This window comes from Oryctolagus cuniculus, chromosome 2 (genome assembly GCF_051225735.1).
Source record: "Oryctolagus cuniculus isolate XC-2025 breed Fujian yellow rabbit chromosome 2, ASM5122573v1, whole genome shotgun sequence".
NCBI lineage: Eukaryota > Metazoa > Chordata > Mammalia > Lagomorpha > Leporidae > Oryctolagus > Oryctolagus cuniculus.
The window spans coordinates 83,081,450-83,369,807 of record NC_142868.1 but is presented as its reverse complement, the minus strand read 5'-3'; the positions used below and the strand labels follow the sequence as shown (position 1 = coordinate 83,369,807).

General features: G+C 41.8%; 2 protein-coding genes, 1 long non-coding RNA gene and 1 pseudogene across 16 annotated transcripts; 1 reads left to right on the top strand and 3 right to left on the bottom strand.

Annotated features, from left to right (window-relative positions):
* Positions 1–78,844: 78,844 nt before the first annotated feature.
* Positions 78,845–215,566, bottom strand: WRN (WRN RecQ like helicase). Of its 6 annotated transcripts, none has more exons than XM_089327330.1 (36): positions 215,335–215,566; positions 193,045–193,152; positions 192,266–192,378; positions 185,752–185,897; positions 184,862–185,010; positions 183,955–184,104; positions 182,412–182,481; positions 175,831–175,945; positions 169,546–169,939; positions 166,721–166,807; positions 163,965–164,100; positions 155,940–156,015; positions 154,129–154,196; positions 153,748–153,856; positions 153,111–153,179; positions 149,121–149,203; positions 142,585–142,691; positions 136,990–137,177; positions 133,824–133,998; positions 128,493–128,674; positions 126,095–126,196; positions 125,105–125,197; positions 121,827–121,971; positions 111,326–111,496; positions 111,154–111,248; positions 110,591–110,678; positions 109,894–109,967; positions 106,140–106,215; positions 105,794–105,906; positions 104,850–104,964; positions 101,242–101,373; positions 96,158–96,320; positions 85,916–86,133; positions 82,780–82,911; positions 80,341–80,472; positions 78,845–79,687 (listed from the first exon to the last, which is right to left on the bottom strand). In XM_089327330.1, the coding sequence occupies exons 2-36, from the start codon at positions 193,138–193,140 to the stop codon at positions 79,577–79,579; spliced, it is 4,473 nt and encodes a 1,490-aa protein (XP_089183456.1). In that variant the 5' UTR covers positions 193,141–193,152; positions 215,335–215,566; the 3' UTR covers positions 78,845–79,576. The 6 variants fall into 6 exon arrangements, with proteins under 6 accessions (XP_089183456.1, XP_051690074.3, XP_051690083.3 ...); XM_051834114.3 differs by having other exon boundaries at positions 109,894–109,970; positions 110,606–110,678; XM_051834123.3 differs by having other exon boundaries at positions 110,606–110,678.
* Positions 215,567–215,963: 397 nt separating this feature from the next.
* On the top strand, positions 215,964–255,728 carry PURG (purine rich element binding protein G). 9 transcript variants are annotated; one of them, XR_016230007.1, is made up of 4 exons: positions 216,105–216,237; positions 216,512–217,393; positions 245,340–245,523; positions 246,611–247,500. XR_016230007.1 is itself a non-coding variant. In XM_051834142.3 (4 exons), the coding sequence occupies exons 2-4, from the start codon at positions 216,518–216,520 to the stop codon at positions 246,625–246,627; spliced, it is 981 nt and encodes a 326-aa protein (XP_051690102.3). In that variant the 5' UTR covers positions 216,105–216,237; positions 216,512–216,517; the 3' UTR covers positions 246,628–246,692. The 9 variants fall into 9 exon arrangements, 8 of the variants coding, with proteins under 8 accessions (XP_089183458.1, XP_051690102.3, XP_051690122.3 ...); XM_051834142.3 differs by lacking the exon at positions 245,340–245,523 and adding an exon at positions 219,361–219,448 and having other exon boundaries at positions 246,611–246,692; XM_051834162.3 differs by lacking the exons at positions 245,340–245,523; positions 246,611–247,500 and adding an exon at positions 254,566–255,728.
* LOC127490432 (U6 spliceosomal RNA) lies at positions 254,744–254,835 on the bottom strand (annotated as a pseudogene).
* Positions 255,729–271,585: 15,857 nt separating the features above from the next.
* On the bottom strand, positions 271,586–280,315 carry LOC103346322 (uncharacterized). The gene is made up of 3 exons (XR_016230006.1): positions 280,003–280,315; positions 279,734–279,821; positions 271,586–271,898 (listed from the first exon to the last, which is right to left on the bottom strand). It is a non-coding gene; the product is annotated as an uncharacterized LOC103346322 (long non-coding RNA).
* Positions 280,316–288,358: the final 8,043 nt, after the last annotated feature.

Genomic DNA, 288,358 nt, shown 5'->3' with positions numbered 1-288,358 from the left:
TAACTAAATAACTATGATCCCTCTGAAAAAGAACTTGAAAGTTCATTCATGCATATCCTTGGCTCTGGTGTTTCTTCATTTTTCCTGATGGGATTCATTTTATCATTCACTCAATGTAATGTCTGAGAAGTGATTCAGTCTGAAACTTGGGAAAAAATAGTAACTGATCATCCACCCTGATTTCTTTTGATGATAGCATACTTCATTTTATTGCATCTCACTTTATTGTGCTTCACAGGTACTGTTTTTCTCACAAATTGAAGCTTTCTGACAACCCCACATTGAGCAAGGCTATTTATGCAATTTTTCTAATGGCATGGGTTCCTTCCAAGTCTCTGTATCAGATTTTAGCAATTCTTTCAATATTTCATAATTTTTCATTATAATTACACGGATATGGTGATCTGTGATCAGTGATCTTTAATGTACCTACTGCAATTATTTAGGGGCATTACAAATTTTGCCCATATCACAGCAAGCTAAACTGAAAAAATATATTTCGGGGCAGTATGTGGCATAGCAGGTAAAGCCACTGCCTGTGATACTGGTATCCCATATTGGCACTGGTTCAAGACCCAGCTACTCCACTTCCAAAGCAGCAGCAGAAGGACCAAGTGCTTGAGTCTCTGCCACACACATGGGAGAACTAGATGAAGCCCTGGCTGTTGCAGCCACTTAGAGAATGAACTAGCAGATGGAGGATTTCTCTCTCTCTCTCTCTCTCTCACTCTCTCTCTCTCTCTCTCTCTCTCCTCATTTCTCCCTCACTCCTGCAACTCTTTCAAAAAAAAAAAAATGACTTTTAAAAAAAGAAAAATCTATTCTGATTTCTCCCCCAACTTTAGTTCCCAAATCTCTCTCCCATCCTTGGGCTTGCCTATGCCTTGAAACACAACAATATTAAATTAGGTCAGTAATTAACTCTACACTGGCCTCAAAGTGTCCAAGTGAAAGAAAAGTCACACATCTCTCACTCTAAATCTAAAGCCAGGAATCATTAAGCCTAATGAGAAAGATATGTCAAAAGCTAAGATAGGTTGAAAGTTAGATCTCTTTGCACCAGTCAAGTGCTGAATGCAAAGTAAAAGCTCTTGAAAGAAATTAAATGTGCTACTTTAATGAACACAAGGAAGAAAGTAAAACGGGCTTATTGCTGATACCGGAAAAGTTTCAGTGATCTGACTTGAAGACCAAACCTGCCAAAACATTCCCTGAATCCAAATTCTAATCCACAGCAAAGCCCTAATTCTCTTCAATTCTGTAAGGGCCAAGAGAGGTGAGAGTGCTGCAGAAAGAAAGCTGGAAGCTAGCCAAGGCTGGTTCATGCAGTGTAAGGGAAGAAACCATCTCCATACCAGGAAAATGCCACGTGGAGCAGCGAGTGCTGACGTAGAAACGGCAGCACATTACTCAGAAAGTGTAGCCAAGATACTGACTCCACTCAACAAGATGGCTCCACTCAACAAGATTTTTCCAATGTAGGTAAAACAACCTTCTATTGGAAGAAGAAGATGCTATCTCCGACTTCCATGGCTAGAGAGGAGAAGTTAACGCCTGGCTTCAAAGGACAGTCAACTCTCTAGTTAGAGGTTCATGCAGCTGGTGCTTTAAGTGGAAGCCAGTGCTAATTTACCATTCTAGAAACCCAAATACCCTTACAAATTTTACTAATTTTTCTCTGCCTGCGCTCTATAGATGGAGCCACAAAGCCTGGATGACAGCAGGCTGTTTACAGCATGGTTTACTAAACACTGTAAGCCCACTGTTGAGACCTACTGCTCAGAAAAAAGGAAAATATTACTGCTCATTAACAATGCCCTTGGTCACTGAGAGCTCTGATGGAAGTGTACAATGAAATTAATGTTGTCTTCATGTCTGCTAATACATCCATCCTACAACCCATGGATTAAGGAATAATTTGGGGGGCTGGTGTTGTGGTGCAGTGGGTTAAGCCACCACCTGCAATGCCAACATCCCATGTCAGCGTCCCTGTTCAAGTCCTGGCTGCTCCACTTCCCATCCAGCTTCCTGCTAACACAAAATCAGCAGAAGATGGCCCAAGTACTTGGGCTCCCGTCATCCATGTGGTAGACCACCAGGGTGGAGTTCCTGGCTGCTGGCTTCAGTCTGGCAGAGCTCCAGCCATTGCAGCCATTGAGGAGTGAACCCCAAATGACCAGCTCTCTCTCTCTCTCTGCCTTTCAAATAAAATAAATCTTTAAAAATGAAAAAGGAGTAATTTTGACTTTAAAGTCTTACTACTTATGTAGTGTTTTTTAGACAAAATCTATCCACATTGAATAGAATATAGTTGGTGTAAATATAATTCCTATATGCTCTAAGAAACCAAAAAGTATTTGTGCAAATTCATTAACTTTGTCCTGGGGGTCTGCGTTTGAACCTACAATCCCTCTGATGTATGCCTGCATCTAAATAAAGCAATACTCTTGTCCACGGCCAACTATCTTGACCTTAGTAACATTGTGTGCCATTAAACTATTCCATATCTCCCTGAATTCAAGCCCACTTGGCTATCATCCCAACCCTGCTGCTTATTACTGTGTGATCATATCCATTTTGTTTCCCAGGGGTAAGCAGCACCTGCTGGCCTCTATCAGGAAGCAGTTCTGTAATAGCATCTCCTACCATCAGTTCTGGCTTACAAAGTTTCTCAAGACCTCAGCTCTGGAGCTCAGATGGGCCCTCAGAGTTGTCCCAAACTAAAGCATGTTGGCCAGGCCTTGACTAGTCATTGAATGCAGCCTGTACATACACAACCCCAGGTAAAGGTGTAACTTAGTAACCAGTTGTTACCTTCTTAATTGAGTCTCCTCTTGATAGCCCCAAAATTCAAAAGCCTCCTGCTGTGTCTCCCTGTTGCTTCTCTCAAAACCTCCCCACCCTAATTGCTTAACAACAGTTGCCAGGCATCCAACTCCAGTTATTCTATCACTAGTTACATTGTTTTGACCAGCTTTACCACCAACCTGGCCTAAATCCATCTCAGCTAGATCAAGACTCAATAGCTGAGCTGCACATGTCCAGAAAAGGAGGATTATGACCTACAGATGACACCCAGAACTAAAGGCACTCTGTCCCCCCACCCCACACCACGCCAAAACTTGGAGACGGAACAGAGACGGAAGAACCAGACAGCTTTAGGAAGATGACAACATACACTGCTGATTGGATTCTTCCGCATACCAATCCATACATGGTCCTGCCATGAGCCCCACCCACCAGAAAATGCTCCGTGATATGATTTCCTGACCTCATGAAACTGCCCCCAGACCTCTGAGCAGAGAGGCAGGTTTGAGTTTTACCTGTCTCCCGTGTTGGTGGCCCTGCAGATAAAGCTCTTCTTTTCCCAAAAGCTTACTGTCACAGCTGGGTCTTCTGCACACTGAGCATTGAGCCTGCCTGGTTCAGTCACAGTTCCCACTCCAGCAGCTGGGGACATGCTGGCCTCAGTACAGAAGAGGGGATCTCTCATGTACCCCAGCACATCCCATAGTAATTTACATTTGGGGAATGACTAATAAAAGACATAGTGTTTTCCTTGGTGGGGGGTGGGGCATGGGCAGGAGGATAAAGAACTGCTTGTTTTTTTAAAAAATTGAATCACACTCCAGCTCAAACCAATTGAAGTCTTTTCCACAAAGTAGTAAATTCAGATACATCGCTTCAAAGTAGTCATTGAATGGTTCCCAAAGCAGGAAGCCTTCTGAGACAGTGTGAGGTGTAATAAGAAATACATATTTGGGGTGAGGCATTGGGCCTAGCAGTTAAGGGGAGACTTGGGACACTCACATCAGAGTACCCGGGTTCCAGTCCTGGCTCTTCTCATTACTACTCCCTGCTAACGCACACCTGAGAGCCAGCAGGCTCAAGTGAGACCCGCAGTTGAGTTCCTGGATCCTGGCTTTGACCTGGCTCAGATCTGGCTGCTGCCAGCATTTGGAGAGTAAACCAGCAGAAGGAAAGAATCACCTTTCAGTCAAAATAAATAAGTATGCTAAAAAAGGAAACACGCCTTTGGTCTTTATCCCCTTAACTCTGAAATCTTTGCAAGTCTTCAGTGTCTTATATGCTACTGAGCCGGGGCCCGCTGGGGGCTCCCCGAGAGTCCCTGGGTGGGGCTTATTGCCAAGGGAACCAACAAGTGATTGGAGGTTTGGAACTTCCAGCCCCACCCCCAACAGCGGCCAAGGACGGACTCAATCAGAACCACGTGATGAAGCCCCCACAGAAACCCAAAGGACGGGGTTTGGAAAGCTCCTTGGTTGCCCTCTGGGAGCCGCGAGCCCTAAGGGGCCAGAAGTTTCTCCCACCTCACCCTGTGTATCACTTCCTCTAGCTGTTTACGCCTATCTCTTACAATATCCTTTGTGATAAATCGGCAGTAAGAGTCCAGCGGTTCCCTGAGTCCTGCCAGTCATTCTAGCAAATGAGCGCATGTAAGAGGGGTACCTAGGAACCCCCAAAGGATGGGCCGTTGTCAGAAGCTCCGGAGGCACGGACTTGGAATTGGCATCTGAAGTGAAAAGCAGCTTTGCAGGACTGAGCCCCTAACCTGTGGGGTTTGAATTTAACTCCTGATAGATGGTGTGAGACTTGAATTAAATTGTAGGCCCCTCAGCTGGAGCTGGTACCAGAGCATTGCTGGGTGTAGGAGAAGAACGCACACATATGCCGACGCTTCCAAAAACTATGGGAATAGAACTAAGACATAACTTTGAGTGCAAAGTAGATTCGAAATCCATGCACAGAGAAGTCTTCAGAAAGTTCATGGAAATTATATTATGGGAAGAAAAGTGTGTGGATTGAAACCCTTTTTGTTGGCCGGCACCGTGGCTCAACAGGCTAATCCTCCGCCTAGCGGTGCCGGCTCACCGGGTTCTAGTCCCGGTCAGGGCGCTGGATTCTGTCCTGGTTGCCCCTCTTCCAGGCCAGCTCTCTGCTGTGGCCCGGGAAGGCAGTGGAGGATGGCCCAAGTGCTTGGGCCCTGCACCCCATGGGAGACCAGGAGAAGCACCTGGCTCCTGCCATTGGATCAGCGCGGTGTGCTGGCCACAGCGCGCCGGCCGCGGCGGCCATTGGAGGGTGAACCAACAGCAAAGGAAGACCTTTCTCTCCGTCTCTACCTCTCTCACTGTCCACTCTGCCTGTCAAAAAAAAAAAAAAAAAAAAAAAAACATTTTTTGCACCAGAATTAATTTATCTTTTAATTCCGTTTTCCATAAACTTTCTGAGATCCCTTCAAATGGTCACAGAAGTGTTCCGTGTTGGGTGTGAAAGGGGGAGACTGATTTTTCCTATCTCCGAGACTGTCTCTGGATGCATCTGAGTGGGTTTTTAAAAGTTCATGGAAAATGCATATGATAAGAAAATTATGCATGGATTTCAAAATTATTTCATACCAAAATACATTTATCTTTTCATTCCATTTTTTCTACAAGCATTTTGAAGCATCCTCATACTTTAGCTGTATGAAGACGTAGGGGATTTAGATTCCACGTTAGTGACCTAGAAGGCCAAAGCCTGCCCACAGGTATATTTTAATAGGCACAGAGAGTGTTTTCTAAAAATTGAATGAGTTGGAAGCAGTTAAAATCAGTAAATCTCACCCAAAAAAAAAAAAAAATCAGGTACTGACGTCTCCTGAAAACTGATCTGGGAACACTGGTCCTCCAAGAGTGTATTTTAGGAGTAGACTGCCCTCTCCACACTGTTAAATGCAGTGGCCAGGACCCCAGCTAAACTGGCCAGCCCCTGCTGGCGAAAGCTCTGTTGATTGCCTGAGGCAGAACAGATGTGAGCTGGCAGAGGTTCAGGCTGCAGTGAGTTTGCACCGCTGAGCGACCAAGAGCCTTGAGTATATTTTTTATTTCCTGGTTTGCAAAGCATCACTAATAGAATTTGCAAAGACGTGGATCCACCTAATTCTTTCTAACCTCTAATCTCTATAGGCCAACCATTTGAACAGACAGAGAAAGCCTGGGACAGCCATGCCAAGGGTTATAGCAGAACCGGTCACATTTTTGGCAAGTCCAGAATATCCATCTGTAAACGTTGTAATAAGCAGAAATGAACTGTTTCATTCAGAAATAACTGTGATACACTCCACAATGCAAGATTCCAGACTAGATATTGTAAAAAATGTTTCCCAGATTATCTCCCGCCCTACCATATAATATTAAAAGCTGTTGTGTGAGGATTTTTCTGTTTTAAACATGTGCCAGTTTATGAAAAGGATAGCCCTGGTCAAGGCCGCCACTGGACCCAAAGCGTATCTAGCACTCAGATCCCCGAAACTCATTCTTTTTGTAATATGAAGAAATGACCAGTGCATTTAGAGGTACCACGTGCCCAAACAGACAGCAAGTGCCCTCACTAAAGGAAATAGAAATTTTAGCAGCAAACATACCTAGATGACCAGGGGGACCTACCTGGATGTGAACAGAGACTGAGAAGCAACCTCCTTAATGTTGACAGATGAAAAATGGTGGGAACTGTTATTTCTAAAATAAATTATGTAGGGTTTTTCTCTCAATAGCCAAGAAAAAGATGAAGTCCAAACCCTTTGACCGTGGGCTGAACCACAAATCTCTTGGAATTAACAGCACTCAAAAAACAATCAGGACCTTTCTATATAACCCCCCAATGGTCACCAAGAGGGTCTAAATGACAGCAGTCACACAGTGTTTCCTAACAGCCTTTCTTCTTTGATAGTAGTGGGTTTGGCTGGAGCAAGCAGGACAAAGGGAACAATGAAATGGTGGCAGCCTGAGAAAGCCAAGCGAAGTGCTGAGGTAAGAATCTAAGGTTGCTCCATTGGATACTCTCCAACGATGATAAGATAAACCATCTCACTGGAGTCTTGTGGGAGTGAGGTAATCAAAATTATGCTATGGTCTATTATGCACAGAATGACGAACAGATGTTTTCTGTCTCCTCCAAGAAGCCAACAAGTAGGAAAGGGCACACAGTGCAGCCCAAAGAGTGCGCTGGTGTTTCTGCAACTTCACTGTGCATCAGCATCACCTACAGAATCCAGCCTCTCAGGGCGGGGCCCAAGAATTCACATCTTTTAAAAAATCAAGAGGCAGAGAGACTGTGAGCTCCCCTCTGCTGGTTCACTGCACCAATGTCCACCATGGCCAGGACTGATCTGATCTGTGTCTCCCGCCATGGGTTGAAGGAACACTGTTACTTGAGCCATCACTGCTGCCCCCCGAAATCTGCAACCATAGGTAGCTGGAGTCAGGAGCAGAGCAGGTATGAACCAGGTACACAGCAGGGGACAGGGGCATCCTAACAGGTGTCTTACTGCTAGGTCAAATGCCCACTTGAGAATAAACAAGCCCACAGGTAACTGACATAGAGGTAGCAGACCTCATTTATATAAACTCTGCATATAAGGGAACAAAAGAACTTTCTAGAAATCTGGGTGAGCTGGTGGTGGAAATTACTATGTCTCAGAGGCCTTTACCAGTCAAAGAAGGATCCTGTTTTCCTAGTGACCTGTGCACAGTTCTGCAAACACAAGGATGGGCATTTGAGGCAAAGAGGCTGTTTTTTAAGAATTTAAAAAAAATTTTTTTTTGGACAGGCAGAGTTAGACAGTGATAGAGAGAGACAGAGAGAAAGGTCTTCCTTTCCCGTTGCTTCACCCCCCAAAGCGGCCGCTATGGTCGGCACATTGCAGCCAGCCCGCTGCGCCAATCCGAAGCCAGGAGCCAGGTACTTTCTCCTGGTCTCCCATGCAGGTGCAGCGCCCAAGCACTTGGGCCATCCTCCACTGCCTTCCGGGGCCACAGCAGAGAGCTGGACTGCAAGAGAAGCAACCGGGACAGAATCCGGTGCCCGAACCGAGTCTAGAACCTGGGGTGCCGGCGCTGCGGCGCCGGCCTTTTTTAAAAGAATTTTTAAGAATATTCTTTAAGAATAAAACCTAAGTCAGTACATCAGCAGGGGTCAAGAAGGAGAAATTAGAATGGAAGAGGTCCAGTCCAAGAGCAATGATGTCATGCAGTACTCTTTAGCTATAATGGCAGAGTACAAAGTCTCCAAATTTCTTTATGCTTTGTACTTCTCTGGGCATTCTTTGCTTCATGAGGAAAATGAAATTAGCCTAGAGTGCCTAGGTGATCTATCTTGCTTTTCTATTGCTTCACAACATAGGACCATAAACTTTGCTGCTTCAAACAATGCAAGTTTATTATCTCACAATCTGTGGGGGCGGAAGTCCCACCTCGGCACAGCTCGATTCTCTACTCAGTCTCACTAGGCTGAAATCAAGGTATCAGCCCAGGCTAAAACTCTGATCTCACATTCAAGGTCTTCTTTTTTATGGATGGAATTAGGTCTCCAAAACTCACATTTTGAAGCTCTAACCTACAACAAGTCTGTATTTGGAGACAGAACCTTAAAGAAGATTATTATTAAGGGGGGCAGCATCGTGGCACAACAGGTTAAGCCACCACCTGCAATGCTGGAATCCCATATGAGCACTGGTTGGAGTCTCAGCTGCTCCACTTCGGATCCGGCTCCCTGTTAATGCACCTGAGAAAGTAATGGAAGATGGGACAAGCACTTGGACCCAAAAGGACTTCCTGGCTTCTGGCTTCAGCCTGGTCCAGCCTTGAAATTTGCACCATTTAGGAAATGAACCAATAGATGGAAGGTCTCTTTCTCTCTCTGTCTCCCATATTAGAATTAGAATTCTGCCTATCATAATCCTTCACAAAAATCAGTTAAATTGATTTATAATTTTATGATGTAAAGAAAGTTCCTTAGTCATTATTTTCCTGCCATTTATGTCACATTCCCAGAAAAGCTGGATATATGACATTGTTCATTCATAAAATCTCTAATCTTAAATTTTCCCCCTAAAAATGTCTTTCAAATTACATAATTTTAAAATAACTAGAAGAATCAAGTGCAAAGTTTAGCAACACAGAAAAATGATAGGCCAGCACCACTGCTCACTAGGCTAATCCTCCGCCTTGCGGTGCCGGCACACCGGGTTCTAGTCCCGGTTGGGGCGCCGGACTCTGTCCCAGTTGCCCCCCTTCCAGGCCAGCTCTCTGGTGTGGCCAGGGAGTGCAGTGGAGGATGGCCCAAGTGCTTGGGCCCTGTACCCCATGGGAGACCAGGATAAGTACCTGGCTCTTGCCATCGGATCAGCACGGTGCACTGGCTGCAGCGCGCCAGCCGCGGCGGCCATTGGAGGGTGAACCAACAGCAAAGGAAGACCTTTCTCTCTGTCTCTCTCTCTCTCTCTCTCACAGTCCACTCTGCCTGTCAAAAAAAAAAAGGAATGATAAATGAGGCGACGGAAATGTTAATTGTTCATGATTTGTTCGACATGCATCATATACTTGTAATTAATTAAAAAATCATAGCCCACAAATATATGCAAATATTATGTCAATTAAATATTCTAAAATTTGAAAATAAAAGAGATCACTAAAGAGATTGCATAGGGTGGTGATTAAAGTTTCTCCTTTTTTTCAAAAGTTCAAAAATAAGCAAAAAAATGCATTTGGACTAATAACTTTCATCTGCAAAAGAATAAAACCAAAGATGTTTAAAATAATTTTGTCCACTTGTTTTTAAATATTTCTTTAGCTGAATAATCCTTTAATCCAGTGAAATTTTATACAGAACCTCAAATGACTATCAGGCCACTCTGGGGTCCCTCTGGCGCACAGCAATAAAGAAACACATCTGTATGGTGCATGGTCTGAAATTCGCTGCTTTCATTCTACTCCCTGCTTGACTGTCAAATGTAGAGACCGGATGGAACTTGGCCAGCCTGTAAATTAAAACCAGTCAAATCCAGAACATTCTCTGCTGGCAGTGTGTACGGCAGACTGGGGTTCTCTCCTGCGTCCTCCACCCACTAAGCATTGGGAACTCACCTTGCAGTTGTGAGAGAAGTGGATTAAGTTCACTTCCAAAGAAGGGATTGGATGTTCTAAGCTGGCCATGATGGTCCCTTTATTCTTGCCACAGTTAATTGGCTAAGGGAAACCAGATCTAAACCACAGGTAAATAGCATCATCAGGCCAAGTTGTTGACTCAGAAAGGAATGCATCACCCAGTTAAGCTCATCTAGTCTTGGGGAAGCTTTATTGCAACAGAAGATTTCTCACTCCTGAGAGACACAGAAAAACCAGTCCTTACGGAGATTGATGCTACATTCTGGAACATCTCAGTGTCTGATTGGCTTATAGAAATCAGCCCCTGGACTGACCGACTTCCAGGAGAAAGGCAAATCCTCAGTGAGGAAAGATGCCTGAAGTGGCAGCTGCTGGGCCAGGGGTGAAGCGCAGAAACTCAAGCCAGTCTCCCACCTCGGTGGCTGGGACTCAGTCACTTGAGCCATCACGGTTGCCTGCCATAGTCTGCATTAGCAGGAAGCTAGAGATAAAAAGCAAAGCCGAGGATGAACCCAGGTACCCCAGTAAAAGATGCCTTACCATCAGAGAAGGAGGTACCTAATTTTATCCTTTGACCCATGGATAATTTTAGAATGTATTCCATTTTTTAAAAATTAGTTGAAAGGGAGAGAGGGAAAGAAGGCAAGGAGAGGGAGAGACTGACACCCATCCTCTTATTCAATCCTCAGATGCCTACAATGGCCAATGCTGAGTCATGCCCAAGCTACAAAAGCTGGTGCTAAGAACTCAATCCAGATCTCCCATGAACTTCCACTTTGACTATGACCTTGTCTAAATAAGATCTGAGTTGGCAAACTCAAAAGGCTTCCATAGCCTTGGCGACTCATGACAACAGCCTAGGGTAATTACTGATGCCATACACAAGAGTGTTAAATTGTTAACTCAACAACAGGAGTCACTGTGCACTTACTCCTCATGTAGGATCTCTGTCCTTCATGTGTTATACAATGTGAATTAATGCTATAACTAGTACTCAAACAGCACTTTACACTTTGCATTTCTGTGTGGTGCAAACTGTTAAAATCTTTACTTAGTATATACTAAATTGAACTTCTGAATGTAAAGATAATTGAAAATGAATCTTGATGTGAATGCAATGGGAGAGGGAATGGGAGATGGGAGGGTTGTGGGTGGGAGGGAAGTTATGGGGGGAAAAAGCCGCTATAATCCAAAAGTTGTACTTTGGAAATTTATATTAATTAAATAAAAGTTTAAAATAAATAAATAAAAAAGAGCAAAAAAAATGCCTTTACTGGCATCTTAATTGTTAGACTAAATGGTTGCACCTTCCCTTCTCACTATAAGTCTTCATACACCATGTAGAGCACTGAAAATAAAATCTCACACATCAAAACTTTTCAGAATCATCTGAAAGTTAAGAAAAAAGAACAGCCAGAACATGAACTGGCACCCATATGGGATGCCACTGCTGCAAAAGAAGACTTACCTATTATACCACAGAGCTAGCCCCAGTTGCATGTATTTTGAAAAATAACTTGAAGCCACTATGGAAGTCAGTCTGGAGATTCCTCAGAAACCTGAATATAACCCTACCGTTCAACCCAGCCATCCCACTCCTTGGCATTTACCCAAAGGAAATTAAATTGGCAAACAACAAAGCTGTCTGCACCTTAATGTTTATTGCAGCTCAATTCACAATAGCTAAGACCTGGAACCAACCCAAATGCCCATCAACAGTAGACTGGATAAAGAAATTATGGGACATGTACTCTATAGAATACTATACAGCAGTCAAAAACAACGAAACCCGGTCATTTGCAACAAGATGGAGGAATTTGGAACACATCATGCTGAGTGAATTAAGCCAGTCCCAAAGGGACAAATATCATGTTCTCCCTGATCGGTGACGACTAACAGAGCACCAAAGGGGAAACTTGTTGAAGTGAAATTGACACTATGAGAAACAGTGACCTGATCAGCTCTTGTCCTGACTGTTGATGTACAATGTAATACTTTATCCATTTTAGTATTTTTTTTGTTCTAGTACTATTGGTTGAACTCTGTAATTAACACACAATTATTCTTAGGTGTTTAAATTTTAACTGAAAAGTGATCCCTGTTAGGAATCTGGAAAGCATTATGATGAGTGAAATAAGCCAGTCCCAAAGGGACAAATACCATATGTTCTCCCTGATCGGTGACAACTAACTGAGCACCAAAAAGGAAACCTGTTAAAGTGAAATGAACACTATAAGAAATGGTGACTTGATCAGCCCTTGCCCTGACTGTTGATGAACAACTTAACACGTTATCCCTCTTAGTATTTTTTTTGTTTATTTGTTCTACTTAATACTTTTGGTTGAATACTGTAATCAATACACAGTTATTCTCAAGTGCTGAAACTTAACTGAAAAGTGATCGCTGTTAAATATAAGAGTGGGAGTAAGAGAGGGAAGAGATGTGCAATTCGGGACATGCTCAAGCTGACTTACCTCAAACGGTAGAGTTAGAAACATACCAGGGGATTCCAATTCAATCCCATCAAGGTGGCATGTACCAATACCATCTCACTAGTCCCGGTGATCAATTTCTGTTCACAATTGATCGTAATGATAGGACTAAGAGCCAAAGGGAGCACATAAACAAGACTAGTGTCTGCAAATACTAGCTGATAGAATAAAAAAGGGAGAGAACGATCCAACATGGGAAGTGAGATACACAGCAGACCCATAGAATGGCAGATTCCTAAACAGCACTCTGGCCTCAGAATCAGCCCTTAAGGCAAGTGGATCTGACTGAAAAGCCCATGAGAGTATTATAGGCATGGAAAGCCAAAACACTCTGGCAAAAAAAAAAAAAAAAAAAAAAAAAACACCCTACATGAAAGATCTCCGCGAGTGAGATCCCAGTGAAAAGAAGGAGGCACCTTTCTCTAAAGGGAGGAGAGAACTTCCACTTTGACTATGACCTTGTCTAAATATGATCAGAGTTGGTGAACTCAAAAGGCTTCCATAGCCTTGGCAACTCATGACAAGAGCCTAGGGTGATTACTGATGCCATAAACAAGAGTGTCAATTTGTTAAGTCAACAGCAGGAGTCACTGTGCACTTACTCCTCATGTAGGATCTCTGTCCTTCATGTGCTGTACATTGTGATTTAATGCTATAACTAGTACTCAAACAGTATTTTTCATTTTGTGTTTCTATGTGGGTGCAAACTGTTGAAATCTTTACTTAATATATGCTAAACTGATCTTCTGTATATAAAGAGAATTGAAAATGAATCTTGATATGAATGGAAGGGGGGAGGGAGCGGGAAAGGGGAGGGTTGCGGGTGGGAGGGAAGTTATGTGGGGAGGAGCCATTGTAATCCATAAGCTGTACTTTGGAAATCTATATTCATTAAATAAAAGTTTAAAAAAAATATACACCTAGAAGAGATTTTATAGCCTTCAATGAATTTCAGCAAAGGAAAGGAAATAAGGTGGGAAATCAATTATTTTACGGTTACAAGGACACTAGTCTTTGGATTCAGGATCCACCCTGATCCAATGTGACCTCATTTAACTTAATTACATCTGCCATGATCTTACACCAAATAATATTCACAGGCATCAGTAATTAGAATATACACATATCTCCTGACAAGGCACAATGTAACTCACAACACAAACTACTGAACATATGGCCTTCTTGCTACATGTGTGTGCATATTTAATACCCTCACGATCAACACTGAGGCAGGTTTGCCATGGAAATTGACAGGCTAATTCTAAAATCAATGTGGAAATAAAAGGGCTAAAAATAATAAATATAGGCCGGCGCCATGGCTCAATAGGCTAATCCTCCGCCTAGCGGCGCCGGCACACGGGGTTCTAGTCCTGGTCGGGGTGCCGGATTCTGTCCCGGTTGCCCCTCTTCCAGGCCAGCTCTCTGCTGTGGCCAGGGAGTGCAGTGGAGGATGGCCCAAGTGCTTGGGCCCTGCACCCCATGGGAGACCAGGAGAAGCACCTGGCTCCTGCCTTCGGATCAGTGTGGTGCGCCAGCTGTGGTGGCCATTGGAGGGTGAACCAACGGCAAAGGAAGACCTTTCTCTCTGTCTCTCTCTCTCTCACTGTCCACTCTGCCTGCAAAAAAAATAAAAATAAAAATAAAAATAAACATAGTTTGGATTTTTTGTTTTTAATTAATTAATTAAGAGGAAGAGAAGAGAAAGAAAGAGCTCTCATCAACTGGCTCATTCACCAAATGCCCACAAATGGGCAGGCTGAAGATTACCAGGAATTCAATCCAGGTCTTCCACATGGAGGGCAGGAACCCAGTTGTTTGAGCCATCTCTGCTGCCTCCCAGGGTCTGCATTAGCAGGAAACTGGAGTCAGGAGCCAAAGGTGGGTCTCAAATTCAGAGACTCAGGTGTGGGACATGGGCATCTCAAGTGGCATCTTAAACGCTAGTCTAAATGCCTACCCCATAAAGCTAATTTTCAAAGAGAAAACCAAAGTTAAAGGACTTACACTCCAGGTGTCTGAATTAAAAATGACTGATATGATCAAGTGCTAACAAAATTGGAACCCTTCTACACTGCTGCCAGCAGGATAAGCTGGAACAACCCCTGTGGAAGACAGCTTGGTAGGGAGATAATATGAAGAACTAGACTGTTAAATGAGACTATTTGGAGACCCCATTCAGTATGAACAAATAACGACAAGAATTCGGGTAACTGTTAACCTCGGGCAAGGGAAGGTGAGATTGGGGGTTACCAACACCACTCTCCAGATTCTTTCTTACTGCATTTGGAGGCCTTTATGCAACAATGTAGGTGGCATCCTGCTTTGGTGTGAACGCCTCCCCAACAAACTTCAGATGTTGCCAATGTGATAGTATCAAGAAGTCAGGGCCTTACAAGATGATTAGGACCTGGAGTTTTCTCTCCATCAATGGGATCAGGTGCCCTCACAAAAGGGTTCACAGAGGGGCTTCCTTATCTCTTGGCCTTCTGCCTTCCACCATATCAGGGAGCAGAAACAAGGCCCTTACTTTCTGCCCAGCCGCCAGAACCATGAAAAATACCTTTCTATACCTTACACTTCCTCGGTCTCGGGTCTTCTGTCCTGGCAGCACAGACTAGACTAAGACACACTACATACAGGAACAGGAGCTATTTCACTCACAAAACATCTCCATCTCCTCTTCGTACAGTTACATAGCGTGGGTGATATATTCTTTGAAGCCATGTCCCATAAGGACATACATTTCAGGCTTGTTTATAAAAAGTAACAAACTGTTGAGTACATCCTGCTCAAAAGCGTTCCACAGATAAGGACTCTCCCATTAGTCATTACCACCAGTGTGTTCGCCAGGAAGCCTTTCATTAGCATGTGTGCAGAAGAATTTACCTGGATCATTTTTCTATTTTTCTAGACATACCCAATAAAGAGACAAAATAGATTATAGGAGTGCTGCCAACTCTTTCCTTCTTAGTCAGTATTTCTGCAAGCTGAACATATGAGTAACTTAATGCCCAGCAACCCTACTTCCATGTTTCTTTTTATTTTTTAAGGTTTATTTATTCATTTGAAAGTCAGAGAGAAAGAGCAGATCTTCCTTCCACCCACTGATTGACTCCCCAAATGGTGACAGTGATCAAGGCTGGGCCAGGAGCCAGGAGCTTCATCGGGGTCTCCCATGTGGGTGGATGGAGCCCAAGCACTTGGGCCATGTTTTGCTGTTTTCCCAGGCCAATAGCAGAGAGTGGGATTGAAAATGGAGCAGCCAGCACTCCAACTGGTGCCCATAATGGATGCTGGCATCAGAGGCAGCAGCTTTACCCACAATGCCACAATATCAGCCCTACTATTTCCACATTTCTACCCAATAGAAATGCATTATATAGGCACCAAAAGACATGGAGCCTGTCTTTATATAGCAACTTTATTTGCAGTAACCAAAATTGGAAACAACCTAAGCAAAGACAATTAAATTGTTGTATATTCATAGATGGAATACTATACATATAACAAGGCAAATTAATGAGTTGCTTCTATACCCTACAATGTAGATGAATCTTGCAAACAAATCTTCAGTAAAAGAAACCAAGTATCAAAGTGTACATTCTACATTATTCCACCCAAAAGCAGAGTTAACCTATGGTGTTAGCATGTAGTACTTGCTTTAGAAAACATAAGTGATTCAGTGGGATTATGGGAAGAGTTCCAGGGATACAGGTAATACTCTACTTGTTGTTTTAAAATGTATTTATTTGAGAGGAACAGAGAGAGAGAGGGCACTCCCGTCCACTGATTCACTCTCCAAATACCCACAGCAGTCAGGAACGTCCTACTGTTGGTCGGTCCAGAGTCAGGCATGTAATCCACATTTCCCATGTGGGTGGCAGGAACCAGTTATCTGAGTCGTCACCACTGCCTTCAGGGTCTGCTTTTGCAGGAAGCTGGAATTGGGAACTGGAGCCAGGACTCAAGCGTAGGCACTCCCGCAGGGGATGCAGAATCCCAACTGGTGTCTTAAATGCCCACTCCGCTACTGCTTTATATAAATGTGGACACATGAAGGGATTCCCATTGTAATGACCCACTGATTAGCATAGTTACAATCTGTGTATCTGTCTGCATGTATGTCTTCACTCTCCACCAACCCTTAATAACATCTGCAAAATCCCCGTAGCATTGCCATACAAGGGTAACACAATCTAAGAGTGGTATCTTACCGGTCATTCACATTCTCAAAACAGGGGATGACACAAAAGCATGGCTCACCACAGGCCATCATGAATTCTACCTACTACAGCGGGTAGGGCTAAGAAAGGTCTCCTAGCGAATGCGCTTTTGAAGAAGAACCAAGAGGATGGACGTGAGATTTCACCATAGTTAATTTTCGGTGTCAACATCACTGGGCCACCATGCCTGGATATGTGGTCAAACATTATTGTGGTATGTCTGTGATTTGTTTTGTGGAAGGGGTTAGCCTTTAAATCAGTAGACCTTGAGTAAAACAGACCACCCTACCTAGAATGTGTGGGCCTTGTCCCATCAACTGAAGGCGTGGGTAGGAGAAAAGCCTGTTCCTGGCAAGCTGGAATTGTGCAGGTGACAGCCTTGGCCTTGAACTGCAGCATCAGCTCTTTCTCAGGGCTCCAGTCTGCCAGCCTGGGCTGCAGAGTTCGGACTGGCAGCCTCCTCAGGCACATGAGCCAACTCTGCAAAGCAAATTCTATACATATACCTCCTCCTGGTTCTGTGAAACTAGATATCCGATCTCTTCCTAAGTAGGAATTTGTAATATACACACACGACAAGTTTTGTAGTCTTTGTTTTTCGGTCAGTTGGAAATTCTAACAAACACATCCATCCACTGTAGGTCCTTCAACTCCCCCAGTACTTACCACTGGAATAACTCCGAAATGTTTGTGGGGAGCAACCCGGACTAGACTAAGTTACTGGAATTAAGACTTATTCTATGCATCTGCTCTCCCACAATATGGCGCTGAGAAGGGAGAAGCAGCTTCTACACAGCTGCCTCCAGTTCAACCAATAAACTGTAGGACCTGCTCCTGATTGGAGGAGAGCAGCGTACTCGGCATGTGGGTAGCAGAGTTGGGATTGGTGGAAGAGGACTATAAAGGAGGAGAGAGACAACATGCACCAGGAACATCGATCTGAAGGAACACCTGTGCAGCCCCCGAGAGAGCCGGCCGGCGGTGTGCCGCTCCCCCGCGGAAGTGGGGAAAGTGGCAGGGGGAACCGCCCTTCCACGGAGGTGGAAGGGACAGTATCCAACCCGGGAAGAACCAGCAGCAAACCCGGGGAGGGCCGAGCAGACGAAAGAACAGCGCAGGGTCCTGTGTCGTTCCTCCACGAAGAGGGGGAGCGACAATGTTAACTGAAACAACAGCCCTACAACCTTGTCTTATGCTGTTTTCTAAAGTGGCACAACTTCCAGAATCTGTTCTCTAAACACAGAGATGCTGGGTACTCCAGCAACAGCTGCAAGGCTGGCCTTCCAGAATACTGCCTTTTCCCCTGGGATCTTTTCTCTTTTCTTTTTTTGACAGGCAGAGTTTAGACAGAGAGAGAGACAGAGACAGAGAGAAAGGTCTTCCTTCCGTTGGTTCACTCCTCAAATGGCTGCTACGGCCGGCGTGCTGCGCCAATCCGAAGCCAGGAGCCAGGTGCTTCTCCTGGTCTCCCATGCAGGTGCAGGGCCCAAGTAGTTGGGCCATCCTCCACTGCCTTCCCAGGCCACAGCAGAGAGCTGGCCTGGAAGAGGGGCAACCGGGACAGAATCCGGCGCCCCGACCGGGACTAGAACCTGGGGTGCCGGCGCCATAGGTGGAGGATTAGCCAAGCGAGCCACAGCGCCGGCCTCCCCCTGAGTTCTTATGCTTTCTCTTCAACTTGGGAGTCGTCACCACCTGCCTCAGGACACAGACTCAGTGAAAATCACACCCTCAGTGCCTACAACCTTTGATCCTCACACAACCTGAGTAAGGACAGGAACCTCATTTCCTGATGCAGAACCTAAGACTCGGGTCGTGTATACCAGTTGTCCAGGATCACCGCTGGTCTTGACCTACAATTTAAGTCTGGTCCCTGTGTCTCTCACCAGCTTCTCACCTCACCCCAGGTGTACATTAGCTATGTCTGGGAAAAGCAGCTTGGCCAGTTAAGGAACAAACCATAACCACTGTGCTGGTTTTGCACCTAGTTGTCTAAATTCATCTTTATTGGTGCTATCCCAGATCAAGCGCCCTAAAGGAGTATGGAAAAAAAAAACAATAAGCTTGTGTGAGTGAGGCTCGTGTCAAAGAGTAAATGCCCAAATTTAAATAAAAGAGTTAATTTTTTATATATATTTCTATCCTCTCATCTCTACCCAGAAGGTGGTTTGGGCTTCTTTAACAATTTCCTCTTTTGGTTAACTGTATTAGAAACTGCTGGTGAGTTGGTTTGTGTTTCTGTGAGCTGAGCCTGCCCTCCACTGGCGAAAGCAGAAACTGCAGGGACACCCACTATGTACTATGTAGGGCAATTAGGTGAGATGGCCTCCACAGGACAGGATCACTTTGTATCTGATAATTACAACTTGAACCTCCAAGACAAGAAGCCATCTCTGGAAAACAGCTACTTTAATCCTAAACTATATAAACCTTCGACGTTCTTAGTTAAGAAGAAAATACAAACCAGTTGGGATAGGTGGGTGAAGAGCAGAGATATAGGCTGGACAGGGTCAGTATTCAGTCTTAGCTTCCTTTTCCGCCCTTAGTTCCTCACTTCTGATGTATCCTGCCACCAAGGAGCCAGGCAGACACCTGCTTGTCCAAAGCCTCCAACACTCGTCACTACTACTGGACCCACCCTAACCTTTTTCTCCCTCAACCCCTACCTTTCCCATTCCTTTCAAGCACACAGAACTCAAATCTCCCAGCCACAGTCTTTCCCCAAAAAGCTTGCTCCTTCCCACTTTTTGTTCTCAGTGAATGGCACCACCATCTGGTCAGCCCCAGAGCCCACAGCATTCACATCCAATGGTCATGAGTCCTGCCCAGGCTGCCAATTGACTATTCCAGTCTCTATTCCTCTCTGTTGCCATGATCACCCCCTAATTTTTTTTTATTTGACAGAGTTAGACAGACAGAGAGAAAGGTCTTCCCTCCGTTGGTTCACCCCCCAAACGGCCGCTATGGCTGGAGTTATGCCGATCCAAAGCCAGGAGCCAGGTGCTTCCTCCTGGCCTCCCATGTGGGTGCAGGTGCCCAAGCACCTGGGCCATCCTCCACTGCCCTCCTGGGCCACAGCAAAGAGCTGGACTGGAAGAGTAGCAACCGGGACTAGAACCCGACGCCCATATGGGATGCCGGTGCTGCAGGCAGAGGATTAACCAAGTGAGCCATGGCGCCAGCCCCCTTTAATTGAGTTTTCTGTCTGCATTCTTGTCCTGTCTGCATCCCTTCAATCCATCCTCTGAATGCTACCCAATAAACTTTGTACACATTTGTGTTCCTAGCATATTGTTTGGATGAGCTATATTAGACAATGCAGCCAGGCATCGTTTGAGATGGGAGATAGAATATTCTTTGCAATAAATAGAAGAAAGCCAAGATCTAAATGAAAATGGAGATGATAGGTGTGGGTAGGTATGGTGTGTGTATGAGCAAAACATATAGACACACAGACACGCATGGCTATATGAGAGCAGAAAAGGCCTTCAACATGGTACAAATACAGAGGCTGTAGGGAGAAGATTAAATCTGACTGCAAATTTTAATAAAGGAAAACAAGGTAATAAAGGTGTTTGAGGGCTTTCTTTGTCAAAGAGCAGGGAGTGTACCCTATCTTTTGTATATTTTAAATATAAATATGTGGAAGTAAAAAAAATTCAGAATTGTAAGACAGACATCAGTCAAAATCGACTACACATATGACTCACAGCTACTCAAATGATTACCAAGCCATAATCAGGCACCACAGAGCTGCTTTCTCAGACCTCTGCCCAAGAGGGTTCTTATCTTGAATTGAATTGTCTGCACGGTGGAGACCTGCCTGCCCCAATTTAGAAGGCATCAACAGAGAAGCTTGCCCACCAGTCAAGTCCTGAAGACGAGAGCAGCTTCCTCGCATCCACCAGTGAATCTACCTGACTTCCTCTCAGATCCAAGTTGTGAAAAGCAGTGAGACTGTAACTCTTCTTCACCTGGGCCCCTTAGAGCTAAGATTCCTCTATTTTCTCTTTACATTTGTCTTTAATGTATTTGAGAGGCGAGAGCAAGAATGAGAGAGAGACAAAAAGAGAGATATCCCATCTACTAACTAGTGAACGCCCCAGATGCCTACAAGGGCCTCCCAGCTGGGACTGAAGCTAAAAACTGATAACTCAATCCAGGTCTTCCCTCTGTGTTGTAGGAACACAATCACTTGAGCCATCACCTGCTGCTGCCCAGGGTAGAATTAGCAGGAAGTTGGAGTCGGGAAAGGAGAGCTGGTGATTGAACCCAGACGCTCCAGTATTGAACAGCGCTGTTGCAACGAGCAGCCTAACCACTAAGCCAAATGCCTTTCTCCTTCTACTTTCTAACGGTAACATTACAGGGTAAGATCTTCTTGGGTTTTCTACAGATTGATTTATTTATTTGAAAAGCAGTGTTACAGGGAGAGAGAGAGAGAGAGAGAGAGCGCGCGCTATCTTCCATCTGCTGATTCACTACCCCAAATGGTTACAATGGCCAGAACTGGGCCAATCCAAAGCCAGGAACCTGGAGCTTCTTCTGGGTCTCCCACATGGGTGCAGGGGCTCAAGCACTTGGGCCATAGTCCACTGCTTTCCCAGGTTCATTGGTTCATTCCCCATGTACCCACAATGGCCAAGACTGGGTCAGGCCAAAGCCAAGAGCCTGGAACTCCATCCAGGTCTCTCACATGGGTGGCAGGGTCCCAAGCACTTGGGCCATCTTGCACTGCTTTCCCAGGTGCAATAGCAGAGAGATGGATGGGAAGTGGAACAGCCAGGACTCCAATCAGTGCTCATCTCAGATGAGTGCTTAACCCGCTGTCCCACAAGGCCTGCTCTAATCCAAAAATCTTGATCCCCTCCCAAATTCTTATTCTGCTTAGTCTTGGACGGGGAGTCTCCAATTAGATGCCTGGGCAGACTCAGGCCCCTGCTTCAGGAGCCACTGCCTGAAATATCACAGAATGGGTTCCTTCATCACTCCCCCAAGTGGAATCAGCCACACGTAAGTCTCTCCATTACACCACTTGTCCGAGGAGTAGATGAGAAGAATAAGACACCAAGCATTATCATCCCCAGGCATGAAGTTTAGAAAACACAAATAAATGCCAAGGCCTCTCCCCTCCACTCAATTACTCCAAATTATCTTCTCAAAACCCAATTCTTAAAACAATCCAGAATCACATCAGGTGAAACATGCCATCAAAGCTCTAATTGCGGGGTGAGCGTTACATCATAGTGACCTATGCTATGGCTTGGGATGCCCACATCCTTTATCCAGAAGGCCTAGGATCAAGTTCTGCCACCACTTCCTGTTCAGCTCCCTGCTGATGAGTCCGGGAGGCAGCAGATGATGGCTCACCCATGTGCGAGATCCGGGTGGAATTCCTGGCTCCTGACTTCGGCCTGATCCCACCCCAGCTGTTGCAGACATTGGGGAGCGAATCAGCACATAGAAGATCCCTCTCTGTCTCCCTTTCAATGTTACTCAGCTTTTCAAATGGGGTAAAATATATATATATATATATATATATACTTTTTAAAAATTCTAATTGTGGCTGGCGCTTCGGCTCACTAGGCTAATCCTCCGCCTGCGGTGCCGGTACCCTGGGTTCTAGTCATGATTGAGGCGCCGGATTCTGTCCCGGTTGCCCCTCTTCCAGTCCAGCTCTCTGCTGTCGCCCGGGAAGGCAGTGGAGGATGGCCCGAGTCCTTGGGCCCTGCACCCGCATGGGAGACCAGGGGGAGGCACCTGGCTCCTGGTGGCCGTCATTTCGGGGGCTGAACCAATGGAAGGAAGACCTTTCCCTCTGTCTCTCTCTCACTGTCTAACTCTGCCTGTCAAAAAAAGAAAAAATTCTGATTGTGATGTTATGCATCCCCTTTGCTGGGAAAGGGAGGTGTGATTTGGGCAGCTCCCGTGTGCCTCCTATCAAAACTGCCACACCTGCACATCCCCGTGAGCCAGAGCCAGAAGGGCAGGGTCTGGATTCTGTAGGACCCCAGAGAGTGGGCTCTCTTTCCTCAGTTACAAAAGGAGAGGATGGACTTGACCTGTATCCAGCATCTCTTCCAGCTCCACTCATCTTGTTAAGTGTAACTGGACCAAGATATTACACTTGTGAAAAGAATGTAAGTCATTAGATGAATTAATATATGATAAGAATTATCTTATTAACTGTCCCATCACAAAACGGTTCATAGGACTTTAGTGTGGATCATAAGACTGGAAAATGTTGGGTTTGAAGTAGGAAGCATTGGTGCACAAGTCTTCTCTCTGTACGGGCACCCATCACTTGTGTGTTGAGATCCACTGGCAGCCTGTACTCCCAGGGCTTTGTATGAGTCATTCAAAGAGGCAGGAGGCGCCCAGAGGCAGGTGCACTGGACCTGGCTCATCTTCATCCTCATTCCAAGTGTCCCAAGGGACAGCCTCAGTCCCACAGAAAGGAGCTGAGCTGAATGCTGTCCCCGCAGCAGGACCCAGGAAACATCATTTTCCTGAGTTTGTGGAGACCAGAGATGCTTTTGTGACTGCGTTGCTGCATCTTGTTTCCCAAGTGCTGTTGGATCTGCCTGTGGGTGCCTCCCATCACCACCCTCAACAATTCAGCCCGAGTGGAGGCCATAAATGAACACATGAGTATCTACAGGCTTTCAGCCCACATTCTGCTCCCTTGGCCTTGCAAACGGCCCCCACTGGGTGAGGATCGCTTCCCTCAATAAGCACCAGGTGGCACTGCATTGCACACTGCTGGTCTCCAACACACGCAGCAGGACCTCGGAGGGGCTGTTAGGGAGAAGAGCTGTTAGGGCCGACTGGTGGGCCTGATGCTATAAAACAGCAGGGTTAATGGCACATTTACCCAACAGCTAAGATCAGGAATTAAACCTTAATGCTCTCTAAAAAGAGCAAGTAGAAACTGGATCATGCTTAAAGAAAAGTTATGTACCCCCACTGAGAAGTAAAAAATAAATCATTTCTTAAATCACATCCACAAAGTTTCATAGGGAGAAAATCCAGTGGTTTAAAAAAAAAAAAAAAAAAGCTCATGGACTCAAACTACCCATGCTACACGTGGATGCCCACGTGCCAAAATACGTAAGTCCCTCCAACGACTGCACTACACCAATCAACATTTTATCTTCTGATAAATGTACAAACCTGTTTTTCAAATGTTTTTGATTCTAGTTCTTGCAACGTTGAGTATGCTGCTTTATTAGCCCTACTAAATACTCAAGTCATAGATCTCTTTTCTTCATTAAGAAACCAGATCATAAGGCAGGTATTGTGGTGCAATGGGTTAAAGTTCTCATTTGCGAAGTGCCCACAACCCATATCAAAGCACCTGGTCTGAGTTCCAGCTCTTCTACTTCTGATCCAGCTTCCTGGCTAACACATACTGGGAGGCAGCAGATAACGGTTTGTTTGCTTGGGTCCCTGACACCCATGTGGGAGACCTGGATTGAATTCCTGGCTCCTGGCTTTGGCCTGGCCCAGCCCCAGCTGTTGTGGGCATTTGGGGAATGAAACAGCAGATAGAAGATCGATATCTACCTGTCTCTCTCTCCCTTCTCTCTCTCTCTCTCTCTCTCTCTCTCTCTCCCACTCCCTTCCCCTCTTGCCATTCTGTCCTTCAAGTAGATGACAACAATAAATTTTAAAAATAAAAAAATTCAGATTATATTTTTTCTATGTAACCAATACCTCTCCAGTTGAGTGTCCTGGATTACTTTTTTTAAAAAAGCTGCTTGTTGGGGCCAGCACTGTGGTATAGTAGGCTAAGCCTCTATCTACAGCACCCGCATCCCATATGTGCGCTGGTTCATGTCCTAGCTGCTCCTTTTCCGAACCAGCTCTCTGTTCATGGCCTAGGAAAACAGTGGAAGATGTCCCAAGTGCTTGGGCCCCTGCGCCCATGTGGGAGACCCAGAAGAAGCTCCTGGCTCCTGGCTTTATATTGGCCCAGCTCTGGCCTTTGAGGTCATTTGGGGGGTGAACCAGCAGATGGAAGACCTTTCTCTCTGTGTCTCCCTCTCTCCTTCTGAAACTCTACCTCTCAAATAAATAAATAAACAAAAATTGCTTATCTTTCATTTATTTTACTTTAAAGGCAGAGAGACAGAGTCACACAGACATAGAGAGATCTTCTAACCACTGGTTTATTCCCTAAATGCCCAAACAGTCTGGTCTGAGCCAGGCCAGCACCAGAGAGTCATCCAGGTGTCCCACTTGAGTATCATCTTCTACATCCCAGGGTGTGCATTAGCAAGCAGATAGAATTGGGAGTGGACCCGGAACACAAACTCAAGCACTCCTATATAGAATGCAGGTGTTCCACATGGCCTCTTAACCACTGTGCCAAATGTTTGCTTATCACAACCAAAAACTTCTACCAGAAGAAATTTAAATTAGCTTTCGACTTCTTTCAGAGTTTTCCTAGGACACTGATGGAAACTCCAAGACTGCCAGAGACCAGCTCCAGCCAGTCCAGGGGCCCCAAGGCGTGAGAGGTGTCGGCGCTCGAAGACATGAGAGACACACACAGCAGGGCTGATGGCAGGGCTCTGGCTCTCAGGCACCAGACTTTATATCATAAGCCACATAATGATTCTTTCTTCTTACAATGAAAAGCCTGTTGTCCATTTTTCTTAATTACAATTTTTTTGGTTTTCAAGGGCATACTCAGAGCATGGGTTACAATCACAGACAGGTGCAAGATAACAGGCTGCCCACACAAGCCAAGGCCTCCAGTGCTGGTGAACTATGCAGAAATTGGCTACATAGGCTAGAATAGTACCTTCCTAATCTAATCTTTACTAGAAGCCCCAAGTTCAAAGCAGACCCTTTTTAAATTGTATCCCCTCTTTGCAATTTTTTCTGTAATTCTTTAATTTCTTTATTGCACTTATTTAAAGGTTTACTTAGATCTATTTTACAGTTTTGTCATCCTAACCATTGTAGTATTTGTAGCATATAGTGAATTAAAGCTTTATTAACATCTGTCTTTATTCTAGTGGGAAGTATATACCAGAGAGCCTGTTGCCTTTTAATTCTTTTCTACAAACAGCTCAACCTTGCATAAGGCATTAACCCTTTCTTTTACACTAACATTCTGCTTGATTAAAATCCTACAAGGCAATGGACATTTTGGAGGTTATGAGACTAAGTGCTCTTCCGTAAAATTCAGAATACAGCAATCATTAGCAGGACCACCAGGAAGCTCCAGCTTGTAGTTCCCATCAAACCTAAAACCACCAAGAGGACCGCAGCTGTCCTTCTCATGCCTTGCTGAGACAGACCTTCTGCTGTGACCTTGTCAGCCAGCTGAAGTTGCCTTGGCCTCGTCACAAGACAAACCTAAAAACAATCTCCCTCTACACGGGAGATCATGTCTAAGAGATGTGTGTTAGAGGAGGGGATCCGGCAAGATGGCGGAATAGGAAGGGAGCACACTGATAGTCTGGGGAGAGATAGTTTAATAAAAGTGGAGATACTGCAGGTTCAAGGAAGAGTAGGGGAGGAAACAGCAGAAGAAACTCTTCCGGAACGCGTGACTCACAGCGGACCTGCGTGGAGAGCGTGGGAGCCCACAGTTCGGGACATCAGCGGCAGACTCAACACACCAGCGCTGGAACGCGAGGTGAGCCGAACCTCAATAGCCCGAGACACCGGCAGGCAAGCGGAGAGAGGAGACTAGAGGGAACGACCCCCGGGGGGGGAAGTTCACAAGGCTAACTGGAAGAGAGAGAGAGAGAGGAAAAAAAAAAAAAAGGTGACTAGTACGGACACGGGTTTCTCTCTCTCCGCTCACCTCTCAAGGGCGAGCAAGACAAAGAGCAGGCGCCATCTTGGACATACGTCATAAGCAGAGCGACCTCAGGTCTGCACCGGCCCTGAGCCTAGCAGAAAAACCTGACTCTGGGTGGGGCGAATTAACAGGAGATTAGGAGCTAGTAAATTTGTGGTGCTACTGAACTGAGACTGTGAAAAAAGAGACGGTGGGGGAGAGAACTCACGGAATTCACGTGAGCACTCTCCAGAGACGCTACAATTCCGTAACTTTGGCAACCCAGTGGGAGGCTGAAGGAGAATTTGAGCCCACTCTGAGGGCAGAACAGATTCCCTGTGGGGATCTTGGGAAAGAGCTTCCGATCTCTGGCTCCTGTGGGTATATCATTTGCCTGCTAACTACCTCCAACTTCGTTCAGCTGTGCAGAATTACTTCCCTTTTGAAGCAAAAAAAAAAGAGAGAGAGATTTACCACGCCTAACCTGGGAGTGTCACCTTTGGCACACCAAACAGAGCTCTCAGGCCACACCCATCTCAAGCCCTAAGGCTCCATCAAAAACAGATAGTCCACTTAATCTAGAGTCATAGTATAACAAGAAAAAGCCCCACAGTGAAGAAACCAAATATCTCCAATATGCCAAATAACAAACGCAAAAACCGAGGTAATAAAAACAAGGAAGTCACTATGACGCCCTCAAATGAAAAAGACACCCCAATTCAAGATTATGAAGATGATGACATAGAAGAAATGCAAGAAGCAGATCTCAAAAAATTGATAAGAACATTAAGAAGTTCTCAAAAACAAATTCTGGAACTACACAAATCCTTAATGGACAAGATAGAAAATCTCTCTCGTGAAAATGAAATATTAAGGAGGAATCAAAATGAAACGAAACAACTAGTACAACAGGAAACTGTGATAGTGACTGAAGTGAAGAATTCAATAGATCAAATGAAAAACACAATAGAGAGCCTTACAAACAGAATGGGTGAAGCAGAAGAGAGAATATCGGACTTAGAAGACAGAGAACAGGAAAGGATACAGTCAGACCAAAGAAAAGACGAGGAAATTAGAAATCTAAAACATATTGTCGGGAATCTTCAGGATACTATTAAAAAACCCAACATTCGGTTCTAGGAGTTCCTGAAGGCATGGAGAGGGAGAAAGGATTAGAAGGCCTTTTTAGTGAGATATTAGCAGAAAATTTCCCAGGTTTGGAGAAGGACAGAGAAATCCTAGTACAGGAAGCTCACAGAACCCCTAATAAACACGACCAAAAGAGATCCTCACCACGACACGTTGTAATTAAACTCTCCACAGTGAAACATAAAGAAAAGATCCTAAAATGTGCAAGAGAGAAACGTCAGATTACTCTCAGAGGATCTCCAATCAGACTCACAGCTGACTTCTCATCAGAAACTCTACAAGCTAGGAGGGAATGGCGAGATATAGCCCAGGTACTAAGAGAGAACAACTGCCAGCCCAGAATATTATATCCTGCAAAGCTATCATTTGTGAATGAAGGTGAAATAAAGACTTTTCATTGCAAACAGAAATTGAAAGAATTTGTTGCCACTCGTCCAGCCCTGCAAAAGATGCTTAAAGATGTGTTACACACAGAAACACAGAAACACGGTCATCAATATGAAAGAAGGTAAAGGAAGGAAATCAAGGAAGGAAACCTCACAGCAAAAGATCACAGGGAATTCAAAGCATATATTAGAACTTATCTTTGGCAAATGGCAGGGCAAAGTTACCACTTATCATTAGTCACTTTGAACGTGAATGGCCTGAACTGTCCAGTTAAAAGACACCGATTGGCTGATTGGGTTAAGGAACAAAACCCATCTATATGCTGCTTACAAGAAACACATCTTTCCAACAAAGATCCATACAGACTGAAAGTGAAAGGCTGGAAAAAGATATACCATGCCAACAGAAATGAAAAAAGAGCAGGCGTAGCCATCTTAATATCGGACAACATAAACTTTACCACAAAAACTGTTAAGAGAGACAAAGAGGGACACTATATCATGATTAAGGGATCAATTCAACAGGAAGATATAACAATTATCAATGTATATGCACCTAACTACAGGGCACCAGTTTATCTAAAAGATTTATTAACGGACTTAAAGGGAGACTTAGACTCCAATACAATAGTACTGGGGGACTTCAATACTCCATTCTCAGAAATGGACAGATCATCCGGTCAGAAGATCAACAAGGATACAGTAGATTTAAACGACACTATAGCCCAAATGGATCTAACAGATATATACAGAACTTTCAATCCTACAGCTAAATATTTTACATTCTTCTCAGCAGTACATGGAAGCTTCTCTAGGATTGACCACATACTAGGCCATAAAGCAAGTCTCAGCAAATTCAAAAGAATTAGAATCATACCATGCAGCTTCTCAGACCATAAAGGATTGAAGTTGGAGATTGGCAACTCAGGAATCCCTAGAGCATACGCAAACACATGGAGATTGAACAACATGCTCCTGAATGAACAATGGGTCATAGAAGAAATCAAAAGAGAAATCAAAAACTTTCTGGAAGTAAATGAGGATAACAGCACAACATACCAAAACTTATGGGACGCAGCAAAAGCAGTGTTAAGAGGAAAGTTTATATCAATAGGTGCCTACATCAAGAAATTGGAAAGACACCAAATAGATGAGCTTTCAATTCACCTCAAGGATCTAGAAAACCTACAGCAAACCAGACCCAAATCTAGTAGGAGAAGAGAAATAATTAAAATCAGAGAAGAAATCAACAGGATTGAATCAAGAAAAACATTACAAAAAATCAGCCAAACGAGGAGCTGGTTTTTTGAAAAAATAAACAAAATTGACACCCCATTGGCCCAACTAACTAAAAAAAGAAGAGAAAAGACCCAAATCAATAAAATCAGAGATGAAAAAGGAAACGTAACAACAGACACCACAGAAATAAAAAGAATCATCAGAAATTACTACAAGGACTTGTATGCCAGCAAACAGGGAAACCTATCAGAAATGGATAGATTCCTGGACACATGCAACCTGCCTAAATTGAACCAGGAAGACATCGAAAACCTAAACAGACCCATAACTGAGACAGAAATTGAAACAGTAATAAAGGCCCTCCCAACAAAGAAAAGCCCAGGACCAGATGGATTCACTGCTGAATTCTACCAGACGTTTAAAGAAGAACTAACTCCAATTCTTCTCAAACTATTCAGAACAATCGAAGAAGAGGGAGTCCTCCCAAATTCTTTCTATGAAGCCAGCATCACCTTAATTCCTAAGCCAGAAAAAGATGCAGCACTGAAAGAGAATTACAGACCAATATCCCTGATGAACATAGATGCAAAAATCCTCAATAAAATTCTCGCCAATAGAATGCAACAACACATCAGAAAGATCATCCACCCAGACCAAGTGGGATTTATCCCTGGTATGCAGGGATGGTTTAATGTGCGCAAGACAATCAATGTGATACACCACATTAACAGACTGCAGAAGAAAAACCATATGATTATCTCAATAGATGCAGAGAAAGCATTTGATAAAATACAACACCCGTTCATGATGAAAACTCTAAGCAAACTGGGTTTGGAAGGAACATTCCTCAATACAATCAAAGCAATCTATGAAAAACCCACAGCCAACATCCTATTGAATGGGGAAAAGTTGGAAGCATTTCCACTGAGATCTGGAACCAGACAGGGATGCCCACTCTCACCACTGCTATTCAATATAGTTCTGGAGGTTCTAGCCAGAGCTATTAGGCAAGAAAAAGAAATTAAAGGGATACAAATTGGGAAGGAAGAACTCAAACTATCCCTCTTTGCAGATGACATGATTCTGTATTTAGGGGACCCAAAGAACTCTACTAAGAGACTATTGGAACTCATAGAAGAGTTTGGCAAAGTAGCAGGGTATAAAATCAATGCACAAAAATCAACAGCCTTTGTATACACAGACAATGCCATGGCTGAGGAAGAACTTCTAAGATCAATCCCATTCACAATAGCCACAAAAACAATCAAATACCTTGGAATAAACTTAACCAAAGACGTTAAAGATCTCTACGATGAAAATTACAAAACCTTAAAGAAAGAAATAGAAGAGGATACCAAGAAATGGAAAAATCTTCCATGCTCATGGATTGGAAGAATCAATATCATCAAAATGTCCATTCTCCCAAAAGCAATTTACAGATTCAATGCAATACCAATCAAGATACCGAAGACCTTCTTCTCAGATCTGGAAAAAATGGTGCTGAAATTTATATGGAGGCACAAGAGACCTCGAATAGCTAAAGCAATCTTGTACAACAAAAACAAAGCCAGAGGCATCACAATACCAGATTTCAGGACATACTACAGGGCAGTTGTAATTAAAACAGCATGGTACTGGTACAGAAACAGATGGATAGACCAATGGAACAGAATTGAAACACCAGAAATCAACCCAAACATCTACAGCCAACTTATATTTGATCAAGGATCTAAAACTAATTCCTGGAGCAAGGACAGTCTATTCAATAAATGGTGCTGGGAAAACTGGATTTCCACGTGCAGAAGCATGAAGCAAGACCCCTACCTTACACCTTACACAAAAATCCACTCAACATGGATTAAAGACCTAAATCTACGACCTGACACCATGAAGTTACTAGAGAACATTGGAGAAACCCTTCAAGATATTGGCACAGGCAAAGAATTTCTGGAAAAGACCCGGGAGGCACAGGCAGTCAAAGCCAAAATCAACTATTGGGATTGCATCAAATTGAGAAGTTTCTGTACTGCAAAAGAAACAGTCAGGAGAGTGAAGAGACAACTGACAGAATGGGAAAAAATATTTGCAAACTATGCAACAGATAAAGGGTTAATAACCAGAATCTACAAAGAGATCAAGAAACTCCACAAAAACAAAACCAACAACCCACTTAAGAGATGGGCCAAGGACCTCAATAGACATTTTTCAAAAGAGGAAATCCAAATGGCCAACAGGCACATGAAAAAATGTTCAAGGTCATTAGCAATCAGGGAAATACAAATCAAAACCACAATGAGGTTTCACCTCACCCCGGTTAGAATGGCTCACATGCAGAAATCTACCAACAACAGATGCTGGCGAGGATGTGGGGAAAAAGGGACACTAACCCACTGTTGGTGGGAATGCAAACTGGTCAAGCCACTATGGAAGTCAGTCTGGAGATTCCTCAGAAACCTGAAGATAACCCTACCGTTCGACCCAGCCATCCCACTCCTTGGAATTTACCCAAAGGAATTTAAATTGGCAAACAAAAAAGAGGTCTGCACCCTAATGTTTATTGCAGCTCAATTCACAATAGCTAAGACCTGGAACCAACCTAAATGCCCATCAACGATAGACTGGATAAAGAAATTATGGGATATGTACTCTTTAGAATACTATACCGCAGTAAGAAACAACGAAATCCAGTCATTTGCAACAAAATGGAGGAATCTGGAACACATCATGCTGAGTGAAATAAGCCAGTCCCAAAGGGACAAATACCATATGTTCTCCCTGATCGGTGACGACTGACTGAACACCAAGAGGGAAACCTGTTGGAGTGAGGTGGACACTATGGGAAACGGTGGCTTGATCAGCATAGCCCTGACTGTTAATGAACAACTTAATACATTATCCCTCTTAGTAGTTTTTTTTATCTGTTCTACTTAATATGACTGGTTTAGATCTGTAATTGATGCACAGTTATTCTTAAGTGTTGAAAATTAACTGAAATGTGATCCCTGTTGAACATGGTGGTGGGAATGGGAGAGGGAAGAGATGTATAATTTGGGACATGCTCAGGCTGACTTGCCCCAAGTGGTGGAGTTGGAAGCATACCAGGGGATTCCAATTCAATCCCATCGAGGTGGCATGTACCAATGCCATCTCACTGTTCCAGGTGATCAGTTTCAGTTCACAGTTGGTCATGGTGGAGGGACTGGGAGTCAAAGGGAGCACATAGACAAGTCTAGTACCTGCTAACGCTAACCGATGGAGTAAATAAAGGGGAGAGTGATCCAACATGGGAAGTGAGATACTCAGCAGACTCATAGAATGGCAGATGTCCTAAATAGCACTCTGGCCTCAGAATCAGCCCTAAAGGCATTCCGATCTGGCTGAAAAGCTCATGAGAGTATTTCAGGCATGGAAAGCCAAGACACTCTGGCAAAAGATCTCTGTGAGTGAGATCCCAGTGGAAAGAACAGGTCATCAAAAAAGGAGGTACCTTTCTCTGAAGGGAGGAGAGAACCTCCACTTTGACTATGACCTTGTCTAAACAAGATAAGAGTCGGAGAACTCAGAGGGCTTCCATAGCCTTGGAAACTCATGACTGGAGCATAGGGAGATTACTGATGCCATAGACAGGAGTGTCAATTGGTAAAGTCAACAACAGGAGTCACTGTGCACTTACTCCTCATGTAGGATCTCTATCCTTAATGTGCTGTACATTGAGATTTAATGCTATAACGAGTACTCAAACAATATATTTCACTTTGTGTTTCTATGGGGGTGCAAACTGTTGAAATCCTTACTTAATGCATACTAAACTGATCCTCTGTAAAAAAAAAAAAAAAAAAAAAAGAAAAGAAATTATCAATTCCCAACTTGACTCTCATTGGGATTAAACATGACAATAGGTCTGCTCTGATTTCATCATCATTTAAAAAAAATCATCTATTATTTTTCACTTTATGTTTCTGTGTGGGAGCAAACTGTTGAAATCCATACTTGATGTATACTAAGCTGATCTTCTGTATATTAAGATAATCAAAAATGAATCTTGATGTGAATGGAAGGGGAGAGGGAGTGGGAAAGGGGAGGGTTGTGGGTGGGAGGGACGGTATGGGGGGGAAGCCATTGTAATCCATAAGTCGTGCTTTGGAAATTTATATGCATTAAATAAAAGTTAAAAAAAAAAAAAGAGATGTGTGTTAGAGGAGGGTCTTCATGCAGGGGCCTGTGGGAAAGGGACAGGAAAAATGTGGAACACGACATACCAACAGCTTCTCGAAGCAACACAGCCTCTGTGCTTCAAAAGTCACACAACCAGGATGAGTGTTTAGCCTAGTTGTTGAAATAGTGGTTGGGATATCTGTGTCCCATATCAGAGTGCGTGGGTTGGATCCCTAGCTCTGACTCCAGGCTCCAGCTTCCTGCTAATGCAGACCATGGGAAGCAGCAGTGACAGCTCAAGTGACTGGGTTCCTGCCACCCTCATGGGAGGCCTAGACTGTGTTCCCTGCTCCCAGGTCTATCCGGCCCCACATACCAGTGTTTGGGGAACAGACCGTCAGATGGGCCCCCCACCCTGTGTCTTTTAAATACTTTTTTAATTTAAAAATGTCACCAGACCACATGCAAATTGCAAAAAGAGACACAGGAATAATCCCCTGCCAACTCTCACCAGAGAGCATAAGCACCCAAACGCAATGCTTTCCTTAATTCCCCCTCCCGTTGCAAACACATGATAGCCCTATGAGATGGGGAGAAAACCATGATCTCCTCTCCACCTGGTGCGTGCTTCCAGCTGGATTCCCCCCAGTTCTCCCCATGAATGGGAACACAGATATCCACAAAACTGCACCAGCTACCAGCAGGCAGCTCCCTCAACCCCCGCAGATCGCTGTAACACACACAGGACTCTGCTTCATCCATTCGTCCATTGCTTAGTAAGCCAACCATACACTGGAGGCAGAATTTTTAAGATTTTTTTTTTTATTGGCCGGCGCCGCGGCTCACTAGGCTAATCCTTGCGGCGCCGGCACACCGGGGGGTTCTAGTCCCGGTCAGGGCGCCAGATTCTGTCCTGGTTGCCCCTCTTCCAGGCCAGCTCTCTGCTGTGGCCAGGGAGTGCAGTGGAGGATGGCCCAAGTGCTTGGGCCCTGCACCCCATGGGAGACCAGGATAAGTACCTGGCTCCTGCCATCGGATCAGTGTGGTGCGCCGGCCGCGGCGGCCATTGGAGGGTGAACCAACGGCAAAAAGGAAGACCTTTCTCTCTCTGTCTCTCTCTCTCTCTCTCTGTCCACTCTGCCTGTCAAAAAAAAATATATTTTTTTTTATTTATTTGAAGGCAGAGTTGCCGAGAGAGGAACACACACACACACACACACACACACACACATCTTCCATCCTCTGGTTCACTCCACCAAATGGCCACAATGGCCAGGAATGGGCCAGATTGAAGCCTGGAGCCACGAGTTTCTTCCAGGTCACTGAAGGTAGAATTTTTAATCCTGCTAAAAGAACAAGAACAAAACAAAAATTATTACTGTCTGAGAAAACTAGTAACGCCATTTCCTTTACAACTTACCAACTAGTTCTCATAAAACCCATGTTTTAGATATCATAGGATCGAATGTAAAACAATGAAGTTACCATTTGAATATTGATGGCCTTACAATCACATGTAGTTTGTCTACTATTTTTCTTTTGGCTTGAAAGCATACACTTTAATATTATTATTATTATTATTATTATTAATCAAGAAGCAAAGCTACAGAGAGCTGCCATCCACTGGTCTGGCCACCAAATGCCTGCACCAGCCAGGACAAGGCTGGGCAGGGGCTGAGAGCCAGGAGCACAACCCAGATCTCCCGAGTGGCTGGCAGGGACCCAGCCACTTGAACCATCACCACTTCCTCTCAGGGTGCACAGCAGTGTGAATCAGAACCAGGCCAGGAGCGAACCCAGGCACTCCAAAGCAGAAGAACACTGTATCGAAACCAGCGTCCTGCCCGCTAGGGAGAACTCCCTCAATTTAAATCTTTTTACCAGATGAGTGTCAGAATACATGTGAGTTATATCTGAATGCATAAAAATCAAATTTCAAATAATCAGACCATCTTAGGGCTCTCACAAAGGAAGCACTGTCTAATAAAGCAGTGATCTGTAATTTGTGATACCGTCATGCCCCAAAGTTGGTAAACTTTCGTCTTTATTCTCTAAGACATTTTATTAAAGTGAAGCCTACTTGTGATCACCTAAAAAGAATAATAATTAACTAGGGCTTCTGACCATAAAACAAAATCTACCTTTATATTCCTCCAATGCTGGCAGTCCGCTCAGAAAATGCTGGTGGATTTTAGGTGATTACAAACACAGGAGGAGCCGGTGCTGAGGCATAGTAGGTAAAGCCTCTGCCTGTGACACCGCCATCCCCTATGGGCACTGGTTCGAGTCTGGCTGCTCCACTTCCCATCTAATTCCCTATTAATGGCCTGAGAAAGCAATGGAAGATGGCCCAAGTGCTTGGGTCCCTGCACCCACGTCAGGGACCCAGAAAAAGCTCCTGCCTCCTGGCTTCGAATTGGCCCAGCTCCAGGTGTTATAGTCATTTGGGGACTGAACCAGCAGATGGAAGACATCTCTCTCTGTCTCTCCTTCTCTCTGTCTATATCTTTGCCTCTCAAATAAATAAATAAATCTTAAAAAAAAAATAAATATAGGAAACTCTACTTTTTCCCCCTCAAGATTTAATTACATATTTATTTGAAGGAGTAAAATGAGAAATGAGAGTGAAAAAGAGAGAGAGAGAGAGAGAGATATCTTGCATCTGCTGGTTTACTTCCTAAATGACTGCAATAGCCGGGACTGGTGCAGGCCAAAACCAGGAGCCAGGAACTCACCCAGGTCTCCCGTGTGAGTGGCAGGGACCCACCCATCTTCTGCTGCCTTCCCACATACATTAGCAGAGAGATGGACTGGAAGCAGAGCAGCCAGGACTCGATTTGGTGCCCCAAAGTGGGATGCTGGCCTTGCAGGCACTGGCTTAGCTCACTGCACTGCAATGCAGTCTCCAGGAAACCTTACTTCTCTCTTTTTTTTTTTTTTCTTTTTTTTTTTCTTTTTTTTTTTTTCTTTTTTTTTTTTTGACAGGCAGACTTAGACGGTAAGAGAGAGAGAAAGGTCTTCCTTCCGTTGGTTCACCCCCAAATGGCCACTACAGCCGGCGCGCTATGCCGATCCTAAGCCAGGAGCCAGGTGCTTCTCCTGGTCTCCCATGCGGGTGCAGGGCCCAAGCACTTGGGCCATCCTCCACTGCCTTCCCAGGCCACAGCAGAGAGCTGGATTGGAAGAGGAGCAACCGGGACAGAATCCAGCGCCCAAACTGGGACTAGAACCCCGTGTGCCAGCGCCGCAGGCGGAGGATTAGCCAAGTGAGCCACGGTGCCAGCCATTCTGTGGCCTTTTAAAAGCAGCTCCTTATGAAGTTTGTCCAGCATAAGCCTCATTAGCGACAGCCATTATTTCAAGCCACTTTTGCTGTCATAAGGAACACAGCTATTGCTTCTCCTGCAGCTGCTGCTGACGCCACGTACAGAGGTAGCTGAAGGTGACCTGAAACCGCGTCCTTACGGGATCCCAGATTCTGGTGTTGTAAGGCGGAGAGCACGTTACACCTTAAAGCAGATGGCCTGAGCACATCTGGTGAAGGCTTTTCCAGCAAATCAATTCAGAAACCAAAGTGCGCATGCAAGGAAAACAAGTCCCAAAGCCCTTGGGCCATGAACCTGCAGCTGATCCTGAATGGGTGCTGAAACCGTGTGTGGCCTGCAGACAGGTTCTCTCCTCTCCACCGTCCTTGTGGTTACCGCCAGGGGAACATCTGAAGGTTGAGTTGATACAGGCTGTTGAACAATGGGTTTGCAATATGTAGAGGTCGGCGGTGAGCGGTGCACAAGATGGGAGAGAAAGACCAGCTACCTAAGGACCTGGTGACCAGGTGAAAGCCACCCAGGATTCCCCAGGACAAGCATTAAAGACAGAGGGCTGCAGAAATCGAGCCCAGAGGGGTTCCCCTGGGTGGCTTAGGAACGCTGAGTTCTCTAAGGGTGGCCCAGGCAGAGGGGACTGATTCACGGTTAAGTCCAAGTGAAGCTTTGGTGGGCCCCACTTAACAGAAAAGCCTTGGACTAGTCACAGCCCTGGAGGGAGGCAGGTGGTCAGCACTTCCCTGCCTTTGCACCAGGGGCTCACTGGAGGGAGCCACACTCGGAACCAGGCTGTGGCCACACTGGGAGGAGCTCAGTGCCCCCGCAAAACTGAGTCACTTCAGAAACCCCCAGCAGGGGTGCAGAGTGGGTCCCTGGAGTTCTCCTGAGCTCCCCTTTTCTCCTGCTTTTGGCTCCCAGGTAGAGAGGTCCCCCCTGCCCCCGGGATACACGATTTTTCTATTTCAGGGATATTTCTAAAGAAAATGAGCAAAATTACCACCAAGATCCATTTCACAAAAACAGTTCCAAGCCTGGGGCTGGCATTTCCGTCTCTAGCTTGGAACTCAAAGTCCCTCTCTCGTGCTTATGGACAGACAGTGTCTCCCACACTGCTGCGTGGGTGCCTCAGAGTACCCCGAAACTCAGCCTAGACAAACTGAGCCCCTTCTCAACCCCATCCCACAACGCCACCCATGCTCGCTGCCTTGGATAAAACACCGCCACCTGGAGCAGATGGTTAGCCTAAGGGTTACAACACCCTCATCCCACGAGTACCCAGGTTCAACATCTGGCTCTGGCTTTTGCTTCCAGCTTCCTGCTAATGTAGGCCCTGGAACATAGCAGCGATGGCTCAAGTAATTGGGTTCTTGCCACCCACATGGGAGATCTGAACTCAGTTCTGTTAGAAGTGAACCAATGGTGGAAATTCATGAGCACTTAGCTTAACCTAAGGACAGCCGTGATTCCAGGACCTAGTCCCCAGCTGCAAAGGGGGCTAAATAAAAAAAGAAAGAAAAGTAGGGGGCTAGTGCTGTGGCTCACTTGGTTAATCCTCCGCCTGCAGTGCCAGAATCCCATATGGGTGCCGGGTTCTAGTCCTGGTTGCTCCTCTTCCAGTCCAGCTCTCTGCTTAGCAGAGATGGTTGGAATAGGTTTTTGCCTTTGCATAAGAAAGGATGCAGATGCGAGACACCGGGGAGCAAGCAAGGTGGCGATACAGGGCAGCCGTCAGAGCAGATGGGCACCTCTCTGGACAGACCTGAGAGACAGTGCCTAGTTTACATTTAGACTGGGATTTATAAGGGAATGGGGTCCCCTTCTGTCCACCATTTCTCCTTCCCTTTCTCCTTCTTCCTGGACGAAGAATTTGCTGAGTGTGAATTAGGTAGAATTCCTCCCAGGGTTTGGTGTGGTTTTTTTTTTGTTTTGTTTTGTTTTGTTTTGTTTTTTGACAGGCAGAGTGGACAGTGAGAGAGAGAGAGAGAAAGGTCTTCCTTTACTGTTGGTTCACCCTCCAATGGCCGCCGCGGCTGGTGCACCGCTGGTGCACTGATCCGAAGGCAGGAGCCAGGTGCTTCTCCTGGTCTCCCATGGGGTACAGGGCCCAAGCACTTGGGCCATCCTCCAGTGCATTCCCTGGCCACAGCAGAGAGCTGGCCTGGAGGCAACCGGGACAGAATCCGGAGCCCCGACCGGGACTAGAACCTGGTGTGCCGGCGCCGCAAGGCGGAGGATTAGCCTAGTGAGCCGCGGCGCTGGCTTGGGCTGCTTCTAAGGGATGCTTCCAAGGCTGTTTTGTTTTCAGACCCTCACTCACACATAGGCTAATTTCTAACTTCCTAATAGTTTCAGCTATGTAACCACAGTGTAACCACCCCCTTCCCATCCCACCTGCCCAGCAACCCCAGCCCCCCTGGCCTCCTCCTCCCCTTGCATTGTTGCTTCCTGTTCAGATTGCTCAAACTGGGGGAAGGGAACTTCGTTTAGAAGTTATAAAAGGAGCTAAATTCCAAGAGCAACACCCTGCTTCCACCTGCTGGTCACCCTTTCAAGCCCAGGTATCAATAAATCCCTCGCCTTCTGCTTCCTCCACGTTTCTGAGTCCATCCTTTGGTAGGTAGGTAGTCTCAGGAGGGCTCATTTCCAATAGTTTCAGGCTGGCCTAGTGCTGGCCCGGTCCAAAGTATTGCAGGCATCTGGAGAGTCAATCAGTGAATGGGAGTGCGCTCGCTCGCTCTCTCTCTCTCTTTCTCTCTCTCTCTCTCTCTCTCTCTCTCTCTCTCTCCCCCTCACTCTTGCTCAAGTAAATTACAAAACAAAACAAAAAACCACCATGTAGGCACTCAGTCAAGTGAGAAGCTGGACACAATACGGGATTCCTCCCTCCATTCCAGTCCCCAAAGCCTAACTTGTATAGCCTTTAAGTATCTCTAACACCTGTCCCTTTTCTCTATCCCACCACCTCATTACTAAGAAGCTCCTACAGGTTACAAGATGAAAATAATTTCTTTCAGCTGTGAATCTTCTGTTTGCTGTGTGGAGGAATAAACCATTAAATGTTTCATATTAAAAGTTACCCTAGGCCGGCGCCGCGGCTCAGTAGGCTAATCCTCCGCCTTGCGGCGCCGGCACACCGGGTCCTAGTCCCGGTCGGGGCGCCAGATTCTGTCCCGGTTGCCCCTCTTCCAGGCCAGCTCTCTGCTGTGGCCAGGGAGTGCACTGGAGGATGGCTGAAGTGCTTGGGCCCTGCACCCCATGGGAGACCAGGAGAAGCACCTGGCTCCTGCCTTCGGATAGGCGCGGTGTGCCAGCCGCAGCGCACCGGCCGCGGCGGCCATTGGAGGGTGAACCAACGGCAAAGGAAGACCTTTCTCTCTGTCTCTCTCTCTCACTTTGCACTCTGCCTGTCAAAAAAAAAAAATAGTTACTCTAGGGGCTGGGGCTGGGGCACAGCAGGTTAAGCCACTGCTTGTGACGCCAGCCTCCATATAGGCACTGGTTTGTGTCCTGCCTGTTCTACTTCTGATCCAGCTCCCTACTAACGTGCCTGGAAAAGCAGCAGAGGATTTCCCAAGTATTTGGGTCCCTGACACCCATATGGAAGACCTGGATTGAATTTCTAGCTCCCAGCCTTGGCTCCTCAACTATTGCAAGCATTTGGGGAGTGAATCAGTAGGTAGGAGCTTTTTCTACCTTTGTATCTATCCCACTACCTCTCAAACAAATAAAAGTGGCTTAAAAATAATTCATAAGTTGCCATAGTCAGAAACTGTACCCTCTTAACTAATTCTTGTATTTGAATAAGTTCACAGACCCAGAAACCCTTGGCTGAGCCAGACATTGAGGAAGGGCCACACAGAGCAGTCACAGATGCTTTCCATGAATTGTCGCCCAAGGTTTTCCATGGGTGCCCACCTACTTCTAGGACAATAACTAGACAGTGTTATAGCTGGAGCAGGATGTGGCTCACCAAACCCATGCAAACATTTACACTCTGAAGTCATACATTAATGATTGATGGATCCAGGGGGTGAGACTTGATCTGATCATGGTGTCTGAGAGGTAGGTCTGATGCGAGGTCTTATTTAGGTCATTGGAAATTTGCCCTCAGAAGGTTGTTCTCATCAGAGGGTTGGTTATTTAAACCAAGTCTGGCCCAACTTTTCTGTCTCTCCTTCCTGGCTCGCCACGTGGTCCTCCACACGTGCCCCGCCATGTCAGAATGCTCCAGATGGCACAAAAATGGGTCTGCTTGATCCTGAACTGTCAGACTAGAAGCCAAAAGAAGCCTTCTCCTTCCAAAGAAGCTCCTCTTGGGTATTTAAAAGCAACAAAAAGCTGACTAACACTGTAAATACAAGATACTGACTCTGAAGGAAGCCTATTCTCCAGGGATTCAAAGTATCTTCTGTGGTCCATCAGAGCAGAAGTTATGGCGACCCCAGGATAGATGGTGTCTTGCCTGAGAGGATTTCTCCATGACAACAATGGGAACAGACACACATCGATCTCTGGTTACCCACACCATCTCAGAGTGCGCAGTGGGAACAGTTATTATTTAATAATGGGTACAGTCCACACTTTCGCTCCCAGGCCTGTGCAGTGAGGGTCGTTTGGGTAAGAAGGGCAGAGTAGAGCTTTTGGAATGGCCTCATCATAAGATGTAAACCAAACACAGTAGCCCACCCTGGGGTACTTGCGGCAATCATCGCCACCATCAAATACTCTGAGAATTGTAGTGATGATATTTAATTTTTTAAAGATTTATTTATTTGAAAGGCAGACTCATAGAGAGGCAAAGGCAAAAGAGAGAGAGAGAGAGAGAGAATCTTCCATCCACTGGTTCACTGCCCAAATGGCCACAATGGCTAAAGCTGGGCCAATCCAAAGCCAGGAGCCAGAAGCTTCTTCTGTGTCTCCCACACGGGTGCAGGGGCCCAAGCACTTGGGCCATCTTCTACTGCTTTCCTAGGCGCATTAACAGGGAGTTGGATCAGAAGTGGAGCACCCAGGACTCAAACCAGTACCCATACAGGATGCTGGCATAGCAGATGGCAGCTTTACCTGCTATGCCACAGCACACCTAACGTGCAATTTACCATCTCATCCTATCTTAAATGCACAGTTCAGTTATGATGTTCACCAAAACTCTATGCCCATTAAACAACTGCCTTCTTCTCTCTCCCTCCAGCCCTTATAAACAACCATTCTACTTTCTGTTACTATGGACTTGATGACCTTAGATGCCAGGAATTCTTAACACCATTAAATGTTTGTGTTTTCCCAGTGCAGAAGCCAGATAGGGCACTAAGATAACTGCAAATTATCACCAAGAGCAGCAGATAAAGATGCCAATCGCTGCTGCAGCTCAAAGATAGAACAAATTAACACGGCCCCCTGGAAATGCATGTGCATTTCACAATTTCATTCCTGAAGGTGAAGACACAGAGAGTTGCCTTCAGCAAGGTACGGTCTTGTCTTAGAGCTGTATGAGAGAACATCAAAAAGTTCATGAAAAATGAAAAATATGAGAAATAAAATTTAGTAAGAAATAAATAAAATAAAATTTAGTAAGAAAATTAAAGGATCCAATCAGAAAACCTAAATCAGAACCTAGGAGGCCACAATCCAAGATTAATCAAGCCCCACTGGTTTGGCACTTGGTGATGGCACCTGGCAGGCAGAGGCATGTAGCAGCACAAGGCACTACATAGAGATGTGGAGTGTGTGTCTGCCTCTCTTACAAAGCCATCAGGATTCCATCATGGAGACTCTACCCCAACAACATAACCCCATCTATTTTCCAAAAGGCCCACCTTCAGACACCATAATTGGGTTAGTTTTCACCCTCTTAGAATCATTAACAAAAGATATTGGAGACAGAAACTTTAACATATTATGTGGTCCTTAGAAGACATCCAACATCCAAACTAATACCCAAGCCACAGCAACATAAAATACAGTTAATCTTCATATTAATTTTTGATGTCATTCTTATGCAGATTTAGCTAAAACTCAGGTAACCTGAATCGTACTCTGTAGCAAAGAAGTTATAAAATTTAAAAGAGGCCGGCACCGCGGTTCAATAGGCTAATCCTCCACCTTGCAGCACCAGCACACCAGGTTCTAGTCCTGGTCGGGGCTCTGGATTCTGTCCCGGTTGCCCCTCTTCCAGGCCAGCTCTCTGCTGTGGCCAGGGAGTGCAGTGGAGGATGGCCCAAGTGCTTGGGCCCTGCACCCCATGGGAGACCAGGATAAGTACCTGGCTCCTGCCATCGGATCAGCACGGTGCACCGGCCGCAGCGCGCCGGCCGTGGCGGCCATTGGCGGGTGAACCAACGGCAAAGGAAGACCTTTCTCTCTGTCTCTCTTTCTCACTGTCCACTCTGCCTGTAAAAAATAAATAAATAAATAAATAAATAAAAATTAAAATTAAAAAAATAAAAAATTTAAAAGAACCATTTCTTTTTTTAAAAAAGATTTATTTATTTATTCGGAAGTCAAAGTTACAGAGAGAGGGGAGGTGCAGAGAGAGAGAGAGAGAGAGAGAGAGGTCTTCCATCGCTGGTTCACTCCCCCGTTGGCCGCAACAGCCAGAGCTGCACCGATCTGACCAGGAGCCTCTTCTGGGTCTCCCACATGGGCGCAGGGGTCCAAGGACTTGGGCCATCTTCTACTGCTTTCCCAGGCCATAGCAGAGAGCTGGATGGGAAGTGGAGCAGCCAGGACTTGAACCAGCGCCCATATGGGATGCCGGTGCTTCAGGCCAGGGTGTTAACCCACTGTGCCACGGCGCCAGCCCCAAAAGAACCATTTTTAGTCTTATTTATGCAACAGGATGATTTCTTCCTCTTGTTTTTTGGAATTCAGCCTATAATTACCTAGGACATATGAACTATGTGATTGAAAGTAACTAAGATATGTCATAAGTGTCCGACCATCAACTAAATGCTAGCCATTTACACCAAGTTGTTGGCTGTGGTCTCTTCTGAGGAAAAGATTTTTGTTTTTCTTATTTTGATGTAAGAAGATCCTCCTTCTTTTCTTCAGGGGAACTTTGATTTTTATGAAGCCATTGAAGTTTTAAAATGTTTATTTATTTACTTAATTACTTGAAAGGTAGAAAGAGAGAGAAACAGAGAGACAGAGGTCCTCTATTCCACAGGTTCACTTCTCAAATGTCTACAACAACCAGGGCCAGCCAGGAGCCAGAAACTCAATCCAAGTCTCCCACGAGTGGCAGGAACCGCAGTAGTGCCTCCCAGAGAGCACATCATGAGGAAGCTGGAGAAGAGGAACCCAGACTCAACACCAAGCTCTCTGATATGGTATGCAGGCAACTCCTGTGCAAGTCTGCACCAAACACCCACCCCGAAGTTTTCTCTACTTGAATAAACAAGACATTTCACTGAAGAAATTAGAGAGATTAAACTATTTAGACAATATGCTATATGTTCTCACTGGAGAAGAAACAAAAACTTTGTAACTCCATTTCCTGTTTGTCAAACTCTATACTTTTTGAATTTTTGAATTGATGCATAAAAATTGTACATGCTTACGGGGTACTATGTGATGTATCCTTACGTATACTCCCCATGTAATGTTCAATTTGGAGCTAATACATCTACCTCCTCGATAATCATCTCTTTATGGTAAAAACATTGAAAATCACTTTTTCTATTTTTTAAGGCACAGTATATTATTATCATTCTACTGTGCAATAGAACCCCCAAACTCCTTCCTCCTACCTAACCGTAACTTAACACCTGTTGATCAACCGTTCCCTGTCCCTTCTTGGTCCCTTCTCTGCCAGCCTCTGGTAATGACCATCATACTCTTAATTTCTAGGAGACCAACATTTTTAGATTCCACACAGGAATGAGATCATGTGGTACTTGTCTTTCCATCACTGATTTATTTCACTTAATGTAATGACCTCTAGTTCCATCCATTCTTACTTATTTCACCTAACATAATGACCTACAGTTCTTCCAGGTCCAGTTGTCACAAATGGCAGGATTTCATCCTTTGTTTTTACTTTGGAAAGCTGCGAATTATTTTTTTTAATTTCATTCATTATTATTAATAGATACAGCATCATAATTCAACACATGTATTCAATCCGTGATTATCAATTCAGATTATATAGCATTTCCACCTTCTAAACATTTTTTAATTTGTGATTAACATTAAGTTATTGTAGATACTTATGGACTACACTGATATTTCAGCAAAAGTATGCAATGTGTACTGATAAAATCAGAACAATTAATGTGTCCCTCTCCTCATTACTTTGTGTTTGGAGACTTGGAGTGCATCTTCTAGTTGTTCATAAAGTGCATAATAGGTTATTGTAAGCGACAGTCACCCCACTATGCTATGGAGACACTGGAACTTGCTCCTCCCATCTGCTGTGTCACCCAGCCTCCCTCTACCTCCCACTCTCTCCTACTCTTCCCAGCCTTCAGTAGCCACTGTTCTGCATTCACATTCTGCGTGTGAAAGCTTCTGCATGTGGAAGAGAACTCGCAGTGTTTCTTTCTGAGTCTGACTTGTTTCACTTACTATCTAGGCCTCCAGTTCCACCCATTTTTGCTGTAAATGCTAGTATTATGGCTCGAGTAGGACTTGTCTACCCAAAACTCATGCAAATGTTTAAGCTGGGACATCTTACTGCTAATGCTTGGTGGCTAAGGCTGGAGACTTGAGCTAACTGTGATGCCTAGGAGGAGGGGCCTATGGAAACTCTTTAGGTCATTGAAGGCATGCCCTGGGAAGGTGGATCTCATAAGAGGGCTGATCGTTTGAGTTCAAGTTCTGCCTAGCTGTTCTACCTACCTCCTGGCTCGCCATGTGATTATTCCCTGGCACCCACCAAGACCAGCCTCCACAAACACTGGGCTGTAGGATCGCCCAATCCTAAAATGTAACCTCCAAACTCTAAGCTTAAATAAGTATTTTTTCCCATAAGAAGTTCCTTTCAGGTATTATAGTTAAAGCAATTAAAATGAACTAACGCAGACAGAATATCCGCCTTTAAAAAAAAGATTTATTTTATTTATTTGAAAGAGTTACAGAGAGAGGTAGAGACAGAGAGAGAGGTCTTCCATCTGCTGGTTCTTTCCCCAGATGGCTGTATGGCCAGAGCTGCACTGATCTGAAGCCAGGAGCCAGGAGCTTCTTGCGAGTCTCCCACGTAGGTGCAGGGGCCCAAGCACTTGGGCCATCTTCTACTGCTTTCCCAGGCCATAGCAGAGAGCTGGATGGGAAGTGGAGCAGCTGGGTCTCGAATCAACACCTGTATGGGATGCTTCAGGCCAGGGCTTTAACCCGCTGTGCCACAGCACCGGCCCCAGAATATCAGCCTTTATGGCTGAGTAGTATTCCAGTGTGTAGCTATACCACATTTTCTTCATCCATTCACCAGAGGACGGACATTTAGGTTACTTACAATTCTTGGCTATTAATGAATAGTGTTTCAATAAACACGAGAGTGCAGCTGTCTCTCCGAAAGACTGGTTTCATTTTCCTAGGATATATGTACCCAGTAGAGGGGTTGTTAAGTAACATGGCAGTTCTATTTTTAGTTTTTGGAGGACTCTCTATGCTGTGCGCCATAATGGATGTGCTATTTACATTCCCACCAGCAGGGTGCAAGGGTTCCCTTTGCTCCACATCCTCACCAGCACTTGTTATCTTTTGTCCTTTTGATAACAGGCTGTCTAACCGTTGCGAGGTGATATGTCATTTGGATTTGAGTTGCATTTCCCTGATGATTAGTGAGAATGAGCTTTTTTTATATACTTGTTGGCATTCAGATGTCGTCCTTTGAAAAATGGCTGTTTAGATGCATTGCCCAACTGCCCACTTTTAAATTGGATTATTTGAGTTGGTTTTGTTCTGTTTTGCTATTGAGTTCCTTATTTATTCAGGTTATTCCCCTATTGTCAGATGCACAGGTTGCAAATATTTTCTCCCACTCTCCCAGTTGTCTCTTCACTCTGTTGAAGGCAGATGCTTTTTAGCTTATGCAAACCCATTTTTCTATTTTTGCTTCTGTTTCCTGTGCTCCGGGGCCTAACTGTGTTTCTAACAGCATCATCAAGTCTGCCTCATCTGGGAATAACACCACTGTCTTCTAAATGTGGCACATTCTCCTTCCAATTATTTATTGTTCGATGACAATTGCTACTGCCATAGACGTGAAAAACAGGTCCACTGAAACAGCTCCCCGCCCAGCCACCACGGGACATTGAGCAAAGGAAAACACCAGCTCCATAGCATCCTGGGACCCTGGGAGTCCACAGGGGTGGGGTCTCCAGTTTAGCAGCTTCTCCACCTCAACGAGGACCTGAAGTGCGGAAGGAGCTCTTTCCACACCTCGTTCCGTCTTGGGTGGTGTTGGGTATCCCCTGGAAGGAAAGCTCCACCGAAATGCAGGGATGCACTGACTCGTACAGTCTGTCACGCGCAGGAGGGGCAGGTAAACACTGGTCACAGCAGCTCTGCTCTTGCTTTCCAAATGTCAGTCTTGGAGAGAGAGAGAGGGAGAGAGAGAGAGAGAGAGAGAGAGAGAGAGGCTCTTGCTGGGATAATGAAGGAGACAGCTCATGATTCTCAGGCCTGGGGCTAAGATTTTAATTTCCTTTTCCAATCAGGTTTTTTTTAAGATTTATTTACTTATTTGAAAGTCACACACACACACACAGCACACAGTGGGGGGGGGGTGTCTTTCATCCGCTGGTTCACTCCCCAGATGACCACAACAGCCAGAGCTGTGCTGATCTTAATCCAAGAGCCAGGAGCTTCTTCCGGGTCTCCCACATGGGTACAGGAGCCCAAGGGCTTGGGCCATCTTCCACTGCTTTCCCAGGCCATAGCAGAGAGCTGGATCGGAAGTAGAGCAGCTGGGACTTGAACCAGTACCCATATGGGATGCCGGCACTGCAGGTGGTGGCTTTACCCGCTGCGCCACAGCACTGGCCCCTCCATCAGATTTTAACATGATATTTCTCTGTTCTTCCCATGAACATAAAGAGGCTCACGTAGACACAAAAGAGAGAAACCTTTGTTTCAGTATTAGCAAATTATCCCAGGTATTTCTTAGCATAGACTTTGGTGAGATTCTGGAAAGGACTGGTGTTGTACTAAACAAACACTATAAGTAGGTGCTAAGACGGTGTAGAGGGGTCAGCAAAAGTTTCCACCTAAGTACATCTGTGGCGGATCTACATTCATGGTGGAGACAGCACTGGAACTGGCCTGGAAGGGGGAGAAATTCTCCCTAATGACAGCACTCCAGAAAGGCAGAGCCTTGCACACAAAGGCACTAAGGCAAGCCCAGGTAGGCACCCACAGCCAGCCTGTGGCCAGAAGCAAACACACGTGACTTCTCTGAACTCCTGGAAGATAAAATAGGCTTCAGTTACCTTTAGCTATGAAAATCGCCTCAACTCCGAAATTAAAATAACAAGTTTCATATAATAGTGAAACTTACAACACTGAACGTGGTCTTGCCTTTTCTCCATCCTCCACATTTTGCTACTGTCTCTTCAGAACTGCCTGCTACATGCTGCTAGCTCACTTCCTCCCCCACCAGGAAGCTACAGCTTCAGACCCCTCACTGTGGTTTATCCTCCAAAGAATCTCATACCAGAAATTTGGTCCCCCATAGAGTGGCACTGCACGGTGGCAGGACCTGGAAGAGGTGAAGAAAGGACTAATGCCATTCTCTCAGAGTGGGTTCGGTCCCAAAGGAGTGGATGCATTCCCAAGAGAACGGGTTCTAAGAATGACCTCTCCACAGTCTCCTGCTTCCTCTCTTGTCATGTGACACCCCTCTCTCCTCTCCTCTCCTGTCTCCCCCCCCCCCCCACTAAGTAATGCCATTGGCTAAGCTGTGAAGCAGACAGAAGGCCCTCACCAGAACCCAGCCACATGATGACGCTGGCACTCTCCAGTTACCAAAACTGTGAGCCAAGTAAATCTCATTTCTATACGCATTATTCAGCATCAGGTTCTATTGTCGCAACACAAAAGAGACTAAGAAACCCCCCAGAGTCAAAGTGGGTGACAGTGAAGGAGGAGGTAAGAGATTCTTGTGGGTCTTGCTGTTTGTTCCGCATGGACTGTGGTGGTGCTTCCCACAGATTCCTCAGAAGATCCCATGATGAGGAAATCACTTCGCAGCTCCTTCTTCAATCCTTGGCCATCTTCTCTCTGACAGCACTACACCATGGGCCAAAGGGTCCTCACACCAGATCTCTCCCACGCTTGGTCCAAAGGTGTCCACAGGAAACCATTCCACATCCCTTGCCTGAGAGACTCTCAGAAAGACACATCTCAGAAGGGACTGTCATGCAGAACATACAAAGACAGGGAAGGCATTTGGCACACAGTGCCCGCATCCCATGTTTGAGTTCATGAATTCGAACGCCAGATCTATTCCGAGTTCTAGCTTCCTGCTAATGCCGACCAAGGGAGGCAGCAGGCAATATCTAAAGTACTTGGGCTCCTGCCACCCACACTGGAGAACCAGGATGAGTTCCAGGTCCTCGGCTTCAGCCTGGCCCAAACCCAGCTGTTGCAGGAGTGAACCAACAGGTGAGAAATTTCTCTCCATGCACTCCTACCCCCAAACTTGCAAATAACTAAAATACCACTTCAGCCCTCTGATTAATGAGATGTTTGTGGAAGCAGGGAAAGGCATATCCAAAAAGAAATGGAGCAACCAAGAGAAAGTTGAGTTAATGTTCACAAGTGCAGAGGAAGAGCTCTATGACAATGGAATTCTGAACTTGAACTGCTCAGGACAGGAGGACAGCAACGCTCTTCTGGGAGACAGATGGGTTCTGGTGATTTAAATGAAGCCCTTCCAAACTGTGATGCTAATTCCAGGACACAAGATGAGAAAATCGTGGATAAACTGGAGGTACATCTATCTGTCTAACCCACTTCCAAGGGACAGTTGCAAACTCATTTTTGTAAAATTATCAGAAAACTTAGTGGAGATTCACTGAAAAACTAATTATTTTATTCAGATTATAAATTTTCTGCAACAAGTAGTGTCCAATTCCATGCACTTTTGATGCATTTACAAAATATCTGGGTTTTTTGTTTACCTTTTTGTCGAATTATGAATGCTCGATTTAAAACTTCCAATAAGAAGAAAAACTTGAAGTATTATTAATTCAAGAACTCAATACAACTTTTTAAAAGATTTATTTATTTGAAAGGCAGACTGACAGAAAGCAAGGGAAGCACATACAGAGAGAGAGAGAGAGGGAGAGAGAGAGAGAGAGAGAGAGAGAATCTTCCCTCTGCTCATTCACTTCCCAAATGCCTCCAACAGCCAGAGCCAAAGCCAAGAGTTAAGAACTCCATCTAGGCTCCCATATGGGCCATTATCTACTGCTTCCCACGTGCGTTAGTGTAAGGACAGATTTTTAGGATGGAGAGGCGTGTATCTAGGTTTGGCTCTGGCAAACAAGTAACTTGTCTGCCAGATGACCTTCTCCCGCTCCTTGGGAGCCTGGCCAGTTCCCAGGGAGAAGGATAAAGGAATGTTTTTGATAAACAGGTGGGCATACTTCGTGTCTCGGCTCTCTGGCCAAGATCCGAGACGGAACGTACTACTTGCCTAAAATCTTGGCAATGAGCCACTTTTGTCCTTGGGGGCTTTAAGAGGGAGCCAGAGCAAGCCTCTGCTGCTGTTCCATCCCGGGGGAACACGCAGTCAAGCTGCACGTTGAACGTGCCCGTGATGATTACTGATGATGTTGGTTCTCAGTATGGATCCTTTTCTGGTGCTGTGTGAAGATTGCCTAGTGGTAAATTCCCAGGTTGAGTCTCCTATTCTTAGAGACACCCACCCCCCCAAGCCTTTCTTTCTCTCTCTCTTGCTTCTTAAAATTTGCTACTTAAATAAACTGCTTTTGTTAATATTACAAGGCTTGCAGCATATTTCTTGCAGATCGAACTGAAAGTAACTAAGTCTGTGCATAGCAGTCAGCTGAAAAATAATTTGCTGTCACATTAGTAGGACACTAGATCAGAAGTGGAGGTGGGACTCAATCCCAGGCACTCTGATATGGGGTGCCAGTGTCCCAAGCGGCAGCTTAGCCCACTATACCATGACACCAGCTCCTATTTTTAAAAAACATCAACAATAAGAAAACAGACAACCCGATTTTTAAAAATAGGCCAAAGATCCAGTTCATATATATATATATATATATATGGCAAACAAGCATATAAAAAGATGCTCAACATCATATATCATTAGGTAATGACACATTGCAACAAGAGTGAGATACCACTACACATCTATCTGAATACCCAAAATCCAAAATACTCACAACACCAAATGCTGGCAAAGATATTGAGCAACAGGAACTCTCATTCATTGCTGGTCGGAAGGAAAAATGGATAGCCACTTAGCATACAGTTAGGCAGCCTCTTACGAAGTCAAACATACTCTTGGCACGTAATCCAGCAGTACTACTCCTTGGTATTTACACGAATGAGCTGAAAACTTACACCCACACAAAACCCTGCACTTGGATTTTATAGCAGATGTATTCAAATCGCCAGGAAGTCCTCCGGTAGGTGAATGAATAAATAAACTGTGTTCTATCCATACAATGGAGTATTATTCAGTACCAAAAATCAACAAGCTATCAAGCCATACAAAGACATTGAGGAAATTTAAAGTCATATTACTAAGCTAAAGTAGCCAACCTGAACCTAACACGTGTTGTGTGATCCCACCTATAGGACATTCTGGAAAAAGAAAAACTATGGAGACAGTACAAATATCAGTGGTTCTTGTGAACTCAAGAGGCTTCCATAGCCTTGACAGCTCATGACAAGAGCCTCAGGTGATCACTGACATCATAAATAAGAGTGTCAATCGTTAAATCAACAACAGGAGTCACTGTGCACTTGCTCCCCAGGTACGACCTCTGTCCTTAATGTGTTGTACTATGATAATTAATGGTAAAACTAGTCTTCAAACAGTACTTTATAGTTTGCGTGTCTGTGTGGGTGCAACCTGTTGAAATCTACTTAGTATAGAGTTGATCTTCTGTATATAAAGATAATTAAAAATGAATCTTAATGAAGAATGGGATGGGAGAGAGAGTAGGAGATGAGATGGCTTGTGTGTTTGAGGATGGTTATGAGGGGAAGAACCACTATAATCCAAAAGGTGCACTTTTGAAATTTATATTTATTAAATAAAAGTTTTCTATAAAAATTTTTTAAAATTTTAAAAAAGAAAATTAAAAAACCAAATATCAGTGGTTCGCTATGACTTAGACAGGAGGGAGGAATGAATTAGTGGAACATGGAGGATTTTTAGGGCAGGGAAATTGTTCTGCATTTCTGGAATGGTGGATATACGTCACTATTCATTTGTATTTTTTAACATGTGTTTTATTTACATGAAAGGCAGAGTAGGAACCAGGGGGAGACAGTGATCTTCTGTCTACTGTTTCATTCCCCAGATGGCCACAGATTGGGGCTGGGCCAGGCTCATGCCAGGAGCCACAAACTCCATCCAGGTCTCCCATGTGTGTGGCTGAGATGAGGGCAGATGGCCCTCACCTGCTGCTCCCTCAGGTGGATCAGCAGGAAGGTGGATGAGAATTGGAGCAGCCAGGACCCTGGCCTCTGAAATGGGATGCTGGGCGCTGTTGCAAGCAGAGGCTTCACCAGCTGCATCACAATACCTGCCCTACCATACATTGTTCAACACCCAGAGAATGGACAACCCCAAGAGTAAATCCTATAGTGTGGGGAGCAACTGGGAGCAACTCGGACTAGACTAAGTTACTGGAATTAAGACTTATTCTATGCATCTGCTTTCCCACAATATGGCGCTGAGAAGGGAAACAGCTTCTACACAGTTGCCTCCAGTTCAACCAATAAACTGTGGGACCTGCTCCTGATTGGAGGAGAGCAGCGTACTCGGCGTGTGGGCAGCCGAGTTAGGATTGGCGGAGGAGGACTATAAAGGAGGAGAGAGACGGCATGCACCAGGAACATCTAAGGGGAACATCTATCTGAAGGAGCACCTGTGCAGCCCCCGAGAGAGCCGGCCGGCGGTGTGCCGCTCCCCCGCGGAAGTGGGGAATGTGGCAGGGGGAACTGCCCTTCCACGGAGGTGGAAGGGACGGTAGCCAACTCAGGAAGAACCAGCAGCAAACCCGGGGAGGGCCGAGCAGACAGAAGAACAGCGCAGGGTCCTGTGTCGTTCCTCCATGAAGAGGGGGAGCGACACCAGAGAATGGACAACCCCAAGAGTAAATCCTATAGAAACTGTGGAGCTTCGGCAATGGTGATGGCGCATACAGATTCACTGATGGTAACAAATGTCCCACTCCAGTTGCGGGACAGGCTCTGTACATGTAGGAGTAGAGGTGTATGGAAACACTCTACTTTCCTCTCAACTTTGCTGTGAATCTAAAACTGTTCTAAAAAATAAAAACTGGGTTTTTTTGGCAGCAACAAACTGATGTTAACACCAGGATAAAGTAGATGTTGGAATTACCTGACAAGCATTTGAAAGCAGCCATTATAAAAATGCTTCAACAAGGAGTTACAAAATCTCTTGAAGAAAAAAAAAATCTCTTGAAGGAAAAAAACAGGAAGCTGTCTGAGCATCTAACAACACCATAAAAGCTTGATGGTTGGGATCAATAGTGACGTGGAGATGACAAAGGATGGAATCAGTGACCTTGAAGACAGATCAATAGAATGTACCCCATCCTTACAACAAAGACCAGAAAAACAGGATAGGGCTGAAAAATTATTTGAAACTTAGTGGCAGACATAAACTTACAGATTCAAAAAGCTGAATGAACCACAAATGGCAAAACCATCAAGAAATGCACACGACGACACAGGCTAAACAAACTCACTAAAGCTAAAGACAAGCCTTGACAGCATCCAGGGAGAAACGGTGCACTACTGATAGGAGAACGCCAATTGGAATGAACATGGATTTCTCCTCTGAAATACAGAAGAACAGGAAAAAGCAGCATAACAGTGTTCAAGGACTTTAATAAGAAGAGGGAACTATTGTTCATAAATTTTATATCCAGTGTGAATATCCTTCAGGAATGAAGGAGAAATAAAGATATTATTCTCAGATAAAGAGAAACAGAATCTGTAGCTGGCAAATCTATCCTTAAAGAGAAAGCTGGCTGGCGCCGCAGCTTAATAGGCTAATCCTCCGCCTGCGGCCCCTGCACACCAGGTTCTAGCCCCAGTCGGGGCGCCAGATTCTATCCCGGTTGCCCCTCTTCCAGGCCAGCTCTCTGCTGTGGCCCGGGAGGGAGTGGAGGATGGCCCAAGTGCTTGGGCCCTGCACCCTCATGGGAGACCAGGAGGAAGCACCTGGCTCCTGCCTTCAGATCAGCGCAGTGCGCCAGCCACGGCGGCCATTGGAGGGTGAACCAACGGCAAAGGAAGACTTTTCTCTCTGTCTCTCTCTCTTACTGTCTAACTCTGCCTGTCAAAAAAAAAAAAAAAAGAGAGAGAGAGAGAGAGAGAGAAGGCTAAGGGGCTGATGCTGTGGCATAGCAGGTAAAGCCCTGGCCTGCAGTGCTGGCATCCCATATGGGTGCTGGTTCAAGTCCCGGCTGCTCCACTTCCCATCCAGCTCTCTGCTATGGCCTGGGAAAGCAGTAGAAGATGGGCCTCTGTACCCACATGCAAGACCCGGAGGAGGCTCCTGGCTCCTGGCTTCAGATCAGGCCAGCTGATCCATTGTGGCCATTTGGGAAGTGAACCAGCAGATGGAAGACTTCTCTCTCTGCCTCTCTGTAACTTTGCCTTTCAAATAAAATTAATAAGGCCGGCGCCATGGCTCACTAGTCTAATCCTCCTCCTTGTGGCACTGGCACACCGGGTTCTAGTCCCCGTCGGGGCACCGGATTCTGTCCCAGTTGCCCCTCTTCCAGGCCAGCTCTCTGCTGTGGCCAGGGAGTGCAGTGGAGGATGGCCAAGTGCTTGGGCCCTGCACCCCATGGGAGACCAGGAGAAGCACCTGGCTCCTGGCTCCTGCCATCGGATCAGCGAGGTGCGCCGGCCGCAGCGCGCCAGCTGCGGCGGCCATTGGAGGTGAACCAACGGAAAAGGAAGACCTTTCTCTCTGTCTCTCACTGTCCACTCTGCCTGTCAAAAAAATAATAAAATAAAATAAATAAGTCTTTTTTTAAAAAAAGGTGGGTGGAGAAGGCTAAAGAAATTTTTTAAACACAAATTAACAAAAGAATTCTTGAAACTTCAGAAGGTCAAGAACATCAAAGCAGGTAAAAATAGGGATAAACACAACAGACCAAACCATGTCTTAGGTGTTTCTTATGTCCTATCTGATGGCGGAAGCAAAAATGATGATCCCATTTGCTGTTATGGGTAAAGGAACCTAAATGGAAGTAAAGTTTCTACCTTTACTTGAATTGCAAAGGAGGATACAACAGTGTGTGTGCATGTGTGTGTGTGTGTGTGTGTGTGTGTGTGTAGTAAAATCTGGAGAAAGCACTAACAGGATTATATAGAGATGTACTCAAAAGCATTATAAATAAATCAAGATGCCACCCTAAAAATAGTTAAACAACCCATAGAAAAAGAGAATAGGGGAATGAGAAACAGGAGGAAATACTCAGAAAACAAATAATAAAATGGCAGACCAAACCCCTAATGTACATAAACAGACCAGAGTGGGAGGAAACGTTTACAAACCCCAAGTCTAGCAAAGTGCTCAGATGTAGAACATGTAAGGAACTCCCAACACTCAATAGCTTAAAAATCATATTAGAAAATGGGCAAAATACATGCAGAGACATTTGACCCAAGGGGATACACAGTTGACAAATAAATACATAAAAGACACTGAACATTATTATCATTCAAGAACTAAAAAGTTAAGCCACAATGGCACAGCACCACACACCTATCTAGAAGTTAAACTAAGAAAGTACTGAGCCCCCCCAAAGGCTGATGAGAGGAAGAGAAGTTGGATCCTGCATGCATTGCTGGTAGGAATACAACATAGTACAGCCACTCGGGAAAACATTTTGGAAGTTTCTTACGAGACTAAACATAAACTATTGCATTTGTGGTCATCGATTTATCTCAGAGAAACGAAAAATATCTTCCTCTAAACACCTATACACAGGGGTGGGAGCAGTGTCCAAGCCACCATTTGCAACAGCAGCATCCCACATCTGAGTGCCAGTTCACGCCCAGCTGCTCCACTTCCGATCCAGCCCCCTGCTAAGGTGCCTGGGAAAGTAGCAGAAGCAGTCCAAGTGCTTGGGCCTCTGCACCCACATGGGAGACCAGGGTGGAGTTCCTGGCTCCTGGCTTTGGTCTTGCCCAGCCCCATCCATTGTGGGCATTTGGTGAGTAAATCAGTAGATGGGAGCTCCCTGTCCCCCTGCCTCTCAAATAAATACATAAATAAACAAGTAACATTAAAAAAAAAAAAAGAAGACACAGAACTATTTGAACAGGTATCAATAAAGGCACTCAATAAAATATGGTATCCATTCTGGAAAACAAATAAAAGCTTAATAAATTATAAATAGAAGAAAATTTCCCAGATATAATGAAAAGTACTTATCAGAAATCATCTTTAAACAAAACTAATATTACAACAAAATTATTGTCAGAAACCAGACAAGCATGTTCAAAATCATTCAACATTGTTCTTAGGATTCTACTCCATGTATTTATAAAAGAATTTAGAGTTATACAAAGTACAGAATAAATCATCTTCCATTTTGGCATAGGATTTGGTATTCTCCCTGGAAAATCACAGAGAACCAATGAAAATTTATATACTGGTTATTGCACAACAAACATATGACTTTGTTACTATAACAACTAGCTAAAAACACAATAAGAAGGGTTGTAGTCACAACAGCACAACCAAAAATAAACAAACCACACATAGGGCTTAATTTAAGATATATAGAAGACCCAGATTAAGAAAACTGCAAAGACTTCCTGAGAAATGAAACATTTTTGAGAAAGACAAAAGAAAGTTATGTTCTCCAAAGGAAAATTTTGTTAATCCTAGGAGATCTTTCCCAAGTTAAAAATCTATAAAATGAATGTATTCCCAATGAAAAGTATAAAATAATTTTTTGGAACTTAAAACAATTCTACATTTATTCAGATGAACAAATTGAGAACAGCCGGGAAACATTGGGAAATGAAGGATTTGCCACAGCAGAACTTCCTGGCTCGAATCCCTCATTCCCCTTTCCATTGCTCTCAGTGAACCCAGCACCTGCCAGGCATAGGGACACAGGGAACAGAAATGGGGCTGGGCTGCAAGGCCCACACCGAAGATGCCCAGGAGCCCCCACCTGCACCCCGAGCTCGTGTGCCAAGGGGAACCTTTGGTCAGACAGCCTGTGCAATCAGTTTGACAGGATGGAGCTGCACAGGGAGAAAGTGGTGTTTGAGTCGGCTAGGACTGCCACACCGCAACCCCACAGCCTGCGTGGCTGAAACACAAGCAGGTCTTCTCCAAGTTCCGGATGCTGCAGGTTCAAGTTCACAGTGTCAGGCCCCCCCCCTCCCCTGAGGCCTTGCCCCTGGGCTTGCAGGCGCCTTCTCCCTGGGGTCTGCACACAGCCTCGCCCCCGGGTGCTAACCCCCTCTTCTTGGAAGGACCTTGTCAGTCACACTGGATTCAGCCCCAGTCTGGTGATGTCCATTTTAGGTTAGGTAGCCCTCTGATGGCCCTAACGTTCTGTCCCGAGGCCCTGGGGGTTAGGCCTTCAACATCTGCACTGGGGGTGGGAGACACCATCAGCAGGTACCTCGGGGATGAGAGGCAATGTGCAGGCTCCCTGGCCATGGGTGGTTCCCAGATGCAGAAGTAAACCCAATCACGCCTTTCACATAGGGACTGATGGACAGATTTAGATTCCAACTCGTTAAATGAATGAGCAGATTCCAGCCTCTGCACACCTGAGAGAAACTGGGCCCAAGTGCGCAGCCCTCCCTCTCTCTGCACGAAAACCTGGACACTGCAGCCACACCTGCTAAAGTTCTGGGGCGCTAGGTAGGCTCCCATCACCCTGCAAGGAGACTGTTCCCTTCTCCATGGTGCAACGTAGGCATTTTAAGCAAAAAAGAAAAAAAAACTGTCCATAATTGCACACTGTTTTAAATTCCCTCTTGTAAATTCTCAAAAACAAAACCAATTACCAACAGGCGGGAGGCCACTGGTAGGACAGGAAGCAGTCACTTCTTTTCTCTTTTCCCACAAATCAACAAGTTACCTCATTTTCATTCCCTTTTGTCTGCAAACAACAAATAGTCAGCAAGTCAAGGTTAGAATTCTCTTTTCACATTCAAGATGGAGATGAGCATTTAAGAATCTGATTTTTCAAAAACCAGGAGTGTGTCTATGTGTGTTCATGTGCAGGTACACACACATTCCCAACAACAGGATGACTTTAAATCATCTATTTATTCAATTTATTTGAGAGACAGACAGCGAGAGTTCCCCGTGCACTGGTTCACTCCCCAAATGTCTACAAGCCAGGAGCTAGAAACTCAGTGTGGGTCTCCCATGTAGGTGGCAGGACTTCAGCCACTACCTGTTGCCTCCTAGGGTGTGCATTAGCAGGAAGCTGGAACTGGCAGCAGAGCTGGGACTCGAACTGTGTCACTCTGCTTCGAGAAGCAGGAGCCTCAATCTAAGGGTTGTACCAAATGCCTGCCCCAACAGGATGGTTAAGCAGCTCAGTTATCCTGGGCTTGCGGTTGTCAAGGAGAACATTGTGCTCCAGAGTGAAAAACAGCCACTGCTCAGACCAAGGGGCTGCAAATCCCGTGCAGATCCCCACTCAGATACCGGATTTTCTTTCTATTACTACAGTTCCAATCACGCTCCTAATGAGAAAACCTCCTGGTGCCAAGAGGCCGCGCTCCCGCCACCAGGGGGCGCAAGTCTCGCAGCAGGCAGAGGGGAGTCCTCAACGCCCCAGTCAAGGTCAGCGAGGACCACACGTGAAGCTTCCACGACCCCGCGCTCGCTCCTGGGCCGCCTGGGGCCACGGGGAAACAACCAAGCTGCACGGAGCGGCCACAGTTCTGCCGGCGAGTGACTGGAGCTCCCTGGCATGGGCGTGTTCTCTATGCTCCAGAGAGGCTGCAGCTGGGCGTGGTACTGCATCCAACAAGCCCAGCATGGGGAGTCGCAGGACTCCTGAAGCCACCACCTGCTGCCTCCCAACACGTGCAGAAGCACGAGGCTGGAATCTGGGAGCAGAATCCCACAGTCTTGGACCACTGATAAACAATAGGAGTGCGTTCCTCACCTGTAAGGGCATAGGCAGGCTCAGTGCCAAGGTGGTTGTCTGGGGTCTTCCAAGGCTGCAGTGTTGCAGGTAGAAAGAATCCTGTTGCCTGGTCACCGGGTAAAAGGTCCGGTGCATGGAGGGTTAGGTTTCAATACGAATCCTAGAGTGGACGGGAACATTCAAGTCATAGCACTCTTCCATGGGTTGGTGTGAATGAAACAGCCCAAATCCCCACCGCAAGGAAGCACAGTCTACTGTGAGACCCAGAGCTGCACTGCCCAGTACAGTAGCCACTGGACGCAGGAAGCTGTTTCAATGCAGACTGATTAAAACTCTATTAATTTAAAATTGCCATTTCTCAGTCATCTTAGCCACTTTTGTGACTCGTGGCTGCCATACTGGATGGCACAGAACCACAGGGCATCACCTCGGACCCTTGGAGCACAGGGCTGAAGTGGAAAAAGACAGTGCGGGGCCATTTTAGAGATGGCCATCGAGGAGGGCTTCCCTTGGGGGAGGTGGTGTCTGAGCAAAGTCCTGGATTGTGCATTTAAAAAAAAATCCAATAATAATCTGGGGCTGGCGCTGTGCATAGTAGGTTAAGTCTCCACCTGCAGCACTGGCATCAATATGCCCCCTTCCGATCCAGCCCTCTGCTAATGGCCTGGGAAAGCAGTGGAAGATGGCCCAACTGTTTGGTCCCCTGCACCCACGTGGGGGACCTGGAAGAAGCTCCTGACTCCTGGCTTTGGATAAGCCCAGCTCTGGCCATGGCAACCATATGGGGAGTGAAGCAGCAGATGAAAGATCTCTCTCTCCCTCTCTCTCTCTAACTCAGCCTCTCAAATAAATAAATAACCCACTAATACTCTTAGCAGGATGTGCCAAGGACCAAGACGCATGAAGATGGTGAACGTTTCCTGCCAGGACTGAGGTTTGAAGGCCGGATAAAGAGATGCCTGGGGAGAAGAAGAGAAGGGAAAAGGAGAGAGTGAGTGCACAGGTGGGCGGCTGGGAGGCCGGGCCGGCACCTCCCCGCCCAGCACATGAGGGCTGCCAGCGTGGAATCACAGAGCTCCCGCACAAAATCAAACAGCCGTGGCCCTCTCACATGCGGTCCTGTGCCCGAGACCCTTGCTCCTGCTGCTCCTCGCATCTGGAAATGTTCCCGCCGGGCTGTGGCTTGTCTCTGCTCCCATGGTCTGGACGGCACCCACCAGATGCCTTCTCCGCTCCCGCAGGCCAGGCTGGAGCCCTCTTTCTAGAACCTGCCCCATGCCCCCTGAGCTCCCTCCTGTCTCCAGATTTGCATCGCTCTCCTGAGGCGCAGGGGGATGTGAGTGTTTGCCTGAAAGGCCCTCGTCTCCCCCATTGTGTGACTGGACACCCGGCACAGGCCAGAGCACACACCGACGTTCTTCCTGCTGGTTGTCCATAAGCGTCCACTGAACTATGACCCTAGGGGCTGGCGCCGTGGCTCACTTGGTTAATCCTCCGCCTGCAATGCCAGCATCCCATATGGGCACCAGGTTCTAGTCCCGGCTGCTCCTCTTCCAGTCCAGCTCTCTGCTGTGGCCCGGGAGTGCAGTGGAGGATGGCCCAAGTGCTTGGGCCCTGCACCCCATGGGAGACCAGGAGAAGCACCTGGCTCCTGGCTTTGGATCAGCGCAGCTCCGGCCGTGGCTGCCATTTGGGAAGTGAACCATTAGAAGGAAGACCTTTCTCTCTGTCTCTCCATCTCACTGTCTAACTCTGTCAAATTAAAAAAAAATAAATAAATAAATAACCATCACCCTCACTGGGGTTAGACATTTAAAATCTTGAGCTCCCCGTCAACTACACAGAAGGCATGCCATGCCTCCCTCTGCCTCCTAGATTTTCACATGATCCTGGACCCGGAAAATTATACTGAAAAGTGAATCGACCAAAACCAAACAAAACACGTTTTGATTTTTCTAGCCACCCAATAACCTGAAATTACCAAATTTGGCCAGTGGGTGGTGCTCTTGAACCAGTCAAGTAAATATTCCTTTAGTTGCTCAGGGTATGAAAATGACCAAGCAAAGGAGGAAAAAGGAGAAAAACCAATGGGTGCTTAAAAGAATGCGAAATTCAAGAGCTAATAAAAATAGCAGACTTCCCCTATCAGGACCCAAAACAGAGCGCCTGGTGGCTTGGGATGTCCCACATCCTTCCTTTTTCTCCCTCTTAGCACTTTCTGCCCCCCTACGTCAGCCCAGTGTGCCTTTGAGGAAATTAAAAGTAATTTGTACTCAGAAATCCAGGACTGTGGTTTACCAGATAAATGATTCACACACCAAACTAAGTCACATAAATATCCAGTTATTCCCAATTTTTTCCTGAAAGCTTCTGGAATGATCATCCCCCTTGTGCCATTTGTTAAATGAAAAGCAAGCGTGACTATGGTACATCAAGACATTCTTAGATATAAAAATTATCTAACTCCGCTTCTCAGATCAAACTGCTGGGCAACCTTCAGGTGATAATGCGGCTTCCGCTGCACTGGCTTCCCCATAGCAAGGATGAGTGCAGCCACGTGGATTATCTCTGCAGCGTGCTACCGGCTGTGCCAAGTGCTGCCCTTCATCCGCTCTCCCCTACTCTCCTGCTGTGCAGAAAAGCAGTTTAGGGTGCATGGAGGGCTCAAGGTGCAGTTACAAATGACCAAACTCGAGGCCAGCGCGATGGCGCACTAGGTTAATCCTCTGCCTGCGGCGCCGGCATCCCATATGGGCGCTGGGTTCTAGTCCTGGCTGCTCCTCTTCCAGTCCAGCTCTCTGCTGTGCCCCAGGAGGGCAGTGGAGGATGGCCCAAGTGCTTGGGCCCTGCACCCGCATGGGAGACCAGGAGGAAGCACCTGGCTCCTGGCTTCGGATTGGCACAGCCCCAGCCATAGTGGCCATTTGGGGAGTGAACCAACGGAAGGAAGACCTTTCTCTCTCTCTCTCTCTCTCTCTCTGTAACTCTACCTTTCAAATAAATTTTTTTTAAACTTTTATTTAATGAATATAAATTTCCAAAGTACGACTTATGGATTACAATGGCTTCCCCCCATACCGTCCCTCCCACCCACAACCCTCCCCTTTCCCACTCCCTCTCCCCTTCCATTCACATCAAGATTCATTTTCGATTATCTTAATATACAGAAGATCAGCTTAGTATACATTAAATATGGATTTCAACAGTTTGCTCCCACACAGAAACAAAAAGTGAAAAATAATAGATGATTTTTTTTAAATGATGATGAAATCAGAGCAGACCTATTGTCATGTTTAATCCCAGTGAGAGTCAAGTTGGGAATTGATAATTTCTTTTTTTTTTTTTTTTACAGAGGATCAGTTTAGTATGCATTAAGTAAGGATTTCAACAGTTTGCACCCCCATAGAAACACAAAGTGAAATATATTGTTTGAGTACTCGTTATAGCATTAAATCTCAATGTACAGCACATTAAGGATAGAGATCCTACATGAGGAGTAAGTGCACAGTGACTCCTGTTGTTGACTTTACAAATTGACACTCCTGTCTATGGCATCAGTAATCTCCCTATGCTCCAGTCATGAGTTTCCAAGGCTAAACTCACACATCCTCAGCAAGCTCTACCCTGTTTGAAACATGGTCACCTCCTTCCTCCCTCGCTTGCTCGCCTACACTTACCCCGGGAAAGCGCTAACATCCTGCTTGTTTCCTTTTGCTCATCCCGGTAACCCCAGCACCTAGAAAACTGCCCAGCTCACACTAGGCCGTCAGCAACTCTCCGTAGAGAATTCATTTCTGTTGTTATCAACCTGGAAAGTGGGAGCTCAAATCCACCCCTGAGTGGAGGCTCCACCTGGGGTTTGGCGACGGGAGATTTCTGACCAAGTACAGCCAGGGGCATCCCGGGATTGCCATGATGAGTACCGTGTGGTAGGCACACAGCCACTGAGGCTGGTGCTTTCTGATGGAGCCAGAACGGAAGCAGGTCTAAAGCACCCCAGTTCTTTGCCCGCCTGAGAACAGAACCCAACCCAGCTCCATTGAGAAACTTCCCAACCCCCGGCAATCTTCCTCAACCAGCTCAGCCCCATCTAACACCCGCGCACCCATGACCCTCGGCTGCCTTAACTATATAAACCCCAGCCTTGTAAGAGAACTGAGCTCTCTTCCATGTGCTCTTTACCGTCACTGGTAATGGGTCGCTTTCAGGTTTGTCTTTTAATAAACCCGTTCTTGCCGGCGCCGTGGCTCAATAGGCTAATCCTCTGCCTGCGGCGCCAGCACCCAGGGTTCTAGTCCCGGTGGGGGCGCTAGATTCTGTCCTGGTTGCTCCTCTTCCAGTCCAGCTCTCTGCTGTGGCCCAGGAAGGCAGTGGAGGATGGCCCAAGTGCTTGGGCCCCCCACCCCATGGGAGACCAGAAGCACCTGGCTCCGGGCTTCGGATCAGCGCAGTGCGCCAGCCACAGCATGCCGGCTGCAGCGGCCATTGGAGGGTGAACCAATGGTAAAGGAAGACCTTTCTCTCTGTCTCTACCTCTCTCACTGTCCACTCTGTCAAAAAATAAATAAATAAACCTGTTCTTGATCTGTCTCCTCTTTGCCTCGTTCCTATACCCTAACACTTTCCACTCCCCATATCTACAGTTACCACTGAGGGAGCACTAACTCACACGCCCAGCACTGTGAAATGCTCCCCACGTGCCCTGGGTCTAAGCCCAGCAGCAGCTCCCCAGGAAGGAGGCTCAGAGTATCTAAACAATTAGTCCAAAGTCACCCAGCGCGTGAACTGGTATAGTGAGCATGTGGCTGATGGCTGGGTGCAGAGGTGGTTACGGAACGACTGGCACAGATGTAACCCAGACATTTTCCAAAAGAGGCCAGCATGAAGGGCGGCCAGGACCATGAGCCTGGTGAGAATGTAGACCTCGGTTGGAGGTCTGCAGCCCTGGGATGCCTCCATTCATGCGTTCATTCAACAAACACCTGCTGGGTTCCTGCCAGGTACCAGGCTCTTCTCTAGGTGCTGCCATAGAGCTGTGAACAGGACAGATGCAATCCCTGCCTGCCCTCAGGCAGCTTCTACTCTGGCAGGGGGAGAGCAACACAAATGCAAGTATCTGTTTGAGTGTGTTGGAAGCTGGCTGTGCTACGTGGAGCACTGCAATGAGTGAGAGACAGCAGGGCAGGGCTCTGAGATGCTAAGTAGGTCAGTCAGGGTGCAGTTCACTTAACAGATTGGAAGGCGGCTAGGGAGTGCACTGCGGTTAATGCAGAAGCATTGTAGGAGAAAGCAGAGCACCTGGGGCATAGCAGTAGGGGGAGTAAGAACAGGGGGAGGCCCAGTCAAAGGGCTCTTGAGGACAGCACAGACCCCACAGGCTTCTCAGGATCTCACAGCGCCTGAGGTTTCAATCACAGAAAAGGGGGAGAAGGGGCAGGCGCTGTGGCGTAGCAGGGAAAGCCCCTGCCTGGTGCTGTCATCTCATATGGGCACCAGCTCAAGTCCAGGCTGCTCCACTTCCAATCCAGCTCTCTGCTATGGCCTGGGAAAGCAGTAGAAAATGGCCCAAGTGCTTGGGCCCCTGCACCTGCGTGGGAGACCTGGAAGAAGCTCCTGGCTCCTGACTTTGGATTGGTGCAGCTCCAGCTGTTGCAGCCAATTGGGAAGTGATCCAGCAGATGGAAGACCTCTCTCTCTCTCCCTCTCCCTCTCCCTGCCTCTCCTTCTCTGTCTGTGTAACTCTGACTTTCAAGTAAATAAATAAATCTTTTTTTAAAAAAATACAGTCGTGAGTCCTTTAACAGGAATGAGTTCTGAGAAATGTATGGGTAGGCAGCACCAGCACAGTGCCAGCGCCGTAGAGTGTGCTTGCACAAGTCAACATGGCTATGACGTCACCAGGCCCCCTGACCTCCTGGAGCCACCAGTATTGGGTAGGCTGTCCACCACTGACTGTGGTGCATGACCATAACAAAACACAGCATTCAAAAAAATGGAAGTAAAAGTGGCTGTGCCAATACTCAGGGAATGAGGAGGACAGCGGGAGCTCACTGAGGTCTCTGTATCCACACAAAGACAGGCCCACTCTACCACGCTGGTGGGACCCCAGGTGAAAGAACAAATGAAAGCCCAAATACACTATGCACACATTTATAAACCAGGCTCACACCTGGAAATACCAGCCTCCCATCCCCCTACCTAGACGCATACAACAGCCAGGAAAGTCAGATTTGAGTTTCCAATTCTCAGATTCCTTGGGATGCGGTGTTACTAGTACAGGGACTCCAGCCTGCTTCTGCCCCCTGCTCTGCTCTGCACCACAGGAAGTCCCCAGTTGCACCTGGGTAGCCCTTGACCTAGTTCATTATCCTTATTGACAGCCTTTCTTTCGACATCTGTGAGCCCAAGAAACAAGCTCACCAGAGACCCAAGGCCAGAAGCCACTCCAGGCTCTGGGGGCTCAGGAATGCGTGGACTGTGCACAGGGGCCCTGTGCACTGGGAGCATGCTGTCGAAAAGCGGGTGGGGGCCAGCTCCATCCCTCGGCCCGTGGATTCCTTGCCCAGTGGACACAGCGGGGGGTGGGGATGATATCTTCTCATTAAAGCCCAGTCTAGCAGGGGGAGGGCCATCAGATCCCTGGTGTCATAATCTTCCACTCTCAGGGACAGAAAGAATTTTGTCCACCTGCTCAGCTTTCTCCTGGTTCCCAGGAGGCTGAGGGCTAACACACCCCAGCAAACTTAGACAAGCCTTCCCCTGAGGTCTGGGGATCACCGAGGATCCCCTGTGCTCCCAACCTTACTCAGGGCTTGCCGGCTGGTCTCCAGGGACAGGTGCAGCCTAACAGCCCGACTGCCAGTCCTGACGGTCAAAAGACGGCTCAAGAGAGGTTCGAGGATTGAAGTTGGGGATGGGGGGAAAGCAAGTGCATCCATCAGCCACTGCCCAGAGGTCCTGGCCTACTTTATTTTCTTTTTTTTTCTTTTTCTTTTCTTTTCTTTTCTTTTCTTTTTTTTCTTTTTTTTTTTTTTTCTTTTTGACAGGCAGAGTGGATAGTGAGAGAGAGAGACAGAGAAAGGTCTTCCTTTTGCCATTGGTTCACCCTCCAATGGCCGCCATGGCTGGCACGCTGTGGCCGGTGCACCACACTGATCCGAAGGCAGGAGCCAGACACTTCTCCTGGTCTCCCATGGGGTACAGGGCCCAAGCACCTGGGCCATCCTGCACTGCCTTCCTGGGCCACAGCAGAGAGCTGGCCTGGAAGAGGGGCAACCGGGACAGAATCCAGTGCCCCGACCGGGACTAGAACCCGGTGTGCCGGCGCCACAAGGCAGAGGATTAGTCTATTGAGCCGTGGTGCCGGCCCACTTTATTTTCTTAAAGCCATGGAGTTGATGTAAAAGATTATAAAAATTTAAATAGCTGGCTCTTCCATCCTTCCCATCCCACTCCCTGAAGTAACAAATGTTCACCACGAGAAGTGTTTCAGTCAACACTTCTTTATGTTCCTACAAACATAAACATCATGGTGGGCATGCTGCAGTGCAAACATGAACTTTTTTTTGGAACTGCTACCAGGTTCCCTCTTTCCTATGGGTGAGTGGCTCACTTGTTATCTCCTTCCAATTCCAGAATTTCCCATCACCTTGGGATGTTAGAATAGGCATCCCATATGGACGCTGGCTCAAGTCCTGGCTCCTCCACTTCTGATCCAGCTCCCTGCTAATGCACCTGGGAAAGCAGTAGAACATGGCCCACATGTTTGAGCCCCTGCACCCTCATGGGAGACCCAGATGAAGCTCCTAGCTTCTGGCTCCAGTCTGGCTCAGTCCCCAACTGTTGCAGACATTTGGGGTGTGAACCAGAGGTGGAATATATCTCCCCCCCACCCCGGAACTCCGCCTTTCAAATAAATAAATAAATCTTTAAAAAATAAACTCGTTTCAATCTTTACAGCTTTAACCATGTACATGATTCAACGTTCTCGTCATCCGCAGCCCCAGGAATTGCCAGATGAGGGTTTCAGTGGTCTCTTTCCCGTCTCCTCCCTATGCTTCGCATCTACCCTGAGGCATCGGGACCCGGAAGGGGGAAGGAAGCGGCTCCCCGCTGCCCGTGGCTGCGGTCGCTTCCTGGCTAACTCAGCACCGCTGCCGGCACATACCCAGACGCTGGCTCCCCTTGCGCTGGGGGCATTAGCTGGTTCTTCAGAGGACCCGGAGCGGGGGTTACTCCTCTCCAACCCCTTGCCACGTGAGCTCTTGCTACAGGGGTGGCATCACCTCTTAGGCAGGGACGGAGCAAGCATGAAAGATCTAAAGCACCCCATCACTTTTCAGTTCCTTGCCTGCATGGCTGAGAGCAGAACCCAGCCCCCACTCCATGGAGAAACTTCCCAACCCTCTGCAATCTTCCTCAACCCCACTGCAGCTGTTAACCTTCCCGCCCACCAAAGAGGCCCAAGCAAACCAGCTCCTTCCCCGTCTCCATCGTTGGCATGAAGGGCCTAACTGAAACACCGAATATGTTGCTCCTTTGCAGACATCTCTCTCCTGCACACCTTTCTAATTCTCGCCAACTGCCCCACCCCCATTCCCTACTCACCAGGCCCCCAGACTGCATGTGCCCGCATCCCATATGGGCGTCAGTTCAAGTCCAGCTGCTCTACTTTGGATCCAGCTCTCTGCTAGGGCCTGGGAAAGCAGTAGAGGATGGCCCAAGTCCTTGGGCCCCTGCACCCACGTGGGAGACCTGGAAGAAGCTTCTGGCTCCGGATTGGCACAGCACTACTGTTGGGGCCATTTTGGGAGTGAACCAGTGGGTGGAAGATCTCTCTCTCTCTCTCCTCCCTCCCCCCTCTGTAACTCTACCTCTCAAATAAATAATTTTTTTAAAGTCTCCTCTCCATAGGAAAGAGACAGGAAGTCTGCAAGACACAGGCCGTTCCCTTGGAAAGTAAGCTCTCATTGGCTCCCATGAGGCAGAGGTGAAAGTGCCAGACTTGTTTGAAAGGCGCCATCACACCGACAGCTTTTTGAGCTCTGGAAAGAATATGGGGCATTAAGTAGTACCTTCAGTTTTCAGTTGTAAATTTAGTCAAAATTCAAGAAGATAAGAAAAACCCCACTCTACCTCATTACACAATCATTCCTACCTCTAGGTTATCCGGAAGACTAGCATACAGCAAATGCTGAATACATTCTATCCACGAGAGCTATTACTGTAATGATCCCTTCCTACACTCGCCTTTTGTTTCTTTCATAGAGCCAGTTTTTTCATATGTCTTACTGACCATGTGAAGTAGTAAATGTTGCTGGCGCATGTTTGGTTCCTGTAGAAGAATGTTCGTGTGAGATGTCTTCTCATTGATTTGTCAGAGTTGACTTTTTCCTCTTATGCATGCGACCCACACTGCATGTTCTTCCATTGATCCCGCCTTTGATGAGCCGAGCATGCAGTCTTCCATACCAGGAATGCAAATACTTATGGAAGACTTAAGAGAGACATACTTTTCCATGTAATTTTAAAGGAGTTAAACTGATATGAAGCTAAAGTTTTATTAATCTTCCTGAGAAATAAAACTCTGGGTTTGATGACTAGATATTAATATTAGTGTTGGAGTTAATATTAATAGTAATTTTAATTAGACTTTTTTCACATGTGAAATTTGTTGATACTAACTGCAGTAACAAAGTTAAAAATTCACATAAAATAGTACAATAATGTTTCAAACAGGGTAGGATTTCTACTTAAAGTTATAAGTATATACTAATTTTTCCCTTTTTTGTTGTTGTTTTTTTTAAAGATTAATTTTATTTATTTGAAAGGCAAAGTTACAGAGAAAGAAAGAAGTCTTCCATCTGCTTGTTAACTCCCCAAACAGCCTCAATGGCTGGGGCCAGGCCAGGCCTAAGCCAGGACCAGGAGCCTCTTCTGGGTTTGCCATTTTGGTGCAGGGGCACAAGCAATTGGGCCGTCTTCTGCTGCTTTCCCAGGTGCATTAGCAGGGAGCTGATCGGAAGTGGAGCAGCTGGGACACAAACCAACGCCCATATGAGACGCTGGTGCTCAGAAGGTGGTTTAACCAGCTATGCCACAGTGTCAGCCCTATTAATTTTTCAGTGATATATTTCATATTGGAATCACAAGAATCATCTGTTACTCAAATAAGCTAAATAATCTCACATATTAAATGCTTCAATATCAATTATATACTATTTTTTAGTCCTAAATTATCTCTACCAAAGGTTTAATTTACTCTATATTCTACTGACTGATACATTTTCCCAAGATTTAAACACTTCTGTCCAGTGAGAGAAAATGTACGTTATCCCTGCCCAGGCTCCTCCGAGGGCCGGGATTGTCCCTTTGCAGGTCCGATTATGCTTGCAACTCACCTTCTTCAGTGTATTCTTGGTCTTGCATCTCTTGCCCCTGAGACGGGTAAATGTCAGTTTATCTCTACAACCATGTAAAGGTCTTTCCTTCGGATCCTGCAGGCTCTTAGCTAATCCTATGCTACCCACCTGAAAGGGAAGAAGACTGCAATCCTTTCTTGTTCTAATACTCCAGTAGGTTTTCTGAATTCTAAGTAACTGTCAGAGCTTTGTCTGACTCTACAGTAATTACTATAGTCAAATGACAACACAGACGAGAGAGTAATTAAATACTTTTTGTAGGAGATAGCCTGAGACCATTACCCTGGAAGAAATTCTCCGTTTGTAAGAATGAACCCGAGAGAGACACAAGGCCCGGGAGTGCTGAAGGGTGATGCTGCACCTGGAGAATCGACCTGCAGTCCACCCAGTCGTACAGTAAATATTGTGTCTGGTGCGGAAGCTGTGTTGTACTGGCTACTTGCACCTGGTGACCATGCGATGCCACAGCCTCCAAAACACACTCAGGGAGTAGGGAATGAAGGAAGGGGAGCTGGGAGCAAACAAAAGCCCCAGCAGCAACTCCTGGGGAATGTGGGGATACAAGAAGCTACGTGCCCACCTCGCGCACGCTGCTCTGTCCTCTGCGTTGTGTAAGCATCTCTGAGAGTCCGCATCCCTGGCCCTTCAAGAAACTCTGCATCCTGTGTGTGTCTTTCCATCAATCACACCACTGTACTGTGGTGACAACTAAACACATCTACAAGTTTAAAACAAAACAAAAAGCCTACATTCAAACAGGTTTTAACATCAGTAAAGACACATTAATGCCCCACGTATATGAGATAGTGCAGGAACAGGATAAACTCTCACATCTCCAATAACCGGGTTCTTTCCGTGTTTCTGCTCTGCCCAACACAGTGTCAGTACCACTAAAGGATGACTCTTCATGGTTTCCAAATAGCACAACACTTCAGAGGTTGCTTCTCACTCCTGAGTGACAACAAGGAAAAAGGGAACATATTTGCTGCAGCATTTCAGTAAAAAACCCCAGTAAGTCACTGTGACTAGAACAGCTCAGGTTCCATGTCTACACCACATCCAGGGACGAGGTTCTGTGAGGCCACGGGGGCCAGTCCCATCATCAGGGGAGACACAGCCTCCTTCAAACCAGTCAATAAAGAAATCCAGAGCCACGTGAAACAGAGAGAAAGATTTTATGCTGGGAAGGCATAAAAGTCTACTACAGGTGATAAACAAACCAATTCTCTCTCCTTGTATGTGTTTGGCATGAGACAACATGACATTTCATTTCAAGAATTTTCAAGCCATGCTGTTTAAAGATTGGAATCAATTAAAAATTACTTTTTATTTGAAAGAAAGAGACAAAAACAGACACTCCCCAGATGCCTGCAGTAGCTGGGGCGCTGGCCGGAAGCTGGGACTCAGACTCACTTTGATATTTCGTTGGGGCTTCCCAGCGGAGTCTTAACCACTGTGTCATACTCTCAACCCCAAAACCACCGTAAATATCCAACCATATGCACTCAACTCATTCAGAGTGTAGAAGCCAGGAGACTACAACTCAGTTAGGGTCTCCCACATGGGTGGCAGGGGCCCAGTCCTTGCGACATCTTCTGGTGCATTCCCAGGTGCATCAGCAGGGAGCTGGATCAGAAATGGAGCAGCCGGGACTCAAACTGGCCCTCATGTGGGATGCTGCTGTTGCAAATGGCAGCTTTACCCACTGTGCCATAATGCAGAACTTTTTTTTTTGTTAAGTGTGGGCTATATCACTATCATTTTAGAAATTAAAATTCCGAAATTTTAAACATATTTATTAAATTGTTTAAAAACAGCAGTAGTGGGCTGGCACCACGGCTCAATAGGTTAATCCTCCGCCTAGCGGCGCCGGCACACCGGGTTCTAGTCCCGGTTGCCCCTCTTCCAGGCCAGCTCTCTGCTGTGGCCAGGGAGTGCAGTGGAGGATGGCCCCAGTGCTTGGGCCCTGCACCCCATGGGAGACCAGGAGAAGCACCTGGCTCCTGCCTTCGGATCAGCGCGGTGCGCCGGCTGCAGAGCACTGGCCGCAGCAGCCATTGGAGGGTGAACCAACGGCAAAGGAAGACCTTTCTCTCTGTCTCTCTCTCTCACTGTGCACTCTGCCTGTCAAAAAAAATTAAAAAACAACAACAACAAAAAAAACAGCAGCAGTGATTATAATTACATGGCAGGGAGCAGAAAACCACTGGCAGCTCCTGCAGCCAGTCCTAAAGGGGACATCACCTTCCTGGAGCCAGGCACCCGGCAACCAGCAGGGAGGAGACGCCATCTTACTAGGGCCAGTAGAGCCTGCTGCGTCCTGCATTGCTGTGGGATTTTGTTGGAGGGATAAATCTGCAGTCCCCTCTGACTTTGAGTCTAGCCTGGAAGGATGAGGGGGGCAGGACACCCACTTAGGCCTAGGAATCTCTCCCCTCCCCCTCACTCTACCATGGACACCTGGACTCAACTTACCAAGGAGGGGCACCAACCAACCCTATTGGTTAAGCAGCTGACTCTGGGCATGCCGTAACTCTTTCAGTAGACAGGGGACACTCATGGGACTGAGAGTGAGTCGGGTGTGGCTGCCTCTGCTGTGTCTGGTCTCAGAGGCTCAGGCTTTTGCGCCCACACTGAAGAGCACACGAATCCTTTGTGTAGTTCAGGCACTTGCATGGGTGAGGTGCCTAGGCACTGTGGGCTCACCCTGGTGGTTGGTTCACCTTGGCAGAGAGGGGCTGACACTATAATCATGCCAGCCAACACGATCATACCCTGACCCCTGCTGACGATAGATGAGATCTACCACACCCAGCCTGAGTGTCAGTCACCCTGGACTCCTGCCACACCCTTGAGCACTGGCCAGAGCTCCCTGCCCCCACCCAGCATACGCCTCTGGATATCCACTGAAGGACGAGACACTCCACAGGGCACAGAGGCATAATCCAAAGATAAACACCCTCAGAGGAGAAACCTCACAAGCATTTACACAAATGCCTAAAAATAAATGTACGAATACAAGAAACAAGAACAAGACAAATTCCCCAAAAGGAAGACAATAACACTTCAATATTAGAAGGTTAGGACAAACCGATTGATGAAACGCCTGAAAAGGAATTCAAAAGAATGGTCACCACTGTGCACCTGCTCCCCATGTAGGATCTCTGTCCTTAATGTGTTGTACTATGAGAATTAACAGTAAAACTACTAGTCGAACAGTACTCTATATCTTGCGCGGTGTGGGTGCAGGCTGTTGAAATCTTTGCTTAGTATATACTAAGTTGATCTTCTGTATATAAAGATAATTGAAAATGAATCTTGATGAAGAGTGGGATGGGACAGGGAGTGGGAGATGGGATGGCTGCAGGTGGGAGGGAGGTTATGGGGAAAAAGCCACAACAATGCAAAAGTTGTACTTTGTAAATTTACATTTATTAAATAAAAAATAATAGTGAAAAAAGAAAAAAACAGAGAAGCAAATACACAAGTGAAAGAAATCCATACATGAAATGGAAGAAAAATTCTGCCTAGAGACAGAGAAAAAGAAGACAAATCAAATAGCAGAAATGAAGAATTTTTCAAATAGAAAATACAGTGGAAATCTAATTAAACCAAACAAAAAAAGGGATAAGACCCAAATTAAACCAAAAAAAGGGATAAGACCCAAATTAATAAAATCAGAGATGAAAAAGGAGATATTACAATGGATACCACAGTAATAAAAAGAATCATCAGTAACTACTGCCAATAGCTAGATGCCAACAAAGTGGAAAATTTAGAAGAAATGGATAGATTTCTGGACATATGCAATCTACCAAAACTGAGTCATGAATACACAGTAAAACCTAAATAGACCAATAACCAAGATAGAAATTGAATCAGTAATAAAAACCCTCCCCAAAGCCCAGCATTGTTGGGCTGAATTCTATCAAAAAAAATTTTTTAAGATGTATCTATTGAAAAGCATAGTTAGAGAGAGAGAGAGAGAGATAGTGAGAGAGAGAGAGAGAGAGAGAGAGAGAGAGAGAATGAATCTTCCATCTGCTGGTTCACTTCCTGAATGGCTGCCAACTGCCAGAGCTGGGCTGGTCCAAAGACAGAAGCCCGGAGCCTCTTCTGGGTATCCCATGTGGGTGCAGGGGCCCAAGCACTTGGGGAATCTTCCACTGCTTTCCTAGGTGAAATAGCAGGCACCAGGATCAGAAGCCAGGACTTGAACCAATGCCTGTATGGGATGCCAACACTGCAGGCAGATGCTTTACCCTCTACACCACAGCACTGCCCCTCTACCAAAATTTTAAAAGAACTAATCACAATTTTTTTCAAACTTTGAAACAACTGAAAAGGAGGGAAGCCTCCCAATCTCCTTCCATGAGGCCAGCATCACCTTAATTCCAAAACCTGAAAAAGATACAGCAAAGAAAGGGAACTATAGCCCAATCTTCCTGATGAACATAGATGCATAAAGTCCTCAACAAACTACTAGCTAATCAAATCCAACAACACATCAGAAAGACCATTCACCCCAATCAAGTGGGATTTATCCCCAGTATGTAGGGATGGTTAAACATTTGTAAATCAATAAATGTGATACATCACATTAACAAACAAAAACCATATGATTATCTCAATAAATGCAGAGAAAGCATTTAATAAAATACAACAGCTGTTCATGATAAAAACCTTAAGCAAAACGGAAATAGAAGGATTATTCCTCAACACGATCAAGCCAATATATGACAAATCCACAGCCAGCATCATATTCAACAGAGAAAATTTGGAAACATTTTCACTAAGATCCAGAGCCAGACAACGATGCCCACTTTCATCTTTGCTGTTCAATATATTTCTGGAATTTTTGGCCAGAGCCATTATTAAAGAAATACAAATCAAAGGAATACAGATTGGAAAAGAGGAAGTCAAATTATCTCTGTTTGCAGATGACAGGATTCTATGTATAGGGGAACCAAAAAATTCTACTAAGAAACTATTGCAACTCACAAGAGAGTTTAGTAAAGTTGTAAGATATAAAATCAACATACAAAAATCTACAGCCTTTGCATATACAAACAATGTTATAGTTGAGAAAGAAACTGTAAGATCAGTACCACTCACACTAGAAACAAAAAATTTAAATAACTTGGAATAAATTTAACCAAGGATGTGAAAGTTCTCTACAATGAAAATTATTTTAAAAAATTAAAGAAAAAAAATAGAAGATACACAAAAATATTAGAAGAATCTTTCATGCTTTGGATTGGAAGAATTAATGTCATCAAAATGTCCACATTACCCAAAGCAATTTACAGATTTAATGCAATTCCAATCAAAATACCAAGGACATTCTCTTCAGACCTAGAAAAAACAATACTAAAATTCATATGGAAACACAGGAGACCCCAAATAGCTAAAATAATCTTAAACAAGAAAAGCAAAACCACAGACATCACAATACCAGATTCCAAGACATATTACAGGGACTGGCATTGTGGCACAGTGGGTTAATCCACCTGTGGCGCTGGCATCCCACATGAGCACCTATTACAGTCCCGGCTGCTTCTCTTCCAATCCAGCTCTCTGCTATGGCCTGGGAAAGCAGTAGAAATAGTCAAGTATTTGGGCTCCTGCACCTGCATGTGAGACCCAGAAGAAGGTCCTGGCTCCTGGCTTTGGATCAGTGCAGCTCTGACCACCCAGCTATTGTGGCCATTTGGGGAATAAGCAAGCAGATGGACGATCTTTCTCTCTGACTCTCAAATAAATAAAATAAAATCTTTAAATTTTTTTAAAAAGACATATTATAGGGCAGTTACAATCAAAACAGCCTGTGTTGTGATGCTGTGGCTTAGAGGGTAAAACTGCCACCTGCACTCCCGGCATCCCATATGGGTGCTGGTTCAAGTCCTGGTTGCTCCACTTCAGATTCGGCTCTCTGCTATGGCCTGGGAAAGCAGTAGAAGATGGCCCAAGTCCTTGGGCCCCTGCACCCACGTGGGAGACCCAGAAGAAGCTCCTGGTTCCTGGCTTCAGGTCAGCCCAGCTCCAACCATTGTAAATATTTGGGGAGTGAACCAGCAGATAGAAGATATCTCTCCCTCCCTCCCTCCCTCTCTCTCTCTGCCTCTCTGTAATTCTGCCTTTCAAATAAATAAATAAATAAATCTTAAAAAAAAAAAAAGACACAGACTGGTACTGGCACAAAAACAGACAAGTAGACCACAGAACAGAATAGAAACCCCAGAAACTAATCCACACTACTACAGCCAACTTAACTTTGACAAATGAGCTGAAATCAATCCCTGAGGAAAGGACAGTCTCTTCAACAACTGCTGCTGGGAAAATTGGATCTCCACATGCTGATGTATGAAACAAGAACCCTACCTTACACCTTATCCCAAAAATCAACTCTTAAACGGATAAAGGATCTAAATCAATGACCTGATACCATCAAACTACTAGAGGAAAACATCGGGGAAACACTGCAAAGCATTGGCATAAGCAAATACTTCTTGGATAATACCCCAGAAGCACAGGCACTAAAAGCAAAAATAATTAAGAAACTTCTGCACAGTGAGGAAAACACACACAAAGTGAAGCAGCAACTAACAGAATGGGAGAAAATGTTTGCAAATTGTGTAGCTGATAAAGCTGATATATATTCAGAATATATAAGGAGCTCAAAAAACTCAGCAACAACAAAATAAATAATCCAGTTAAGAAATGAGTGAAGGACATGATCAGGCATTTTTCAAAGGATGAAATACAAATGGCCAACAGACACATGAAAAATTGCTCTCAGGATCACTAGCCATCAGGGAAATGTAAATTAAAACCACAAGGAGGTTAGAATGGCTATCATCCAAAAATCAAAAAAACAATAAATGCTGTTGAGGATATAGGGAAAAAGTTATTCTAATACACTGTTGGTGGGAATGTAAACTATTATGGAAAACTGTATGGAAATTCCTCAGAAATCTAAAAATAGGTCTATCATATGGCCTAGCCATCCCACAGCTAGGAATTTACCAAATGAAATGAAATCAGCATGTGAAAGATTTATTTATCTCCCATGTTTATTATAGCTCAATTCACAATAGCTAAGAAACGGAATCAACCCTGATGTCCATCAACTGATGACTAGATCAAGAAAATGTGCTATATATATATAGAATACTGTTCAGCCATAAAAAAAGAATGAAATCCTGTCTTTTGCAACAAAATTGATATAACTGGAAACCTTTGGGCTTAGTGAAATAAACCAGTCCCAAAAAGATAAATATGTGTTTTCTCTGATATGTAGTGGTATATAGAATACAAAAATAAAGTATAGGAACCAGACATTTTTAATGTGATTGTTGTTTTTAGCCCTTGTTTATATATTCCTGGGGAACTGTTGTCTTCATACTTTTTACTTGTTAAATATTATGTTCCATGCTGCATTGAACCTGTGATTACAGAGTGGACTGAAATTATGATTTTATAAAAATTAAAGAAAAAAAAGAAAGGATTGAGGGAAGGAGGCAGAGAAGGCTGAAGGGCATTGTGGTGATCTTCTTAGAATTTTACCTATGAAATACATGAAATATATTCTCTTTATATTAATACAAATTTTTAAAAGTTAATGGAAAATAAATGACTTCAAAATTTTCAGCACCAAAATACACTTATCTTTTAATTCCAAAAAATTCAGCAGTAGTAAAGTCATTGTATGCTAACATAAATACATAATTTTTTTAACCAATAACTTTTTTATTTGCTTCTTTCATTTCCCTTGGGTAAATTCCCAGGAGTGGGATGGCAGGGTCATATGGTAGGTCTATATTCAGATTTCTGAGGTGTCTCCAAACTGACTTCCATAGTGGTTTTACCAGTTTACATTCCCACCAACAGTGGATTAGGGAACCTTTTTCCCCACATCCTCGCCAGCATTTGTTGTTTGTTGATTTCTGTAAGAAAGCCATTCTAACTGGAATGAACTGGCTGTAGATGCTTGGATTGTTTTCTAATAAATATATAAAAATTGGAAAAAAATTAGAAGAGTGTCATTGTTTACATTTTTGCAAATCTCTTTATTGTCTGCTTTAGCAGAAGGGGCTAGATGCTCAGTGATCTATTCTGACGCACTATTTCGGCTGAGGTATATGAAGATCTTTGCTCACACAGGTATACAGTTAGGAAAGAGAGGAGTATTTTAATAGTCTTCTCAGATAATGGTGCACTGCCTTTTTTGAAATTATACTCAAAGTGAACAACTGGTAGTTTTTAAAGATTAGTTGCAATATATAATCTGAAACCATATCAGCAAACTTTTTCATACTCTACTACATTAAAATCCACCGCTTCTGTTTGGAACAGATTTTTAACTCATGTTATAACCGTAACAATACATACTAATCATCCAGAAGATTCATGTCACTAAATGTAACAGATCTTCCAAACACTGACAATCCTTTTTTACAAAATCAGAAAGTCACATTTATTAATTACCATCCATCTCAAAAGAAAAATCTTTATGTTAAGGGAAGCTGTCAGTTCCCCCACCAGGGAACACAAGTCTTCCAAATTTTACTAGAAAACTCAAGTTTTGTGTGGCAACAAATATCACCAGTTTTCCCTGAAGCGAGAGGCTGACTTGGTTCTATTTTGAGCAAATGTCTGCCAAACACACAAGTCTAAATGACCATCTACAGCGATCTGTGAGTCTTTTCAATAAAAATGGTAGCCAATGAAGAAGAGCAGCTGATTCAATGCACAACTCAAGGAAATGAATGCGTTCCTCTCCTGGCACACATAAAGCACCTATATATGTGCCACTGTGTCACACGGAATATTGATCTCTGTTACAGATACACACATGAGGCACGCAAATGTGGAAGACAGGACTGGAGAACCACTTATCACATATTAAACAAGAGCTCTCTCTCGGTAATGGGATGTGGAAAACCATGATACAGGGGACTTTGCAGTATGAAGGCTGTTTTACTATGAAAATTCATCCTTGTGTTCATATGATAATGAGAAGAAACATGCAAATACCAAAAGGTCTGGCAGGATACACAAGGGGTTGACTGTGTTTATCCCTGGAATGACAGGGAGGTTATTGTCTTTGTTTCATTTATCTGGATTTTCTAGTTCTCCTACAATAAACATGTACTTTTTATTAAAAATGTTATTTTTACTTATAAAAATCAATCAATGGAATGTATTTATAAAACATATGGAAAAGTGCTTAAAGTTTAGTATAAACACAGTTTAGAGTTTTAGACATTTAAGCTATTTGCACAACATAAGAGAGACAATTCTGACATCTTCAAAAAACAAAGGCACTCAAGGTAGCTAAGGAAATGAAAGTTAAAATATATACATATAATTTATAATATTTAGTAGGAAGCATATTGTTTTATTTGAAAAAATAATAGAAAAACTGTATAAAATACAAAGTGCATAAAGAGGGAATTTCAAAATAGTTGCAGAAAACATTAAAAGATAATGTGCACTTTCCAAGATCAACTTTTTGAAGTACCCTCACAGCTGCCTACTGCAATTGGAATCATTTTACATTTTTTCCTCACTTACATGGATTGCAAAATGTTTTATTTTCATTGGTCTGGTCTGGTCAACTAATACCATCTAATACTTCTAATGCCTTTTTGCTTCAAATGGCAATAAAGACAATTTATAAAATAACTATGTTTTCTTATAGTTACAAGGCAGAATTTTGGTAATGTAAGAATATTTTCTATCACTACTAACCACACAACTAATCTGTTAACTAATTCAAATCACAGCACATCCTATGTTTCAAATATATTACTTCAATAAATAAACACAGTGGAAAACAGGATGGGAATGCAGTCTTTTTAAGCAATCTTAGAGAAAATCTAATTTAATATTCTAAGCCATACTCACTCCAGTGCTCAAAAGACCCAATATAGAAGGCTGACCCAATGTTTATGTGAATGCTGATCTAAGTTGACAGTTCTTCAGTAAATAGATGAGCTTAACTTTGGCACTGAAGCTAAACATTACTCCTCATTGTTTTAAGAAACAAAACACAGTTCTCTTCTTTTAATACACCAAGGCACACAAGCTGGTTCTGGTCATTTCCCACTTAACTAAAAAGACCTTCTTTTTTTGTTTTTGCCACTGGTTTCTTGCTGGTATCAGAAACTGTTTTGGCAAACCACTTAGGTAATACTCTCTTTGAAGTTTCAGTTGAAGTCTATGGGAAATAAAAAGAAAAAGAAATATTTGTACTATTGAAAATGTCATACATTGCAATAATAATCATAATCATAATAATATAGGCTCCTGAATATGTTTTCAAACTTTTTTCTCCCACAACACAAATCAAAATAGTGATATCTATAGAACTTATTTCTGGGTCAAAAAGTAAATAAATAAAAGAGACAAAATCATTACTTTAGGCAATTATTTGTCATCCAATTATCTATTTTTAGACATTCAATCATAGGCATTTGGTAAGTAAAAAATTGGACATGATTTTGGGCCTATGTCGTATAGTGTATTTGCTTTGGGAAGACCAAAATGGTGAATTAAATGTTCTAAAGAAGTTATCTTTCTGGCATGTACACACACACACACACATACACATACACACACACCCTGAGAGAGAGAAAGAGAGAGAGGAGAGAGCACGAGAAAGGGAGAATGAATGAATGAATGAATGAATCAGGCATGTGAAGAACACAACTTCCATTGCCACAGTGGTAGACAGACGGGAAGGGTGGCCCAATCAACAACACCTTCAGAGTAGCCAAGATACCACAGACACAACCAAAAAACATCAGCTGGGGCAGGCATCGCTGCAGTAGTGAAGACTGAGGAAGGCATGCCAGTCCCACAGTGGAGTACCTGGGGTCCATGCCCAGCTCTGGCTCCTGACTCCAGCTTCCTGCTAGCACAGACACTGGGAGGCAGTGGTGATGGCTCAGGTAATTGGGTTCCTGACACCCATGTGGGAGGCCTCAATTGAGTTCCTGGCTCCTAAGTGCATGATGGGGGAAAAATGGTTAAAATTATAATAAGGACAAAGAAGAAAATAGAGTAAGACATTTAAATAGTTATAGAGCACAAGAAAAAAAAGTCTTATAGCCTAATACTGCTGATATAGGTGAGCAGGGGGCTAGCAAGCAGAAGCTGAGGTCACCAGCCCCTCCCTACTACTCTGCCAATCCCCACCATTTCTGTACTGTGAGAAATTACAGCTTCCATGCAACTACCACCCAGAACAGGTGCCAACCAATAAAAACCAATAGGGCTGCTAACTGTGTCCCTGCCATGATCTCGGTAACTGTAACATCACTATAACAAAATTACCATGGCTGAGATTCCTACTCCCGTCATGCACCTGATGCCATGACACTACTGAGACTCCCAAAAAGTCAAGGAAATGGGTAGTATTCAAATCCTACTGTAAACATCACTTCCAGTGAAAATTCAGTTAAATCCTACCCCACACATCACCCCTAATGCCTCCAGATCATATAAAGGGATGAAGCCAAACCTCGCTAGGCGCAACTCACTTGAGCAGGCCTGCATTCCTGAGGCAACAATGATTCTTGTTCCTCTGCTAATCTTTACCTACATCATGTCCTTGAATTCTTTCTTGCATCAGAGGCAAGAGAACTTGGACCCAGGCATCCCATGAATACTCAAAGGCTTTAAAACCAGACAGAACTAGGTTTTGATTCTAATTGAGCCACTTAACTAAATGAACGACTATGTGTGTCACTTAAGCCTCAATGTCTTCACATAGAAAATACAAATAACAGTATCCAAAATCACTGGATTGCTTAGAGTTAAATGAGAATGTACGCAAAACATCAAAATACATTCTGATTTATTTCTGGTGCTAACTGGCAGCTAATATCATTTGAAGTCTTTTATTTTCTATAATACTTTTATAGAATATGATCATCAGCATTTGTACTATAATTATAATATAATCTTATTTCATTGACAAAAATGAGAAAAATGCTTACTTACATTGAGTATGTCTTTAAATTCTCAGTAAGAATCTGGACTTTAATGATGAGGTCTAAGTCATGGAAACAATGCCTTTCAGTATCTCCCAGCATTCATAATAAAATATTAAGGGGCTATTTATATATTTTTTTTAAAAAAGATTTATTTATTTATTTGAAAGAATTACAGAGAGGCAGAGGCAGAAAAAGAGAGAGAGGTCTTCCATCCGATGGTTCACTCCCCAGTTGGCTGCCAACAGCCCAAGCTGTGCCGATCAGAATCCAGGAGCCAGGAGCTTCTTCCAGGTCTCCCACGTGGGTGCAGAAGTCCAAGCACTTAGGCCATCTTCTAGTGCTTCTCCAGGCCATAGCAGAGAGCTGGATCAGAAGTGGAGCAGCAGGCACTTGAACCAGCACCCATATGGGATGTTGGCACTGACGGCAGTGGCTTTACCTGCTACGCCACAGCACCAACCCCAATATTTATATATTTTTTATTTCTTCAAAACCTATTACCAAGCTATTAACATTAATTTGAGAGTAGAAAACATTAACTCTCTAAAGATTATGTGTGCACACACCTGAAAGACTTTAGAAAGTTTATGAAAAAATTCACATTTATGTATGACTTCCAAAAATGTGCAGCAAATTTTCCCATGAACTTTTGAAGGACCTTTACATATAATCAAATAGAAAAGTGTGCAAGGGGGAAGTACCGTGGCGTGGTGGGCTAAGTTTCCTGTGGCACCGGCATCCCAAATGGGTGCCAGTTCACATCCCACTGCTCCACTTCTGATCCAGCTCTCTGCTATGGCCTGGGGAAGCAGCAGAAGATGGCCCAAGTCCTTGGGCCCCTGCACCCGCGTGGGAGACCCGGAAGAAGCTCCTGGCTCCTGGCTTCAGATCGGCACAGCTCCGGCCGTTGCAGCCATCTGGGGAGTGAACCAACATATGGAAGACCTCTCTCTTCATTTTTCTCTCTGTCTGTAGCTCTACCTCTCAAATAAATAAATAAAAATCTTTAAAAACAGTATAAAAGTTAATTTTTGCCCAAAGAAACCTTTTATTTAAGAAATACAAACTTCTACATTTCATAAGTACAACTTTAGGAATACAGTGATTCTTCCCACCAAACCCATCCTCCCACTCACACTCCTCCTCCCCCTCTCTTTCCCATTCCCAGTCCCATTCTCCACTAAGATCCATTTTCGACTCAGAAAGTTATATTTTCACACTTAATTGCATCTTACTTGAGACAAATCTAAATATACTAGTTAGCAAGCCTGATGCATGTATCATGAAAACCATTTTCTTAAATTAATTTTACCGGTATATGAGAATCTGCAAATAAATCTTCTATTTCTGAATTGTAGGATGGCTGATTCCAAGATGTTGGTTTTAGTGACCTTCTGTGGCTTTCATCTTTCAATGAAAAATTACCAGGATGAATTCCATCAACCTTAAAAATTTTATGAAGCACAAAATATTTATACCATGTACTATTTTTTTTGGCCACACAAAGAAAAAAAAACCTATGCCTATAAAACAGGGCTTAAGAAAATTCTTAAGTCTACAGTATTGAATTTTAATGATCATTATAATAATATTATCCATTCAACACTTTTTGGGTATCTTAAACTGGTTTATAAATAATATTATATATTTTAATGTATAACCAACTCAACGGCAGGTGAGGAAATATTATATGCATTCTCTTATGCAGTCAATAAAATGAAAAATGTGACACAGCATCAAGCTTTTCTGAATCCCTGCTTTCAAGCATAGAGAAACAGACAGTCAAGCCAAAATCATCTACACTACAATGAACCTAAGTTTAGGGTAGCTACAAGCAACCCAAACAATCTGCACAGAAGGATAAACCAATCAACAGCCCTTAAGCCCTACATGGTAACAGTCATCTACAGGGGAAAAAAGCAGAGGCAAGCAGGAGAATCCCTAACAGGCAGCCACTGGAAACTATGTCACATTAACTTGAGGACAACATCTGAAAACTGGAGGGCCTTTGTCCAACCCAATAGTAGGTGAATGTAAGAAGTTCACAGCGTTTCTCTTATTATTATTATTGTTAACTAATTAATTATTTGAAAGGCGGAGAGATCATCAGCAACACTCCCCAAATTCCCTGCAATAGCTGGGGCTGGGTCAGGCTGAAGCCAGGAGCTGAGAACTCAACTCAGGTCTCCCACATGGATGGCAGGAACCCAACTACTTCAGCCATCACTGCCGCCTTCCAGGGTGCTTGTTACCAGGGAGGTGGAATCAGGAACAGAGCTGGGTCTCAAACCCAGCACTCCAATATGGAACGTGGAAATACAAAGCAATGGAGCGAAATACTAAAAGGTATAATTTAAGAAAAGATTCTTAGCAACTTTAAAAAAAAATAAAACTATGACCTTCCCAAAGCTAAAACAAAAATCCCTATGCATATAAAGAACCTATTAAGTATCTAATATATCGAGAATCAGAACTACCAATGCCACTAAACAAAGGCATGATGGAGCTTCTTAATAGCAAACGTAATAGATATAAAGGAACAATGTGTCAACTAATATAAGGAATCTGTTCTAATGATGTTATTCTTTTATCAGAAGCCTCAGAGTTATAAAATGAAATAGACTATGAGGCTATAAAATAAGTACATAGAGAAACGAACGTTAATGTAGGAAGATTCTGAAATGGGCATCCAACAAACGTCAGTGACCTGAGCAGCTTTCTGCACAGGGACGCTGATGGAGGGAAGAGGCTTGGACGGCTCGCTCACCTCCCAATGCGCTTCCCAGCCCCAACTCCCTCGGTTCTATGACATGGCGGTAAAGGGCTAAATTGGGTCTATTTTTCAGAATCTGGTAGGCTTAGTATGTTTTCCTCCTACCCTTGCTATTCCACCTCCAAAAAATTCCCCACTCTCTTATTTGCATCTGATGTTATTTCAATAACAGAAAAGCAAATATACTAATGTGCAATAAAAATAAGATTTTACTATAAATGCTCTTCAGTAGTCAAGAAAAGCAAGAAGTTATTGGTAGCAGTTGGGGAACATGATAGTCTTAGGCATCTTGTAGAGATTGCAGAAATAAAAGGCTGGGCATAGAAGCTGTATTTTATTAACTCCACCCCAAATATATTTTCTTTAACGTCCTTCTTACAGCTAGTACAATTATAAAAAATGTAAAAATTTCCAACTAATTAAATTTCATTAGCTTATTTTAGAACATAACTATATAAAAACTAAAGTCCAGAAGTTAAAAAGACCAGTTCCTGCTTATTTTTAAACTATTAGGTAAAGAAGCTTAACTGTTGGAAATCTGATAAAAAATTACCTTAGGACTAAAATGGAGTCTGTAATGCTCTAATATAAATATTAACCACCATTTTCTACCACAAAGAATTTATCATCTACGAGCTAAACTAGTATTTTAGCTAAGCAGCAGTTTTCAAAAACTTTTAACATAGAGTAATGTTATCTTATACCTGAAAGATAATGAGGGTCAATTTTTCAAATTTATGCAGTCATTTAAGAGAGTCACCTTGTCAGAAAACTTAACTCATATCACACCACACAGAGAGCAGTGTTTTTATTATTATTGTTCTGATTTAACTTGAGAGGCAGAGAAAGAGAGTGCTCCCATCAGCTGGTTCACTCCCCAAATGCTCACAATAGTGAGGACTGGGCCAGGCCGGAGCACGGAGCCAGGAACACAATCCAGGTCTCCCACATGCATGGCAGGAACCTAATTACTTGAGCCATCACTACTGCTCTATGATCTGCAATGATGGAAAGCTGGAACCAGCAGCCTGAGCCAAGAACAGAGCCCAGGTATTCTGATACAGGACAGAGGCATGTTGCCTGCTAGGCTAAACACCCATTCTAAAAGCAATGATCTATTTGATTTTAACAAAACATACCATCTACAATAATACTGAATTAACAGTCTTTCTCTGACTACACCAAAAGTCCATTGGGATATGCTGAGAACCCTAAGCAACAACAACCTTTGCATCATACATATTCAATATAATGATAACAGCACATAACATAGGACAGAATGAGAGATAAATCAGCTTGGGGTAGGGGACATTTAAAATTAAGTTTGTTTCCATTTTCATTAACTACATAAACTGCCACAGGCTTAAATCTATTAACCACATTCCTGAAAGAAAAGAGTAATTTTCAGGCTATGAAGTCAGTACGAGGTGCAGATAAAATTTATGTTGACATTCTACCAAATCAGCTAAATAGACAGACTATGTTCATTTTACTATCTTCTAAAAATCACTTTTCTCAGATTATAGTTACAAAAAGCAAAGGAAATCTAGCACACAGATTAAAAAAAGCAAGCTTGAATTAGAATTTATAAACATCCAAAAAACATCACTCCAGTAGTAGAATCTGCAGGTTGAACAGACTGACACTTTAAGCAAAGTCTACATATAATTAATACCTTGGTATTAGTGCCTGTCTCTTCCTTGCTTCTCTTAGAATCTGAACAGCTCTCTTCAGCACTGGGGAAGCATCTCTTCTTGCTGGAATCACATACAGTTCTGTGGCCTGACGGTCTGCTGTCATGGTCATTTTCCAGGATATCAATTGCCATGTGGATAAGGTATGTGTCAATGTTTTCAGGAACTAGCGTTCTAATTAATTTAACTTTACTCATATCTGTAAAAGATGAAAAAAAAAAAACCCACGTTTTAAAATAAATTATGCAGAACATTTTAGATAACCTATGACCTGAAAATAGCTATTCTCTCTCTCTCTCTGTGTTGTTTTTTTTTTTTTTTTTTTTTTTTTTACAGGCAGAGTAGACAGTGAGAGAGAGAGAGACAGAGAGAAAGGTCTTTGCCGTTGGTTCACCCTCCAATGGCCGCTGAGGCCAGTGTGCTGTGGCTGGCACACCGCGCTGATCCAAAGGCAGGAGCCAGGTGCTTCTCCTGGTCTCCCATGGGGTGCAGGGCCCAAGCACTTGGGCCATCCTCCACTGCCCTCCCGGGCCACAGCAGAGAGCTGGCCTGGAAGAGGAGCTACCAGGACAGAATCCAGAGCCCCGACCAGGACTAGAACCCAGTGTGCTGGCGCCGCAGGCAGAGGGTTAGCCTAGTGAGCCGCGGCGCCAGCCTGAAAATAGCTATTTTCTAGAATGGGAGGAAGAAGGTTGCCAAAGAAAATGTTTCCTCTTCCAAACACTTTTAGCCCTACAAAATGCAGATTTCCTCAGCACTTCCACATCACCTCAACCCAGTCAGGTCAGTACCGCTGACCCTGAGGAAATCATGTTTCCAGCTTTTTTATGGGCTGTCCCAGGAATCCAAACAACCATGCACAGAACTGTTTCTAAGGAAACCACTTCTAATTTCAAATATCAATTATAAATTAATGTTTCTTACAGATAATTTATTCTTGAAATAGAAGCTAATCACGCTTGTAAATGAGATTCTAATGAAAGGAAGCTTTCAATGGATATTGTAGCATAATAAAAGACATCTACTAATACAATGCATATCAGCCAGATGAGCTTTCTGGGAAAAAGATGCCGGATTTCTAGGATCAAGGGACTGTTCATCTTTTGCAACTCAACAGAACGAATTCATTCTGTGTCAATCTCTTCATACCTTCTACAAATTACAGCATCCCCCCCGCCAAACAGACAACTATTTATGTTTCAAGCACTTCCTGCCCACGCCCCATTTAACTGCAATACTCTGAATATGGTTAAACTAGGCAGCTTAGAAGCTACTTACCTTCATGTAATCCACAAAATGCATGAAACATTCTGACCCACTTCAAACTGGCAGTCAGAAATGCTACCCAGGAAGGCTGGTCTTAAATTATTATAGTTTTCAGGTTTGTATTCTTAGCTTTAAAGATCTGAGCTTGCTACTCTAGGATTTACTCAAAACACTGCAGCCTACGATGATTAAAAAAGGTCAGGAAGAGGTTTCACAACTGACAGAAACTAGGACAATTGGTTATCTATTTTAATTAAAGTTTTTTTTTTAATTTTTAAAATATTTATTTATTTATTTGAAAGGCAAAGTTACAGAGAGGGAGATCAAAATCTTCCATCTGTTGGTTCACTCCTCAAATGGCTGCAGTGGCCAGGACTGGGCAGGGAGAAGCCAGGAGTCTGCAACTACACCTGAGTCTCCCATTGGGTAGCAGAGGCCGCGTACTTGGGCCGTCCTCTGCTGCTTTCCTAAGCTCATTAGCAGGGAGCTGGATCAGAAGCGGAGCAGCCAGGACTCAAACCAGAGCCTACATGGAAGCTGGCATCACTGGTGGTGACTTAACCAACTGTGTTGGCTTAACCTGCTGTGCTGGCCCTGTTAACTGAAGTATTAAATTGAAGTTTTAAAATCTAAGATGGGTGCTAAGCAAAATTTTATCTCAGAAAGGACAAGATTCCTTTCTATGTAATAAATTCAGCAACACAACTATTCTATCTAGCAACTAAAGTAAAATTTTATTTGTCCCTTGGTCATTATACCTTCCTAACACCAATGAAATTCCACCAATTTTACTACTTCATCATTTCTTCCTGGCAGAGTTTTCGACTGTGTATGTGAATCAGAATTTACTTCGAGTTCCCTTTCATTTATCTTCAAATTTTCTTTGGGAAAATAACGTTCTGTTGATCGTCACATCACACATGCCTTTCCATACTTTTAGATTCCTGAAAATGGGATTCTTATTCTAAGTAATGACTGAAGAAATGAATTTTTAAGTTTCAATAATTCTAGTTAATTCAAAATTTAGTTTTTTCAACTTTTATTTAATAAATATAAATTTTAAAAGTACAACTTTTGGATTATAGCGGCTTTTCCCCCCATAACCTCCCTCCCACCTGCAAACATCCCATCTCCCACTCGCTCTGCCATCCCATTCTTCATCAAGATTCATTTTCAATTATCTTTTTTTTTTTTTTTTTTGACAGGCAGAGTTAGACAGAGAGAGAAACAGAGAGAAAGGTCTTCCTTCCGTTGGTTCACCCCCCCAAATGGCTGCTATGACCGGCGCTGTGCCGATCTGAAGCCAGGAGCCAGGTGCTTCTTCCTGGTCTCCCATGCGGGTGCAGGGCCCAAGCACTTGGGCCATCCTCCACTGCCTTCCTGGGCCAAAGCAGAGAGCTGGCCTGGAAGAGGAGCAACCGGGACAGAATCCGGCACCCCAACCAGGACTAGAACCCAGGGTGCCGGTGCCGCAGGTGGAGGATTAGCCAAGTGAACCGCAGCGCCGGCCTCAATTATCTTTATATACAGAAGATCAACTTAGTATATACTAAATAAAGATTTTAACAGACTACACCCACAAAGACACACAAAGTATAAAGTACTGTTTGAGTAGCAGTTTTACCATTAATTCGCATAGTACAACACTTTAAGGACAGAGATCTTACATGGGGAGTAGGTGCCATTCTATGAGTCTGCTGTGTATCCCACTTCCCATGTTGGATTGTTCTCTCCTTTTCAATTCTATCAGTTAGTATTAGCAGACACTAGTCTTGTTTATATGATCCCTTTGACACTCAATCCTATCATAATGATCAATTATGAACTTAAACTGATCACGTTGACTAGTAAGATGGCATTGGTACATGCCACTTTGATGGGATTGATTGATCCCATAGCACGTTTCTAGCTCTACCATTAGGGGTAAGTCCGAGTGTGCATGTGACGAACTGTACATCTCCTCCCTCTCTTATTCCCACTCTTATATTTAACTGGGATCCTTTTCAGTTAAATTTAAATGCCTAAGAATAAGTATGTGTTAATTAAAGAGTTCAACCAATGGTACTAAGTAGAACAAAAAATACTAAGAGGAATAAAATAGTAAGTTGTCCTTCGATTAATTTAGTTTTAGAAACTAAAATTTGATTCAGTAACCGGAAAAATTTTAAGTATGTTTAAAACAACTTGGCTATGTTAATCTACTTTGTTTCCCTATAAATTTTATGAAAGCTAAATACATATCAAGTATTTATCATTAAATTTAGTTTGAGAAGATACACTGTAAATTTAACATATATACCTGATTTCAAAGGTTTGTTACAGAAAGAGTACACAAAGTATATCATTAATAACTGTTACAGGAGTGGGCCATCAGCCAAGAAGTTGGGGTGCTAACTAACATGTCTGTGTCCCACATTGTATGGGTTCCAGTCCTGGCTCTGGCTTCCAATTCAGGTTTCCTGTTGATGCGGATCTTGGAAGGCAGCAGGAGACAGCTCAACTAGTTGAGGCACTGTTAGCCACATGAGAGATCTGGATTCAGTGCCAGCCTAGTCCCCCACCCCCACCCCCAGCTGTTGCAGGTATTTGGGGAGTAAACCAGCAGATGAGAGCTCTCTCAATCTCACTCTCTTTCTCAAAAAAAATTTTAAATGTTTACATTGATTTATCCTGAAATGATAAAATATGTTGGGTTAATAAAATTGTTAAAATCACATTTGTTCATTTTTAAAAAGATTTATTTATTTATATTGTAAGTCAGAGTTACAGAGAGAGGAAAAGACAGAGACAGAGAGACTCTTCCATTCTCTGGTTCACACCCAGATGGCCAACATGACTACTGCTTGGCTAGGCTGAAGTCAGAAGCCAGGAGATTCATCCAAGTCTCCCATATGGGTGGCAGGGGCCCAAGCACTTGGACCATCTTCCACCACTTTCCCACACCATTAGCAGGGAGCTGTATTGAAAGTGGAACAGCTGGGACTTGACAGACACCCACATGGGATGCCGGCATTGCAGGTGGCATCTTTGCCCACTACACTATGAAGCTGGCCTTTGTTTATTTTTTTTTTAAGCAGAGTGATAGAGAAGGAGAGAGAGGGAGAGGAAAAAGAGGAGAGGGAGGGAGAGAGAGAGAGAGGGAGGGAGAGAGGAGAGAGAGAGAGAGGGAGAGAGGAGAGAGAGAGAGAGATTTTTCTATCTGCTGGTTCACCTCTCAAAGCCCACAACAACAAGGACTGGGCTGGGTCATACCAAAGTCAGAAGTTTGGAACTCCATCTGGGTCTCCGAAGTGGGAGGCAGGGAACCAAGCATGTGGGCCATCATTCGATGCTTTCCAAGGTACATTAGCAGGTAGCTGGATCAGAGACTTGTACTGGCACTCCAATATAGGATGCCACTGTTGCAAGCGGCAGCTTAACTTGCTGTGTCACCAAATTGGCGCCAGTATTCAAAACTTAGATAAGTAAGCTATACATCCTTAATTTCTTCATACTACAAACGCAGTATTTACTAATCAGTTTTTTTTTTTTTTTGGGGGGGGGATCCATACACAAGCTTGAACTGTCAGAGCATCATGGGCTAAACAAATTATTTTTAAAGGAAAACTTCTTTTATTCCAATTTGAATCAATTATTTCTCTTTTTAAAAAAATTTAGTGTATATGAAAGGCAGAACAACATAGAGAAATCGTCTATCCACTGATTTACTCCGCAAACGCCTGCAACAGTCAGGGCTGGGCCAGGCCAAAGCCAGGAGCCAGGAGCTCCATTCAAGTCTCCCAAATTTGGTGGCAGAGACCCAGGTACTTGAGTCATCATTCACTGTCTCCCAGGGTGCGCATGAGCAGGAAGCTATATTGGATGCACAGGCAGGATTTGATCCCAGGCAGTCTTGAGGTATGGGATCCAGGCATGCCAAGGGGCAGCGTAACCCACTTCACAATGCCAGCCTCCAAGTCAATTATTTCTAAAATCAGAATTTTTTTTCATAAAATTATAAAGTATAAACATTTGCCTATGGTGTTAAACCATTGCTGATAATTCAGTAAATATATAAAGTTAATGTAATTTCTAGATATAATTAGAAAAGTCATATATTTTCTTATTCATCTCCATAAGTACACATATTAATTCTAATCTTAAAAATATCCTGCTTGACACCTGTGTATCTGGCAGTAAGAGGTATCTAGCTTTAAAGATGCACCTTGTTTTGCTCCAACTTTCCATGTAAAAAAGTGCTGAAAATACCTGCTGGGGAATTGAAAGACAACATTGGCTGCACTCCTAACAGGATGTTAAGAGATCATATTACCACTCGTTTGGGGGCAGGTCCCTTGGAAGCCCTTAATTTTCCAGTTATATGCACATAAAGAATGGGAGGATGGAATTATTCAAAATACTATCTAGGTACCTCATTAAGGGTCTTGTTTAGTTTGTTACTGAGCATAGTTGAAATCTCAACCCCATAAAAGAATTCTATAAACACAGAAAAACTAAAGGAATTAAAAACACACAGGCTCCTTTCAACATCAAGAGTTACAAACACAAAACCTATTTAGCAAATGAGATAATATGAAAATGCAGGAAAGATACAGTTTCTCAATTCACAAATCCTCCTTTAAGCAGAGACTATATTATAATACAGAAAATTTCTCAATTCAAGATTATGCAAAATTAGATTTCAAATTTGTTCATTAAAATGCTGAATCATGTGATAAAGCCACAAACAAATGAAAATAACACATCTGAATCATTAATGTAGTGTGCACGCCTTCATTTCTTGCTATCATTTGTAACTCAACAATGTTCCCTCCAGTAACAGGATATATTTTATCAGTGAAAAACAAGAAAACAAAAGCAAAACCTAACATCAATCAGTGATATCTCACAGACTACAAATGCACTACCAAAAGACAGAAAAGAACTTACGGTTATCACAACCTTTTAAATTTTCTAGATTTTGGCTTCAGAATTGGGTTACAAAAATATATTTTCATATTAAATGTGTAAACTACATAGAGTGCACAGACAGACGAAATAGTGCTTAATAACTAAATTTTTTCCCTATTATTTTTTATAATTTTAACATTTATCTCTGAACAAAAAATTATTTAAAACTATATTGTGTTTGGTGGTGATGTTACTAATATTTTAGTAATAATCATCACCAAATATTTATCTCATTTCCTGATATTTGTTGAATTAGGTTGTTCAATCATAAATAATTTTCCATGTTTACATATTTGGACTGATTTTAACTTATCTAACATCAGAAATTTAAATAGTTAAACTCAGAATGTAGATATGATAAAGATATTATATATGTAAAATTATTAAACTAAACCAATTTATTTTACTCTCAAGTTAGAGGTTTATTAAAAAACCCATATCAAGATTAGAAATTGCAGATTTATTCCTTCTAATTTAGTTTGCAGTACAACACTAACAAAAAGAAAAACTTGCTCAGTATAAAAAAAGTGAAAAACTTGCTCAGTTATTGACCTCAAACACAGTGCTAAAACAATTTTGCAATTCTCTAGGTCTCATTCCTACCTCTGAAACAAGGTAGGAGAAGGAATGGGAAAATCTGATTTCCAATTTATGCTCCAAATCTAAATTTCCATAAATTTAACATTATATTTTTTAGAAAAAAATTAATAGCACTTCAATATTTTAAAAAGATTTTATTTGTTTGAAAGACAGAGTTACAGAGAGAGGCAGACACAGAGAGATCTTCCATTCGCTGGTTCACTCCCCCAAATGATCTCAACAGCCAGGGCTGGGCTAGGCCAAAGCAAGAAGCCAGGAGCTTCTTCCAGGTCTCCCACATGGGTGCAGTGGGAGACATGGAACACTTGAGCCATCTTCTACTGCTTTCCCAGGCACATTTGCAGGGAGCTGGATCAGAAGTGGAGCAGCCAAGACTCGAACCAGCCTTTGCTCCTTACCGACCAGGACACCATCAGGACTAAAGGAAGGTGGGCGGCAGTCACGACCAGCAGAAGCGAAAGGGGAAAACCGCACAGACTCAGAGAGTATTGTCTACGGCTCAGCGTCTCAGGAAGACACGCACTTCTCTGAGAACTGAAAGCCAACATATTTAAAAGAAAAAAACAGTTCCCGAGTATTAAAATCAAGAAAGCTTTTGGCTTTCCCTAAAATGCTGTCTCATTGGAGAAACACATTTACACAGCTACAACTCTAACCTTACAAAATAATTGCTAGCTTCCTTCCTGTCTTAAATTCTAGCAAAATCTAGCTGCTGGAATGGGAAAGATTGGCCCAGAAGACTCAGCTACTTTCTCATACGAGGCCTCACAGCTGAGTTCTGGATATCCAACTGTGCAGTCCAGGTTTTGGCCAACACCTTTCAAATTTAGAAACCTAATGTCATCTTAGCATAGACACATATACAGAATGCCAATTTATCAGTTTACAAGTATGCGTTGACAAGAATCACATATTCAGATTGGCATGACTAGTGCACGCTCTCCCTGTAGACAGATCTACTTGTGAAATCAGTTTATAACCAGAAAGCCACAAAGTAATACAGAAACAGAATTAGCTGTTAGGAGCCTGCCTCAAGTGCGTTCTTAGCGTAACCATCAACAGGCCCCGAATGTATCTGAAGTCTGTCTCCCTCTCCCCACCCTGGAACTTGGATTAGCGCCACCTGCACGTCCACTGTGGATCAACGCCCAGTGCAGGAGGGGTGTCTGCTCCATAGACCTTCGCTTAAGTCTGGCTCCAGCCTAGAACGTTGAGTATTTTTGCTCTGATCAATTAGGTGCAGTATGAATTGTGCTTTCAGAGTGACCTTATTTCCAAATTCTTGGGGAGGGCCTTACAGTTTTTCCTAGATGGGAAAGAATTTGAGGTAAGAAAAAGTAATTGATAGCCCTGTAGCTTTGGAGATGAGGCTTTTTGTATGGCCACTGCTCTGTTCTGACTTTCTTAAAAAAAGATCAGCTCTGTTGAGTTACAACACATCAAGTTTGTAACTGCACATTTTTGGGGGGACTCCTCTAACAGACCTCTATTTACAGAGCCGGCAACTGACAAAGAAGTTAAGATGCTGCTTGAGACAACTGCACCCCATATCAGAGTGCCAGGTTCAAAGTCTAGGGTCAACTCCCAATTCCAGCCTCCTACTAATGCTCTCCCTGGAAAGCAGCAGGTGATGCCCAAGTACTTGGATTCCTCCACACACAGGAGACCCACACTGGGTTTCTGGCTACTGGCTTCAGTGTGGCCCAGCTCTGGCTATTGCAGACATTTGGAGAGTGAACCAGCAAATGGGAGATATGTGTCTGCCTCTCTGTGTTTAAATTAAGGATCCTAATTCTAAAAAAATTAATAATAACTTAAAAATTTCTGCAGGTAAGCCTGGCATTGTGGCATAGCAGTCACCTGCGACACTGGCATCCCATAGCAGAGCACTGGTTCAGTTCCTGGCTGCCCCACTTCTTCTTCTTCTTCTTTTTTTTTTTTTTTTTTAAGATTTATTTATTGAAGGCCGGCACGGCGGCTCACTAGGCTAATCCTTCACCTTGCGGTGCCGGCACACCAGGTTCTAGTCCCGGTCGGGCCGCCGGATTCTGTCCCGGTTGCCCCTCTTCCAGGCCAGCTCTCTGCTGTGGCCAGGGACTGCAGTGGAGGATGGCCCAAGTACTTGGGCCCTGCACCCCATGGGAGACCAGGAGAAGCACCTGACTCCTGCCATTGGATCAGTGCGGTGCACCGGCCACAGCGCGCCGGCCACGGCGGCCATTGGAGGGTGAACCAACAGCAAAGGAAGACCTTTCTCTCTGTCTCTCTCTCACACTGTCCACTCTGCCTATCAAAAAATAAAAAATAAAAACAATTTATTTATTGAAAGGCAGAGTTACAGAGAGGCAGAGACAGAGAGAGAGAGTCTTCCATCCGCTGGTTCACTCTCCAAATGGCTGCAACGGCTGGAGCTGGGATGATCCGAATCCAGGAGCCAGCAGCTTCTTTTGGGTCTCCCACACAGATGCAGGAGCCCAAAGACTTGGGACATTTTCTACTGCTTTTCCAGGCCATAGCATAGAGCTGGATCAGAAATGGAGCAGCCAGGACTTGAACTGGCACCCATATGGGATGCTGGCACTGCAGGTGGCAGCTTTACCCACTACACCACAGAGCAGGCCCCTGCTCCACTTCTGATTCAACTCCTTCCTATTGCGTCTGGGAAGGCAGCAGGACGAAGGCCCAAACACATGGGCCCCTGTACCCATGTGGGAGACCTGGATGGAGTTCCAGGCTCCTGCTTCAGACTAGACCAGCCCTGGCTGTTGTGGCCATTGGCCATCTTCTAGCAGATGGAAGAACTCTGTCACTCTGCCTTTCAAATAAATCAATCAATCAGAGAAAGAAAAAAAAAAAAAAAAGAATTCAGCAGAGCAAGCATGGAGCTGGATCTCCAGGAGCACTGTGGGGCTTCTGCAGCAGAGTGACAGGAGGAAATCCATGTAAAGGGGCCTCACAGAACTTGGTCTGTCCCTTCCACGTCACAGTGATGGGTGCCACGGACTGTGCTGACTACAAAGGCGACTCAAGTGAAACCAATGACAAGGGATCAGGAAGGGTCAGAGTAAAACCAGGAGTCAGTAAGCTGTGAATGGAAGTGGAGAAAAGTGTGATTTTTTTTCAAGTGATGATGTGGAAGTTAGCAAGGCTGAAAGAACACTGTTTGAGGACAGGAGGGGAAGCTGTAGTCTATGGCTACCAAAGACAGGTAATTGCTCAGTGTACTTTCCTCTGAGTGATCATGGAGAGAGGGACTGTTTTTCTAAACAACAAGCAACACCAAAGTCAGGTGTTCACAGAGTAGAGAGCCAAGGCTGTTAAGGTGAGAAATAGGAGTGGATGGCGAGTTCACTTCTGGGTTCAGTGACTCCAGTCCTTCAGGCTGCAGAGCGGCACATGCTTCTCACCTGAGTTGACAGGGGGATTTCGGATAACATCAGCAATGATCTTCCGAACCTCCAGAGTCAGGCCTGCCCGCTCCATGTCCAGGGGGCAGCCAGCTCTCACGGCTTGGGATAAGTGCATGCCAACCGCTGTGAGAGGCAGAATCCTGTTCTCAGCTATGCTCTCCTAGAGAAGGAACAGCAAAACAGCTAGTGAGTGTTTTACAGTTTCCATTGTACTTCATGGAAAGTAGACGTCCAACACCTTCAGGTAGTAAACGGTCACTGAGAAATCAACTATGGACTAACCCTTCATTTAAAATGTGCATTTTAATATTTCATTAAAACTATGCATACTATCAATCTTCACCCAAATCACCCTTCTCTAATTACTATCAGGGGCAGAGAGACAAGTCATTCTATGTTAATTCTCGAAGCTGTCACAACCCTTTGAAAATAAACTGCAATCCAATACTCCATAGATCTCAAACAGCACATGGAGTTCTGGTTACACAAACGTCCAAGAAGATAAATCTGACAAGGCTTAGTGATAACATAGGCTCCTGATGCATTCTATACCAAGTTCTAGAGAAGACTTGAACAGGTTTTAAATTTGCTCTAGACATAAAATACCATAATTTAACAAGGGCTGTTACCATTTTCCTAATATAGAACTTAACTGGGTTAAACTTAGGGCAATTGTTTATATTTATACACCTTTTAAACAAATACATTTATGATATATGTTGGGCAAAACACTCTGATATTCTTCTAATACTTTTTGGAGATCTGAATTTAGACTGCATTTGTGTAAAGCCTGTTATTTTCACAGAATACAGCATTTAAAGCATTATTTTCAACCTCCACAGGTAGGTTTTAAATTACTTTCATTAAATGTCTGTCCTTTTCTACTAGAAAGTGTGCACCATGTGTGCATAATATCATGGTTATTTGATACCAGGCATCAGATTACCTGAAACTAATTGTATTATTGCTCCTGATTAATTAGTCCTTAGGCATGTTTAATTTTGTGGTTAACTGGCAAACCATTCTCAGACTCCTGGGAGATACAGATAATTAACCACCATATCACAAAGTAAAATACAACCAAACAATACCTAAAGACATCAATGACCATATACCATTTTCACACTTTTATCCTTGACTACATAAGATAATACACGAAACCTCATGTCATGGCTGAGTAACAGAATGCACACAATGTGTTATGAGCTTCAGTTCTACCATCTATGCATGAGCACTTCAAAAAGTTATTACAAAATGGAATTAAAAGATGTATTTATTTTGATATAAATTTTTTTTTAAATTTTTACATAGTGTTTTCATAATACACATTTCCCACAGATTATGTATATCCAGGCATATGTAACATATAAGTTACTGCATATATGAGATTACACTTAAAATTCCTAATCACCATATGTCTTCATTAAAACACAGTATAATAAAATTATTTGGTTTTTTTGGTGTAACTGTGATTTTAATTAAGCAACATTTACTAGTGAGTAAGAGAAACTATGGACAGTTTAGCCTTATTTATGGTAGACCTTAACCTGGATTAAAAAAAATGTGCAATGCAGCCTAGTGGATGGAGGCATGGATAACAGGGAAGACAGGCTTTGGATCTTATAATTCATTCCAAGTCAATTTAATGTCCTAGAGGACAGGAACTCAAATGAATTAAGCTTAGCTGGAAGCTTCATTCTGTCTCAATTCCATTAAGAGATCTCACTCTCTATTTTGTATACCAAAAAACCCCACAGCCTTAAGAATTTGTTAGAACAATGAAGAAAAATTAAGTATGGCTATTTTTTACAGTAATTAGGTATTCTGCAAAGAGCATCAAGCACACGGAAACACACACTCACACACACACACACACACAATACCAGAGGTACCAGAGGACAGAGTGAAACATGTCTTTTAAAACTTATTTCCGCTCTTTTTTTATTTTATTTTTTGACAGGCAGAGTGGACAGTGAGAGAGAGAGAGACAGAGAGAAAGGTCTTCCTTTGCCGCTGGTTCACCCTCCAATGGCCGCTGCGGCTGGCGCGCTGCGACCGGCGCAACGCGCTGATCCGATGGCAGGAGCCAGGCGCTTATCCTGGTCTCCCATGGGGTGCAGGGCCCAAGGACTTGGGCCATCTTCCACTGCACTCCCTGGCCACAGCAGAGAGCTGGCCTGGAAGAGGAGCAACCGGGACAGAATCCGGCGCCCCGACCGGGACTAGAACCCGGTGTGCCGGCGCCGCAAGGCGGAGGATTAGCCTAGTGAGCTGCAGTGCCGGCCTATTTCCGCTCTTTTGTATATCCTTCCAGAGATACCATATATACTTCTGATACATATACAAGGATGTGTGACTATCTAGGCAGGCATACACACACACATATAAACACACATTTAGATACTGGCTTTTCATCCTGCTTTGTAGCTTCCTTTTTTTATAAAACTTAACATGTCTTACATACTGTTTCTCAACAGTACATATACTAATGGGTCTTTAACTCTTTTTTTTTTTTTTTTTTTCCGACAGGCAGAGTGGACAGTGAGAGAGAGACAGAGAGAAAGGTCTTCCTTTGCCGTTGGTTCACCCTCCAATGGCCGCGGCGGCCGGCGCGCTGCGGCCGGCGCACCGCGCTGATCCGATGGCAGGAGCCAGGAGCCAGGTGCTTTTCCTGGTCTCCCATGGGGTGCAGGGCCCAAGCACCTGGGCCATCCTCCACTGCAGTCCCTGGCCACAGCAGAGAGCTGGCCTGGAAGAGGGGCAACCGGGACAGAATCCGGCGCCCCGACCGGGACTAGAACCCGGTGTGCCGGCGCCGCTAGGCGGAGGATTAGCCTAGTGAGCCGCGGCGCCGGCGTCTTTAACTCTTTTTTAAAAAGGCTTTTAAAATATTGCTGCTGCAAGGTCCCTGAGCTATAAAAGTGCTTAACAGAACACAAATTATACGTTGTTACTTAAGTGACAAAGGTAGACCCAAGAGAAAAAGAAAATGATATTTTATTATGCTTTGAAATTGAAGACAATCATAAAAGAGTTTTGTAAAGTGGCAGGATATAAAATTAACGCACAAAAATCAATAACCTTTGTATACACAGACAATGCCATGGCTGAGAAAGAATTTATAAGATCAATACTATTCACAATAGCAACAAAAATATTAAATACCTTGGAATACATTTAACTAAGGAGGTGAAAGATCTCTATGGTAAAAATTACAAAACATTTAATAGAGAAATAGAAGACGACACCAAGAAATGGAAGAATCTTCCATGTTTGTGGATTAGAAAAATTAATATCATCAAAATATCCATACTGCTGAAAGCAACTTACAGTTTCAACACAATCCCAATCAAAATACCAGTGACATTCTTCTCAGATCTAGGAAAAATGATGCTAAAATTCACATGGAAACACAAGATACCCTGAATAGCTAAAGCAATCTTAGATAACAAAAACAAAGCTAGATGCATCACAATATCAGATTTCAAGACATACTACAGGGCAGTTAGAATCAAAAGCCTGCAACTGGCACAAAAAATAGACATGTAGACCAGAACAGAACAGAAACTCCAGAAATCAATCCATGCATCGACAACCAACTAATCTTTGCCAATGGAGGTAAAATCAATCCCTGGAGAAAGGATGGTCTGTTCAACAAATGATGCTGGGAAAATTGGATCTCTGCATGCAGAAGTATTAGACAGGATCTCTACTTTATGCCTCATACAAAAATCAACTCAAAATGGATCAAGGATCTAAATCTGATCTGACCTGATACCATCAAATTACTAGAAAAGAACACTGCGGAACCTCTGCAAGACACTGGCATAGGCAGATTTCTTGGAAAAGACCACAGAAGCACAGGCAACCAAAGCCAAAACAGACAAATGGTATTACATCAAAAATGAGAAGTTTCTGAACTGCAAAGGAAAAACTCAGAAAAGATAACCAACAGAATGGGAGAAAATATTAGCAAACTATGAAATGGATAAAAGATTAATATCCAGAATCTAAAAAGAGCTCAAGAAACTCAACAACAAAACAAAAAATCCAATTAAGAAATGGGTAAAGGACTTGAATAGGCATTTTCCAAAAGAGGAAATTCAAATGACCAAGAGACACATGAAAAATGCTTAGGATCTCTAGCCATCAGGGAAATGCAAATCAAAGCCTCAGTGAGGTTTCACCTCACCCAGGTTAGAATGGCTTTCACACAGAAATCAACACTCTAATCCACTGTTGGTGGGAATGTAAACTGGTATAGCCACTATGGAAGACAGTATGGAGAAAACTCAGAAATCTGAAAATAGATCTACTATGGGACCCAGCAATCCCACTCCTGGGAATTTTCCCAAGAGAAATGAAAGAGTTATTCCATGTTTATTGCAGCTTAATTCACAATAGCTAAGATATGGAAAAAACCCAGATGTCCATCAACTGATGACTGGATAAAGAAATTATTATATATAGATGTATATATATATATATGAAATACTAATCAGCCATAAAAATTAATGAAATCCTATATTTTGCAACAAAATATATGTAACTAGAAACCATTATACTTAGTGAAATAAGCCAGTTTCAAAATGACAACTACCATGCTTTCCCTGATCTGTGGTAACTAATAGAGTACCAAAAATGTGATGTATAGAAACGAAATTGACATTTTGAGATGTGATGATTGCTCATAGCTCTCGTCCCTACTGTTGAGAAACAGTTTTTTTTCTTCTATTTGTTGAACTCTTTACTTAGTCCAGAGTTAATCTTTTGAGTTGAAAGTAGATCACTGTAAAAATTAAGAGAGTTTGGAATAATAGAAGAAAGCTAGGAGCATGGGCAGGAGGAAGGGTAGGGTTGGAAGTATCACCATGTTCCTAAATATGTGTATACAAAATACATGAAATTTGCTTACCTTAAATAAAATAAAGTTAAATTTAAAAGAAAAGAAAAATTTAAGAGAAAACAGGACTTATGTAAAGTTAGAAGAAATTGACCCCAGGTCACAGTTTTAATATTAAGTAATAAACCACACATTCATATCAATTAAAATCTTCCTCTAAGTTGAAAGTAACACCTACCACAGACATCTTCTTCTCCTGGAATAAGGAGTAAGTGATGGCCGCAGACTGTGAAAGTGAGCATTTTTTATTTCTTGCCACCACACTTTCCTTCTGTTCTTCTTGAGGTTTTGCAGTTGGAAAAAGGTCCGTCTACAGAATTTTAAAAGCAACGCAAATGTTCAGGACTAATATCAATACAATGAGAGACAGAAAATAAATATGACCCATAGCTACTAGGGGGAAAAAAATCACACAAATAAAACCTCTAAGTCGTGGTCAAAAAAAATCCTTTTCTTGAGGAGCTCAAAAAGAAGTTGGAGGACCCAGCATTGTGGCATAGTGGGTAATGAATGCCACTGTCTGTGATGTCAGCATCACATATGAGTGCTGGTTCAGTTCCAGCTGCTCCACTTCCAATCCAGCTCCCTGCTAATGGCCTGGGAAAAGTAGCAGAAGATGGCCCCAGGGATTGAGCCCCTGCCACCCATATAGAAGATCTGGATGAAGCTCTTGGCTGGGGCCATTGTGGCCATCTGGGGAGTGAACCAGCAGATGAAAGCTCTCCCTGTCTCTGTAACCATGACTTTCAAAGAAATAAATCTTAAAAAAAAGTGACAATTTTTACATATAAATGGGAAATGCTTAAATAAAACTAGGGAGCATAATTTTAATAAAACAGTTCTAATAGCAAACATTTCCTAGCCTTCTCTTTAAGCAATAAGGAGGAACAAAAATGATGCTGTAATGTGACCTACTGTTTCTAAATCACTCCCCTATTCCCCTGGAAGTGCATAAAGAACAAGCAAACAAACAGAAACAATATTCAAATTTATATACTATAACCATAAATTTCGCAAATGTTGCATAAGGAAATCTAGCACAACATATTTACATTTATATATATATATATACATATATATATATATATAACTACAACTCTAAATTTTAGCATTATGTCAAAATTTTAAATTTAGTCCCTTAACAGATGTTTAAAAGAAATACAGAGGGCTTAAAAAATAAAATTAAAATAAGAATGTTGAAAATTTTATAAATTTGAGTGAAAGGTAAAGAGATGGACAACTTTTTTTTTTATAAAAGACTAATTAATTCATTTATTTGACAGAGAGAGAGAGAGAGAGCCAGAAAGAGCACAGGAGAGAGAGGGAGAGAGAGAGAGAGAGTCAGAAAGAGTGGAAGAGAGAGAGGGAGAGAGAGAGAGAGAGAAAGCCAGAAAGAGCGGAGGAGAGAGAGAGAGAGAGAGAGAGAGAGAGAGATCTCCCATCCACGGGTTCACTCCCTAAATGGAGGCAATGACCAGGGTTGGGTCAGGCCAAAACTAGGAGCCTGGAACCCTGCCCAGGTCTCTTAAGTGGATGTCAGGGGCCAAATCACTTGGGCCATCTTCTACTGTCCTCCCAGGCACACTAGCAGGGAACTGTATCAGAAGTGGAGCAGCAGGCACTGAAACTGGTGCCCACATGGAATACCAGAGTCATAGGTGGTGACTCAACCCATTATACCATAACACTGGCCCCAACAACTATTTTTTTTAACTACACACAAAAAGCAGATTAAAATAGCATGCTGCAGTCATAATGGAACTTGTAACAAACTAGTTTAATAATTTAAAGAGCCTGGTCTCTTGATGATTAATATTGGTTATCACTTTGATAAGGTTATTAATCATTGTGACCTACTGTATTATATATACATACTTAATGAAAAATATTTATGAGCTTTTCTGTGGGAAATAAATTTGCTTCTATATCCTGTCATTTAGGAACTTCAATAAGAATCATATTAGTTAAATATTGGTTTATGGCTTAGTAAGATTGTTTCTATTTGACTTTGTTATATATACAACGCCTAATTTTAGCATTTGTATTATCTGACCCAAGGCAGTACAATTTGCTTTCCAAATATTTCTGAAGATTTCATCTTATAAATGGAAGCATCTCAGAGCTTGTCTTTGCATCAACATAAAAGACAATTTCAACTAAATAAGAGCATGCCCAACAGTGGAGGTTTGGTGTGCTAAGCACATAGTTCTAAAAACACTGTGAGATTCTGTATGTTTATGTTTGTTTCAAAGCTTCAGAATCACAGCAGTTTGCAGTTTTAGAAAGCATGCACCAAGACAGAATAGGTATTTTCTGGGAAGGCCACGCTGGCTGCTCAGGCCAGTTTCTATACTGTTTAGTGCATGCTGGGGACAAGGCCAGGGCTTTAGTATCGTCCTTGCAATCATGAAAGTATGATGTTACAGAAGAGTTGTGTTCAGGGGAGTGGATTTGCACTGTCATCTCTGCGAACTTGACTTATGTGCATGTGTACAGATATAAACACAATTTTTAGTGAGGCATACAACTAAAAAGTGTCGCTAGCTTCTGTTCTACATGAGAATTTTGTGGAAAGCTGGCACACTACAATCGTGTTTAGCAAGCGTGGACTACAGCAAAGGAATTTCTGATCGTGTCTTGGGTAGTCTCTCTTATAACAAAGTAAGGTTGAGGCATTCCACTTGCCAATGAAATTACAATATTCAAATCTAGTTAGCCAAAGGGTCTTCTCACCTGAACTGTGCTTGGGTTAGCTCTGCCTGCTTTTGTCCTATGTCTTTCCTTTTCATATGTTCCCTATTTATATGAACACTCTCTGTTCCATCTTCTATCTATATAGATTATTATTTGATTAGACTTTAGCTTATGCTAGCCCTACCATCTTAAGATTATTACTCTAGATTATTTTGCCAAGTTTTGGATATTCCAAAACCCTTCAGTTACACATTTACAAATGATATAATCATTCTGTCTTATAACTACTAAAATCTTTAGGAATTTTGCCAGTATAATTCAGAGGGAAAAGATACTTTTAAAACATCATTTTCATAAAACTATATTTATATAAAGTGATATCAGCATATTTTTAAAATTTATTTTTTATTTATTTGAAAAGTAAAGTTACAGACACACAAACACACACACACACACACACACAGAAAGAGGTCTTCCATCCACTGGTTCACTCTCCAAATGGCTGCAAAGGCTGGGACTCAGCCAGGCCAAAGTCAGGAACCAGGAACTTCACCCAGATTTCCCACATGTGTGCAGGGGCCCAAGGTGTTGAGCCATCTTCTGCTGCTTTCCCAGGCACATTATCAGGAGCTGGATTGGAAGTGGAGCCGCTGGGACTGAAACTGGTACCCATGTGGGGTGCTGGCACTACAGGCAGCAGCTTAACCTGTTATGCCACAATGCCGGCCCCCACGTATTTTTCTTAAATGGTGTTATGACTGGGTTTAATACCCATCTATAGTCTAATACTTACAACTTATGATTTGTATAATGAGAGTTACCTCAAAATTTTAAGTAAATGTATTAAAAGCTTAGCAAAAGCAGTAAAGAAAAAGACCTAGTTCAATAAACATTAAAGCTTATTAACTTATTTCTTTAATAAAAACAGTTTCAATTTTAGAACGATCCATGCATAATTCTAACCCAAAGAAACTAGCAGTCATTTTATCTATTCCGAATGTATAAATAAAGATTCCATGCCCATCCTTTGGCGCACTTCTCTTTTGCCTCATCTCTGATTTGTAAGAGCTCCTGACAACCACAGTATTTTACCTCAACACTGTTTACTTGGCAGAAGTGTTTGATGACTTCCAACAGAGGGGCCAACATAGCAGCTTTGCCTTCAGAAACACCATCAATCCTTTTCACATTTTCAACTGTCGTTGGTCTGTCATAAAAAAAAAAAAGATGAAAAACAGTTTAAAAAGCCACTGAAATGGTACCATTCACCAATATGATCTTCAGCTTCATATTAATGCTAAGTAAATGTATATTTGCTCCCAACAACCAAAAATATTGTATAATATAGGTAGTTACATATATTGTAGTTTCTTCCTTTTCTTTCCACCATTTAAAGATTTGGTGTTCTCAAGATACAGAATCAATTTAAGTGTCCACTGACATGAATGGACACAGAAAATGTGGTGAATATACACAATGGAATGTTACTTGGCCATAAAAAAAAGAATGAAATCCTGGCACTTGCAGCAAAATGGACAGAATTGGAGGGCATTATGTTAAATGAAATGAGCCAGACGCAGAAAGAGAAATATCACAGGTTCTCTCTCACACATGGAAGCTAAAAACAACGACAACAACAGAAGAGTTGATCTGAACGTAACATAGTGACTAGCAGAGCGAGGGGAGGGTCAAAAGGAGGCTGGACTGTGGCTGCCAAGACAGTTAGTAGAAGTACTAGGTTCCAGTTCTACACAGCACAGTGGGCGACTGGAGTTCGCAACGCACTGTGTGCACTGTATAAAGAACGGGAAGAGAGGAGCTGGCAGTCTCCACCAGAAAGGCAAAGCCAAGGAAGGGGAAATGCTAACTGCCTGATTCCATCAGTTCACACTGCACACAAGTACTGAAATACTGCTTGGCACCTCATAAAAATGTTGTGCCGGTTGATGCCATGGTCACATTATCACTTAACAACATATTTTACAAATCAATCTTCAAGAACAGTAAGTCAGAACATATACAAATGGAGAGTTTACCTCATTTTGGCCATATCTATCAGTATCTTATTTGTTGCCAGAATAGCTGGAGGAACATCCATCTTATTGGCATGTTTCTGTCTTGCTTCTACTAATTTGCCATATAACACAGTCTGAACAAAAAAAAACAAAGAAACACTTTAAAAAAAAAAAAGTGCTTTGAAAAATCCAGGCTTTATTTTCAGAGCTTCAGATACTACATTTTTCCTTAAGATGAAAATAAACTGAGCTGCATCTCATACCCTTAAAGAGCAATTTTAAAATACAGGCAGCAGAACTGTAAGCATGCATAGAAGAATAGTCACTATCCTCACATAACCTAACCTTTTAAAAAAAAAAGCCTTACCTGAGTCTCTTGCTCTTGGGCCGAAATAACAGGTTCTGAGAAACTGTAAGATTTTCCCGGTGACTGCAGCATGATACTAAAATATTTAAGAGAGAATATATAATGAATGGCTTTTTCTCCTAGTTTACTTTTTATTTCACCATCAAATAAGGGTATTTTTCCAAGTCAGTGTGAACATTTTTTCTTTACAATACTAGCACAGCAATTTATTACCTAAGTAACAACAGCCCAGATTGTAAACATTCTGGATCAAATACTATGGTCATTATAACAGTAAAGTTAAAAATGCAATTTGAATTCATCACAATTTAAGTGTGATTAAGAGGAATGTTTGTCCCATCTTCCTCCCCACCCAAATACTCTAAAAGAAAATGCTGTCATTCACACAGAAGATACTTCCGGTAACCAACACTGATAAAATCTATGAGTCCTGCTGTGATGTCACAGTTTTTGGTTGGTGGGGAACATCTGCAAGGGATTAATCAAATTATTCAGAATTTTTTTCGAAATCAAATCTAAGGCAAAAGAAGTAATTTAGTTTTTGACTCTTTTAAAGAGTGAGAGAAAGCATCCAATTAGTAAACAGCATAGCATGAAAAGCAGCATTTGGCAAACTACACAGAAAATCGACTTCTACAAGAGGCATTTCTCACTGATAAAAGGTATGAAAATGGAATTGTACAAGAACAGCTTATATAAAAGATGCCAAATTCAAATATATCCCTGCTTCTTGAGGACAGGTGGGCAAACACATTTGGAATTTAAGAAACGCCCATCAATTTCTCTGTTGCAAGAATTCACAAACTATAAAGTAAGATTTCATTTTCAGAATTGTTAAATCCTAAAACAAGTCGACCTGAATCTGATGATCCAGTTCAAAGAATTAGCAATACCAGATCAATCAAGGAAAGTATAAATTGGCCTTAAATGATATATTAACTTTTAGTTTGGTATTTATACATATATTTATGCTAATGCAAAATGGTATTTTGAAGTATTTCACAAAGAAATTTTATATCATATATACTGGCAATATTCTGGGTAACATATCTCTGAGGAAGAAATACATGCAGAAAAAGTCTAATAAAAAATGTGCCGCCAATGAAGTCTATTCTAAGTGCACAGAAGAGAAGTTCAAAGTAACTACAATGAGGGGAGTCAGAGATTCTGTATCCATCAAACAAGAAACAGATAAATACCTGTAAGGAAACAAGAAGAGAATAAGAAGGAATTCTTCGAAATCAAAAATTTGAGCACTAGATGTTCAACCCACAGGAAGAGAGAAAGAGTCAAGGACCTCTCCAGGAAAGTAAACAAAGAACAAGAGAATGAAATAGAGGAAAAGAAAAATGAGTGAAAGAGATGTGAAAGCCAAGCAAAAAGTATTTTAAAGAAAATATTAACACCAGGAAAAATAAAGGCGGTAGTGGCCACAGTAACACAGTAGTACATATAGTAGGATAACATTTGTGTGGTTATAATAACGTAAAAACAAATTATTACTACAACCAAAACCTCTAATATACTTATGTTGGGGGGAATGAGGAAGGCAATCTACCACAATAGGAAATCAACAGAAACTTTTCAAAGCTAGGAGGCCAAAAAGATGACAGTCTAAGCACATTATTTAGTAACATGGAGGCAAACACCAGAGATACCAGCTGGAAGATTTCAGGGTACTTCTTTGTATTAGAAGAAAACAAGGTAGGTTTTGGTATACTTTGTTCATTATAAGCTTTTAAGCACCAATTGACTTTTTAAACCATGGACATATATTATTATTATTATTATTTTTTGACAGGCAGAGTTAGACAGTGAGAGAGAGACAGAAAGGTCTTCCTTCCATTGGTTCCCTCCCCAGATGGCCACAACGGCCAGAGCTGCACCGGCAGAAGCGAGGAGCCAGGAGCTTCTTCCCAGTCTCCCATGTGGGTGCAGGTGCCCAAGGACTTGGGCCATCTTCTACTGCTTTCCCAGGCCATAGCAGAGAGCTGGATTGAAAAGGAGTAGCCTGAACTAGAACCCAGCACCCATATGGGATGCCGGCACCGCAGGCGGAGGATTAACCTACTGCGCCACGGCACCGGCCCCACAAATCTATTTCTCTCCAGGCCCTCTGCCACTTTCTTCAACCAGGCTACCGTCGTCTCTTCCCAGTCTACTGTGAGAGTCTCCTTGCTTGTGTCTCCACAACAACTCCAACTCTCCTATCCACTCCCTCCATGGCTGGGGTGATCCATCAAGGACTGGCACATGAGAGCTCATGGGTCAGATCCGTCTGTTTTGGACTCTGGCATCCCATGTGGCCACCGGTTGGAGTCCCGGCTGCTCCTCTTCCAATCCAGCTCTATGCTATGGCCTGGGAAAGCAGTGCAAGATGGCTCAACTCCTTGGGCCCCTGCACCCATGTGGGAGATCCAGAAGAAGCTCCTGGCTCATGGCTTCAAATTGGCTCAGCTCCAGCCAGTGCGGGGAGTGAATCAGAGGAATGGAGGATCTCTCTCTCTCTCTTTCTCTAACTCTTTCAAATAAATAAAATAATTCTTTTAAAGAAAATACCAACAGAATATTTTATGACATGTTAAATTATAGGAAATTCAAATTTCAGTCCACAAAGTGTTACTGGAACACAACACTCTCATTCAACTATGTATTTTCTGTGGCTGCTTTGAAGCTAAAACAGCAAAACTGAGTCGCTGTGACTGAGGCGAGGTTTCAGTCCTCATACCTAAAATATTTGCTATCTGATCCTTTAGAGAAAAATCGGCCACTACCTCCTGTGCATTTTAAGTTTGATCAGGACCCTGTTCTGTCTAAAACCCTTCCTGAACACCTGACTGCCTATGCCAAGCTGAGTGTTGGAAGGAATGGGATATTCTGATCCCTGTTGAATTCCGTGGCTTCCCTCCCAGCCAGGGAATCTCATACTGTGGAGTCCCTCACTCACAACACACCCCTCTTCCTTTCCAGTTTTTGCAGGTGGGCCACTCCTCTGCTTAGAAAATTTCCCCACACCCCACCTGACTAACTTCTAGGCTTCATGGATCACTCACAGGAAGCCGTGCTGTAGCCTCCACTGTTTCCAAAGTGCTATAGCCCAGGACTGTAATCTTCCATTTCCTTCCCTGTAGGTCCTCCTGGAGGACAGCCTCTGGGAGGGCCAGTGCCCACATCTGTATTATCCTCCACGGAGTCCCAACACTACAGCAGTACTTAGCACCATGAAGGAGCTGGATGAAATGAGGTAAAGCTTCACTTAGGTTTTGCTGGATATACTGTCTTGCATGTTTCCTAAAACTTTTTATTGGCATAAAACATAGTAATCATTCCACCCATCCGAATAAAACTAAATTGTTTTGACCATGAAACTGATTTTATAGTAAATATTTTTCTCAGACCCAAAGCAGTACTATTCCAAGTGAGCAAACCATCAGAAAGTGTGCACCAGTCTTAGAACACACTGATTGACAGCAGCTAACTCACGGAAGGCTTGAAGACTAAGTGAGATACTACATGTAAAGCGAATGGCATTTACCATAGAACCTGGCAAAGTTAAAACGTGTCAGCTGTTACATTAATATCAATGCTATCATTTTATAGGTCTGCCCTAATAATTATATTACTGGAGGCTTATTTTTTTAACTTTAACTTCCTTTTGCCAATGAAGTAGCCCAACATTTGATAGTCCTCTGTCTTCTGGAAAGAAAAAGGAGCTGATAAAGTAACCACGGAAAGCACAAATTGAGAACTCTACCTTTTTGGAGGAATGTTACTCCCAGAAGAAATTTTATCAACTGCTTTGTAAGAATACATCTTCTCCAAGTTATACTGCTTTTAAACATAGAAAGGTCCATTTTAAAAAATAAGAAGCTTCTTTAAAAAAATTTTTTTAAATACGAAGAAAATAAAATACAAAGTATCATAATAACAATTCTCCCCTACCAAGTCCTCAAATAAATCACATGAAAACAAGCTCTTGAATGACCAACTGTAATATTTTACAGGCAGCTAGAAGATACCCCCCCATATCCCACTTATCCCAAAATTACAGAGAATCAATGACCAGAAGAATGCTATAAGACACAGTAATGATTATCTAAGATCCAAAACAAAGTAAGAAATGGTGTATGTGTGTGTGTTTGTGTGTGTGTATATAAGAGGGAGAAGGAATGAAGGAATCGGGTTTAGTTTTTTTTGTCAACCGTAGGTATTAAAATATGGAAAAGCTCTAAGTCAAATGAAATACAGAATAGGCTTAAGAGAATCAAAATACATTAATTTCTCAAATACTTCTATTACCCCCAGAAGTCAGCTGCCATATATTTTAGTCTGCTCATATCACTTCTCTTTCTAAACTGCACATTCCATGTCATTTTTCTTAATTAGAGGGAAATTAAAATATAAACATTTTAAATAGGAGTTATGTCAATAAGGAATGAAGTAAAAACCACCTCTTTAAAACAAACCTTCTTCTCTGCAGTCAATTCAATCGGCATGTGACTAGCGGAATGTTCACTGCCTGAAGACGCAGTTTTAGAACTGAAAAACAGGAAAATTAAATGCTCTCAAATGCTACAATGCTATTATCCAATTCATGAACCATAATAACCACCTTCTCTCAGACAGGCAGGTGAGATCCTACCTCCTAGAACTGATAATTTTTTAAACTGATTTTTTTTTCCCAGAAAAGGAAGAAGTTTGAAAGTAAAAACTGACACATGATGGATAACATGTAAAGGTCAAACAAATGCTTCCCTTCCCGCCTTCTACACCCAAGAAGGAAATACGGGCTACGGACTCCTGAGCATTGATCTCAACGCTGCTTCTTTCACTGATGGCAAAGACTGGCCAGCTGCTTCCTGTCAACCAGGAGAGTGCCCGTGATCTGCAGCCCCTTGTCTCCGACCTGGCTACAGTAAGCACGCAGGAACAAACAGGCCTGTGACGCAGTGTGCTGTCAACCACTGAAACACAAGCCTTCCAGAAGTTAAAAGGAAAACACTGAGAAACGAACCTTGGCAGGGGACACGTCCTTGGACACAGGTCACTAGCAGGAAGGACAAGTCTCTGAGGAGACTCCCCACGGGCTGTATCAAGCCAAACTCTACCCTGTGGAAGGCAAGAACAATCTGTTCACGTACAGTGAGAACAATTCGGTCAGACTGCTAGACTGTCCCACTGCTTACCTTTTTTGTAAGGGTGCAAATCTTTACAAATTTGCTAGACCCAGGAACTTCTACCAAGAATCCCTCATTGATAAGCAGACGGGAAAAGGCCTTCCACCAACTCTCTGTTTGATCCTTGCCGATACCAAAGAAACTGTGACTGCGATATTTATCTGCCACACGCTGAGAACTCTGAAATTAGGAATAAAATCAGTGTCTTAAATGCTCAATTAAATAGGCTAAGTAAAAATAATTACTTATTTACTGGTTCTTTAGATCGATACATTTCAGCTTTAAAGATTTACAAAAATTTTATACCCATCCTACTTATGCTGCAAAGACAACTCACAAATCAGTGTCATTAAAAGGGAGTTCCTTTTGTGTTGTAAATAATGGCAGGAAATTTCACACATAATTCAGATGCATTTCCCAAGGTTTACATTTGGGTATGTGTTTGGAATCCTTAACCTCTGCTGTTTAGACCTGTGATTAATACGCTCACATACTGTTTGAAAACGTGACCATAACCTCCAGGCCAAGACTAGAGCCACTGAGTGTAAAAGGCAATGTGACCCATAGCTAATCATTGGTGAGCACCATGCAACAACTGGTGGCTTCCACTGCATGTCTGTTCTTACTGTGTTTTTGTTCGTAATTTACTGTGATGTTTATTTAACCATTTATTAATTAGCTGCTTTACCAACACCAGGGAAAACATGTACAGGCTGACCAGTTGATGGTTTTGAGATATTTTTTCCAAAGTAAAGGAAAAATTCCTAGGGAAGGTTCTTCATAGACATCAAGTTCTAGAAATGTGGGGGAAGTTATTCTGTCATATGTAATTTTTTTGTCCTATAATGCACAAGACTCTCCCCACCTTCATTCTCTATACTTTTCCAGTCATTTTGCCCTCTTACCTGTCTCTTTCATGCATTTAAAGGTGTATAGCAGTAGTAGGGCTTTTTAGAAAATTTTTCTAAGATAGTAATAGTGAATATAGCATATTGTAATTCAAGGCTCATTCTAATCTTACACCCACTGTGTGTTTCTCTAATGCAGAATCTGGGAAGTCACAGACACTATTTCCCAAACTCAGCTTCAACCAGGATTCTAGATGCAATTTAATTTCTGTTAATCAGGTATATTATTTGCATGACATATGTTAGCAGGAAGTGACCCAAAAGCTGCTCCACGACATGCATGACTATGGAGGGTGTTTGCTTTTATGAGCAAGGGTTAGCAAGGAACCCAGCATACAGCTACTTGCTTCGTAAGTATCAAGAGACATCCATTCTGTTGATAAAGATTATAGCAGGTGAGGGGGGGGTGGGGTTTCTCAAAGCAAGCACAAATAGAACCTTCCTGATTATACAGCTTCCTGCTCAGGGAAGTGTAGGGTTAGTTAGCGTAGTTATCAAGACAGCTGCTAGGCTGGAGCCATGGCTCACTAGGCTAATCCTCAGCCTGCAGCAGTCAGGGCGCCAGATTCTGTGCCGGTTGCCCCTCTTCCAGGCCAGCTCTCTGCTGTGGCCAGGGAGTGCAGTGGAGGATGGCCCAGGTGCTTGGGCCCTGCACCCGCATGGGAGACCAGGAGAAGCACCTGGCTCCTGGCTTGGGATCGGCGCAGCACGTCGTCAGCTGTAGCGGCCATTTGGGGAGTGATCACTGAGGAGGCAGCGGCTCCCTTGCTGGACTCTCTTACAGGGTAACCTTGTCCAGTATACCATAAGCTATTTAACACCCAGCAATATATTTCCTGCTGTCTGAATTAGCTAGAGTGTTTATGAGCTTTCTCATGTTAAGTACTGTATTCTAGGTTACATTCATGTTTCAAAAGCATTCAACCATTGAATTTGTCAAGAGGTTACTGTATTCTAAAACCTTCAATATTAAATGCAGTCTAAAATTTTAGAAACAGGCATATGATAATCACAATATTTTAATATTTCCCTTACACCCTAATGAAGGTTTAATAATCAGTGTTAAATAATAATCAGATAATAATAATAATAATAATCAGGGGGCCAGCGCTGTGGCGTAGCAGGTAAAGCTGCCGCCTGCAATGCTGGCAACCCATTTGGGTGCTGGTTAGGGTCCTGGCTGCTCCATTTCCAATCCAGCTCCCTGCTAATGCACCTGGGAAAGCAGTGGAAAATTACCAAGTACTTGGGCCCCTGCACCTAGGAGAAGCTTCTGGCTCCTGGCTTCAGATTGGTCCAGCTCTAGCCTTTGCAGCCACTTAGGAAGTGAACCAGCAGATGGAAAATCTTTCTCTCTCTCCCTTCTCTATCTCTCCCTCTCTCTCTCTAATTCTGCCTTTCAAATAAATAAGTAAATCTTTTTTAAAAATAATTAGGGGCCGGCACTGTGGCATAGTGGATAAAGCCGCCACCTACAATGCTGGCATCCCATATGGGTGCCGGTTCAAGTCCCGGCTTCTCCACTTCCAATCCAGTTCTCTGTAAAGGCCTGGGAAAACAGAAGAAGATGGCCCAAATCCTTGGGCCCCTGCACCCATGTGGGAAGCCCCAGAGGAAGCTCCTGGCTTCAGATCAGCCCAGTTCTGGCTGTTGCAGCCAACTGGGGAGTGAACCAGCAGATGGAAGACTTCTCTCTCTGTGTGTAACTTTGACTTTTAAATAAATAAATCTTAAAATAATTAGTGCATATAAAAATCTAGGGATCACAATTAAAAGAACACATGCGGGTGGGCGGCACTGTGGCACAGTGCGTGAAAGCCCTGGCCTGAAGCACCAGCATCCCATATGGGCGCTGGTTCTAGGCCCAGCTGCTCCTCTTCCAATTCAGCTCTCTGCTATGGCCTGGGAAAGCAGTAGAAGATGGCCCAAGTCCTTGGGGCCCTGCACCCACGTGAGAGACCCGGAAAAAGCTCCTGGCTCCTGGCTTCAGATTGGCGCAGCTCTGGCTGTTGTGGCCATCTGGGGAATGAACCAGTGGATGGAAGACCTCTCTCGCTGTCTCTACTTCTCTCTGTAACTCTGTCTTTCAAATAAATAAAATAAATCTTTAAAAAAAATAACATATGGGATGAGTTACAGCAGACGTAACTCAGACAAACTGTAAGACTCTATTGAGAACATATTGGTTTTATTCAACTGATGAGAACATTATAGCTACAGTTTATCATTTTAGAACGTTAAAAAAGTAAGTAGAACCATTCTAAAACAGAGTAAGAATGGCATATTTAGAAACAGATATATTGCTTTAATATGTGAAAATCTTCCCAAGTACATGACTGAAAACAAAAATAAATCATATCATTTGCAAAACAGCCTAAAGAATGTTGATCCTAAAAAAAAAAAAAAACAAACAAAAAAAAAAACAGGAAGCTAAGTTAAAATTAGGTAAAGCAGTGTAAGTTTTCACCAGAAACACAGATGTTAGATAGTGGGCTTAAAACACTACCTTCCGGGGCCAGCGCTGTGGCGCAGCAGGTTAACACCTGGCCTGTGGTGCAGCATCCCATATGGGTGCCGATTCGGGACCACCAGTGCTGCTCTTCTGATCCAGCTCTCTGCTATGGCCTGGAAAAGCAGTAGATGATGGCCCAAGTCCTTGGGCCCCTGCACCCTCGTGGGAGACCCAGAAGAAGCTCCTGGCTCCTGGCTTCGGATCGGCACAGCTCTGGCTGTTCTGGCCAACTGGGGAGTGAACCAGCGGATGGAAGACCTCTCTCTCTCTCTCTGTATAACTCTTTCAAATAAATAAATAAATCTTAAAACACACACACACACACCCTTCCAAGACCCAGCGTTTTGGGGTAGCAGGTTAAGCCACTGCCTGAGACATCAGCATCCCACATGGGCACTAGTTCAATTTTCAGCTGCTCCAACTCCAATCCAGCTCCCTGCTAATGTGCCTAGGAAAGCAGTGGAAGATGACCCAAGTAGTTGGGCCTCTGTACCCATAAGCAGACCTAGATGAAGCTCCTGGCTTCTGGCTTCACGGCCATTTGGGGAGTGAAACAGTGGACGAAGATCTCTTGCTTCCTCTCTGTAACTCTGCCTTTCAAATAAATAAATCTTAAAACAAACAAACAAAAACCCCATAGGCTTCCAATGGTCAATGACTTTTTAAAACATTTGAAAATAAAAAGAAAATATATCTGTACTCCCATGTTACTATTTCCAACCTCCATTCATATTTTCCCAGATTTCTGCTTTATTTGTTGATTTATTGTTTTTTTTTTTTTTGGAAATGGTGTGCCTTTTTATAATTATTAAAAAAAAATCTGTAACATGTTCTTTATTAAATCTTAAAAATGAAAATAGAATTATTTTTATTAAACTAAGTGGGGGTGGGCATTTGGTGTAGTGGTTAAGAGCCATTTGGACACTTGCATACCATATCAGGCTGCCTGGGTCTGGGCTCTGGCTCTGTTTCCGATGCCAGATTCCTGCTAATGTGCTATCTGGGAGGTAGCAGGTGATGGTATTGTCCCTATACTACCCATGTGGGAGACCCAGACTGAGTTTCTAATTCTTGACTTTGGTGTGGCCTAGTCCCAGGTATTGTAGGCATTTGGGAAGTGAGCCAGCAGAAGAAATGATCTCTCTCTCTCTCTCTCTCTCAAATGAAATATTTCTCTTTCTCTCTCTTACTTTCTGCTTTTCAAAGAAAAAAATATAAATATAAAAAAATTTTCTTGAATAAAGGTGCTTTACAAATTATGAAAAAAATCGAATAGCTGAGTTGTGAATTTTAGTATCATGCTGATATCTACAAAAACTTTACCAGAAGAAGATCCAGGGAACTGTAATCACCCAGGGACAACACGGCCTCTTTACTGACAATCCCTGCTTATGGGTAACTCCAGCTTTGTGCTGATTTAAGTAGTATTTCTAAATCAAATAGCACATATATGAGGTAAATAGGCCTGGAGATCTATACAACATGAAGACTATAGCTAATACAATTTACTGTATTTGAGATTCTTGCTAACTGAATAAATTTTGTTACTGTTGCCACAAAAACAAAATGATGGGTTAACTGTGAGGTGATGGATATGTAAATGTTTTACTATTGTAACGCTTTTATCATATACAAAAGGGTACTTCAAAAAGCTCATAGAAACGGAATTAAGATATATTGATTTTAGTGCAAAATACGTTTGTTTTTTTTTTTTTTTAAAGGATTTAGTTATTTATCTGAAAGGCAGAGTTACAGAGAGAAGGAAAGGCAGAGAGAGATCTTCATCCACTAGTTCATTTCCCAGATGGTCATAACAGCTGGGGCTCAGGTCAAAGCCAGGAGCCAGGAACCAGAAGCTAGGAGCTAAGAGCTTCATTCAGGCCTCCCAAGTGGATACAGGCACATTAGCAGGGTGCTGGATAGGAAGTAGGGCAGCCGGGATTTGAACCCACGCCCATACGGGATGCTGGTGTCACATGCTTTGGATTAACCCACTATTCCACAATGTCAGGCCCCACAAAAAAAAATGCTTTTAAATCCATGCTCAGTTTTCTCCTAATAGGCTGGAGTTAAGTGGTAGCCCAAAGTCCCATTGTGTGGAGTACTATAGCTAGGACCAGAGCACAGGCATCCAGACAGCCCTCCAGACTACCAGTTCTAATTTTTGACTACTACATATGCAGACACACACATACACACAAACTAATACACAACATGTGTAGGTGCTAGTGAGCTAGATTACCTGGGTTCAAGTCATAGCTCTGGAAAGTTACTTAACTGTGCTTCGATGAAGACGAGAGTACTTTGAAAAGTTCATGGAGAAACTGAATTAACAGATAAGTTTACTTTAACACACAAAGTTTTAAAACTGATCCATTCTTGTACTACCTCATCTAATACATGAGTACAATAACAGTTGCTATCTCTTGAGGATATTGTGAGGACTAAGTAATCAGGATAAAGCCTGACTTACTAGTTAACTTTCTCTTCATTATTCAACAGCTGATCTTTTAAGGTCAATCTGAATTTCTTAACTGAAGAGTAAAAGCTATGACTTAGTTTTCCCTGGATTCATTGCTAATCCTACTTTACATCTGCTAGGGGCTTACCTTTGCAGTTTGAGATGTGATTGATTGCAAACCAATAGCACCAAAGGTGTTAAGTTGCTTAACTAGTACCTACTAGTTCTCCAAACACTAAAAACTAATCTTCTAGCTTTTCCTTTCCTAAGCAGAAAAACCCTGGCATGAATTAGTACATTTTAAGCAATGAGACTTTTTTTTCCCCTAATCTGTGGGAGTAGCTATTCCTTCCACTCATGATCAATAATCAATGTGAATATTGTGTACAAAGTGAATAAATGTATGATGTCTTTTTTACCATGGCAACCACCTAGCAAAGCATCAAGTATCTTCACTTTGGATAAAGATAAAGAGCATGACCATTTTAGAGAAATTATATTTCCAGGGCCAGCACTGTGGCGTAGTGGGTAAAGCTGCTGCCTGCAGTGTTGGCATCCCATATGGGCGCCAGTTTGAGTCCCGGCTGCTCCACTTCCAATTCCACTCTCTGCTATGGCCTAGGAAAGCAGTACAAGAAGGCCCAAGACCAAGGGCCCCTGCACCCATGTGGGAGACCTGGAAGAAGCTCCTGGTTCCTGGCTTCAGATCCACACAGCTCCGGACATTGCAGCCATCTGGGAGGTGAACCATCGGATGGAAGACCTCTCTCTCTCTCTCTCTCTCCCTCTCTCTCTCTCTCTTTCTGCCTCTCCTTCTCTCTCTGTGTAACTGTGACTTTCAAATAAATAAACAAACCTTTTTAAAAAAGAAATTATATTTCCATTCTAACTAGAAATCCAAAGTGCACCAAACGGAGTTAAAGAAGACAAGGATTTTCAGGAACAATTGTTTAGTGACTCCTTGCTTTAAGCAACATATCCTCCACGAATTGCTTAAGTGCTCGGTGACTTAATTTTCCTAGATATGCACTGAGGTAGTGCAAATGCCCAGGATGAGAAAGCTGCTGTCCATACAGGGATTTGGCACTGATTTTTAATGAGGGCACAATTTCATAAACACATCCCTTACCAACCAACCAACCAACCACAAACATTCATGCTAGAATTTCTAAACTGTTCAATCTAAAAACATAAATTTAAGATGGCATGTAACAACATAATAAGTAGAAACAGCATCAGACGTGGAGTCAAGAAAGCTGCTTGCCCATCCTGACTCTGACACAAAGGACCGGTGCGACCTAACCCAGGTCATTTAACTTTCATTTTAACTCAGTTTCAACTACAGGAAAATTAGGTGACAGTGTTATAGTCTTTCTGCCAGTTTGAGCTGTAAGAGTCTATATTTCTATTTCAAAACATTTCAAAAAGAGACTTTTTTTTTTTTAATTTCTTCTCCTTTAAAAAATCAGGTTGGAAAAATATGATCACCAAGCAATGGACCATGGAACGTGGAACTCTTCCAACTGATGGGTGAATGTGAGGAGAAGCACACTGGCCGGTCAGGGTATACAACCCAAAGTACAAACTCCTGGTGAAAGTGAATCTCTGCACCAGTGTCTGCTAAGAGGAACACACAGAAACCAAAAACCTTGCCATTTATCCAAACTAACTTTTGAGAAAATCACAACTGCTTTTTGTTGTAATTCTTTCTAAGCTCTCTCACGTGCTCTCTTCAGAACATCGGTCTGTTCACGTGTCCATTCCTCTTTCTGTGTCCCATGAACTAACTTCTTCCCAAGTAGCTCCTTCCATGTAGACAAGTGTCATCTAATTCAGCCTCAGATCCTGTATAAATACTATGCAGTGCCTTATACAAGAATAGATATTAATAACTAATGGGGGAGTCATAAACTGCAACTCAAATGTTTTAAGTTCCTAATTTTTTAAATTACAAAACAAGCCCATAGCTCTATTAAATATTGTAACTATTTTTGTTATTTTGTTTGTTTGTTGGCTTTTTGCTTCTCTGCCAGTTGCTGCAGGCCAAAGCAGCTCACAGGCACCACTCCAGGAATTCAAAAAGTCATTGGGAGCTGCTTCTCTATGCACAAAACGAAACCAGAAGATAAAGAACAAATGATTATCTCTAGGAATATATTTCAATCAGATGAAAAAGCTTGTCTAGAAAATTAAATGGATAACTCTCCATTAGATACTCTGAAAATTAGAGCCGGCGCCGTGGCTCAATAGGCTAATCCTCCACCTTGCGGCGCCGGCACACCGGGTTCTAGTCCCGGTTGGGGCGCCGGATTCTGTCCCGGTTGCCCCTCTTCCAGGCCAGCTCTCTGCTATGGCCAGGGAGTGCAGTGGAGGATGGCCCAGGTGCTTGGGCCCTGCACCCCATGGGAGACCAGGAAAAGCACCTGGCTCCTGGCTCCTGCCAGGATCAGCGCGGTGCGCCGGCTGCAGCGGTGGCCATTGGAGGGTGAACCAACGGCAAAGGAAGACCTTTCTCTCTGTCTCTCTCTCTCACTGTCCACTCTGCCTGTCAAAAAAAAAAAAAAAAAAAAAAAGATACTCTGAAAATTATAAAAGGTAGGTGAAACTACCAGCAGGCCCCAGTGGCTGCCAATGTCGAATCACCTTCTATAAAAAGTGTTACCCAGTCCTGAGCCATGATTAAGGTTTCACACTTTGGTAGTGTGATCAGGAAAAAAGTCTCACTTAACCTCCTGGGAAAGCGCATATGGAGCATTTAAAGGTTTTAGTTGCAGCTATTTAGAAAGAGAAAACAAAGTTCCTCAGGCAGTAGTTCTACTATTAAACTTCCAGTCAAACTTGTGTTTCACAAAGTTTTTAACTCCATTCACAAACTTCTGGATAGGCTGCATATCAGTTTTATACTCATGTTTTAAATCTTTTATGAGAGAATAGAATCATGTACTGATGCAGTTATATTTGTTATACAGACTCATTATCTCTTTAAATAAACTCCAATAGTTCTCAGTTGAAGACACATCATTTTACAGATCAAAATTATCTGCAAAGGTGCTAAATCTTCCTAAATTGGTTAAGGGGAACAATTTACTAAATTCTCAAAGGAATTATAATTATAAATTTTTGAACAATATCCCAGTAGATACCAAGGTCACCAAAAAGCAAGGGAAAACTTGCCTTATTTTCATCACAGTTAGTGTCTATAAATTTTCATTAAGTGGCACTTTTAAAAAAGTTTTACACTTTTATCTAGCAAGGGTAGTATAAAATTTCACAAAGCACAAACTTCTTAATTTGAGGGCTCCCAGAAGAGACTGTCAGTGTATGCAGTCTGACTTGGTTTTCAAATAATAGGTGAAATCCGATCCCTCTCGTGACCAGCTCAGGTTTGCTAGCAGCCCCCTTGTACTTATTTGTTGATACTGGATATGGTTGGATTACAACAAATTAAAAGAAGGATCATGTTTATAAATTACACATTTATAAGACCTGGTTTTGAAGGTGACAGAAAAAATTTTTATAGATCTCAATTACACTTAAGCTATCCTTTGGAACTTAAATTCTTTTCATAAAAAATAGAGTAGCTGAAACAAAGTTCCTTAGGCCACACCTCTACTATTAAATTTCTAATCAATCTATGATTTAAAAACAAAATTGGAAAACCCGTTCAGAACCTAAAGACATTAGTATCCAAAAAGTTAACTGAAGTTTTCAATGTTTCACTAAAAATATCTCACAATTAATGTAATATACTCCTTCCTAAACAAATTTAAAACTCAGAAAATAAACATTTACATGCAGCATTTGAGTATTTAAAAAATATTTGTTGAATTATGTTATTTGTTAAAATTACTTGTTAAATTCTACATACAAAATAAGAATTTTTACTTCTATTTTACACATTTTTATAAAATATTGACAAAGCGTCCTCTGTCTTCCATTCTTGATTTATTTAACTAACATACACACTTAGCTTTATTTCATAAACTTCTAAATCCAGAATACAATCATATAAACAACAGGGCAACAGAAAAAAATCCTGTTGATCATCAGGCACAGGACTTATCCATATTTGTACCTGAAGTTGTTAGCATAATGCTGGCACACTGATCACTCAAAAAGAAAAAGGTAGTTGGATTGAACTATCTATTCATCAGTAAAGCAAACAACAAAACAATGTTCTTAGAAATTTGGATATTTCTGAGAAAAAATGGAATACAAGGGAGAAAATATGTTGCCAAGTCATGTTATTTAACTTAGACAATTCATAACTGAAACTGAAGTTCTGCTCAAAGAATTTAACAGTTTCCTGGACACCAAGAGATCTAATTTTGTTCACTTGTCCCTTGACATGGTGGAAGTTAACTTTCCTTAATTACCCTAAGAACGACCGACCGCTCTAGGGAGTCACCCGAGGGCAACGCGACAAACCACCCTAGTTCTTCCAGACTGAGGTGCAAAGGTGAACTTCAGCTCGGAACACAAGAGCAGAGCAGGGGCGACACACAGTGTTCTCCAAAGCAATGTTTGCAGTGTCTAACGGAAACTTAACACAACTCTTGAGTTTCCAACAGCTACAAACGCCTGAAGAAACATGTGCCAGGAATCACTGAACTGTGAAGGCATACTCACAGATCCTCGGAGAAATAAAATTGGAACCCCAATTCCAAACTTCTGCCCCAGGATGGCCACAGCAGACAGCAGCTGGAATGCTTGTGGGCCGAAGTCCTGTGACGTGTCCTCATCCGAAGCATCAACAGGATGAGAATGACCCAGTCTAAGGAAAAATTACGACATATTAACAACACTTAGACAAGGCATGCGCCTTTGGAAATAAAAATATTCAGTATAATAAATGAGCCAAGTAAAAAAAAATCTCAAATGTGCCCACTGCCTCAGAAACTACAAGTAAAATTTATTACAATCAAAAGCGTGTGGAGAATGTAATACCTGAAAAACACACCATAACGAGGCAGCACAGAATGTTATGTTGTTGGTTCCTAATTCTAGCCAAGCTTCCTAAGAAGACGCTGGAAGAAGAAGAAACGCTTCCAGCAGGCAGAGCTGGAGGGTTACAGCTAGAACGCCACCACTGCATGGATTATATGAAGAATGGACTTTTATGCTAGCTTTTGTTAGGGAAAAAAACGTGTTCTAAAAGAACTTTTTAATTTAAAGAAACCAATTCCTATGCAATAAGTTGTTAGTTTAAACGCCAAAGGCTGTAAAATATGATCAACTATGATAAATCTTTCATTTATATGCATTATGAAGTTAAATTCCTAGGTCAGCTTCAGGAACATTTGAAATTATCTCATACAAATGAAAATATTTTGGATTGTCTGAGAACAAAAGGATTCCCTACAGAAAAATCAACTAATGCAGTTCATGCCCTTAATTCAATTGCTTTTCTTAATAATAAATATCTTCGGAGTAACAAAAGAATACATTCAGTATTCCAGATATAATAATATATTTGGGGGAAAAAACTACTGATTAAGTTTACTTTCCTGGCCTCTTGAGCAGTTTGCTCAGCTGATTATTTTCCTTTCTAACATGAGGATGGTCATCCCTCATTCTCCTCAGGGAACTGGTTCCAGGACCCCTGCCCATCACCACGGTACCAAGTCCCTTCTGTAAAGAAGTATACCATGCGCCACGCCTAACAATGCTTCTTTGATCTAACAGCAATACAGCTACCACACTAGTTATACAGCTTACCTGGCAGGTGCATCTTTTTTTTTTTTTTTTTTTTAGAATTAGTATGGGCTGTGTGTGTGTGTGTGTGTGTGTGTAAAGTTCTCCATATTTTAACACAACCATAGATTCATATTTTTAGATTTACTCATCAAAATCAGGGCATGCAACATATCCGTTACTCTAAACTACTCCTCTGTACAAAGTATTCATTGTACTCATACTTCCTCCCTCCTCTAGTCTCTGGCAACCACTGGTCTCTTCTTTATCCCTGTTACCATGCTGCAGAGAATATCATACAACCGAAGTAATTCTGTAGGGCTGGCATTATTTCTTAAGTGATTAGAATTTCTCATTGAAACCATGTAGGTTAGGAATTTTTTTCCCAGAGGTTTTAACAAGGAATTCTCAAAGGGAATTCACTGTGAGTGAATTCACTGTGAGTTTTGCTAGGATGGAGTTACCAGAGATTTGGTCCATTTCACCTAAATCATTGCGTTTACATCTACTGAATTGCTCAAAGTGTTCCTTTATGCCCCTTACAACGTCTGTGGTCTATAGTGAATTCCTCCTCCTTCTTGATACTGGTAATCTGCATCTCCTTTTTTCTGTCCATCTTGTTAGAGGTTTACTTCAATTTTATTGACCTTTACAATAAACGAGCTGTTAGGTTTTTGTATTTCTCTGTTGTTTTTGTTTTGTTTCACTGATTACACTCTATTATTTCCTTCCTCGTGTTTCCATTTGGTTTCTTTTGCTTGTATTTGCTTGTTTCTTAAACTAAATGTTTAATTATTGATTTGAAACCTTTCTTCTTTTATAAGTATTTAATGCTATAAATTTCCTTCTCAGGAATGCATTAGCTCCATCACATACATTATGTATTTTCATTTCATTCAGTTCAAAACATTTTCTGATTTGCCTGGAGACTTCCTCTTTTACTCATGGATTATTCAGAAGTATGTTATTTAATTCCCCAAGGATTGGAAACCTTCCTCTATGTTTCTGTTACTGCTTTCCAATTTTAATTATGTTCTAGTCAAAAAACATATTTCATACAAAGATAATACTTCAAAATGCTTAAGGTATGTTTTCTGACCCAGAACATGATTGCTGTTCATGAATATTCGATCTGCACTGGAAAAGAACGAACAGTCTTGTTGATGGGTCGAATGCTCAATAAAAGTCAATTAGATGTGATTTGTTGAAAGTCCTGTTCACTTTTTCTCCCTCCTTACTAATTATTGTCTGTAGCTTTATCAATCACTGAAAGATGTTGAAGTCATCAAGTGCAACTGGATTTTTCTACTTCTTCAGTTCTCTCAGTCTATCTGGTAAGTATGCATGCATTTAGGATTCTGTCTTTTCAGCTGTGGTGCTTAATCTCATGTATCAACGTGGCTAGGCTATGGTGCTCAGCTGTTTTGTTAAACACTAATCTAGATATTACTGTAAAAAAATCCATTAGATGTGATTAACATTTACAATCAGCTGACTTTAATAACCCTCAGTAATGTGAGCCTCAACCAATCTGAGGTTTGCTGGAGAAAAGGGAATTTTGTCTTAAGACCACAGCATCAACACCTACCCATTTCCAACCTGTCAGCCAGCAGTATGGGTTTTAGACTTACCAGCCCCCATCCTTCGATCTTTCTCCCTACCTCCTGCCCCCACTTTATATAATTACTTGTCCTGTCTCTCTGGAGAACCCAGACTGACACATTGGTGAACTGACCCTCCTTGTTTATCCATGGTAATATTCTTTGCTCTGAGGTCTCTATGGCCCAATGTTAAAATAACAGATCCTGCTTTCCTTCGAATAGTGTTCTCCTGATATGTAACATTTCATTCTTTTTTAGACCTACCTGTATAATTATACTTGTAGTGGATTTCTTAAAAACAGCATATAGGATAGGGTCACGTTTTTAGATTAATTCTGGTAATTTATGCATTTTAACAATATTGTTAGGTCAGTTAAACTTAATGTAAACATTGATGTTTAGATTTAGGTCTACCATTTTACTATATCTATTTAAAAAGCAAAACATTCTATTATCACTTGCTTTGCCTTACATTTAAACAAATAAACTCATTATTTTAAAATACTTAAAATACATATCATGAAACAAGAATTCAATTAAACATGATCTGACAAAACAGAACAACGCAGACTTCTAGAACACCCATCTATGAGCAATATGAGCAATCTTTACCTGGACCTGCAATTATCACAGCATTTTTCAGTTCCCATTATACCCAACGAGGCTTTTCGCAGTTGTTTGTCCTCAAAATGAGACAAGATGATCCTATCCAAGAAAGAAGAATAGAAACGTACATGCTAAATTCATTGCTAGAGAGGTGGCTGCTCCACTTCTGATCCAGTTCCCTGCTGATGTGCTGGGAAGCAGTGGAAGATGGCCCAAGTCTTTGAGCACCTGTACCACTTGGGATACCCGGAAAAAGCTCTAGGCTCCCAGCTTCAGATCAGCCCAGCTCCAGCCATTACGGCCATTTGGGGAGTGATCCAGCAGATGAAAGACCCCTCTCTCTCTCTGCCTCTCCTCTCTGTAACTCTGCCTTTCGAATAAATAAATAAAATCATTAAAAAAATTATTACTAGAAATGAGATAAAATCATCATTAATTGATCCACTGGAACTTACTTATGTGACTTCTGTTTACTCAGATGTAATGAAGCTTGCCTTAATATTCAGTACACATGTAACATAAATATTTTCTTAAAAAGTATCAAATTATTTAGCAAAACTTTTATCTTAAAAGAGCACTATCCATAAATCCATGTTATTAACTGACATAAAATAATATGTACTTGGGGCCAGCGCTGTGGTGTAGTGGGATAAGGCCACCACCTGCAGTGCCGGCATCCCATATGGGCTCTGGTTCGAGTCCCAGGTGCTCCACTTCTGATCCAGCTCTGTGCTATGGACTGGGAAAGTAGAAGAAAATGGCCCAAGTCCTTGAGCCCCCACACCCATGTGGGAAACCCAGAAGTAGCTCTGGCTCCTGGCTTCGGATAGGTACAACTCCAACAGTTGCAACCATTTGGGGAGTGAACCAACGGATGGAAGACTTCTGTCTCTCTCTGCTTCTCCTTCTCTCTCTGTGTAACTCTGACTTTCAAATAAATAAATAAATCTTTAAAATGATGATGATGATAATAATAATAATAATAATAATACATACTGCCGCCGACATCTGCTGGAATGAAGATATTTTTCCATCTTTGTCAACATCTGTAATTTATATAATCGAAACTTCTCATCACGTATCTCCATAAGTAGGTGCCTATCAATTAAAAATATCCACAGGAATATATAAAATGATATTATCAATTTTGTTACTATTTATTCATTACTGTTCAAAGTAAACAATACAAAAACTCACACTCCTATCAGGATAAAGAAATATTATTCAGAAAACATAAAGGAAATGTTTCAGGGCATTGGTCTGGGCAAAGATATTTTGGAAATGACCCCAAAAACACTGACAACAAAACCCAAAATTGGCAAATGATACTTTATCAAACTCAAAAGCCTATGTACAACAAAGGTAACAATTGAGAGTATAGACAATCTACAGAATGGAAGAAAATACTTGAAATCATGCATCCAACAAGGGATGAATAACCAGAGTATATAGACTCAAACAACTCAACAGTAAACATAAAAAACCTGATTTTAAAATGAGCAAAGGGCCGGCACGTGGCACAGTGAGCTAAGCTGCTATCTGCAATGCTGCCATCCCATATCAAAGCACCAGTCTGAATCACAGCTGCTCCGCTTTCCATCTAGCTTTGTTTTACTTTGCTTGTTTGTTTGGGTCACTTCCTCCTCCCTAGACAGAAGGAACAAGCAAAACAAATGCCCATACTCTCATAACTAGAACCTCCCTTATGTTATTGGGTTCAAATGAACTACATTTCATTAACCTCACCTGTCTCAATAAACAATTTTAGAAAATAAAACAATAAGTCTCTAACAGCAAATCAAATGAATATTTATTCTTCTTGTGGGACTATAACAAATTACAATATAATATTCCACGGCATACAGTTTGAAAACTTCTTAAAGTTCCTAAAAATATTATATTATCGTTAATAGAACTCAGTTGGAACCAGTGAAATATTTATTGAACTGAGACTATTTTACAAATTATTCCCTTAAAAAAAAGTTGCAAGAGTTATTTGGTTTGACTATTTAAGATAATACAGGGGCCAGCGCTACGGTGTAGAAAATTAAGCCTCCGCCTGCAGTGCTGGGTGTCCCACATGCTCCACTTCCAATCCAGCTCCCCGTTAATGCACTTGGGAAAGAAGGAGAAGATGGCCCAAGTGCTTGGATCCTTGCACCCACATGGGAGACCTGGAAAAGCTCCTGGCTTCTGGCACCCAGCCCAGCTCTGGCCATTGTGCCATTTGGGGAGTGAACCAGCAGATAGAAGATCTCTCTCTCTCTCTCTCACTTTCTATGCATCACTGCCTTTCAAATAAATAAATAAATCTGTAAAAAAATTTTATTAAAAAAGATAATACAACAGATAGCAAATATAGGCACTGGGATGTTGCTTATAGCATAGTTTCACCAACAAGAAATACAAAATTACATAATGACTGAATGATGATTGGACAATCTCTAAGTCACAGAATTCTGTATACAATAAACTAAAATTTTGGGAATTACAGTGACCTTTTGAGTTGAGAACCAGAAAGTCTCACTTATTCTTAACCTGTTTTTCTTTCTAGAAGAGATTTGTCATCACAATCACATAAAGCCATCCTCAATCCTTGTTCAATTCTTTTTTTTTTTTTTTTAGTGATTAACCCAAGTTAAATTTCCCTTAGGACTAATGCAAAGAGCAACCTATCTATACAAAAAAATCAACCATGAGTTTTCCAGCACCATTATTTGATTACTCATCACTATTATTTCCTATTTAATATTTCCTATTAAATATTAATGATATAAGCATTTAAAATATCTTTTAAGATCCAGATAAACAAAAGTATATTGATGAGCCTGCAAAACTCAAGCTGTTGATGTCTTGAGCTCCTGTAGCATAATGCAAATTAAATCATAACTTGGTAGGAATCAACTGATGTTTGATACATCCCAAATTTAATAGTAGCGTGTACAGCTGTATTCTATCCAATTTAAACTGGTTCATTAAACCATGATATAGACACTGGTGTCAAAAGGGAAATAAGAGAAGGAAGAGTTTAAAATCTACATCAAACATTTTTAACTAATTGAATCCTTTTTTTTTTTTTTTTTTTTTTTTTTTTGCCAACTTCAACTTAACTCTTACTTCCTTAAAGAAGCACTACCTGACCTTATTAACTGGGTAAACACAACACACCATGATATACTCTAACCACTCAAGGAAACTTTGCTTCATGGAACTTAACACAACTGTAATTTCTTTCACAGCAGTTGTAGCAAACATATCTGTATGATCTTAGACTCCTCTTTTTCAGGGGGCGGCTTTAAATGCATTCACAAATAACTGGTAGCTTTGGACGCTGCCTCAAACACTGTCTTAGAAAGAAGGAAATCTGTAAGTTGGAAGCAATGAGTGTTTTTACCTATTCAAGTTAGAATCTGCTGCAGCCCACAGTAGGTGACAAGAACTCTGAAGTCCATCACGGCCAGCTCTACCAATTTCCTGGTAATAGGATTCCATTTCCTTGGGAGTACCATAATGAATGACTTTGCGAATATCAGCCTTATTAATGCCCATTCCAAAAGCAATGGTAGCTATGACACACTGAGAATAAAAACAACACAGTTTTGGAATAAACAACACATGTTTAGCAGAACCAAACCTTACTTTAACAATTTCTATTAAGAATACTTTGTTCATTAACTAAAGTAATTAAACTGAATTTAATATAATTTCTACCAATCACTTATAGATTAAGAAATTATCCAATTTATAGATTAAGGATTGGTGACCAACAGCAACGTGATAGAATAACAATCGTTTTAAATAGCACTCTCACCTCAGAATCAGCTCTTAAGGCATTCTGGTTTGGCTGAAAAGCCCATGAGAGCATTTCAGGCATGGAAAGCCAAGACACTGTGACAAAAGAGTATCCTACATGAAGGATCTCTGTCAGAGAGACCCCAGTGGAAAGAAGGCTGTACTTTTCTCTGAAGGGAGGAGAGAACTTCCACTTTGCTTATGGCCTTGTCTAAATACTGACAGAGTTCATGGATTCAAAAGACTTCCATAGCACTTAACTTCCCATGCAGGACTTCTGTCCTCAATCAATTATATTAAGAGAATTAACTGTAAAACCTTTTCTCAAACAGTTTGTGTGTGTGTGTGTGTATGTGTGCCAATTACTGAAATCCTTACTTAGTATAGAGTTGGTCTTCTGTGCATAAAGTTAATGGAAAATGAATCTTAATGGACAGTGGGACTAGGAATGGGAGAGAGGAAGTGGGTGGCGTGGGAGTAGGGGTGGGAGGGCGGGTATGTTGGGAAGAATCACTATATTCCTAAAGTTGTACTTTTGAAATTTGTACTCATTAAATAAAGGGTTTCTTTGGGAAAAGAAACAAAGAAAGAAAACCAAGTGCGATCAGACAGCTAAAAAGAAGAAAATCTGAAACTAGAGATCAGTAGAATTGGGAAAGTAGAAGCACCTGAAGGATTCTAACTCTGATCACACACACTTGTTGAAGGTTCAGGGAAACAAGCTCTTGCACTCCAATTGGTAGTAGCGTAATGAGTAGTCTCTTCGGAGGATAATTTGGCAGATCTCTCTACAAAATACTTTAAATGCAAATATCCCTTGGTGGGATTCAACTGCAGGAATTTATCCTATATAAATTTGGTTAAATACACAAAGACTATGTAAGTTTTTTGTAATATTGTCATGATGGGAATAAAACAAAAAATAACCTAAATGTAAAAAAAAAAAAAAAAGGATTGGTGACCATAAAGTGGGATTTATGTTCACTTGGTATTAAAAAGTATTAAATAACATGGTTCCTATCAACACCTATAGATGAGTCACAGAGTGGCTCTTAAGATATAAGTGAAACTTACATATTACTATGAAGTTTCAAGTATCCTTACCTGGCTACATTTTAATGTTTTCTAACACTATTCAAAGATGGAAATAGCTTATTAAAGATAATAGACACATGATGTATTATCTCTGCATCTTGAAGAGAACAAAATGGATAGAGCATCTAATATGTAGAATATAATGAGATAACATTACATGACCTGGGGAGGTATTATGGAAAAAATACTGGTAAGTACAGAAAACTAAAAAAATTTAAACAAAAACTTATAAAGAGTTCAAAAAGATAAGAAAAATAACTATGATATACTACATAGACTAGAGGTAAAAAGTACTTACAAAGCAATGATTGTTTAAATTCTATATATTGATCTAACCAAAACTGTAATCTAGAGGAAAGGGAGTTAAAAATACAGAGTAATGAAAGAACAAGAAAGGATGTGAAAGGCAGCTGAACTCTCATCTTTCCAACTGAAGAGTCCACAGACAAATGCCTAAAACTAATAAACAGACACACAAAAGATTAGTAGTAGCACCATAAGCAAATTATGGCAAGATGCAGCGGTAAACACCAGAAAAACTAGGCACAGGAAACCCAAGAGGGGAAGACAAGCAAGGCTGAAGCTTTTCATTGTAAACACAGCAGAACAAATCGAATTGCAGGTTTACCTAATGAAAGTTAAAGTACCAATTAAGAGTGAAAAAAAAAAAAAGACATGTGCTAAGATGGGCCAGAAGTTCAAAGAAAGAAAAGATAAGGAAGAAAATGAAATAACAAGAAAATGCTGACAACTAAAAGGAAGTATGACAAAGGACAGAAAATACAGGAATGAAAACTAAGTAAAGCTTTTAGGTAAATAAAATTAGACAATTATGCATTACTTAAGAGTTTAATAAGCAACACAATCATTCTAATCATATTATATTTAGATGGGATTAACTGATTCTACGAACATGATTTTCAAAATGTCCTTATAAACCCTCAGATGTAAACAACAAAACTTTATCAAACAATTTATTCACAACTTTATTTCAGAGAGGAAATGAATTCAAGGCATCTGAAAAGGGAAAATGAAATACAAAAATAAAAGATACGAAACTAAAAGTGAAGATTAAAAGAAAGAATGAATAGTCAGAACCTGCGCTGTGGCGCAGCGGGTTAACGCCCTGGCCTGAAGCACAGGCATCACATATGGGCACCTGTTCTAGTCCCAGCTGCTCTTCTTCCGATTCAGCTCTCTGCTATGGCCTGGGAAAGCAGTAGAAGATGGCCCAAGTCCTTGGGACCCTGCACGCACATGGGAGACCCGGAAAAAGCTCCTGGCTCCTGGCTTCAGATCAGCGTAGCTCCAGCCGTTGCGGCCAATTGGGGAGTGAACCATCAGATGGAAGACCTCTCTCTCTCTGCCTCTCCTGTTTGTGTACCTCTGACTTTCAAATAAATAAATAAATCTTAAAAAAAAAAAAAAAAAGAATGAACAGTCACAGATGAAAAACGCACATCTACATACCAATATAATTGGATCTGGTTCTAAGAATAGGAAAAAAAGGTCTACATGCCTTTCTAAATCATAAATTAGAAAAAAACCAAGATTCTTAGCATCAAGCAATCCAAGACACCAAGACCAAGGGAGGCCAGCTCTATTTTTAGGCCCACACTGAAGTACAAATCAACTGTAAAAAGAACAGAAACTAAATATGTAGAATTCAATATGTATTCAGAAGGCACAAAATAAAGACTCAACGGCAAATAATTCCAAGAACACAGTTATTCTATATTGATGATGAAATGTTGGATACAGTGTTTGAAAATCTGTGATGCAAATGTGGAGCTTCAGAATTACGTGTGGCAGGAAAGAAGTACACGGGGTCAGTTGTTAGATAAAACACAGCACCTAATGTCAACCTAGGGTGAAACAGTCATGGCTAATTTATTAATTTTCATAATGTGGATAAAAAGGTACAACATCCTACCACAGAAAGACAAAATACACTAGCACACACATAATATACCCTGCTAGGAATCAGGTATAATTAATGATCACTGTGAAGTTGAGCCATATTTAATCATTGATGTTTAATGAAGCTGTGCATCGTCGGGAAAATCAGATGATACAACAAAACCTCCCATCACAATATAACATGGATAAAGTCTGTAGTCCCTGTTGTCCTTGTGAAGTGCTTTAATATCAATTAACAAGTAGTTATACAACAAGATAGAAGAAACCACTGAGCCTTGAAGACTGACCATCAAGTCCTAACAGTTAATCTAATTTCATCTGGTAATTTTCAAGCCACTGAAATAATCCAGAAAAAATAAAAAGCATTCAAGAATTTGGACAAAATTTCTGTTCTCAACAGCTGTGACAGCTGTTGCTATCTTTGGAAAGAAGGGAAAAAAAGAGGAAGATGCTTTCAGGAGGATGGTGTTGAGAGCAGCAGTTAAGCCACCACCCGGTTCCACTTAATTCCAGCTTCCTGCTAACTAGCACCCTAGGAAGCAGCATGTTACGGCTCAAGAACTTGGGCCCCTGCATCCATGCAGGAGATCCAGATTCCTGGCCCACCTCTAGCTCTTGTGCATACTTCGATAGTGAACCAACAGAAGGAAGATCTCTCTCTATCTGTCTGTCTGTCTCTGTCTCTGCCTTCCAAATGAAGTTTTTAATTACCATGCTTTCATAAAAGGCATGCACTAGAGCATGACTGTACATGGTGAACTTTACAGACAGTACATACAAACCATAGTCTCTGAACAATGTGGACTAGTGGTTGATAATATCTATCTATCACAGAGAAGGCTGGATAGAGAGGTACGCCAGAGCTGCAGTTAAATTCACCTCTTCACGTGAGAGGAGGGCTATTCCACAGGTTTACAGTGACGGAGTGCAGGTCAACAGTGCTACAGGGTTGACTTCAGCCTACTACATTTAACTCAACTTTCAGTCCTTCCTAGTACTCTCTGACACCACTGAACCAGGCCAACCATCACAGGAATCTCAGCTGCAGAACTCACACATCAACTTCAACACCACCTTCTGTCCTTCAGCTTCTTCACCTTCAGACCAATCCCACCTAGTGCCGCAATCTAACATTTCTAAAACACTCTGAACTTGTTCAAAAACATGCAGGTGGTTTCCAAACTCCTCTGCACCCTCTCATGGTTCTAAGACATCTACAGGGACTAGCTTAGAGATTGGGCGGCTGTTGGATCCTCTGTAATATTCAATGAGAAGTATTTTAATTTAATCTGCTTTATTTAACATATAAAATTTCATTTAAATTAAAATGTCTAAGGCTGCAGTTAGGCACCTGGCCTAGCAGTTAGCAGCTAAGACACTGGTTAAGGTGCTTGTATTCCCTATCAGGGTGTCTTGATTCAGTTCCTGGCTCTGCCTCCCAATTCCAGCTTCCTACAGACCCTAGGAGGCAGCAGTAATGGCTCAAGTAACAGGGTTCCTGCCACCCACGTGGGAGACCTAGATTGTGTTCCTGGATTCCAGCTTTGGCCAGGTCCAGTTCCAACTGTTGTGGACATTTAAGGAATAAATCAGAGAATGAGAACTCCTTCTCTCTCTTAAATTAAAAAAAAAAAAAAAAAAAAATCTAAGGCTAAAACAGTCACAGAGGACAAACTTCATTTACTTGTTCAGACCTAACTCAAATTACATCTTCTTGGACACGGCTGCCATTCACACTAGTCTGCAACAGCTGACTGACCTACCTATCTCTGACATTACACGCTGCTTCTCTTTATCAGAGGGACTGCTCTATGCCCCAATGCACACAAAGTATTCAAAAAAGACTCGGCAAATGAGTATTTAAGAAATGTGTTTCCACTATGGGAAAAGGCAGTGAGATGACAACAGAGCCTCACACCTGAATGTCGTCTCTCATGAAACTATGATGAACCTCCTTCCTCCTGCTACAGCTCATGCCTGCATGGTACGTTCCACAGGCCACATTCAGTTTACGAAGTTCAGCTGTAACTTGTTCTGTCATCTTCCGGGAAGGACAATAGATGATGGTTGGACCTTCAAATTCCCAGTCAGAACTACAGAAGAAGAAAACAACACACACATGTATTAGATATATGCTTCAGACCAGTTTGGGTTTTATCTTATTTAATGTACTGTTCTACTTGCTAAGGGAAAGACCATAAAGGGGAGAGTATATGTAAAAAAGCATGACAATCTTTTATGCACCAAGCACATGCATAAAAATCTACAAGGAGATCTATAGCATTAAGCATGGTCACACGTGGAGATGAGCTGTGTCAAGGTGCAAAAGCCTCTGATGCAGTTTCAGCTCAAATTAAGAGTTAAACCCAGAAACACGTTTGTTCCTTCCAGCAGAGAACTTGATAAAACTTATGAACTACTGAAATAAACAACTGGGGGAGAAACAACACACTAGATTTAACAACGAGTCTTAATTTTCTTAGGAGGGAAGTGGATGTTTACGTGGGCACATGCATAAACTTTGTTATGCTATACTTATTCTCTCTTAAATGATCAAGTTGAGCTTCTTTATTTACTAAAAAAGGTAATAGCTATTTTATAGTACTAAAATATCTTTAAAATTCAAAGTGTTCATGAATAATCTTAAGACTATGAATGTTATAGAAAATGACATCTGTTAGAATTTCTACTATAGAAACTTGTGCTTATCTGCTAAAAGTATAAACAATGATTTCCATGGACATTTAATACCTCAAATAGGTTTATTTATGCTGACTTAATATAAAGACTAAGTTGGATTTATGAGAATTTACTTTATTTAATTTTAAATATACATATCCTTTAATGATTTCAATTTTTAGGCTCCTGGCTTCAGCCCAGCCCAGCCCTGGCTGTTGTAAGGCACTTGGGAGTTGAACTAGTAGACCGAAGATGTCAATCTCAATCTGTGTGCGTGTGTGTGAAACGGAGAGAGAGAACCAGTGGACAGAAGAACTCTTTCAATCTCTCTTTCAAAAAATAAACTCATCTGTAATTTAAATGCACTGTAAATACAGAAGTAAAATAAGGTTTAAGAAACATGTCAGCTCTACAAATAGAAGAAATGTGAATAGAAAATGAATGGCAGAGTTAAAAGAAGGGAAGAAATTGCAAATAAAAAGCAATACTAGGAAAGCTTGACTACTGTCCATTAAAAGGAAAAGTTCTGTTTATCTAAGATCTGTAATGGTTCCTCTACAATCACTCTCCTTGGAGGACTGAAAATGGATACAAAAGTCTTTCTTGATCTGCTTTTAGAAAAACCATTTCACATCAAATACTAAGATCTTGGGTGGTCTTAAAAGTCAGGCTAAGGAGTGTTCTCTATAGGAAAGAGTTCCAGAGCAGTACTCAAAGACCTCGGAGCACGTTTTCAGATGATAAATCTTGACTGCTTAGCGTGCATCATGGCGCGCTGAGGAGGAGGGAGCTCTGTTAGCAGAGGTTAGGACAATGCAAGTCAAAAAGCAACAAAGACCTCAACCAGCAGAATCAACATGAAAAACAGTGAGGAGGAAACATCTGCATAAGATATTATGAAGACAACGGTCTCATCAAAAGAGAACAGTGTCACCGAAACAAAAATGAGAAAGCAGACTGTTTCTTTTTGAAACAGTCTTGTTTATAAAAAGAGGAAGTCCCCTAGAGATTGAGACTAATATGGACTGAGTAAGATGTTTGGCGAGTTAGGTCCTGATCTGACTGTGGAGGCGCTAGCCTAGAACAGACACCTTCTTCGAGAGAACGTTTTCCCGTTAGTACAGAAGGGAAGTGAAGCGCGATGTGCACTCACCTCAAAGAGAAGACCAGACAACCAGAACACTCAGAGTATAGTCACTCTGAAACAGGACAACTAAACAGGTAGCAAACTCTGCGTCTAAATCTCTCCTTAAGGTCCTCAAAACTAACTGCAGGGTTTCCTTAACCTAGGACAGGTCTTTCTTTTTATCCCCTTCTAGACAAAGGAAAGACTAATGGTACTCCTTAAACTCTACTTGCCAGGATTTGTTTAGTGTTTGTATTGGTAGGAGAAACATTAATGTATTGTATTCTGACTAAAAACCACATCACATGACTTGAAAATTATAAGCTTTTCGCTGAGCAGACAGATCAGGGAATAAGGTTTAGGGAAGCTTCTTGGCGTAAATATAAAATGCCCTTACAAAAATAAACAGAAAAAAGTATGTGATAGTTTCTTCACCAATAAAATGAAAATAATATGTAGTGTATTGAGTACTGATAATGCCTAAACTACATCACTTATATAAAGCACCAAGGATATTCTGTGGAACATGGTGTGTGTGTGTGTGTGTGTGTGTGTACATATAAATATATATATATATATATATCCAAGTCCACAGGAGGATGACTGTAAAAATCCCAGGGGGTGGGCACTTGGTACATTTGCAGCGCCTGCATCTCAAATCAGAGTGCCTACATTTAAGTCCAGCTCTGCTCCTGATTCCAGCTTGCTGCTACTGCAGACCCTGGGAGGCAACCTGTGATGTCTCAAGAAGTAGAGCCCCTGCCACCCACTGGGAGACCCAGATGGAGTCCTAGCTTCCCGGCTCTGGCATGGTCCAGCCCCAGCTGTTGTGGCCATTTGGGAAATGAACCAGAGGATAAAAGATCTGTCTCTGCATCTCTGTCTCTATCACTTGGCCTTTCAAATAAAAATATATACTTAAGATTTAAAAACATATATCCTAAGACTGAAGATGGTTGTGTTATTAGTGAACTAGATGGAACTCAGATGAAGGATTCAATCTAGGTTTGATCACTTGTCAATTATTAAGCATATATATTCCTGCTCAAGCAATAGTACAGAATACAAAAATATTAGAATTAGTTTCTATCTTCAAAAATGCACCTTTTCCTCAGTCACTGAATTAATTATATAACCCCACATCTGAGTTGAACCAAAGCTGGGTAGAATTTGAAATATGATAAACATGCAATAGAGAGAAATAATAAATAATAATAATAAGTAAAATATGTTTTTAAAAGGAAATGGTTAAGAAATTCACCCACCATTAAATCCTTACCTTGTCTTTTTGACGAGAAATTGCTTTAGGTCCTGAAGGATATTCCCTGTTTTTGGCCCAACTTCTAAATACAGGTTTGGTCGATCAAAGCTCGTGCAGGTAATCTGAGGATTGCTCAGCTTCAGGCAACGAACAATGTCTTCCCGCACTGAAGAACTTGCAGTGGCAGTAAGTGCAACAATTGGAACCTGAATGTGGTAAAAGTGATGTTTATTAAAGGAGAGGGCTCGTAAATCCCAGCATTCCCACCGCCTTCTCCCAAAGAGTGTGAAGACAATTTTCAAGTGGTAGTGCAAAATCCAACTTTACAATTATTCTAACGGAAGAAAAAAACTTCCTACTTTTTTCTCAGCCATCTGAATAAAATATTTACCTTGTAAACATCAGAAATCATTTAGATAAAACATTAACTCCACAGGGTTTCCAAATTCAATTACATTGTCTTATTGAATTAGCTTACTTGTTAGCTATTTACCTCTCTGTTTGTTTTTAACACTTATTACATTTGTAATTGTTGATATAAGCAGTGGGTACACTATTTCTGATTTTTCACAAATTATGAATTTGTGAAATTCTCAATTCTCTCAATGCACTAAAATTCTAACTGTATAACAAAGCACTGAGTCTTTAAGGCTCTTATATTGACTATATTGGTGTATACCTTCTCAGATCTAGAAGCAAAGCTCCCAATGAGTGGGATAACTTCTCATTTTACTAGGTGAACCAGCGGCATTCCATATATAAAAATATGTATAAAATGAAACATGAATTATTTACTCATTCCTTGAGCAACCAAGGCATGTTCTATTTTCGGCCCAGAAAAGACTTCTTAACTGGATTAACAGCCAAAGCAGGTACCAGGAAAAACATGAATATCTAATTTTCAAAAACTCTAAGGTAGAATATCAATATCCCTCCCATAAAACTGGATTTAATATTTTTGTCCCTTTTTTCATTAGGGAGCTAGCTTCAATTATGCCATTACTTCAGAATTAAAAAAAAAAAAAGGACTATCCTAAAGTTCCTAGATCATGAGTTATTCCAATGATATAATTTTCTTAAAAACATTTTTTGGCCTGTTAAAGATACAGGAAACAACTTCCTCATAAAATTGCTCTTCATATACACTGCACTGACCTCACAAACCAGCTTAAGCAACTATGTTGTATGTAAGTGGAAATTAGTAGCAAACTTGCTAATTTGCAAATAAACAAGTATAGACTTTGACTCAAAATTAAAACAAGGCATAATTTATTAAAAATTATAAACTACTTTAACAATATTACTTTACTGAATGAAAAATGATTTCAAAATTCACCTAAAACTATTTAACTTGAGGCAGTCTCTCAGATAAAAACAAATTAAATCAAAACCAATGTGACCAGGTAATTGGTATCATTTTTATATTCTGTATCTTTAAGTTCTGTGTAACTATTTCTAATGTGTAACTCCAAAATTAATCCCATTGATTTCTGGCTTACAATCAGACTGTTCTATGAATTTAAAGTATCTATATAACAACTTAGAGATGAATAGGCCAATTTATAAATAAGTTAATTTCCCTAATCAAATATTAATATAGATATAAGGTTGCTTCCAAAAGCTCATGGAAAATTGAGTTAAAACATAAGTTTACAGTGATGCAAGAAATGTTGAAATCCACATATAGGTTTTTTCATACCATGCATTTCCCTGAACTTTTTGAAGGCCTCTCATGTCTGTGTTAACATGAGCAGGTATAGTAGAAACCATACTACTAAGAATAAGTGTAAAAATTACAGATTCTCTGAGGCTGGTATTATGGCATAATGGATTGGGCTGCCACCTATAATGCCATCATCCCTTGTGAGCACTGGTTCAAGTCCAAGCAGCTTCCTTGAAACTTCCAATCCAGCTCCTTGAAAATGTGCCTGGGAAAGCAGCGGAAGATGGCCCAAATGCTTGGGTCCCTGCACCCACATGGGAGACCCAGATGAAGCTCCTGCTCCTGGCTTCAGCCTGACCTACTCCTGGCCATTGTGGCCATTTGGGAGAGTGAGCCAGCAGTTGGAAAACTCTCCCTCTCTCTTTCTGCCTCTCTGTAACTCTGCCTTTCAAATAAATAAATAAATCTTTAAAAAAAAAAAAAGGCAAACCGATTTGGGTGATAAATTATACTGTCACCTAATTATATCAAGTTCTTAATTTATGAAATTTATTCTTAAAGTTGACAAGTCTTGCTTTCTTTGGTAAGAGGTGCCATATTTTGTTAAAATAAGTAATGAAATACAGATTAGCTTCTGACTTTAAAAATTTAGGAAGATTTTAGTCACATATTTCAATGGTATAACACCCACACCTTGAGAGAATTATAACTACTCCATCTGCCTCAAATTTGGGTCATGTTGCTAATTCTAACTCTGTACTCTCAACATCCCACACACACACCATTCCTTCATTCACTCATCACAAATAGATCCTGGTGTACTACAGGCCAATCGTAGTAACAGGTGCTGGAGAAATAGTAATGGAAAGAACCAGCATATCCTATGGCTCTCACAGTGCCTCTTGTTTGAATTTTCTGGAATTTTCAAACTGATGTGGAGCTTCCTGTTTGCCTGTTCTTTCTCAAGACTTAATTTGACTGCTTCCCTCCAATGAGGATCTTTGTGACCAATGGTTTCGTGATTTCTTTGCTATTTTTCAATTTATTGAATAATATGGTGTGAAGCATCCCAGGTTCAGGCCAGTTGTCTGAGTGTAACTGGAATTCAACAAAAAAAAAGCACCAAGAACAGTGAGGAAAACGACAGCACTATGGCCACCAGGTGGCATCTCTCACCACTTCGAGCTAATAAAGACAGTCCTTGAAAGCATCGGGGATAAAGGTTTTCCAGCCATTGCTTTACAAACAGCCTGCCCTAGGGCTCAACAGAAGGAAAACGCTACTTTTAATCATCCCAAGAAATGAAAACGATCCAATGACATCCATAGCCAGACATAATAAAAAATTTAATTCAACCTGAAAATTGTTTAAGAACTGCATAAAATATTTAAAACTCCTTTAACACAATCCTTCTAGAATCAAAGACCTAGGAAAGGATTATAGAAAACAGTTTTCCTAGTTTCCAAGAGCTGATTTCAAACAATTCTAAATTAATGGAAATCGGTCCTCCAGTTGAACTGCGCCTAGTGATTTTCTCATAGACACCCCTTTTCTAGTAGTGTACTATCACTAGTATTCTTTCCATATTATTTGCACCACCCCACATACGATTAGCTATTTGGTATTATTATTTTACAGATGTAGGTTAAACATTTCTAATCTGAAAATCCACAATCTTCAAAAATTTTAAATCTGGGACACTGAACATAAAGCGACAAGCAGGGATTTCCATAACATAGGAAAATTTGTTTCAATGCACAAAATTATTAAAAATATACACTGCCTTCAGGCAACGTGTATAAAGTATATATGAAACACAAATGAACTTCATGCTTAGTCTTGGTTGTATCCCCAAGGTATCTCATTTGTATACTCAACCATTCCAAAACCCATCAAGTACTGGCAAAGGTAAGAAGAAGCTAGGTTGTTCATACATTACTGGTAAGAATATAAAATGATATAGCCACTCTGGAAAACAGTTTTGCAGTTCCTTAGAAAACTAAATATGCATTTAATCATAGGACTCAACAACTGTACTCATGGGCATTTACTCCAAAAAACCTGAAAAAGTCTTAATTCTGAAATGCTTCTGATTTGAAGCATTTCAAATAAGGGAAACTCAAGTTACATGAATCTAAACTCCTTTACTGGATTATAAACTACCTGAAGGCAGAAAGTATGTTTTATACCTCTTAGGAATCATTTGCTTTGCCTACTCAACGTTTTTCTGCCATCCCAAACTACACTCATCTGAAACTGACTTCTTGAAATTCTCCTACCCTAGATCTGCTCTTTGCTCAGTCTCCCCCATCTTGTTTTAATAGCAAGTCCATCCTTCTGATGCTAAATCCTAAGCTGTGACTCTCCTATCCTCCACTGTTCCTTTAACAGTAAGGGAATCTCATAAGGTCTTCACAGTACAGAATCCAATCACTTCTCGCTTGATCCCTGCCACCTTCTCCTTTCTCCTTCTTGCTTTCACTCTTTTCCTTCATTAGCCCACTTCAACACAGGATCCAGAATGACACTTTCAAAAAATAGAAAGCTGGGGCTGGCGCTGTAGCACAGTGGTTTAACACCCTGGCCTGAAGCGCTGGCATCCCATATGGGTCCTGGTTCTAGCCCTGGCTGCTCCATTTCCGATCCAGCTCTTTGCTGTGGCCTGGGAAAGCAGTGGAGGATGGCCCAAGTCCTTGGGCCCCTGCACCCACGTGGGAGACCCAGAAAAAGCTCCTGGCTCCTGGCTTCGGATTGGCGCAGCTCCAGCCGTTGCAGCCTATTGGGGAGTGAACCACCGGATGGAAGACTTCTCTCTCTCTGTGTAACTCTGACTTTCAAATAAAAAAATAAAATCTTAAAAAAAAAATAGAAATCAGATAGCAAACCATTTCACTCTGAACAAAGGCAAACACCACAACCACAGCTCATCAGCTTCTTGTGATCTGGTGTTGCATTTTCTTACTTCCGCCTCTGTTATTCGCCTCCTCGTTCACTGGGCCCAGCAACCCTGCCCCATGGTGTGCTTCTGCCTCAGAGCTTTGCTCCTGCTATTCCTTGTCCCTAACACTTTTCTCTTGGAAAATTTATATGAGTCACTCCCATGCTTCTGTCAGGTCTCTGCTAAAACACTGCTTTCTCACTTAGTAATCCTGGGCTACTACTTTTGAGATACTAAATTAATCATCCCTCCCCAACACTCAACATTCCTCATATGCCTTTGGAATTTTTGAATAGCACTTACTACTATTTAACTTACTACATTTTGTCTATTGTTTGTGAGTTCCCACTAGAATATTCCTTCTGGGGAGGAATTTTTTATTGCTTGGTCTATAAGCTAGAATAGTACCTGGCTCACAGTACATGCCAATAAATAACTGGTAAATGAAAAATGAATGAATGAATTCTGATGATAAAGCTGGAAATCAGAGAAGTAACATTCCCACACAGGAAGTTCATGGTAGAGCTGGGCAGGACACTTAATTTGGATTTTGGAATATTTGCACACATGTAATAGGATTTCTGGAGGATGGGACTCAAGTCTAAACATAAAATTCATTTATGTTTTATATATACTTTATGTAATAGTCTAGAGGTGATTTTACATCATATCTTTAACAATTTTATGCATGAAACAAACTAGAAACATGGAATACACAGGATTTGGTATTAATTGCAGTTTCAGGCAGCTACTGTGGAATATATCCAGGGATAAGTACTACTATATTTACTATCTGGTTCTTTCAGAAAGGGTAGGCCATGCCTTGTTCTACAATATTCCTCAAAAAATTACATGCCAACTTTAGAAGGAAGCCAAGGTTAATTTTTTTTTATCTTTTCCTTGCAAATACCATCCATCTGCCCTGAGTCTTCAGCTTTTTGAGCATCTCCCAATCCTGGATGCTGCACTTGGTAGAAAGACCATTTCAAACATTAGACTTGGCACCGCTTACCAGTGGGAGTGCTGTCTTTAGGGAGCCCAAGCTCCTGAATGAACTTCTAAAGTCATGCCCCCACTCAGAAATACAATGGGCCTCATCCACTGCAATGAGTGTGATACCTTAAGAAAGAAAACAAACAAATGCAAAAAATAAAATCCAAAAGAAAGAACTTATCTAAGTCAACAGTAACTTCTCCATTTAGCATATGTAAGTATTAGAAAAAGAAGAATTCAATAAACTCAAATCAAAATATTTGGCCAATATAAAATATATTTGGCCAGTATAAAAATTTAAGTATAAATAACATCAGTCAACACCAAAAATCATTATTGATAACAAGGACAGGGAGTTATATGAATAAATGCATAAACATTAAAAAGGGAAAATTTATATGTTAATTCAAACAATACATTCATTACATTTCATCAATGTTCCTCAGAAAAATGGATCCCTTACTATTACTTTATGCTCAAAACTATCACTCATGAACGATCTGTAACAATAGTATCTTTTTAAAAAGAACTGCTCTATATCTCTTTGGCACACCTTCAATTTCATCGCCAAGATTAGCTATCAGAAGAAACAGAAGGAGTCAGCACATTTCTACTGAGGTTAGCGACGTCGCTCTCCATGACTGTGCACATAACATACCATGGAGTCCATGGGACAACACCCCACACTTTCCAGTCTAAGATGGGATGTCAAGAACTAAATCTCATTAAATACAAAGCGGGTGAGGAACATAATCTGTTCTCTCTTCCCTAGTAACCTCTCCACTCCAACCTGTCCCATACACATAAACTGAAAGGGGATCAAAAATGTGTAGTAACGCACTTCAGAAAAGTGTTTCATTGAGTACCATCCATTAAACCACCATCACCATCCATTAAAAAGTCTTAAAACATTTCAAAGTAATGATGGCAGTGCTTACACCTCAATTACCACATTAATACTTAAGACAAAAATGTTTTCCTTCACTCAGGCTGATCATACTTGATACTTCTCTGAGAATTAATATTTTTCCACAAGTGCAGAGGTGGGAGTTGGGGGCAGATTAAAAACTCCACATGAGCCTGCATGCACACAGAACCTGGATCCCTCACTCACCATGTGTTCTACCTTAGGCAAGTTACTTAAGCTTTCCAAGTCTCAGTCCGCCCAAGTATAATGTGGAGAAGAGAATCTAACACAATTTTAACTTATGCTAAACATTAATTTAGATCATTCACATAAAATGCTAAGATAGGGCCTGGCACAAACATAAAAAGAGTTCAATTAAAAAAAAACCTATTGTTATTATGGCTATTAAATGCCCACTATGATCCAAACACTTTTCTAGGAATAAAAAGATTAATAAAATACAATCCATGGGGCTGGCACTGTGGTGTAGCAGGTAAAACCACCACCTGCAGTGCTGGCAATCCCATATGGGCACTGGCTCAAGATCCAGCTGCTCCACTTTCAATCCAGCTCTCTGCTATGGCCTGGAAAAGCAGTGGAGAATGGACCAATTCTTTGGGCCCGTGCACCAGCATGGGAGACAGGGAAGAAGCTCCTGGCTCCTGGCTTTGGATCAGTGCAGCTCCAGCCTTCGCAGCCATCTGAGGAGTGAACCAGCCAATGTAAGACCTCTCTCTCTCTCTCTCTGCCTCTGCCTCTCTCTCTCAGTAACTCTGCCTTTCAAACAACTAAATAAATCTTTTAAAAAAAATACAATCCACAACTTTGAAGTGTTCACAGTTTTAAAATAGGAGACAGACATGCAAACCAACAATTATAACTCACTGAGATTGGCAGCTACAAAAGAGTCTTAAGAAAGCTTGGGGGCCGGCGCCGTGGCTCACTAGGCTAATCCTCTGCCTGTAGCGCCGGTACTCCGGGTTCTAGTCCTGGTTGGGGCACCGAATTGTCCCGGTTTCTCCTCTTCCAGTCCAGCTCTCTGCTGTGGCCTGGGAAGGCAGTGGAGGGTGGCCCAAGTGCTTGGGCCCTGCACCCGCATGGGAGACCAGGAGGAAGCACCTGGCTCCTGGCTTCAGATCAGCACAGCGCGCTGGCAGTAGTGGCCATTTTGGGGGGGTGAACCAACGGAAGGAAGACCTTTCTCTCTGTCTCTCTCTCTTTCACTGTCTAACTCTGCCTGTCAAAAAAAAAAAAAAAAAAAAAAAAAAAAAAAAAAAAAAGCTTGGAGTAGGCAGAAAGCAGTCTACTAAGTATGAGCAAAGCTGGCTGATTAGATTCAAAATCCCCTTGGTTACTGCTCAGTGGCTGGGGAAAAGTTTATGTTACTACCGTACTTGTTTTGTTTTAGTGACTAAATCATTCTGATTTTAAATTAAATAGGTTAAGACCAAGATGATGGTCCTCCTTTATTTGAAAACTCCTTATTTTTACAAGTCTTAGTTACAGGTTTCTCAAACTGGCAAATTTTTGCCAACAGTCACTTTAAATGTGCAAGCCCTAGTCTCTCCCTAGGCCCTCTACGCATATTTCATTTTGGCATACTTGTCATTCAAGCCTTATTTCCTCAGGAAAAAGGTTTGGTTGTTAAGGAGTCTCCACATAAAATTATGTTTGCTGTTTCTGTTACAAATCCAGACTACTTAAATAATTTAACATTTACCCAAAATCAATAAATCTGATTAGCTAAATGTCAGACTACTGAACAAATACAATTCTGAGTACATTCATTTTTGCAAGCATTTTACAATTTCTCACAAACAAAAGCCGAAGAAAAATATTTTAAAACTAAGTTTCATTTAATTTACTTCTTTTTGTTCAACAGAGTCAACTGAAGAGTACATTTTTATCTACAAAGTATACTATGCTAATGAGTATAGTTAATCCATTACAAAAATAGTTATAGATTCTTGTTGGAAATATAAAATATTTACTTTAACACTTAAGCTAATTATTCATGTAACAGCATCACATGCTAAAATGGAACAAAACATCCTGGGACCACTAAGGACATATACCATACTTCTGGCAACAAAATCATGAAATTTATATATTGGGTAGTTACGCATAATCAAAAATGCTGAACTGTTCACAAGAACATAAGAGGAGACGTATCAGATTCATTTCCCATTGAAGGCAAAAACTTAATATGCCAATAAGGGAGTTTAGTGGCTGATGGATGCGCTCTTTGATAATACACTTAATCAAACATTCATTTCTGAGGTACTCAGATACTACAGCAAAGGTTGGAAAGGCTGGAAAGCTGCAGCAAAGCTTGAAAACTCTAGAACAAAACTTTAATTAGTCGCTACCAGTAAGTACGTTTGATTATAGGAAAAACAAGGACAAAAAACATAGGAAGCCCTCAACCTATTGGTTTGAATACATACAACAAATCTACAAGTTCGTTTTCATAATATTGTTAGAAAAATTGTTAAACACTTCCCTAGAGTTATGAGTAAGGAACCATTCAAAGAGATATCGCAGTACTGAAAACTTAACCTATCTGGAATTGTTTTAATACATAATAATACAGGCCGGCGCCGCGGCTCACTAGGCTAATCCTCCGCCTAGCAGCGCCGGCACACCGGGTTCTAGTCCCGGTCAGGGCGCCGGATTCTGTCCCGGTTGCCCCTCTTCCAGGCCAGCTCTCTGCTGTGGCCCAGGAAGGCAGTGGAGGATGGCCCAGGTGCTTGGGCCCTGCACCCCACGGGAGACCAGGAAAAGCACCTGGCTCCTGGCTCCTGTCATCGGATCAGCGCGGTGCGCCGGCCGCAGCGCGCCGGCCGTGGCGGCCATTGGAGGGTGAACCAACGGCAAAGGAAGACCTTTCTCTCTGTCTCTCTCTCTCACTGTCCACTCTGCCTGTCAAAAAAAAAATAAAAATAAAAATAAAAATAAAAAAAATACATAATAATACAAATAAATCATATAATCTGGGAACGTTCAGATTGGTTAGTTCAGTTTAAGGTCTCAACCACTGGCATTTGTAATAGAAGCCATGAGCCGGCACCGCGGCTCACTAGGCTAATCCTCCGCCTTGCAGCGCCGGCACACTGGGTTCTAGTCCCAGTCGGGGCGCCAGATTCTGTCCTGGTTGCCCCTCTTCCAGGCCAGCTCTCTGCTGTGGACCGGGAAGGCAGTGGAGGATGGCCCAAGTGCTTGGGCCCTGCAGCCCATGGGAGACCAGGAGAAGCACCTGGCTCCTGCCATCAGATCAGCATGGTGCGCCGGCTGCAGCGCACCGGCCGCGGCGACCATTGGAGGGTGAACCAACGGCAAAGGAAGACCTTTCTCTCTGTCTCTCTCTCTCTCACTGTCCACTCTGTCCAAAAAAAAAAAAAAAAAAAAAAAATAGAAGCCATGAACGCAACACTTGGATGGCTGAGAATAACCACGAAGAAGGTCAGCATTGTGGCTCAGTGGGTTAAGCTGCTTCCTGGAATATGGACACCCCATTAGTACTGGTTCAAATCCTAAGTGCTTGGACCCTTGGCACCCATGTGGAGGTACAGGCTCCTAGCTTCAGCGTGGCCCAACCAGGAGTGAGCCAACTGATGCAAGATTTCTCACTGTCTCTCCCTGTTTCTCTGTAACTAGGCCTTTCAGATAAATAAATAAATCTTAAAAACAAAAAACCAACAAATCTTAAAAATTTTAAGGGCAAAAGAAGTGGCATCAGCTTTTAACTACTTCTGTTTATATTTTCTAGAACATAAGCTCTGAGATCATATAAGTTTTTTTTTTTTAAAGATTTATTTATTTATATGAAAGAGCTACAGAGAGACAGAGGCAGAGAAAAAGAGAGAGACAGACAGAGATGAAACTTCTGTCCACTGGCTCGTTCCCCAAATGGCCATGACAGCCAGAGCTGCGCAGATCTGAAGCCAGGAGCCAGTAGCTTCTTCTGGGTCTCCCATGAAGGTGCAGGGGCCCAAGGATTTGGGCCACCTTCTGCTGCTTTCCCAGGCCATAGCAGAGAGCTGGATTGGAAGCAGCCGAGTCTCAAACCAGTGCCATATGGGATGCCAGTACTGCAGGTGGCAGCTTTACCTGGTATACTACAGGGCTGGCCCCCTTGTTTCTTTAAGAAAATATTTATTTATTTACTTGAAAGGCAGTTATAGAAGAGACATAGAGAGAGAAAGGGAGAGAGAAAATGACTGTGATGGCTAGGGTTTGGCCAAGCAAAAGGTGGAGCCAGGAAAACCATCCATTGCTCCCACATGCATGCAGGAGCCCAAGCTCTTTTCTCAGGTGCATTAGCAGGGAGTTGAACAGGAAATGGAACAGCTGAGACTCAAACTGGTGCCCAAATGGGATGTCAGCATTGCAGGTGGTGGCTTAACGCATTGCACGACAACACCAGCCCTGAGTGTTTGCTTATTTGTAATCAATTACATTTACTAATAGCCATAAATCAAAGATATGGCTTTCCAACCCTGGCTATACATCAGAATGCCTGTGAAAAGTACAGATGTCAGACTCTACTCCAGGCCTCTTCAATCAGGTTTCAAGGTTGGAGGCTGGTTTCCTAAATTTAAAACATCAATTGAATTTAAATTTAGGATGTGAAAAAAGGTAAGTAGTAATTTCATAAAACCCAAGACTTAACATGCATTCAACACTACATTTAAGTGAGGGAAGCATTTAGTTCAGCAGTGAAGTCACTTAGGGATGCCTGCATTCCATATCGAGTGCCGGTTCTGGTCCTAGCTCATCTACTTTTTTTTTTTTTTTTTTTTTTGACAGTGAAAGAGAGAGAAACAGAGAGAAAGGTCTTCTTTCCGTTGGGTCACCCCGAAATGGCCACCATGGCCGGCACTGCGCCGATCCAAAGCCAGGAGCCAGGTGCTTCCTCCTGGTCTCCCATGTGGGTGCAGGGCCCAAGCACTTAGGTCATCCTCCACTGCCCTCCTGGGCCACAGCAGAGAGCTGGACTGGAAGAGGAGCAACCGGGACAGAATCCGGCACCCCAACCGGGACTAGAACCCGGGGTACCGGCGCCGCAGGCAGAGGATTAGCCTGCACCAGCCCACTCATCTACTTTTGATCCAGCTTCCTGCTAATGTACACCCTGGGAGGCAGCAGGTGATGACTAAAGTATTTGAGTCCCTGCAACTCACACCGAAAAACTGGACTGATTTCTGGGCTCCTGATTTCAGCCTGGCCCAGTCCCATCTGTTGCAGGAATTTGGGGAGTAAACCAGCAGATGGAAGATTTCTTTCAAATAAAATGGAAATGAGTAACTAAAAACTAAAAGAAAATATATTTAAGTGCCTCACTATGTACCAACCACCAAATTAAGGAAATGCAAATAAGAATAGTATGTTTTTCCTTGAAAAGTTTATAGTCTAACAGTGAAAACAGATACATAAACAGGTAATTTTAATACAGGAGCCTAATTTGTATGGCAAAAGGAATTATAGGATACTAAGATAAAAGACAAGATAAACACCAAATTGGAGAGCCAATGATTTCCTAGAGGAGATAATGTTTGAAATAAACTTTAACAGAAGTGAAATCCACTATCCTTTCTCTTTAAAGGTAACTCAATAAGTATTTATGAAGATTCTATTTCATCACTTACCAATGCTAGCATCAAGTTGCTGGAGTAGATCCAAGTTACCTGAACAGAATTCTGGAGTCATGTACACAATACAGTATTTGCCTCTGTAAAAACAAACAGGAAATGAAATATACTACAATAAAAAAAACATCTCAATGAATTACAACTCAATACGTCTGATAAATTTTTAAACAATAAATTATGGCATTTGCAAAAAACTAAATGAAGGCTATATGTGTGTGCATATTTTCAAATATATTAGTTCTTTGATTTATTCAGCACATTGAAAGAAAAAGTGGCAATTCCTATCAGAGAGTACTTAGCAGAGACCCACACATATGTAATAAACTTATTTCTGACAAAAGCTCAAAGGAAATTTAGTGGACAGGAATAATCTTTTCAACAAATAGAGACAGAACAATTGGATATCCTTATAGGAGAAATTACTCACAGACATGGGCATTAGGTGCAGTGGTTAAGATACCTTTAGGACACCCATAGCCCATATCAGAGAGCCTGGGTTCAAGTCCCAGTTCTGTTTCTGATTCCAGCCAGCTTCTTACTAACACCCATTCTTGGAGGAAACAGATGATGGCTCAAGTAGTTGGGTTCCTGCCACCCACGTGGGAGACCTGAATTGAGTTCCAGGTTGCTAGCTTCAGCCAAGCCCAGCTCTGGCTTTTGGAGCACTTGGGGAATGAACCAGCAGATGAATGCTATCTCTCTCCCTGTTTCTCTCTGTCTCTCAAGTAAAATGACAAATGAATAAACTACAATCAATACCTCATAAAATATACAAAATTTACCAAAAATAGATCATAAAATCTAAATGTAAAAGTTAAAACTATGAAATTTTGGGGAAGAAAATTAAAGGAAAATCTTTGTGACCTTGAGTCAAGCAAAGATTTCCTAGATTAAACAGCAAAAGCAAAATCCACAAAACAAAGTGACAAACTGGACTTTATGAAAATGAGAAACTTGTCAAAAGGACGTGAAGCAAATAAAAAACAAACTCATAACTAGAACAAAATATTACAACACATATATCAAATACAGGATTTGTATCCTGGATATGTATGTGACTAAAAACTCACTTAGAGTGGTCAGCATTTAATTAGAAGTTAAGAAACCAGCACCCCACATTGGAGTCACTACTGGGCTCCTGACACCAGCTTCCTCCTAATGTACACTCTGGGAGGAAGTGGTAATAGCTCAAGTAATTGGGTTCCTGCCACCCATGTTGGAGATCTGGATCTAGTTCCTGGCTTTGGCTTGGCCCAGGCACAGCTATTTCCAAAATCTGGAGAGTCAACCAGAGAATGGGAGCTCTGTCTCTTCTGTCCATCTGTCTCTGTCTGTCTCTCTCTCTCTCCCTTTCCCATTTCTCTGTCTCTCAAACAAGTAATTTCTATTAAAAAATAAATAACAAAACACTTGAATAGATACCAAAGATAGGCAGGTGCCCAAGGAGAATATAAGGAGATACTCAACATGATCAGCCATCAGGGAAAAGCAAATTAAAAACACAATGAGATCTTTCAGCATGGCTGAAATCAAAGACTTCCCACAGCAAGGGATATCAGAGATAGAGAGGAACCGTGCCTCTCACGCTGCTGGGAACACAAACTGATATGCTACTCTCAGAAAGTCTAACAGTTTCTTAAAAAATTAAACACAGAATTATGATACAACCCAAAAATGCCACTCTTAGCACACACATGAGAGTTCAAGATGCAAGTTGATATGAAAAGTTGTACATAGCTGTTCATAACAGTGTCATTCATAACAGCCAAAAAATGAAAACCCAATGTACAGCACCGCTGAATGGATGAACAAACTGTGGTATCCCTATCCAATGGAATATTATTCAGTCACAGAAATGAAGTACTGATAATGTTGTTCCAAGTAAAAGAAAGCAGACACAAAAGGCCACATGCTGAATCAGCTCATTTATATGAAATATACAGAATAGGCAAATAATAGACAAAACGTGGGTTTGTGGTTGAAAGAGAGTAGAAAAGTGAAGAATAGGGAGCAACTGTTCAATGGGTATGGTAGCTCATTTAGGGGTGGTGCAAATGTTCTGGAACTAGATAGCAGTAACGTTATACAACGTTATTAATACACTAAAAGCTACCATTCTTTACTAATGGTTAAAATGACAAATTTTGTGTTACATGAATTTATCTTTATTAGAAAAAAAAAACACAGGTACGTATAAATCTACCACCTGATCCAGTAATCCTAAACTTTGGAATGTAAAAATAAAATTAAAATATATATCCATAAGAAAACTTATATATGAATACCCACAGCAGCTCTATGCCCCCAAATGGAAACAATTCAAGTATCTATCAACAAATAAATGAATAGAGTGCAGTATATCCATATAATGGAATCCACTCAACAGTAAAAGAACTATTAATAAATGTAAAAACATGGACAAATCTCAAAATAATTATGCTAAATTATTTAAACCACACCAAGAAAAGAACACAAAAGTAAGGTTGGTTCAACTTATACACAATTTAGAAAATGCCAACTAATCTACAGTGAGAGAAAGCAGATCAGCATTTACTTGATGACTAGGGTGGGGAAGGCAGAGATGTGGGAAGAGAGGAAATTAAAGAGATCTGAAGAAACAGAGAATGGCAAATATTCATTGTAAAGATTGTGATGATGGTTTCATTGGTACATACATATGGCAAAACTTATTAAATCATACATTTTCATAAGGTAAAATTTATTGTCTGTAAACCCATAAAGGTGGTTGAAGTGTTTAGAAAAAAAGGAAACACATCTTCACAAAAAGACTTTTACAGGAATGTTTACAGCATCTTGATTTCATAATACCCAAAATCAAAAGAGTTTAGGCATCTATCAACAAGAAAATGTAAAAATAAACTGCAGTTTATTCATACAATGAAATACCATTTAGACACTGTTTGTAGAAAACATTTGATATATTCAACAACACAGAGGAATCTCGAGAATATTACGCTGGGGGCCAGCGCTGTGGCGCAGAACATTAAGCCACTGCCTGCAGTGCCGGCATCCTATAGGGGCACCGATTCAAATCCCGGCTGCTCCTCTTCTGACCCACTTAGCTCCCTGCTAATGTGCCTGGGAAAGCAGAAGAGGATGGCTCAAGTCCCTGGGCCCCTGCCACTCATATGGGAGACCCAGAAGAAATTCCTGGCTCCTGGCTCTGGCCTGACTCAGACCCATTTGAGGAATGAACCCTCAAATGGAAGTTCCCTCTGTCTCTCACCTTCTCTATCTCTGTCTTTCAAATAAATAAATATTAAAAAAGACAATTATGTTGAATGAAACAATTATTTATACAAAATTCTAGAATAGAAGGAATTAAACCACAATAGAAAAAAATTAGAGCAGAGGTTGGTCTCAGGATGGAAGTTAAAAGTACCGACAGGGAAAAGATGTGAAGAAAGTTTCAAGAGTGGCAGTCATACTGCATCACTTCAGGGTTTGGGTTGAATATTTTTAACATTTATCAAAACTCAGTAAATGTGTGTGTGCATTGTGTATATATATTTACAGATTCATGCATATATACGTTCTTTCCCATGTATCTGAGATGAAGTTCTTCTTAGGAATTATGACATGAGAGAACTGGTGAGACAAGAAACCTACGATTGAGTCCCTGCTTAGCCAAAAATTCACTGACTACAGGCAAATAACTTGTATCTGGTCTCCAGTTTCCTCATCGGTAAAATGAGACAAATCAAGAAACTCTCTAAGTTCTCTTTTGAAACAAAAATTATATTTATAATTCTATTAATCCCATGACTACAATGCTAATCTTACAGCACAAGGACTGAGAATAACACTTTACTTTGAAAGATTTTAAAATGAATAGTTCTGCAAATGTACTATCAAAAGAAAGTACATTTTTAAGTTATAGACGTTTTTTGTTCATTTTGTGGAAAAAATTCTCTCACATACCATAGCCATTTAACCAGAGGATCAGAAATCATACAAATTACTCACAATTTAATATCCTCTAGAACGTTTTTTGACTGTGCTGATCCAAGGAAACAAGCTGGAATGTTGGACATTCTGTAAGAAGAAAAGCAAATATTGGAGCAATGTGCATACCACAATATCAACTTTACTCTAGGATGAGACGGAGTAATGAAATATAGTAATAAGACTCCTCTTTGCAATTATCTCTTTTTGTAACTCACTAACTTTATAAATTCTTCAGGGGCCATACTGAAGGCAAGTTTCTAAGGTGGCCTTTCGAAAACAGCACAAGCTGCTCAGACTGAGGTTGAAAAGTTTCTCAAGATAAAATAAAATACTTCCATGTAAACACTTCATACCAAGCTGAAAAGCAAGGGTAAAAGAATATAAAACTATTTTTTAGATTTTTCCATATTAAGAGGAACTAAGTACTCTTGCTTTAAAAAAAAACATTGGAGCCACTTGGTAGCCTTAATTATAGAAAACTCAAGAAAGAAGTTAAGTTCTGTCATTAAAGTATCATATATCAATAGTAAGGATAAAGCAACACATGCAAATGTGTGTTATTATGAACTAGACATCAACACACATGACAGATCAGATGTGCCAGTCACAGCAGACAAAAGGAGAGCAAGGGTGTGGCAACCAAAACAATACTCACTCCAGCTGCAGCACTTGGTCTTCCATCAGAGAAATAAGAGGACAGATGACAACGCCAATCTTGCCTACGTAAACAGGCGGATACTGGAAACATAAACTCTTTCCGTATCCTTGAAATAGAAACAATACACTCACAGACAGAAAGTAAACCCTGATACTTTACCATCTTAAAGTGCTCGTGTGGCTGAACGGTCAGTGCTAATCTGCTATCTTCCTAAAAGCTAATTGATGCATACATTTGACCCTTTTTTCACTCTGATCACTTTTTTTCTATATGCCATTTGTATTTGTATTTTGAGAGTTTAATAAAAGATTGAGCATTTCAAACCCTTTAAGTTCTGTTTTTTTAAAGGATTAGGGTATTTGCTTAAGTACAACTTACCGGTTGCCATGACAACAACATTATCTCGTCTTTCTTCCAATACAGAATGAATCACTTTCCACTGAACTCTTGGAGGTTAAAAAGAAAAAAAAATTTTTTTTGTTTCATTACTAAGAAACTCAGGGAATGAGTTAAAACCTATTTAATCTTTTTACTTCCTCTAATAGAACGGTTTTTAAATTTCTGAGCTTCATATATGTGTACATAACCTGGAACTTTAAAATAAAGAACCAGATTTGATTAACCTCCCACTCAAGCTGACTGAACAACAAGGAGTTTATATTTGGCATATGCATTAAATTGTATTACAAAGATCTAAGGTACAAAATAAACTCCAACCTTCATACTATATCTCCAAAAGAATCAATGCTTTAAAATAAATAAGAAAAACGCTCCAGGATTGACTGGGATGTAAATAAGGGAACTCTGTAATTACAGTAATACTCTAAATATATATGCATTTATATTTCATTTATTTGAAAGGCAGCAACAGAAGGAGAAGAAGAAACACAGAGAATTTATTGCCCATCAGCTGGTTCACTCCCCACATGCCTGCAGCAGTCCAGAACTAAGTCAAGCCAAAGCCAGGAGGCAGAAACTCCTGCTCTCCCACATGGGTGGCAGGAACCCAATCACAAGGGTCATCATCTGCTGCCTCCCAAGGATATTAGCAAGAAGCTGGACTGGAAGTGCAGGTGCACCTCAATCCTAGGCTCTCTGATACGGAAAGTGGAAAACCCAAACACAATGCCTGCCCCAGTATTCTGTAACTTAATAAGGTTACAGAGGCTTGCATGTACACTTGAGATTTATAAACATACACTTAAGGTTTGTAAATTTCCTTATATGCAAATTTACATCAAAAGAAAAAGACTGTAAAAACATATTTAATTCTGGTTAAATATGTACATGCTCAAGTACTTAGTGGGAAGTGTAATGATACCCGCAATTGTCCTTGAGAGGCATCTTTAAACTTCCAGGGATTAATGGACAAATAGAAAGATCAATAGAGGAATATGCGATAAAGCAAACATGGTAAAATGTAAATAGTAGAATCCAGGTGGTGAGGACACAGGCATCAGTGAGTATTTTTTTTTTCAACATTACATCTTAGAAATTTTTCATAATAAAATGTCAAGGGAAAAATCAGCAAGAGAGGTGGTCTTCTGCTATGCTGACAATGACCTATTCTTTTCTAAGACCTGTTTACATAGGGCATTTAGGTTATGAAAGGTCACTGATCTGGACACCCAAATGCACATTTTCCTAAGTAGGAAGCTGAGGCCAAAAGAAATAAGGAAAGAAGTGCTTCAATGGATTCTATTTTAAACCTTCAAAATAGGAAGAGTCCAGTCTAGATTTTCAATCTTATTAGCTTTATTCACATTTACTGTTTTCTCAATTCATTTTTATCCATCCTATTTTTATGCTTCTAAGTATGAAACATAAACACATTTTGAGTATGTTGAAATCAGTTACTATAATAGTCTTAAAACTACTGTCCCATGAACACCTATTGCTTCAACATGCTTTGGACATCATGCACAAAATAGGCCCTGAGACACTTATTTAAAATCAAAAATAAGTCAGCTTTAAATTAAAATCCATTTATTAATGTCTTCAAATTAGTTTCTACACAAACTCGTAAGTTACCAGAAAACCAGTTTTCCTCAATTAAAATAATTTGTGTTTCTGTGTAATATGTATAACTACAGTGAAGTTGTACAGCTATTGCCTTCTTTCCTATGTGAAGAATACATCATTAAATAATTAATTAAATATGTAAGATAATTAACTGAGATTATACTCACGGTTTGAAACTAAAATGGCCAAAATATGTCTTGAGGCAAATAACTTGCTTTGCATTGGGTTCTGGCAACAAATGATCTTAAAATAAAATAAAATTAGTATTAATGTTCAAATAAAAACATACTAGATTAGCAGAGGGAAAAATTTATTTTATTGGCTTCTTTTAAACACAGTTATAGGTACCACAGGTTCTGTTTTCTGTCCTTTAATTCCAGTGTAATCTGGCCCTCTGGTATCAGTCACAGCTCCAGATAAACACCTTGATTCCTATTAAGAGTTAAAATTTGCTTGTGGTGGTCCCAAGACGGCAGAATAGTGACAGAACAGTCCGATTTAGGCTGGCTGAAATTAATATAAAAAAGCAGAGAAAGTACACTCTCAGGGTAAAGCTGCAGGGGAACCTTCGGTGGGAGATCCTGCAAAAGCAGTAGAAATGGCCCAGACCTGTGCAGAAAGTGCAGACAGGCAGCAGCATACTAAGCAACAAAAACAGACCCAGCAGCCTAGATCTGGGAAGAAAGCACCTGCCCAGCAAACCAGTGACCTGCAGCCCACGGTGGGAGCACTGGCACTACTTTTGAAGACAGGCAGGTAGTAGATACTCCAGCTCCTGTGTGTGCATCCAGCAATTATTGTGCTTGCCCTCCAATCAGTTGGTGGGGGCAACCACAGCAATTCTAGGGCAACCATGCATACAGTCTCCACTATACAGGCTGCACTCACCCAGCAACAGGAGGGGAGGCGGAGCATCCCTATGGAAGGGAAGTACCATCCCTGGACTCTCCCATCACCCAGCACAGCTATGAAGCTAGAGGGGCTGCGGCTGGCGGATATTATGTGTGCCTCTGATCCAGAGATCTTACCAGAACGAAGGTGAAATACACACCTTCCATAACAAACAGAAATTGAAAGAATTTGTCACCATGCATCCAGCCTTACAAAAGATGCTAATGGATGTGCTACACAGGGAAACACAGGAAGAAAGCCATCATCCTGAAAGAACATGAAGACAGAAAATCCTCTAATAAAAGCACAAAGGAAATCCAAAATAAACAACAGGAATATTCACGGAAAAATGGCAGGGCCAAGTACTACTTATCAATAGTTACCTTGAATGTAAATGGCCTCAACTCTCCAGTTAAAAAATACGGACTGGCAGAAAGGATTAAAAAACAAGACCCATCTATTTGCTGCTTACAAGAAACGCACCTCACCAACAAAGATACATGTAGACTGAAAGTGAAAGGATAAAGATATTCCATGCTAACAGAAGGGGAAAAAAAAAGCAGGGGTAGCAATCCTATTATCAGACAAAATAGACTTTAACACAAAAACTGTTAAAAGAGACAAAGAAGAACACTATGTAATGATTAAGGGATCAATATAACAGGAAGACATGACTGTAATAAATGTAAATGCACCCAATTACAGGGCACCTGGGTATTTAAAAGTACTATTAATGGATTTGAAGGGAGACAGACTCCAACACCCTACTAACAAGGGACTTCAATACCCTACTTTCATCAGTGAATGGATCAAGCAGACAGGAAACAGAGCTACTGGGCACTAGGGACCAAATGGGCCTAACTAATATCTTCAGAACTTCCACCCCACAGCTGCAGAATACACATTCTTCTCATCAGTGCATGGAAGTTTCTCTAGGATAGATCATATACTAGGCCACAAAGCAAGTCTCAGCAAATTCAAAAAATCTAAATCATACCATGCATATTCTCTGATCACAATGGACTGAAGCTCGCAATCAACAAGACAAGACTCTCAAGAACATTCACAAACACATGCAGACTGAACAACATATTCCTAAATGAACAGTGGGTCATAAAAGATATCAAAAGAGAAATTGAAAAACTTCTGGAAATCAATGTAGATGACAAAAACTTCACAGCAAACCTATGGGATACAGCAAAAGCAGTGTTAAAGGGAATTTTATGCCAATTAGAGCCTACATCAAGAAACTGGAAAGTCACCAAATAAATGAGCTGTCGATGCATCTCAAGGACCTAGGAAATATACAAAAATAACAAAAAACAAAACCCCAAAGTAGTGGAAGGAAACAAATAATTAAAATTAAGGAAGAAATAAAATCAAAACAAAAAATATACAAAAGATCAGCAAAATGAAGAGCTGGTTTTTTGAAAAAAATAAACAAAATTGACACACTGTTGGCCCAACTAACCAAAAAAAGGAGGGAGAAGACCACAATCACCAAAATCAAAGATGAAAAAAGAAATGTAACAACAGACACCACAGAAATAAAAAGAATCATCAGAAACCACTACAAAGAGCTATATGCCAACAGATCAGGAAATCTAGAAGAAATGGATAGATCCCTGAACACAAACAACCTACCTAAACTGAGTCATGAAGAAGGAAAAAACCTAAACAGACCAATAACTAAGACAGAAATTGAATCTGTAATTAAAGACCCTTTCAACTAAGAAAAGCCCAGGTCCCAATGGCTTCATTGCTGAATTCTCCCAGATATTTAAAGAAGAACTAATTCCAATTCTTAAGCTATTCAAAACAATTGAAAGGGAGGGAATCCTCCCAAACTCCTTCGATGATGCTGGCATCAACTTAATTCTTAAGCCAGAAAAAGATACGACAGTGAAAGAGAACTATAGATCAATATTCCTGATGAACACAGATGCAAAAATCCTCAACAAAATACTAGCCAATCAAATCTAACAACATGTTAGAAAGATCATTCACCTGGACCAAGTGGGATTTATCCCTGGAATGCAGGGATACTTCAGCATTTGCAAATCAATCAATGTGATATATCACATTAATAACTGAAGAACAAAAACCATATGATTATCTCAGTACACGCAGAGAGATCACTTGATAAATTACAACACCCTTTCATGATGAAAATGTTAAGCAAATTGAGTACAGAAGGAACATTCCTCAACATAATCAAGGTAATTTATGACAAACCCACAGCCAATGTCCTACTGAATGGCAAAAAGCTGGAAGCATTCCCAGTGAGAACAGGAACCAGACAGGGATGCCCACTCTCACCACTGCTATTCGGTATAGTCCTGGAAGTTTTAGCCAGAGCCATTAGGCAAGAAAAAGAATTCAAAGGGATACAAATTGGGAAGGAGGAAGTCAAACTATCTCTGTTTGCAGATGACATGATTCTATATAGAGAGAACCCAAAAGACTCCACTAAGAGACTACTGGAACTCATTAAAGAGTTTGGTAAAGTAGCAGCGTATAAAATGAACACACAAAAATCAACAGCCTTTGTATACATAGACAATGCCACGGCTGAGAAAGAAATTCTAAGATCAATCCCATTCAACATAGCTACAAAATAATTTAAATTCCTTGGAATATATTTAACCAAGAATGTCAAAGATCTCTACGATGAAAATTACAAACTAGTAAAGAGAAATAGAAGAAGAACATAAAAAAGTAGAAAAATCTTCCCTGTTCATGGATTAGAAGAATCAACACCTTTAAAATGTCCATACTACCTAAAGCAATTTATGGATTCAAAGAGATCCCAATCAAAACACCAATAACATTCTTCTCAGGTGTAGAAAAAAAAATGATGCTAAAATTCATGTGGAAACACAAGAGACCTCGAATAACTAAAGCAATCTTAAGCTGGAGGTATCACAATATCAGACCTCAAGACATACTACAGGGGCCAGTGCTGTGGCTCAGTGGGTTAACACCCTGGCCTGAAGCACCAGCATCCCACATGGGCGCCGGTTCTAGTCCCAGCTGCTCCTCTTCCAATTCAGCTCTCCTCTATGACCTGGAAAAGCAGTGGAACATGGCCCAAGTCCTTGAGCCCCTGCACCACATGGGAGACCTAGAAGAAGCTCCTGGCTCCTGGCTTTGGAACAACGGAGTTCCAGCCATTGTGGGCAATTGGGGAGTGAACCATCGGATGGAAGACCTCTCTCTCTCTCTCTCTCTGCCTCTCCTTTCTCTGTGTAACTCTGACTTACAAATAAATAAATAAATCTTTAAAAAAAAAAAACATACTACAGCACAGTTATAATCAAAACAGCCTGGTACTGGCACACAGACAGACATGTAACCAATGGAGCAGAATAGAAACTCCAAGAATTAACCTATGCATCTACAACCAACTTATCTTTAACAAAGGAGCAAAAATCAACCCCTGGAGCAAAGACAGTCTTTTCAAAAAAAAAAAAAATGGTGGTGGGAAAACTGGATCTCTGCATGCAGAAGTATGAAACAACCCCTTCTTACAACTTACACAAAAATCCACTCAAAATAGACCAGAGACCTAAATCTACAATGAGCTACCAATGCATTACTAGAAAACATTGGGAAGACACTGCAAGACATTGGCACAGGGAAAAACTCCTTGGTAAAGATCCCAGAAGCGGCTGGCAACGCAGCTCAATAGGCTAAACCTCCATCTAGTGGCGCCAGCACACTGGGTTCTAGTCCCGGTCAGGGCACCGGATTCTGTCCTGGTTGCCTCTCTTCCAGGCCAGCTCTCTGCTGTGGCCTGGGAGTGCAGTGGAGGATGGCCCAAGTACTTGGGCCCTGCACCCCATGGGAGACCAGAAGAAGTACCCGGCTACTGCCATCGGATCAGCGCAGTACACCGGCCGCAGCGTGCCGGCCGTGGCAGCCATTGGAGGGTGAACCAACGGCAAAGGAAGACCTTTCTCTCTGTCTCTCTCTCTCACTGTCCACTCTGCCTGTCAAAAAAAAAAAAAAAAAAAAAAAAGAGAGAGAAAGAAAAAAAAAAAAAAAAAACAGAAGCACAGGCAATCAATGCCAAAATTAAGAAGTGGATTACATCAAGCTGAGAAGCTTCTGCACTGCAAAAGAAATGCTCAGCAAAGTGAAGAGGCAACTGACAGAGTGGGAGCAAATATCTGCAAACTATGCAACTGACAAACAATTAACCTCCAGAATCTATAAAGAGTTCAAGAAACTCAACAACCACAAAACAAACAACCTAGTTATTAAATGGCAAAGGGCCTTAACAGACATTTTTCAAGAGAGGCCAACAGACACATGATAAAATGCTCAGATCACTAGCCATCAGGGAAATGCCAATCAAATGCACTATGAGGTATCACCTCACCCCTATTAGAATGGCTCTTACACAGAAATCAAGAAACAACAAATGCTGGAGAGTATGAGGGGAGAAGGGTACCTTAATTAACTGTTGGTGGGAATGTAAACTGGTACAGCCATTGTGGAAGACAGTATGGAGAAACCTCAGGAAGCTGAATACAGAATTACCATATGACCCAGCCATTCGACTCCTGGGAATTTATCCAAAGGAAAGGCAATCAACATATGAACAAGTGATCTGTACCCCCATGTTGTTTTCAGCTCAGTTTACAAGAGCAGGGGCCAGTGCTGTGGTGGCCTAAAGTGCTGGCATCCCATATGGGCACTGGTTCAAGTCCCAGCTGCTCCATTTCCAATCCAGCTCCCTGCTATGGCTTGAGAAAGCAGTAGAAGATGGCCCAAGTCCTTGGGCCCCTGCACCTGCGTGGGAGACCTGGTAGAAGCTCCTGGGTTCAGATCATCCCAGTTCTGGCTGTTGCAGCCATCTGGGGAGTGAACCAACAGATGGAAGACTTTTCTCTCTCTCTCTCTATGCCTCTCTGTAACTCTGCCTTCCAAATAAAAAATAAATTTTTAAAAAGAAATTTACAATAGCTAAGATATGGAATCAACCCATATGTTCATCAACTAAAGACTGGATAAAGAAATTATGGAAAATATACACTATGGAATACTAAACAGTGGTAAAATAAATGAAATCCTATCATTTGCAAGAAAATGGATGCAACTGGAAACCATTATACTTAGTGAAATAAGCCAGTAACAAAAAGACAAACACCATATGGTTCCTCTGATCTGGGGTAACTAAGAGAGTACTTAAAATGTAATCTACAGGAGCGAAACTGACACTTTGAGATGTGACGATTTTTGCCTTGACTGTCCAGGAACAAGGTTTTTCTTGTTTGGTTGGTTGTTTTTTTTCTTTTCTTCTTTTTTTTCTTCATACTAATTAATGAACTCTCCACTTAATATAGGGTTAATCTTGTGAGTATAAAAATTAACTGAAAATGATCTCTGTAGAAAGTAAGAATGGGAAAGGAAGAGGGAGGAGGAAGAAAGGCGGGAGTATGGGTGGGAAGGAGGTGGGGGGGAGAATCACCATGTTCCTAAATTTGTGTATATTTAGTGCACGAAGTTGTATTCCTTAAATAAACGTTAAAAAAAATTGGTTGTGGTTCACACTTTGACAGCACTGGGGAAAAAAAAAAAAAAAAGACTGCTGGTTTGGAAATTAGCTACACTGAATTAACATTTAAAACAAGGGGCCGGCACTGTGGCACAGTAGGTTAATCCTCCGCCTGTGGCGCCTGCATTCCATATGGGCACCAGTTCTATCTAATCCCGGCCGCTCCTCTTCCCATCCAGCTCTCTGCTGTGGCCAGGGAAGGCAGTGGAAGACGGCCCAAGTCCCTGGGCCCTGCACCCACATAGGAGACCAGGAGAAGCACCTGACTCCTGGCTTCGGATCGGTGCAGCTCTGACCATTGTAGCCATTTAGAGAGTCAACTAACAGATGGAAGACCTTTCTCTCTGTCTCTCCCTCTCACTGTCTGTAACTCTACCTCTCCAGTAAATAAATAAAATCTTAAAAAAAATAAAATAAAACATTTAAAACAAACGAGAGGGGACCTACAGAATGGAGTATTCGCTGATGGGTGGGAAGAAATCCCCACCCCTTTCAAGGTCACTGACTGTTGTGTAAGTGAAGAGGAAAACTGGTTTGTTTCCTTTAGCATCACCTAAATCTAAGTCAGTTGGGCAAACCTAGCTACCTACACCTTGGACCAAAACCCTTCACTGCACAGCACAAGTTATGTCAGCTCCACCCAAGTGACGTTCACAGCTCATGCTTGGGTTGAAGCAGTCATGACTGGCCAAGGGGAGCAAAGAATCGAGATAATTTATCACTAAGCAAATCAAAGTTCTTTATTACGTTCTGGCAGCCCTAAAAAGAAAACTAATCTGGAGAAAGCATGTGTTTAGAACAAGAAAACAAAGGGGAAAATATTATTAACATATTTGTATGCACATTTTATATTTTCCACAGTATGTCATTGATGAAGTGTAGCTCTACTGAGAATCCTACTTAATAAGACCCCCCACAATTTTAAATAATATGATTAAAGATTCATTTGACACATTCTCTACTATTGTTAAGACAGCCTGAAACTATTTCTTGTTGCTATTTGATACTGAGCTACTTGTTAAATAATAAGTTCATAAACAGCATATCCTATGGATTCATGTTACAAACATTTAGTATTCCTAAAAAATAAGTTATTTTATGACTGTCATTAAAATACAAAAAAATACAAACTTCAGATTAAGTTTCACATCACCACATTCATCTAATGACATAATTCTTGTACTACTCCACTTTTATAAGAATGTACTTTATGGAGACAAAAAAGCCATTTTTTTGTTTGTTTGTTTTTTTAATTTCAGAGGCAGAGAGAGAACAAGAGAGAGAGAGAACCTCCCATCTGCTGGTTTACTCCCCAAATGTCCACAAGAGCCAAGCTAGGCTGGGGTCAAAGCCTGGAGCCAGGAACTCAATCCAGGTCTCCTATGTAAGTAACAGGAGCCCAACTATGTGAGCCATCAACACGGCTTCCCAGCGTATGCATCAACAGGAAGCTAGAGCCAGGAGCCAGAGCTGGGAATCAAACCCAGGTACTCCCAATGCAGGATCAGGCACTGTAACTCTAGAAACAGAGAGAAATCGAGAGAGAGAGAGAGAGAGAGAGAGAGAGAGAGAGAGAGAATGAGAAAGAATTAAATGTTTGCTCAACACCAAGGAATTTAATAGCAAGTTTATAGGACCTAATAATTAGCCATATGCCCCAAATCCCTGATCTCTAGAACACTGAAAACCTAAATGTTAAATTAAAGTCAGTGGTAGGTATCAGAGGTCAGTCACTCACCCTCATCATCACCTTCCTCTTCAAGAGCTTCATTTTCATCTTCATCTTCTTCAGCAGGAAGATCCACGTGTCTTTCCACTTCTAAGCATTTAGAATGCATTGGTTCTACCATGCCACTGTTTAGGTTTTCTAAAGACTGCAAAGAAATTTTAAAAGCAAAACCACTGACAGCATCATCTCTTTTTCACCAAACACAGAAGGAGTATTATTAACAGAGCCTGCAATTTTGTTTGAGGCTGGCAAACGTACAAGCAATACCACAAAAGAACACGTGCACTCCAGTTTAAATATGGGCACAAGAACAGTTTCTAAGGCAAAAGGCCAAAGATGGAAAACTCCCCACAAAACAAGATTCATTAATAGCACATAATGAACTGCCTTTTGGGGTAACCTATCATAAGTTTTGAGTGCAGATCATTTAGAACATTTTTTTCCTTTGCTGCACTTCAATTGTCTCAATTCCCAAGCAGTAAATGTGGGTTTTCATGCCATTTGTGTAATGAATTTCTCAATACCATGTGTGAGTCACATTTTTTTAAGTAAGGATAGGTTTTAAACTATAAGCAAATAATAAATGTTCTTGAAATAAATGCCAAAGCAAAAGATTCAAATAATTCTATAAAAGGAAGATTACAAACATGAAATACAGTTATTTGTTTTTATTTTATCTTGACAATACAATCTTTAACTCTCCTAAAGAAAGTTTATATATTTTAAAGATGTGATGCTATTTCAAAATTATTTCAGCTACAAAATTTTTTACTAAGAAGTGACAGGATGACTTTATTAAACAACAGTTCTCATTTGTTTCTTCTTTGTATTAAATCTTCCATGTGTTATTTTATTCTATAGTTTTTTTTTTTTTTCAAGTGTACTCATTTCAGATTTAGAATAAAAAAAAAAGTGATTCTGCTTCTGATATTTTTTTGTTCAGGTCCACAGACATCTTTAGAAAACATTTCAAAAATAGAATATTCTAACACCGGGTAGCTAGGCTGCTTTCTAGGAGATTCAATATATAACATATGTTTGTAGAGTCCACAAATATCCTATAAATGCACATCTTAAACAGTACTTCTCAGAGAAATGGTTAATCAGTAAAAAAAAAAAAATATGATTTAGTATTTTGCTCTATTAGTGTTAGCTAATATTTATTAACACTGTATACCAGGGGCCAGCACAGTGGTGTAGTAGGCTAAGACTCCACCTGTGGCACCAGCATCCTATATGGGACATCCTGGCTGCTCCTCTTCCGATCCAGCTCTCTGCTATGGTCTGGGAAAGCAGTAGAAGATGGCCCAGCTGCTGGGGCCCCTGCACCCACGTGGGAGATTCAAAAGAAGCTCCTGGCTCCTGACTCTGGATCGGCCCAGCTCTAGCTGTTGCAGCCATTTAGGGAGTGAACCAGTGGATGGAAGACCTTTCTCTCTACCTCTCCCTTTCTCTGTCTGTAGCTCTACCTCTCAAATAAGAAAAATCTGAAAAAAAAAAAAAAAGAAAAGAAAAAACACACAGAAAACAAACCCACTATATGCCAGACTCTCTTCAAAGTTCTTCACAAGCAAAACCTTAAATAATAATTCTGTTAACTAAGTATCAAAAGGCTAAGGAATTTGCTCAAAGTCACATAGCTAATAAGTGTAGAAGATAGGATTCCAACCCCTATCTCAATTCAGAGTCCGTACTCTTAACTGGCACCTCAATCATGACAATTTGCCCACAAAACTAAAGAATCAAAAATATTAAATGATATCATAAAAAGAAAATTTCATCAACCTAAAGATAAGGAATAAAAAGTATACATTATGATAAACTTCTGTGTTTTTCTTCATTTTTCTCTAAATTTAGTTGAACTGGTTTTTCTTTCTTACTTTCCATCTTTGGTTCACAACAGCTGACAAAGAAACTAGAGGCTGGGGCTGGCACTGTGTACAATGGGCTAAGCCACTGCTTGCAGCACCAGCATCCCATATGGGCATTGGTTCTAGCCCCAGCTGTTCCACTTCTGATCCAACTCCCTGCTAGGGAGTCTGTGAAAACAGCAGAAAACGACCTACTGGCTTGGGCCCCGCCACCCACATGGGACACCTGGATGGAGTTCCAGGCTCTAGTCTTTGTGGCCATCTGGGGAATGAACCAGCAGATGGAAGATCTTTCTGTCTTTTTCTCTCCCCTTCTCTCTCTGTAACTCTGCTTTCAAATAAATAAATAAATCTCTAAAAAAAAAAACAAAAAAAAAAAAAAAAAAGAAAGAAAAAGAAAAACCCAGAGGTTAAGTGCAGGCATAGAAAATACATACATCACAAAGTACTACTGTCAACTTGTTAACACAGCAAAACCAAATCATTTAAACATTAGAAAAGTGTGTATAGTACATATAAAGCATGCACAGTAAGTGATGCCAAGAAAGTAAAATGGCTTATTGATATTTAAAAGAAGAATTTCCAAATAAAAGGAGATACACATGGATAGAAGAAAGGAAAGCAACTTCAATAATGAAGAGCTTAATGAAAAGACAGAAAGTGATTTAAGAAGGAACACAGAAAACATACTAAATAAATGGTATACTATTTCTAAAACACAATTCATAGACCATATAAAAGATATAAAGAAATATGAATTTGGAAACATTAAACCTTATGTCATATAATTGTCAGCAATCTCACTGTGGTAGGACTTAGTACAGAATTAGGAAATACTTAATTAAAAGTCTTTTGCAAAGAACTTGAAGTACCTTTTTTATAATTTTAACGTACCTTAAGCATCTCCAATTCTAAATCTTCATCACTTTCAATTATATAAGATGAATCATTTTCATTTTCATTATCCTTAGGAGATAGATGCTTTTAAAAAATATTTCAAAAAACAAAACATTAATTTCCAGTATAATTGACTCCATACCCTGTTTGCTACAAAAATGTTCCTATATGCTAGATATCTCCTGGCAACTCTTTCTTCTCTCATAGACAAATGTATAACACTATTTATCTATTTGTATGGTAGATAGAAAAATGGAGGGAAGGAAGGATGAACACAGAAACAAAGATAAAGAAAGAAATGCTAAAAGCCAGTTACACAGACTTGAAATAATACCACCACTCTAAATCAGAGCACAAGGTGACAAGCTAAACTATGGTTCAAAAATGTCAAACTGTGTCTCCCAAATGTTTTGAGTACCAGAACCTGTTCACAACACTGAGAATTCTCTGCAAAGCCAAGAACAGTGGCTTGCTTATATCCACTTATTTTTCTTTAGTGATTATAAAAAGCTTCTATGAGATGGCCCAAGTCCTCGGGCCCCTGCACCCACATGTGAGACCTGGAGGAAGCTCCTGACTCCTGGCTTTGGATTGGTGCAGCTCCAGCCGTTACGGCTTTCTGGGGAATGAAACAGCAGATGGAAGACCTCTCTCTTTCTCTCTCTCTCTCTCTAACTCTTTCAAATAAATAAATCTTAAAAAAAAAAAAAGCTTCTATGATTGCAGTATCTCTAAATAAATCACTATTTTACAAAGAGTATCGATGGATATTTGAGAACAACATCAGATGTCTTATTTATCAAATATATTGCTAAAATTCTGATATGAGGAAACTTTCCAATAAGTTGGCAATATACAGGAAATAAGAGTCCAACAGGATGGAAACCCACAAAACAAATCTAGAAAAATACTTAATAATTAACTTGCTAAAAACACTTAATACTTAAATTGAAAGTGGATAAAGGAAGTATAATTTCAATTAACTTGTGCATTTTAGCTAAAAAATCATAAAATCAGCTTTTTACTAGGAGAGAAAAGTTACTTTAGTTTTTAAATGGGGTCTTTGAAAATAAAGGAAACAATGCTGATATTATTACACAATAAAATGGCAATAATTGGTGTAAAAGATGTCAGTCAAATCAAAAAATCTTGAATATAATTCTATATTTAAAGCTTATGATTTTAAAGTATATATTTAATAGGAAACTTTTAGAAAATTTAAAGGTAATGCAATGTTAGCAAAAGATATTTCCCAATACAGAAAATTAATGTACAAATGGTTAGTATGGAACTATATTGAAAATAGTTTTAAAATAAAATACATTATATACTGATTGAAGTGATTACTAATATAATTACCAAGACATCAAAAGATTTCTCAAGTATTGAGAAATCTGTTGCCATTAGACAAATAAGGAGAAACAACCCTATTACTTTAAAAATCTAATTTTTTAAAAAAGATTTATTTATTTATTTGAAAGTCAGAGTTACACAGAGAAAGAAGGAGTGGCAGAGTGGGAGAGGTCTTCCATCTGATGGTTCACTCCCCAGATGGCCGTAATGGCCAGAGCTGCACCGATCCAAAGCCAGGAGCCAGGAGCTTCTTCCAGGTCTCCGGAAGAAGTGGGTGCAGGGGCTCAAGGCCTTAGGCCATCTTCTACTGCTTTCCCAGGCCATAGCAGAGAGCTGGTTTGGAAGTGCAGCAGCCAGGCCTCGAACCGCTGACCATATGGGATGCCGGCACTTCAGGCCAGGGCTTTAACCCACAGCACCACTGCGCTGGCCCCTAAAAATCTAATTCTTTAAAAAAAATGTATTTATAGGGGATGGCTCGTGGCACAGTGGGTTAACACCCTGGCCTGAAGCTCCAGCATTTTATATGGGCAGTGGTTCGAGACCTGGCTGCTCCTCTTCTGATCCAGCTCTCTGCTGTGGCCTAGGAAAGCAGTAGAGGATGGCCCAAGTCCTTGGGCTCCTGCATCCACATGAGAGATCCAGAGGAAGTTCTGGCTCCTGGCTTCGGATCAGCACGGCTCTGGCTGTTGCAGCCAATTGGAGAGTGAACCAGCGGATAAAAGACCTCTCTCTCTCTCTCTGCCTCTCCTCTCTCTGTGTAACTCTGACTTTCAAATAAATCTTTTTTTAAAAAATGTGTTTATAGCAAAAAATGCACAAGATTTGAGAGGTACAGGCATCTTAAGTAATTTTTAAACTAATGAAAAATGAATAAGAAATTAAGTAATTAACTTAATTAAGAAATTAAATGAATAAATGAGATACTGACTCTCCAGATGAAGGTAAACAGTAGTGTGAAGCAAAAACATCAAGAGTTTATTAGAAATTCTCTTACCCTATCAAGTAAAAAATCCTAGATCAGAAAATAAATACTCCCCAAAATCATCTCTGGAAGTGTAAACGCTAATACATGTATGAGAAATCCACAAAAGGGAGAGAGATAGCTAATATTTTAAAAGCATATGAAATGATAAAATGGCAAATACAACAAATGTGTACTGACACTACAGAACTTTTCCACTATATGTTATTTGGTATATTTGCAAATCAGAAGCAGCAACCTGATTTGCAAGCTAAATATGGCCCACTGTTTGTTTTTGTAGATAAAGTTTTATTGAAACACAGACAAGTACTTTTGTTTACTTAGTCAGTAGCTGCTTTCATACTACATTGGCAGAGCTAGGCAGCTGCAACCAAGACTTAATATCCTGTAACACTTACAATATCTACTATCTGCTCTTTTACAGAAAAACAAATCAGTCAACCCCTACTAATGAATTTAGAAGTGTTTTCTCGTTGTGCAGTACCTCAGCAGATGTGTTAGGAACATCGCTAACAGCTTTTTCCTGAGCCTGCTGTTCCAACATTTGGAGTTCATATTCTGTAATATCTAACGACATCAAACAAAATCTTTCCATATTCTCTTTTGATGTATTTTCTATTCCATCTTCAAATCCATCCTCTTGTTTTGTTTCATTTCCAAATATATCTTCTGCATTGCGTGTAACTAAATTATAATGTGTTGCGCCCCTTCTCTCATCGTTATCAATTTTATGTTCTATAATTTGAGTTGAGTCATCCGATGACGGTAAGTTAAAATCACTGCTGGGCCCCAGCTCTGTGTTCATGTCAGTTGAACCAAACAGCATCTTCCTCAGTGAATATACATTTTCTGAAATAGCCTTCAATAGTATAGAAATCCTAAAAAAAAGAATTTAAGAAAAGTTAATTCAACTTTGTTCTTTCTGACACTTCTTTATTTTTTATGTATTATTTATTTATTTATTTGACAGGTAGAGTTATAGACAGTAAGAGAGAGAGACAGAGAGAAAGGTCTTCCTTCCATTGGTTCACCCTGCAAAGGGCCACTACCGCCAGCACTGCGCCAATCCGTAGCCAGGAGCCAGGTGCTTCTTTCCTGGTCTCCCATGCAGGTGCAGGGACCCAAGCACAAGTTAATTCCACTTTAACTGTAGTAACTATAAGAAGTTGGAAGATTCTCAATGAATACAAGCTTTCTACAAAGATCCTTTGGAATACCGCTGCTCTTGATTCCCTAATGCTCTTATCTGATCATGGCTGATCGGATACTTTGGAGAACAGTTAGCACTTCTGCAACCCACATGGACTTGCAGCCTTACGAAGAGTTGATAGTGTTTGATCCAAAACTGTATGCCAGCTATATATTTCTGGGTAATTAATTTAATTACATGTAAAGTGATCAAAGATACCTGACCACAAAAAGCAAAAACGATTTCACTAAATCTGACGTTGAACACAGACTTGGCAAAATTCTTTAGTCAAAAAGCTATTTCATCAATTATATTCCAAATAACAGTTCAGAAGGAAAAAAATCTTAAAAATTCCCAGTATCCTGTATTCAGAATGCTTTCAGAATCTTAATTTTTCACCCTATATATATTAAAAAAAGGGGGGGGGGCAGTCCTGTGATATGGAAGGCTAAGCCTCCGCCTACAGTACCGACATCCCATTTAGGTGCCAGTTTGTACCCCAGCTGCTGCTATGGCCTGGGAAAGCAGTAGAAGGTGGCCCAAGTCCTTGGGCCCCTGCACCCATGTGGGAGACCTGGAAGAAGCTCCAGTCTCCTGGCTTCAGATAGATAGACAGCAGCTCTGGCCGTTGCGGCCAACTGGGAAGTGAACCAGAGGATGGAAGACCTTTCTCTCTGTCTCTCCATCTCTCCCTCTCTGTCTGTAACACTACCACTCAAATAAATTTGAAAGGCAGAGTTACAGAGAGAGTGAAGAGGACAGAGAGAGAAAGATGTCTTCCATCTGCTGGTTCACTCCCCAGTTGGCCGCAATGGCCAGAGCTGCTGTCTATCTGAAGCCAGGAGACAGGAGCTTCTTCCAGGTCTCCCACATGGGCACCGGGGCCCAAGGACTTAGGCCATCTTCTACTGCTTTCCCAGGCCATAGCAGAGAGCTGGATCAGAAGTGGAGCAGCCAGGACTTAAACTGGCACCCATATGGGATGCCGACACTGCAGGCGGTGGCTTTACCTGCTATGTCACAGCGCCAGCCCCAATAAATAAATCTTTAAAAAAAAAAACTGAAATTAGATTGCAGATGACAAATAATAGGTTTTACTTGACCAAGAAATACTGCAAAACTCCAGAGAGCAGGCTCATATTTTAATGAAAAGGCTTGATATACACCAAAAGATTGGGAATAAACATACATTAATGTGTTCATTTAAAAAAAAATTTATGAGCTCATGTTTTACTTAACTTGTCAATTCACTGATCAATCACTAGTTTTAACTGCAACATATACATGAATCTTTATGCTAATAAAAATGTTGTTGTGGGCCTGGTGCTGTGGCACAGCAGGTTAAAGCCCTGGCTTGTAGCACAGGCATCCCAAATGGGCGCCAATTCAAGTCCCCGCTGTTCCTCTTCCAACCCAGCTCTCTGCTAATGTGCCTGGGAAACAGTAGAAGATGGCTCAAGTAACTGGGCCCCTGCACCTACTGGGCCCCTGCTCCTGGCTCCTTCCTGGCTTTGGATTGGCCCAGATCTGGCCATTGCAGCCATTTGGAGAGTGAACCAGCAGATGGAAGGCCTCTCTCTCTGTGTCTCTACTTCTCTCTTTAACTATCTTTCAAATAAATAAAATAAATCTTTAAAAAAAAATTACGCTGTTTTACATCTTCAAAAACCTCAAAGCTGGGTATATATTCTTTAGATTAGAAAAAAAAGCCCTTCCCATCAATAGGTAAATATATCACATGAGAAAATACTGGTAAGATGCATTTGAATACATACAGACTAAATTTTACACCTTAATTGCGATTGCTATAATACTTTAACCAGGTGACTTTAAATGACTCTATTACAACCAAACCTGGTTAATTTAATGGAAAACCACTCCTGGAGTGAAAATAAGGCCAATCATCTTGTCTATCAGTTGTAGGTATTATTAAAGCAATTTTTACATATTGCACAAAAGCAGAAATTATAGCCAGTAAGGGGAGTATGATGACAAAAGTGATGTTTTATTATTTAATTACTGCTTCTGTTTAGGTCTTCTAATTTTTCTGTATTTAAAATCAATACTTAATAAAATCCGGCATACCTTTTAAATTTTTATATCAGTGATTCAAATAAAAATTTGATCTTCCCTGGTAATAAACTATCTAAATGCTGAGTTGTTTCAAGAGTTATTTCCACATTGCAACAGCATCATTAACGGCACTCCAAAGTTGGGTTCCAGTTTTACTTGACAACGTGTACACAGCAAAATTAAACTAAATCAAAAAACCAAAAACACTAGTTTTGTCTTTGAAAATTTATTTATCTATTTGATAGTCAAAGAGAGACAGAGGGAGATCTTCCATCTGCTGTTTCACTCTCCAGATGGCCCCAATGTCCCAGGAGCCAGGAGCCAAGAGCTCGTCTGCATCTGCCAGGCACTTGGGCCATCTTCTGCTCCTTCTCCCAGGCCATTAGCAGGGGGCTGGATTGGAACTGGAGCCGCCGGGACTTGAATCAGTGCCCATTGGGGATGATGGCATCATGGGCGGCAGTTTTACCTGCTACACAACACCAACCCCAAAACACTAATTTTAACAGTCTGAAATTCTTTAAATTTTATACAGAATATTTAGCAGAGCAGACATTTGGCCTGGTAGGTAAGATGCTGCTTGGGGCAGCTGCATCCATATTGGATGCAGAGACTGGGTTAGAGCCCTGGCCCTGCACTGGATTCCAGTGTCCTGCTATTGCAGATCCTGTAAGGCAGCAGGTCATGGCTCAAGCAGCCACACACATGGGAGACATGAATTGACTTCCTGGCTGCAAGATATTCGAGAAGTGAACCAGCAGGTGGGAGTGCTCTCCATCTCTCCCTTCTTTGTCTCTCAAATAAATAAATAAATTTTATATTTAGCATCACACTGAGCTACTCAAATATAAGAACAAATAATTTAGGGGGCCAGCGCTGTGGCACAGTGGGTTAAAGCCCTGGCCTGAAGCACTGGCATCCCATATGGGTGCCGGTTCTAGTCCTGGCTACTCCTCTTCAGATCCAGCTCTCTGCTGTGGCCTGGAAAGCAGTAGAGGATGGCCCAATCCCTTGGGCTCCTGCACCCACGTGGGAGACCCGAAGAAGCTCCTGGTTCCTGGCTTGGGATTGGCGCAGCTCTGGCCATTGCAGCCATCTGGGGAGAGAACTAGCAGATGGAAGACCTCTCTCTCTGTCTCTACCTCTCTCTGTAACTCTGTCCTTCAAATAAATAAAATAAATCTTTAAAAAAAAAAGAACAATTAATTTATTAAGAATTATTATGTGATACTGTTTAATTGTTAAATGTACAGGGAGCACTGTAACATACACACAGAGCAACAGTGGCAGAGACCAAGTAACGAGGCTGTAAGGGCTCCTTCACTCTGCACTAACATCAGGTTCGTGTAAGGTAGCAAATAACCCCTAACAAATACCAAAGGCCTTCCTGCCTTCTTCAGAAGACCTAGGGAGCTTTCCCTTCTTTTCTAGCATCAGTATGCATATGGGTAGTCTATGGACAGCCTCGCTGTGACAGCAACACACAACAGTGACAGGCTGAATTTAAACCAATGATTCTGGCCGGTGCCGCGGCTCAATGGGCTAATCTTCTGCCTGCAGCGCCGGTACCCCGGGTTCTAGTCCCGGTCAGGGCGCCGGATTCTGTCCCAGTTGCCCCTCTTCCAGGCCAGCTCTCTGCTGTGGCCCAGGAGGGCAGTGGAGGATGGCATAGGTCCTTGGGCCCTGCACCCCATGGGAGACCAGGAGAAGCACCTGGCTCCTGGCTTCAGATCAGCGTGATGCGCCGGCCGCAGTGCGCCGGCCGCGGCGGCCATTGGAGGGTGAACCAACAGCAAAGGAAGACCTTTCTCTCTGTCTCTCTCTCTCACTTTCCACTCTGCCTGTCAAAAAAAAATTAAAATGAAATAAAATAAACCAGTGATTCTGCAGTGCTGTGCACTACAGATACCTTCAGGGTCCATAAAGCCATCCCCTTCTTAACAAATCTCAAATTGTTCTTTTTAAGAGTTCTTAGTTCTAATTTTTATACTTTTGTCCTCTCTTTCAGACTGCCAGCTGTCACTTCCAGCTCTTGTGATGTGCACACCACTCCTTACTCACGTGAGTTTCAACTTTAATTTTAACGTGATATTCAACCTTGTTCAACTCTGTCTATAACTAAAGAGCAGATATGCACTGAGTGTGGCTTCAAATGCCACTGGAAATGCCATAAATATGGATGACATGCATCTCGGAGCTTGGCTTCCTCCTGGTTCTGAGGTGCAATCTGGATGAGTTAGGCATTTCTGTAGATGTGTTATGAAGAAATAAGAAGAAGGAAATAAGAGATCTCACTAGCTCTTATTTTGACACTAACCTTTAAGAACCAGTAATTCCCATTCTCAAGTTTTAAAAAAACTTACTTGGCTTTGCTGTTATGAAGCAAAGTATTAAGCACATGTAACTTCCATCTGATAGATATTTTCATTGCTAGTACGAAACTCTGAAATGCATGTAAAAATCACATGAAAGGTGATTTTTTTTTTAAACATAAGTTCAATGATGGAAAAACGTAAAAATGAGAAAGAGGTAATTTTACTAGTATCCTTCCACCTTTGAAAGTGCCGTGTTTTGGAAATTCTCAAAGCTACGCAAAAACTGCTACAACAATCTAATGGGGTGGAGGGTAACTGAGAAAAAGAGCTGATTCTATCACATTTCCAAACCCCTCAACCAAAATCTATCATACATCTCACCCAAAAAAAAAAGTGAATACTGCATTTTTTTTAAGAGTCAGAATTCTTTCTGTTCCCATTAATGGCTTTTCATTTCTACAAAGTTATTTCTTTCCTCAAAATTATATTACCACATTGTAACTGTTCACTGTTCAAGAGCAATTCTGCGGTTAGAGATCTAACAAGTAAGTCATTCTGCAGTGAAGGCCTGGGTGAAGCCTGCCTCCAAAAGGTGCTAACTACACAGCACCTGGAGTTCAAAGACTATTCATTTGTACAGGATATTTGCTTCAAATACCTGAAGTTATTTAGTGCTTTATCTATAAAACAATCTTTAAAGACTGAATGCCTTTTGTTCTGACAGTCTGCTAATTACGTAGGAATTTCAAATAATAATCAAACAACTACAAAAAAAAAGCTTTCAAGTAAAAATGTTGCTTTTATTTAGATTTCAAGTGACCAAACTATAAATGTAATTAAGTAAAAGATCTTCATAAACAGAAACAAAACTCCATATGTCACACATTTCACTCTATGTGTACGTATTTTGCTTTGACAAAAATATAAATATAATTTCAAAAAGTATAATATGAATTAACTTTACATTATATTTCTCCGTTCCATAAAACATCATATAAACTAGACAGAAAAGCCTTAAAGCTTTGGATGCACTCTTTAACAAGTGGAAAGGTATTTCTCAAATTTATACATCAATCTATGCTTGTGAATTCAAGCAAATTTGCATGGGTCTACGTTAAAGGACTTAATTCTCAACATAGAGGGAAAGGCAGTAAGAACAAACAGAAATGATAAAACATAATATTGAACGAACCTCTGTGGATTTTCCAATTTTCTCAAAGTGTCAGGAAGCTGGTTGGCCAGATCCATCACCTCCTCAGAGATCGAAGTCAACTGTTTCTTCATATCACTAGGTAGGATTTCTTCCCCTGGCGGGACAAAACCAACACTAATTTTCACACCACAAAGCAGAGATATTTATTTAGTCACTTCATTAAATAGCATTAGAACTCAGAACTTAAATGAATTCCAACAAAATGACTTCCTCATCTAATCCCTAAATCACCTTAGTCACTTTACTTCCCTTTCCAATTTTTGTTGTTTTAACTTCTGAATAAATTCCCAGTGATCTGCAGTCATACATAGTACAAACCAGGCCTATGAAAAAGGAGAAGGCAGAAATGAAATATAGGAACCCATCTGCACTATTTCAAAATGAGAAATCACTGTAACACCTCATGGGCTGCTTCTTAAGTTTGGTAAACATTACCTTATCCAACAGTCATTCCTCACTCCTCCATTATCAGTCATCACCGAAATCAAATCACGACTTTTCTATTCAGTGATCACCTTCCAAATCCCCAGCTTCAGTCTGTGTGGTTCGCTCATCATTCTCCATCAACAGCGCAAGACCTGCCCTTCTTGCCAAACCCTTCTCCTGCTTAGAATTTCTTCAGCACCACTCTTCTTGTCTTGCCAAAAGCCCCGCTCCTTGGGAGCATGCGGGACAGCACTATACAACCTGGTATTACTGAGTGCTACAGTTATCTTGTGATCTCAAAACCATATCCCCCTTAGTTGCTGAAGATTTCAGCACCTGGTTCACTAACTGTCTTTCCCACTACTATCCCCATGATCATTCCTTATGAGTCCAACATCCACAAAGATGCTCCATCCAATGGTGTGGCCTTTTCAGTTCCTGGACCCCTTCATTTCCAACAATCTTTCCCTTGATTGACCTCAGGCACACATTCCATCATCAGACCCCTGACCTTATAACCGCCAGTAAAGTCTCCACCTCCAAAGTTCAGTGGCTTTAAGCAGTTCAACCTCTGAACACTGCCACGCCTTTCTCCCAGCCTGCTTTCCCTAACTCAACAAGTCTTTGACACTTTCAGAACCAAACCCACCAACCCAGCCCACGTTTTCCTTGCCTGTTAACCTCCTGCTCCCACTCTCCACCAAGTCCTTCTTTTCTTAGCTGCATTATAGTAATCATTCCTCTATACACAGGAGTATAAATTCTTAACTCCTTTGCTCTCCCCTCCCTCCAAGGTACTTACCTGGAGAAAATCCTGCTCTATTTATGTCTAGCTTTTCTTCTTTTTAACCTACTTTTTTAAGATTTATTTTGTGTATTTGAAAGAGAGAGTTACAGAGGGAGGTAAAGAGAGAGAGGTCTTCCACCTGATGGTTCATTCCCCAGATGGCCACAACAGCCAGAGCAGAGCCAATCCCAATCCAGGAGCCAGGAGCATCTTCCAGGTCTTCCACGTGGGTGCAAGAACCCAAGGACTTGGGCCATCTTCTACTGATTTCTCAGGCCATAGCAGAAAGCTGGATTGGAAATGGAGCAGCCAGGACTTGAACCGGCACCCGTATGGGATCCAGGTGCTGCAGACCAGGGATTTAACCCGCTGCACCACAAAACTGGCCCCATTTTTAACCTACTTGATGCTTACATAGAAACGGCTGAATGTAGTTAAAAAGAAAAGACAACTCTGATGACAAATTTGACTTTAAATTCATGATACAGATCCAAAATAAACCCTCAGTTCTGACTGTCAGTTCTTCTACATTTCCCACTCTCTATCTCTCAGGACTACTATTTCACACCTTCTTCCTTTTCTTTCACCCCTAACACCTGCTCATCTCTCCTTGACTAAAGGAACACAAACATCTCTATTTCATTAGGAAAACAGGATTAGTCTATAAGCTCATCTCTTATTCCCACTTACAGCAAAATTCCTTGAAGAGCTGCCCACACTCACTGTCTCAGATTTTCTGCTCCCATTTCCAGCTAAGCTTTCACCTCCGGCAGTACAGCAAAACTGCCACTGGAGGGGAGGCTCTCGGCGTCCACTCTGTCAAACCCAATCTAGATCCCTATCTCAAACTTGCAGATTTAGAGCACTTCACAAATCTCCCTCACTTGGCTTCTGAACTCAGCTCCTGCACCTGTCCCTTTGTTAGTGCCCCTTCCCAGGCCACTTTGCTGCTTTCTCTTCATCTTCCTGACTTCAGATGATGGCGCACCCTCGATGCCAATACTTCCACGCTCCTTAATTGCCTACATTCCCTACTTTATCTGGTTTGATTTCCAAAATTACATCTCCAACTGCAACCTTTCCCTTGAATTCCAGAATGACACTGTGAGCTAAGACATCTTCTCGGACATTAATGCACATCTAAAATTTAGCATGCAGAACATAGAATTCTGTATTTTTCTCAACCAAATCTCTTCTTCTGATAACTTTCCACTACAACAGCTCCTTCCATTCATGAGTTTGTCTGATAATATCTCCATTCTTTTAAGTCTGTATTTCTCACCCGTTAGAGAATTGATAAGCAAACCCTTCACAAAGTACTATTCCTTCAAAGTACCTCAGAGTTCCCCACTCCTCTGCTGTCACTGGCCTAGTCCAATTATCATCTCTTGCCTGGACTATCACAACAGCTTCCTAACGCCATGCCTAAACACGTGTCCTCTCACAGCTGCCAGAAAAACGCTTTTAAAATAAAATTTTAATCCCTTCATTCTTCTGCTCCACACCCTCTGAGGATTTCTCATCGCCGCCATTAATAAAACATGAAGTCAGATCCTCAGCCCACAGTACCCTAGAATGATCTGGCTCTGGCTGGTTTTCCAGCTGCGTTTCCTACCACACTCACCCTGATTTATTTTGCTTCAGTTACGCTCACTCGTCCTCAGGAGGTGAGCAATCCCCCTCGGAGGCCTTGCCCTGCCTTTCCTCCGGACCTGCAGTGCTCTTCCTTCAGACACCCACATCTCTGGCACCCCTCCCGTTAGTCAGATGAAACGGAGGGGCTTGGTCTAGTTTGTTCACAGTGAATTTTCCCTAGCAACTCTAAAGGCACTTGACATGTAAGAGGCCTTCAACACACACATGTTACAGGAATGAATGTTTATTTCCTCTTCAACCAAGCTTTTGAAGAAGGTAGTTCCCACGTGCTTTGAGTACATTCCTGATACAACTGATTCCTCTATTGGAGTTAATATAATGTCCGCTCACCATACCTCTCCTTCACTGCCACTATGGTTATAGTACCTTCATGCTACCAAAGCCTATAGACTCTCCTGTTTAATAAATCATGCACCAAATGCCCACTCTCTCCTTGAAATACTCCTTTGTTACCCAAGATATGAAAGCTACTACTGCAAAAATTTACAAATGATTTCCACATTGCCAAACCCAATGATTAATTCTAAGTCCTGAGATTCTCAAACTCTGTTGAATTTAAAATAGTTGACAATGGCCTCTTCATACTCTTCACTTGGTTTTCTGCACACCATCCTTACTAATTTCCTTGTATGCCTGTAGCAACTCCACGCAAGCATCAAGCATAATGAGCTGCTCAGGACTTCTTAGTCATAATTCTTTAACTCAAACTATCTTCTGAGTTACATCCTGTACTTGTGCATCTAAGCGCCTACTGGCCACCTCCTCGCTGAATCTTGCAGGCTTCCTTTCTTTAGCATACCTAAAATCAACCACAGGATTTCTCAGCCCCAAATCTTGCTCTTCCTTGTCATTGTTTTTCAACCCTGCTGTTCATGCTAGCTGAGTAATTATCCCTGGTAAATGCTTCTCTTTGTTCCTACAAATTCTATTAATTCTACTGATCTATTAAGTGTAGTTTGAATCTATTTCCACCCTCAGAACGGACAACCAGTTCAAGTTACTACCACCTCTCACTTGGAATATAGTCATAGCCTCCCCAGAGATCCTCCCACTATGGCACTTGTTCTCTTCCAATCCATTTTCTATTCTAAAGTTCAAGTTGTTCTGTTCAATGTACCACATTTCACTTCTATGTTTAAAACCCTCAATAGCTTCAACTGCTCTTAACATGGCTTATCTTCTTTCCTTCTTCTGCTTCCTTTCATCACTCACCCCGCCATACTCAACGGTTTACCATATTGAACTATTTCAACTGCCTATTGATATCATGATCTGTCTCAACTCTGAAACTGCACCCGCCGTTTCCTGTGCCTACAACATTTTCCTTTACTCTGGAACTAACCAACTCTTGCTCGTATTTCTAGTCTTGTCGCTTTCTCCAGGAAATATTCTTGAATACCTCCAAGTATGTGCATCATGTCAGCGCTCAAAAAGCTTTGGATTTCAGGGCATTTTGTATTTCAGATGATGATGTTCAACCTGTAGTAACAACTCTACACATATCACTGTGGGTACTTTCAATGCTATGATCCTCTCTGTATTCACAAGTATTCTGTGAAACAGAGTATTATGCTATTACCAACATTGTAAACATGGGAAAACGAGTGTATCCCAGATCACAGAGCTGGGATTCCACCACTGGTCTACACAACACAAAAGTTTGTACTCATCCACTCCGTACATGACTCATTTTGTTGTCACTGACCTATCAAAACATCTAAGACGAGAACTGAAACCAAATGAAGTGGCCACCCCTTTGTGAGAAAAACAGCAGAAAATATTTAGAACTTAAACCAGTATACTATAAGGCAAATTATATATTATATTGCATTGTATATAATGCTGTGTAAATATTTATAACAAGGGCACACCATCTGCAGACTGGGAAAGAGCCAGTTAATTCCTTAATGTTATCATAATCACAAAATCCCAACTCTAGAAGCCTAATGAATAGCTTTGCTGCAAAGTAGAAGCAGACTTTTGTTTTACATTTTTCAGTCTTTCCTTATTTACTTTCATTTTTTATTTGAAAGGCAGAGAGACAGAGAGAAAGAAATACACAGACAGACAGGAGGAGATCTTCTAGTTCACTCCTCCCAAATGGCCACAACAGCCAGAGTGGGCTAGGCCACAGTCAGGAGCCCGCACCTCAATCTGGGTCTCTCACATAGGAATAGAAGTAACAAGCCCTGTTTTGCTACAGGTAACATACCCAAATTGCTAATCTTTAATTTTTGTTGTTGTTTTAAGATTTATTTTATGGAGCTGGTATTGTGGCATAGCAGGTTAGGCCTCTGCCTGCAATGCCAGCATCCCATATGGGCACTGGTTTGAGACCCGGCTGTGCTCCACTTCCAATCCAGCTCCCTGTTAATGTGCCTGGGAAAGCAGTGGGAGGCCCAGAAGAAGTTCCAGGTTCCTGTATTCAGCCTGGCCCAGCCCTTGTAGAGATGGCCATTTGGAGAGTGAACCAGAAGATGGAAGATATCTCTCTCTATCTATGTCTCTCCTCCTGTCTCTGTAACTCTGCCTTTCAAATAAATAAAAAATAAAATCTAAAAAAAAATTTATTTTATTTATTTGAAAAGCAGAGTTAGAGAGAGAGATCTTCTATCTACTAGTTCACTCCCCAAACAGCCACAATGTCTGAAGCTAAGCCAAGCCAAAGCCAGGAGCCCAGAATTTCTTCTGGGTCTCCCATGTGGGTGCAGGGGCCCAAGCACTTGGACCATCTTTTGCTGCTTTTCTAGGAGCATCAGCAGGGATCTAGATGGGAAATGACAGAGCTGGCACTGAAACTGGCATCCATACAGGATGCCAGCATTGCAGGCAGCAGCTTCACCCATTATGCCACAGCACTTGCCTTTGTTTTGCATTTCTTCTTGAGAGGCAAAGAAACAGAAAGTGCACCCATCCACTGGTACACTCCTCAAATGCCGATAATGGCCAGAGTTGGTGCCAGAGGCCAGGAATGCAACAGAGGTCTCTCAGTAACCCAACGGGTAGAGCCATCACCTACTGTCTCCCAGGGTTGTACATGGCAGGAGTCAGGAACTAGAGAGGGGAATCAAACCCAGGCAGTCCAGTTCGAGATGCGGGCATCTTAACCACGAGGCTAAATGCTCATTCCCCAGCTCCAGTCTTTCCTGAAGGACTTACGTGTGTAGGTATGTGTGTATACATGGATGTATGTATTTATGTGACAGAGAGAGAGAGGGAGGGAGATAAAGAGAGAGAGATTTTCCATCCATTGGTTCACTCCCCAAATGGAAACAACAGCCAGGTCTGTGTCAGGCCAAAGCCAGGAGCCTCAAACAACATTCTGGTCTCTCACATGGGCGGCAGAGGCCAAGGACTTGGGTCAGCTTCAGCTGCCTCCCAGGTGCATTAGCCGGAAGCTGCATTGGAAGGGAAGCAGCCAGGATTTGAATCAGCACGCTGACGTTCGATGCCAGTGTGGTAAGCGGTGGCTTCTCACAAGCAGCAGCTTAACCCGCTGTACCACGACACCAGCTCCCCCAAATTCTGATCTTTAACCCTGACAGAGCTCACCTTAGTGTCAAGGTTACCCAGACATTCAAGAGATTGTAATAATAAACACTTTGCAGATGTATGAATCTTGCCTTTTGAAGATAAGCCTTACAGATGAGCAAATGCACATTTTATCTTTTATTTCTAGATCATAACATACCTTCACTTATAGCAAACATTTGCACAGCATCACCCAAAATTTCAAGTTTTCGATAAATGATGAGACCAGCCTATAGGAAAACAGGAAAATAAAAGGAGCATGCTAAAGATAACCAAAATAAAGCTACATATCCCATATTTAGAAAAATCCAATAGAATGATTCCCAAAAAACTGAATTCAACCTATTGTTATACACAGATCTGTATGTCCTGCTTTAGCTACACACCAGCCTTGAGAACAGAGAAACTAAGCTGCCTAAGCCTTAACATAAAAGCTGAAGTTTTTACTTATTAATGGTGCATATTATAAGCAGGTATGCAAATCAAATAACCTGCAAATAGAACCTAACGAAACACAATGTAGGAGAAATCTGTTCTGACTACAGACATCCACCTCCTGCTATTTCATCACACCAGCCGAGGACATTAGTCAGTGCGTGGTCAGTCCTCCACCTAAGCAGTGTTTAACTGGAACAACCAAATCAGACTGACTTTTCACAATAAAAGTGCTGCTGAATTTGTGCTACCTCTCAACAGTTTTGTGATTTTTTTTAAAGGAAATTTATCACTCTACTTCTCTGACAAAAAATGACTTTTTTTCTGGTTACGAATCAAAGGAGTTTCCATTACTAAAAACAGATGCTAAGAGGGAAACAAGATACTCATCTGTGAAGGGAAGTATGAACTGGGGAGAAAGGAATTCACAGTGGAATAAAATATATTTCTTAGATTAAAAAACAGGGGCCAGTGCTGTGGCATAGGTGTTAAAGCTGCCACCTGTGATGCCGGCATCCCTTATGGAGTCCTGGCTACTCCACTTCCAATCCAGGTCCCTGCTGATAGCCTGGGAAAGCAGAAGATCGCCCAGGCCATTGCAGCCAAGTGGGGGACCCAAAAGAAGCTTCTGGCTTTGGCCTGGCTCAGCCCCGGCCATTTAGGAAGCAAACTAGCCAATGGAAGATCTCTGTCTCTCTTTCTCCCTCTCTCTGTAACTCTGTCTTTCAAATAAATAAATAAATCTGAAAAAAAAATAATCACAGTAGCTCAATATATGAAGTAAGACTTCACTATGTACAAACTTGTAAATATGAAAATATGTCTAGCAGCATCAGTAAGTTAAATCTGAAGGCAATTTTTCTAAATTTACCCCACATTTTAAATACAAATACATGGAAGAAGGCCAGTTCCAATATAGAAACGGTCTTGTACTTAATTTTATTCTGAAGTTGCCTATGTAACCAAATGTTTCATCAATACCATTTGTGCTTGCTCAGTTTCAGAGTTCACTTTTTTTATATATACAAATTGGACATCATTTTGGCTGCATGACAATGAAAATAATTAGCGTGAAAAATCTGTTGAATGGCACTCGCTAATTAATATCAAGAATTAACAGTATCACTAACTGTCTTCCTAAGCATTTTTAATGCCAAACTGACTTTAAATATTTCAGTTGAGTTTGTGTGAGTACCACAATAAAATTTTTGTAAGGTAATTTATGATAGAGTTTAAACATACACCACAGTCTGAAGATCTTTACGTACGTAAGCGTCAGTGGCTGCGTACAGTTTCTGGTCCTCAGTGAGAGGAAAATTACTCCAATTGCTACAGCGGATGGACTTGTCTTTCAGAAGCTGTTTACCTAGGAGGTGCTTAACCAGACCATTGAGGCTCCAGGTCTCTGCACATTTCAGCTAGAAGTAATGAAAAATCGACATAGCAAAAATCATTTCCATCTGTCTGATATTCATAAATACCATCAAATGGCCATACCACAGACAAAATTGGAAATCTTACACCAAAATGCAACCCAGAGATAGTTGTCAATAAATCTGCTGACATTAACAAAAAAAAAAAAACAAACTCATTTACAGTCTATATTATGAAAATTTAATTCTGGAATTCTCCAATGTAAGAATTAAAGTTCCTGGACTTTAAAAAAACTGTCCCTGGAAAAAAGTTGAATGGGCTGTTAGGTTTTCTACTTCCCAGCTATACAAATACTTGGCTAAATTTGAGAATTTATATTAATGATGTCATTAATAAAAAATGTGATATATGAGTAGTAGAAATGATGGTCAAACTTTCACTAACAGCAAGACACAAGAGCTGCATTATACCCTTTAAAAAGAAAAAAGTTACAAGCATAAATGCATTAAAAATATAAGATGTAATATTTAAATTTATACATTTATGAAACAAAGTAAAAGAGTACTAAGAACTGGAGGAAGTGAAGGAGGATTCTTGCTTAAATAGTTTGCCAAGACAATGGATTTAGAAATGGAAATTTTAATTATGGAACAGTCACATGGAACTTTTTTATTGCTATGAAAACATTATACAGTATAAATTATTTTCTCAAAACATGTAATATTTGGATAGAAGGCACATTCTGTGAAGCACAAAGTTACCTTGTTTATGAAAGATAGCACAGAGACAGATTATTTCTACCTTTTCATTGGCAACATCTGTCAACTCCACAAAGCTCTTCAATTTGATGTCAAAGTCACGGAGAAGTTTCCACTGATCTCCTTCAATTCCTATGCCTGCTTTTTTAATTGCCTTATTTTCAAGCAACATTTTTAATCCCTGGGGAAAAACTGTAACATTTTATTGTTACCTCCATAAATTCTGTCAAGTATGATGGATTTATTTTCTACTTCTTATACATACTATGTTTGTTTTCAAATTTTGCTTATGTAACACGCTGACTGATGGATGACAAGCATAAATAATTGTGGGCATACTTCATTGCATTGGTCTCCACCTTCCTATGCTTTGAAGATACTGAATGGTTCACAAATTGATGGCTTGTAGTCGCCCTGTGTCAAACAAGTCTATCAGTGCCATTTTTCCAGCAACTTGGATGACTGCCAGCATTTTTTAGCACTAAAGAATTTTTAATAAGGTGTATACATTGATTTTTTGACATAATTCTATGACACATTAACATACTATAACTTTCATGTGTACTGGGAAATCAAAAAATTTTAGTAACTTGCTTTATCGAGGTGATCTGGAACCAAACCCACAGTATCTCTGAGGTACCACCTATCCTTCAAATGCCACCTCTGCTTATACCAGCACCATACATATTCCTGGTGACAGAGCCTCTCTAAACTTTAACTCTCTCTTCTCTTAAACAAGAAAAATACCAATACCTCACAGGGTGTTACGAAAGTTAAATGAAATAGGATGTGAGCAAATCAGACAAAACACAAATAAGCAAATGTAAGATAATGAGAGAAGCGCTAGCTACTGAAAGAGCTGAATTTGATAAATTAAAAAGTTGATATATTACAATTATCAGGCCTATGAAAATCAAACAAAGAGATACCAACCTGACATAGAAGAAATGTGAAACAAATAACATTTGCTCTCTGACACACACAACTGAATTAGTGCAACTCTACTTGATTTCCCTTTAGTGTACACTGGTGGCCATTCCATGTCAAATCCCACCACGTCACCATCAGACAGACTCATGCTAAAGGGGGAAAAATAGTGTAAAATTAAAATTCATTAAAATTTGAACTTCTGCATAGCTAAAGACATCATTCAAAAAACAAAAACTGGGCCTGATGCTGTGGCATAGTGGGCAAAGCTGCCACCTGCAGTGTTGGCATCCCATATGGGCGCCGGTTCAAGTCCCAGCTGTTCCACTTCAGATCCAGCTCTCTCCCAGCTACAGCCTGGGAAAGCAGTGGAAGATGGCCCAAGTCTTTAGAGACCCGGAAGAAGCTCCTAGCTCCTGACTTCAGATTGGCTCATTAGCAGGTGGCCATCTGGGGACTGAACCAGCAGATGGAAGACCTCTCTCTCTTTGCCTCTGCCTCTCTGTAACTCTGCCTTTCAAATAAATAAATCTAGGCCAGTGCCGCGGTTCAATAGGCTAATCCTCTGCCTGCGGCACCAGCACACCGGGTTCTAGTCCCGGTTGGGGCACCAGATTCTGTCCCGGTTGCTCCTCTTCTTGTCCAGCTCTCTGCTATGGCCCGGGAATGCAGTGGAGGATGGCCCAAGTGCTTGGGCCCTGCACCCCATGGGAGACCAGGAGGAAGCACCTGGCTCCTGGCTTCAGATCAACGTGGTGCGCCGGCTGCAGCACACTGGCCGCAGCAGCCATTGTGGGGTGAACCAACGGAAAAGGAAGACCTTTGTCTCTGTCTCTCTCTCTCACTGTCCACTCTGCCTGTCAAAAAAAATTTTTGAAAAAATTAAAAAATTAAGAAATAAATAAATCTTAAAAAAAAGAAAAAAAGACAAATCACACTGGGGTGAGTTTTATGGTGCAACAGATTCAGCAACCACCTGGAATATCCACAACCCATATGTGAAAAGCCTGGGATTAAGTCCCACCTGGACTTCCAACTCAGCTTCCTGCTAATGAGTCTTGGAAGCAAATGACAATTCAAATACTCGGGTTCCTGCCATCCATGTGGGAGACCTAGATGGAGTTCCTGGCTCCTGGCTTTGGCCTAAACCAGACCCAGCTGGCTGGGGGACTGAACCAGCAGATAGAAGATCTCTGTCACTCCTTCTCTGGGTCTCTCTCTTTCAAATAAATAAATAAATCTTTCAAAAAAAAAAAAAAAGATAAACCACAGACTAATTTGTCTATGATATATACAACTAATAGTAAATAGTCAGAAAATATTAAAAATTATCTGAAAAATAAATAGGAAAAGACAAATAATTCAGCAGGAAATATGAAGAAAACCAAAAACAAGGAAATCCAAAGAGCCAATAAAGTCCAATATGTGAAATCACTAGAAACCAGAGAAATGCAAATTGAATTCTATCCGCCTGGCAGGCAAAAATGAAAGACTCACAACATCAAGTCCTGGGAAGGATTTCAATAGTGGGATCGCTCATTTCAGATGAGTATATACATTGGCAAAATCTTCTTGGAAAAAAACTTTAACAATATCTACTTGAAAACGTATAAACACCAAGACTTGGAAAATTTTTCTTCATAATACATGAAACTCATGTGTACGTAGAAACACAAATGTTTAAAGAATGTTCATTGCAAGATTGCGCCTACTGGCACCAAACTGCAAACAAATTAAATTTCTCCCAAGAGAATGGACAAATTGTGACAACTGAAACAGTGGGAAATCATCTAAAAGTTAAAATGCAACTACACACATGGAACAACAAGAAAAATCTCAGAAACTTGTTGAGAAAAAGATAAGCTGCAGAGTATTCTTATAGTCTGATAGCACTTTTTGAAGTTTTAAAATTGGTAACACAATTTATATAATATTTATATAACGTTTTGGGATATAAAAGTATAAAACACTATTACAAAAAACGAATGAGTGAATGCTAAACACCTAACTCACAACAGGGGTTATCTCAGAGAGGTGTGGGGGAGTGCGGGGGAGGTCAGAAAGAACATACATGGGGCATCTGCTGTATTTTACCGTTTCATTTATTAAAGGTTTGAAGCAAATAAATATTAAGATCTGATAAAGCCAGAGCACCTGTGTTCATCTTAGTACTATTGTTGCTTATATTTGCCTATTTCATATTTTTTAAAAAATTAAAAATATATTGGGGCCAGCACTGTGGCACAGCTGGTTAAAGCCCCAGCCTGCAATACTGGCATCCCATTTGGGCACCGGTTCAAGTCCTGGCTGTTCCACTTCTGACCCAGCTCCCTGCTAATGGGAAAGCAGGAGAGGATGGCCCCTGCACCCATGTGGGAGACCCAAAAGAAGCTCCTGGCTCCTAGCTTCAGATTGGCTCATCTCTGGCTGTTGTGGCCATTTGGGGAGTGAACCAGTGGATTGAAGACTCTCTCTGTCTCTCTGTAACTCTTTCAAATAAATAAAATTAATCTTTTTAAAAAAATTTTAAATATTTCAAAAAATAGAAGAAACTCAACTGCTGTGGCAGGCCAGGAGAGCTTAGCAGGGACCAGACTCATACTCCCAACATAAATAAACTGAAGACTAGACACAATATTTATAACTGTTTCTAGACACTAGACAGTAGGCAGAGTAGAGCTGTGGTCTCTGAGGGAAGGGAGACAAAGGGTGAGCCTTCCACGGCCCCAGCGTTCTGCCTGGAACATACTCCACACAATAGGACAGAGAGAGAAATCCCCAGGAGAGCACTGAGGAGGCAGAGCTCAGAGGCGGGGAGGCTGGGGCAGCTCAAAGTTGAGGGGCAGAGTTCTCAAGAGACAGATAGGCAGGAAAAGACCTCCAGAAATTGTCACAGGAGTCTCCTTGAGTCTTCACAGACTACTTAGACACGTGTGCATAGATTGAAACTATGAGGTCAACAAATGAACCAGAGATCTATTGTGGTGGAATGAGAAGGCCATGCCAAGATGGCCGCTGGCAACGGACACTGCCTGGCAACAGGCTGTGATTGGATGGCTTTGGAAACCACATGACAACGGAGCGTGACTAGCAACAAGCTGTGATTGGATGGCTTTGGAAACCACATGGCAACGCAGCCTGCCTCAGGCTGTGATTGGTTAGGGCATAAACCGCTCCTTGACCAGACTGGCTGCATTGGCTATTTAAGTTGCTGTACCAACTGAAATAAACCAGTCTGCAGGCTGCTCTGGCTCTGCTTTCACAGACCCCTCTGTGTGGTAACTCTGCGCCTCTTGTCCCCACTAAGCTCCTCCTTTCAGAAGAATCCACAGCAACAATGTATAAGCTGAACAACTCCTGAGGGAGGAGATGCTGCCTGCTGAAAAATCATAGTAGTAGAGGGATTGGGCCTAGTGTGTACACCACTGGTTGGGACACCCACATCCCAACACCACAGCCCCATACCGGAGTCTCAGCTCTGACCCTTGAAACCCATTTCCTGCCTTAGTATGAAACTTAATAGGCAGCAGTGATGGGCCAAGTTGTTGCGGTCCTGTCAACCATGAAGGAGACCTGGCTTGACTTTCTTTGTCCCACCTTTGGCCAGAGGCCCAGCCCAGCTAAGCTCCAGCCATTGAGGGCATTTAAGGAATGAACAAACGACTGGGGGATACTTGCTCTCTCACCTCTCACTAGGTCTCTCTCTCTCTCTGCCTCTTAAATAAATAAACCAAAACTTTCCAAATCATGCAAAGAGATTTACATGACAGCAAAGATTCTAGGAGGGTTGCAATATCACAGGGCTACCTTACCCTTAAAGTTAAAGCAGCTGTAGCCTTGCCCTAACAAAGCTTAACACCAGGTCACAAATGCACAGCTATCTTCAAGGATCTTAACTACCTGACAAACAAAGCTCCTTTCTTTGAAGAAAGACAAACAAAATCTAACATTTAGAAAGGTAAATTCACAATGCCTCATCAAAAATAATAATAATAATAATAATAACAGCCATGGCAAGAAACAAGAAAACATGATCCATACTCAGAAGATAAGTCATTCAATAAGAGGGAAAATAAAGTGGAACAATGTAATTAACAGACAAGTGCATTAAAACAACTACTATAAATATGCTGAACATGCTCAAGGATTTAAAACAAAAACTGAGTATCATGACAGCCAAAATGGAACATAAATACAAAATTTTTAAAAGAAACAAATTCCATTTCTAGAAATGAAAAATACACTATCTAAAATTTAAAAAGGGGCAGGCATTTGGTGCAGTAGCCTGCAGCCCATGTCCGAGCACCTGGGTTCAAGTCTTGGCTTTGCTTCCCATTCCAGCTTCCTGCTAATGTGTACCCCGGGAGGCAGCAGTGATGGTTCAACTACTTAGAACCCTGCCATATGATGAACCCAAATGGAGTTCTGTGTCCCTGGCTTCAGCCTGGCTGAGCCTTAGCTGTTGTGGGCATCCAGGGAGTGAATCAGCAGATGGAAGATCTCGATCTCTGACTTTCAATAAATAAATAAATAATTTAGAATTTAAAATTCACAGGATAGGATAAACTTCAGATACGATACTGCAGAAGAAAAAAAAAATCAGTGACCTTGAAGACACTGTGAAAGAAACTATTCAAACTGGAGCACAGAAGAGGAAAAAAGGACAAAAGAGAAAACGAAAAGACAGAAGGAAGAGCTTTTGTGTCTTCTGACACAGTATCATGCATGGTACTTAGGTGTACTGAAAGTCCAAAAGGAGAGAAGAGTAACAGGATGAGAGAAACAAACTTTGCAGAAATTTTTTGAATTTGATTAAAACTGTAAACTCAATGAATGCCATGCAGGATAAACAAACCACACTACACAAATGCACATCGTTATCAACTTGTTGAACACTTGTAAACCTGTGGCAGCAAAAACTTTACAGTGGCCACAGGACAAGGGAAAATCAAAACAAACAGAAAAATCACCTGCCTTTTATCACACAATTCATTAAAACTACAATTCTTTAAATCACTTATGCTCATTGCCTTCAGACATACTATAACATTCCAAAAGGAAACTGGTAGAGTTATTATAATTTTAAGTAATGGATTTTGCCACCTCTGTGAAACTCATTTAGTTCAACATAATAAGACTCACAAGTGATCAGATAATGAGTGGAAGTAAGGATATCTGAATGACATTTCTAAATTACAAATACTACCAACAGACCATTCACAAATAGCTAATCTGCTTTTTTTAAAGCAATGTATAACAGTTTTAACAGAGTAAAAAGGAACAGATATAACAACTTCAAAGAAAATCTGAGTGACTACCTTACTACTTCTGTTTATAAAATATTTCAGGATTTTTACTACTACTTCTGCTTATAAAACGTTGCAGAGTCCTAATTTAACAAAGAAACTTTGTACTGAGAGTCATTTCTATAACAACAAAAAAAGATTTATTTGTTTGGAAGTCAGAGTTACAGAGACAGAGACAGAGACAGAGAGATCCTCCACCAGCTGGTTCACTCCCTAGATGGCCATAATGGTCAGGGCTGTACGAGGCTGAAGCCAGGAGCCAGGAGCTTCATCCATATTTCCCACATGGATGGCAGAAGCCCAAACATTTGACCATCTTCCACTGCTTTTCCCAGACCATTAGCAGGGAGCAGGATCGGAAGTGGAGCAGCCAGGACAAAAACTGATGCCCATGTGGGATGTCAGCTTTGCAGGTGGCAGCTTTACCCCTTATGCCACAACATCAGCCTCCATAATGTTCATTTTAAGGGTCATTTGCTATAATCGTTGCCAACTAAATACAACCGTATTACGATGCTGCTATTTTTAATGAAATAAAAGAGGTACAAAGGGGTTGAATAATTTTTGCATTTTTTCCAAAATTGGTAAAATATAGTATGTTCAGTAGTTCCATATATCACTTCTTAAATATAAAAACTGTATTAATAGAAAAGCTTATGAATGAACAGCAGGTACATCACAAATTTAATTCAGTGAATCTTTTTAACAAAAAAAATAAAACTTAATGATACACCGAATTAGTTATCTTTTGAACACACCTTAACAGTAAAGCTCAGTATACTTACAAATATTGCCATAATAGTTTTTGTTGTTGTTGTTGTTTTGACAGGTAGAGTGGACAGTGAGAGAGACAGAGAGAAAGGTCTTCCTTTGCCGTTGGTTCACCCTCCAATGGCCGCCGCGGCCGGCGCGCTGCGGCCAGCGCACCGCGCTGATCTTATGGCAGGAGTCAGGTACTTCTCCTGGTCTCCCATGGGGTGCAGGGCCCAAGCACTTGGGCCATCCTCCACTGCACTCCCGGGCCACAGCAGAGAGCTGGCCTGGAAGAGGGGCAACCGGGACAGAATCCAGCACCCCGACCAGGACTAGAACCCGGTGTGCCGGCGCCGCAAGGCGGAGGATTAGCCTAGTGAGCCGCGGTGCCGGCAGCCATAATAGTTTTATCCCTTAAGGACCCAAATCCAACTTGAAAGGAGGAAATTCAAATCTCTTACCTAATATCTTCTGATAGGAAAGAGCAGTCACTGGAATCGTAACTATACACAATGGACCCGGTGAATTCTAAGAAAGGGAGGTCATCTTCCAAAACACTCTTGCGAGTAGATGCCTTAAGTAAAATTCAAAATGGGCACAAAAAAAGTCCACATAAATAATAAATACTTATTAGAATAATAATATTCACTGAAGCATTCAACTTAAAGTTCTAAGATTTATCAATAATGCTTTATAGACTAGTAAAGTCATAAGGACTATTTAACAAAGACAAAGTCATCTCAATGTAAAATTATTTTTCTTAAGTTTATATTCAGCTTGTAATCCTATTTTAATAAAAAATTAATTTTACAGGTTTTTTTCTGATAATTATAGCAGTATTCTAGCTATAATAATGTTTGTTTTTATTTAGATGCAATAGTCTTGCTTTAAAACAGCGAAGACTGGTTGCCAGATCTCAAATCTATAAGGGCTTAAACCAGCTTAATCACAAAATTCAACAAAGTTAACATTTTCTAAATTATTATCTGAACTGGAACAAACTAGTAGGGTCAAGCATGCAAACCAAGCATCAAATGGGAAGGTATACATTAAAAATCTTATTTTGTAAATCCAATTAAAATGCATTCCCATTCACCCATTCAGTGACTAGATTCTGGTTCATTCAAACAGCAACTCTGACTTACGCAACGACCAGAAGTTTACAAGTGAGAGCTGACTTGTGCACAGGCACACTGAAACTAAGCTTCCCATCTGAAAGAACACTCAGTGGACAACATACCTTTGTTTCTTCTATGGCGCATCTTTTACTCTCCACAGACATCCATTTGGGAAATTTCCGCTGCTCTGCAGCTGTTTCCAATCTTTTTTCATTCATTTTTAAAATGCCCTGGTTGTAAAAAAAAAAAAAAAATTACTTAATGGGAAAATAAAACACAATGTTTAAAAGAAAATCCAGAGATAGTCATTTCCATATGACTGAACACCAAACACACATTTCAAATTTTTGCTGTTGTTATTATTGCAGAAGCAAAGAGATCTCATCCATTTTACTCCTCGAATGTCCAAATGCCCATAATGGCCAGGGCTGGGCTGGCAGAAGCCAGGAGTCAGGAACTCAATCCATGTCTCCCACGTGGATGGCAGGGAGCCAATTATTTGAACCATCACCTCTGCCCTCTAGGGTCTGCATTAGCAGGAAGATGGAATCAGGAGCAGAGCTGGGTATGGCACCCAGGAAACCATACCCTTCAATGTTCAACATGTTAACCAGAGTCTTAACCACCAGGAAAAATGCACTCAAACACATATATTTAAAGCCAAGTTATGGCATTTACATTCCACTTTTGAATGTACCCCTGAAGGTCCCCGAAATGAAACATGATATTGATGTTAAATAATTACAGCAACTGTTTAAGATTTAGGAATAGCCTGCTACATTGATACTATTTAACAATATAAACCCTGAAAAAATTAAGCAATATCCAGAAGTAGCCACTTTAATTGCTAATTTCCTACACATGAGCCCAAAACTAAGCCCAAGTGTATCTTCCAAGAGCTGGGACTGCGCCGGGAGAGGTGGGTGCCGGGGGCTGGGCCAAGCGCCGGGGCGTCTCCCGGGGACCTGGACTCCGGCTCTGGTGGCCGCGGCTCCCTTGGGGGCTGTGAGTGGCCGTGTCCCGGATATAGCTTATTTTTTCTACATTTGAATTCTCTGTTGTAGATTTATGTAAAAATACAATTCTTTTTGAAACAGGATATGCTACATCCAAAAACTCTACATTTAATAACTCTTCCCTCTGAAATAAGCCAGGCATTTTGAGTTCTAAGGTTCTAACAGTTTCAAACTTCCACCAAGAACATCCTTTATCTCATTAACAATGAGAATCTTTGGATGTAGGTATCATTTTTTTTACATATTTTCTTTATAATTATCATCTGTGCTAAGATCTAAGTGAATTCAGCAAAACCATCAGATTTGCTTACAAGTCTACTTGAATAATTAATTTTGAAAGCAGGGGTGCTTGTCCTGTCCCAGTTGCTCCTCTTCCAGTCCAGCTCTCTGCTGTGGCCAGGGAATGCAGTGGAGGATGGCCCAAGTGCTTGGGCCCTGCATCTGCATGGGAGACCAGGAGGAAGCACCTGGCTCCTGCTTTTGGATCGGCACAGCGCCGGCCATAGCAGCCATTTGGGGGGTGAGCCAACGGAAGAAAGACCTTTCTTCTCTCTCTCTCTCACTGTCTAACTCTGCCTGTCAAAAAAGTTAAACTAAAACTAAATAAATAAATAAATAAGAAAGAAAGCAGATACTAGCTCTTCAATACAAGGCACTTTTTGATGCTCTTGGCCAATCAAGCGGACGAGTTTCCCAAAGAATAACAATTTCTCAGGGTCAGCGCTGTGGCACAGAACCTAAAGCAACAGCCTGCAGCGCCAGTTCAGGTGGAACAGTTAAGAATCCCAGCGGCTGCTCCATTTCCAATCCAGCTCTCTGCTAATGGCCTGGAAAAGCAGTGCAAAATGGCCCAAACGTTTGGGCTCCTGCACCCATGTGGGAGACCTCAAGAAGCTCCTGGCTCCTGGTTCTTGGTTTCAGATGAGACCAACCCCGGCCAATACAGCCATGTGGGGAGTGAAGCAGGGATGGAAGAGGGATTGCTTGCTCAGCCGCTCACTCTCTGTCTCTCTCTCTCTCTCTGTAACTCTGCCTTTTCAAACAAATAAATCTTTAAAGAAAAACACAATTTCTTACAGCTCGCAAGCTTTTATGGTTAAAGAAAATAGTAAATAAGAAAATCAAGACATATTCCTTTTTAATGGTAAAATGGATCCATACTCTGATGTGACTTATGCTACACTGAAGCAGCCTTACGTTCTAAGAAATTACTAAAACCTCAACCCAGCTGGCGCCGCAGCTCACTAGGCTAATCCTCCACCTTGCAGCACCGGCACAATGGGTTCTAGTCCCGGTCGGGGCACCGGATTCTGTCCCGGTTGCCCTTCTTCCAGGCCAGCTCTCTGCTGTGGCCAGGGAGTGCAGTGGAGGATGGCCCAAGTACTTGGGCCCTGCACCCCATGGGAGACCAGGAGAAGCACCTGGCTCCTGCCATCGGATCAGCGCGGTGCACCAGCTGCAGCGCGCTGGCCGCGGCGGCCATTGGAGGGTGAACCAACGGCAAAGGAAGACCTTTCTCTCTGTCTCTCTCTCTCACTGTCCACTCTGCCTGTCAAAAAAATTAAAAAAAAAAAAAAAACTCAACCTTAGCTCCTATTATCTCAAATTTCTAAAAACGGTATAGCACTTTTGAATGTACCCCTGAAGGTTCCCGAAATGAAACATGATGTCGATGTTAAATAATTACAGCAACTGTTTAAGATTTAGGAATAGCCTGCTACATTTGATACTATTTAACAATATAAACCCTGAAGAAATTAAGCAATATCCAGAAGTATCCACTTTAATTGCTAATTTCCTACACATGAGCCCAAAACTAAGCCTGATCATTTATGGAGCAAAAATTTTAAAAGATTACTTTTTCGAACTTCAATTTTCTATATACAAGTCCATTGCTCTTAGACATTGGGAAGGAAAGTGTTAACAGTAGGTTTGTAACACACTTCTTCCCTACTGGGGAAGGGAAAAAAATGAAAGATCTCAAGCTAGGTTCCTAGCAAACGTGCTAAGACTTCAAACCAGGTGGTCACCTTGTAAACCTGCTAACTAGAAGAAAAACACCAAAGAGTTCCTATCCAGAAGATGTGGTCAGCAAGATATAGCTCAATTATTTAGACTGTTTATTATAAATAATCCTAAAACTATGGATTTCTAATAGTTGGCCAGAAAATGGGGGCACTCAAATAAGCTGTATACGTAAGAGAATACAGAGGCCGGCGCCGCGGCTCAACAGGCTAATCCTCCACCTTGTGGCGCCGGCACACTGGGTTCTAGTCCCGGTTGCCCCTCTTCCAGGCCTCTTCCAGCCTAGCTCTCTGCTATGGCCAGGGAGTGCAGTGGAGGATGGCCCAAGTGCTTGGGCCCTGCACCCCATGGGAGACCAGGAGAAGCACCTGGCTCCTGCCATCGGATCAGCGCGGTGCGCTGGCCGCAGCGCGCCGGCCCCGCAGCCATTGGAGGGTGAACCAACAGCAAAAGGAAGACCTTTCTCTCTGTCTCTCTCTCTCACTGTCCACTCTGCCTGTCAAAAAAAAAATACAGAAGTTTCAAACCACAACTTCCTTTGCATGGTGATTTTTCACACATCACCAAAACTAGCCTGCTGATCCAAAGGCATAATATGGAGAAAGAAATATTTCTGGAACCTGTTTCTCACAGGGTGGATTCCTTTAAAAAAAAGGAAAAATGTTCCATCTGCACTTGATATCTGTAGTCTTTGAACCATTAGCACCGTTTGGCGTTGGCTAAGATCTATCTAAGTACGATACATTGAATCAGAATTGACAATATAAATGCTTTATTAACTGTGAAGCATTTTACAAATGTTAGTGGTTATTAAGTTCACATTTGTCACAAATTCAAATATCTGGAGAGAAGTCAAAATTCATCTCCAACTGTATACATGTTTCTAATCTTAATCTTGAAACATATTTTATAAATCTGGAAAACAAGCTTTTGCTATACTCAGACTAGATCATTACCAAAAAATTGAGGTTTCTGCAAATAACACAAACTATATAAAGACAACTATAGAGTCTTAGAATTCATTCACACTGTCACAACAGAAATAAACTTCAATAACTCTTCCCTGCAGTTATCTGTAACACTAAAATCATTTTAATTTGAAATATCTACTTTTTAGATGTAAACAGTCTCTTTTACACACAAAATTCTATCTAGATGCTTCTAGGTGAAGAATTTGAAAGTAAAATGGTGTATAAACCTAACATATTTGTCAAATTTACTTAGATCTTGGGACAGATAAAAAAAAAGCATACAGAAAAGTGAAGTTGTGGAATAATTTGCAATAGGGAAATCTTCTAACACACATGTGGGTTTTAATTCTTGATAAGAATCTGGAAGGGATCAAAGTCACAACATAAAAGAATTTTTTATTTACATATTCAGCTGCTATGGTGTTTGAGTATGAACAACTTCAACACATCTTTTTCAAAAAACGCATCTTTTATCATTTTATAATGTTTCACGTAAAATTAAAGGACCTTAAATCCCTTTGAAATAAATAATGCACACGTTTTCTAACTTGCTTTGGTTTGGACTTCCCTGAATTCATCTTGCCTATTCATCTACCACTGTATACAACTTTGTAACCTTTATCGCTGTACTAAAGGCTGTTGGGGTTTTTGTTGTTTATTTTTCTGTTTTTTAATTTGAACATGTCTGTCTTTCAGTAGGGAAACTCATCTGATTCACAGGTAGCATGAAAACGTGAGTTCTCCCTTTTACCTAACTTTGATTAATATTTAATCTTGTTTCCTTCAGATTCATTTTTTCCTTTTTCCATTTTTTCTGACTTGGTGAAATTATTATTCATTCCCTTTTATTTCCCACTGATGTCAAAATACAAGGTTTTATGCTATACTCCATTTCTGATACATACTTTTTAATAGTATTGTCTTCAAATCCCATACAGCAACCATAATAAGTGTTGTTAGCATACAGGTAGCAAATTACAAAAGAGGAGCCTTTACTCCAATACACAGAATATTTGTTTTCACCTCTAACCAGGATTCTAACAATTCAACCTCTTTAAAATGCACGGATGTGAAAATTCTTTAAATCTAATAACTGGCCAGCTCCATGGCTCAATATATTGGCTAATCCTCCGCCTGCGGCGCCGGCACCCCAGGTTCTAGTCCCAGTCGGGGTGCCAGATTCTGTCCCAGTTCACCAGATTCTGTCCCGGTTGCTCCTCTTCCAGTCCAGCTCTCTGCTGTGGCCCGGGAAGGCAGTGGAGGATGGCCCAGGTCCTTAGGCCCTGCACCTGCATGGGAGACCAGGAGAAGCACCTGGCTCCTAGTTTCAGATCAGCTCAGTGCACCGGCTGTAGCAGCCATTTGTGGGGTGAACCAACGGAAAAAGAAAGACCTTTCTCTCTGTCTCTCTCACTGTCTAACTGTGCCTGTCAAAAAAAAATCTAATAACTTCTCTGTCGCTTTAACAAACATGTTAATTATTTCTGAAGATATAAGTAAGCTTTGAAGGCAACCAAATATTATATATCAAGTTATTTCAAAATAATACTAAAACTTTCCCACACACACTGACTTTGCTCTACTAAGACTACTACTAAGTCTCCTTTAGACTCAAGTATCACCAATTAAACTTCACTTCTAAACTTTATTGGTTTATTTATTTAAGAAGCAGAGAGACAACAGCGAGAGACAGATCCCTTCCCAAATCCCTGAAACAGCTGAAGCGGGCTGGGCTGAAGCCAAGAGCCAGGAGCCAGAAGTTCAATCCAGTTCTCTCACATGGGCAGCAGGAATCCAATGACTTGGGCCCTCACTACTGCCTCTCAGGATCTGCATCAGCAGGAAGACAGACTCAGTAGCCAGAGTTATGTAGGGGACCCAGTTCTCACCCGGCACATACATAAGCTAACTGGCATCTCACTGCTGGGCCAAATGCCCACTCCAGAATCATTGTAACTTCACTTTTCCAATGCCGAATTCTGGCTCTGAATTCATAAATCTTTGTCAGTACATGTTAAAATATCTTCCACATGATCACTGCATTTTTGATTGAGTTAATTCAAATGCTCAAATGTCAGTGACAGATGCCACTTTTTTGGAGCCAGTAACTGTACTTCAACAAATCCACAAAGTAAGAGTCACTCACATGGAATAATTTAATATTTTCCTTTTAGCTTAGAAACTTTTCTTTGGACTGTTAACAGACCTCAGTAATGAAAAAGCTAAATGCATGTCTTCCCCTAAGGCTGAAAAGAAATTACTGTAGGAGATCAAATTTCATTAGGCTCATCAGTTTTATGACAAAGTTTAAAGTAGACTCAAACTACAGGTAATTTTTAATATATAAGCACTTCTCTATGAATAAGACAACACATTACTTAAAATGTATTTTTAGACTAAACTTAATGTCACAATCAGTCTTAAATTTCCACTCTGTCTCATACTATCTTGTATGTTTCAAAGTATTTATTTATCACTTTGAGCATTTTACCTCCAGCTGGTTTTGGAACTTCTTTGCCAAGCAAAAATGTCTTCCAGGTGTTTTTCTTCAAGGCTTCTATACAGTTCTCCTGAGAACCATCACCTAACCTCTGTGAAGTCACACCTGAAATGAATCCCTCTTCACTCAACCTTTGGGATTACTGTTGTCTCTCTGTCACTTGACAGATCTTCAACATACACTCCAACAGAACAACTGAAAATGGCAGCTTTTCCATTTCTTTTACCTCACTGGTCACATGGGCAGGGAAAAAAAGGGGGGTAGCAATCTAGTGGGAAATGTTGGGCTTTATTAATTGTGCAACCCTATTAACTAGCTCCTTGAGCTCAATCTGATAACCGCTTTTATCATACCATAAAAATAAATTGTGATACAACAACACTATGCAGTCATTGAAAACAACGTTCTTGTAACTTATCACTTGGGGAAAAAAGAAACCAATGTGTGGACCATGCTGTAGCTCACTAGGTTAATCCTCTGCCTGCGGCACAGGCATCCCAGGTTCTAGTCCCGGCTGGGGCACCGGATTCTGTCCCAGTTGCCCCTCTTCCTGTCCAGCACTCCGCTGTGGCCCAGGAAGACAATGGAGGATGGCCCAAGGGCTTGGGCCCTGCACCTGCATGGGAGACCAGGAGGAAGCACCTGGCTCCTGGCTTCGGATCAGCACAGCATGCTGGCCATGGTGGCCATTTGGAGGGTGAACCAATGGAAGGAAGACCTTTCTCTCTGTCTTCCTCACTGTCTAACTCTGCCTGTCAAAAAAAAAGAAAAAAGAAAACCAGTGTGTGTGGTATCTGAAGGTCTGGAGCAGTGTAGGCCAATATGTTATCCATACTCTACTTCACTCTGACCAAGCAGCAATTTCTCAATTTGCCCACTTGAATAATGTCATCTTCTAGACAACGGACAGCCAAATCTCAAGAGAAAGTTGGGTTGTAATGGATAAGCTCGAAATTTCTTTGTTCCTAAAGTCTCTAACTAAGGTAAAGAAATTAATACCTACTGTTACCAAGGTAACTGACTCACCTAATTGCTTGAGGGCTAAACTAAATAAAGTATCCCAATCTGTTTGAGAAACACCCTCCCCCCCCCAAAAAAAAATAAGCTACTGCTAAATTAAATAGGACATACAGATAACCATTTCAAGTGCAGGAAAAATTATTAAGTCAATGCTTAACATGACATGCATTAATACTGTTTAATATGGACAAATTTCCACTCAATTCCTAAAATGGTTCAATTCTACTTTGCTCTAAATATATAAAGGCAGATCTGATTAAATATACTGTTATATAAATATGAGTGTTTAATGAAAAATGCAAGAATGTTTACAATTACTCTGAAATTTGCTAACAAAATGTCATAAAAGAGTACAGGCAATATTTAAGCTATAATTTCAGTTTCTCACTTTGGACAGTTACATAAATTTTACAAATACCCACTGAGTTTCACAATGCTTCTCTGAACAATAAAGCAGTATAAGCATCACTCCACACAAAGGAAAACTAATAACAAAGACTAGCTGACTTTGCAAAAATGTTCGAATATTGAAAATTACACTATGAAGAATCGGAGTGGAAATAAATCTGGACTTGGAGTCAGAAAACGTAAGATCCAATGCTGCTTTGTGGTGAGAAAAATTATCTAAAATTTAGAAGAAACACAGAGAGGACAGTATATCTTTTCATGTAATTTAGGAAAACAACCTCAGCCAAAATTATTTCATTAGGGAATATGCTAATGACTATTATTTTTCTTATTTTGACAGGTCGAGTTAGACAATGAGAGAGAGAGACAGACAGACAGAGAGAAAGGTCTTCCTTCCGTTGGTTCACTCCCCAAATGGCTGCTACGGCCAGCACGCTGCGCCGATGCGAAGCCAGGAGCCAGGTGCTTCCTCCTGGTCTCCCATGTGGGTGCAGGGCCCAAGGACCTGGGCCATCCTCCACTGCACTCCTGGGCCACAGCAGAGAGCTGGACTGGAAGAGGGGCAACCAGGACAGAATCCAGCACCCCAACCGGGACTAGAACCCGGGGTAGTAGCCGGCCTACCTATTTATTATTAAAGATTTTAAAACTCAGATTCTATGTTTTACAGGCTAAGTCACAAATTTTTGTGTGGCAAAGACACAACTGGATTGTGTCTAGTAGAAAAGACAAACTCTTAGGCTACAGGTTTTACTGCCCGCTGTGACGGCTTTGTATCTGACCCAGCAATCTTATTTTAAACTTCTTTATTCAACGTCTGTATAACCTATGTTCCTCTTGAACCAACTTTATCACCCTGCTCACTCCCTCATGAACTGCCGACATAGGATATGTGCATTCTACATCTGCATAAGAATCTGTCTTTAAACTTTTTGGAAAAATCAAGAAAATCAATCACTTATTATCCATGTGACTTTGGTCAGTTTACTTTACCTTTCTAAATTTTCATTTCCTCATCTGTAAAAGGAGACTGTGTTCCCATTATTATGTATATTACCTACCTTGTGATATTATATTATTTGTCTTGTTAATGATCACAGGGTTAACGTGAAGATCAGCAATGACAAATATGATGTCATATCTTTTCAACTGTAGTTACACATGAGCTAGAATACTGATAGGAATAGTAATTGCCTTTTACTGTTATTTATTTCATTACCTATAGTATCCAGGGATCCCTTCAGAAGGATCAAGAACCTGCAGTACAGATATTTCAAATCCACACAAATTAGACACTACATATAAATGTTATCAACAATTAATTAGCACTAAGGTGCATCATGGATAGAATGTTCTTTAAAATGATAAATTTGAACAGAGAAAAGGAAATGGATTCATTTATCCAACACAGTCCATCATTCTTACTCAATGGACCTGATCCAAGAAGTACTGAATTTCAACACACATGTGCTTTCTTTCTCTTTAGCTATAATACACGAACTTCATGTGGCAGGTTTCCAGCTACAATGTAAATGACAAGATTAATATCCCTGTACTCACCCAATTTTTCATGTGTGTAGAAGGAAACAGAGAAAAGAAATTTCAATACTTGATAAATTACAAGTCTGGATTTAATAGGTACTTCCAAATAATCGCACAGAAAGCTTATAAAGTCAAAGCAATAAATGATTCAGCAATTCAATGTGGTTATTCGTACCATGATTTCGGTTAAACAGCTTGGGTTTTACCAGCACAATTATTTTACTTTTATCGACAGGCAGCCTCCAATCAAAAATTCTTTCAGGAACCGGCACTGTGTCATAGTGGACTAAGCCTCTGTTTGTGGCGCCGGCATCCGTATGCGCACCAGGACATGTCCAGGCTGTTCCACTTCTGATCCAGCTCTCTGCTATGGCCTGGGAAAGCAGCAGAAGATGGCCCAAGTCCTTGGGCCCCAGTACCCGTGTGGGAGACCTGGAAGAAGCTCCTGGCTCCTGGCTTTGGATGGGCTCAGCTCTGGCCATTTCGGCCATTTGGGGAACAAACCAGCAGGTGGACAACTTTTGTCTCTCCCTTTCTCTGTCTGTAACTCTGCCTCTCAAATAAATAAATAAAATCTTTAAAAATTTTTTCAGATTTAATAAAAAGTACAATAAAGTTTTTAGATGTTGGGCTTGGTTTGTTTTGATTTGTTATATTACATAATTTCTGAAAATGTGATCCTTGCACATTATCTAAATTTACACACATACACATTCAGACAATGGGACTTTACAAAGTTCATGGAAAATGTGTCTATCTCTTAATACCACTCTTCCATGAACTTTTTAATCCCACTTGAATACAGACATATACACACAACCTATAATTCATTACAGAAGTTATAATTTATATAATATTCCCTTGCATTGTTTTTGAGAATTTCTTTCTACTTTTCTATGAACTAAGAGAAATAAGGAGTGGGGGAAATGATACAGGAACCAAAGAATCCATAATGAAGCACTCACTAAATTCCCTAATTAAAGAGGCTTCCAAGACCTCCAATAATCTATTATCAGATTTCTGCTAATCTTCCTTTCCCTCCAAGTCACCAAGCAAGCAAACCAGGAAAGCTAAATAGAATTATCTGTTAGCATTTGGTTCAACTACAGCAAGTCTGTGCAATTTTTAAAAGTATTCAGATGATTTTTTATAAAGACCTGTTACTTTACAGGTATCTAATAATTTTTTGCATAATTGCCAAATATATATATCACAGCTTTGTATGAACAAACTCAATAGAAATAAAGTGTGAATGAAACCTATTAAACACAATAAAATACCACTAAAACGCTAGCAACAGGGGAAGAGGGTAAAAGCCTTTCTCTGCTGTGTCATAGTGAGAAGCCGCAGTGTCCATAAACCAGGAATAAGATTTGACCTGAACTGAAGCCACAACAGTGAAGTGCTTTGTAACTGAACTTCACTATGCAACTGAATAATTCATTATTTTTAATGAATTTCCTCTGTCCTGTAAGTAGCTATAGCCAGTCAGCTGAAATCAACCATTATAAAATGGGAGACTGCAGAGAAAGTTTTCAAGTAAGTCAATTTCAAACTTGCTTAGGCTGTCTACTTTTCCTTTTATATTTACTACTGCTACTTCATACAGCCTGAGATGAAATCTTATAGGACTCATTATTAAGTGGATATTAAGGGTGGCCAAGCCAGCATCCATTCAACCCTAGACCCTTCTTCTACAACACTAATTTAATTCTCATAACAATCAGCTACCCATGAAGCCAATGTGCTTTAGGGAAACTGCCCCACTTGGTCCCATGGTAGCCCCATCAGGTCCAAAAGTAACCCCATTCCCCTTGCCACAGTGACAACTCAGACCTCAGGTCCAAGGGCAAGTATTCCCCTGGCTCTGATTAAAGAATAAAAGCTACAGGTTTGTTTTTTTTTTAAAGATTTATTTGTTTTATTTGAAAAGTTACAGAGAGAGGGGAAGAAACAGAGAGAAAGAGAGCTTCCATCTGTGTTGGTTCACTCCCCAAATGTCCACAACAAGCCAGGAGCCAGGAGCTCCCCCACTGGCCATCTTCTTCGGCTTTCCCAGGAACATTAGCAGGGAGCTGGATCGGAAGCGGAGAAGCCAGGTCACAAATTTGCGTCAATATGGGATGCTGGCCTCCTGGGCTACGCCACAACGCCCACCCCAAAAGATCTGATTTAATTCAGGGCAATGAGACGCAACAAGGGTTTTGGGGAGAATTTCTGAGAACAATACTGTCTTTGTTTCTATAAGAAAACTACCAGGGCCAGTGCTGTGGCTTAGCAGGTAAAGCTGCCGCCTGCACTGCCTATATCCCATATCAACAACGGTTAGAGTTCCAGCTGCTCCCCCTCAAACCAGCTCCCTGCTGGTGTGCCTGGGAAGGCAGTGGACAACAGCCCAAGTGTTTGGGCCCTGCACCTGCATAGGCGTCCTAGAGGAAGCTCCTAGCTACTGGCTTCCAGTCGGCTCAGCACCAGCCGTTGTGGCCGTTTCAGGAGTGGACTAACAGATGGAAGATTTTCTCTCTCTCTCTCTCTCTCTCTCTCTCTCTCTCTCTCTCTCTCTCTCTCTGCCTCTGTAATTCTGCTTTTCAAATAAATACATGAATCTTAAAAAAAAAAAAAAAAGCGAAGAAAGAAAGAAAACTACCAGAAAAACACCTTCCACTTGAGATTGTGGACTTCCATAGCCTTTTGCCACCATGATGAAAGTCAGCTTGTGCAAAAAGCCAACACGCCGGCGCCGCGGCTCACTAGGCTAATCCTCCGCCTAGCGGCGCCGGCACACCGGGTTCTAGTCCCGGTCGGGGCGCCGGATTCTGTCCCGGTTGCCCCTCTTCCAGGCCAGCTCTCTGCTGTGGCCAGGGAGTGCAGAGGAGGATGGCCCAGGTGCTTGGGCCCTGCACCCCATGGGAGACCAGGAAAAGCACCTGGCTCCTGCCATCGGATCAGCGCGGTGCGCCGGCCACAGCGCACTGGCCGCGGCGGCCATTGGAGGGTGAACCAACGGCAAAGGAAGACCTTTCTCTCTGTCTCTCTCTCTCACTGTCCACTCTGCCTGTCAAAAAAAAAAAAAAGCCAACACACAGAAGAAAGCAGAAATGAAAATTGGAGCCACAGCCAATGCACTAAAGCAGCCTGAACTCAGCCTATCTTGACCTTCAAGGTAAACGGGTAAGTTTCCTTATTTTTTAAGCCTGTTTGAATCAAGTTTTCTGCACCTGCACTCTGACAAACACAATTGTGTATATATATATATATATATATATATATAAAACTGTGTAGTCAAACCCTTTCTTTAATCTCTTTAAGAAAATTGTTTTAGATTTAAAAAATAGTCATGGTAAAGCATACAGAACCAAAGGTTTCCTTATTTCATAAGTAGAAAGTGTTAAACTTTTAGGATCAGAGTAAGAATCGAAATAACCTTCCAGCAATAATTTAACAAAATTATAACTTATCTAAATTGGAGTGATGTTTAAGTTTAGATGAACACTCTTCATTGGCTAGAAATTCAGCACAGTTAGGTAGAAACCAAAATGCATAAGGTTTACAACAAAACCAACTTAAAGTATGAGAAGAAAATGGAAAGATAAAAAGACTGGGTGAAAAAGACATTGGAAAATTCATACACAATTTTGTATGCAATTCTGTAGGCAACTATAAGTGCAGATTTCTCACAAGAACATCAAATACAGTCTCCTAAGACAGGGTAAGTTTATATTCATGTAACATAAGTATGAAGGAAGATCAGCAATTTTATTATTGTGTACCTTCTGAAAGGAAAAATGTTATCCTCCAGGCCAATAACTTTTCCGCTGTACTTGAGTGACTGCACTGTATGAATGTGCAGCAAACACACATTAGATACCTAGGTGATGACTCATGTTTCACATCAGATTTATAGGAGGGCTGCCAAGCTCTGATAAGTTTGTTTTTTGTTTTGTTTTGTTTTGATGGCTCCTTTTATTCCTACCACAAACTAAGAACCAATACCTCTACCTTCGGGGTTTCCAGGGGAGCTAAAGAAAAGGTGACTCCGCCACTGGTGAGAGCCAGCCTAGGAGTAGAGGAATCACAGAAAGGAAGAGGCAGAGCGCTGCAGTCACGGGGAGCCGGTTCCTGAAGGAAGGGCACTGTTCCACTACGTTCTCTTTTTCAAGAACTCGAAACGATTCCAAGTTCTCATTTCCCCATGAAGAAAGTGTTCAAAAATGATCCTCTTAACCCTCCCTCGATTTAAACATTTTATGAAAGGAAAGGAAAAGCTGACTATTATTAATAACCACCTTTTACAAGACATAAGATTAACTTTTATCAAAGAGCTAAAGTCTCCAAAACCAAATAATTTATTTCTTGGTATTTCCTTGAGGGCAAATAATCTTATTTATTTGTTCAATGGAAGCAAATATTCCTGTGGTGACCAGATTCAGATCAGCATGCCCAAATTAAACATTTTTCTCTATAGAAGAATCAAATATAATTATATCCCAATTCTACAATTACATCCAAATATTAGCAGCAGCAAAAATGACAAGCTACCCAGGAATAAACCAAATATGAGAATACAAGATCCATTTTACAGACAACTAGAAAAATTTACCAGGACATCAAAAAAGGGTCAGGTGAGACACACTGACTCAAAACCTTTAATGTATTAACTAAATCAATACACTCTAGGAGCAATACCAAGAAAAAATGTCAGCAAAATTTTTCATCAAACCGCACACATTTATATTAAAGTTCACCAGGAAAAGAAAATGCTCAAGAGCAGCACTTTAAAAAATGACTAAATGAAACAAGTAAGGGAAAACACCTTCCTAAATGTGAAATAGAACAAAACCACAGTAATTCAAGCAGTGTGTACTTGGTGTAAGAACAGAGAAATAAAGCAATGGAACAAAACATACCATGTCCAGTCCTATATGTAGAAAACCCTGAAGATTCCAAAAATAATAAACAAATTCAGTAAATCAGAAAACAAAACGCATACACAAACATGAGTTCCATTTCTTTACACCAATAACTTTCTACCCAAAAATGAAATCAAGAAAACAATCTCATTTATGATCAAAAAGAATAAAATACTAAGGAATAAATTTAAGAAAATGAAAAAAAAAATCCATACATGTAGAACGAGAGAATTGGAAAATGACAGTGATAAATTTTAAAAATCACATGTGGATATATTACAATAACTAATATTATTAAAATGTCCACACTACCCAAAGCAATATACAGATTCAACAGAATTATTAGCAAAATTCCATGGGGCCAGAGTAGTGGTGCAGTGGGTTAAGCGGCTGCTTGCAATGCCAGCATCCTACATACAAGTGCCAGTTCATGTCCTAGCTGCTCACTTGCAATTCACTTCCCTGCTAATGGCCTGCGAAAGCAGTAGAAGACAGCCCAAGTGGGCCCCTGCACCCACAAGGGAGACTGGGAAGAAGCTCCTGGCTTAGGATCTGCCCAAATCTGATCATTGAAGCCATTTGGGGAGTGAACCACCAGATGGAAGACCTCTCCGTCCTCTTTCCCTCTTTCTGCCTGTAACTCTGACTCTCAAATAAAAAAATCTTTAAAAAATAAAATAAAACTTAACAGTCACAAAAAAGTCAACTCAAAATAGATTAAACATAAGACCTAAAACTAAGTTTTCTAGAAGATAACCAAGAGGGAAAACTCCTTTATACTGGCCTTGCTATGATTTTTTGGATATCACACCAAAAGCTCAAGCAACAAAAGCAATAAAGAAGTGGGGCTACCTCAAACAAAAAGCTTCTGTAAAGTAAAGGAACCAATCAACAAAATTAAAAGGCAGTTTACAGATTGGGTGGAAATACTTACAAAATAGATATCAGATAAGGGGTTACTATGCAGAATTCATAAAGAACTCCCACTACTCAAAAGCTCTGTGGATCCAAAGCCAGGAGCCAGGAGCTGAATCCCTTGGGTGCAGGGGCCCAAGGACTTGGGCCATCTTCTACTGCTTTCCCAGGCCATAGCAGAGAGCTGGATAAGAAGAGCAGCAGCCAGGACCTAGAACCGGCACCCACATAGGATGCCAGTGCTACAAGCCCACTGCACCACAGCAACGGCCCCTCAATTGTCTCTTAAGCCTGCTATAACCACTCCATTTTGCCAAAAGTGCCCGTGTTAAGGTGACCAAGGACCTTTATGTTGCCAAATCCTATTCCAATTCTGAATTCTCACTTGGCTCAATGCACCAGCAGCAAATGACACAATTAATCACACCTATTTTCTTGAAACACTTTTATTACACTTCTGTGATAACTCTTGTTCTCAATCTACATAGATAAGAATTCCTTTTCAGTCCCTTTGCCAGTTTAGTGCATCCCTAAGGAACTGAGAGTGCTGGGAACTTGACCACTTCAATGCAGTCTTTCTCCATTATTAACCCGAGCCAAATGGATGCTCTTTCAAAATTGTTTAAGATTAGGAAACAAAAAAGAAGTCAGAAGGAGATAAACCAGTACAATTGAGGTGGATCTCTAACGGTTACCCATCAAAATCCTCACAAAATTGCCCTTGTTTGAGAAGAGGAATGAGTGGGAGCATTGTCATGCTGGAGAAACAACCTCCAGGGAAGATTTCCTGAGCATGTTTCTGCGAGAGCTTTGGTTGACTTGCTCAAGACACTCTCATAACAAGCAGATGTTATCATTCTGTGGCCCTTCAGAAACAGGACAAGCAAAACACCGTGAGCATCCATGATCTTTACTCTCCACCAATCCACGTTTGCTTTTTTTTTTTTTTTTTTTTTTTTTTGGACAGGCAGAGTGGACAGTGAGAGAGAGAGAAAAAGGTCTTTCTTTTCCATTGGTTCACCCTCCAGTGGCCTCTGAGGCCGGCGCACTGATCCGAAGCCAGGAGCCAGGTGCTTCTCCTGGTCTTCCATGCAGGTGCAGGGCCCAAGCACTTGGGCCATCCTCCACTGCCTTCCCGGGCCACAGCGGAGAGCTGGACTGGAAGAGGGGCAACCAGGACAGAATCCGGCGCCCCGACCGGGACTAGAACCTGGTGTGCCAGCACCGCAGGTGGAGGATTAGCCTATTGAGCTGCGGCGCGGGCCCACTTCTGCTTTCACGTGACCACTTCCACCTCTCAGTAGCCATTGTGTCTTTTGTCTTCAGGATCACACAGGTAAAGCCATATTTTACCTCCTGTTATAATTCTCCCAAGAAATGCTTCAGGATCTCAATCCCACTTGTTTAAAATTTCCACTGAAGGGTCCGCTCTTGTTTGCAGTTGTTCTGAGCACAACAGTTTTGCCCATCAAGCAGAAAGTTCGCTGTACTTCAGCTTTTCAGTCATAATTGCGTAAGTTGAGCCCCTTGAGATGTTTCCGCTGTGGATCATCGATCCTCTTCAATGAAGGTATGACAGACATTAATTTTTTTCCTCACCAACTGATGTGGATAATTTGACACTATAGATTTTATCTTTGACACTGTCATCCCTTCTTTAAAGAAAAATTTTTATTTATTGATCTGAGAGGCAGAGTTACAGACAGCAAGGTCTTCCATCCACTGGTTTACTCCCCAAATGGCTGCAACAGCTGGAACTGAGCTGATCGGAAGCCAGGAGCCAGGAGCCACTTCCAGGTCTCCCACACAGGTGCAGGGGCCAAGCACTCCAGCCATCCTCCACTGCTTTCCCAGGCCATAAGCAGAGAGCTGGATCGGAAGAGGTGAAACTGGGACACAGACCAGTGCCCATAAGGGATGCCGGCACCGCAGGCGGAGGCCAAGCCCACTATGCCACAGCGCTGGCACCTGCCATCCCTTCTTAAAACAAATTATGTATTTGTAAACCACTGATTTCTTTGGGGTGCTGTGTCTGCAAAGTTTTCCTAAGACATCAGTAATTTCATCAATCTCCCACCAAAGCTTCTGGATGTTTTTCTTGCTTTCCTCGTAGCAGAATGCATGTTGCTCTTATAAAGGCTCTTTTTCAAACAGATGTCTTATTCTTCCAAACACCTCAAACAAGATCCCAGTCAGACACATTATAACAAATTAATTTTGGTGCAAAAATAAATGAAATCTGTTCATAGTGTTTTCACAATATCACTTCCCATGAAACATTTTTGATTGAAAGGCAGAGAAAGGGAGAGTTCCTATCAGCTGGTTCACTCCCGAAATGCCTGCAATGGCCGAGCCTCAAATAGGCCAAAGCCAGGAGCCAGAACGCAATCCAGGTCTCCCATATGAGTGGTAGGGACCCAACTACTTGAGGCATCACCTGCTCTCTTGCAGAATGTGCATTAGCAGGAAGCTAGAATCGGCAGCTGAGGCAGGAACTGAATCCAGGCACTCTGATATGGGATGCAGGCATATTAATGGCCAGGCCAAATTCCTGCTCCTTCATGAACTTTTTAGAAGACCTCTCAAATAGATCAATGGAAAAGAACTGACATTCCAAAACTAAAACAGGCATTTATGGCCAGATCATTTTTTGTAGCAAAGCTACCGAGTCCATTCGATGGCAAAGGAGTGGGCTCTTCAACAGACGGTGCTGGGTCCACTGAGTTTGCACATGCAAAAGGGTGACGCCATGCCCTGCAAAGTCCATATAACATACCAACGACTCCAAAACAAGCACAAAAGCCATAAAGCACACAGGAAAATCTTCATGACTCTGGATTCGGGAATGAATTCATAGATCTGACACCAAAAGAAAAAATAAAGTGGACTGCATCGAAATTAAAAATTTTATGAATCAAAGAATATCAAAAAGTGAAAAAATCAGATGAGATATTACTTGCAAATCATACATATGATAATGATTTAATATTCAAAATATATAAAGGTCTCCTATAAGTCAACAACAGAAAGCCGGACAACTCAAAAAATGGGCAGAAGATTGAGTAGACAGCTCCCCAGAGAAGATATATAAACATCCAATAAGCACGTGAAGAGATCCTCAACATCATTTGTCACTAAGGAAATGCAAATCGAAACCACAATAAGATACCACTTCACCACTCACTAGAATTAGTACCATCAAAACAAAAAAGTAAGTTTGGCGAGAGAGTGACAAAAGTGGAACACCTATATATTACCATTGTGGAAAACAACCTGGCAGTCTCTCAAAAAGCTAAACAGAAAGCTTAGCACATGATTCAGCAAGACCACTCCTACAAGTGAAACCAGATACTTGTATACCAAGGTTCATCACACCATTATTCACAACAACCAAATAATGCAACAGTCCCAAGTGTCCATAAACACATGAATAGATAAAATATTATGTCTACAAACACACACACACATACACACAGTGAAACATTACTCAGTCATACAAAGATCAAGTTATGATACGTGCCACACAAGGAGGGACCTTGAAAACAGTATGCCAAGTGAGGCTTGCCAGATACAAAATATATACTAATGATTCCATTTATATGAAATATCCAGAATACACACATTTGTAAAGAAAATATATTTGAGGTTACCATCTGGGTGGAGGAGGAGGCAATGGGGAGTTACTGCTTTGTTTTGTTTGAGATAATGAAGTTCTAGAAATAGTAGTAATGATTGCACAACACAGTGAGGGTAACTGTCACCAAATCACACATTTAAAAATGGGTAAGGGGGCCGGCACTGTGATGTAGTAGGTAAAGTCGCCACCTGCAGTGCTGGCATCCCATATGGGTAACCGGTTCGAGTCCCAGCTGCTGTGGGGAACCCCACAGGAATCCAAAAAGAGTTACAAATCACCACTAAGCCAATAAATAAAATCCAAAGTGGAGCCCCGCGTTTTCACTTTCAGTGCTTAGCATAAGTAACTCCATCTTGCTGGGCACTGGAGTTGAAAGCGTATGATGACATACACAAACATCTGCCACTGTACGGATAGGCTGGTGGTGACATGCTGCCTGAGATTATCTATATGGTGGCAGGTGCATCTGCATATAAGGCATCTGCCGCTTTTTGGATAAGCTTCAACAGCATTACAACGTGCGCTAATATGCTACTATGCTTCTGGCAAATACACAGATAGACCCCTGCAACCTAGATGATAAAAAATACGAATACATGATTGGTGACACCTATGGACCTCACCTACTGACACATGATTGGTGACACCTATGGACCTCACCTATTAACTGACACGTGATTGGTGACACCCAATAACCTCACCAACTACAGAAAGTGAATAAAAAACAAGCCTCACAGACACTCTTCATCCTTTCGGGGAACCATGGCTCATTGCGAGTGATGCCGAGTGGATCCGCCACATCTTGCAGAGACTACTCGATTCTCTGCTGGACGCAACCTCGCCTAGACGACTAGCCACTGCTGAAGCCGACATCAAAGCCAGACCAAACTCCTACATCTCTGCATTCGACCTGGAGGGCGACTACGACTTCTTACCTCCATCTCAGAACTCCGAGCCTACTGCTCAGAGCGCCGGTCATTCCACAGCTACTGCCCGTTAAGTGACTGATCAGAGATCCTGTCTCTCGGAGTGGTAACGGGGAATAACGGACTCTGGACTTGTAGCTTTTGCTTTCGTGACCGTGATCCGAACCTTGCAAAAGGAGCTTTTATGATGTGAGATTAGCCATGTGTGACTAGAGTGATTATGCTTTCTATGCTTTACACATATTATCATTGCTGGATATTATATGAGATTGTTCTACTCCTAGATGTGTGTTGACCTGTGGACTAATAATATATTGAGTGGTAGTGAATAATAAATTATATTGAAAAGGCCGTTAAGATTCTTCCCCATGCTCCAACACGTCACGTTAGCCTTGTCAAACTGCGTCACAAGTGGTGCTCGCAATAGCTGCTCCACTTCCAATCCAGCTCTCTGCTACGGCCTGAGAAAGCAGCAGAAGATGGCCCAAGTCCTTGGGCCCCTGCACCCATGTGGGAGACCTGGAGGAGGCTCCTGCTTCCTGGCTTCGGATCTGCACAGCTCCATCCCTTGCAGCCAATTGGGGAGTGAACCAGCGGATGGAAGATCTCTCTCTCTGCCTCTCCTTCTCTGTTTAACTCTACCAAATAAATAAATAAATCTTAAAAATAAATAAATAAAAATTTTGTGTTATGCATATTTTATAATTTGTAAAAAAAAAAAAAGGAAAAAAAATCATTCATATCGTGTTGTTTCACAACTCTCCCATCAGCTCCTGAGAGTAAAATACCCCATCCGACATATATTTCTTTGGCATATTGGTTACAAAATCGCACACTTCTGCAGACCCAAGGATGGCGGCAAAGGCTGCGCTATTGTAAAAGAAACAGACATCTATGAAGGAAATCTACATTAGTGATGGAAACAGCCAAAGGATGTAGAGACTGGGGGTCTAACTCCTGGCCAGATGGTCATTCCCTGGGAGACTTCAGCCACCTAACAAAACAACCTTTGCCTCACGGTGTACCTTCTCCATAGCCTGAAACCAGCTCCCTCCCCCCACAAGCACAGGAAGCCCCTAGGCCTTTGTTGAGGGCTATTTAAGTACCCACCGTCTAACCTTGCTTTGAGTCTCATTCTTTGTGTATGGCTCTTGTGTTTCTTCACATTAATAAATGTTAGGATTTTGTTCCCATCTATTAAGTTGTCTATTGTCGGGTTATTTCAAAGACTAAAGCTCCCAAAATTTCAAAGGGGGAAAAAAAGATTAAATTTAAAACTTCGCTAAAGTTTCCATTTCCCCCAGAATGTACAAAATAATACACTATGCCCTACATAATCTGTCCCCCTGTTTTTCCGGTCTGACTTAATCTCCTATTATACTTCCCCTACTAGCTTACTGGCCTCCTAGGCTGCTCTTGGAATGAAACCAAGCACGGCTCCCATGATACCTTTGCACATTCATTCTTTCCAGATCAGATGCATCCCAGAATCCCCTGCATTTGATGCCCAGCTCTGAATGTGATGCCCAGATCCGAGTTCCAGCCTCCTGCTAACGCACCCTGGGAGGCAGCAGGTAATGACTGAAGTAACTGGGCACCTGTCACCCATGCAGAAGACCTGGATGTTGTCCCATGCTCCTGGCTTTGCCCAGGCCCAGCCATTGTGGGCATTTGCAGGAGTATTCTGTCTGTCTCTGCCTCTCAAAACTAATTAATTAACTTGTTTTTTTTTTAATTCCATTTTCAGTAAGTCCTCCCCTGAATGCCTATTGTAAAACTGTGCTTCCTACCCACGTGCACCTTTCAACTCTCTTTTCTATAGCAGTCTCTATAGGATTTGCACCTGTGACAAATGACATATTTGATTTTTTTTTTTTTTTTGCCTCTTTCCACCCAAATGTGAGCTCTGAGAGCAAAAAAGTTTTTGGACTGTGTTGTTCATTATTGGTATCCCTAGTGCTAGAGCAGGGCTCAATTAATACTTGTTGAGTTCATAAAGGGAGATTGCACTTAAATGATGTCAAAATCTGAATTGTCCCACCCATCCTGACCTCCAAGCCCCTAAAAACTAACATACCAAACTACATGTAGTTGAAGTATGCTGCCAAAGGTTCCTAAATTAACCTCCTAAGGACTTTATCACCCTCTTCCATAGGGAGCAGTATTTCTCCATATCAAACCAATCAATAAAGCTCGTATGAAGCCTGAAAATAAAAAAGTTACTGAAGTCTGCACGACTGGAACTCAAGACATCCAACAGAACTTTGTAAAACCACGATCGGCCAACGCCTTCCCTCGACCGCACTGTGCAACCCGAGGCGGCTCAGTTTCTGCACCAGCAAAGGCCGCCTCTGCAGGACAGAACGCCCCGGGCCGCAAGGGGCGGGGAGCACCCAGGCCAGCCGGCTGCCCGGCACCCTTCTCCCAGGCGCTCCGGTGGGAGAGCTCTGAGGGAGAACGTCCGTTTGTTAAGGAGTCCCCCCAAAAGCAGCGCTGAGGCCTACAGGGACAGCTCAGCCCCAGGAGACGGAGGACACGTTACCCTGAGAAGAGCCAGGTCAACGGGACTTCTCCTTCAGCGGGAGGGCTCGTGGGGCGCCACAACACCAAGGCCTGCAACCCGGGCATCCAGGACAGGCGTCCACCCTACACACTTTATTCCCGCGCTGCAGAAAGCACCGCACGGCGTCACCGGCGCGCACACCACGCACCAGCTCTGGGAGAACAGCCCGCCCTCCCTGGGTCCCCGGGGCCACGCCCCCCCGGCCCGGGCCACGCCCCGTCCGGCCGCCCCTCGCTCGTCGCCGCAGCCCCTTGCCGCGGAGGCCAGCGCGGCGCGGCACGCATGCGCACAGGCCGTCGCTGCCGCTGAGCACTTCGGGAAGTGTAGTCTCTGCGCGGGTGCCCGCGGGCCGCCCGGAGCCCTGCATCCCGGCGGAACGTGGAGAAGTCAGAGCGCTCCTGGCACCCGGCCCTTCTTGCATCTTCACCTCTGTCCAGTCACCACTCAGTCCCTCACGCACGCACACCAGCCCCACGCGCTCGGCTGCGGTGGGGGGCGCGCCCAGGAGGAGCGCCCGAGACCCCCTCTTCCCCTCAGCAGCGTGTGCGGGGGGGAGAGGCGGGGTCCGCCGCCCGCCCCGCGCCGCGCCGCGCCGTCACCCTCCCCGCCTCCTCTCTCCGCGCGCGGCGGGCGTCGGGCCGGTGCCGGGATCGAGGCGGCGGCCCCCGCAGCGGCGGCCGCAGGAGGGGCGGCGGCGGTGGGCGCCGCGGGCGATGCCTCTGCCCGGCTGCTCCGGCGGGGGGCAGAGCGAGCGGCGGCGGCGCGGGAGGAGGCGGGGGGCGGCGGCTGCGGCGGCGGCTGCAGCAGAGGGGCCGAGAGCTGGCGGCGGCGGTGGTCGTGAAGGGCATCGGCGGCGGCGGCGGCGGTGATGGCACCGACGATGTGAGTGCCTGCTGGCTTGGGGAGCCCCGGGGCCGCCGAGCCTGAGGAGGCGGGCGGTCGTCCGGCGGCTGCGGGAGCGGGCGGACTGGGACGGCCGAGGGACGTGTGCAGGCGGGAGCCGCGGCCGCCGCGCGTCCGGCAGAGGCCAGCGCCGGAGCCGGGCCGGTGCGAGGGGGCCCGGGCGGCGGCGGGGGCGGCGCAGGCCGAGGGGCGCCTGCGATTGTTCTCAACCCCCTCCCCCACCCCATCCCGTGTGTCTGTTTGTCGCCTGCAGCTGAAGATGGAAAGAGCCAGGCGGAGGGGAGGCGGCGGCAGCGGCGGCGGCGGCCGCGGCCGCGGAGGCAAGAATGTAGGGGGCTCTGGCCTAAGCAAGAGTAGACTCTATCCCCAGGCCCAGCACTCCCACTACCCCCACTACGCCGCGGCGGCCACCCCCAATCAGGCCGGGGGCGCGGCCGAAATCCAGGAGCTGGCCTCCAAACGAGTGGACATCCAGAAAAAGAGGTTTTACCTCGACGTGAAGCAGAGCTCGCGGGGCCGCTTCCTAAAGATAGCCGAAGTGTGGATAGGGAGAGGCCGGCAGGACAATATCAGGAAGAGTAAGCTGACCCTGTCCCTGTCTGTGGCCGCGGAGCTCAAGGACTGTCTGGGGGACTTCATCGAGCACTACGCCCACCTGGGCCTCAAGGGCCACCGGCCCGAGCACGGCCACGGCAAGGAGCCGGGCTCCCGGAGGAGGCAGAAGCACGCGGCACCCTCCCCGCCCGTGTCCGTGGGGTCGGAGGAGCATCCGCACAGTGTCCTCAAGACGGACTATATAGAGAGGGACAATAGGAAGTATTACCTGGACCTCAAGGAGAACCAGCGGGGTCGCTTCCTGAGGATCCGGCAGACCATGATGCGGGGCGCTGGCATGATAGGCTATTTTGGCCACAGTTTGGGCCAGGAGCAGACGATCGTCCTCCCAGCCCAGGGGATGATCGAGTTCCGGGATGCCTTGGTTCAGCTGATCGAAGACTATGGCGAAGGGGACATCGAAGAACGCAGAGGTGGGGACGACGACCCGCTTGAACTCCCGGAGGGGACTTCTTTCAGAGTGGACAATAAAAGGTTCTACTTTGATGTGGGCTCTAATAAATATGGAATTTTCCTGAAGGTAAGTGAGGTGAGGCCACCTTACCGTAATACTATTACTGTTCCGTTCAAAGCTTGGACAAGGTTTGGGGAGAATTTTATCAAGTATGAAGAAGAGATGAGGAAAATTTGCAACAGCCATAAAGAAAAGAGAATGGATGGCAGAAGGGCCAGTGGTGAAGAAGGAGAATGCCTCGACTAGAAATTGAACTCCATCAGGCAAAATTTAAAATCTTAAATTGGCTAAAAGTACTGATCCATTATCATTTTGGAGAAGTTTTTCCTCTTTTTTGGCCCTTTGTTATCAGTAGTACCTCCAGTAGTCTATACTTCAAGGAGTCTGATTCTCATGTTATGTTAAGCATAGCTCACTCTCATTCTTATGGGAATCCCAACTTTCCCAAAGCTAAATTAGTTTAGCTACTTCAGCTGCTCCAGACTATTGAAGTATGCAAATCAGCACAAAATGTGACATTCTGACCTTCTAAATACCGTAACTAAGATTTACATTGCATTATGACATAATCCTGAACAAAGATACGGATACTTAAATACGGAAGTGTGACTTTCTATTTCACAAGTCCCCCCCCCAAAAGTATCCCATTCCTACTTCATTAAAAGCTGCCAAGTTTGCCTGTAGGACAGTTACCACAGAAACAGAAATTGACCTCCGGTATAGTATGCATACTTATTTATAAAAGTACAAGTAGAAACATTGTCCATTGGGTAATCGAATATTAAACAGTATCATTAAAGAAACAAATCTCATTAGCCACTTAAACCTTAAAAATAAGTGTCTCAATATTTAATAGTAACTCTAGTATTCTATAATTTCAAATTTTGTGGTAACTCTACAGCTCATAGTTGCCATATCAAAGCCATGGGAGAGTTTTAATCGGTTCCTCTAAATGACTAACAGGTCCATCTTCACGTCTGTTGATTGTACCATATGTATTTATTGACTTTCCAAAGTTTCAGGAATTACTTTTTGATGTTAGTATTGGGTGAGAGGCTTCGTCCAGTGGCTTTGCTATGGAAATCTTGGTGTTTTAGTTTTTCATGCTAATTTAAGATTGTGAGAGGTTCCCTCCTGCCCCCCCCCCCAAAATATATCATGGACTCAAGATGTTATATTTTATGCTTCTTCTTTAACACTCTTTCAGAGGGGTTGGTATACCAGTTAACTGATAAAGTGATATAAAAATAACATCTGTAATAAAACATTTTAGTAGCACTTTTGCAGTTGCTACCCTGAAAACCATGTCAACTCTTCCAGAATAAACCCGACTTTTACAGGTGTTTAATTCCAGAAAAAAAAAAACCCACATGTTTTTTCTAAAAAGAAAAACATTTAGAATTCAAATTATCAGTATAAAAATATTATTTGAAGATTGGTTATAAATATATTTAAAAGAAGATTTCAGGCATTTTCTAAGGTGCTTTTTATGATTCTTAAAGAGGTTTACTTTACACAAGAATCACCCATTTACCTGTATTAAAAATTACTTTCCAGGAAGTGCCACAGCAATCTTTGAACACCTAAGCAATTTTTTTAAACAAATGGATATAGTGTCTATGTGTACCAACCCATCCTGTATTAACTGCCTGAGATTTCATCTCCTGAGCTACATTTTACTCTGAATGAAATAACTGTCTTTTAACTTGGCTTTATTCATTTCCCATACAATTAAGTCCATATATTCATGTTTAAGAGCCAGAACACTGATTCCAACTCCCAAACATAGCTCTTATTGATGAGAGCTGGCTTCTTGGATTGAGATCAGAATGTAGCTCTTCTTCTGTATACTCTAAGAAATTCAGAATTATTTTAACAGTTCTTTCCTCCAAAGGTTTGCCCCCAAATACATTTAAGTATAAGGTCACTAAGGAAACCTAACAGGACGAATTAAGAAATTAATTTCATTGGTTTCTGCTACTTGAGAACAAGCAATCAGTAACCCAGACCTATATACTGGTGTTGGTTTGCAGATTGTATTTCACGTTTCCTCAGCTAGTATGAAGGAATCTCAGTTCATTATAATTGTGGACCATCTGGATTGCTACGGAACAACGGAAGGTTAGAAGATAATGTTAGTACTAGAGTTAATAGCACATGGTGGGTGTTGAGACTCTAAAAGTAGCAAGGATTTTTAAACAGTCCTAACTGTAAAAATAACTATGTAGTCTTGCTAAAAAGTAGTTCCTGGTATATGAAGGAGTGATGTGCACTTGAATTACTGTACTACTGATTGTTATTGCTGCCCATCATAGTGCCTATTAATAATAATTAACCTGTCAGACTTTGGCAAACTGGAGCTTTGAATATCCCAGTATTCGATTGTTCCTCTCACTATCATTATGAGTGTATACTCTCTCTTAAAATCTTCCTTTCTAAAGTTTTTATATGCATTAGGTCTAAATCATTCTTTTTTGGTCTTTAGTTTGATAAAATTTGAATATGTGTGTCTATATACATACCGATACATATATGCGCACACATACTACAATGTCAGTATCATATCTAAGTATCCTTCATTCATTGAATGTAAATATTAGTTTGATTTTGCATTAGTTATTTAAGTAAAGTACTAGTTAAGCCGCCAAGTTTCCTATCATGTATGTGTACTTCAAAGTTTTTACCATCTCACTGTTGCAGATTGGACAGATGCATCTATATGCGCTAGAATCATTAAGCCTTCTACCAGTCCTTTTGTTTCACTTTTTCATAGTTCATGTATTCACTGAAAAATGAAATGATGCTATGATTTTTTATTTGATACTTAAAATTCCCAAAAATTCATTAGCCATAATATGATCCCGCTCAAAACTCTGGTATTAGGACATGTATTGCCATGTATCTTGTAAAGTAAGCTACTATTCTTATCTGTGCAATATACATTTTATTTATTGTCATTTGTAACATAAATGGAGCTGCAAGTGTACATGGTATTCTTCAAAGTAACAGGATCCCTGCCTTGATGATATTAAACTCTTAAGGCACCTGGATGTTAGTTTAAAAATGAGCATAAAGTAGTAACCAAACTTACTAGTTCACTGTATAATGCTAAAACACTGATGATGTTTGCACATAATAATCCAAGCATAATGTGGTACAGACTCAAAACTGTAACAATATAAGCTAATCGTATGAAATTTGGAAACGGGTTCCTCATGATAGTTGGCAGTATGCTCCTAGCAATTGAAAGCAGCACTAATCTGTTGCTTATATGCAAATGATGCAATGTATTATAAAGGTATTAAAGTTCTGCCACATTTTATAATTTTCCTTGTTAAAGCCCCAAACTGCCATGTCCCTTAAACTTGAGTCAAACACAAGCTTATTTGCACTAAAGAGCATGGCCAAAAAATAAATGACAGGGTGGAAAAGCTAGTTGGAACCTCTTGAAATAGTTGGTTCTAATGGGAGAATTTCACATTTGTCTATTTGCAAAGCTATATGGTCCAGGCAGACAATCTGTCAGTTCACTAATTTAATAATGCACTTTACCTTTTGTATATAGAAGATGTACATTTATGCCACTTGACAGGTGGGATGTGTTTCGATAACTATGTAGCTAGAACCTATAGGGTGATCTCTTGCATGCATATGTTTGTGTTGGAACCGTTGTAGTAACAGGTTTCCATTAGGTCAATGTAACGGAGAAGGGTAGAAGATGCTTTTGAAACAAATCCCAATATATTTAACAAAGAATTTTAAAGTAGAGTTCACATTTGTATTCTTAAGGACTAGAATAAATTTAAAAAAAATAACTATTTCTAACCCAGATTAGTATTGCAGTTGAGGCTATGTCTAGTTAAGGATCCCTATAATACCCTGAAAGTTCATTTTGAAAATGTGTCCTGACGAAAAAATTTTTAAATGATTCTGTTTTATTGTTGATGTATGTTCAAGTAACTAATAAAAAAGATAGTACATGATACTATACAAGAATTCAAAATATGGTTAGCTGATATGGCATCATTTAAAAACCATTCTGAAAAAGAAATAAAGTTTAAAGTTAAGGAAATGCAAAGAGCCTAAGAACAGTTGCTAAATAAATACAATATTTCAAAAATTGCGAAAGTACTAACCTTCACCAACTGAAAAGGGTATTGGGGGATTTAGTGTCTCCTTCCATCCTAAAAACTTCCTAAGTGTACATTTGGAAGCTAGATAAGTGTTGCTTAATAATAGGCTGTGCAGTATGTACTTTACTGAGAATCACTGTGTACTAACAATTCATCAAGAGTGTGCTATATTTACTGCATTCATTTTATATCTATAGATAAGAGTACATTATATATAGTCATCCTATCTTAATATAATCATGTGTTTATATTGTAATTTTACAAATATTTTCAGTAAAATAAACATTTATCTGAGCTGCACAATCTGAAGAGGATGAAATTGGAATATACCCTCAGATACTCATTTTTAATGAGCAGCTACCATTAAAAGCTGATGTATGTATTGTCATTCCTTTAATATTTCTTTTATGGTTTATTTTAACATTGAAATGAATAAGGCAATTTGAATTTTCAAGTGATTTTCTGAAAGCATTTTTTTTCATAACTACAAGGGGTGGTTTTTTTTTCCTGTTTATTTCCAAATATCTTTCACTGGAACTCTTTATGAAATCTTATTCCAAGCTATATATAAGGGCTTTCCTTGGTCACCACTTAGCCTGAAGTCTGTCTTTACCAAAACACCAAATGTCTTTGGCAGAATGATTTAATAAGGAGAAGTTAACATTGATTCTATGACTATAGGATAATACAGATGTAATATTTGTCACAACCAGAAAAGAGACCTAAATCTTTCTGAAGTTTCCTTAAAGACTTTTTAACTTTTCTGCAGAAATGGTGGCTAATGGCTAGCCCATCAGAGGAACAGAGTAGGGACATTGACGTGCTGTCGAGACATCCATCACTCACAATACCATGGCAATGACTCTGGGAATGTGGTCTTCCCAATGTAATGTCATGTGAAAAACTGGGTATTTAAAACACAGTAACCCTATCATAAAGAAAACATACCCAAATTTATATAGGTAGATCTTAGAAAAATAATGTGTGTTATATCTTCTTGTGTGATGGGAGAAAAAAAATTCAGTCTTTGTTCTTGTAATATTTTTAACCATTTAAATTTATTTTAGTAATGGGGTTTTAATCAGTATTTTTAAATAGTACAAAATTTGAACACTACAGGTGGGTAGACAGTGGAGAGTAGCAATCAATATTAACAATTCCTTATGTATTCTTCTAGAATTATTCTCCATATACAAGCATATATGTACATATATATATTCTTTTTAAACATACAAATAACAACATATACCCTGTCATACTTAATAGTATCAATTTTGGATCTGTCATTTTAAGGGATTTTTTTTCTTTTACTTATATATTATACTTGATCTAGTTAACATATCATTCACTTTTAATTGTGTTAGTATACCAAGGGAGCATCTGGGTAATTTTGAATAAATCCCATTGGTATTTTTAAAGTACAAATATACCTAAATATTGATTTTTTAAATGTACACATATTCCATTATCCCTGTTCCTAACAATCTTGCCTTCCTAAATTTCCTTCTTTCTTTGCTCTAAAAAATTGATCTTTTTCCTGAAGTAATACAGTTCAAGAAGATAAGAATAGCAAATAATTTAAACAACTATTATATTAGATTAACTGTTTTCTAATGAAGAACTGACATATTTAAAAGCTTCAACAAATTACCAGTTCCAATTTTTACTAGTTTTGTTATTAGTATCTTATTTTTATCCATTCTGAGAGTAAATGAGTGTTAGAACTGTAGTAAAAGATTATGCTACAATTCTGTTGAAATCCTTTCATTTGTTAACGTGAAGCTCTTTATGAGAAAGAAAGCCTGTTTAGCAACTTTGTCAAATCTAAGCCTTAAGCCAAGTGATAACACTAGCTGTGATTATTGAAAGCACTGATTTTTCATTGATAGATCCAGAATCACAAGTCTTTGGGATCTGAAGGTGTTATGATGATTTCGCAGAAGAGTAAAAGCTGGGGGGCTATGAGGTTGCAAATACAGTGAAACCATCTCTATTGTCTACTGAAAGAATATAATTGTTTAAATATGAAATTAGCATTATTACCAGTCATTGAAAATATAAGCAAAACTACTTTATTCGTTCTCCAAGTCTCCCCCTAAAAAATCATTATTCTGTTTCACTTCCATCAAAAGTATACTTTAAGATCACTTTTCTATTAACTACCAAGAAGAAAAATTATCTGGAAAGTTAAAGATCCCATTTAGTTGTAAATTAAAACAACCAAAGTAAAAGTTCCAATACAGTTAGAAATATCTTAAAGAATATGCAGGTTAAGGAAGAATTGTGTTAATGGGTAGGTATTTGTAAATTCTATAAAAATGTTGGAAGATTTAAAAACTTAAAGTGCTGGTTTAAACTTTAGACTATCCCTATAATTGGTGGCATAATTTTCTGATTACAAAATGAGTGAGGTGTTGTTGGAAGACAAGATTCTCTTAAGCATATTTTTAATGCATAGTTTGCTTTTATTTCAGTGATGAATAATTCATTGTCCTTTATAGAAACTATAAAACTGGTACAGATCTACAAGTGTTTACTTGTTTAAGCTTAAAATGTAGTGTGTGAGTATGTGTTCACTTCAGAAGTGAATTTTGCTTTAATTTGATTGCCCATCCTTAAAGAGTTTCACATGTTGGTGCTTTATAGTAACTTCTGTTTTCCAGCCTTTATCTTCTTTTCAATATCCCTTGTAAAATGTGCTTACTCTCATTAAGGCCAGTGACATCCACCAATAAATTAAAACATAATGAATTAGTGCTGCTGCAGTGAAGTTACTTTGTAATACAACTATGAGGAAAATAATTCATTTAAATGGAATATATAGTTGCTTCTTCAGTACTATTGGCTTTCTTCTAAGATCAAGTAGCAATTGTTTGTCCTCTCATTGTGTCCCCTTATACTTAGTTCTATGAGTTGTTCTATTCAGTTTCATTTCCCTAGGAAATAATGGGGATGAAAAAAAGTCAAAAGTTAAAGTGTAAGATTGGGGAGAAAAGGCTTTTGTTGTTTTTTGTTTTTATCAAACTATTGGTATAAATCATATTTTACCTAAAGTTGGTATTTTATTTTTCTTAGAGAAAATAATGCTCTTCTTCAGGATTTTATTTATTATTTGTTGTGGATTTGATGAAGTTGCCTGAAATTAAGATGTAGATAAGAATAGGTATTGGCTGATGATTTTGCTTCCCTATAACAGAAGAAATCAATCTAATTTAACAGAAAAGAGAAATACGTAATTCTCAAAACTAAAAACCTATTTATTTTACCATTAAAAGAACACTTGAGAAAGATTAGGAAGAACTAATTCTGCCAATGTATGGCCTGACTATGAAACATCAACAGTGTTGTGCCTGAAGCTACAGTTCCCTCCTACCCTAAACTTTTGAAATTCTGTGTCAGTGAAAGATTAAAGGAAAAATTTTATATTAGAAACAGCTATAATAATGCAGCTATGTATAATGACAGCCAAAGGAGCAATACAGAAATGTCAGTTTTATAATATGTATCTCTTTGGCCATGCAAAACAAAATTTTATTCTTAGTCCTTATTAAGAACAAACTGCTGTATACGGATCACATATCTGCCCTACGCTTTCATTTTTTTACAAGATAAATTTTTATTATTTATGTGAGATCTCATTCTTGAAGGAACATTGCGTATCTCCACACATCCTATAATCATTTCTTACATTTTGTATGGCAGAGAAATTGTAAAAATTAATATCACTTCTTGGAATGCCATTGTTCTTGAAATAACTATAAATTACATTGCTAAATAATACACTGCAACTATCATTATAGTGGTCCCCAAGATATAGTGCTGCCTTTGATCTCCAGGTTACAAATAATGATGTTTAATGAAGAACATCAGGAAGCACATTGACCTGTGAACAGTGTGGTTCTGTTTTAGAAGAAACTATAAACTTGTAGGGTATGCAAAGGTTAAGCAGTCACCAACAGTTTGAGAAACTGCAAAGGTTGATGAGAGGAGAGCAGCAAACAGAGCCCTCTCTCTTGGAGTCCTGCACTGGGCAGTGTCACACTGCCCACAGAGAGGATTCAAAGAGTGGCACGGTTCTCCACAGACTTCTCTTTTGATGTCTTTTTAGTGTATCAGAGACCCTGTTTAAGAATAAACTAAGTATATTTTGAAGTGCATAAGCTCATGTGCTAATGTTAGAAGTATCTTTGCATGTAAAATCCCATTAGAAACCTTCCATGTGATAAACGATCCTTGGCCTAGTGGAGGTTCACAAGAGCAATTGGTGGTCTGTTTGCAGCAAATTCTAGAAAACGAAGTGATGTGCAAAAAAATTTCTCTTTCTCTACCCCCTCTTCTCAAAATAGTATATGTATTTTAGGTTCTTGATTGCTTCCTCTTCAGTGTCGTTTGAAATCTGAGTGGGATATGAAAGAATAGTTTAATTTGGCTAGTTTTTTTTACCCTTGCCATTTTGTAGAATTTTTCCTCAGCTTCCATCAAACATTCCAAGCAACTTTACCAAAAGAGTGTACACCTAAGTGCCAAAACTACCCAGCAAAGTGAAACAGCAGAACCATAAGCTTAATGAGCAAGGATACGGGTATGTACAGACACCAAGATCCAAAACGTTCTACATCATTTGCTAATTTACTTTGGAAGCTGCTGTATCTCATTCCTAGATTTTTCTAACTAGAAGTGTGATTTACATCAGTGATCTGCATTCTATCAATAAGACTAAACCTATTGCTGCTTGGCAAATACTCACATTAACATCAGTGTAAATGAAGAGTTCTAAAATTCCATCAGTGATAATCTCCCCGCCTGTAAACTGGCCCTATTGGAAGTAGAGAAGGGCATTAATTTCTCTCACTACCCCCATGGCCCCACTCCATCCTATTTGTTAACAACTGGAACAATAAAAACTAGAGCTGCTCTTTGAAAATTTAGAAATTTCCCTACAGGCTAAGTCTAAAGACACTAAGAAAGATGGGCCACTACTTCACTCAGCTGACCCCCGCACTCTAAGCATATTCCTAGGTAGCAATTTAGGGTGAGAAGAAAACAGTTCATTTGGGATGATGCGGACTGAAAGGTCAGTTGCCCCAGCTTCAGAAAATATTTTTGACTAATATGATTGACAAGTCATTTCAGAAATGAGTTGAGTCCCTAGAAAAGTTTGACCATTGACCACTTTTTAAAGATAAATGTGATAAAAGGCAGATCCCATTGAGATTTATTAGTTCTAAGAACTATTACGTGTTAAATACCTACTGTTTACTATGCATTGCTGAGTCCCTTACTTTTACTGTGTCTAATGAACCCTATTATCCCCATTGTCGTATAATTTCCCAGAAGTTTAAAAACTGGTGCAGTCTCTCAGAACTGATGTATTTGAATGCAAATTGACACCAAAGCCAAAGATTGTGCCCATTCAGTTAGGCCAGGTTGCCTTTAAGACTTAAGCACAATCTACCCACAACCACCACTATAAAACCACCAATATAAATCCCTGGGCATTATTTTATCCCAAAACTGACCCCCATATATGAGACTAGTCTCACCAATAAGTATTTCGTTGGTTAATGTTGGTGCTAATAAATACAATTTATCTGATCTCTAATACAGTTCACAGCTTGAACCTCTAATCACAGTCAGCTGTTTCACATAAATGTCAGTGAGTTTTAAAAGGAGTCAGAAGATGAGACTGTAGATGGATCTTCCCAGTTCTATCTGTAAGGGCAGAGAGGAGACAAATTACTCCTCACTGCAGATCTGCAGTTTCATTTTCAGGAACCAGAAATAACTGATTCTGTTAAAATTGTTTGGAAATCTTGTCAATATTATTGAGAGTTTTGTTTATTTCTCATTTTTCCTACCACCTCCTCCTGCAGTATCCATTCCTTTTCACATTTAATTACTGAGTTCCCTCCTCTTTGCCCAACTGCAGCAGAATAAACTGAGGTAACTGCTCTATTGATGGACACAGTTTGCTCCATTACTCCAGGGCAAAGGCTTCCAAACTTTAGTGTAAGTTGAGAACCACCTAGAAGGTTTGTTAACAACCACACATTGCTGGGCCCCAGGCCCAGTTTCTATGTAGTAGAAGTGTTAAGGTACAGTAAGGACCGAGAATTTGTGTGTCTAACATATTCCCAGGTGAGTGGAAGCTGCTGACCTGGGGCCTGTGTTTTAACCACTGCTCTGAGTGGATGAGAGTTTGACCTGAACTACAAAAGTTGGTGAAGGAAAAAACTCAGTCAAAATCACCATAGTGTCTCGGTAGATGAGGCAGCCTTGAGAGCTGCTCATTCTGCCTTGAGGAGTTTACAAATCTTAAAACATGCAACATTTTTTGTAAGTTGCCTAGATTTTTGGATTAAAGAAATTATTTTTATCCTTTCATCACATTTAATAACCTGCTTTTCATTTTTCAACAGCTATCTTAAGAATTTCTAAATCCTGACATGAAAAACTTTAGTAGTAATAAATGTATGGAAACTAAAGCACATTTTTAATTTATTATATAATGCTGATACTTCAGTCTTAGTAAACAAAAGAGAACATGCCATCTATTTAAGAATTATTAATACTTCAGGCTTAGTAAGTGTTAAATATTAGAACTTATGGGACCTTGGCATCTCTCCAGTCCTTTAATTTTACATTTTGTGACATACCTCATACAGCTCAAATGATTCCTAATTCCTAGAATAGGCTAAGTAAACACTTTAAGGGCTAGAGCTTAACATGCTATATTGAGATACAAAGATAGTAAGAAATATATAATGTCTTAAAAACTGTTTTACCATCTTTTCATTCTCTATATGTGTAGGACAAAAGAACTGTATAGTGTAGTGGATTAAAGGAACTTTCTTCACATTAACTTTTGGACCATTGCTTTCACCTCATTAAGCATATTATTTGAAAACAAAACCAACATGTAAAAATGGCTTGTTCTATGTTTGCCAACCTGTGGATATTCTGTAATATACTGGGTTAATCAAAAGTAAAATCATACTTTACATATAAATCAATATAGGTAATAGTTGTAACTATACCTACACCTCTTAGTAACTGTCATTCTAGTACATCAAATCTGAATCGGAAATATTAAGTTAATTCACACATAGACATTTGACAGCTCTGCGAACTCACTGACAGCTCTTTGCAGCTCCTACCTTTCAATGATTAGTGCTCCAGAACACTGTTTTTAATTGTGAAAACCGCTAACTCCCTGCTAACATAACAGAGGTGATCACAAACTCAAAGGGTGACCTTTATGGGCAGTGTAACTTTCTTAAAAATTCTCTATCCTGTTTTTAATATATCTACAATGTAAATTTTAGATTTGAAAAATAAGTTTTAGAATTATAAGCTGAGTAAACTTCAGACAGAATATAGTTTTTTAGATTTTGGCTCAAGGTGAAGCAAACTTCAAGAACAGTTAGTTTGACTTGCCTGTTACTGGAATTATTTAAGGCAGAGACTAGAACACTTCATATAGGATGCATAAAGGGAATTGATAAGTCAGAAAAGAATTGCTACTTCCTCAGAGATTGTTTTTAACATAGACTCAGTTTATTGGGAATACTACTTGGAATGCTTGTATTCATATCCTCTGCTAATTTACCAAGTTTAATAAGTAAATGTGATTTCAAATATTCTAGTATTACTCTAAAAATATTAAATATTTACCCTTTCCTCCCAACATTTATTTTTGCAAAATAATCTAAGAACTATATTCCAAATTTTCCTGAATTTTAATTAAGTGAATTAGTTAAAATAGTTTTCATGAAATTCACCCTGCAAAAGCAAGCATACATTTTGTAATTTTCACAGAAATTTTTCATTAATCATTCACATTAAGAATCTTTAATTCTTAATAAATTTAGTATTTATATTACTATTTCAAACCTAACTGCTACAGATTTATTTAGAAAGACATTAAGTGATCTAAGGGTAAACCGGAAACCACATTACTGATTGTCAGTTTTTTTAATATAAAAATTCAGATTAAATTCTGTTTAAAGGTTGAAATACATATAATCTCAATTTTTTTTCTAACACTACTAATTAACAGTGGAAAGAAGCAACATAGTTTGTTCATTTCATATTAGATTTTTTGTTTCAGGGATTAAGTTTCCAAGTAAGTCCATTATGGCTGTAAATTCTATATGTGATTCTGGCCTTAAGAGTTTCAAGGCTTTGTAAAGGAAAGAAGAGTAGCTGTAGCAGAAATAACTAAATTCAGGATCCTATGTGATCCATTCTAAAACTCTGTTCTGCCTGCAACACCCACTTCTTGTTAGCTCTTCCAATAATCTGTGCTTTTGTGTGGTACTATAACATTTCCAAATTTCAAAAGGACAATTAATAGTACCATTCATGGAGAGATCTGAGTAGGTTGAAATAGATTACACCTAGGTGGGTGAGCTTAGTAACTGTATCACACATTTCTAAATGTTTAAGCAAAATTTACTCCACGCTATTCATTTATTTTATGTGTGTGTGACATACATAAATAATAGAAATTATAAAGAGAGTCCAATCCTGTCCACCTGTTCTTTGCCCCTGGAGAAGTAATGGCAAATTGGTTTATCTTGTTTGTTACTATAATAGTTGGCTACCCTGAAGTGCTACGTTAAGTTTAAAGTCTGTCTACAGGGGAAGAGAGAAAAAAACAGCATTCATGCCAACTATTTGCTATTTTAGTTCTCATTGTGCACTAAAAAATTCTCAAGTTGAGTCAGATAGCTGGCAGTTGGAGCACAAACTAATGCAATGCAGCTAGAAATGTGTCTCTTCTAATACTTCAAAAAGATTGTTTTAATCCAATAATACCTCTGTTAAAACAGCAGAGAATCCTCTCTACACCTCTGAGGGATTAGATGGCCAAGATGATGTCGTCTAGGATATACTTAAGCAGTGAATTCTATACTTGCCTCTAATGAGTTCTACCCACCCTTAAGATGATGGCAGATTCTTCCTTTAAATTTAGCCTGGTGATTGGCAAACATTAGTGTGCATAATATATTAGAAATGTAGGTTCTGGGCCCTGTCCTCAGAGTTTTCTGATTTGGTTGATCCAGAGTGGGGTTCGGAAATTGACATTTTTACTTGTCTTGCTCATTTTGATATAAGTGGTACGGAAGCTGTTGGTTGACATGGACTTGGGTGATGGAGCATTGACTTGCATACTTTGTCTCATAGCATTTTTCCCACTGGAATTGCTTAAGGTTTAACAGTCAGCCACAACACCATGGATAATGACTTTGGTTATAAAATCAACAAGTAATGCCTTGGGCTCACTTTTAAACACAGATAAGCTGTACACATAAATTCAGGTGTTTAATGTAAGATGTTGTACTCTTACTGGCGATGTTTCTGGGCAGTGGTTACTAGAATGGCCAGTTTCTCCACCTCCTCCGTCCAAGTTCAAACTGTTCTTACGTGACAGCTAACCACTCATTGCGTGCTTCCTGGATTTCACAGCCCACACATCCTGAGTCTTTCCAGTCTGAGCTGAAGGACTGGTCTTTCAGCCTCTCACAGAACAACTTCTCAACTTTTTTTTTTTTTTTTTTTGTAGTTATAAACCTACAATTTATTAGGGATAGAAAAAAAAGATACCCTTTCTCAATCTTTGTTTCACTTCTTATGACATTCTTTTACTCAATTTTAGCTAGAAAAAAAAAACACACATAACATACAATTTACATTCTTAACCGTTTCTAAGTGTCCAGTAGTGTCAAGTGTTCAGTAGGGTTAAGTATGCTCACCTATGGTACAAACAACGCCAGAACATTTTTGTGTTGCAAAACTGAAACCTGCACCCATTAAATAACTCGTCTCTGCATCCTCTAGCCACCAGCAACTACCATCATATTTTCTTCTCAGCCTTTTTTTTTTGTAAGAAAAATGTTTTCTTCACCCCTCTCCCATCAGTAATGAGTTTTTTAGTCATTTTCCTCTTGCTCTCCAAGTACAAACGTTATCTGCTGTATTATTATAATTCTCATGTGCAAAGAGATTTGCAATTATAAAGCAATTGTGCTCATATTAAAATAGGAGATCCTTACAATCCTTGGGTAACTGTGAATGAAGATTATTTTATCTAGGAAGCCTTTCTGCTGGTTAAAAGGGGAAGCTAAGTCTTCTATTCCTCTTAAGACCTACAGGATTCCAGAGGGACACTTTGTGCTTGCTGGTTTGTGGTTTGTTTGTTTCTTTCTTTGTTGAAGATCTGAGCTGAGAATTACCAGGGCAATTAGGCTTAACTCCTAGATTTTTCATGGCTCTCTCCTATGTGCATTCTAGGACTGTTTGCTCATAACACCTAACTTAAGTAGTAGGTTGGAAAATTTTCTGGAATTTAACAATGTGAGTGTTATGATTTCAGAATCTTTGCTTGTTTCAATGTGAAACCATTTAGCTTTAAACAGCTTAATAGGAAATGTGTGAGAGGAAATATGTATAAAATTAAATGGGTTTTTCTACAATAGAGCTTTTTCAAATATTATTTTCAAAATCTGACAGTAAGGAAAAAACTCAAGAAGCACATTTTTAAAAATTACTCTTCCTAAGTTTTTATTAAAAAATTTTTTTCTTCCTGACGTTAAAATCTTTCAAGGAAATCAATAAAGTTTAAAATCCTGCAACAGTACACATTTAAATAGCAAAAAATACTATGATTACGAGCATGCTGTTTATGATCTTGCTATTGGGAAAAAAAGCCCTTTTGTTGGCCTAAATTATCTTGGAACTAGTACAAAAACTAGTTGATCATGCCCCTTTGATGGTGTTAACTGCCTCTTCATCTTAGGAGTTGATCATTCGTAACATCAGTGGCATTTTGTGAGCAAGATAGACGCTATTTATTTAGCATCTTTTTTAATAATTCCATAATTTTGTGCCAGTTAGATTTTTCTTGAATGGTCTGCTACCACATATTGGTAATATTTATTCAGAGAAAATTCTTTCAAATGGAATATCATTATTCCTTTGATGTCCATCATAAAATTAGAAATTTCTTAGTAAGATGGTTAAAAAAAAATGTCTATTGCAGTTGAAATGATTTAGTGAAGGAGTTGTGATAAACCTGGTTCAATAAAACGCTAAGCAATTACTGGATGTTTTTGGTTAATTTCCAGTGCTCTCCTCACTATTTAAGCTGATTCTTCACTGTTGCTTATTGTCACCCCTAAAGCACAGACATTCTTTAGAGTCATGAACTGCCCAGAGCACGTCCTGCCCACCCCAGAGCTTACGTGCCCTCTGTCTGTTGTCTCTGGCATAAGCTGGGTGCTAACGTTTTTCCAGGAGGAAGCTGCATATACTAAGGAGAATCCATGCCTGAAAATTCCCCAGGTTCTGGACCTGTGTTCCCTAATTGTTTACCTACTTTATCAGTTGAAACATTGACTTGACGAAGAATAACGAATGCTTATGTGATTAGCAATAGCTAAAGTTAGTTTGCATTATTGTTCTTCAGCTGTACTCCCGTCTAAGGGAGCCTTTGAGTGATTAGGTGACAATTTGCTTTGTCTTATCTTTTAAAAGACCCAAATATTAAATTTAATGACATGTCATATTAAGCTGTCATTCAAGCAGTACTGTCTACTGAGATGATTTGCATTTGACAAGACAGACTACATAAAATCTACAGTTTATTTGATAGAAGCATTTTATATTTTATATAGAAAAAAATGATCTTGGGTAAACACATACCTTGATTCTCAAACTAGATTTTCAGTAATTCTAAGTGACAAGTTAGTAAACATGTTACAAAATGACTAAAATGAGTATGGATGCTAAATTACTCTCACTTTGCTTGTGCTGTCATTAATAAAGCCAAGAAAATTCATTTGTGTACGATTTGGACTGTTATTTCAAGTACTCACAGAGTTTATGAAACCCTCACAGTCTTGCCCTTGGCATCGTTGTGTGCAGTGGTGCGGGGTGATGGTCAGGGCACCGTGTTGCTAAGAAACACGTCATCTGTGTCTTCTAGACGGGCCTGGGGCCCTCAGGTTGAGAGGATTGAATCAGCGTAGGTGACTTCTGAGAAGGTTTCAATCTCTGTATCCCCAGAGCCAGTGGGACTGACTCCTGAAGTTCCCTTCAGCTTCCTTCTCTAGCCTGTCCTCGTTTTTCTCCAGCTGCTCTTTTGCCCTCCTTTCCTCCTTTTCATCCTTCGTGTGCAGTTACGACTGCTTTACATAGATTCAATATACTCTTTCTCTGTCTCATTTGCCCAGTTCCCCTTTTACCTGCCATTTAATTATTTGTGGGGGCCCTAAAAAGTCTGTTGGAAAAATTGGAATTAAAAAATAATGCAGAGGCAGACATTTGGCCCAGCAGCTAAGATGTCAGAGGCCTTGGATTCCACTCGGCTCCCACTCCTGATTCCAGGTGCCTGCCTCCATGTGAGGCAACAGTGATGACTCAGGTCCTCGGGTCCCTGCCATCCACATGGGAGACCCAGATTGAATTCCTGGCTCCTGGGTTTGCCTGACGTAGCCCCAGCCATTGAAGACATTTGGGGAGTGAACTAGTGAATAGAAGACAGTTTATCTTCTCTCTCCATCGCTCTCTTGCTCTCTCGCCCTCGCTGTTGTACCTGTGTGTGTGTGTGTGTGTGTGCGTGTGCATGTTTACAAATTATCTTGGAACTAACACAAAAACTAGTTGATTGTGACACATATAATCAGTAAAACTTAACTTTGGCCCTGCACATGGGAGCTTGTTAACAGGGCAATCCCTCCAGTTTCAGAAGCTTTTTTTACACACACAACTTAAAAGTATTTTAAACTTAGTTTCCATATAAAAATCCTATCTCCTTAACCTGAACTTAATACCAGAGACTGTTTCCTCCTCTTTTGTATTCCCCTGTACACCCTGTGCAGGATTACTTAAGTCACCTCCCTTCACTGAATGACCACTGTTCCTGATTCTGTTTTGCCTTTGTAATCTTATTGCTTTGTAATCACAGACAGTAATTAATAGACAAATCTAAATGGAAAAAAAATGGTGACGTGATAATGTAAAAACATAACAAGAAATACTATGTCATTTTTACTTCAAAGATGATTCACGCATTAAGATGCAGTATAACATGGAATCTTCTGTTTCCTCCACATCCTAAGTTTTACTTCGGGAATATCCTTTGCCTGGCTTAGTAGATAAATGAAGCTTTTCTGGACACTCATGTGGCTACTTGTGCCAGGTCCTGTGCTAGGGACTAGGGCTACAATAACCTAGAGAACACAAATATTTCACTGCCATTAGCTGTAAATGTGGCATGTCCAAAGTTACTTGAATCAAAGCAACTTTTGGTGCCTAATCAAACTCAGTGTTTTTTAAATCCAGTAGATGGTTTCATTTGGTTATCGGCATGTGCCAGGCAATGTATTGGTTTATGTGAGAAGTGTGTTTGAAGCTACCATAAAGTGATTCATACTGTTTTCCTTTCAACAATTTATCCTTTAAATCTGATTAACTATTTGCATTCTATTTTACTGATGCAGATTTGCAGAAATACAATGATACTATTTTAAGCAATAATTATATATTCTTCATTGCAAGTCTCTTCTTGATGTCCTACAGTGAAAATGATAGTTCTGTTTTATCCCATGTACCTACTGTGTCATAAAAGATGGGAGGTTGAGCCAGGCAGTAGATGAGGAAGGCAAGGAGTGGGAACGTGTGCATCACATGTTTGCGCTCCGTGCCCCCGGCTCTTCTATACTTCCACACTTCTGATTTTACTTTACTCTCATTACATGGACAATATGAGGGTACTTCAAAAAGCTTGTGGAAAATGGAATTAAAAATAAGTTCATTTTGATGCAAAAATTTTTTGAAACCCATGCCTAATTTTTCACAATATGCATTTCCATAACTTCTTTGAAGACCCCTCATATATTCATAAATTCTTTTTTTTCTTCACACGTTTGGATTTGCATAACTCCAACAGTGTTCTCAACTAAGATGACCATCTCACCAATGCCTTACCCTATTGAAAAAGGCCTGCGTCCACTTAACTGTGTTAGTTCATAAGCAGTTGTATTCATTTTCACTGTGGAGACATTACAATGTAGATTATTCATAGATTCATTTATGAATACAGACAACTCATGTGTCCTCAATTTTTCTCATAGCTGTTCATTATTATTAAATATTTACCAATGAAATAGAAAATGGAACTCAAATTATAATTTACAGCTTGAAGTGGTTTTCAAAGTTCTTTCACAATATTCTATCTCATTTCATAAAACTGCTGATTTAGATCAGTTTAGTTCAGTGTCACTATCCCCACTTAACAGAGGAAGAAAACCGAGGCCCTGGCAGGTGAAATGAGGTGGCTGTTACCACCTGGCTACTTAGTGAAACATCAGGATTGTACTGAGTCTGCTGCTTAAGGATGCATTTGGAATAACATTAGAGAAGTGTTAAATGGTTAAACTTTAAGTCAGAATTAAACATGTTTTAATAGCTGATTTAATTCAAACAGTTATGTTTTTAATGCACGCTGGGTGTTTTGTTTTCATACATCTTTAGGCTCAATTCTGCACTTAGTATTCCTGTTTGGGTCCCAGCGGGAGACATAGCAACTCAACTCATTGGGGCGCATGTTTGTGCACGTTCCACTCACCTGGATGCTGAGCCTTTGTCAGCCTCTACCTGGAGCTCTGAGTTTTTCACCCCCTGTGTTTGTTTAATCTCCCTGCCCCAGCTACCCACCTTAGCTAACCTTCAGTAACTTGATCTCTCCCTGTCCCACCGTCACAAATCTTGTCGTGGCATCTACAGCACAGAGTAGCTCTCAAAGAATATTATTATTTAGAGAATTTAAGAAGTTAAAGACTTCCTTCCCTTGATAACTGAAGTAAATTAAAAATCGACTAGCATAATCTTTCCCCTAAACTCCTATGTGCAATAAATGACCAATGCAAAATGGAAATGGGCTCTTTCAAAAACCTGTGTGAAAGGAATGTCCCAGGTTAGCTCAAGAAGCCACATCTTCTTTGTTTCCATCATTATACAGTGATTATAAATGTTACTAATAAAGATTTGAGAGCACTACAGTATTCTCATTCATGCACACAAAATTTAACCATGCTCATTATGTTTATTAAAGCAGAAAATCAAAATAATACATAATAGAAATATTTCAATTTCAGTAGGATTAAAAGCATTACGACTAAATCTCTGGTAGCTAGGAAATTCTATTAAATAAATGACCTTGCTTCCTGGCATTCTCAGTTAACCCAGGTTTTGTAGCATCGCAGAAGAATTTGTGGGCTAAAATTTACAATTTTATAAACAGATTGACTTATTCTGCCCCTATATTTATAAAATTATTTATAAAATTCTTCTTTTTAGGATTTATTTATTTGAAAGGCAGAGCATCAAGAGAGAGAGAGCGAGCTTCTGTCTGCTGGTTCAGTACCCAAATGCAACAGCCAGGTCTGAGCCAGGCCAAAGCAGAATCTAGAAACTACATCCTAGACTCCTACATGGATGGCAGGGGGCCAAATACTTGGGCCATCTTCCGCTGCCTTCCCAGGCACATTAGCAGGAAGTTAGAAGGGAAGCTGAGCAGCCAGGACTCCACCAGCACTCCTATGTGGGATGCCAGAGTCGCAAGTGGCAGCTTAATGGGCTGCCTCACAGTGCCAGCCCCTGTAAAATTATTCTGTCCCATAAAACTTTCATATTGGTTCAGTCTGTACAAATCATCATATCGTTATAAAAAGTCAGATCAGTATGCTTAGGACTGTTAAGGAAGAGCTTAGAGAAGTTCCACATTTGCCTTTTGCTACGAGAGAAATAAAACAGTAATTTAAATCCTCTTCTTCCACCCCCTTGTGCTACAGCAGTAACTTCAGCTGTGGTTTTTGGTGCTCAGCCCCACCAGAGTTATCATGCAGTCTCAGTGGCCTACTACAGAATAATAAATAACACAGACTTTGGGGTCAGCCAGTCTAGGGGTCAAGTTCAAGTTCTGTCACTTGTCTAATTTGGAGCTATTCATTTAATTTTATAGGGTTGTAAGAATTGATTCATTCAGCATTTAGTGTATACAAATCAGTCACCCATTATGTGCTCAGAGGGCTTCTGGGTCAAGAGGATTGTATTGGTAACAAAATGTAATATTCCTTACTGTCGTAGAACTTAGAGTCAACCAGAATTCTCTCAAAGAAAATTAAATGTTTTAGGATAAATTAGCAAAGTGTGTCATAAAACAAGCATTTGATAAACATCAGTTAGCATCACAAATTCTTCACAACCCAAAAAATGGGTGGCAAGTTACAACAAAATTCTGCAAAATTAGATGGGAGCCTCTTCCTACCACAGACAATCCCAGGTAGAGCAGTGGCAAGGGAGCTGTGCTAGTTAGAATTTGCTGAAGCTGTTTTTCAGTCACTTATAAAAGTGCGCAGTTACATAGGCCAATTGTTCTTAGGAAACAAAAGGCACTAACTATAATAGAAAAAAAATGAAGACTCAGAGTCCATCAAAATTAAAACTTTCTGCTTATCCAGAGATACCATTAAGAAAATGAAGACCATGAAATAAGAAAGTATGGTTTTATTCCTAGAGGAAATCAAAACTGTCTTCTTTCTGTTTTTTTTTTTTAAATGATTATGAGGCAGCTTACATGATTTGAGGACCAATTCCCCCAGAACTAATTTACTTATTTTCTAATATAGGTGTAAATATCCATAGTGACTTGACAACCTAAGATTTTCTTGTCTAAATCTGTCATCAACTTTGATTTTTTTTTTTAACTGAAGGAGTGTTTGGTAGTAATATAACACCCTCATTTTACAACAGACAGGAAAATATTAAAGATGTTATGTGGCTTATTCAAAATAAATAGTCCTTTCAGATCCTGAACTACACCTTTTTAAGTGGTTCCTCCACTGCTCAGTGTCTGCTTCTCTATATTGCTTTGCTTCAGAGGGAGGGGCAAGCATTTGGCCTAGTGGTGAAGTTGCCCACATCCAACTTCCAAGTGCCTGGATTTGAGTCCCAGCTCTGAGAGCAGAGCTCTGGCTGGGAGGCAGAGGTGATGGGTTAAGTAGTTGGATCCCTGACACCCACTTGGGAGACCTGCACTGAGTTCCTGGCTCCTGGCTTCAGTACAACCCAGGCCATTGTGGGTAGTTCGAGCACAAACCAGTGGTTGAGATCAATCTCTGTCTTTCTCAATGTGTCTATCACTTCTCTCTAATAAGTAATTTTTTAAAAAATTCAGTGGGAGACTGCAGGCTTCATTAAAAACACATTTTGTTGTCATTTTTCAACTAGAAGAGTTTCCTCACCTGTTGGCTTTAAAGTTGAAAGTATTATTACTAGATTGTTTAGGGGGGAGGGTCATTCTGACTCCAAGAAAAGTACCTTTTGAGAGCTGAGGCACTCCGTGGTTTCTGGAAAATAAAGAACTGTTACAACAGAGGCCCAAGCCCTGTCACCAAGAGGCTCCAGAGAGCATTGCCTGACGCTGCGCTCCTCTGCCGTGCAGCTGTGGTCTTCTGCCTTCTGGCACATGGAACTCCATTTTCCTTTGACGCTGCGGATCCATTAAACCTCTCATTCTCAGAAATGTTTATGTGAAACATCGTACAACTCTCCATTCTCTTGATTGCATAAGCTTTTGTTTTTCACTCTAAAGAGGAAAAAAAAAATCTGTTAGTGTCCTTAGTTCAATTTTTACAAGGAAAATTTTATAGCTAATTATCAAGTTGTCATTTTTAGAATAATTGCTTCAATTTATATTTTATGTACTTTTTGTCTTAACAATAGCTATAGCAGTAAAGATGATGAAGCCTAGGGGTTGCAGAGCATTTTTTTAAACGGACAAACTATGTGCCTATGCTTTTGCTTTTTAATCATACCAAATTTGAAAAATGGAGTAAGAAGCCACTATGTGGTATTTTGGAAAATGGCAATTTGATCAAAAATGAGAACATTTATTTATTTATTTAACCCATACTTACTAGATTTAAATTCCTCCTAAGCATTGCTCTAGGGAAAATTTTTAATTTGTCACCTTTTCCCTCTAATCTCAGGTGGAGATAATCATAAATAGTAAAATTACGTTTTTTTTTAATTTAAGAGGAAAAGAGAGAGAGTTCCCCGTCCACTGGTTCACTCCCCAATGCCCCCAGTGGCCAGGGCTGGACTGGGCCAAAGCTGGGAGCTGGGAACTCAGTCCAGTTCTCCAACATGAGTGACAGGGACCCAACTATATGAGCCATCACCACTGCCTCCCAAGGTCTGCATTAGCAAGAAGCTGAAGTGGGGCTGCCACTGTGGCATAACAGGTTAAAGCCGCACTGCAATGCTGGCATCCCAGAGAGGCACTGGTTCAAGTCCTGGCTGCTCCACTTCAGATCCAGCTCCCTGCTCATGCATGGGAAAGCGGCAGAGGATGGCCCCAGTCCTTGGCCCCTGCACATACATGGGAGACCCAGAAGAAGCTGCTGGCTCCTAGCTTCAGCATGGCCCAGCCTGGCTGTTAAGGCCATTTGGGGAGTGAAACAGTGCATGGAGGTGCGCTCTCTTTCTCTCTCTCTCTCTCTCTCTCTCTCTAACTCTGCATTTCAAATAAATAAAGTAAGTCTTTTTTAAAAAGTGCTGAAGTCAGGAGCCAGAGCTCTGTGTTGAACCCAGGCACTGCAGTGTGGGAGTCAGGTGTCCCAACTGGAGGCCCAACGGGCTTCTTCACCACTAGGCCAAACACTTGCCTCAAATTACATATTTTAAATATCTCCGTATGACATGTGGATTTGGACCAGCATAAGCCTTTGGTGCATATGAATTGGCATAACAAGAAGAAATAAATTGGAGAAATAATTGTCCGACTTCTGATTAAAGTTTTAATTGTGTAGATGAATACTTGGCAGCACTGCTGGATGAATTCTGTCCAGAATATTACCATTTTCTTCTGAGGACCAATAGAATTTTCTCACTTACTTATTTTTAGAATTGTCAGATCATGTAATAAGGTTATTTCTGTAGGAAACTAGAATTCACTGGATATTGGAAATTGAGTGTAACCTCATTAAATCTGATGAACACATGGCCCCTAAGATTTGATGTGGTGAGGTAATGATTATAAATTAGGCCCCAACTGCTGGCATTCAAAACTGTGTTAACGTGTGATATGCCATATTTTGCACTTGATTATGTACCAAGGGCATATGACAAAATCGTGTTCTTTCCACCTGAAAGTTAGAAGTGAATTGCTCTCTTTTTTTTATTACTGATGCACAGTTCTCGGCCGGTGGTCCCCATTAGAAAATCCATGTCCCCGGTGGGTCTGAGCCATGGGTTCCACTCTAGGACATATACTCGCTATGGGACACTATGAAGGGGTTTTGGAAGTGAAGAAAGACATCAGCCAACCTCTGATGCTTCAGCAGGATGATTATGTTTAGTTGTAATGCTTTTTAATATTTTAATTCAGATATGATTTACAGAGTGAAATGCTCTGATCTTAATCCACCATTCAGTGTTGATGAATAGGGAAACATTAAACATTTCTGTCACCATAGAAACTTTTCATGTATACTCCCCTAGTTAGTGCCCCCACTCTCTCCCCATTCCAACTTCCAAAAGCAGCCATGATCTGGCTTCGCTTTTTGGGTTTGTGGGTTTTTTATGATAGAGATAAAATTTTCATCTGCTGATTCATTCCCTAAATGTCCACAGTGGGCATGGCTGAGCTTTGGATGGGGCTGAACCTTAACTGAGCCAGAAGCCAGGAACTCAATCCAGACCTTGATGTGGGTGACAGGAGCCCAGTCAGTTGGGCCATCAGTTGCTGCCTCCCAGAGTGTGCACTACAGGAAGTTTCATTTAAGAACTGGAGCTAGATATTGAATCTAGGTTCTGTGATGTGAGATGTGAGAGTCCTACCTAGTGGCTTAACCACTAGAGCAAACACCAGCCCCCATACTAATCTGATTTTTGTCACCACTGGTTAGTTTTTTGTCTATCGATCAAAAAAAAGTTAATATAAATTAACCCTTGTTTGTATTTGGCTACTTTCATTCAACCTAATAGAACTGAAATCATCAATGTTTTTGAGTTTAACAGCAGATAGTTCCTTTTTATTTTATTTATTTATTTTTGATGATACTTCTTTGTGGAAACAAGCAAGAAATAAGCAGATCTTCCCTTAAAATCTTAATGGACACATAAATACTAACAAAATCACGGCAGTAAACCATGAGTAAGAATTCGAGTGGAGAAAATAGCCCCCTACAATTAATATTAAGTGGCAGTACTCCTAACATTCAAACAGCTCCCCCACCTCAGTGAGAGATCATCTTGGGAAGCTCTGAATTGTTCTAGGAGCAGAGACAGTGGGGCAGTAGGTGAGTAACGTCAGCAGTTGTAATGGCCTCGTCTTCAAAACCTGGACCTAGATGTGATGGTTTTCTTCACTTGTGTTTGACTTCAGAACGTACGTGATGTGAGAAATAATCTCAGGTGAGCAGATACTTCTTAGAGTGTCTCCGTTATCAGAACACACTGGGAAGAAAACCCCCATTGTTTATCAATAGGGTGATGACTCAGTCGCTTTTATGCAGTCTTAAAAAGTATATAATGTGCATGTGATGAACTCAGATTAATTATTACAAAGTCACTTGGATCTGTAATCCCTAACGAAAAATGTATAAATGAAAGTGTTAAGAATAGATACCGTAAGAGCAACATCAGATTGATATTTAAAATTTTAAAGTCCTGAGAACAGAGCTTTGGCTGTTGGATCCCTGTTAATTCTCTCACAATACTAGGATATCCATTTATTTGCTGTTCTACGTATCAAAAGATAAAGAATGGAATTGGAATTTCTTTCAGATGCTTTTATAAAGCTGTTTATATACTTAAGATTGAGATTCTCAAACTGTAGGAGAAGGAAGGGAGTCCTTTCTTGATTGTCACTTAATGTTCTGAGACTAGGAACTAAACCTAATTTTAACATTTAGTTCTCTTATGTTTTTAACTGCATTTTCACCCGCAGTTAAATGCAGCACAGCACCCCAGTGTTCAGTCTGTGGCATAGTAGGACCTAGATGATCGGTCATTGAGAATTATGATCTTACATTCTCTTTCCTCTAAACGATATGATTGGGGGAGGGGCAGAGGAGTCTTGGTTTATAATGAGGCAACTCCCTAAGTTAATTTCATCATACTAACAATAAAAATATGAAGATTTAACTTTATGAACATACCATTTATTTGAAAAATGTATATTCACATAATTATTATATAGTAAAGAATATTCATTTTTCATTATTCTCCCGACTTACCTAATTCAGTAGTATGGAGAACTCCCATAGAATTGCTTATGATTTTATTTGTTCCATATATTGGTGCTTTAGTCTCTAATGTCCTCGTATTATGTTATCTCTATCCACTTCCATTTAATGTTTTTATTTAGAAAAAAAGAGCAGCATGAGAATTAATGACCCATGCATCAGACATTTTTGCTGTGCATTATAGAAAGGAGCAGTTAAGGCTAGAAATCTCAGTACTTAATGCCGTCTTCAAAACTTGGTTATTGTATATACTGTCACTTCCATGAATGAAGAGAATAATATGTAGTCAAATAGATAAAAACAAGATAACTAAACCACACACGTTTTTAAAAATGAGCAAGTGATTTTTGTGCATCATATAACAGATCATTACTAAAATTTGCCTAAACAAACTTTCATGTTTTCAAGTTTTATGGGAATGCTTTGGCTATACTTAGATTTGAATTTCACAATGACAAAGGCTCCTTAACAGTTATCTTTCTAAAAACGCACATACTATATACTTGGTTAGAAAGTTATAATTCATCATCCAGATTATATTTGGGCTAAGTTTGTGAAACTATACCATACGAGTATGAGAAAAAAAGAACTGTATATGTACTTAGATTTGAAAAGTAGAATCATATGCATTTTAGAAAACTATTTGCTAACTTATGACACTTTGGTAAAGCACTGTGTAATTACAAATGATTATGCTATTTTCTTTTTTCTTTTTTTTTGCCCTGGACTTATTTTTACAAGGCTTTAGATTGAAAACCAAACACAATCCTAAGAGTAGCATTATTTTTCTTAATTTTGTTAATTTTCTAATTATACATTTAACGTAAGCTGGTTTTTTAAGTTTTTTTTCTTTCTTTTAAATTTCACTTAAATTATACAAGTTTCATGTATTCTTATTTAGGAACATAGTGACGCTTCCTTCCCCACCCTCCCTACTGCCCACCCTCCAACCCTTCTCCTCTCTCGCATTCTCACTCTTAATTTTTACAAAGATCTGTTTTCAGTTTATTTATTGATCATATAGTTAACCCTACCCTAAGTAAAAGAGTTCAACAAATACTGTGAAAAAAAAAAAAAAAAAAAAAAAAAAACAACACTGTTCCTCAACAGAAGAGAGAGGGCTGTAAACAATCCCCAAATTAATTTAAGCTATTCTTTGCAGTGGGTTTTACCTGTCCTCCATCCTAATCTCAAAACCATTAATTTAAAAGGACATTTTAAGTTGATCCATTGGTCATCAGGAAAACATTTTAAGTATCAGAGTCATCTTTTCCCAACTTTGGCAATTTTCTGATGAAGATAACTAAATTTCTGAAAAAGAATATTCAGGCATTTTAATTCATCCTTATTGGCTATGAACAATTGAGTAGCTGATGTCTATGTGGTCATAATTTATCCTAAAATCTGGAGCTGCCAAGGCAACCAATTTGCAGCTGTACTTAAAACACACCCATGTTCCCCAAAGAGAAATGACAAGTCTTACAAGAAATAGAGTTCTGTAGGATTATGGCTACCAAATATATGTATAGTAATGTGTTACCAGTATTTTACTGTGACATACCTATGGGTAGCAGAAACAACATGTAAATGAATATAAATGCTTAACATTAAATGTTGGCATCAATACAGATTATGCATAAACTGCTGCAATAAAAGATATTCATTGTGCCTATATATGAACAATTTACCTTAGATTTCCATTGGCCTTTTTCATTTAAGACTGCACGATCATTTTAAATGTCAGACAACAATATATGAATAAATGAATGAAATGATGGCCATTTGCCATGAGATTAAATATTCTGCTGAAGTGTTTGAGGGCATTGGCTGATACATGCATGTCATAAATTAGATTGTTAACAAGCAACATGTGAGTTTTATGTACAAATCACAGAATTTAGAAATTATGCATCTTTTCTTTCTCCACAAAATGGATTCCAAATAGACAATTCAAATTTATAATTTTAATCTGCTATTAAAATTTACCATATGGATTAAAAGATTAAATAAAATAAAAACTGTGAAACAATGCTAGCTAGTAACAGAACCCCATAGACTATCAAATTTCTGAGAATGTTGGGTTTATTATAAAGCCTTAAAATATTTTAGTAAAAAATTAATTACCTACAAAAGAAGGCACTTTATTAACTTGAACTAACTATTCATCTATAGAATTTGTCTAAAAGCTTTTAAAATTCTCTTTATACTTTTATGAATTTAACTCTAGTTATGATTTTTAAAGCCACTTTCAGTATAATCTAATAAACTATTTTAATTTAACAGAAAATTGTGTTACATAATATAACCAATAAATAATGCAGGAATAAAACCCAAGAGTAAGAAAAGTATATGTGATAATGGCAAAACTGTCTTAGTCTACAGTCATTTGAAATGAAAAATGTCAAATTTGAAAGCTTTTTCAATTTTTGAACAGTTTTTATTTTTTAAATTTATTTTTGTTACCTTGTCTTGAAATGTTGATTAAAATATACGGGCAATCAAAATTATTACGCGAGCCTATCATAACTCAGCTCTGTTTCAGCTGATTTTTTTCAAATGTAGTCCTACAGCATGAAGAAATCAATGTTGTTTCTCTGCTCACATGAGCTGTGCCCGGTGAATCCGCAGACGTAAATCACCAACATGGCCGTGCTGCTGTGACTGTTTCCTCTTCAGAAAAGCAACTGCTCATTTCTACAGTGGACGGAGTTCCATAGAAAAAGCAGAGGAATTTTTTTCAAAAAAGGTCAGCCTTCTCAAGTTAAACGCTGACGTTTTAAAGATAGGCTACCTTTTAACCAAGAATGTTTTCCAACAGAAAACTATTTTAAAGTGAACAAAGCTTTGCTTTCTTTTTTGTTTGGGGGCAGCACACTTTCCAAAAAAACAGTTAAAAGAACATTTTCCCACAATTTTACTTCCCTGTAAGTCTTACTCCGTGGTGGCCAATCTTTCTCTCTCTGGTTTGAAATGTTTTACTAAATGTGAACGCAGTTTCAGAGACAGTCATCAGTCCAGGATAGAAAGGAATCGAGTTTATCAGAGGTCTGTCCTGACCAAGGAGAGACCAAAGACAAATTCCTTGTCTATTGTTTGCTTTGTTTCTTTGTTTTCTTTTTAAAATAAGATATATTAACCCAAAGGCGTGTTAATGTCATGGCATGAACAATCTTAAATGTAGAGCTACTGAGTATTTTGTGATGCTGAGTAACAGACTTTTCTCAAATCTCTGTGATGCTAAATATTTTCCTTAGAAAGTTTTGTTTAATGTTAGATTGTTGTTCCAAAAGAGTGTTGGTCCTAGTGGGATTTTTAAAAACTCAGAAAACAAATAACCGCATGTATTACAAGTATAGAAATGGTGAATTGTAAACTTACCGTATAGTACTAATTCTATTTTCAAAAATGTTTCACTGTTAAATATATACAACATAAAATTGCTGCCGCACTGTAATTGAGTACTTTTTTCCTAAACGACCCTGTTATCACTATTCCAGAATTAGAATTTGGGCAGATACATGATTGACTCATGTGTCTGCATAGATGCTTCAAGGTATATTCTTCTCTTGGTGAGTAAAAATATTTCTTCCTTGATATCAATGCATTGAGATCTGAATATACCTGTATCTATTTATTCTTATTGCACCTTTCTTATACAGTATCTTCTCATAGGCCAAAATTGGCCTAGACACAACTAAAAATTGAGGGTTTGTTACATGCTTTCTAACAGAAAGGTTTTCAATGATATTAATTATGGGTTTGTACTGTGGAAATAGTGGAACTCCCTTTAAAATTTCATCTTTGCTAAATTTAAATTAATATTTTTTCTTTAGCTCACAAATTATCCTAAATCCAGAGAGAATATCAACCCTTTTCACTGTTGCCAAACCAAGCATAAGGATGCTACAAAGACAGTTGAGGAATAAGGAATAAATCTCTCATGTTCCACTTCAGAATAAAGGCATTCGGTGAAAGGAATGAACTGAAGTTCATCATGAATGCAAGGCCTCTGTACTTGGCATTCCTGCACGGAAGGGAAGACAAGTATCAACAGCATTGGCATCATTGTCAAACTGATCTCATGTGGTACCTTCTACCACACTGGAATCCTTCTTGACTCTATCAGGATTTTGTCTTTTTTGTTTTTGTTTTTTAATTCATCCAGCCTTTCAGTTTTCAAACCACCATTTGTCAGCATTGAGGGAGAGAGACATATAGATTTGAAAATACTTTCTTAAGAGATCATGTAACTATATAACTCTGAATTTTAAAAATTGAGGGGGGAGGGATAATTTCAACCCACTCTCTCTTACAAGAATCATTTTTTAAAATCTGTAACTGCTTTAGTGTTAACAGGGTACAAGGTGTTTTTTGTCCTGTATTGTACTTAAAAGGTTCTCATTGATTGTGATTGTATTGTACTGTATGAAAAGAAATCATAAATTGCCTTGTATTGCTCAGAATAGACCATACCACATACCACTTCTGTTCTCATGTTCCAAGTTTTTTGGTGATGCATGTTAACAGTTAGGTCCTAAAATTCTGTGGTGCTAATTCTTCCATATCCGATGGTGCTTTTGTGGATGCTAACTGCACACATGCTGAACAAGGCTTGAAGTTCAAAACTTTCCTCCCTTCTTCTGTTTATATGAAGTAAAATAAAATAACTTGAATTTGTCTCAAAGTATCACTGACAATCTAATAAACTGGTTTATATGTGTAATTAGTTTGGATTCTTGTTTTTCAGAAATCATCTCGGTTCTACCAGGCCCCAGGAGTTGGTCTGTTTTGTTGTTATTTCATTTGTGCCTGAACACTTGCATTGTCCATTAGGAATTTGAGTGAAGTTCGTCTGGCTTCTCAAATCATATTTAGGGTATATTAAAAGTAGAACTGTAGATATAGAAATGAGTAAATTGAGAAAACCAAAAACTGTGTCAGTAGGGTAGCTTCCTCCATTTTGGCACTTGCATTGAAGGCAGGTATGCATGCAAGACCATTATCTCAACTCAGATGATATTGGGCCATTTCTGCCCATCTTCACAAAAGGTACTTCCCAGAATTCAGGGAAAGTGGAATTAAAATATAAATTTATTTTGATGCAGAAAATTTGAAATCCACTCATAATGTTGTGTTTTTTTTTTTTAAGATTTTTTTATTTGAGAGGCAGAGCTACAGAGAGGCTGATGGGGAGAGAGAGAGAGAGGTCTTCCATCTGCTGGTTCACTCCCCAGATGGCTGCAACAACTGGAGGTGAGGAAATCTGAAGCCAGGAGCTTCTTCCTGCTCTCCCACATGAGTGCAGAGGCCCAGGGACATGGGTCATCTCCTACTGTTTTCCCAGGCCGCAGCAGAGAGCTGGATCAGAAGTAGAGCAGCTGGGTCTCAAACCTGTGCCCATAGGGGATGCTGGCACTGCAGGCGGCGGCTTTACCCACTGCACCACAGCGCCAGCCACCACTCATAGTTTTTTAAAGATACAAATTTTGGGGAACTTTGAGAATCCCTCATACTTAAGGTAAAAGTGTTACCCTTTATATATAAAAGTAAAGCCCCCCGCCCCCAACCCACCAAATCAAACTGTAGTTTTCCAGGACATACTGACATCAGATGCCAGAATGCCAGAGCAGAAAAACTCCTGGCAATGGTTGATTGGATTCTTCGTTTGTCGTCTATACTGAAAATCACAGAGTAGGACAAGTGAACTGCTGCTAGTTTCATGACAGCAAAGGACTGTTTATGCTGAGTGATAAATTCAGTGTTAAGACAGTGAGCATATTTGCATTCCAGCCTTGTCATTCTGCCTAACCCATGGGTAACATCACATTTTAAAAAGAAATGAGGGGCCGGCGCTGTGGCACAGTGGGTTAAACCCTGGCCTGAAGCACCAGCATCCCATATGGGTGCCAGTTCTAGTCCTGGCTGCTCCACCACTCATAGGTAGCTGCTCCACCTCCGATCCAGCTCTCTGCTATGGCCTGGGAAAGCAGTGGAAGACAGCCCAAGTCTTTGGGCCCCTGTACCCACGTGGGAGACCCGGAAGAAGCTCGTGGCTCCTGGCTTCGGATTAGCACAGCTCCAGCCATTGTGGCCAACTGGGGAGTAAACCAGTGGATGGAAGACCTCTCTCTCTCTCTCTCTCTGCCTCTCCTCTCTCTGTAACTCTGACTTTCAAATATATAAATAAATCTTTTAAAAAAATAAAAAGAAATAAAAAATCAAAACAAATGTATTGAAGTGCCTCAGGCCACGATCAGCAACCCTAAATAGAAGATGACCAAATATGTCAATCTAATCCAGAGGGTCAGATGGCTGAAATGACGTTTCCATGCTACTGTGGTCCTTTTATACAAAGAGTCTGAAGCACATTCATTTTGTCTCAAATTGTGTCTGGCTTGTAACATCACAAAATGGAAGTTTAGAGAATAACACCAATGTGAACACTAAGCTTGCTTCTCTGTATTTTGGAAAAAATGCCATATTTATGAAACCACAGCTTTTCCCCAAAGATATACCCACCATGTAATTTTGTAACTCCTTTTACAGCATTCCATTTCATGAAAGCTGGTAAATAACAAATGTACGACAAAACAATTCCACCATGTCTTTAGTGAAAAAGAGACAATGAATTTTTGCATTGTTTTGTTTTTATTTCTGCTGGAGAGAGAGAAAGCTCTCATCCAGTGGTCCAGGTAGGAACCCAATTACTTAAGCCATCACCTGCTGCTTCCCTCTGTATAGATTAGCAAGAAGCTGGAATCAGGAGCAAAACCAAGACACCAACTGAGACACTTTGAAAGGAGTTGCAGGCAACCCAACTGGCCTCTTAAGCTGCTAGACAAACTCCCACCCCATGAATGTTTAAATTATTTTTAGGAGTTGGTGTTGTGGCACAGTAGATTGAGTCACTGCTTGCCCCAGCAGCATTTAATATCAGACTACATATTCAAGTCCCAGCAGCTCCGTTTTCTGTCCAGCTTCCTACTAATGCACCTGGGAAGACAGAAGATGATGAACAAACTACTTGGGCCCCTACCACCAATGTGGGAAACCCAGTGGAGTTCCTGGCTCTTGACTTCAGCCTGGCCCAGACCTGGCTGTTGTGAGTCAACCAGAAGATGGAAGATCTCTCTTTTTCTGTCTCCGTCTTGCTCTCTTTCTCATTCTGCTTTTCAAATAAAATAAGTAAATACATCATTTTTTTAAAAAGAATCATTATTGTGGCTATACCATGCTTGTTAATCAAAAGAAAAATTAATTCTAATTTTATAAAAAGAAAAGAGAATAAATGAGTTAATTTGAGAAAAGTCTTTTTAATGTACATGACAGGATCTCTTAATTTTACCCCCACATTCAATCAGATTTCTCTGTTAATGTTCACTGTAGTGTTTTTCACACCTAAAAAAATTCTCAAATTTTTATCAATTTTTTTGCAGTTGAAATGATTTATAAAACTCATCAGCCTTATAAAATGAGTACATTTTGTAAGTTTGGTTCATTTATGAAAATAATATAGTCCTCCTGTCTTTACATGAACTCAGGATTTTAAGTTTTCTGAAAGTTACATCCTCCTTCACAGTTTCTTCATCACTATGTTGGTAAGTTGTCTGTTCTAGTCTTAAAACAGTAAATTCCTTTAGAGATCTTGTACTCAAGATGTCCTTTCTAAATCCTTGTAAAAACATTTCCCATTGAGGAAAGTGTTGAAATAAATTTCCTAATTCCTTAAAAACGTAACTTTACTTATCTTAGGAACTAATTTTTCCAATTAGGAATTGCTTTGAGTTTGAAAATGGGCGATAATAATAATCTTGATATTTTTAAGAAACAAGAGCCAATCTATAACCTCAGTCATTTCAGATTTATCTTCTTGGTTCTTATTTTAAAACCGTTGAAGTAGGTGCCTACTGGTTCACACTGGGATTAGAGTTACTTTTCTAATCGCCTACTTTATCTCGGGGGAGGGGTGAGTTAGGTTGCTGAAAAGACTAAGAAAATAACTGAACATTAACACAAAAATAAATGAGGTAGTTCATAGGACTGGATGCATCATACAATGCAGTGAACTCAGCAGTACACACGCTTCCAGTTTGCTCTCTTATATTCTGTGACTGGAAGGTTAAGCTTACACTTTTTACAAAGCACGTTTGCTGTTCTAAAAGACTTAACAAAAATTTGGCTCATGAAGATAAAAGGACTCTGAATGAAAAGGTTGGCCCTCAATTTTGTGTGTTTAGAAACTCAGTTTTGTTGGTTCATTCTGAGTGAATTCACAAGAGATTCCTTTTAAACAAGGTCATAAAGAAATATCTTGGATGCCAGATATCCAATGGAGAAAGCAATTAATTTACAACAAAAAAAATCAAATGTTGCTCCTAGGAAGCAGGATTGGAAATTGGAAAGAAGCTGTGCATGAGAAGTGGACTTTGAATTTTGCTTGTACTGTTTTAATTATTACTTTGTGATAAGCATGTATTATTTTTATAATTTTTGAATGACTTTTTAAAGGAAGGAAATAGATGCTAGGCAGACTAGAATACCTACATCAACTGGTCAGCACATTGTCTTGCCAGTAGGAAAATCCACTTCTTTTTTAAGATTTTTTTTTTTTTTTTTTGAAAGAGTTACAGAGGGAGGGACAGGGAAGAGACAGAGAGCGAGCTTCCAGCCACTGGTTCATTCCCCAGATGGCTGCAACAGCCAGGGCTGAGCTATGCCAAGGCCAGGAGCCAGGAGCTTCATCCAGGTCTCCCATGTGGGTCACAGGGGCCTGAGCACTTGGCCTATTTCCTGTTTTTCCCAGGCCATTAACAGGAAGCCGGATCAGAAGTGGAGCAGCTGGGACACTAACCATATGGGATGCCTGGCATTGCAGGCGGCAGTTTGACCTGAAAAATCTGCTTCCAAACATAATTAATGTCAGAATAGTGCTTGGCAAGGATAAAATCAGATAAAGGGAAATGCATTTTCTTCATTAGTTACGTCATGTTATGATGTACTCCATGATTCAGACCTGCAACGAAACAGGAATAATCACATCAGCTCAGTGTATAGTCACCCAAGCCAGAGATGGAAACCCCTAACAAACGCCTGTGCTTTGGAATCTTTCTCCTAGATTCCATAGGACTCAGCATCTTTCCATGTGAGAATGTTTATTGTTTATATAATTTAATTAAGCCATGTGTTATAATTTTAATGTGTTAGAGAGCTACCATCCATTGATTAACCTCCCCAAATGCCAGCAAAGGCCCCCAGCTGGAGCCAAAGTCCTCTAGAAACCATGTGGACAGCAGGAACCTGCTTACTTGAGCCATCATTGCCTCTTTCCAGGGTCTGCATTAGCAGGAATCTGGAACTGGGAGCTGGAGGTGGATATTGAACCCATGTACTCTGGTGTGAGATGTCAGCATCAGAACTAGTATCTTAGTCAAAAGGCCAAAATCTCACCCCCACATATTTCTTACATTTAGTATTACTATAGGATCCCCAATGGTATATACTATTTTATAATTATCATTCATCATTAAGCATTATCATTAACACATATTGTTATATAATCATTCTTTTTTACAACTATTCTTTAATCATTCACTATCATTATGAGTATCATTCATCATTAACAAACAATAGCTGTCTGACCATGACCTTTCTTGATAGCAGTTTGAGGAACATCCCAATTCAACAACAGTAACTAACAACACCAAGCTCCCTCCTCCTGCCGTCATGGCAACCTTACTAATAGACCACGCATTCTTTACAATGACCAGATCCAGCTCTAGAATCTTTTTCAACTCAGCATTCTTGTGGCAGCCACTACCAGTTGACTACTCTTAGCATACAAGTTCCCCCCCACCCCAATTTTGCCATTCTGCCTTAGATGCCCACCAGCGCATATACAGACCATCTGTGTTAGTCTGAGTCCTTTAAGAACCACTTGCCAAGATGAGATCACGGTCTTACCACCTATTTTTAAATGTGCAAGGGACTTATTAGAGAAAATGCCAGTGAAAGAACAAGGAAAAGGAGCCAGAGGAGGAGACAGCAGATGATAATGCAGGTCTTTGTGAATGAAAGGGGGGATCTAGGGCGGGGCAGAAGAAGGGAGCACAGAAGTAATGTCTTAGACCACAGTGCAGGCCTAAGCAGGCGTCAGCCAGGCCTGTGGGGAGTCCGTGAGCCAAAATCGCTCTTGAGAAGTCAGCATCTTGCAGGTACCAGGTCTGCTTAGTATCCCTGCTGCACTGAGCTACTGGCTGGGAGCAGCTTAGAGGAAGCCACCCTCAGTGCAAACATGGTGATGGACTTCAGAGCACAGCAGGCTGGTCTGTGGGCCAATTAAGTGAAAGTATAGATGTGTGCAAGGCAAAAACTGGAGCCTGTGGTGGCCGTGAAAATCCATCTCCAGTTTCTCACCGTAGGGAGCATGCTCTCATCCTGTGAGGTCAGTTGGCCTCTAGATGGTGTGGTGCTTGTGTTGTAGGCCTGTGCCCTCCACCTACGTTGTGAAGTGGATGGGACCCCTCGTTGGATGCATCTGCTCTGAGCAGTCTCTGTTCTGGTGGCCAGGGGCAGTATGATTCATGTTCAAGTCATTTGGTCTACTTGGTTGTTCACCGCCTCTTCCATGGTGGATGTTAATATGTGACACAAAGCTCTTCACAATTTCTGCCCACTCCCAAATGTCCACCCACAAGCCTCTATCCCAGACCTCTCTGTCCCAATCTTCCAGTTCTTCCAGGTTCCTGACCAGACAGCCAGGCCACTGCCCAAGAACTGTCTACATCTGACCCCAGGCCATTTCTTCCATACAAAGTGGGTGACCCGTTAGGAAGATTTTCCTTCACCACTGCCTTTCAAAGCCATCACACCCATTTTCAGCTTGCTGAGCCACCCCATCCATACTGAGCCACCCCATTAACCAAGCTCGGGCTTTTCCTTATCCTTCAGCTGGGTGGACAAGGACCCACCTATGGCAGAGTGTGAGTTGCAAGAGGGCTGCTGGTGCATCGTTTGATAAAGATGAGAAAGTTTGGGCTGCCAGTTCATGCAGCACATTCCCAGTCTCTGGTCCTGCCCAGGCCTGATCTTGGATGTTCGAAGATCCTATCATGAACTATACAGGGTCTGTCCAACAGTACAGGGTTCAAGAGATCCCAAATCATAGTGGGTAGTTTGATACTCATGGTCCATAACCATCATCTCTGCCAGGGACTAGTAATATGCCCACAGCTATTTCTCAAAACGTGTATACTTCTCTGCAGCGGTTGTCAGTCTCTTACTCTACAGTTCCGGTAGCTGCATTGTGATTCAGTCCCTGGTGCTTGCCATAAGCGCTAGCTTTTCCCACTGCATCATTCCCCTACACAGACACTTCCAAAGCCATAGGGTCTGCCTGATGGTATGGGCCTAGCTCATGGGTTGTTACACATGCTGTGAGCCCTGCTCAGGTTGGCAGTTACCTTTGTCACACAGTACATGCGCCAGGGCAACGTTCGTATCTGTGGAAACAGCTGGGGATCTCTGTAATTCTATGTGTTCTACTCTCTGTTCAACTGTTTCTGTTCTCTCCCAACACTGCAAAAAGTAAGGGCTTCTTTGAAAGCCACCAGAGAGAGCCTCCGCCTTGCACACTTGGCCATTACCAGTTTAACTGCTCTCATTATCCCTCTGCTGGCATCAATACAGCTTAGCAGTAGTCAGCCAACTCCGCTGTCTTTGAGGACATTTTTCTCTCAATAGCTTTAAATGCACCAAGCCTCACATGGGCAACGTCTTTCTTTTCCACCAGGACATTTTCCCAGGTCACCCTCAGCGAGACCTTTAGCATTTGATGCAACACCGCATGCTTCTCCATGCCCCCCTCTCAACTAAGGTAAGCATCCTCCTTGCTGCCTAGGTGGTGAGAGGGTCAGTCCCAAATCACAATCTTACCACCTATTTTCTTGGTCATGTCTTTTTTTATTAATTAAAATGGGGACTATGTCATGAATTTCTATGTCATCCTTGCTCAGGGGCCGTGATAATCTTCCTTGTTTGTGCTGTTGAAACGAACACTTAATCATTCTTACTACTTTGGTTAGTCCAGGTCATCTGAGACGCAAAAGCCAAGATAGGATTAGATGCGTAAGAGATTTATTGAGTCAAATGCTGGTGAGGGGAAAGGGGGAACTAGAGGATGCTGGGAGAGACATCGTGTTGTGGCACTGGTCTGACGTCTGGGAAGAAGAAAAGAAAGATGTTAGCCTGTAGTTTTGTTTTGAGAAAGTTGCATCTGGGTCTACAGCATCCTCAAGCCAAAGGTGTCCTTCAGAGGAGGCAGAAATGGGCCTGCCTTGGCATCCTGCCATGGGCAGCCAGTGGGGACAGGAGGGAGAAGTGGGCCTTGGCCTGAGTGCAGTGAGAGAAGCCAGACACAGCAGTTGGGGCCTCTGGCTACTTACCCTCCCTGGACATTCTCATGGCTGCCAGGTCACTGCCTAGTGGATGTGGTGTTAATGCTTATTTTGCTCTGTTGGACATGGGCGGATAATTCAGATCCTTCTACTCAATACTGGGGGAAAGAATCATCCTAATTAGAGTCTGAACTGAACGTAAGTAATCAAAGGAATAATAAGGTAGTGAGGGGGCAGGCCTTCGGCCTTGTGGTTACACTGTCAGTTCAGATACCCGCATTCCATATTGGAGTACCCGAGTTTGACTCCTTGGTATAGCTTCCTGCTAATGTAGACCCTGGAAGGCAGCAGTGTATAACTCAAGTAGTTGGGTCCCTGCTACCCAAGTGGGAGACCTGGACTTAGCCCCCAGATTCCTGGCTTTGGCCCCAGCTCAGTCCTGGTTGAGTGAACCAGTAGTTGAGCATTCTCAACTTGCCTCTGCCCCAGTCTCTAAGATAAATAAGTAAATTTTAAAAATAAATGAGATCAATAGACAAACTTGTATTACAAAAAAAAAGTCAAATACTTTAAAACTCTAAAAAAAATTTCAGGAGCCTCATCCACCTGTCTGTGTGGCCCCTGGTGCAGGAGTGGTGGTGGCTCTATTCGTGCCACAACTCTCTGCTCGCTTTCAGAGTTCACCAGTCAGGCATAATTCTTGCCTAGTTCTTGGGAGCAAGATAGCAAGATGATAATGGCTGAATCACTGTGGACACAATGTCTGGTGGTGTCAGAGGCATGAAGGGATTGCTGTATGAAACAACAGTTCTTTATCTGGATGGAGCACCCATTTCCAATGCCATAGGAACCCCTGATGCCAGACACTTCTCCCCAAACCTAACGGTTGGGAAGAACCACTGCCCAAAGGTTTATTTTGGTTACTGGTCACTGGACAGATCCCATCTGTGGAACAGGTACCTTGGCTCTCAAAAGAGTGGACAAAGAGGGCAGCCCTGGCTTATCACGTGATCACCATGCTGGATGACTTTTCCACCAGTTTATACCCCATGGTTTTGCTCAATGTAGCCATTACAACCCTGTACTGTTAAAATAACTTTGCTCAAGGGCCGGCACTGTGGCTCAATAGGCTAATCCTCTGCCTTGCAGCGCCAGCACACCAGGTTCTAGTCCCGGTCGGGGCGCCGGATTCTGTCCCGGTTGCCCCTCTTCCAGGCCAGCTCTCTGCTGTGGCCAGGGAGTGCAGTGGAGGATGGCCCAAGTGCTTGGGCCCTGCACCCCATGGGAGACCAGGAGAAGCACCTGGCTCCTGCCATCGGATCAGCGCAGTGCACCAGCTGCAGCACGCCAGCTGCGGCGGCCATTGGAGGGTGAACCAACGGCAAAGGAAGACCTTTCTCTCTGTCTCTCTCTCACTGTCCACTCTGCCTGTCAAAAAACATTTAAATAAATAAATAATAACTTTGCTCAGGCATGTGCAGAGGGCCTCAAATGAGCCAAGTTCTGGGAATTGATTTATGAAGCCTGCATGGATCTGATCGCAAAGCCAGCCTGCGTTGCAGCAAAGATCGACCAGAATCTCCACCCGGAGAGCAGCAGTATTATAGCCATTGACTCCAGACTGCACTGATCCCACACTTTCACCCACATGTTAGGCTCTGCTGATGCTGGGCCCACTGAACTCATGAGCACACGCCTCACCATCCGCAGTGGCAGCAGGGCAGTAGTGTAAGGGTCCATCTCAACCACTTGCCAGGCAGTGCCCTTGCAATCTAGCAGGTCCTTTGCGGCAGCTGTGCACAGGGTGTCAGGGACTCCACAGAGACTAGAAAATCAGAAAGTGCTAGTTTGGCTCAGAAGTAAATTAGCAAAGATGTGTCAGATGAGCAGTTAGGAGACTATATCTGGAACACATTCATTGCATGACAGGTTGCCCCAGACCATGGCTGTGCAGTACCAAGAAAGCCTGTTTGGGGCTGGCATTGTGACACAGCAGGGTAAGCCAGAGTTTGCAACACTGGCATCCCAAACTGGAGTGCCAGGTCAAGTGTCCCTGCTCCACTTTTGATCCAGCCCCCTACCAATGCCTCCTAGGAAGGCAGTGGATGATAGCCCAAGTACTTGGGCTCCTGCCAACCACAGGAGAGTCTGGGATAGAGTTCCTGATTCCTCCCTTGGGCTTGGTCCAGCCTAGGCCATTGTAGACATTTGGGGAGTGAACCACTAAATGAAAGACATTCTGCCTCTCTCTCTCTCTCTCTTTCTCTCTCTCTCTCTTTGTACCTTCTTTCTCCCTGTGACTCTGCTTTTCAAATCAATCAATCAATCTTAAGGAAAGGTGGTGTTTTTGTTTTTTTTTTAATTTATTTGAAAGGTAGAATTACAAATAGAGAGAAGGACAAGACAGACAAAGAGAAAGGTCTTCCAAACTCTGGTTCACTCCCCAGATGGCCACAACAGCTGGAGCTGTCAATTCAGAGCCAGGAGCTTCTTCTGGGTCTCCCACGTGGGTGCAGGGACCCAAGGACTTGGACCATCTTCTACTGCTTTCCCAGGCCATAGCAGAGAGCTGGATCAGAAGAGGAGCAGCCAAGACTCAAACCGGTGCCCATATGGGATTCTGGGCCACAGGCAGAGGCTTAAGCCATGGTGTTGGCCCCAAGTATGGAAGGTTTTAAAAAGTGTATATTCCAGCCAGCACAGAGGCTCACTAGGCTAATCCTCCGCCTTGCGGTGCCGGCACACAGGGTTCTAGTCCCAGTGGGGCACCGGATTCTGTCCCGGTTGCCCCTCTTCCAGGCCAGCTCTCTGCTATGGCCAGGGAGTGCAGTGGAGGATGGCCCAAGTCCTTGGGCCCTGCACCCGCATAGGAGACCAGGAGAAGCACCTGGCTCCTGGCTTCGGATCAGCGTGGCGCGCCGGCCGCGGCGGCCATTGGAGGGTGAACCAACGGCAAAAGGAAGACCTTTCTCTCTGTCTCTCTCTCACTGTCCACTCTGCCTGTCAAAAATAAAAAAAAAAAATTAAAAAGTGTATATTCCTGTTTTGTTTCTGGGGTCTTTAAAAATTGAAGATTAAATTCTATCTGTGGGGGACCGGCACTGTGCAGGTTAACGCCCTGGCTTGAAGCGCAGGCATCACATATGGGCGCCAGTTCAAGACCCAGCTGCTCTACATTATACCTTTTACTCTTCATGGGTAATAAAAAGTAACATTTTTTAAAATTGATATATTGGGGCCAGTGTTGTGGAGTGGTGGGTAAAGCCCCGGTCAGTGGCACCAGCATCCCATATGGGCACTGATTCAATACCTGGCTGCTCCACTTCCAATCCAGCTCCCTGCTAATGCATCTGGGAAAGCAATGGGAGATGGCCCAAGTGCTTGGGCCCCTGCACCCACGTAGGAGACTGGGAAAAAGCTCCTGGCTCCTGGCTTTGGACTGACACAGCTCTGGCTGTTGCAGCCATTTGGGGAGTGAACCAGAGGATGAAAGCTCTCGCTCTCTCTCCTTCTCTCTCTCCCTCTATAACTCTGCCTTTCAAATAAATGAATAAATCTTTAAAAATATTAAAAATTCACAGAATAGCAAGCGTACATTAGTTTTAGTATATTCACTATGCTTTGCAGCCGTCACTATATTATCGGTTCCCATAAAAACAAAGCGAAACAAAACCTATGCCTATGGGCAGTTAGTTCCAATTCCTTCTTCCCCCCAGACTCTCAATTGGTCATGTACCTTTGACTTTATGGATTTCCCTGCTCTAGAGCCTTCACATCAATATGTGACCCTCCATGTCTGGCTTCTTTCACATAGCATGTTGTTTCCCGATTAATCCATGTTAGCCAGAACACCACCCCTTTTTATGCCTGAATAATATTGCATTGCAAGGCTATACTTTTATTTATCCATTTATCAGTTGTTATATTGTTTCCATTTTTTGGCCATCATGAATAATACTTTTATGAATATTCATGTGCAAGTTTTTGCATGGACATTTGTTTTCAATCCCTTAGTACATACCTAGGAGTCTAGACCATATGGTAATTCAACTTTGAATTCTTTGAGAAATTGCCAAACTGTTTTCCACAATCATTTCACTATTTTATATCCTCACCAGCAAACAAATTACTTTTTATATTTAAAATATCTTGAGCATAGGGTGTACAGAGATTAATTTAATTTTTAGTAGATTTTGTATTCCATTGTATGAAGGCATCAAAATTTATTCAATGAATCCTCTAATAATGGACATTGCATTGTTCTCAGTTTTTTATAATGTCAGCCAATGCTGTATTAAACATAGTTTATGCATATCTTAACAAGTGAAGTTACTTATTCAAAAGAGATTTATGTTTTAATTATTCTATTAAGGCAAAAATGACATACATACAAAATACTATACATATTTCAAGTATATAATTTGGTAAGTTTTGATTGTGTATGAAACCATGAAAATATCACTACAAAGTAATAAACATATCCGTCATCTGAAAATGTTTCTTCTTCCTTTTAAAAAAATTTATTTATTTATTTAAGAGACAAAGAGTCCCTATGTGCTGTTTCTCTCCCCAAATGCCCAGAACCGCTGAGGCTGAGCCATGGCCAGAGCCAGGAGCCAGAAATACAATCCAGGTCTCCAAAGTGCCCCCCTGCTTCCCAAGGTCTGCGGTGGCAGGAAGCAGGAGTAGGGAACCAGAGCCAAGTGCATGCAACCCAGGTAGTGACACAGGACATCAGTTTACCTGATGTCTTACCACTGCGCCAGAAACCTGCCCCTCCCTTCCCTTCCCTTCCTCCCCCTTCCCTTCCCTTCCCCTTCTGACACCTGTCCTCCTCCTCTTCCCTATCAGGCAATCACTGGCCTGCTTTTAAGACATGTCCTGAGAGTCTATGTAAATTGACTTCCATAGTGTGTCTGCCCTCTTTTATTCAGCAAACTTCTTTTACAATCCATCCATATTGTTTTAGTGCTGAAGAGAATTTATCGTATGGATATACTAAATGTGTTCATCTATTCATCCACCGATAAACAGTTGGGTTGTTTTCCAGTCTTCAGCTATTCAAAGTAAAGCTGCTACAAAAAATTCACAAAACGGTGTTCAAGCATTGCTGGGTACGTTTTGCTTTCATTTCTCTTTGGTAAATACCTAGGAATGGAGTGACCAGATTGTATGGTAAGTAGATGTTTAACTTTCCAAGAGACTGCCAAACTGTTCTCTACATTCCTCCCAGCAGTTCCTCCGCATCATCACCGTCTTTGGGATGGCCAGTTTGTAAGATCGTCACCATTTCACATAGAATGCCGGGATAGCTCACGTGGTTTTGATTGGTGCTTCCCTGGAGACTAGTGATGTTCAGCATCATCACATGTGCTTATTCCGCACCGTGTATCTTCTTTGATCAAGTGTTAATCTTTACCATTTGTTGACTTCCCTATTTTTATTGCCTGGTTTTTGAGTTCTTTAAGTAAAATCCTTATCAGATACACGATATGCAAACTTTTTTTCCACTCTGTGGCTTGCCTTTTCTTTTTCGTATCAGTCTTCCAAAGAACAGAAAATTAATTTTGATAAAATGTAGTTGTACTCTTGGTCCTATACATAAGAATTGTTATTTCTAGGGGTTGGCATTGTGGCACATCAGGTTAAACCACCAGCATCCCACATCAGGGTGCTGGTTCAGGTTCCATTTGCTCTGCTTCCAGTCCACTTCCTGATAACACTCCTGGGATGGCAGCAGAAGATTGCTTAACTGTTTAGGAAACTGCCACCCATGCAGGAGACCAGGATAGTGTTCCTTGCTCCTGACTCCTGGCTTCTGGCTTCAGCCTGATCAACCCTAGCTGTCGGGGCCATTTGCAGAGTGAACAGCAAACGGAAGATTTCTCTCTGAGTGTCTCTTCCTCTATCTGTTGCTCTGCCTTTCAAATAAACAAATTTTTTATTATTTATTTGAAAGGTGATTTACAAAGAGGGAAAGACAGAGTCAGAAAGAGAGAAGTCTTCCAAATCCGCTGATTCACTCCCCAAATGGCCACAATGGCCAGGGCTGGGCCAGACCTGAAGCCAGGAGCCAGGAGCTTCATTCAGGTCTCCCACATGGGTGCAGAGACCCAAGCACTTGGGCCATCCTCCATTGCCTTCCCAGGTGCATCAGCAGAGAGCTGGATCAGAAGTGGAACAGCCGGGACTCAAACTGGCACCCATATGTGATGATGGCTCTGCAGGCAGCAACTTAAGTTGCTGTGCCACAACACCAGCCCCAAATAAAATTGTTTTTAAAAGAATTAAATGAGGCCGGCGCCGCGGCTCACTAGGCTAATCCTCCGCCTAGCGGCGCCGGCACACCGGGTTCTAGTCCCGGTTGGGGCGCCGGATTCTGTCCCGGTTGCCCCTCTTCCAGGCCAGCCCTCTGCTGTGGCCCGGGAGTGCAGTGGAGGATGGCCCAGGTGCTTGGGCCCTGCACCCCATGGGAGACCAGGAAAAGCACCTGGCTCCTGGCTCCTGCCATCGGATCAGCGCGGTGCGCCGGCCGCATCGCGCTGGCCGCGGCGGCCATTGGAGGGTGAACCAACGGCAAAGGAAGACCTTTCTCTCTGTCTCTCTCTCTCTCACTGTCCACTCTGCCTGTCAAAAAAAAAAAAAAGAATTAAATGCCGGACCGGCACTGTGGCCGCAGCAGGTTAACGCCCTGGCATCCCATTGCGCGCCGGTTCTAGTCCCGACTGCTCCTCTTCCAATCCAGCTCTCTGCTATGGCCTGGGAAAGCAGTAGAAAATGGCCCTGCCAGTGCTGCGGCTCAATAGGCTAATCCTCTGCCTTGCGGCACCAGCACACCGGGTTCTAGTCCTGGTCGGGGCGCCGGATTCTGTCCCAGTTGCCCCTCTTCCAGGCCAGCTCTCTGCTGTGGCCAGGGAGTGCAGTGGAGGATGGCCCAAGTGCTTGGGCCCTGCACCCCATGGGGGATCAGGATAAGCACCTGGCTCCTGGCTCCTGGCTCCTGGCTCCTGGCTCCTGCCTTCGGATAGGCGCGGTGCACCAGCCGCAGCACGCCAGCTGGGGCGGCCATTGGAGGGTGAACCAACGGCCAAAGGAAGACCTTTCTCTCTCTGTCTCACTGTCCACTCGCCTGTAAAATAAAAGAAAAGGAAAGAAAGAAAATGGCCCAAGTCCTTGGGTCCCTGCACCCATGTGGGAGACCTGGAAGAAGCTCCTGGCTCCTGGCTTCAGATCAGCACAGTTCCGGCCGTTGCGGCCATCTCGGGAGTGAATCATCAGACAGAAGACCTCTCTCTCTCTTTCTCTGCCTCGCCTCTCTCTGTGTAACTCTGACTTTCAAATAAAATAAACAAATCTTTAAAAAAATATATATATAGAAAAGAATTCTATGCCTAACTCAAAGTCACAAAGATTTTCACCTATATTTTCTTTTATAAGCTTTATAATTCTATATATTAAATTTAGGTCTATGATCATCTTATACATTTTTATACATGGTTTAAGCCATAGATCAAAGTAAATTTTGTTGCAATATAATATCCAATAGTTCTAACATTATTTGTTGTGAAGATTATTCTTCTCTGCTCACTTATATAGCAACCTTGTGGAAAAGTCAGTTGTCCATGTATGTGTGGCCTTATTTCTGAACTCTATTTTGTTCCATTCATATTTTTGTTCTAGTTGCCAATACTTCATTGTCTTGATTACTCTAATAAGTCTAAATAGCAGGAAGTGTTTGTCTCCCAACTTTCTTATTCTTATTAAAGTTTTTGGATTATTCTAGGTCCTTTGCAGTCCCAACTGAATTTGAGACTCAGTTTCTCAACTTGTGCAATAAAGTCTGTGGGGAGGATGAAGGGATTGCATTCAATCCATGTGTCAACTTGGACTGAACTAAGATCTTAACAATGGCAGTTCTTCCAACTCATTCACACCATATACTTCCCCTACTTACTGAGCTCTTCTTTAATTTATTTCATGAATTAAAATTTTAAATGTACATATCTTGCATATCTTTTTTCAGGTTTATCCCTAAGCATTGGATAATTTTTATATTGTTATAAATCATGTTGTTTTTATAATTTGGTTCTTATTTCCATTTTGCCCATGAAGATACAGTGGATATTTGTGTATTTTGGGGTACAATTGATTTTTTTCACATCTTGCAAACATGTATAAGCACGTATGCATAACTGGACAAGGTATACTTGAGAGCTGGCCAAATAACTTTTGTTGGTTACTTGGTTTCCGCAGTACAACCTGCAACAATGGCAAAGGGCAAGTGGGAATCTCCTCGTCCCAGTGACGATGGTAAATCCAAACCAATATCATATTTCAGGGAGGAATGGCAGAGGTCAGTTCTACCTGAAAAGAGATAAAGGTTGCAGGTGCATTTGTTTAATTCTGCCATCTGGCTCCTACAAAAACTGCATCTTGGAAGATGCTAATGAACTACCTCAAATTCACCCAAACAGTAGCCCAAATTTCACCTGCTGTGTGGGATGTGGTATCTTCGTTGGAACAGATTTGTATTGCCTCTGGTATGCAGTACATGGCCCTTGAGCTGCCAAAGGCCTTCTTTTCCATCTCTATTTTGAAGACAGATCAGAAAGTTCATGTTCATTCAGATCAAACTACAGTATACATTTATTGTCTTGTATAGAGCTATGCTAACCATTACATCATATAAATATATATATACACATAATTCTCTGGGCATTCTGCACAATATTGCTTGGTCCATTATATTGTCAACATCATTCTGACTGGACTAGATGAACAAAAAGTAGGAAAAAGGATAATGTTGGTGACTTTGGTAAGACACTCATTTCAGAAAATGCAAAATAAACCTAGCAAGGGTTCAAGGATCTACCATAAGCAAAAATATTCAGAGTCCCTGGTCTAGGACATAATGGGATATCCCTTCCAAAATGAGGGACAGTTAATACATCTTACATTTCCTACCAGTAACATAGAATCAAAATACCTAGAAGCGATCATCAGATCCTGGAGGTATCATATGCTACACTTAGAGATGCAGCTCTGGCCTGTTTTACCAAACAAGGAAGTTTTCTGCTTTGAGTGGACCCCAGAGCACCAGAGGGCCCTGCAATAAGCCCAGGCTGCAACACATAGATTTTTATGGAAAGCCCCAACCAAAGAATCACAATGCCAAGTCCCTAGGATCTGAAGCAAGATCATGTTATATGCAGCAGGTAATTATAAACCATTTGAAAAATTAGCTTCTGGTAGGCTATTATGTTCTGGTAGAGATGGAATGCTTGACCATGGAACATGAAGTAACCTTGTGTCCAGACCTGCTCACCATTAACTGGCCCACGCAGTTACAGAGTGAGGTTGGGTGGGTTCAGCAGCGTTCCACTCTAAGGTGGAAGTGACACATTTGGGATCACGCACATGGGCAGGGGTAAAGGCAAAAGTTAGCTGCATGAGCAGGTGCCTCAGACCCTCATTGCTCTTCACTGATGCACACCACCTGCCCCTCTGGTCATACCTATAGCCACCGAAGTGGGCCTTTATGAACGGCTCACAGCAAAGGAAAAAGATAGGACGATGAGTCAGCTCACTGTGTGGATACAAGCCACAGATGGACTGCTGCTGCACCACAAACCCTCTCAGAGGGGCCTCCGACCAGCGCTGAAGGGAAGTGCTCCCAACGGGAAGAGCTTGGTGCACCGGCTCCTCCACCTTGTTGGAAAGAGAAGTGGCCCCAGGTAAGGATAGGCAGACTCAAAGAAAATGACAAGTGGCTTGGCTGTTTGATCAAGCAATTGAGAGGAAGATTGGAGCACTGGGTACAGGCAAGTCTGAAGAGGAGGCTTATGGATGGACAAATGACAGAATGTAGAAATGTGGCGATATTTGTATTGCTTGTTAGTATCCACCGCAGAACACTGACAAAGGAAAATCACCAATAAACCATATCCCGGAGTCTGAGAGTCTCTTCTCCAAGCAATTTATTCATGACACAGTCTTGTTCTCTACCGAATTATATTCTGTATCAGTTTTCACAATACAATTTTCCCCAAATCACAGTTCTGATCTAAGAAGCTGTTCCACTGTTTTTTCCTCTGTATATAGTATGGTACCCTTTGCATAAAAAGAAGGAAAATATGTATCTATATTTTCTTTTATATACACAAAATACCCCTGGAAGGACATACAAGAAACAAATAAAAATAGGTGCCTTAAAGGAATAGGAGTTGTGTGATAGATTAGGAAAGAAATATTTTTATTGTATATGCTTTCAATTTTTTTCTGAAATGATGAGCTGTATTATCAATTCAAAAATAAATTTGACCAAAGAGAAAACCTGCAAACAGCGTGAGTGTCACTTATTCAGCCAACATTTCCTCATCCTTTTTCCCCTTTGTCTCACTTTTTCTTAATTAATTAGAGATACAGAGAGAGCTCTCATGCACTGGTGCACTCCCCCAAAGGTACACAACTGTTTGGGCTGGGTCCAGTCAAAGCCAGCAGCCAGGAACTCAATCCAGGGCTCCCATGTAGGTGTCAAGAATCCAATTATTTGACTTGAGCTATCACTGCTGCCTCCCAGGGTCTCCTTTAGCAGGAAGCTGAAGTCAAGAACCTGAGCCAGGAGTCAAACACAGGTACTCCACTGTGGGAGGTGAGCATCTTAACCACTGAGTTAAATGCCAGCTCCACGCTTTCTTTTCCTAATTCCACACTCACATCAATTGCCAGAAAAGCCCTCACCCATCCATCTCAGGATCTTTTACATTCGTTTCAGACAAATTCAGCTTATGCAAGTTCTTCTCACTCCTTCACAACTTCCCCTGCCCATATCTGCTTTTTCCATCTTCCAGAAAATTTGTCCTTCTTTTGGCTACAACCCCACTAATCTCTCCATATCCTGAAGTCTGTATTTTGCCATTTTGTCTGCTGTCCCTGTTGACTAGGTCCTTCCCAGTATCACTGTCAACTTCAGATGGCCTATGTTTTCAGAACCTGAGACAGAGCCTATTGTGTATTAGACACTCATTATGAGAGAATGGAGGCCGGCGCCGTGGCTTACTAGGCTAATCCTCAGCCTTGCGGCGCCGGCACACCGGGTTCTAGTCCCAGTCGGGGCGCCAGATTCTGTCCCGGTTGCCCCTCTTCCAGGCCAGCTCTCTGCTGTGGCCTGGGAGTGCAGTGGAGGATGGCCCAAGTGCTTGGGCCCTGCACCCCATGGGAGACTAGGAGGAAGCACCTGGCTCCTGCCATCGGATCAGCGCAGTGCACCAGCTGCAGCACGCCAGCCGCGGCGGCCATTGGAGGGTGAACCAAGGGCAAAGGAAGACCTTTCTCTCGCTCTCTGTCCACTCTGCCTGTCAAAAAAAAAAAAAAAGAGAGAGAGAGAGAATGGAATGGAATGAGTGAGTGAGGGAATGAATGACTCAGTGAGTGGTGTGCCCTACCTAGAGGAGGGGGCAGATCAGCCCATTTTTCTATGCGACCTTAAAACCAATGCAGTCACAGATTTTAGGAAGGCTGTGGACCTTGTGTCTCCACTCAGAAGCCCCCTGAAGGTGATATGGAGATGGCCCACTCCTGGCTGGAGGAACATGGTGTTCGGTGCTCATTCCCCATGGGGATATTTAATGAAATTTAAGAAGCCTTGCTGTGCTTTGCCTTCTCTCTGAATTCTCCAGTCTCTCTGCCTCTCATTACTGTTGCAGATCAAAGCAATTGGGTATGGTGTCTGGCCATTCAACACCTCTCTCAATTCAGCCCGGAGGCGGGGACTGCTAAGTCGCAAAGTGTCTAGCTCTCAAACACTACGGTACAGCTTCTTGATCCACGGGGTGTCAAAGCGGAAAAGAGAAAATTTACAATTTTCCTTTGACATTCCTCAAAGGAGATCAGGGAATGAAAGGTTAAAAACTCCACCATCCATCAAACAAGTGAAATGTTCTTTCTCCATGTCCCAAAGTGGAGGTCCTAATAAGGTCCGGTCACCTCCTTTCTACCTTCTGTCCTCTCACCCCTGCCTCAATAAACCGAAGTCTAAACGCTGAAATCACTAATTTGATTCTGAACCTCTCATGGAGGGAAAGCTGATTACACGCTGGGGAAGAGCTGCAAGCTCTATGGAGCAGGAAACACTGTCTGATTTATTAAGAAACTACTGTATCGTTTATTTATCATATACCCCCATATGGTAGACACCGTATTATTTGCTTTCACTAAATGATCTCCTTGAATGTGGTTTTTTTTTTTTCCCTGAGCACATTTATTCATTCATTGCACAACTGGTAGCAAGAGGAAAAAAGATTCTAAGGGGAGAATTCTCCTCTTCACTTGTGTGGGTTCTCATCAATGAGGGCGAGGAGAAAATGAAGGGTTAGTGTAACTGGCTTTGATTTTCTACAGATGGGGCATTGTTATTTAAATATAATTTCTTTATGTTGTAGTTCCTGGTTTTGAAAGATGGCTTTATGGTTGAGCTAAAACTAGACGCACAGCATCAGTCATTTACATTCCCACTTGCTAATTACACCAGAAAACATTGCACTCTGTGTGGATGTGAAATCGCTGGCCACACTCCAGCTTCGTGAACGACGAGCTAGAAGCAGCCGTGTGTATCATCACTGAGTAACTGAATGCCAGTGTGGGATTTTGCTATGTCAGTACTTAAAGTGGTATGCATTCTCATGAGCAAATTTGTCAGGGCTTAAAGGGAAATAAAGGAGAATGATTCACAAACATCACTGCAGTCTAATTTTAGAACATTTTTTTTCTGTCATGAAAGAAACCCCACACTCATTAGTTGTCAGTTCCATTTCCCACCCCACCCCCACTTCTCAGCCCTAAGCAGCCACTCATGAACTACTTTCTATCTCTGTAGCTGTGCCTGTTCTGCAGATTTCTTTTTTTCTTTTTAAAGACTTATTTATTTTATTTGAAAGGCAGAGCTACAGAGAGACAGAGGCGGGGGTCGGGGGAGGGAGAGGGAGAGAGAGGTGTCTTCCATCTGCTGGATCACTCCTCAGGATAGTCACAACAGCCAGAGCTACGCCAATCTGAAGCCAGGAGCCAGGACTGTCTTCTGGGTATCCCATGTGGGTGCAGGGGCCATCTTCTACTGCTTTCCCAGGCCACAGCACAGAGCTGGATTGGAAGTGGAGCAGCCGGGACCCGAACCATTACCCAAATGGGATGCCAGCACTGCAGGCGGAAGTTTTACCCACTATACCGCAGCATTGGCCCATGGAGAGAGAATTCATGTAAATGGAATCAAGGCTCATCTTTGTGGCATGAACTCATACTTCACTCATAACTTTCTTAATACTCAAAAAATAAAATAAATTCTTTATGAAGTTTAATTGTTTTGAAGATAGACATTTAGTTTAGTTCTGTGCCTAAATATCTTTTTTTTTTTAAAGATTTATTTATTTAAAAAGCAGTGAGAAGGAAAGATAGAACTTCCATCTGCTGGTTCACTCCCCAAATGCCCACAACAGCCAGCTCTAGGCCAAGGCCAAAGTCAGGAGCCAGCAACTCCCATCTTGGTCTCCCACATGGGTGCAGGGGCCCAAGCACTTGGGCCATCTTCTGCTGCTTTGCCAGGTGCATTAGTGGGGAGCTGGATCGGAAGTGGAGCTGCTGGGACTCCAGCTGTTACTCCAGTACAGGATACCAGTGTCACAAGCAACAGCTTAACCAGCTGTGCCACAACACCAGCCCATGCTTAAATATCTTGATTGTGACAAGGTAGGAATTTCTTATTTGCGTATCTTGATAGAAATCTATATACTTTCAGTTCATAAAATGATAATTAAACAGAAAGCAAGTAGTATATACTTTATATATTAAAGTTGCTGGTACATTTCTCCATTTCTGCAAATTCATAGGTATCATGGAAAATTAATAATTTTAATGCATTTCCCAAGAAAAATATCTAGAGGACTGAAAATCCTGGGGGCTTAAAAACTAATGAAAATATTGCTATCCTTTAATCAAAATACCAAACAGAAGCCTGAAAACTCATTTTAGAGTAAGGCTATTCAGTCACCCCAAAAATAAAGCAAGGTCAAAGATTTTCCACTGTGTAAAGAGATGTACAGCATACCATGGCGGTTGTCGGTGCCCGTAGGGGGCCAGCCAGTGTGTCTTTCAGCAGTTCACCCCAGCTCTTCCCACAGCTCCCTTCACGGCTCTTTGCTCCGCCTTCCTTGGACTTCCTTTGCCTTCCTGCCTTTCAACTGTTCTCTTATCATCACACGCACCTTGCATGTAGCAAGATAGCACAACTAACCAGGCACCAAATACAAAGAGGCTTATTCTCCAGAATCCTACAGTGACAACTGCATACAGCACATGGGTGAGCTTCAATACAATAGCGCCTTAGTCACTTCTGGTTGCTACAACAAACTGCCATAGACTGGGCTTCTTAGAACTAACAGAAATGCATTTCCCACAGTTCTAGAATATGGGAGTCTGAGGTCAGGGTCGGGTTCTGGTAAGGGCCCTTTCTTAGGCTGCAGACTTCAGACTTATATTGTAACCACTCATGGTAGGAGGGAGGGGGAGATGGGGGAAGGGGGAGAGAGAGAGAGAGAGAGAGAGAGTGAAAGAGAGAGAGAGCTCTCAGTGCTATTTCCATCCATGAAGCCTCCACCCTCATGATCTAACTACCTTCCACAAGTCCCACTGGCAGATACTATCACATTGGGAATTACATTTCAATGAATTGGGGGATACAAATGTTTAGCCCACACCAATTGGCAAATTAAGACCTGGTTATGGGGCCGGCGCTGTGGTGCAGCAGGTTGGAGCCCTGGCCTGAAGTGCTGGCATCCCATTGCACGCCAGTTCTAGTCCTGGCTGCTCCTCTTCCAATCCAGCTCTCTGCTATGGCCTGGGAAAGCAGTAGAAGATGGCCCAAGTCCTTGGGTCCCTGCACCTGTGTGGGAGACCCGGAAGAAGCCCCTGGCTCCTGGCTTCAGATCACTGCAGCTCCAGCTTTTGCGGCCAACTGGGGTGTGAACCAGCAGATGGAAGACCTCTCTCTCTACCTCTCTCTGTAACTCTGTCTTTCAAATAAATAAAATAAATCTTAAAAAAAAAAAAACCTGATTATGTTTTCAACAAATCAGGGCTTCCAAAAACAATAAGAAAAAAATAAACATATGTTTAATAGTTTCAAAAATTAACTGGTAGGTGCACTGCTATGAAATTAAAAAAATTGTATTTCTTTACACTTATTTTACAATTTCATGTTACATGTATTTTGTATTATGGAATAGGAAGGTGTTATAAGCTGACCTAAGCTACTCTGGTATACACATCACTTGGGTTCTTTTGGAAAGAGAACAATAACTGAATAAATTTTACCTGAATGAATTAGTGCTCCTCCCACGACCAGAGTATAAGAAAGGAAAATTCAGGGGCTTCACAGCTTGCCCACATTTCTGTCAGCATCCCGTATCAGAGCACCAATTCAAGTACCAGATGCTCTGCTTCCAACCCAGCTTCCTACTAATGGGCCTGCGAAGTTAGTGGATGATGATTCAAGTACTTGGTCCCTGCTACCCATGTGGGAGACCTTGATGGTGTCCTTGGCTCCTGGCTTCAGCTTGGCCCAGCCCTGCCTGTTGCAGCCATTTAGGGAAGGAGCCAAAGGGTAGAAGATTATCTCGCTCTCGCTCTCACTCTCTCTCGCTCTCTCTCAAATAAAATAATTTTTTAAAAAGAAAATATCTAACAAAATGGAAGCGACTGAGTGTCACTATTTCCTTCAGTATATTTGGTAGTTAGGACTACTGTTTCCAGTTGAGAAACCATGCTTGTTGCACAGTAATCCAAATACCCACGTGGATGTGTCTTCTAAAACTCACCAAGCACAAACCTAGAAAAAGGAAGGAAAAGGCCTATATGGGTATCTGAGGGAAGAGCATCTCCTTGAGTCCGAAGCCTTGAGACTGGACGACTGGAGTGTCCTTGCCTGTCAAGGAACCCCGGGAGGGCAGTTTGGCCAGAACAGAGGCAACACAAGGTAGAATAACACACGAATAGCAGAGTAAGTGGGGGAGCTGAGAGGGATCACATAGTGGAGTGTAGGTCATACACAGGCACATTTACTCTGAGATGAGAAGGTACTGGACAGTTCTAAGCATGTGTTGTAATTAGACCCACGTTTTAATAGGCTCCAGTAGACCACATAAGGGCAAGGTGGAAACAGAGAAATCTGCTAAGAGGCTTTTGAAGTAGCCCAGGCAAGAAAGGAGAGCAGCTTGAAGCAGGCAGTAGCCGAGATGGTGAGAAGCAGTGGGGTTGTAAGTCCTAGAACAACAGGGTGTCGGTGATGTGGGGGATATGAGACAAAAAGAGGACCCAGTTGTCTTTTTTTTTTAAAGAGTTATTTTATTTATTTGAAAGACAGAGTTACAGAGAGAGGTAGAGATAGAGATAGAAGTCTTCCATCTGCTGGCTCACTCCCCAATCGGCCACAACGGCCGGAGCTATGCCGATCCGGAGCCAGGAGCCAGGAGCTTCTTCCGGGTCTCCCACATGGGCACAGGGGCCCAAGGACTCGGGCCATCTTCTACTGTTTTCCCAGGCCATAGCAAAGAGCTGGATTGGAAGAGGAGCAGCCGGGACTAGAACTGGCGCCCATATGGGATGCCGGTGCTTCAGGCCAGGGCTCCAGAACCCGCTGCACCACAGCGCCAGCCTCCCCAGTTGTCTTGAAGGTAAATCCCTTTGGGGGTGGGGGGAGAGAGAGAAAGATAGAGAGAGATAAGGAATCTAAAGATATAATGCAGTTTCATATGGCATGTACGTGAAAAACAACAGCATAGAGGTCGGTGCCGTGGCTCGATAGGCTAATCCTCCGCTTTGCGGTGCCGGTCGGGGTGCCGGATTCTGTCCCGGTTGCCCCTCTTCCAGGCCAGCTCTATGCTATGGTCCGGGAGTGCAATGAAGGATGGCCCAAGTCCTTGGGCCCTGCACCCACATGGGAGACCAGGAAAAGCACCTGCCTCCTGCCATAGGATCAGGGTGATATGGCGGCCATTGGAGGGTGAACCAACAGCAAAAGGAAGACCTTTCTCTCTGTCTCTCTCTCACTGTCCACTCTGCCTGTCCAAACAAACAAACAAACAAACCAGCATAGTATCTGTATATTTGGCATTCTAAACGCTTCTCACATATTATCTTCTTTTTCTTCATATATCAGGTAACCCAAGAATCTGTTACTATATTTCTCCAAGCATACATATGTGAAACTCCCACAGCTTGCCCAAGTTTATGACACATGATTTCTTGCTCTCTTCCAAATATACTCTTTCTCTTTGTGTTTCCATGGCTAGCTACACCATGAATACCACCCCAAAAGTATTATTAGTGTAAATAGACGGATCCTCCCAATTTTTAAGAACTTTCAGACACAGAAATTGTCCTCTGGAAATTGCTTCAACATGAGAAGAGTAAGTGGTATAAAATAGTGATGGTCAAAGTAATGCTATAGAGTCTGGCGCTGTAGTGTAGTGGGTAAAGCTGCCGGCTGCAGTGCTGGCATCCCATATGTACACCAGTTCAAGTCCCGTCTGCTCCTCTTCTGATCCAGTGCTCTGCAATGGCCCGGGAGAGCAGTAGAAGATAGCCCAAGTTCTTGGGCCCCTGTACTCACGTGGGAGACCCGGAGGAAGCTCATGGCGCAGCTCCAATCATTGCGGCTATCTGGGGAGTGAACCAGAAATGGAAGACCTCTCTCTCTCTGCCTCGGCCCCTGTGTAACTCTGCCTTTCAAATAAATACATCTTTAACAACAACACCAAAAAAAAGTAGTGCTCTAAGTGTTTTCTGAAGGCAACTGTTCAGGGGGAAAGGATCGTTTCAATCTAACACATTTTAGAGGTACCACTATTATATTTTTGATATCAACACATTTTCCTAGGCATTTGCAAATTCAAGTTTTAACAAAGATGAGCTCTTATATGGCATATTTTACATGTGACTTTGAAGCTCACCAAACTGGATTCCCATTCTGTCTCTGCCTGCATACCAGCTGTGTAAACTTGATCTTGGACAAAGAACTTATCCCAGCATTTTATTGTACAACAAGGACAATAATAGTGCCTCGTCCTGTGTGCTCTTGTGGAGAGATTAAGTGATGTATAGAATAAGTTTCCGATTTGTCTGGTGCACAGACAACACACCGTAACAGCCTCCATCAGCATCACCACAACCACCATTGCCTATGTCGTCACTGAACTAGCAGTGTCTGTTGTTGGTAAACCTTTAATGATCTTCACCAATGCAAACAAATATATTGTTCATTGTAGTCAATTATATACACAATCAATAAATATACAATCAAATAAAATAACGGCTGGCATTGTGGCATCTCCAGGGTTAAGCCGCTGCCTGCAACACCTACATTCCATATGGGTGCCAGTTTTTGTCCCTGTTGCTCCACTTCCATTCTTGCTCCCTGCTAATGTACCTGGGAGGGCAGCAGAAGATGGCCCAAGGGCTACTGCTACTCACATGGGAGAGCCAATAGAGTTGCTGGTTCCTGACTGTAGTGTGGCCCAGCCACCAGCTGTTACAGTCATTTGGAAAATAGACCAGCGGATGGAAAATCCGCTCTCTCTCTCTCTCCCTCTGTGTGTGTGTGTGTGTGTGTGCGTGTGTATAACTCTGTCTGTCAAATAAATAATATTTCAAAAAATAAAATAAAAACAAAGCACTAATTTTCTGTCAAATATTTTCTCCCCAGTACTTTTTAACAGATTATTTGGGGGCATGGTGGAGGAATAAACAATGGAATGAAACTGTTCTTCCCTTCTAGCTAGTGTTTTTGCTCTTTGTGAAAATTGCTACCAGCATGAAGTCACTTAACCAGCAAGGGCTGGCTCCTGACTTTCAGGGCAGGCCTCCCTCTTCTGGGCATGATGAGCCTGCTGATCAGGTAACAGTGGAAACAGGCCACTGCGAAGGCTGGGCACTTCCTCTCGTCTCTCTGTCTCTGTCTCTGTCTCTCTCTCTCATCAATAAACAGTAGAAAGTGGTTGGAGTGAAGAAAATTCGTTCAGTTAAAAAAACACTTTTTTTCAACCTTGAATTCTTGCCCATTTCTACCTTAGAGGGATAATGTCAAACAAAATCCATTTTTCCTATGAAGATAAAGTTGTTTTGCTCTTTGATTTGTATGTTCTATGGATTTCTTACAGAAAACCCAAGCCGGATCTTCCATTTCTCTTTAAATGTAGAGAATGCCACCCTTGAGGCAGGTGTTGAGTCTAGAGCTTAAGACCCCCCCAGGAGAGCGCCTGGCTTCGATTCCCAGCTTTGGCTCCCGACTGCAGTGTCCTGCTGACGTAGACCGTGGAGGGCAGTCGTGGTGGCTTAAATAACTGGGTCCCTGACACCCACTTGAGAGACCAGGATTGACGTCCCACCTACTTTCAGCCTGCCCGTTACAGGCATTTAGGGAGTGAACCAGAGGATGGCCCCTCTGGCTGGCTGTCCATCTGTCTGCCTGTCTCTTTCTCTGCTTCTCCAATAGATAAATAAAAATTTAAAATAAAGAATGCCATACTGTCTGTGTTGTATCTTATAAACAATGCTCCACATAGGAGTGGGAGAGTAGGGGCCACTCTAGATGGTGATTTTCTCCCCAAACATCAGCTTCCAGATCCTGGGACTTTCTGTCTGGTAAAGGGTATAAAGTAGTCCGGCGCTGCGGCTCACTAGGCTAATCCTCCACCTGCAGTGCCGGCACCACAGGTTCTAGTCCCAGTCGGGGTGCCGGATTCTGTCCCGGTTGCCCCTCTTCCAGGCCAGCTCTCTGCTGCGGCCTGGGAAGGCAGTGGAGGATGGCCCAAGTGCTTGGGCCCTGCACCCCATGGGAGACCAGGAGAAGTACCTGGCTCCTGCCTTCGGATCAGCACGGTGTGCCAGCCGCAGCGGCCATTGGGGGGTGAACCAACGGAAAAGGAAGACCTTTCTCTCTGTCTCTCTCTCTCACTGTCCACTTTGCCTGTCAAAAATAAAAAAAAAAGGGTGTAAAGTAGAGGTGACTGGGAATATTCACCATAGGTCTTTCTTTCTCATTTCTCTGGATCTTTTCCCCAAAAGCAAAATCCCAACAAGTCTCTAATTTGGAAACTATTCATTTGCAGTGTTTTCATCTTGTTTTGAGGGTAAGTTTGTTGGTTTTCTCTACTGTACCCCTGACACCTAGCACATAAGTATTTGCTGCATGAAAATAATAATAATGTTGAATAATTTATTATTTTTAAAAGAATGATATATAAAACATGGGCATTTAGTCAAAGAGGACTCTGAGAGAGAAATCACCTGGGTACTTGTAAGTGGACAACACAATCTTGGAAATCACCATTCTTCAACTTCCTGAAGAGAAGCAATGCTTCATTAAAGACAAATGAAAGAAGATCGCTTGGCACCTATTCTGAGCACTTGCTAAAATCAGAGATGACTCCATTTTTTTAGACTAGGCCCAATTTTTGTTCTTTTAAATAAATAATAAGGAAAAAAATTGAGAGCCAGCATTGTGGTGCAACAGGTTAAGCAGCCTGCAACGCCGTCATCCCATATAAGCATTGGTTTGAGTCCCGGCTGCTCGGCTTCCGATTCGCTTGCCAGCTAATGCTCCTGGAAGAGCAGTGAAGATGTTCCAGGTGCCTGGGCCTCCACCACCACATGGGAGGCCCGGATGGAGTTCCAGGCTCCTGGCTTCAAGGTAAGTAAAAGGGATGCGTAGTACCTATTTATTCTCTAACCAAAACAACAGTAAACTACATTCAGGTGTTTACAGCACTGTTTTAGACTTTTGCCTAAGGGAGTCCTTACCTTTTCATATGTTTAGTAAGATGAAACCCTGTCTACATGATAATCTAAAAGACACGTAGTTCTTTTTTAAGTGCTATACTATTGATTGTATCCACTTGAAAAGCAGAGAGACAGAGAGATTTCCTCCATTTGCTGGTTCAACTGCAAATGGCCACAGCAGCGGGGGGCTGGCCAGGATGAGATCAGGAGCCTGGAACTCCATCTGGGTCTCCCCCATGGGTGGCCAGGACCACAGCTCTTGAGCCACCACTGGTTGCCTTCCAAGATGTTGACCAGCAGGAAGCTGTATGGGAAGCAGAGCTGAGACTCAAACTCACAGACTTCAACATGGGATGTGGCCATCCCGAGGGGACACTTAACCGCCCTGCCAGCGCCTGCCCTGACGCATAGTTCTTATCTGCAACAAGTTCCCCTTCTGCAGGGAGTAAAGCAGGTTTTTGTTTTGTTTTGTTTTGTTTTTTAACAGAACTCTTCTGATGCAGAAAGATTGGGATTGAGGGAACCTCTAATCGTGGTCCTGCTCCCTCAGTTAAATAGGGTTCATTTCAATAGGTAGGCCCCTCTCTGTCCCTTCCTGCTATTATCAGCATTTATTCAGATATTAGGACAATATTTAATATTAGTACATTTATGTTGATGTTAGTAAAACTATCAGTGCTCGTATTTACACAATTATGTCTCTTGGAACATTGTGAGCTTTATACGCCCCATTTGTGGTGAGAATGTGAACTTTTGGGGCAGGCACTGTTAAGTCAGCATGTTAAGTCACTGCCAGTAGCACCAGCATCCCACATGAGCACCAGTTCAAGTCCCGGCCGCTCTGCTCCCAATCCATCTCCCTGCTAATGCACCTGGGAAAGTGTCAGAGAACAGCCCAAGTGCTTGAGTCCCTGCGCCCACACAGGAGACCTGGAAGAAGCTTCTGACTCCTGAATTGAGCCTGGCCTAGCCATGGCCATTGTAGTGAACCTGCAGATGGAAGATTCTCTCTCCCTCTCTGTAACTTCGGCTTTCAAATACATAAAATAAATTAAATTTATTTTTAAAAAAATATGAACTTTTTTCTGAGAAAATTGCAGATGAATCTTGGTAAGACAAATCTGAGGGGCCAGCACTGGGGAGCAGAGGCCTAAGCTGCAGCCTGCAGGGCCAGCATCTCATAGGAGCTGCAGTTCAAGTCCCTGATCCACCTCCCTGCTAATGTGCCTGGGCCTCTGGCATTCGTGTGGGAGACCCGGAAGAAGCTCCTGGCTCCTGGCTCTTGGCTTCCACCTGGCCCAGGCCCAGCCAATGCAGTCATCTGCAGAGTGAAACGCTGATGGAAGAACTGTATCTGACTTTCTCTCTGTAACTCTGCCTTTCAAATAAATAAATGAGACTTTAAAAAAAAAAAAGACAGTGTTGATAAAATTAGTTCTAAGAGTTTCATGTTTCTATTCTCTTTTTTTTAAGGGAGAAGGGGGGAAATCCATTAAATGTATGACAGGTGTCACTCTGCTCCAGGACCATAAAAAGGAATTTTGCCAAGGGTCCTCTTGGATAGGGTTCTGATGGATGAAGTCTTTACACTAAAAAAAGAGACATGTAAATTGACTTAGGACTATGCATTTTTTAGGTCTACATTTTTTTTTTTTAGATTCATTTACTTACTTGAAAGAGTTACAAAGAGAGGGAAGGAGAGGTAGACAGAAAGAGGTCTTCCATCTGCTGGTTCACTCTCCAGATGGCAGCAACAGCCGGAGCTGCGCCCATCTGAAGCCAGGAGCCAGGAGCCTCTTCCAGGTCTCCCACATGGGTGCAGGGGCCCAAGGACTTGGGCCATCTTCTACTGCTTTCTCAGGCTACAGCAGAGAGCTGGATCAGAAGTGGACCAGCCGGGACTCAAACCGGCGCCCATATGGGATGCTGGCACTACAGGCGACGGCTTTACCCACTATGGCGCAGCACTGGTCCCAAGGTCCACATTTTAAGTGCTACTACAGTCCTTCCTAGTTACTGAGTCTTGGGAGACAATCCTTCTGAAAGTGAAGAGTCTCTTTATGATATGAACGCTATCTGTGCAGGGCACTGGCTCCAGGACCTCCTTGTGGATACCAAAATCTGGCAGCTACTCAAGTTCCTTACATAAAATGGCGTAATATTTGCATATAATCCACACAAATCCTCTAGTATTACTCTAAGTCACCTGCATTACTTATAATCACAAAAACAACATAATTGATACATAAATCGTTACACAGAATTGTTTAGAGAATAATGACTTAATATACTTATTTAGTATGTTTTCTAAACACACTAAACATTAGTTTAGTAATAGCTTTTTTTTTTTTTGTCATATTTTTGGTCCACGAATGGTTGAATCCATGGATGTGGAATCCGTGGATATGGAGGGCCGACTATATTTACCCTACCGTACTAAGTGGTATAAAAATAGAGTCCAGGGGCTGGCGCCATGGCTCACTTGGTTAATCCTCCATCTGTGGCGCTGGCGTCCCATATAGGTGCTGGGTTCTAGACCAAGTTGCTCCTCTTCCAGTCCAGCTCTCTGCTGTGGCTCGGGAGTGCAGTGGAGGATGGCCCAAGTGCTTGGGCCCTGTACCCCATGGGAGACCGAGAGGAGGCACCTGGCTCCTAGTTTTGGATCGGCATAGCTCCAGCTGTAGCGACCATTTGGGGGGTGAACCAACAGAAGGAAGACCTTTCTCTCTCTCTGTCTCTCTCACTGTCTAACTATCTATCAAATAATTTTAAAAAATATGAGTCCAATTAGAAGCCGTTAGAGGAAGACAGAGCCTTATGTCCCTGGTGAGTACGTGGAAGGCCACCCACCAGCCCAGAGCACCCGGCTGGAAGTTACGAAGCTAGAAATGAACTTCGATTGTGTTAAACCACTGAAATGTGTCTGTTAAGGTCCTGGAGTCTGCCTCTTACAGCAGTCAACATTAGTTCCCCTAATCATTCAGGGTTCTAATAGCTGATTTCTTTTGGCTGTGCCATTTTTCTGCTTCAGATTCGCCATAATTTTAGCTGCAGCGCAGGACTGACCTTGCCCTGAAGTCAGCTCCAGTCCTGACTATATATGACCTTTAAGTTCAAGGACACGTAACCATCTAACTGATGCAGACTCTCACTGTAACAATTCCAACTTCTTAGAAGCAAACATGTAATTGACCCATCTAGTATTAGATAGCCACAGCTCATCCTACAAGCTATGCTGGGGGAGGCTGGTGAGTCACATGTACTTTCCAGGATGTCGTAGGCAGAATAATATCTCAAAAAAATTACTCTGGACAGGAAAGCAATGAATGTCAAATTTCCTGCAAATACCATCTTTGCAAATCCTACCAAGGGGTCACATCCAGACATTTGTCTTCTGGAAAACTCTCTTTAAAATCTATCTCTAAAAAGAACAAGGCCCCAGATGGGACGCCTGTACCCTGTTGTATTTTCTAAGCTCAAATTTATTGCATTAAGGCCAACTGGGTAAATGACATCAGGAAATTGATCTCTTCAAAGAAAGCTTTCACTCCATTTATGAGGGTGTGGTATTCTGTAATGTCTGCAACACATGAACCAAACCAGAGTTCAGTCCGATAGCCCCAAAGAGAAATTTGTAGAGTAGCCAGCAGGGTAGATATTTCAATCATTATGAATTTCTTGAATTGCCTTTGATCACCAGTTTCTCCTGTTGTCCGTGCTAAAAAGAGTTATACTCACTTTTATAAGAACTCCTGGCTGGAAACATTCTTTTTCCTCTTGTATCTTCCATTGAAGGACACCCCAGGGGCTTGAAACATCAGAACTTCTGAAATAGTGATAATCCAATATCAACAAGGAAATTTACAGATAAATAACATGACTTCTAAACTCCAACACATCCAGCCATGAGAACAGGGCAAATCTCGAGTTTCTTTAGGAAATCAAGGCAACTGCTGACCAGAATGGACTCATTTTGGAGTTCTAAAGGGCTTTTGAGACCTACATACGTGGTGCCTGCAGCTGCCTCTGGTACCGAGCGCAGGACTGAGGCAAAGGAGAGGAAGAGAGAGAAAAGAGAACGGTGTGGGAGACAGCACTGGTCAGGAGACAGGAGGAGAGAGACAACAGAGGAGAAAAAACAAAGAGGCAAGCCAAAAGCTGGGGAGTAAGAGACCGCCTCAGTAACTGTTGGGATTCTAAATGAGGGCAGCTGCTGCTCTGCTCAGACAGAATCCTAGATGGTGCCCTTTCAGCTTTCCTAAAACTGCTCCGGGGCCTGCGGTCAGACACACCCACGGAAGCACGCGCGCCCCCAGAGGCCATGTCACCACATTCTTTTTTTTTTTTTTTTTACAGGCTGCGCTGATCCGAAGCCAGGAGCCAGGTGCTTCTCCTGGTCTCCCATGCAGGTGCAGGGCCCAAGCACCTGGGCCATCCTCCACTGCACTCCCTGGCCACAGCAGAGAGCTGGCCTGGAAGAGGGGCAACCGGGACAGAACCGGCGCCTTGACCGGGACTAGAACCCGGTGTGCAGGTGCCGAAGGTGGAGGATTAGCCTAGTGAGCTGTGGCACCAGCCATCACCACATTCTAATCGTGTATTTCCCATCAACAATTCACTTCAATGGCTTCTATTCTCCACTGCTCAGAGTCTTTTAAGGACTCAACATTCTCAACGTTCTCTCTCTCTCTCTTTTTTTTTTTTTTTTTTTTTTTTGACAGGCAGAGTGGACAATGAGAGAGAGAGAGAGAGAGAAAGGTCTTCCTTTACCGTTGGTTCACCTTCCAATGGCTGCTGCAGCCGGCGCACCGCGCTGATCCAATGGCAGGAGCCAGGTGCTTCTCCTGGTCTCCCATGGGGTGCAGGGCCCAAGTACCTGGGCCATCCTCCACTGCACTCCCTGGCCACAGCTGGCCTGGAAGAGGGGCAACCGGGACAGAATCCGGCGCCCCGACCGGGACTAGAACCCGGTGTGCCGGCGCCGCAAGGCGGAGGATTAGCCTAGTGAGCTGCGGCGCCGGCCTCAACATTCTCTTTTAAAGACAGTAAAGGATGAGGATGCTGCAAATCCCAGGACCAAGGACTTGGAGCAATTGGACTTGTTGGAGGGAATCCTACGGTGTTTAGCCATCCATTTGTGTCTCTGACTTTGAGTTGCAATCAAGTTTCATCACTTAATAAGACTTTCATTGTACTGGGCCCTAGTACAACAGAACATTAAGCTAAGAGGTATTCAGGGTACAACCAGACTGTGTCCACTCAATATGTATCTGGGCGAAATAGCTCCTGTGTGACCTGTAGATGGATTATTTCTTTGCCCCTATAAGCATTGCTTTTGTAAGTTAATTTCTTATGATGGTTTTGCTCCAGCATTACTGTAATTGACAAGACCTCTTAGGAAGCAGAGAATAAAGAAGAAAATTCAGCTGAAATATTGCTTGCTTTAAAAAGGTTGAACTAAATGGAGAGTGATGATAGTGCTACAACATTGTGAACATACTGAATATTGTTAGATTATATGCTTAAAATCAGCTAACATGGTAAATTTTATGTTACATATATTTTGCCACAATAAAAATGTCAGAACTTATGTTGACAAAAACACACAGACAAGTAGAGCAAGGGGAGAAGAAGCTACTGATCAATAAAGATTGTATTAGTCAGAACTCTGGTTCTCAGACACGAGAAAGGTGACTCATATTTGTCTATTCAAAAAAGAAAACATTGGCTCAGCTGATAAAGTCAAAGAATAAATTGCATCTTATAGGTTTAAACAGTCAACATCATCAGCACTTCCTCTGCCTCCATCTGTTGGTTGTGCTTTCCTCTGCATTAATTTCACGCTTATGCAGGTTCTCACCCCAGAGGACAGTAAACAGGGTGACCCACAGCCCAAGCTTACCTCCTGTCACCTGAGCAACCGCATTAGAAAAGGAATGCCGCAGCCCCAGTAGTTCCAGCACAACTCCTAGAGCTGATTTCCTTGGCCTGGCTTGGATTAGACCCACTTTCCACGTCTAGGAGAGGTGAAACCTTCTGATTGCCAGACATGGTATGTGCTGCTACTACTACAGCAGGGGCTTCACTAACTCGCGTGGGCTGAGACAGTGGGGTACAGAGTAGGCACTGGGATATCACTTTCAAAAATGAAAACCAAAGGAAACATTTAGATACTTCATACAGAAACGAAATATTCTAGGGGCCGGTGCTGCAGCATAGTGGGCTATGCCTCCGCCTCCCATATGGGCACCAGTTCAAGTCCCAGCTGCTCCACTTCCAATCCAGCTCTCTGCTATGGCCTGGGAAAGCAGTGGAAGATGGCCCAAGTCCTTGGGCCCCTGCCACCCACGTGGGAGACCTGGATGACGCTCCTGGTTCTGGGCTTCAGATCGGCTCAGCTTTGGCTGTTGTGGCCATTTGAGGAGTGAACCAGCTGATGGAAGACCTTTCTCTCTGTCTCTCCCTCTCTGTGTCTGTAACTCTACCTCTCAAGTAAATAAATAAAATCTTCTTTAAAATTCTAAATTTATTTGATAATATTCCATTAGAATTGAGCACTTGCTTGCTAGTTGTTGGGCTTTTCAATTTTTAATGATTTATTTTTTTTCAAAAGGCAGAGAGACAGCCAGAGATTTCCTGTCTGCTGGTTCACTCCTCAAATGCCCATAACAGTTGGGCTGGGTCAGGCAGATGCCAGAAGCCAGGAATTCAATCCAGGTTTCTCACGTGGTTAGCAAAGACCCAACTACTTGAGTCATCACTTGCTTCCTGCCAGGGTGCTTGCTAGTTTTGTTTTTTGGTTTTTGGTTTTGTTTTAATTTTGTGTCCCTTTACTGCTACCATTCTCTCTCTCCTTTCCTTTTTGGCTAAAATTATTGAAAGGCTGATTTGTCCTTGTTATTTCCACCTAGAATTAGTTTCTGAAGTGATAGAAAGGCTACATCTTCATTCTCTTTCTCCTTTGCCCCACTCCCAGCATCTAATATAAAGGGCACCAAGTGTTGCCAATATGGGAATACTCTGCATGAGGATTATAGATTGAGTCTATGTCTTTGACCCTACACATCAACATCTTCTCATACTGTTTCAATGAGTGAAAAAGGAATTGGAATTCCACGGCTTAGAATTACATAATTATATTTTCTGTGTCTTGTTCCTTCTGTTCACCTTGGAGAAAGGCTACCAAACCAAGTTGTTACAAACTTAACCCTCAACTTTGACCGGCACTTCGGCTCACTTGGCTAATCCTCCGCCTGCGGCACCGGCACCCCAGGGTTCTAGTCCCGGTTGGGGTGCTGGATTCTGTCTCGGTTGCTCCTCTTCCAGTCCAGCTCTCCGCTGTGGCCCGGGAGTGCAGTGGAGGATGGCCCAAGTGCTTGGGTCCCTGCACCCACATGGGAGACCAGGGGGAAGCACCTGGCTCCTGGCTTCAGATCAGCGCAGCACACCAGCAGAAGGGGCCATTTGGGGGGTGAACCAATGGAAGGAAGACCTTTCTCTCTCTCTCTCTTCCTCTCTCTCTCTCTCCCTCTCTCTCTCTCTCTAACTCTGCCTGTCAAAAAAATAAAAAAAATTAGCCGGCGCCGTGGCTCAATAGGCTAATCCTCCACCTTGCGGCGCCGGCACACCGGGTTCTAGTCCCGGTTGGGGCGCCGGATTCTGTCCCGGTTGCCCCTCTTCCAGGCCAGCTCTCTGCTATGGCCAGGGAGTGCAGTGGAGGATGGCCCAGGTGCTTGGGCCCTGCACCCCATGGGAGACCAGGAAAAAAAGCACCTGGCTCCTGGCTCCTGCCAGGATCAGCGCGGTGCGCCGGCTGCAGCGGCGGCCATTGGAGGGTGAACCAGCGGCAAAGGAAGACCTTTCTCTCTCTGTCTCTCTCTCACTGTCCACTCTGCCTGTCAAAAAAAAAAAAAAATAAAAAAAAAAAATAAAAAAATAAAAAAAAAAAATAAAAAAAATTAACCCTCAACTCTTGCAGTTCCTAAATGAAAAGCAGAATTCAACCCAATAGCTCCCAAAGAGATATATTTAGTGGTATGTAGTAATAATGCAAGATGGCTAACACACTCTAGGCTCATTACACACACACACACACACACACACACACTCCTTAATGTCTAGCCCTAAGCAGAAAGTACACAGATGCCCAAGAAGAGAGCTGCACAGCAATAGGTAGACACCGATCAGTTAGTAAGCAGATGACTTCAACTCTCCCCATCACTCCAAATTACCTAATTTCCAGTCTTCACAGAAGCACCTGAAGAATAACCCCTGTGATTTAGGTACCACTAGAAAATAGCCCTGTGAGGAGATCTTTCGACACAGTGGTTAAGATGGGGCTGGCATTGCTCATACCCCATGTTAAAGTACCTGGGTTCGGGCTCTGGCTCCACTCCCAGTCCAGCTTCCTCTGAATGGAGACCCAAGGAGGCAGCAGGCAATGGCTCAGATACTTGGGTTCCTGCAAACTGTGTGAGAGACCTGGACTGAGTTCCCAGCTCCTGACTTTGGCCTGGCCCTGCCCCAGCTGTTGTGGACATTTGGGGCGTGATCTCGCGGATGAAAGATCTCTTTCTCTGTGTCTCTGTTTCTCTCTACCTTTTAAATAATTTTTTAATTAGCCCTTGTAGAGATAACATATCACCTCTGTCTCCATATTAAACTGAGGATCTTGTCCATAAAACCAAGCAATAGGCCGGCGCCGCGGCTCACTAGGCTAATCCTCTGCCTTGTGGCACTGGCACACTGGGTTCTAGTCCCAGTCGTGGCACCAGATTCTGTCCCGGTTGCCCCTCTTCCAGGCCAGCTCTTTGCTGTGGCCAGGGAGTGCAGTGGAGGATGGCCCAAGTCCTTGGGCCCTGCACCCCATGGGAGACCAGGATAAGTACCTGGCTCCTGGCTTCAGATCAGCGCAGTGCGCTGGCCACAGCGCGCCAGCTGTGGCGGCCATTGGAGGGTGAACTAACAGCAAAAGGAAGACCTTTCTCTCTGTCTCTCTCTTTGTCTACTCTGCCTGTCAAAAAACAACAACAACAACAACAACAAGCAATGGTCAGGAATGTGAAGGCTGACCTCTGTGAGTCAAGTTTAAAATAATACATATTATTTGGATATATTTGTAAGATACAACAGGCAGGGGCTTATTTTATCAACAACCTAGTAACACAAGGAAAAATTTACCTTGCTTCACCTTGGAAATCAGAAAAGAGGATAGGAGTTCGAGATTGATTTTAATATTTGTAAATTTTAATTGAGATCAGAAATCATCAGGGAGGAGTGGTCATGTTGCAGGCACTGCATAAGAAGAAAGTCCCAGACGAGCTCATAGCCACGGGGAAGATTTCTACAAGGGAGAATCAGGTTGAAAGCAAAGGGGTTAATGAGAAACAGGCAGGTTTAATGAGAGTCAGTTTAAGAGACAGGAAGAAAGCTCAAGTCAAATAGGCCTCCCAAATAGCCTATTAGGGGTAGAAAATGAAACATGGCTAAACGGGGTTCATGAAGCAAGAAGATTCTGCCCTGCTCTACCGTAAAACCAAAGCTCTGTAACATAGACATTGGGAAGAGACGGGAGACGGAGGCTGGGGAATCACTCCCTCTGTTAAACCACACTGCAGAGAATCCATTACAGCTTTTCTTTGTGGTCTCCTACACAGAGTTTCCCGCAGCTCTCACTGCAGCAACGTGCAGTGGCTCTGAACTTCTGGAAGGTGGTTCTGGATCAGCATTTACATTCCAGAGAAGTCACCACGCCTGAGTTAATCTGTATCTGTGGGCCTAGCAAAGTGGCAGGCACACGGTAGATAGGCAATTAAGCGTTTGGGGGTTGCCTACCCCGTGGTCACCAGCATTTCCAGGAGTGCTGTCTTGGTCCTCGCTGAAGGCTTCCTGGCACTTCTTTGGCAGCAGAAGTACCTCAGCCTTGAGCACACAACAACCAGACAGTTGCTCCCCCTAAGAAGGACGGGAGGTTGGCAGAGAGAAATAAACAAACCGCTTGCCCCTGGGGCATAATTCTTGGGTGTGGTCTATACGCTCCCAGCGGTCCCTGGCGGATGGAGCCCTTTGCCGTGGGCTGTGCCCTGCTTGTGAAGAATCCCTGTGTCGGCTTTCCTCTCGTCTTCATTTCCCCACACCACGCACCTGCTTCCAGGGATGACCTCTGAATGCTACTTACACTACTGGGAGTTCAAAAACCAAAACAAATGACGAATGACCTATTAAACCAAGCAACTTTCTGTTATGACCATGCTCTGGTAATTCCTTTCTCAGAATCTATCACTCTACCAAGGAGCGTGGTGGCTTTAAATCCCATGAGACAAATTTTGTAGTCAGGGTAATTAAAACTTGAATAACAATCTACTCTGTTGGTTATAAAGTCAGGTACTCATTTATTAAAATGTTTCGAGGAATCTGAACACAACACTGCTTTGAAACCGATTGTTCATAATTCATTTCCCAGAGACTTGGATTAATATCACTATTAATTCCCTATGTAAACTCAACTCGTTCTCTGCCCAATCACCTACGTCCTCCATGGCTCCTTTTTTTTTGCTTGTGAAATGGGGATGCTCGTGCTGGCGGCCGCTTCCCGGGGGCGTTCTGAGGGCTGCAGCGTTAATGCTGGGAAAGCAGGCTTCTGTCTTACCTGATTGCTGCTCTATAAAGGCACATTATGACATCACAGCCGGGCTCACGTGTAAACGCACAGTGACTATTAGCTCCTAGACTCTTTCACAACGTGAGAAGTAATTCTCATTTGAACAACAGCTTCTTAATGTTCTGCCCCAGTGAAAAGGCAGCCAGTGCGAAGGGCAGCCGAGACGGGGGAGCTGCTCTCTCTCCTCCCCCACCTCATTTTCTCCCTCTCTCAGAATTACTCATTGCTTGTGCAAAACCTCGCTCCCTTCCTACCATTCAAGTCATCCCTCCATCACCTCCTGTAACACTGCATAGCCCTCTACCTCCTGAGGCTGCAGCAACAAGGGGCTACCTTTGAAGCACAGAGACCTCACCAGACACCAGATCTGCTGGTGAATCTTGCTGCCACTTTGATCTCAGACTTCCAAGCCTCAAGAGTTGCAAGAAATAAATTTGTGTTGCATACAAATTGCTCATCTGTGGTATTTTTATTTACTTACTTATTTATATGCAGAAAGACAAATGGACAAAGAGAGACAGAGAGAGCGCTCCCATCTGCTAGCTCACTCCTCTAAATGCTTACCAGGGGCTGAGCCAGGGCAAAAGCCAGCAGCCAGGAACCCAATGCAGGCCTCCCAGATGGAAGACAGGAACCCAATTGCTTGAGCTGTCACTGCTGTTTCACAGGTTCCGCATTAGCAGGAAGCTGGAGTCAGGAGCCAGAGCTGGGTATCGAACCTTGGGACATGAGCAGCTTAACCATTAGGCCAAACACCAGCCCCTCATCTGTGGTGTTTTGCTAGAGCAGCCAGAACAGACTAAGACACCCTCTCTCTCTCCATCGGCCCTATCTGAAGCCTGATCCAGGGCAGTGATGGAAGAAGAGAGCAAAGCCCTACCCTCACTTGGATCAAATTCCCCCCGAGGAATCATCATGACTGGCATGATGACCCCCACACCCACCCTGAGGCTCTTCCCATCCATCTCTCTCTCTCTCTCTCTCCCTTCTCTCATCTGCCTTCATATGGTAGACTAGTGGAAAAAATCATTGTACATAACATTCAGACAACCTGGACTTAGTCCCATTTGTATCTCTTACTAGCAATGTGACCTACTATAAATTCTCTTCTAGCCCAAATTTTTCATCTACACTCATGAAATGGAACAAAATTCAAAAGATACAACATGTGTAAAAGCAACCCTCTCCTAATCACCTCCTGAATGGGGGCATTCAACATCAGCAGTTGCTAACGACTCTTTCTAGATACAGCCTAGGCATACTCAAAGCATACAGACACACACCTGAAGGAACTTTGAAAACTTCATGGAAGATGGAACTAAAAGAAAAGTTTAGGGCCCGGTGCTGCGACATAGTGGGTAAAGCTGCCACCTGCAGTGCCAGCATCCCATATGGGCGTTGGTTTGAGTCCCAGCTGCTCCACTTCTGACCCAATTCTCTGCTATGGCCTGGGAAGGCAGTAGAAGATGGCCCAAGTGCTTGGGCCCTGGCACCCATGTGGGAGACTTGGAAGAAGCTCTAGGCTCCTGGCTTTGACCTAGCCCAACTCCAGCCGGTGTGGCCATATGGGGAGTGAACCAGCGGATGGAAGACCTATCCTCCCCCACCCCACTTTGCTGTAACTCTGCCTTTCAAATAAATAAATCTTTTTAAAAAGTTTATTTTTGTGCAAAACAATGAAATCAATGTAAAGTCTTTTTTCA

What these genes read in the sequence shown, in the direction of transcription:
- WRN (XM_089327330.1), bottom strand. Translation starts at nt 193,140, where the DNA reads ATGAATGAAAAAAGATTGGAAACAGCTGCAGAGCAGCGGAAATTTCCC. An exon ending in TTCCTATCAGAAGATATTAG is followed by an intron (nt 185,898 to 192,265) that starts GTAAGAGATTTG and finishes TTCCCCCTTTAG; the next exon opens with CATGAGTCTGTCTGATGGTG. An exon ending in AGTAACATTCCTCCAAAAAG is followed by an intron (nt 106,216 to 109,893) that starts GTAGAGTTCTCA and finishes TAAATATTTTAG; the next exon opens with TATCATGCTGCAGTCACCGG.
- PURG (XM_089327332.1), top strand. Translation starts at nt 216,518, where the DNA reads ATGGAAAGAGCCAGGCGGAGGGGAGGCGGCGGCAGCGGCGGCGGCGGC.